At 31.2% G+C, this 288358-nt stretch overlaps 2 protein-coding genes across 2 annotated transcripts; both read right to left on the bottom strand.

Moving 5' to 3' along the window:
- Nucleotides 1-67661: 67661 nt before the first annotated feature.
- Nucleotides 67662-265196, bottom strand: LOC122499571 (muscarinic acetylcholine receptor gar-2). Its single transcript, XM_043608011.1, has 6 exons — nt 265169-265196; nt 264422-264576; nt 209027-209211; nt 100874-101082; nt 70887-71063; nt 67662-70811 (listed from the first exon to the last, which is right to left on the bottom strand). The coding sequence occupies exons 3-6, from the start codon at nt 209122-209124 to the stop codon at nt 68578-68580; spliced, it is 2718 nt and encodes a 905-aa protein (XP_043463946.1). The 5' UTR covers nt 209125-209211; nt 264422-264576; nt 265169-265196; the 3' UTR covers nt 67662-68577.
- LOC122499572 (ring-infected erythrocyte surface antigen-like) lies at nt 172990-193910 on the bottom strand. The gene is made up of 3 exons (XM_043608013.1): nt 192086-193910; nt 174000-174585; nt 172990-173601 (listed from the first exon to the last, which is right to left on the bottom strand). The coding sequence occupies exons 2-3, from the start codon at nt 174474-174476 to the stop codon at nt 173584-173586; spliced, it is 495 nt and encodes a 164-aa protein (XP_043463948.1). The 5' UTR covers nt 174477-174585; nt 192086-193910; the 3' UTR covers nt 172990-173583.
- Nucleotides 265197-288358: the final 23162 nt, after the last annotated feature.

The raw sequence follows: 288358 nt of genomic DNA, 5'->3' as shown, positions 1-288358 counted from the left end.
TTTTTAAATTCATTTTTAATATGTCACTTTTAAATTTTAACTTAGAATTTTTTTCATTCATAGTTTTCCTGCTGCAATATTTATTCCATAACTGTTTGCATTCTTTGCAATATTTTACTTGTGGGCCTGATGTTCGTTTTGCTTCAATCCTTACAAAACCAATGCACGTTTGAGTTCTACATAAATTAATCATGACTTGAGTAACGAAAAAATTATTTTATTTGCATATAAAAAAAATGTTTTACAAACCTTAATCAAGTGCATTTCATGCAAGGTTGCATCTGATAACTTGAAGATATATCCTCTATTAACAGGTCATTGTCATCAAAATGAACACGACAAACAAAAAATTTTTCTTTTAATGTTAGGGTAAAAGTGGATATTATCGCGGGTGTGGGTATTATCCCGGTATTTTGTATTTTAATGGATATTTCAAATAATATATAAAAAATTTTGACTCTAAAAAATCACTTCTTGAACCTGACAACTAAGACATTTAATATGCATCATATTTTTGATTATTTTCCTATTAATTAATTCATTAAAAGTGATTTAAAATTTGTTGTCTGAGAAACGTTCAAAATGGCTCACCTTGGTTTGAGATTCAACTCTGCAGTGGTGTCAAAACTTATTTTTTTATATTACATAAAACTCTAAGAGATGATTCTTTTTTTATATTTTGGTAAATATATTGTTGTTCTTCATAAGAAAAATTGTTTAGTTAAAAAAATTAATTATTATTAAATATTTACAGTCACGATAATGGAGACATCTTTTTTTAATATGTGGGTATTTTCGCGGCTCCTATCATAGCCCTTGAAAGTAAGGTTAGCAATATGTCTCTAAAGTTTAAAACGTTTAAATTACGCCGATAATATTTTTACTTGTTTTAATTTATATTTTATTAAAAATTACTTTGTTATGACATTTAGACAAAAATCCTCTTAATAAGTAATCAATTTTTATTACAGTACCGTCCGAAATTGTCAGTCCACCCATTTTCAAAGGAATGACAAAAATTTTTTAACATAAAATTCATAAAAAGTAAAATTTTTTTTGGTTTTTATTTTGAAAGACGATAAAATTTTAAAAAGAATAAGACCTTACAGAAGTCATTTGGCCAAAATTTGTAGAAGATATTCTTAAAAATCGTCATTTTCAATGTTTTACAAAAATTTGAATAACTTCTAAAATAATGAACGCTTTTTAATAATCTTAGGCTTATTTTAAAGACCATTTTCTACAGAATAAGAATTACTTATAGGCATTAACCTGTAATTTTTAACTTGGAGTAAGCATGACGTCAAAGTTGGACAAAAAAATTCAAAAAATTTGAAATAATATTATTAAAAGAAAAATAATTTTTGAAACTCAAACATATATTTTTATTAAATTTTCTTGAAAAATCTACACCATATCATGTTTTATATATGTTCTAGAATAGTTTTTAGTACAAAAAATTGATTTCAAATTTTTCCAATTTTTTTGTCTAATTTTGACGTCATGCTTATTCCAAGTTAAAAATGACAGGTTAATGCCTATAAGTAATTCTTATTCCGTAGAAAAAGACCTTTAAAATAAGCCTAAGATTATTAAAAAGCGTTCATTATTTTAGAAGTTATTTAAATTTTTGTAAAACATTGAAAATGACGATTTTTAGGAATATCTTCTACAAATTTTGGCCAAATGACTTCTGTAAGGTCTTATTCTTTTCAAAATATTATCGTCTTTCAAAATATAAACCAAAAAAAATTTTAGTTTTCATGAATTTTATGTTAAAAAATTTTTGTCATTCCTTTAAAAATGGGTGGACTGACAATTGCGGACGGTACTGTATATATATGTTGTGGACAAAGTCCGGAGTGCGGGCAGATCGCGGATTGACCGGTCATTTCGCAGTTTGCCCGAGCACTTTTGGGCAATGTCCGAAATACTGTTATTTTATCGAGCTTTGCCCAAGTCTTAGCGGTCAAACTGCGGAATGCCCAACCTGCTTTGGGCAAAGCCTTAAATTCTGTTTTTATATTATACTTTATCGAAGTGTTGGTGGGCAAACTGCGGAGTGCCCAAGTCGTTTTGGGCAATGTTGAAAGTCAGAAATTTAAAGGAAGTAATTAAACTATTTTATATGTATAAAAGAGTAAAATTTATTATTATTATAATTACTTTTCTATATTTAATATATTTGTTGGAAAAATCAGAATTTGTTATTTAATTTAAACATTAATATTAATGAAAAACAATTAATTACAACTAAATAGAATTAAATAAAAGTTGATTACTTATTATTGTTAAGAGGATTTTTGTCTAAATGTCATAACATTTAGAGTTACAGATCACATTGTTTTTTTAAACTTACAAGTCATATTTAAACATTTTTTTGTGCAGTTACATTTCACAAATCATTGAAGCCTAAACAGAGACATCAAAAAAATAAATATAAAAATTAATTAATTATTTCTTTTTATAATACTATACTTATAATTATTTGAAAATGACATTTTCATTTTTATATGAATGTGTAGAGTTTACTAGTGTGCAGTTTACGGTGAGTTTTTTAGTTTTCAGTTTACTGTGTAGAGTTTTAGGATGTAGTATTTATTTGTGTAGAAATTTTTTTTTAATTCTATGAAGAATTTTCTCGTGTAGAATTTTCTGGTGTAGAGTTTATTTGTGTAGGATTAATTCAGCCCCTAAAATAATTTAATTACTACCTTTAAATTTCTGACTTTCAACATTGCCCAAAACGACTTGGGCACTCCGCAGTTTGCCCACCAACACTTCGACAAAGTATAATATAAAAACAGAATTTAAGGCTTTGCCCAAAGCAGCTTGGGCATTCCGCAGTTTGACAGCTAAGACTTGGGCAAAGCTCAATAAAATAACAGTATTTCGGACATTTCCCAAAAGTGCTCGGGAAAACTGCGAAATGACCGGTCAATCCGCGATCTGACCGCACTCCGGACTTTGTCCACAACATACACTACCGTCCAAAAGTATCAGGACGATTACATTCGACTCTATGAAAAAACATGCCATTACTTTTTCAATCATATTTCGGAAATAAAAGGAGGTACAAAAAAACTTAAATATGGTTAGAAAGCTGATTAAATTCTGCGTAAAATAAGCCGTCTTTGAAGTCATTTCGTTAATTATTTTTTGAGTTGTAGAGTGAGAAAGAAATAAAAAAAATTATCAAATTTTCTCATTTTTGTCTCTTGACTTCAACTTTTTCAAAAATCTAGAAAAATTTAGATAAAATTTTTTTTAAAACACAGAAATCTTCGTTAGAATTTCAGCTTAAAAATAAGCATTCAAAAATTAAAAAAGGTTCATCCGTCTTCGATATATCATTAAAAATGTGAAGCAGTGTTTCGACCGATTGCTGCATGGAAATTCAACTATGACGACTCGATTCTGGCTTCGCGCGGCAGCGAAAGAGAGAAAACAGGGACGAATTTTTGCTGGAGAATAATAAATAATGATGTTTCACGAGTGATATAAAGAAACTCAAAAGTTCATCGTTCAACCGCATGAATTCATTCCTGTTTTCTCTCTCATTCGCTGCCGCGCGAAGCCACAATCGCGTCGTCACAGTTGAATTTCAATGCACCAATCGGTTGAAACACGGCTTCACATTTTTAATGATATATCAAAGACGGATTAACCATTTTTAATTTTCGAAGACTTACTTTAAAGCTGAAATTCTAACAAAGATTTCTGTGTTTTTAAAAAAATTGTATCTAAATTTTTCTAGCTTTTTGAAAAAGTTGAAGTCAAGAGACAAAAATGAGAAAATTTGATAATTCTTTTATTTCTTTCTCACTCTACAACTCAAAAAATAGTTAACGAAATGACTTCAAAAATAGCTTATTTTACGAAGAATTTAATCAGCTTTCTAACCGTATTTAAGTTTTTTTGTACCTCCTTTTATTTCCGAGATGTGATTGAAAAAGTGATGGCATGTTTTTTTATAGAGTCAAATGTAATCGTCCTCATACTTTTGGACGGTAGTGTATATATAAAAAAAATTAATTTTTAACTAAATAAATGTTGAATTAACATTGTTTTTTCATTTTGCACAGTAACTGTTAAACACGTTTAGACACAAAAAAAATTTTGTTTATTTGAACGTTTAGAATTTTAGTAAATCTTATAACAGTTACAAAATACAAGCAAGTATATTACACTGGTTTACAGTGAAATTGTCAATCGAACAAAACAATTTTTTTTCGAATAGTAGGTGTTTTTTGAGTAAGAAAATCATAGTTTTAATTTTTTTCCCTCGTGCAGTTTTTCTGTAGCTTCAAATTTTGTATTTTCGAGGTGCGACGCCACTTAAACTTACCTGTAGGAAAATAAGCTTGTCAAAATATAATAAATGAGGTATCACTGGAAAGGTTATTAAATTACCTTTCGATCCATAGGTCACAGAATAAAATTCAACAAAAATTAAGAGAGTTACAGTCGATTAAAGATGAAATTTCATGACAATTTTGATGATTTTTAGACCTTTGAGTAACTTCTACTATTTTTTTCTACATCAAACAGGAAAGAATGTTCAGGTTTAAATTTTTTTATTGATAGACTATATCATTACACAAATTTTGAGCCCTTGTGGACCTCGATTGGATTAAAAATGACAATTCTACACTAAATTTAGTGAACAAAGCTACATTCTTCATTTTTAGTATCCCTTAAACATTTGCAGCAAAAATTGAAGTAATAAAATTTAGTTAAGCTCTAAAATTACTGAAATCACTAATCAAGGATTTTTGAAATCGTAGATTTCGGATCCAATGTTAGCTTTCTAAATTTCAAAATGGCGGATCCAATATGGCAGACAAGTTTTTAAAAATCGATTAAATTCGTCTTAAATTCGTTACTCGGGGGTTTTCGGGGTCGCTGATTACGAATCTGATGTCAGATTTTAAAAATTAAAAATGGCGGATCCAATAGGTGCGAATTCGATGGATTTTAAAAAACTCGTTCACCATTATGAATCCATCGATGTTTAAAAACTTGTCCGCCATATTAGATCCGCCATTTTGAAATTTAGAAAACTAACATTGGATTCGAAATCTACGATTTCAGAAATCCTTGATTAGTGATTTTAGTAATTTTCGAGCTTAACTAAATTTTATTACTTCAATTTTTGCTGCAAATGTTTAAGGGATACTAAAAATGAAGAATGTAGCTTTGTTCACTAAATTTAGTGTAGAATTGTCATTTTTAATCCAATCGAGGTCCACAAGGGCTCAAAATTTGTGTAATGATATAGTCTATCAATAAAAAAATTTAAACCTGAACATTCTTTCCTGTTTGATGTAGAAAAAAATAGTAGAAGTTACTCAAATGTCTAAAAATCATCAAAATTGTCATGAAATTTCATCTTTAATCGACTTTAACTCTCTCAATTTTTGTTGAATTTTATTCTGTGACCTATGGATCGAAAGGTAATTTAATAACCTTTCTAATGATACCTCATTTATTATATTTTGACAAGCTAATTTTCCTACAGGTAAGTTTAAGTGGCAACGCACCTCGAAAATGCAAAATTTGAAGCTACATAAAAACTGCACGAGGAAAAAAAATTTTTTTTTACTCAAAAAACACCTACTATTCGAAAAAAAATGTTTTGTTCGATTGGCAAAAAAAAGTTTTTAATTTGTAAACCTGTGTTATAAAGAGTAATGGGAGGGATAAAAAAATTAAAATTAAAGTAAGTGAGATCTGTATATTTAAGGAAAAATTTTTTAATAGCTGTAAAAAAGGAGAAAAAGTGTCAAAAAAGACTTGACTATACGTTAGAAATGTTTGATAATACAAACATTGCCTTAAAATATTTCATCAGAGTATTATTTTATATTATGAGACTTATTAAATTATTATAATATAGCCAAGTATCTATCTTTTAGTGATACTAGTTTACTATTGAATTCGTTCATTTATTGTAATGCATAAAATTTTTTAATTTAAATTCTTGCGATATTTCTATTATTATTTTTAAAAACTATTATTATTTCTTTTAATTTTTTACAGTTACGATATTTTAATTAAGTAACTATTACAAAAATCCAAAAAGCAATAAATAAATTATCCGCGATATTTATCGTGCAATAATTATAAATGGTAAAATTTGACAGATTTCTTAAATATATATCTTTTACAAACTTACGATAAAAAACAGTTTAGAGAATTTCCATCACCTTTCCATGTGAAAGAACAGATTAATTCGTCTGTCATAATTTGTTTCAAACCAGAAGCCAAAAAGTATCAAATATTGAGAATACAAATTTTAACTAAATGATCATTTTGCAACAAATTAAGAGGATATATATCACACACTTTCACTATTAAGGTAGTTCTCCGGCTGCTGCTTTTGAACAAATTGATTTTCGATAGATTTTCTTTAAATTTTCAAAAATGTTTCTTCAGGTGCTCTTTAAATGTGGTAAAAATTTCAAACCCCTTTGCGATGCTAAATTTTAAGTTATTTAAGTTCAAACTTTAACTTTTACATGTGATTATGTTAATAATAAAAAATTTCAACTACAATATCGAAAATCAATTTTTTCAAGAGTAGCAGCCAGAGAAGTACCTCAATGTCGACAAATAAAATTATGACAGGAGTAAAATTTTCTATGCATCTATAACCGGTAAATATAATTGAATTCAAGAAGACTAGAGACAGGAGGAGTAAGTTCGCTTTATTCCTACAGAGAATGATGATGCAAAATATGAGGGCAATGCAGATGTCGTACTTGACTAGTAGATGGTGCAATTGACCATCTAACGTTACAGATTTGTAATGTAAAGTTTTCTTCTATGAAAGAATTTGAAAATTGCAGCAACATGCAAAGACAAATAAATATAAAGAAAATTTATTCAACCTTAATAAAAATCAGCTAGCCTTTGTTAATTCTAAATCGACAGAATCGACATCAACGTTGCCAAATGAGGCATTATTTCCCAAACGTCCCAGCTCAAATTTGAAAGTCTTGGGATTGGCTTGGTATTTTGGGAAATTGTTGTCCTATATTAAAGTAATAAATTTGTAAAATATTATCTCTTTAAAAAAAAATTGTAGAAAATAGTGGGGGTTAAACTTTTGACATTTTAAGTAACACTGCCATTTTCAAAACCATATAACTTTTATAAAACTTTATGGATTTTAATGTGTCAGTAATGAATTTAAAGCAATTTTCGTCTACTTTCTAAAAATTTTACAAAAAGATTTTTAAAAAAAATTTTAACCCCATTTTTTAAAAAAATAAAGTTTATTTTTTGATTTTGACCCTAATGGGTATTATTAAAATTTCTTTTTAAAGGGCTTAGGGGGTTAAGTGTGCAAAAACTGCCCCCGCATCTATTTTTCTCAAATTTGGCCCATATATTACTATCCATATGACTATAACTATCTGCAATTTTGAACTCAAAATTCGCTTTTTTGGGGGAGTTATGGAGGGGAGAAAATCGAAAAACGTATTTTTCTCAAAAACTACTGTATGCATTTTAATCAGCTTTGGATATGTTAAAAAGATAATTAAAGAGATTCCAAAAAAAATTTCAAATTTTTTTTTCAAAAAATTCTAAAAATCTTTTTTTTTAAATTAAAAAACCTGTCAAATATTTTTGCAACCTATTTATAGTGGGTTATTGAGGTTGCTAAATACAAATCTGAAGTTGATATAAAAAAATATTTTTAGACAAACAAAAAAATTTGGAAAATTTTAAAATCAAAGTCTAGGATTTTTTGAGTTTTTTTACCGTGTTGCACTCTAAAATCATCTAGGCCATTATTTTTTAAAAAGTAAGACTGTTGAAAAAGTTAAATAAAAAAAGTGTGATGTACCGCTTCAACGATCCAAAAAGAAAAAAATTTTAAATGCCAAAATAATATAATATAATAATATAAATCCTCTTGGAAAAACGAATCACAAATCAAATGATCTACGTCTTGTTTCGAAGATAATTCGAGAACAATTTCCGAATATACCAGAATGTTCCAAAATTTGTTCACTTTGTAGAAAAGAGCTATCTAAATTAAAAAATTTCCATTCTTCTCAAGGTGAATTAAACGCGTCTTTGCCTAAAATTGATTCTTTTGATCCTGTTTCTTCGGATGAAACTATTTCTCCTAATATCGATTCTTCTGATACTGAAACTGAAAAATGTGATAATGATGATGAGGATAAGGATACTAATTTTGTTCAAAGTATGTTCCCTTCAAAAACAAAATGTGATGACTCGAATCATAAGGCTGGTGTTGATGTTTTAGAAAAAATTATTGCAAAATTCAAATTGACATCTAATAAAGCCGAAAAAATTCAGCTTCTTACACTTGCACCAAGTTGCTGGGGCAGAGAGAAAATTATGTCAATGTTTGGTGCATCTGAACGCAGCGTCAGAGTGGCAAAAAAGCTAGTTTCTGAACAGGGGATTTTAGCACTTCCCACCCCAAAGAAAGGAAGACCGTTAAGTCTTACCATCGAAAATCTGGTAAAAGAATTTTATAATCAAGATGATAATAGTCATATTTTACCAGGGATGAAAGATTTTGTATCTGTTCGAAAAAGTGATGGGAGTCGGGAGCATGTGCAAAAAGACTAATCTTATGTAACCTGAAAGAATTGTACTCTCTTTTTAAATTAGAAAATGAAGAAACTGAAATAAGCTTTTCGAAATTTGCCCAATTGAGACCAGCACATTGAGTTTTAGCAGGAAGCAGCGGAACTCATACAGTATGTGTCTGCGTATATCACGAAAATATGCGATTAATGATAAATAGCATCGATCTCAAAAATTTAGGAAACAGATCAGAAATTACTTTGGAAAACTACTATGATTGTATCAAACTTGTGATTTGTCCCAATCCAATAAGTGACACTTATCTAGGAAGTTGCAAAGTCTGTCCTGGTGATGTTAATGTTAAAAATAATTTAATTAAATATTTTGAAGAAAATGAAATCGAGGAGATGAAATTTGAATCTTGGACCCAAACAGATAGATGTTGTTTAAACACCATCGTAATGAGTACAGACGATTTTATTGCTCAATTTTGTCAGAAACTAATTAAATTGAAATCACATCATTTTATAGCTAAGGGGCAATCATCATTTTTGAAAGATCTGAAAAGTTCTCTTCAAAATGATGAATTTATAATTTCATGTGATTGCGCTGAAAATTATGCGTTTGTCCTACAAAATTCTGCTCAGTCCTTCCATTGGAATAACGACCAAGCCACTATATTTACAGTGGTTGTTTATTATAAACAATGTGAAGAACTGAAGCATAAAAGTATAGCAATAATATCTGATAATCTCAATCATGATTCTGTTGCCGTTTACCAATATCAAAAAATTATAATAGACTATTTGAAAAACAATTTTAAGCCTAAGAAGTTGTACTATAGTACAGACGGTGCTGGTCAACATTTTAAAAATAAAAAAAATTTCGAGAATCTTTTAAATCACCAGGCAGATTTTGGAATATTAGCTGAATGGCATTTCCATGCTACGGCTCATGGGAAGGGAGCCTGTAATGGAATTGGGGCAAACATAAAAAGAAATGCTGCACGTTATAGTCTCCAATGCTCTGTAGAAAATAGAATTTTAACAGCAAAAGCTCTCTTTGATTGGACTCAAAATTATTGTAAAGAAACACTAACTTTCTACAGTAGCAAAGACGATTATATTCAGACAGCTCAAACATTAAAGAAAAGATTTGATGATGCCCAAACCGTACCTGGTACACTGCAATACCACGCGTTCATACCCAGAGATGCCATTAGGCGGAGGAATATTCGTCCTCTACTAAATGTGACTATTTCACTAAGAAAACTAAAAAAAGTACTCCAAAAGTACCACAACAAAAACAATCCAACAAAAAATGCAACAAGAAATCTAAAAAATAATCAAGTTGTTCGCAAATTAGATTTCGTAACAAATTCTATAAATCAATAAAAAATAAATAATTGAATCGTACGACTATTTAACATTAAATTAAAAAAAATTTTCGTTTAAAAATATTCTATTTCTATTTAACTTAAATCTCAAATTTTTTTCAAAATTAATTATTTTAATTGATAATTATTGTTGTTTATAAAATTTCAATCATTCTTTTTCAAAATTACTCAATTTTTAATTTATAATAATAATTGTAACTTATAAAAGTTTAAACATTCTTCTTCAAAATTATATATTTCAATGTTTTTCGGTAAAAGTAATGCAGGCATTATTTTAATGGCAGTCTCAACCCTGTTTAAATGCAGAGAGCTATTATTGAAAAAAATGAAGATAAAACAGTGATATTTATGTCACTTAACGACGCAGCGCCGGCGTAACGTACAGAACCCGGGCACACCGCTTACTTTGTTTTCAATTTTCTTCTAAAGTTCTGGTCATCCCACTATGAAACTTATATGATTTTTTCTGGAAAAATGTCAGCTTTCCAATAAAAATTTAAAAAAAAATTTTAAAAATACCCATTAGGGTCAAAATTAAAAAATAAACTTTATTTTTTAAAAAAATGGGGTTAAAATTTTTTTTAAAAATTTTTTTGTAAAATTTTTAGAAAGTAGACGAAAAATGCTTTAAATTAATTACTGACACATTAAAATCCATAAAGTTTTATAAAAGTTATATGGTTTTGAAAATGGCAGTGTTACTTAAAATGTCAAAAGTTTAACCCCCACTATTTTCTACAATTTTTTTTTAAAGAGCTAATATTTTACAAATTTATTACTTTAATATAGGACAAAAATTTCCCAAAATACCAAGCCAATCTGCAGACTTTCAAATTTGGGCTGGGACGTTTGGGAAATAATGCCTCAAATTCGGAATTATCAGAATCTATATCATTAAAATTTTTATCAGTGACAGTGAAATCAGCAGTCAATTTAACAATCAAAGTCTTAGATATTAGACTCCAAACCGTCAATATCTTGTCAGAGTGGAGATGTTTATTTATCTTCAACTGTTTTGACAATAGTTGTAATGGAAACAAGAACTTTTTCAAGCAATGTTTCCTGGATGTGTGTCAGAATCGTTTTCTTAACGGCTAGCAAGGCTCGTTATTTAATTAAAGAAGCACTTGGTCCTTATTTCCAAAATTTGATGTTGGAAGAACTTTAGTGATCGCAAGTCTTATTTACTTTACAATATAACAAAACAAGTACACGGAAAGAAAAAGTCCGTCAACCATTAATGGATTAGTATATTACTTTGAGACGGGACACTTTTTCCGTTGATGGTTACTTAACTTTACTTAACGATTGAAAACGAGTCATGGATTGATTAGAATGCCAGTATGTGACCAATTGTTTTAGATTTAATGCTGAATTGTTATCAATGGCTGTTTGAATGTTTACGAATCATTAGTGAAAGTTTGTGAAACGTTAGTTGACTCGTATTCTAAATCGGCGCTCTTCACTAGCGCATTGTTGCGCAGTGTACCGATGCGCATTTCTTCCGGTTTCTCTATAGTCCATGTGTTTTTGCTGTCTGCTATACATATCCCTATATACTATTATGTGTAATGTGAATATTTAACTTAACTAACAATTTGCAGTTGAATTGCGTCTAGAAATTGACCTCGATGAAAATATATTTTCTTTTATATTTCTCGCTAATTAAAAAGTAGTTATTAGTGCAAAATCATTTCTCACAAGTTGTGAAAAATTTTGTTATTTGGTATATAAGAACAGTTTGCTTCTAAACTTAAAGTGTTATAAGTGTGCGTTTCTACGTGTAGTTATTATAAGTGCGAAAATGTGTTGGTCTAAAGCGTCTAAGAGTGTAAATAAAATATCGGAACTGTGCAACGAAAAAAATGTGTTCATTCTGAACCAAATAGTGTCTAAAATTAGGGATAATTCTGAAAGAAGTTGAATTTTTTGAATGCTTTTGATAGTCATAGAAAATTTAATAGACAGTTTTCTAAATTTTAGTGAACGAGTTTTATATATTGATGACAGTTTTCTAAATTTTAGCAAGCAACTCGTCACTGATTGTGACTCAAAGTATGTTATCCATTGAATGATTTTGTGTCCCGTCTCAAAGTAATATACTAGTCTATTAATGATTGACGGACTTTTTCTTTCCGTGTAATATCAAGAGCAAAAAAGAAGTACAAATAATCATAAGGTTTTGGTCGGAAACTGAAAATCTAATTATCAGTCGACATCTAGTCACTTATTTTATAGGTAATGCAACCGCTAAGATATTATTTAAATATTTAAAAAAAGCTTTAGACCGAATGTTAACGTAGCTGTTTTGCGATTATTTCAAGAAGAGTGGAAGAAACTGAAGTACAAAGATCTCATCGATATAGGCTTTTGTTTGATCCACGTTGCGCAAAACGGATTTTTGAGATGCTTGGACTGCTTGTTTTTAGACATTTATGAATTTGTAAGTAATTTATCAAGCACGTTAATACAAGGTGGCGTTTAAAAAATGAAAATATATTGTATTGTTTGAAATTCGTGGTGTATATTTCGAAAATTTTTACAACTGAATTCACCTTAATTATGCAAAGAGAAGAGCCTCTTATCCACAGCTTAAAAAACTAATTCTAATTCAGTGTTTGGAAGTAACGCGTTGTTTTTAACGTTGTTACCGTTTTCGCTCGTATTGCGACCGATCAGTGCATTGAAATTCAACTGTGACGACTCGATTCTGGCTTCGCGCGGCTGCGAATGGGAGTGAAAGCAGAGTTGGATTTATGCTAGGGAATAATAAATAATAACGTTTCACAAAGAATATAAAGAAACTCAAAAGTTTATCGTTCCCCTGCATGAATCCGTCCCTGCTGTCTCTTCCATTAGCAGCCGCGCGAAGTCAGTATCGAGTCATCACAGTTGAATTTCAATGCACCGATCGGTCGCAATACGGCTTCACATTTTTAATGATAAATTGATGACGAATTAACATTTTTTAGTTTTCGAAGATATCTATTGCTGACTTATTTTCATCGAAAACTCGCATGAAGATTTACATTTGACCATTTTGTTTTTAAGAAATTCTATACCTCTTTTACAATCTCTTATGGTTACTGATGCTTTAGAATGAATCTTTTTATTTCTACTGCACTGAAAACGCGTTGATAGAACAATTGCGCTATTGACTGTCGTGCAGAGCTACGAGACGTTTAAACTTACAGCGTTATCAAAAAAGGAGAGCTGCTTTCTTAAACTTGACTACCAATGGCTGTGAGTTAGCGGCTGCTTGACAGATAGTTCGACAACTTGATCAAAAAGGAGAGTTAATCTCTTAAAACGCGTTTCTTTTTAACGCAGAACATCATCGCATTAGGCGAATAGTTCTACCAACAGTTTTTCAGTTTGTGTTTCCCAATAAATAGAGTGTCCTGACTACCTACCTTTTGATTAGACATTTGCTCACCGTATGTCGAGATTTCTCAAGTTGATCTTGAACACAAATTCCTCAGCGTCAATGATGGAAGAATGGGGTTAGCAATCATGAAATTAACAACAGTACGTCTTATTTGAAGAACAACATATATTTTATCTGTCTTTATTAGTCTTTTCTCTCTTTTTAGGGTTCCGTACACGGTAGGAACCCTATTAAAACGGTTACGGAAAATGTCCATGTACCCCCCCCCTAGCGCTCACAGTCTTTCATCTAGAGAGCTAAAAATTGGTACAAGTATGTATTTTCACGCGTAGATTACACGAAAAATATAGCGAACGTGATTGGAGTTAATCTTCATAGAGTTTTCCGCGAAAAACATCAAATTTTGGCCGTTTTTCGCAAATAAATGCATGTACCCCCCCTAGCGCTTACAGTTTTTTACCTAGAAAGATGAAAATTGATATGCATATGTATTTGTAAAAATGGATTACAGGAAAAATATAGAGTAAGTGAATAGAATTATTGATCTTCATGGTGTTTTCATCGAAAAACTAAAATCTCTCTGGTTCTCATAATTCTTAACTTAGTGAACTGGCGTTATACATTTTGATTTCTTTTTTCGTGCAGATTTCAACAAACATACAGAAAAAATTATTGTAGTTCATCTTCATATTTTTTTTGCGAAAAACTAAAATTTTTTTTCGTTTTAGAAAAAAAAGTGTGTACCCCCCTTGATTTTCACAATTCTTGGCCTATTGGACTGCAGTTTTGCTTATTTTATGTATTTTCGTGTGTAGATTTTAGGAAAAATTATTGGAGTTCATCTTCATATTTTTTTTTTTTGAAAAACTAAAAATGTTTTTGATTTAGAAAAAAAAGTGTGTACCCCCCTTGGTTTTCACAATTCTTGGCCTATTGGACTATAGTTTTGCTTATTTTATGTATTTTCGTGTGTAGATTTCAGGAAAAATACACCGAATATGATTGGATTTTATCTTTATATTTTTTTCAGCGAAAAACTTAAAGTTTTTAAAAATTTCGTCAAAAAAGCGTGTATTTTACCCTAGCGCCTACAGTTTTTTATCTGAAGAAATGAAAATTGGTTATTTGTTTATTTTCACCTGTAGATTACAGAAAAAATACAGCGAAAAAAATTGGAGTTGATCTTTATATTTTCTTCAGCAAAAAAGTAGAAGTTTTAAACGAGGGTACGGAACCCTCAGTTTTAGTACGAGTTCTACTCGCACTTGTCCGGTTTTTTCTTCTATGTCTATGTCTATGTCTATGTCATGACGATATTTCGTTATATCTATTTTCAGTTAACTTAACGATATATGCAAATAGTTAACAAAAATACAAAACAAAACCAGTTATAAATAAAGAGCGCCATATTCATTTCCTGCTGTTTATAACCTATAAATGCGTATTGCGCAAATGGATACATGTGGATGCTATCGCTTGGATACACGTGGTGGATATGTCGGATAATATTGTTACTAAGAGTACTAATATTAATAATAATAATAGTTCTCAAATTCTAATTGAAAATATTATTGATAATGTTCCTTTTGGCACATCAAGAATAAAATTACACGTACTGCAAGTGATCAATTATTACATGCATTGCAATCTGCCGGTTGACTATAAGAACTTTAATTTGAACACCTCGATGTCATAAAAATATAATGGATATGGGAACTGGAAAATTTGTCTACTGTAGTCTCAAACAAGCAATAATTGATTAATTATCACATATCAATTTATCCTTACTTAAAAATGTCTAAAGTCTTTATATAAATGTTGACGGTTTACCTATTTCAAAAAGCTTAAAAAGCCAATTTTGACCTATTTTAGGACGAATAAGTAATATCACGTATCTCGGGGTATTCATTATTGATATTTATCACAGAACAGGAAAACCACCAATATCTGATTTCTTTCTTAACTTAATTGATGAATACGCTTCTTTAAAAGCTGAAGGATTAATTAACAGTCATTGTCTTTTTTAGACAATAATTCAGAAGCTCGAACTGATAATACTTTTCGAAATAATTTATAATGATGACTCCAGAAACAATATTGAAAAGTCGCAGATATAATTCCACGAATGTATGAATAATGTGGAACCAAACAATTCGCGTTGTAATGGACATTTTCATTCTAAACAATTACATTCTCGTGTTTTTGAAGAGAACAACGCAGAAAATAGTATTCGGGAAACAAATATTACTGACACCCTTATCAGTGGAAAAAAATTAAGAACCATATTATATAGTAAATCATGTTAGAAATACCGAGATAAAACGTCGACAAACTGAGCCAAAAATCTTTAGGAATCGTCAATACGATTATTACGTCTCTGGCGAAAATAATAATTAATAGAGGCTGCAAGACTTTGTCATCTTCAAAAAAGCAAAATTGATGAAGTGAATACCCACACAGCACCGAAGATTTTATGAAACTAGACAGGACCTCGTTCAGCAAAAAATGCTAAAGGTTGACGTTATTCCGAATATTGGATTATTGAATGTTCAATATTCCATACAAAGTCACTAGTAGCTTCCAATCTTTCAAAGGATAATAATATTTTGGCCATACTTGCGACAAGTACTATTCGAAGCAGGTAATATGAAGTTAAATTAATGTTTTGTTGGACAATAAATTAAATTTTAATGTAAGACGACCTTAAAATTATTTTTTCTAAGCGATACGTTAATAATTAAAATTTTGTTTCAAAATAGGTACTGAACTTTTATCTCACTTGCCCGACGTATTTAAACATGGAGTTTCACTAATTAAAGAAATAGGTACACGAAAAAACTTGCGATTAGATACCAAAGAAACGAAAATTTTAGGCTTGACTGATTTTGTTGATGAAGAACTAAACAAGTCTATAAAAATGACGGATAAAGCTGATCACATTCTTGTAATTATGTTCCATTCACTATTGGAATCTTTTCGCCACTGATTGCAGTATTTGTTTCAAAGGGTTGATATTTAAATTAAAGGCCAGATACAGTTGTATCTGTCACTACTTTAGACAAATTAATAATCCTAGCTATATGATTATTGGAGAAGGCAGGTGCTAAAGTTCATGGAGTGGCAACTGATTCAGCTTCTAATCAATTTTTGGCGTAAGTCGAGCTGGTTTTTTCATCCAACAATTGACGGACGTCGAATTTATGTTTTTGTCGTTTTCATTGCCCTTGTCGTTAAAAGTATGCGTAACCGATTACATAACAAAGGAATTTTGTAGGTATAGACATTATTAATATCTACATTTACATTAAACTTTAATTATTATTATTATTAACTATTAACTATAATAATTAATCGTCGTATTCTGTCCAGTCTGTCCACACTTGAAGTTAGACTATTCTGCATGCTTTTGTTTTTTTGATATATTCTGATAGATAATATTATACTCTATTATTTTTTCACTAATTTTTTAATTTAATAATAATTATCATTTTTATTTCTCAAATAATTCAAAAATGTTTTTATTAATCTAAAAAACTATGAATGTTATTATATTATTCATTATTTCTTTTGTTTCTAAAAAATTAGCATTTTGTAACAAACATTTTAGATAATTAACAAATGTAAAACCTGCAAAATATTTTCTTTTTTTTAATATAATCAAACAAAATTTTGACTTCTTCCCTGACCCTAAAAAATATTCTGAAACACTCTAAAAATGATTAGACACTACAATCAATGTTCTATTACATTTATTTACGAATTTTTTTAATTCTAAAATTATTTCAAAACATCAATAACTTCTTTTCTAAATAAATTTTAATCATTATTATTTTCCCACAGAAATAAATTATTTTTAATAATTTTGGGAAAAAGTTCTTTGAGAATTTTAAAATCCATTTGTTTACAAATTAATTTTACGACATTTAAATTATTCAGAAATTCTTTAATTAAATATGAATTAAAAAATAAACACTTCAAATAATTTCAGAAAAAAATTCAATTAAACTTTTTAAAAATAATTAATTCTACAGAATTGTTAGTTATAAGTATGAAAAATACACATTTTTAAAGAATTTGATTTAAAACTATTTTAAAATTTAATTATTTCTTAAAATTCATGCTATAATGCTTTTAATATTCAATTATTATGTAAAACTTTAACTGAAATTCATTTTTAAAAAATTTTTATTAGATAATTCAATAATTTAAATGCAAAAATAAATAATTTATTGAATATTTAAAATTTCTTAAAATTGAAGTCTCATAAAGAATTTTATCAAAAATTTTTAAATAATTGATTTCATTTAACGATTTTTCATAAAATTTTTAAGAACAATTACATTTTTCGATGAATTCGACTAAAATTGTATTAAAAATAATTAAAACTCTGTGATGAGTTTTATTTATGAAAATAATTGAATTCCTTAAAAATATTTTATTATTTATGAAAATAATTAAATTATTGCGAAGAGATTTATAAAAATTTTGTAAATAATAGATTTTATATTATGAAATTAAGGAAATTTTTTGAAAATAATTGACATTTTGACGAGAATATTAAAAAAATCTTTAAAATAATTAAATTTCTGCAAAAAATTTTATTACTTTTGAAAATAATTGAATTTATGCAATCAGTTATAGTTTTTCCAAAATTCAATTTATTAATTAATAAATTGAATTTATTAATTAATAAATATTTTATTTATTTAATTTATTATTAAGAATTTTCATAAATTCTACCAGAAAGTTGTCAAAAACTTTATTGAAGGAACACAAATTTCTATATGTTTTGACAGCCCGCATAAACCAACATCCTTTAAAGGAGGAGTAGGTAAAATAAATATAGCTTTAGAGAATGTCGAGATCTTGACAATAGACAAAGTTATTTTTGCAGAAAGGTAAGAATTCCTAAAGTGGCAACGGATTTTCTAAGGTTTGCAATTTCTATAATAAACTTTATAAAAATAAAGTACTAATAGAGGGACAAGTAGTCACCAAGTTTGATTTAAGGTACTACTACACTTTAGAAGGCTCTTAAAAGACCAAATTAAAAATTTTTTTTCTTAGGTCTTTTATTATATAAATATTAAAAAAACTTTTTTGCCTATATTAGTACATATTTGGAGAATAAAAATAATGGTTTGTTTTTAATTTGTATTTAATATCATAATCTGCAGACAGCATCCAGATCGAAACTCTAAAAAGTTAATTGTCCAATTGCGGACAGTTTATCTCAAGATTGACAAATCGGAAACAATAAATCCAAACTGCTTTTTAAAAAAGAAGGTGTCTTGCATAGAAATCCACCACCAGTAATGAAAAATCGACTAAAATAAAAAAACAGCAGATGTTTCAATAATTTGTTTAAAAATGCACTATGTTTTTCAGTATTTTTCTAGTCTGCAAAAATGTTTTAAAAATTTTTTTTAACTATTTTATGGTGAATTCACACACAGGATATGCTAACAAACAAAACGACTTATTATTTATTAAAATCGGTTCAGTAGATTCAGAGATAAAGTGTCCGCAATTTAAAAAAAACGTTATTTTGAGAAAAACGTGTTAAAACCTTATATGTATCGTTAGAGGCCATCCATAAATTACATAAAATTCTTTTGCAAATTTAAACCCCTCCACTCTTTTGTCAGACACTGTTACATACATTAGCACTAAAGTTTCTACTGGTCGTAACAAAAAGCTGGACCTCACCATCCCCTTAAAGACTTACTTAATTTGTAAATGGCTCTTTATATTTATTGAATAATTTTTGAAGAATTTATTTTTATTTTTTACAATTGGTTATGAATACTTTAGGAGGTGTTTTCTGAAGTCATAAGAAGTTAAAAAATACAATTAAAAAAATAAAATTTTTAAAAATGCTAAAGTGTAGTCGTACCTTAAAAATATTCCTTTGTTTATTTTTTATAAACAATTTAATTTTAATGTAACATTTTCTTTAAACATTTATATCTCAGAACTGGATTATCGGATTTTGATGAAAATTTTTTGACACAATTAATGAAAATTTAAGCTTTTTAAGAAAAATTATTTCAATCTTAAAAAAAATTATTTATTGTAAAAAATAATTGTTAATAATAAACAAATGAATAATTAATTGTGTTCTGGATCTTTTTCGTAAAATTTTTTTTCAGAACCTTAAACTATATAAATCAAGGATTATAATCCTTATAATATAATAAGATATAACTGAAAGAAAAAGTTGGTAGATCGAAATAGTTTAATAACTGAATTTTTTTGTGAGCTCGGCCGCGTTGTTCCGTGCGTCGCGGCTTGATGTGGAGCTCTATAAATTCATTGCACACTCACCACTAACACCGAGTATTCTTAAAAACCGAAATACAGAATAAGTATTCAAAATTTAAGATTATTATTAGAATTATTTTACCACATTACTGTTTATATTAGTGACAATAATATGTAAAAATAATTTTTTTATTCAGGTATTTTTAAGAAATGTAATTTATTTTCAATTAAATAAATTTCACTTTGTTGGTGTTTAACTAGTATTTTTGTTTTAATTTTCGACTAAATTTGTATGTAATAAAAAATGTTTGCGTTAAAAGTAAAAAGTACACAGTAAAAAATTTTTCGTTAGATTTAAATTTTTGTTATAGAATTTTATTGAAACTGGTAAAGTTTCGTCTAAAGCAGAGAATTCAAATTTCCTTGTGTTAGATTAATTAAACAAATTATACAATATTTCTTGAACAAAATGTTAAAATTGAAAATTGTCTTCTGAGTAATAAACAGTTTTTTTCTTCAAATCATCGTTGATGATATTAAAAGAATTAATTTAACATAAGCAAATTTGAAATCTTTGCTTTAAACGAAATTTCACCAGTTTCAATAAAATTCCATAACAAAAATTTAAATCTAAAGAAAATTTTTTTACTGTGTACTTTTTACTTTTAACGCAAACATTTTTTATTACATACAAATTTAGTCGAAAATTAAAACAAAAATACTAGTTAAACACCAACAAAGTGAAATTTATTTAATTGAAAATAAATTACATTTCTTAAAAATACCTGAATAAAAAAATTATTTTTACATATTATTGTCACTAATATAAACAGTAATGTGGTAAAATAATTCTAATAATAATCTTAAATTTTGAATACTTATTCTGTATTTCGGTTTTTAAGAATACTCGGTGTTAGTGGTGAGTGTGCAATGAATTTATAGAGCTCCACATCAAGCCGCGACGCACGGAACAACGCGGCCGAGCTCACAAAAAAATTTAGTTATTAAACTATTTCGATCTACCAACTTTTTCTTTCAGTTATATAATCCTTGATTTATATAGTTTAAGGTTCTGAAAAAAAATTTTACGAAAAAGGTCCAGAACACAATTAATTATTCATTTGTTTATTATTAACAATTATTTTTTACAATAAATAATTTTTTTTAAGATTGAAATAATTTTTCTTAAAAAGCTTAAATTTTCATTAATTGTGTCAAAAAATTTTCATCAAAATCCGATAATCCAGTTCTGAGATATAAATGTTTAAAGAAAATGTTACATTAAAATTAAATTGTTTATAAAAAATAAAGAAATGAATATTTTTAAATAAAACTTGGTGACTGTTTGTCCCTCTATTAGTAGTTTATTTTTATAAAGTTTATTATAGAAATTGGAAACCTTGGAAAATCCGTTGCCCACTTCAGGAATTCTTACCCTAAGGTAAGAAAAAAAAATTTCGAAAAATGACGTCATAACCGTCAAAATTGCCCAGAAATGGGTCCTAGATCAGGCCATTTTTGCAATGCACTAAACGTATACCCATCTTTAAATTGCTATAACTTTTTTCTAATTATCCGATTCGACTGAGCCTACATTTTTCTGACTCGTTAGGACTTTCTGAAAAAATCTCTTTTGGTGAAAATTCTGTAAATAAAGAAAACATATTTTTTTTTTGACTTTTTTTGTAAAACGTGACAAAAGTAGGCTGTGAAAAATTTGTGGTTTTTGAGGGGTTTTCGCCAACTTTAAAATGCTTTAACATTGTCCCTAATTATCCGTTTTGACTCAGACTTGGTTCGGCAGGCTCGTGAGGACTTTCTTCAATGAACCCTTTTTGTGCGAATTCTGTACAAATTTTTATTCCTTTTTTTGCAAAAATCCTTTTTAAAAATCAGTGTTTTTTGCAATAGTCAAAATTTAAATTGCTCTAACTTTCTTCCTAATTATCCAATTCTGACCATTTTTTAGATTTACAATCCAGAAGAGTATAAATTCTTATTTTTTTAATAATTAAATAGAGAATACTTTTAAGATTTTATTTGATCAATAAAAAAGTGTGATTCTCTATCACTTTAGAAAATATAATATTTTTAGTTACACATTTTTTTGAAACGTTAAAGAGATTTGAAGCGAAACTGTGGAGATATCAATAAGATTCATTCACATAATATGAGATTACTTGATCCTCCACTGATCAGAATTAATATACTTAATAAATAAATCACAATTTCGACTTTATATAAAATTAACTTTTATTCAATATGAAATAAGCTACCGGGACCCAAAAATAATATCTCTGTGTGACTCTCTGCACACGACTAGTTTTCTCTATTAATTTTTACCGCCAAGAGCTGTGGGTTAAAGCCCCATACATTTGTCTCCATTTACATAATACTTAAGGCTAGTTCCCACATATACTCCCTCCTTAGTGACAACGATGTAAATTTAAAATTAAAAAAAAAGAATAATAATGTAAAATATAAAAATGTTATGTATAAGAATTTATATACGTATATATATGTATACAGTAAGAAAAGCTATCCGTCAGTCATAGGAAAGTATGGGAATCGCATAAGTCTGTCTCACTCCCACTCATGGGATATGACTGACGTGCTAGGTTTTCGTACTGTATATGTCCGCGGTAGCGGTAGATCTTTTTTATGAAAATATAGATTAAATTACAATAATACTGTCGAAGGTACAAAAAATATTTTTGTATTAAAAAAAATTTTACAGATGATTCGTCGATAATTTAAATGTTAAAATGTACTTGTTTCTTTCTTAAAATATTAGGAATGAACCTTTTTGGTTTCTTAATGACTGGCATGTTAGAACAATAACTGTGATCAGTCGAGAAATCAGTCTTTTTTGAATTTACTTTATTTTCAGGACAGGCAATCACAGTCGGAGCACTGTCGTGAATTAGAATGTTTGACGAATTATTAAGTACACGATTCGACGAAGGTTGGTTGTTTTCAAAGTCCGAATTCACAAGAGTCGGCGATAGGCCACCGTGACTAGGAATATCACGAAAATTGGTTTTCGTTAATTTAGACGAATCTCTATCAGCTCCAATGCGAGACTGAATTGATATAGAGGACGGAATGTCCAAGTTACGCAACTCAGTCGGTTCGCAAACCATATAAGCGGGCTTGAGATTTTCGACAGAGACCTGTTTAGTAACACCATTTATATCTATTTTATATACGCGAGTCGATGTGCGATCGACGACTCTGTGTGGGCCAGAATAAGGAGGCTCGAGCGACCTTCTCGATCTACCAATACGCATAAAAACGTGAATTAGGAAGCGGACCCACAAGATCGATGTGCACGTGCTTGAATCTGGATTCAGGTAAAACGAAATTCGCCGGCTGGAAAATTGTGTGACGAGACACTTTTGACCTCTGACAATCGACGCAGGTCCTACAAAATGCGGATATGTCTCTGTGCATCGCCGGCCAAGCAAACCGCTTGCTTATCATGTGATTCATGACGCGAGCGCTTGGATGTGAAGGAAGATGGAAAAGCTTCATGATCTTCTCACGGAGCGTGGACGGAACAAAGGGACGCAAGTCGGTGCCAGAGACGTCACAATGAACGATGATGTTATCGGGACCCCAGGACAATTCCTTGATTCGAATCGACCAGTCGGCAGATTGCAATGCCTTCCGAAGATCATCATCATCAAATTGATCCGAAGAAAACTCATGCAAATCAATTTCCGAAGGTAAGATGACGGACTCGATGCGAGATAACGCGTCGGCAACAACGTTGTCGACACCGGCGAGATATTCAATGTTGGTCGAGAATTGAGAAACAAAGGAAAGCTGACGCTGCTGACGTGGAGATGCCTTTTCCGATCGCTGCTTAAATACGAAAATCAGCGGTTTATGATCGGTAACAATCTTAAAATCGCGAGCCTCGAGGAAATAACGAAAATGACGAACGGCCTCGAAAATCGCGGTTAATTCGCGATCGTATGTGCTGTAAGCACGCTGAGCAGGAGTAAGCTTTCGTGAAAAAAAGCTAAAGGTTTCCATATGTCGGCAGAAGATTTCTCATCAAAAACCTTTTGTTCCAGAGCAGCGCCGATACCAAAATCCGACGCGTCAGTCACGAGCCGAGTCTCGCCCTCCGAAGTGGGATGAATGAGCAAAGTAGCATTTGCGATGTTCTCTTTAATCCTCTCGAAAGCGGCAATGGCCTCATCAGTCCAATCGATTTCAGTCTTGTCGTTCTTCTTAGAATTTACAAGGTATTGGTTCAATGGTAAGAGTATCTGTGCGGCATGCTGGATGCAACGACGATGGAAGTTCACCAATCCGAGGAAACGACGCAGCTCCTGAACTGTCCTAGGACGAGGATACGAAACGATAGCCTCGACTCTCTCACGAGTAGGAAGAATACCCTCGAAATTAACGGTATGACCCAAGAACTCCAATTCACTCTGACCAAAACTACACTTGCTAACGTTGACACGGAGGCCAAACTCCTTCAACCTTTTAAGTACCATGTCGAGGTGCTGCTCGTGCTCTGCCACATTTGCAGAAGCGATAAGTAAATCATCAACGTAGGCAAAAACGAAATCCAGATCACCGAGTGCCCGGAAGATATAGCGCTGGAATGTCTGGCCTGCATTTCGCAGTCCAAACATCATGCGACAAAACTCAAAGAGGCCGAAAGGTGTAATGACGGCGGTCTTTGGAATATCCTCCAGAGCAACAGATGTAACGCTACACGAGGAAGAGCCATGGAACGACATGCTGGAATGCAAAGAGGTAAGCGAATCAATCAGACAACGTTGACTAAGATCGACGGTGAGTCCAAAATGTGCCAGCAGGTCAGCACCAATGATGGGAGCGGGAGCTGCAGCCACACAAAAATTCCAAGAAAATTCACGTCTAAGTCCAAGGTCAAGCGTCATTCGCCTCTCTCCGTAGGTACGTATTGCTATACGTGAGTCATTAGCAGCAAATAGAACGACGTCCGATGGTTTACGCTTAGCATTTGGAGAAGATGGAACGAGAGACACATCAGAACCCGTATCGATAAGAAACAGCAGACCAGATCGACGGTCGCGAATGTGGAGACGTCTAGAAAATGCGCCACTCCCGATTGTCTCCGAACGGTTGGACGCTATTAGTTTTTCGATTTAGAATTCGCATTATTATGTCCGCTAACGTATGAGCAGGGCTCGACGCACTTGCTGGCTTTCTCGCCGAATTTGTGATGGTACCAGCAATTAGGCCTTTGATTTCGAGAAGATGAGCGATTACGCGATGATTACTCCGGTTACGAGAATTTGAACGACCTCGAGAATTGTTATTAGAATGCTTGGACGATTTAAAAGAGAGTGCGTCAACTTTAGCAGCTAATGCGCTAATTTGAGATTCTAAGTTAGAAAAAGGACTAGTATTATTTGCGGCAATTGCTGAGCACGAATTTGCAAAATTAGTAGTCTCATAGACTTTATCAGCTAGGTCGGCTAACTTTTGCAAATCCGTAACGGCAGAGGCAGCCAAGATGGCACGCGTTGATTGAGGAAGTTGATCGAGAAAAACCGATTTCAAAATGTCTTCACTACATTTGTCATTACCTAAGCCGCGTAGTCAGGTTAACACTAAAGATGGTTTGCTATCAGTTGGAATGTCTCCCTTTAAAAGCTGGCGTAATTTAGACTCGGAAGAAACGGAATAAGAAAATATTATTCTCGTCTTTAATTTAGTAAAAATATCAGCTGGAACAGGTCGAAGCGAAATAATGTCGCGCGCACATATCAGGATCTCAGGATCAAGGTCGGCTGTAACGTAGTCGGCCATTGTTTTCTCGGCAACAATACGGCAATTACTAAAAACCGATTCGACCTGGATGAACCAGAATGAAGGATCACTCGATATAAAACGCGGAATATTAGTTTGACGGTAAGCTTCAACGCGCTGCTGACCCTGCATGTTCAACATCTCATCGCTAAATCTATCGAGTTGCATTTGCAAACGCGAAATCTGTTCCTCGGGGGACATAATCTCGTCATCAGTAGGCATGGTAAAATAAAACAAACACACGAAAATGTTAAAGGTAAAAATAAAAAAAAATGTGTGACAAGGTGTCAGCTACTCAACAAAACAGGCGCAAACTCCAAAAAGAAACGAAACAATTCGCGAGGTTCTCGAGAAGGTCACTGAGCGATCCGGTTTATAAATCTATAGTTCACGTTTACGGATACGTTAAAATAAAAGAAATGTATAAAAATATACACGAAACTAAAAACACACAAAATTGTCGAAAAGATAAAAATGCTTTTCATTTCAACTAACTTTAGATACCGCATAAATTATAAAGAAAAAAATAATATAGGGGAGAGTCTCCAGTTGTGAGACGGGTTTCATTTTTGACCCGTAAATTGTAAACGGGTAAACGAAATTGTTAATAAAATACGCCGTTCGAAAGGTAACAGAAATACGCAACTTTTATTAAAAGAAAGTGTAGTGTTTCGATGAACTCAAAAAATTTTACGATACATTTTCCGAGCACATCGCTTTTTTCAAAAAAAAAAAATGTCTCCAGTTGTGAGACACTCATTAAAAATTGCTAAAATTTAATAAGTTTAAAATGAAATGTTATGTTTAGTAGAAATAATTAAATATATTAATAATATATATTATTATATACTAAATAATAATATTAATTCGCCAAAATGTGACTATCAAATAAACACAATTTAATAGCTTGAACAAGAGCATTAAAATTTATTTCTTCTGAATCAATTGACTTTTTTCCACTTGACATGCCCAAAAATACTAGAAAAAAATCAAAACAACATTTAAATAGTATGCCTGCAAAGTCGTATTTTTGATGCTGCCCAGATGGGTGTTGACACCGTCTCACAACTGGTGATATGCTGTGTCTCACACCCAGAAATTGGCGCTATTTTGAAAAAGGAAAATTAAATTATTTTCAACCGTAGATTGGAACAATGCAATATTGCATCACAAAATATAAGGAAAACACTAAAAGAAAATGCATTACATTTACCTTTTCCAATTAATTAACTTGGAAAAAAAGTACTTTGCATTTATTGAAAAAACGCTTTTTAGTCGATTATCACACACAGTGTTGGTATTTAACAAAAACAGTCTATATATCCGCTTCGGCGTACACGAAAAAGTTGGCTCATATAAAAAGAAATGTTTTTATATAAACCAATCGGCTTTTTAATATTGCATGTTAAAAAAATTGACTGTCTCACAACTGGAGACTCTCCCCTATATAAATCAAAAGAGAAAAAAAAATAATTATTATTATTTAACTTATTGACGATAATGTGATTGAGCGTTTAAATACGCTAAAAAAAATTAATCTCACGACTGATAACAGTAGGATTTAATGATATTTCTTTGAATTAATATGTACGTTGAATTTATATTTAAAATTCTTAAAAAGAAAGAAACAAATTTCCTTGACTCGAAAATATAAATAAAATAATAAATCGTTGAAAACGACTATTTTATGTCAAAATCGTCAAATAATTTAAAAAAAAAAATTTAAGTAGTTTTTAAAAAAGGATAAAAAAAACCAGAAATAGAAATTCGATGTGGAGTCTCGTGTTGACTTTGGTAGCGATTAGACGTGTTTATGGTTCTCTCCCGTAAATTTGTGACAGACCACACGTTTTAAACCATTATAAATTGTACTTTCAGTTAAAAAGCAAGTTTATGTGACTGTTTTCTCTTCCCTTAAAGTGCAATTGTGTGATTGAGTAATTAAAGTGTTGTTTAAAAATAAAAAAAAACTGTGTTTTTATCATGGCAGAGGCGATACTCTTAGAAATTCGCAGTGACATTAAAGATGTGAAAAAAATAATGGCAAAATCCAACGTGATATCGAGAGTATAAACACTGTACTTCTCACACAAAACGAAAAAATTACTGCTATGGATAAGAAAATTATTGATCTGGATAATAAGCAGAAAATAATAGATAAATCAGCGAGAGCATGTAATTTAATTTTATTTAAAGTTCGAGATACTGAAGAACGCGAGAAAGACACACTGTCTATTGTCCTAGAAATCGTCAACAAGGTCGGGATCACAATGCCCGATGTTTGTTTTGGTTCATGCTTTAGAATTGGCAAATTTGATAAGAAGATAAAAAGGCCTATTCTTATCAAGCTTATCGCACCCAGATGGAAAAAACCTTTTTTTGAAAAAATAGGTGAATTTAAAAATCTTGGTCTTTCAATCGCCAACGATATTCCGAAAGAGGAGAGGGACGCAATTAAGCCTTTGCTTAAAGTGAAACACATTCTCAAGAACCAGGGAGATGAGGTTTACATCAAGGGTTTAAACCTCTATGTAAACAACAAATTATTTTCTGAAGAGGAGATAGCGAATATCCTAGACACGGATTCCTTTTTTAGTCAGGGTGTGGAGAACTTTATAAGTGCTCCAAATACAGTCAAGGAAAAGAGAGGACCGGGTCGGCCGACGGGGTCAACTTCACGTTCCTCATCAGTTAGCTCCATGAGCACCATTGACACATTCGTCACAACAACTCCTAAATCTTTAAAATCAAAATCAAAACAACGAGAATGACTCATCGAAAGCAGTGTAATCTCTCCTGCGATAAAGGCTGGCAACTTCTGTTCACCGACAGCTGGGATTAAAAAAAAGAAACTCGTCGACTTCAAACTCCAACGACCGGGACTCTTCTATCCGACTCATTTATTGGAATTGCTTCGGGATAAAAAATATTATCGACGTTGCTCAGCATGTAAGAAAATTCGACATTCTATGTTTGACAGAGACATGGTTAATTTCAAATAACGTAAGTGCCTCATGGTTATCTGATTATAATTTTGTTTTTTCACACGCAGTTAAAGAGAAATCTAAGGGACGCGCGAAAGGTGGTTTATTGATTGCATATAGCAAAAAATATTACAATCACAAATTGATCGAGTGCAACAAAGAATCCTTAACGATACAAATTTTTGCTAGAGGTTTTAATTTTATTGTCATGGTCATTTACATAAATCCATTAATAGATACGGACATTGTCCTTGAAAAATTGACTGACACGTTAGAATATGTTAGTGAAGCATTTCCGAATGTGCCAATTATTATAGGCGGCGATTTCAACGCGCAAACCGGAGAGTTAGACTTCAATAGCAAAGTCGTGTTTAGCGATAATTATTTTCAGTCAAGGTCGTCTCTGGATAAAAATGTTAACTCGAGAGGTCGTAAACTCATTAACGTTATGAACGATAACAACATGGCAATCCTGAATGGTTAATTCGCAAGTGATAGACCTGGTCAATTTACTTACCACGGTGTGTTCAGATCAAGCGTTATTGATTTAGTTTTTTGTGATTTTTCCCATATTGATGCTATTAAAAATTTTGAAATATTAAATATCGCGACACGATCAGACCACTTACCGCTGTGTGTGGGTCTCAATTTTGCACCTGTTACAAATTGTAAAAGCCTTGAAAACGAATTTAGTCATTTTAGTTCATTAAAGTGGAATGGAAATTTTTTAGACAATTATGTTCAGTTTATGGTACATAACCAAAGTGCAGAAATATCGGAGAAATCAGTCGACGAAGCTAATTCAATTATTGTTAACACAATAAAAAGAGCTGGGCAAGACGCCGGTATGTTATGTAAGATTAATTCACCTTCGAACACAATAGCGAAATATTGCGTCAAACCTTGGTACGATTCGTCATGTAGAGAGGCTAAGCGAGAGGTTGAGGTATGTCTGAGACGTTGCAAATCATCTCATTTTGAGAGTACTGATGTTTTGGAATATAATAAAAATAAATCTAAATTTAAAAAACTTTTGGAAGAAAAAGAAAAACAATTTTTCAAAACCTTATTTGATTCAATCGATAATTGTAGAGATTCTCGTGTTTTTTGGCAACTAATTAAAACCTACAGACCTAAAATTAGCTCATTAAATAAAATAAGTCTTACTCAATGGCACGCTTACTTCAGCCTCCTTTTTCCTCCACGCACTGCATTTTCTATTTTAGGGTGCAATGAAGTTTACAGCCCTCTAAGTCACCAGGACCAGATGGCATAAATTATGAATTTTATAAAACTTTACCTTTGAATTGGATTTACTATCTGGAAAATTTGTTTAACAAGATTTTGATTGCTGAGGAGGTCCCCCTTGCGTGGTCGGAAATGCACGCTTGCATGCTGCACAAAAAGGGAGACACTAATGTTCCCGCAAATTATCGCTGTATATCACTAACAAACTGCCTTACGAAAATATTTACACAGATACTAAACAATAGGCTGACCAAGTGGACAAATGAAACTAAGTTACTACCTGAATTTCAATCCGGGTTTCGGAGAGGAAGGGGATGCATTGACAATATCCAGGGCGAAACATTGAGTCCCTTATTTTTCTCACTATTTTTGAGTGATTTTGAAGTATTTTTTAGAGCTTGTGGCCTGGAGGACGTCTCAGTGAATCATCAGCAAGATATTTTATGTACAGCATACGCTGACGACTTGGCAATCTTCGCAACTAACCCTTGTGATTTAAAGAAAAAAATAAAAAGATTAGAAAAGTATTGTAGTATCAATGGTCTCGCAGTGAACAAACAAAAAACCAAAATATTAGTGTTTCACAAAGGAAAATTGAAAAAGAATTATAATACTTTTTATTGCGAAAAAACACAAATAGAAATTGTTAAAACATTTTGCTACCTGGGGGTGCACTTCTCAAGTTCGGGCCTATTCCGTGATCAGTTTGAAAATGCAAAAAACTCGTCAAAAATCGCATTAAATTCTCTAATGGGGTTATTTCATAAAACGCAAATTAACAATTGGGAAGTCAAAGATAAATTGTTAAACTCGCTGGTAACCAGTGCTTTGTTTTATGGCATAGAGGTATGGGGGATCAGATATCTATCGGAAATTGATTCTATCCAGACATCTTTTTATAAAAGGTTCCTCACGCTCCCCGCGTTTTGTCCAAATTACGCTGTGAGACTTGAGGTAGGTGCATCCCCTCTAGCTAGTGTTGTAATTAATAGAATGCCCAGTTGGGCTGAGAAACTGGAGAACATGGAGAGTAATAGACTCCCCAAGATATGCTATAATAGTTTAATTTTGTTAAAAACCCGTGGCACCTCCATCGATAAATATAATTGGTTTTCTCAGCTGCTGAAGACTGTTGAATTAATAAATGTAGACTTTAATCTCGACCCTAATAACATTAATAGCATTGTTAACAGAAAATCGGATATAATTAAGAAATACGTAGAAAATCAGAGAACAAACGACAGGAGAAGGGTCACAGAATCGCACAGTCTCAATGTATATCCTTATTTGGATTTAGAAACCGGCCGGCAACCCTATCTAAAGTTCCAAATGCAAAGTCATAAAATTAAAGTTTTAGCACAATGTAGGATGGAGAGTAGTTTCATTTGTAAATATACAACTGGCAACAAGCGTTTCGAATTTAATCCTAAAGAATACTGCAATTTGTGTTTTACTAATTTACCAAGTTTGTATCATTTTCTCGTAGAATGCCCAGCGTGTGTATCACTTAGGACTAAAGTCTTTAATGTAAAAGAGAATGAGGGAATAAGTGTAAATAGTGTGCTGGAGATTCTGAATGCCAAAAACAAGAAGAACGTTAACAAGCTGTATTTCTTTATTTTGGGACTTATGGAACTATCTGAATTGTAAAATTGTAAAATCTATATTTGTTAACACGCAACTCATTTGTAGAGCTTTACCGCTCAAAGCAAATAAATATATAGAAATTCGATGCGACGAGTAGTCCCACGATGAGTTGATGATAGCTTCTGATGCGAACAGGTGAGCATCCAAGAAGAACATTGAGTCGAGTGGTCCAATAAACAGGAACAAGTTCGGGGTGAAATACTCGATGGCCAGAAAGTAAAATCCTTTTAGACAACGAAAGTCTAGTATTTGGCTGGTGGTATTTCACTCAGGTAAGTGTTGAAGGTCAGGAGTCGTACACTCTCAGGAACATCAGTCGTAGAAAAAAGAAAAGACGGAAAAAGGACAATTTAAAAAAATCTCTTTGAACGTCATAAAAATTTTGACTGAAAATAAAATAAGGTTTTTTTGTACTGACCTGGTGTGGGTGAACAATGTTTACCCACATGTACAAAAACAGCGCACAAAATGAAACGTTGACTGCGTAACGGTGACGATGTGTAACGTCGCCGAAAGAGATCCTCCAAATTGGAAAATTTTCCTTGATATGGTTTTCGGAATTTAGCAGTCTTCAAATGTACTTCATGTCACAGAGAATTGAGAAATAACAGCTGGATATTGATGCTGATAAGTTGGTCGCCGGTGCAAAAGAAAAAACGTGGGGGAAAAAAAATTTTATTTTCCCATAAATTTTTGCACGAAAAATTTCGATGCACTTTTGTGAGCGATTTTAAAAAAATCGAAAATTATCCATTGAAGCAGGATTGCCTGGATATATACGGATATAGTGTGCTTAATATGTCGGTCACATGTTTGATTTTGAGGTTAAAAATCCTCGAGAGTTGCTCCGATTTTGGAAAAAGTTACTCCAAAAAAATTAAAATGACTCGCAACTTGAGTTTAAATGGTTCAGGAGAAAAAGAAAATTTTTTTCCTGATATGTTGAAAACAGTTCAGAAGATTTTTATTTAGAAAATTATTTTCCGTAAGGGAAAAAATGATTTCTAACCCTTTTGTCGGGGTCACCAAATGTGGAGATATCAATAAGATTCATTCACATAATATGAGATTACTTGATCCTCCACTGATCAGAATTAATATACTCAATAAAATAAATCACAATTTCAACTTTATATAAAATTAACTTTTATTCAATATGAAATAAGCTACCGGGACTCAACAATAATATCTCTGTGTGACTCTCTGCACACGACTAGTTTTCTCTATCCTTTTTACCGCCAAGAGCTGTGGGTTAAAGCCCCATACATTTGTCTCCATTTACATAATACTTAAGGCTAGTTCCCACAAAACAAATGAATAAACTAAACTCGACAACTCGCTTGCTGGGTGTAAAATCATGATACCTAGGATTTGCGTTGAAAAACATGATACCTCGGTTTTCATTTGAAAAACATGACATATCGTCGTTTGGTTTGAAGAACATGACACGTCGAAAACAAAAATTTGTTATCCAAATTTTGGTTGGTACCACTGACCGCTAAATTAAAAATGTGTCCCAAACATTTGAAACTTATATGAAACAAATGATTTCGCTTCATAATATGTCAGGTCGAAGGAGAATTAGGTTAAATAATTTTTTATACCAACAGTAACAATTCATAAATATATATCAATTCGAAAAATGCAAATTTGCGAAACAACAATTAGCAAAAATAACAATTCGCATCAAAACTATTTTGCAAAAAGTAACAATTAGCAAAAGCATCTATCAATTCGTTAAACTTTTAATGCGAAGAAAGCAAGTTTGCAAAAATAACAGTTAACAAAAATAAATATTTTGTAAAAATGGAAATTTGCAAAAATGACAATTTACAAAATAACAGTTGTCGAAAATAACAATTCTGTGACATGATTATAAAAAAATTTTAACTTTTTCTTTTTTCCCAATTGCCAACCGTGCTCTCGCATCCCGACTCGTTTCATCATCAAGAAATAATCATTTAAACAATTATAATAAATAATTATTTTAGTGAAACGGGCCCTGAAGAATCGTGTCTTTTTCGGATTATGTTTTCGTGTCTCGTGTCTTTCATGCAATTCTATTATTCCATACATTGACTGTCTCATGCCATTCACCTTTTGCATCGTGGTTTTGAATAGTAATGCCAATCGATCCTAAATTTGAGAAACGCGTACTGAGAAGCAACGCAAATAATAATGACAAATAAATTTAGTATTTTTTCTTTTTTTTCTTATTACACTAGAACCTCCAACGATTGCAGCGTGACCTTCTTGTGTGCAATAGATGGAGGTTTTCATCTTGGCGCCATCTTTCCATAAAAGTGTCAACACTCAGGGCCGTACACTCTCACATATTTTGTATTGGCGTAAAATGTCATTTTTATCCTCGCCATTTTTTATTTTTTTAAAAATATTATGTTTAGTTTCAATGTCTAAGTGCGTTCTTTTACGTTTTTGACCTTTTTCAGTCTCATGTTGAAATATAAAAATACAACTTTAAAAAACGGGGCGCAAAAGAACACTAAACTTAGTACAATACTGCCTTCGCATTAATATGGCGGTGTCCTCCCCTCTCACCCCCCTAGCGGATGACCACCAAACTTTCGTAAACAACTGCAATAGATAGAGATGCAATCGTTGGAGGTTCTAGTGTATGTCAAATACTATGAAAAAAGAAACTCTCATTCGAGATAACAAGGGAATCGACATTGCTGATTAATACAAACAAATGTTTGCGGTAATAATTTTCAAAGGGAATTCAAAGCGAGGTTGGAACGTACATTAATGTAAACGAACTGCTTAATTTTAATATTTTATTTGCATCATTATGACATGTTTATAAAAAAATTTTAACTTTTTCTTTTTTCCCAATTGCCAACCGTGCTCTCGCATCCTGACTCGTTTCATCATCAAGAAATAATCATTTAAACAATTATAATAAATAATTATTTTAGTGAAACGGGCCCTGAAGAATCGTGTCTTTTTCGGATTATGTTTTCGTGTCTCTTGTTTTTCAAGCAATGCTATTATTTTCATACATTGACTGTCTCATGCTATTCACCTTTTGCATCGTGGTTTTGAATAGTAATGCCAATCGATCCTAAATTTGAGAAACGCGTACTGAGAAGCAACGCGGCAGCTTTCGAGCAACCGGCTGGCACTCCGACACCACAACCGAGTACAAGCAAAAGAGGAACTCAAAAAGCGAACGAGTTAAAGCAGCTAGAGAACCAAGCGACAGTAGTTCAAAAAGAAAAAAAAATTTAACCGAAACAGTTAGCGAATTACCGGAAACCGAAAGAGTAATTGAGCCGGAAGTGACGATTTTGCATCGGCCGGCAATCTTACCGAATTGCACAACAGTCCACCATATACTTACCAAGGGTCCTCTAATAGCCAATTCTCATGCGCACAAAAAAAGATGGAACGTGGCGAATCTGCGGGGACTATCAACGCGTGAACTCCATAACCGAACCCGACAGGTACCCCGTCCCTAACTTGCGCGATTTCGCAGCGAACCTAAACGGTAAAAAAATTTTCTCAATAATAGATTTGCACGTCGCGTATAATCAAATACCCGTGGCCCCCAAGGACGTTCCTAAAACAGCGGTAATTACCCCTTTCGGACTGAACGAATTTACTTCGATGCCGTTTGGGCTTAGAAACGCGGGACAGACGTTCCAAAGATACATTTACAGCGCATTAGGTAAATTAGACTTCGCGTTTGTATACATAGACGACATATTGATAGCGTCGAAAGATCAAAATGAACATGAAGCACACTTAAAAACCGTATTAGAACAATTAACGAAATTCGGATTGCGCATCAATGTGGCTAAGTGCTTGTTCGGACAAAAACAAGTAGAATTTTTAGAATATTTAATTGATAGTCAGGGCTGTAGTCCCACCAAGGAAAAAGTGAGGTCGATTACTGAATGGCCAAGACCCGAAACTCGCGACGAGTTGCGCCGATGGCTCGGCATGGTAAATTTTTACCGCCACAGCCTGCCGCATGCCGCACACATGCAAGCTCCATTACACGAGCATTTACGGGACGCCAGAACAAAAGATGAAAGAAAAGTAGATTGGAACCTCGAATCGGCAGAAGCATTTAACAAAATAAAGACCGATTTCGCGGAGGTCGATAGAATCGCCCACCCGTGCGACGATGCAGAAACGCGATTAATAACGGACGCGTCGGACACGGGAATTGGGGCGGCACTCGAACAAAAAATCGACGACGTCGGGAAACCACACGGATTATTTTCTCAAAAATTAACACCCGCCCAAACCCGTTATAGCACATACGACCGGGAATTGACCGCTATAGTCGAAGCTATCAAACACTTTAAAGATTTTTTGAGATCGTGCGCATTAATGCCATTACTCTGCCGACCGAATTCACGATAGAAGAATTGGCCCAAGCGCAAGCCGCGGATACGGAAATTGAAAAAATAAAAAAGTCAGGTAAATTTTCCCTCAAATTACAAGAAATGCCGTGGGGTAACGGAAACGTGATAATTACGTGCGATACCTCCGAGGAGGTTATACGACCTTTTATACCTAAATCGTTGAGAACGCGTGTATTTCAAATCTTTTACCAACCCACACATTCAAGTGCCAAAAAAACAAGTGCTTCAATTAGGAAAAGGTACGTGTGGCCCTTCATGAATTGCGACATTAAAGCATGGGCAAGAGCTTGCGTACACTTAAATCCAACGATGCCTTCTCTCCGGGAAGGCATTAATTTGACGAAGTTTGCCTACCTTCTATATTGTCTAAAAAATCAGCCAATAGAAAAGCACAATTCCGTTGAAATTATGGACATGAACTATAAAGAATATAGAAAGTGGTCAAAACTCGTCAAGTTAGTGCCTTCCCGAAGAGAAGGCATCGTTGGATTCAAGTGTACTCTGCCAACGCGCCAAGGTCGGAAGGCACGTACACCTCGAACCAGCACAGTTTACGGCACCCGCAGAGCGATTCAGACACGTGCACATGGACCTCATAGGTCCGTTGCCGGTGAAAGATGGGTTCCGGTACTGCCTTACCATGATAGACCGCTTTTCGCGGTGGCCAGAGGCGGTACCGTTGCGAGACATAACAGCGCAGACTGTATGTCGTGCATTTATGGACGGGTGGGCCACTCGCTTCGGATGCCTTGAAACACTGACCACCGACCAAGGTGCACAATTTGAATCCAGAGTATTCACGGAACTGCGACGAATATTGGGTTGCAACCGTGGGCGTACGGCAAGTTATCATCCCGCGTCAAATGGGATGGTCGATCGATCGCATAGAACTCTAAAGGCCGCAATTATGTGCCACGCAGATGAGGACTGGCCGTATAGTCTCTCAACCGTATTGTTAGGTCTTAGAGTCAATGTAATGGATAACGGAGCATGTCCGGCTGATTACGTATTCGGTACGACACTCCGCGTTCCGGGCGACCCAGTGGTTCCCGAGAGTGAGCCGGTTGACCATAAGCAATTTTTATCGGAATTTCGCCGCTATATGCAAGGGGTGAGGGCTGCGCCAGTTAAACATAACACTAGTGGAAAAATGTTCTTACATAAAGAATTGTCGAACTGCACTCATGTGTTCTTACGCGCACCACCTAATAAAAAATCTCTTAAGTGCCCGTTTTCTGGACCTCATTGGTATTAAATCGCATATTAGATAGAATATTCCAAATTAGTGTAAACGGAAAACCGAAAAACGTATCAATCGAGAACATTAAACCTGCACATTTTGTGCCTTATGAAGAAATAACAAATAGTGCGAGCCGGGGCGAGAGTTCGGGTGGCAATGAAAATAACACAAAAGTACCTGTAAACGCCGAAAAAACTCGTAGGACAACCGGTCTATAATATAAAATGTAACCAGTCTCGCGACGACATAGACCTAATTCCTGCAGACATTCCAAGTAAGGAAAATGTAAATACCGGAGATAATTTGAAATATATTTCGAATAAAGTCATTGCGGCCTAATTTTTAAAAAAATTGATACTTTTAGAAAAGAATCTGTATGATCTCTGAAGAACGAAATGAACAGAATTATATTAAAATATTTATTATATTAATTAATTAATTTAATTAATTTAATTATTAATTATTAATTTAATTTTTAATTAATTTATTATATTTATTATATTAATTATATTAAAATATTTTTATACTTTTCTTAAAATATGAGTGTAAAGTGGAGAAGGTGCGAAAAAATGGCACTTTTTTAGCAATTAGAAAATATTTAAAAAAGTATTGAAAAATTCTTAAAAGTGCAAAAAGATTAATTGATCCATGTTTAAAATTAGTTGATTAATTATTCTTTAATAAAAATAATAGATAAAATATGTTTGTAAAGTCGATCCGTCAAATAACCTGATTTTGACGTTTTTATCAATTAATTACGAGAAGGTGGAACTATTGAATTAAATGAAAACTCACCGAATATAGAGTATTTTTGATGAACTTTCAGGATTTCTTATCACTTTTTTAATTTTTCTTTTAAATATACAAGAAATATTGAGTTGAAAGTACGCGATTTCTGAATTGTTGCGTACTTTACAACTTAATAACTCCGTTAAAGAAAAATAAAAAAATTTGGCACTTTCACAACTTCGAAATCACAACGAAATCTATACACTCAAAAATTTTCTTTTTGGTCCCGGTTCTACTTTAATAAATATAAAGGTTTAAAAATTGCACACTTTTTCAGGTTAAAACTATTTATTTTCTTAAAATTGAAGTTGGTTTTTTATTGTAAATCACGTTCCGATCATAGTGTTTAAATTAAAAGCCAACTTCAATTTTAAGAAAATAAATAGTTTTAACCTGAAAAAGTGTGCAATTTTTAAAGCTTTATATTTATTAAATTAGACCCGGGAACAAAAAGAAAATTTTTGAATGTATAGATTTCGTTGTGATTTAGAAGTTGTAAAAGTGACAAATTTTTTTATTTTTCTTTAACGGAGTTATTAAGTTGTAAATGTTACATCCCGAGCGGAAAGCGAGGTTATTTTGAATTTTAATTATTATTTCTTTTATTTCGGAGGAATAGTAGGCTGATTAAGTCAAGTTGGTAAAGCTTGACCATTTATTTTTATGTGAGTACGTTGTTTTCTATCGATCCTACGGGGGTCGTCTTATAATTATTTCAAATTTAATTGTTAGATAATTACCTTTTCTTTAGAACTTTAGGATATTTAATAAATTTAACTCAAAATTTATATGATTTTATATTTTAATGAAATATTTATTATCTTTGATTACAAGAAATGAGGTGTATAAATGTTATTGTGTTGAATGTTAATACAAATTGTTTAAAATTTAAAAGGTACTTACAATTACCTCTGTTCAGAGGGCAGATACAAGGATGAATTTTTTGATCAGGAATATAATTCCTAAAATCGTTGACACTGTGAGGTTTTGCAACTCTTAAAAAAGAACGGTTGGGACTCTGTCACAGTTTTCTAGTTCTTATTTTCCAAAAGGCACACACGTCACGTTTGCAATTTGTATATTTTGAAAATAGACTAAATACGACGGACAATTTAATTTTGAGAATACCGACTCACAAGTCTGGCGATAATGAATACTTGCTCAATATTTTAGAGCACGAGTAAACTTTATACTGTTTGAAAGTGTAAGATTTACGGCCAAAATGATGAATTCCGAAGGGTCAAGCTTAAAGATGAAGTTGTCACGACGCGAACGTAACGATGACTTTGTATCGAAATAAACTGACGGATGACAATGGATTTGCATGGGGTTTTATAGTAGCAAATCTTCCCTAGTGGGAGACAAAAGATCAAAGATCACCCCCATCTCTAAGCTTGATTTCTAGATCATCCCAAGAATTGAGTCACTTCTTGGAGCTTTGTGACCACCTGCATCACATATAGTATATCGCGAGTATCACTATTCCATGGGATAGTAAACATTCCCAGGAAGAAAACTAATGTAATGCATAGAGAACAGAAAAATACATTTATTTGTGATATTGAAATCATATTTGAATTTTGGGATCATAATATTAATTTTGAAACAAGAATATTGCGTGAGAAGTAATCAGCCAGTTAAATAATATTTCTTATTTAATTGTTGCTGTTCTGTATCAAAATATTGTAATTATATTTATTTAAAGGTTAATTTAATGTTTGTGAATTTGATAAAAGTAATAGTATTATTTCTCTAATATGTTTCTTATTAATTTTATATCTATTGTCTTTCTATTATTTTTATTTCAAACGCAATATCTATTTTCTTAACACTTTTCATATGCGATCATCAACAATGATTTATCGCTAATGTCTTTAGTTTCTAAGAGAGAATTTTGTTACTGGGATGTAACATAAAGTACGCAACAATTCAGAAATCGCGTACTTTTAACTCAATATTCCTTGTATATTTAAAGGAAAAATTAAAAAAGTGATAAGAAATCCTGAAAGTTCATCAAAAATACTCTATATTCGGTGAGTTTTCATTTAATTCAATAGTTCCACCTTCTCGTAATTAATTGATAAAAACGTCAAAATTAGGTTATTTGACTGATCGACTTTAAAAACATATTTTATCTATTATTTTTATATTTTTACTAGTTTTTTTATTAAAGAATAATTAATTGCCATTTTTTCGCACCTTCTCCACTTTAAACTTATATTTTAAGAAAAGTAATAAATATTTTAATATAATTCTTTTCATTTCGTTCTTCAAAAATCATACAGATTCATTTCTAAAAGTATCAATTGTTTTTAAAAATTAGGCCGCAATGACTTTATTTGAAATATAATGGTCTGACCCCAGTAAGGAAATTTTCGGTCAGCAATAAATCAAATGTAAATAAACGAGTAACTTTTGCACCGTTGACGAAACGAGATTTAGACAATAAAGCAAATGAAAGTGTAATATTAATGAGCAGAATACCAACGATCTCCAATACACAAGATAAACGACAAAAGCATGTACCTGCGATTTTGCGACGAACACCAAAATAAACACATCGACTAAAACGCGAAGAAACGTTCCTTCCGCAGGATTGATATATTCTCATATATTGTTTTAATAAGAAAAAGAAATGATGAAATTAATGGTATAACAGTAAATAATTTTTAATTTTTTTTCTCTCTTTTTACTCTTTTTCCCTTCGTCGAAACTTGGGGGGGAGTATCTGAGGAGATCAACCCTCACACCCGCGGTTTTAGGTTTATTAAATAAATATATTAAATGTTTTAATTAAAAGTGGAGTGTCTTCCTTAAATAAGTTTTCCCATCATTCCTGAGTATTGAGAAAAGTTCAGCCGTACCTAAAAACGTCTACACTACGCCCCCCAGAGGGGAGAGCGGGGTAAAGCTAAAGGCAGGCACACATTCACTCCTAAAACCGCGGGTGTGAGGGTTGATCCCCACAGCGTCGCGTAAGCGACATAATGGGACCTTCACCACTCGAAATTCGAAGCCAATAGGTAGTTCCGTGGGTTGAAGAATAGTTCAGATTAAGACGGGAGTGGTTTTTAGTGGGTCGACCAACACAATAGCGGTCATCCCAACATAACCAAGGATTCTTTACCTAGGTATCTGAATTAACAGATTTTCCACTTCCGACTAAAAAAAAATCATAAACTCCGCATAATGATTCCAATAACAAGCGTTGCTATGACAACAATTACCATAGCAACTGTAAGCATAGCAACAATTATCATAGCAACGATTGTTATGTCAACAATTAACATAGCAACGGTTGTTATGGCAACCAGTACCATGACAACCGTTGCTATGGCAACATTTGTTATGGCAACCATCACTATATCTACGGTTTCCATGACAATGGTTGTCGCCATGGCAACGGTTGCTATGGTAATGGTTGTCATAACAACCGTTGTGATGGAAACCGTTGCTAGGAAAAACTAGGGACGGACACTGGAGTCTCGCTTTAAAGGTTTCGGCCCTTGGCCACGAAACCCTAAAAACGATAAGATAGTCGATCGCTTCGAGTCAGGATTAAGTCACTCGGAGTGATCGACTATCTCAGCGGTGGCCAACGTAGGGGAAAAGAGCATATGGAAGCATGGCGAGTCCTCCCACCACTATCCCTTCTCTTAGATTTCAATTTTTTTACTCCTTCGAATATCATTGAAAAAATAGTCTGAAGTTGTGCAAACAATTGAGGATTGACAGGTTATTTTTATGTTTCTTCTGTTTACATTTCAAGGCAGGTTAAGAACTAACCAAAATGTTTGACTGTGCTATTTTAATTTGTTTATATTTGAAAATGTCTATAAAATTGAAAGCTTGCATACTATCTCTTCAATTTTAATGAGATGTAGAAATTTTAATTTCTCCAACACTTGCTCTGAAAAGAGTACTTTTCTTAGTAGAAAAGTGTGGCGAAAGTAGATCTTTTCTCAACTGCTCTAAAGAGCGTGGCGAAAGTAAAATTTGGCGTGGCGAAAGTAAATTCAGCGTGGCGAAAGTAATTTTTAGCGTGGCGAAAGTAAATTTGGCGTGGCAAAAGTAAATCATGAATTTTTTCTTTTTTCTTGTTCTTTGACCGTTTATTTTGTATCTAACTTCTTCCCCACTCAAAACATTCGTCTTTTATTATATTAAACATAAGCACACGTTAAATTAAAATTATACGAAACTCACGAAGAAACCTTTCCTCGCAAGGCGTTGGAGAAAACGTAGTGCACAACTCTTGGTGAAAGAATGATTTTTCTCGAGTGATTGCTGCTCTCGCTACGCTCGAGCCGCAAACTTCACTCTCGAAAAATCACACTTTCGCCACTAGTTGTACAATGTACTATTGTTTTATTAAAAATAAATTGCTTAATATATATTTACAAATAAAAATGCAGGTTATTATTCATATAATATTTAATTTAAATCTTTATTAAGTATATTTTTATAAGAATAAATAAAAAAATAAATAATAAAAGGGTGTCAATTGTACTGAATACAAAAAAGTAAAAGTATGTTAAAAAATTGCAATAAATGTCTTTGAAATTAAGAAATAAATTTCAAATTTTCTTTTGGCTTAAATTACAAAATCTGTGTTCACAATATGGCATCAATTGATTCTGACCATTTCTTATATTGCATATAGTTTATAAAACACAGCTATTACACAAATGCATATATTTGTTTCGTTATCAATACGAAAAGTCCGTATTGTCAAAGAACACGACTTGCAACACTTAGATCAGTAAAGTCTGCTTGCCGTCGAAGTTTACGTAGGGGTTCCCACAACCGGCGCACTTCCCCCATATATATATATATTATATATATATATTATAACAGTGTTATATATATAGTATATTGTGCCATTACACAATTTAGGAGGACTAATATTCCTCAGAAGCATTATTGGTGCTCCGATTTTAATATTTAATTCGTGAGCCGGCAGCCTAGGAGCAGTTATCGATTCTAAAAATTCTACTGGATAATAAATGAAGTTTTCTTCATTCATGGGCGTGTTTATTGAAAGATATTTTCTTTCTACCGCTTCAAAGGAAGATATTATTTTGTTGTTAATTATTGCTACTTGTTCTATAGTAGGTGTAAGTATAGCCCTATCACAAAACCAAAAATTTTGAATATTTAGCAGATAATCTACCTCAAGAAATGCGCTTTCAATCAATTCCTCTTGAGATGTGACAATGGTACAAAGAGATGATGGTATATTGATAACTCTATCATTTTTCTCTACATTACCTCACAGTGGGCCAGAATCGATAAAAAGTGGCCAAAAGTCAATAAGGCTGTAGAAGTTAAAAATTTTTTTTTTAAATCTTGATACTTCAAAGTATTTACATAAGAAATATGAAGAGCATTATGATTCTTAAACACAAATTATAACTTTCGAAACTTAAAAATTAAGAGCATTTTTGCAGAAACTGAACTATATAGAAGTGCATGCTATAGATTCTAATTCTTGAAAGTTGGTCTTAATGTTTTTTATTTGACTTAAGGGGATCCCACATACCGACAATGCAGATCAAAAATGGTTAAAAATCTGCAACGACCGTTTCTTGAAAAATATAAGGAATTATGACCTATAAATTTGTGAAAGTCATTTTTTATTATAAATACATAGGATGAGTATTTTATTTGTTGTAATTATTAAAAAATATATATTGTTAGAAAATTAAATATGGTCAGTTTCCAAGAGCCCAAACTGCAACGACCTTTTCTTGAAAACAACAAAACAAAATAATTTTTCCATTTAGCAAACTTAATTTTAATAAAAAATACACATAATAAGATTCATTACATATGAAAACAACAATAAAAAACTTTAATTTATGTAAACTGTTTTGTATAGCAATTTACAACAAGAAGAACACATGTGATAGCTTTTATTAGTAGTTCATAGAACCAAGAGATGGCGCCAAAGGTTCCAAAACTGACAAATTTTGATTATTTTTAGCTTTAAATTAACAACAATAAAATATAATGTTTTCTTTTTGAGTAAAAATTCATTAGTGATGAAAGACACACAATGAGAGAGATTTATTTTGTTCAAATTGTTAAAGAAAAGTTAATGCTAGTAAATTAAATATCAAGTGCCATCGAACAGCTGTCACATATACACTTTACAAAAAATAAAGTTTTTATTTATTCCTGAATGGCAAATGAGTCTCATCCTCCGTATTTTCCTACCAAATTAAATTTCCCAAATGGAAAAATTATTTTGTTTCGTTGTTTTCGAGAAATGGTCGTTGCAGTTTGAGCTAGTAGTCAAAGATGTGTTACAGGGAAACTGCCCATATTTAACTTTCTAACAATAATTTTTTTCAAATAATTACAACAAATAAAATACTCATCCTGTGTATTCATGATAAAAAATGAGTTTTCCAAATTTATAGGTAATAATATCTTATATTTTCCAAGAAACGGTCGTTGCAGATTTTTAATCATTTTAGATCTGCAATGTCGATAAGTGGGATTCCCTTAAGTACGTATTAAACTTCAAAAAAAAATTGAAAGCCAAATTTTATTCAGGTATAATTTTTATTTTATATATTGAAGTTAAAAAAATGGTATTTCTCAGGAATCTGTTTACTTCCGTTCAATGTCTCTCCGTGTCTCCACTCGTTAACAACAAAAATAATATACCGTATGTTAGCTTGAGATGTCTACTTTATTATAACTTGCGCACTTTTGCGCATATTCATATTTCAGTGTTAAAAACAGCAATACATTATTACATAGAATATCGTCACGTAACATTACGTGATGATCTAATCTGACAGTGTCGAATTTACAAACTGTTCTTGAAGGAGGTATTGCATGAGAGAGAAAGAGACGTCAATATAGTGTTATCTCTTTCTCTCTCAACTAAACATAAGGCTTTTGGGGAGGGGGTTAAGCATACGTGACTCCCCTCAGGATCCACCAATAGCATCTGACTTTTATAGCGGTTGCATCACTGTGTAATAAAAGAATATATTATAAGTATCAAGAGTAACACTTGAACAACTAAAGTAAGGATATAATTAAAATAAAGAATTGTTAAAAATTGTAGAAAGTTTAAAAATTTCTGAAAATTATTGAAATATATATTTCAATATTCTGTTAACCACATACAAGATACTCTATTATGAGCGTTTTGTCAATACAAATTGTTACACTATATTTATCATAACTATCCGAAAGTACTAAAGTGTTATGTAGGTAAATAGGATTTTACTTTTAATATTGTTGCACATAGTTTAACCCCTTAGCTGTCAACGGTATTTCCACTGTTTGGGCCAAAAGTGTGTTAAAAAAATTTTTAATGGCTTTTTATGAAACTTAGTATTCTAAGGTTTCTGGGGTCGCTGATTTGTTTGAAACTGGTTAATCTGACATCAATATGATAAATGTTGGTAAAATCAAATTTCGTTAAATACCCTGACATTAGGTTGTGAATTTAATTTTTATGGTTTATTAAATTTTTTAAATTTACGACCCCAGAATGTACCACGAGGAGGCTGCTATAGGATTTTACATTCCTTTTTTTTATTTTTTAAAAATTTGTAAATATTTTTTTAATTTTACTTTTTTATATACTAGATTATATACTACACGCGTCTTTGCTTGCAGCTTCGTAATACTGAAACCTTCAAGTAACTTTCAAGCCAATCTAATTGATTTTTTATTTTGTCGTCCACTATATTGTATCCGCCATTTTGAATTTTCAAAATCTGATACCAAATTCGTAATTAGCAACCTCAAAAACCCTCTCGTGACAAAATTAAACTCAATCTGTTAAGATTTTAAAAAATCGATCCGCCATTTTGAATTTTTGAAATGTGACTCTAAATTCGTAATCAGCGACCCCAAAAACAGTAAACTACGCAGTTTGGTTGCAATAAAAATTTGCATTATAATTTTGGCCACTTTTTGTGGATCCTGGCCCACTGTGCACCTTGTCCAATTTTCATTAGAAGATCAGAAAAATGTTCTGCTTCTTGCTCACCTCCAAGGCGCACTCTCATATTGATTGAAAGAGAAAGACGATTTATGTTAGGCCAAAGAAAAGATTTTTAAATCGAAGCATTGATTTCATCTGCTCTAGTTCCTCCACTGACTACGGGAAGAGTTTGACGAAAATCGCCTGAAAACATTATTATTGAACCTCCCATAGCAGAAGTGTTGCTCCGAATATCCTTAAGGTCAAGTTATTCAGTGGTCACGTGTTCCATATACTATACTACTGAATAACATGACCTTAAGAGTACGGTCTAATGCTTCAATGCTCTTTTTATGAACCATTGTGCATTCATCCCATACTATAAGAACACATTCTCTGAGTACTTCTGCCATAATAGAGTTTATAGATAAGGGGCATACCGGAGTTTCCATTTGTTCGATGTTGATTGGAATTTTGAACATGGAATGTGCAGTTCGTCCACCAGAAAGAAGTGTAGCTGCAATTCCTGAAGATGCTACAGCAATAGCAATTTTACCTTGACTTCGAATTTTATTGAGAATCAGTGTTATCAAGAAAGTTTTTCCTGTTGTACCAGGGGCATCAATGAAAAACATTTGATTTGATAAATTAGAGTAAATGCTGGAAAGTATACTCTCGTAAACAGAGGTTTGTTCATTTAAAAGGATAGGCTCATTTTCTCATACAAATGTCAATAACTCGTCTATATTAAACTCACCTCTCTAATAAAATCTACATTTCGTTGCTGATTGACTATTAAGGAAGGAGAAAGATAACATTCACTAAGAGTCTTATTGCCAATTCGTATTGCTGCCTCTTCTATACTTGCCAAGCACAAACCGTAAAGGGTAGGAGAATTCTTAAAAGAGGTATTTGCAATTAATCTTTGCGCATCTCTTAAGAAGTTTTCTTTCTGCGAATGAATCACGAAACTTGAGCCTTAAGTTTGTGAGATCACTCAAATCGCAGAAAACGACCATGATAGCGAATAATTCTCTTAGTTTTTAGGGTTCCGTACCCGGTAGGAACCCTATTGGAACGGTTACAAAAATGACCATGTACCCCCCCCCCCTAGAACTCACAGTTTTACACCTAGAGAGCTAGAAATTGGTACACGTATGTATTTTCACGCGTAGATTACAGGAAAAATATAGCGAACGTGATTGGGATTGATCTTCATAGAGTTTTCGTCGAAAAACATCAAATTTTGGCCATTTTTCGCAAAAAAAGGCATGTACCCCCCCCCCTAGCGCTCACAGTTTTTTACCTAGAAAGTTGAAAATTGGTATGCATATGTATTTTCAAAAATGGATTAAAGGAAAAATATAGCGAACACATTTAGTATTGATCTTCATTCTGTTTTTATCGAAAAAGTCAAAAATTTTGAAAATTTCGAAAAAAATGCATGTACCCCCCCCCCTGGCGCCCACAGTTTTTTACCTGAAGAGATGAAAATTGGTACACTTATGTATTTTTACGCGTAGATTACAGGAAAAATATAGCGGAAGTGTTTAGAATTGATATTCATGGTGTTTTCATCGAAAAACTGAAATCTCTTTTTGCAAGCTCGAAAATACTTTAACCCTTGCTGGTTCTCGCAATTCTTAATCTAGTGGATCGCCCTTATACATTTTTATTTATTTTTTCGTGTAGTTTTCAACCAACATACAGAAAAAATTATTGGAGTTCATCTTCATACTTTTTTTTTACGAAAAACTGAAAATTTTTTTTTGATTTATAAAAAAAGTGTGTACCCCCCTTGGTTTCACAAATTTTGATCTATTGGACTGCATTTTTTTTTATTTTATATATTTTCATTTGCATATTTTAGGAAAAATATAGCAAACATGATCGGATTTGATTTTCAAATTTTTTTTAGCGAAAAACTCAAATTTTTTAAAAAAAATTTCAAATAAGCGTGTATTTTACCCTAGCGCTCACCTTTTTTTACATAGAGAGATGAAAATTGGTACACTTATGTGTTTTCACATGTAGATTTTAGAAAAAATAAGAAATATTAGAATTAATCTTTATTGTGATTTTTGTGAAAACATATATTCTTTTTTTATAATTTGTTCCTAATAATTATACCTATGCTAATTCTCATAAATTTTTAATTGAGTGGATATTGGCATTGGGCATTTATATTTATTTTTACGTGTAAATTTCATAAAAAATATTGTTATGAAAAAATTGTATTTTCGAGATTTTAATTTTTTTACGCCAACTTCAAGTTAAACTAGAAAAATATTTGAAAAAGTGTCATATAACCATTGATTTCATATAATCAATAATTGATACATTCTTGATAATCAACAATCGCAAATTAATAAACATCTCTTCAAGAAAATAAAATAATATAGAATAAAACTATATTAAAAAAGTTTGTGATAAAACTTTGGAAAGAAGATACGCTTAATAGTATGTAATATTACATTTTAATCAATTGCTTGAAACATGTTTTACTAAATTATATTATTTTACTGTTGAAATGTATTAATGTTTTTTAAAACAATTTTTTATTAAAAATTATCTTTACTATAAACTTTTTATTATTATTTCTGGCAATATAAATTTTTTTTTATTAAAAATTATAAAAACATTTATGTAATCAAAATTTAACCAAAAATATTATTTTGTGTTGAAATTTATTGTTTCTTTAAAAAAAATTTTTATTCTGAATTATCTTTACATAAACTTTTAATTATTATTATTTCTGTCAATATAAATTTCTTTTTATTGAAAATTGAAAAAATATTTATTTAATTAAAATTTTTACAAAAAGTAATATTTTCTGTTGAAATCTATTAATGTTTTTTAAAATCAAATTTTCATTCAAAAATATCTTTACTATAAACTTTTTATTATTATTTCTGGCAATATAAATTTTTTTTTATTGAAAATTTAAAAAAAATTATTTAATCAAAATTTAACCAAAAATATTATTTTGTGTTGGAATTTATTGTTTCTTTAAAAAAAAATTTTATTCTAAATTATTATAAATTATCTTTACATAAACTTTTTATTATTATTTCTGTCAATACAAATTTCTTTTTATTGAAAATTAATAAAATATTTATTCAATTAAAATTTTTACAAAAAGTAATATTTCCTGTTGAAATTTATTTTTTTTTAAATTAAATTTTTATTAAAAAATATCATTAATAAAAAATTTTTATTATTATTTCTGTAAATATAAATTTTTTTTATTGAAAATAAAAAAAAACATTTATTTAAGGGGAGGTTCTCATTGCAAAGGCCAAAATAAACACAAACTTTGACAATTTTTTGCGAGGAGCGGCTATGACTTAGCGATGTAGTTCTTTTTTCTAAATAAAGATACATTCTTGAACTTTTAAAACATATATTTCATTTTAAAAAGAATGCAAAATGGCGGCCAATATGGCGCATCTGGAAAATAATGTTTTTTTAAACATGGAAAACGGTGGGCATTCTACACTGCGCAATTTTTAGTCTAAAACAAAAACTCAAAATTTTTTATAAAGATGACATCCTAAAGAATAGGTTATACCTATAAAATAGTTAAAAAGTTAACAAAATGACAAAATGGCGGACACATTTTTAAAAAAACTGCGTTTTTGCATTATTTTTCTATATTTGACCTCTTGTAAAAATCTCTATTGTTAACAATTTTACCATATTATAGGTATAACCCCAGTAGAATTTAGTTACCTTTAATTAGCCGCAAACCCGAAGTTGATTGATTAAATAGTTTAGACGCTACGATGCCCACCAGTTTGAAAAATCTTGTTTCGAGAAAAGCGTTTAAAAGCGTTTAAAGTTTGAGAAACATTTTTGTGCAATAATTAAATTCTTTCCAATTCTTTGTTCAATTTGCGTATATGATAAATATCTATAGGTATTTAGGGTCACTCTTTACGATTCTGAGGTCAGATTTGCAAAATTTTTAAAAATCGATTCGATTTGCCTGACATTTGTTATTCAGTGCTCGGGATGCCGGTGAGTTCAAGTCTCCATAAAAACGAAAATATTCTTCGGATCAAAAAATCGCTATACGCACATATTCTACATATATATAGCTTTCAAAAAATACAATAAAAAAGAAATAAATTTTTTTGATTCCCGCAATGGGAACCTCCCCTTAATCACAATTTAACCAAAAATATTATTTTGTGTTGGAATTTATTGTTTCTTTAAAATAAATCTTTATTCTAAATTATTCTAAATTATCTTTACATAAACTTTTTATTATTATTATTTCTGTCAATATGTACAAATTTCTTTTTATTGAAAATTAAATTAATATTTATTCAATTAAAATTTTCATAAAAAGTAATATTTCCTGTTGAAATGTATTAATGCTTTTTAAAATCAAATTTATAAAATTAAATTATAATTTATTTTATTATTTATATTATATTTATTTATATTATTTATTTATTTAATTTCAATAACAGAAAATTTATTTGATTTAGTTTTCATTTAGATTTCAAGCTAATCTAATCAGTTTTTCAAAATTTGTCGGCCATGATAGATCCTCCATTTAAAATTTTCTAAATTGGATATTAGATTCATAATCAGCGACCCCAAAGACCCCCGAATAACAAGTTTCAAGCAAATTTAATGAGTTTTTAAAAAAATTGTCTGCCATATTGGATCCACCATTTTGAATTTTTAAAATTGGACTTCAGATTCGTGATCAGCGACCCCAAAACCCCCCGAGTAACAAGTTTTAAGCAAATTTAATAAGTTTTTAAAAAAATTGTCTGCCATATTGGATCCGCTATTTTGAATTTTTAAAATTAGACTTCAGATTCGTGATCAGCGACCCCTAAAACCTCCGAGTAACAAATTTCAAGCTGATCTAAACACTTTTAATAATTTCGTACTTTCGAATGAAATTTTGAAAAAAAATTTAAGCTTCAAACTCCATTTTTGAGACGCCATTTTAATTTTTAATTTTCTCTATTGTCCTATTTTCTAGGTTATATATCTATGTCACGTTATTTGTAACATTTGGAATTATTTTTCCGCTATTTCATAGTAGAAAAAATTGAAAATTAAACAAAAATTGGAAAAAAATCGGACTTTTTTTATAAAAAACATTAATAACTTTTTTGTTTATAAATTTTTGACTTTCTTAACGCCATTCGATAGAGCGCATACGAAAACATAAGAAATGATGATTCGTGAATTTTTCTATTGATTTTTAAGTACCGAAATATGTCCTCAAACTTCATGCCAAAATTTTGTCCATTTGGGCGTTAAAGGGTTAAAGCTTGACAATGATGTCAAACTTTGTTCATTCCACCAATAGTGGCAGCCTTAGAATAATTAATATCTGGACTATAAGAAAAACCGCTATTTGCCTTATTTTTTCATTGAATACGAGTTCTTCTTCGATGCCTCATTGCATCATCTGCAAGTCTATTTTGTCTCTCCAAATTTGACTCTAGTTCTCTAATACTCTGTTGTCTCTCCCTGTCACGTTCACGTCTGTCTAAAATCTGGTCTTCAGTTTCATTGTCTCTTCTTTCCTGCATTCTTATCGCCTCATTCCTTCTTCTTAAATCATTCTCTTGTATAGCAATCAAATAATTATTTCGATTACTTGACAATCTTTCTTCCCTTTCTTCCACACTTTTATTTTCCCTCACAAAAGCATTACGTTCTCTATTACTTATCAACCTTCTTTCTCTCTCTAACTCACTTTTATTTTCTCTCAAAACAGCAATATGCTCTCTATTACACTTGTAACGATGAGTTCATTACTTTAAACTTTTCCCATTTCGTTATTTTGTCAGCGTGAGATATTCGTCATTCGGTAGTCGTGGAATTATGAAGAGCGCATGATTAGTTACGAATGGTGTCGAATGTCAGCGAGAGTGTCTGAATATTCCCCTATAGGTGGTTCCGGCCCAAAGAAGCGAGAGAGGACGACGATGGACAATTTGCTTGGATTGAAGAGAGACGGAGTTGTAACGAAGCCGGCCGGCGTCTTTTCCTAATTTTGCGAGAGCAGTTCCGCCTAGCGAATCGTGTAATCGAGTTGTGGTGTAATAGAGGCGTGAGTGAGATTGATTCGAGTGAAAAGGGGTTATTTTTGTGTTAATAAATTTATTAAATCGAATCTCAGTTATTAAATATATCTTTTAAATTAGTTATGTGGTGTTTTTATTGACTATCTGAATTCCTTGGATTACAGGAGATTTCCAGTTGGTAAATTATATTTTGTATTTGCTTCCGGCCGTCTTGTCTCAACGTCGTTGCGTGCGTCGTAGTCTCAGCAGTTCCTCCTGATGAGATTTTGGTGAATTTAGTTGAAAGAGTATTGAACTGATAGATGCAATTATTAACTTAATAAATATCGCTTTACAAATTGGCGCCCAACGTGGGGCAAGCGTTGAGACTTTGAGACAAGGACTAATGGAAATTTACATTAATAATGCCAGCGTGAGGAGAAAATATCTCTTTAAATTTTTGTGAATTCCGGGAATGATTATCAGCGTTATTAGAAGGAGATTAACCTTAAAGGAGTTGATAATTATTTTTCTATTAATAGTGGGTATTATTATTGTGATAGTATTGGGGAAATTGTGTATAATTTAAAATAAAATTAATTTTTGTTCAACACGTGCTTGGAAGCAATTCTCTTAGCAATTGGCGAGCAGATGGTTTCGTTTGTGCAAAGTAGAGATTAAATCGTGGAGGAAATTCAAAAAAGTGTTTTTGAGAGAATTTGAGGGAACCATCGATGAAGAAGATATTTGGGACGAACAAGCGGCTCGAACTCAAGCAAAAGGCGAGAAGATTTCTAACTATTTAATGAATCTTCGGTTAATAACAGAACATTTTAAGAGACCTGTTTCAGCGGATAAAATGTTAAGAATTGTGTTCTAACACCGGAGTATCGACGTTATGCATCAGGATTCGAGATCAACTCTTTAGCTGAATTGGAGGTAGCACTCAGGAGATACGAAAAGATCAAAAATATCGACAGAAGGTATAATCCACCTCCGACCAAAGATAGAATAAGAATTCCAGCAGCAGCACCAAGACATATTATAAAATTGAGTAAAGTGGATGCATTGTTGGAAAGCTCACTATCAGAAGCTGAGGAGGAAACACAAAGTAAAAAGCCCAGGAAAAAGTCTGGTAAGAAGAAAAAGGAGATGAAGAAGGGGGAAAATAATGAGCGTAAGAGTAAAATGAGTGATAGGAAAGAAGTGAGGGAGATAGCAGGGGAAAGTGCGATTTCTGCGTTTGAAAGCAGATGGCAACAACAAAAGTTAGGGCAACCAGTAACATATACTCAGTCAATGTCAGGGAATGCACCAGCTCAGTACTTAGCGACACAGCCGGTGGCCCAGGCACCAACATTATTTGGACCAACCGGGGCCGCGACTGGGCCAAGCTTGGCGGAGCAAAGGCCATTCTTTGGTGCGTGCAAAATTTGTCAAGTGGTTGGACATCGTGCAACGGAGTGCCCACAACGCATTTGTTTTACATGCATGCAACAGGGACACTTTTCAGCGCAATGCCCAAACAAACAACGGAGGCAGTTTGTGTCAACGTGCCAAGTATGTGGTACGAAAGGTGCAGTTTTCTTTCAATGCTCAAATTGTGTCAGGATTAGAGAGATGTTGGGAAACTTGGCAGAGGGGGACAGACAAACCCTCCCCCCCCAAACACAGAACACAGAGAAGCCCTAATAATCGAGGACAATAAAGGGAAAAAAACGTTAAAACTCAAGCATATAAAATATTCAGAAGAGACACAGAATAAAGGGGAATTAATAGTGAATGATGCTAAAAAAGTGATTAACGACGTCAGGGTGCAGAATACCAGTGATCATAATGTTGTTTATGAACCAACATGTATGAGCCAAGGAGAGGGGAAAACTGCAACGAGTGCAGTAGAGCCTACTTCGGATTCTGAGTTGATCGACGGTTCTATCACTGAAAATCGTTATTACTTGAAATTATTTATTGGCGAGAAACCGTATTTTGCGCTATTCGACCCGGGGGCAACGATTTTAGTAGTTGGTCCTAAATTAGCAGAGAAATTTAAGGAAAGATTGATGTCAGCGGATACCGAGATACAAAGTGCCATAGGGGGAACAACGAAAATGTTAGGTAAACTGAGACTATGGCTTACTGTCGATGGGATTTCACAATCGTTTGAGTTGAGAGCCATCGATTCTTTAACGCAGGACATCATCTTAGGTGTAGATTTCTGCAAAGAGATGGATATGGACGTGCAACTGGCGAAGGGTTTGTGGAGAATTAAGGGTGAAGAATGGCACGAATTTGCTAATCGTCAATGTCAGCGTCAGAATGGGGAAATATTTGCGGAGTGTGCAGGAATATGCGAGTTAAGTCAAGAACAGCGTCAAACAGTGCAGAAGTTGGTAGATAAATTAGTGATTCCACAAGGGGAAGAACATGGAGTAACAATTTTGACTGAACATAGTATTAGCGTGACTGATCCAACACCGATTAAACACCGGCCTAGAAGGATGTCACCCATGATGCTACACTGGCTAATCAATGAAGTCAAGAAACTGTTGCAACAGGGGATAATTGAGAGAGCTTTCAGCAAGTGGAGTACAGCACCAGTGGTGGTAAAGAAGAGTGATGGAAGTTGGCGACTGTGTTTTGATTTTCGTCACGTTAATAAGATAACAATCAGAGATGTATACCCGATACCAAGTATTGATTTTATTCTGGACAAATTACGGAAGGCACGGTATATTTCAAAGATCGACTTGAAAGCGGCTTATCATCAAATTCCGATGGCAGCAACAAGCAAGAAATATACGGCATTCTCTGTTCCTGGTCTGGGATTGTTTTAATTTAAACGGATGCCGTTTGGATTGATGAATGCACCTACCACGTTTCAGCGTTTTATCGACTCGTTATTCGTTCCAGAATTCGACCCTGTGGTCTTTGGATATTTAGACGATATTATTATCGTTACCGAAAGTTACGAGGAGCATATTAAATGGCTGGAAATAGTATTAATAAAATTGGCATCTGCTGGCTTGGTTGTGAACCCGGAAAAATGTGAGTTTGGCTGTTCGAGGGTAACGTATTTGGGATATGTGTTGGACAGTCAAGGATTGCGCCCGGACTCTGAAAGAATAGAACCGGTGCTTAATTATCCACCACCGTTTGTTGCACAAGGGTCGTGCTTGGGAGTGGGGGGAAAAACAGAAAGAAGCGTTTTCAATTTTGAAAGCTAAATTAGTGTCAGCGCCTGTTTTAGCCTGTTTGAAAAGGAATTGATATGGGCTTTGATATGGGCAATTAAAAAATTCTGACCGTACCTTGAAGGGTATCGTTTTACGGTGATCACTGATCATAGTGCTCTGCGTTGGTTGCGTAATTTGAAGGATCTTTCAGGTAGATTGGCGAGATGGGCCCTGCAATTGCAACAATGGGACTTTGAAATAATACATCGCCGAGGAATCCATCACCATGTTCCAGACGCACTGTCCAGGATGTTTGAGGAAAGCGAGGAAATTTCAGCGTTTGAATCAACTACTGATTCATGGTACTTAACCCATTAAGTCCCATGAAGAAACCAGCCATTTTGTATTAAAAAACTAACAATTGGATTCATAGGCAAATGGAAAAAAAACAAATACCTCTTTTTTTGTTTTTAATTTTCAATTGTTTAACAACAATTGTTTAAACAAATTAATAAATATTTACAATTTTTTGAAAACTGTTAACACCAATCGATTCTATGTGAAAACATAAGAATGTTTTGTGATGGTATATTTTTATCTCAAAGTCGTATTTTGTTTACAAAATTGTTATAAACAAATTAAGCTAGGTAATGGGTGTTTTATCCCAAGCATTAGCAAATGGATTTTAAGTAAAACTAACAATTGGATTCATAAGAAAATGGAGAAAAAAGATATACCTGTTTTTTTGCTTTTAATTTCTAATTGTTTAACAACAATTGTTTAAACAAATTAATAAAAATTTAAAATTTTTGAAAACTGTTAACGCCAATCGATTCTACTTTGAAAAATAAGAATGTTTTGTGATAATTATATTATTTCTTCCATTTGCCTATGAATCCAATTGTTACTTTTACTTAAAATCTATTTGTCTATGCTTGGGATGAAACACCCATTACCGAGCTTAATTTGTTTATAACAATTTTATAAACAAAATACGACTTAGAGCAAAAAATGACCCATACAAAACATTCTTATTTTTTCACGTATAATCGATTAGCGTTAACAGTTTTCAAAATTTTTTAAATTTTCATTAATTTGTTTAAACAATTGTTGTTAAACAATTAGAAATTTAAAACAAAAAAACAGGTATATCTTTTTTCTCCATTTGCCTATGAATCCAATTGTTAGTTTTTTAATACAATGGCTGGTTTCTTCATGGGATTTAATGGGTTAAGAAGAATCGAAGCAGTTGAGAAATTCCCATAGCGTTTTCCTGACTGGAAAATTGAAGAGAAGAGATTGTATCGACATAGAAATGATCCGTTATTGTCTCCCTTTATCGATCCGAGCGATAATTGGAAACTGGTAGTGCCGGAGGAGTTTCGAGAGAGAGTTTACAAAGATACACACGAAGAATTTTCAGCGGGACACATGAGCATTGACAAAACCTATCAGCGTGTGGCTCAGGAATATTACTGGCCAGGAATGTGGTTCGATATTCACAATCGAGTGAAAGAATGTCCACAATGTAAATGTTATAAAGTGTCCCACGAAGGTCCAACGGGGTTAATGGGACGCCGAATTGTTGAACAACCGTGAACTGTTGTTTCGGCGGATTGTATGGAATTTCCATCGAGTAAGAGTCAGAATAAACACCTGGTGGTTTTCCAGGACCTGTTTTCCAGATGGATTGAAGTGAAGCCCATTAGATCAGCTAATGGAAAATCCATTGCGAGAGCGTTTGAGGAACTAATATTGTTCCGGTGGAATACTCCAAGATTTCTGCTCACAGACAACGGCAAGGAGTTCGACAACAAAACACTTAAGACAACATTGGAAGAGTATGGGGTGCAGCATCTAACGACCCCACCATATCATCCGCAGGCAAATCCTGTAGAGCGTAGTAATTGAGTGCTAAAAACTATGATTGCTACGTTCGTGGGTGAAGATCATCGAGAATGGGACAAGCACGTTCATGAAGTTCATGAGTTCAGACATGCAGTTAATACTGCAGTGCAGGCTACCACTAAAATGTCGCCTGAATTTTTGAATTTTGGCCGGCAGCCTTGCCCGGTGAAGAGTTTGTGGAGGGAAGTTGAGAAGGGGGGGGGGAGTTCAGGTCTTGGATCCTGAAATTTGGGCAGGCAGAATGAAAAGACTCGATGCGTTACGCGATTAAGTTGCGAAATTCATTGATGAGGGAAGAGAGAAGCAGGTTAAACAGTATAATCGGAATAAAAGAGAAGCCAATTTCAGCGTGGGTGATTGCGGGCTCATGAGGAACGAAATAGGATCGTCAGGGAAAAGGCAAGAATCGTGACTCCTACGTTGGATACAATGCTTGAGGAGCGAAGTGTGCCCGAGGAGGTCCAAGTGATCCAGGCATTAGAGGAAGTGATTCCGGCCCCAGTGGAGCCCATTCCGTCCACCAGTAGAGGAGCAATTCCTAATATTCCTAAAGTTAAGAGTCAAGTGGTATCAGGAAAAGAAAAAAAAAGAAGATCAGAAAAAAAAGAAGAAGATCAGGGTGTTAAGAGTCGAAGCCAGGAGAAGCAATCTGGGCCTAGGCGACATAAGGGCGAGAGACGAGAGGAATTCTAAAGTCGTTGTGCAGTGCAGGAGCTGGAGGTGACCCTATCGGAGAAACCTGAAAGAAAAGTGGAGGAATTAAAAGGGAAATTAGCAGACGAGAAGCGACGTAGGACCTTGGAAACATTGTACTCGTGGGATTATGTGGGAGCTTGCGTGGAGAAAGAGGTGAGGAAGCCTTCGCCTAATTTACCGAGACACCCTCCTGCCTTGTCGAGGAGTGAAATCACCCAGAGAACTACAGTCGAGTTGCTTTTGGAAAGATGCGGAGCGTCAGATCATGATGGTCTTCAGCGAGCGGATGTTGCGGCGAGTGGACGAGAAGAGCCGAGGTTGGCAGTGATCAGAGGAGTCCGTATGTTTGGAGGTCTGGATCCGATACCAACGGACCCAGAGCTGGATTCACCATTTGGCGCCTGCCATAACTGTTGGAGAACGGGGCACATGGTCAACAGCTGTCCTCATCCGCGTACGTTGATGTGCAACAACTGTGGCCGACGGGGTGTTACCCTGTCTGATTTCCCGCGATGTGGGAGAGTGCACCGGCGAGACATCCAGAGGAAACATGGGCCTGGAGAATTCGATAGGTTCCAGAATCAACGAGCCAATTTTTATAATAATATTTTCGATCGGGAACCTAAAAAGGGTCCAGTGCCACATTCGTCAAGGGCTATGGATGTGAATACTTCCCATGATTTTCAGCGTGAGTCCCTGTCGCCTGTATCGCGTTTCCCACAATTGTTGGATGGTCTTGAACCGATCTCATCGGATGAAGCGTGTGAATTGCCAGTTCCTGAACATAATGTTCATAATATTCATGATTGGTGGCAGAGTGCGCCAGTAGATCAAGTTTTTCAGGTTTCTGTGGTGGAAGAAACAATGAATGTGACTGCTCCAGTAAGGCGAGGAATACTCGAGGAGTTAAAGGAACTCACTTTCATTTGGTCTCGAAACAGCAACACGCTTTCTATTACTCCCCAACCGTCTTTTTCTTCCTATCCCATTCTCACTTTGTCTTGAAACTCTATGTCTTTCTCGATCTCTTAAACGTCTAGTCTGGGTTTGTTCAATATTTTCATTCTGTCTTCGAATTTTCTGTCTAACCCTGTTTTTCACACGAACCTCATTATCACTTAAATCCGTCCCTTCCATATCCTCCAAACTTTCATCAATGTTTTCGTTCTTTGCTCTTAATAATTTCATTCTTTTTGCTCCTTTAGAATTTCTGCTGACAAAATTTTAGCGAATCTCAGAACCAAGAACCGGACAATACTTTTCCGAAGGTTTTTGACGTGCTGAATCCGAATCTGACCTGAGAATTGCCTCATCAAGTCAGGTTTTTGAGATATTCTAACCTAAAAGTGCCAAAAACACGATTTTTGAACTCCTGTACAATCAAGAGAAAATTTTTTTTCTAAATGTTATTTGCGGCATCTAAAAGTACTATTCTTCTCCTTTGAAAAGCCTTTTGAAACTTAAAAAAATCTTTTTTTCACTGAGATATCGTCATTTGAAGTTTTTGAATCTGGTCAGTATGGGAATATTAACAAATTGAAGTTGTTTGATTTAAACTAATCAAAATTGAAATGGAATTTACATTTTTAAAGGTTCTTAATACTAATTGTTTAAAATTATGAAAAAATGTAAAAATATTAAAAATGTTTTAATCAATTAATTAACATACCTGTTTGATAAAATAAAAATACGTTTTCTTTTATTTTTAATTCTTGCGCTTCTTCCTCAGTGATAATAATAATAATAATTGTAGTGTGCTTAATTCGTGTATTGTTTCCTTTATTTATTGCTTTGCTTTCAATAATTATTCAGTATTTAGTTTAGAACAATGTGTCACCTTTAGGTAGATTATTTATTTTCGTTCTGATTTGACACCAAAACAAACTCAGCTGTTTCTTAAACTGGTTACTATGGTAACATAAAAATGTTTTGTTTCTAATTTTTATTACGCATTTTTAAATAAATAGTGTATTTAATTGTTACAGGAATAATTAATTTTTAATTAAAATTTGAATAATAAATAAATGTTTTGTTTAGATGCAATTTACAAAAAAATATAAATATAATTTTTTTGTAAGTAACTATATTGCAAAATTGTGTTAAAGTATATCTTTGCATCTTTAAATATTAGGTTTGTTCTCGCTAGCTACACTTTCTACACTTTGTAAAAAAGTGTACACTACGGCGTTCTCGTTACCAGAAGTGACGCAATAGTGTACACCTAACTCCCTAGAAGCCGGTGCACTTTTCCCTATTTTATTACACCCGATTGCGAGCGAGTGTAATTGAGTGTTCTGATTAAAAATTCTAGTTTTATTCTCTGTAAACATTATAATGAGCAAATCGGTTGAAATTAAGAAATTAATTAAATTTTACAAAGATGTCAGAGTTTAAACTGTGTAAAAATTTGAAAAAATTAAATTCTGCTCAGTACATACATTTAACCTTCGAAATTCTTGTAAAATTTAATTAATATCTTAAATTTTCATGAATTGCCCATTATAAAGTTTACAGGGAATAATAGGAATAAATCCTATTATTTAAAAAAAAAATTTTAACATCATAAAACTGATAAATTTTTCTCTTAAAATCACTAATAGTAAATAAATTTTGGCTTTAGTAAATGTGAGAAATAATTATTTAAAAAATTGCTTCACAATGGCAATTGTTTATAAGGTGGTTTGTTTTAAATAAAATGACCCATATATTTATTTATAAAACCTAACTACATTACAGATTGTATGCAGTTTACAATTAAGATAGCGTTAATTTTTTTTTCATTTTTTCGTGCACTTTCTCTACACTCTTGCGTTCTCGCTAGATTTTGTACTTTGTTTAAGTGCGCATGCTCCGTTTTACACTCGAATGTAGCGATGTAGCTAGCGAGAACAAACCTATTAGGTTACAAAAATTGTATCAATAACACAGGTCAACAAAAAAAGACTTACTTTTTTATGAGAAAGCGGAATGGTTTCCTATGTATTTTTGGACGCTGAACACGATCCCGACTTCCAAAATTGCCCATCACGTCAGGATTTTAAGAAAAGTGGGGGTAAAAACCCCAAAAACGTTTTTTTGAGGATTTTCAAAAATTTTTCTCTTTATCCTGACGTGTTAAAGACTTCCACAAGGTCTTAAATTAAAGCTTGTAATGTAAACTACAAGACCCATATCCATAAAATAAAAAAAAATTTTAATTTTTTTCAAAAAATGGGGTTGAAGACACTAAAAATGTGTGCTTTTGGATTGCTTTAATAGACTTCTTGCAATTGCTTGGATTCGCTTGAAAATGGTTACTCCGGGGTTTTTGAGGTCGCTGATTACGAATCCGATATTAGTTTTCAAAAATTAAAAATGGCGGATTCGTAATCAGCGACCCCAAAAACCCCGGAGTAACAATTTTCAAGCGAATTCAAGCAATTATTAATTTTTACATCTGCCATTTTGGTTCCGCCATTTTAAATTTTTAAAACTAATATCGGATTCGCAATCAGCAACCCCAAAAACCCCGAGTAACCATTTTCAAGCGAATCCAAGCAATTGCAAGAAGTCTATTAAAGCAATCCAAAAACACACATTTTTGGTGTCTTCAACCCCATTTTTTGAAAAAAATTAAAATTTTTTTTTTATTTTATGGATATGGGTCTTGTAGTTCACATTACAAGCTTTAATTTAAGACCTTGTGGAAGTCTCTAACACGTCAGGATAAAGAGAATTTTTTTTTTGAAAATCCTCAAAAAAACGTTTTTGGGGTTTTTACCCCCACTTTTCTTAAAATCCTGACGTGATGGGCAATTTTGGAAGTCGGGATCGTGTTCAGCGTCCAAAAATACATAGGAAACCATTCCGCTTTCTCATAAAAAAAGTAAGTCTTGTTTTGTTGACCTGTGTAATCTAACAAAAATTTGAATTTTTTTGATTTTTTGAACATTTAGAAAAAATTTGATTTCTCCCGTTCTAATTAATATTTTTGAAATCTGTAAATTTATAAATGTTCCTTGGGTAAATACTTAACGCTCTGCAAAATATTTTTAAATCGGTACAGGCGTTTTTGTGTGATTGGCGCACAAAGCTTTTATGACAGACATACATACATGAAACTTTTTGTGGACTTCTTTCCATTTCCTGATGTTCAAAACAACTGTTTATATTAAAATTTTCAAGTTTTAAACAATGTACAGACAGAAGTGCGATTTTATTTATAAGGATTACATAAATATAAGAAGTAAATTATTGCCGTTGTACTGTGAAAAATAACAAGTTAATTATAAAAAAGTTAGATAAATATGTAAAGTAAATTAAGGAGTTTTAACGTGAAGAAAAATTTTACGTTAATAAATTACAGGATATAAATATTTAGGGTTTAAATTTGTTGAAACGATTTTAATAAGAAACAAGTCGCTAAAAATATAAACGCTTAAAGATAAAGAATTTCTCAGAAATTAAATCTCATTATTTATAAATAATATATAATATATGCATATACACTACCGGTCAAAATTGAGAGACCATCCATTTTCAGATGATTGAAAAACATTTTAAAACATAAAATGTATGGAAACTAAAATTTTTTTTTTTTATTTTTGAAAGATGATAAAATTTTGGAAAGAACAAGATCTTTTAGAAGTCATTTGGCCAATATTTTATTTAAATATTTTTAAAAATCGTCATTTTCAATGTATTACAAAAATTTGAATAACTTCTAAAATAATGAAAGCTTTTAATGATCTTCGGCTTATTTTAAAGGTTATTTGCTACACTATAAGAATTACTTATATAGACATTAACGTGTAATTTTTTTTGTAGAAAATGCAAGCCGTCAAACTTGGACCAAAAAAAATTCAAAGTTTGACGGCCTGCATTTTCTAAGAAAAAAATTAAAATAATACATTATTTTATTAATTTATTTGCAATACAAATATGATTTTAATATATAATGTGGACACATAAAATTTAGAACGAACTTCTCCTTTGATCGGAGAAATCGATCGGTTTAGCGAAATGTTTACTTTAATAAGACGAGCGAAGGTGACCAGTTCGGTTATCAAAACAAAAAGAAAATCGTTTTTTGGTTCATTTCTCGGATCGTATCGCTTAAATTAAATACTACTCGGGAGCTTGCTTATATATTCTTGTATCCCCGTCCGCCTGAGCTCTCCGAGTAGGCTTCAGTTGTGCGGGCTCGCGCCGTGTGTATAATAAACGAACTATATTGAACGCAGCGTCGGTAATTAGGGATTTCGGTTGACTCGTACCAGAAGTCGGTAATAAAAAGAGATAAAATTACTAAGTAATTTTAAGTTACTAAGTAATTTCTTTGGTTACTACTGGCAACAATTGTTTTCACTTTTCTAATTACTATTCACTTTATATTATTATTTGATTTATAAAGTTGTCTTTCTAATTAAAGTACATGTTATGTAATAAATGTAATTTCTATCTATAAGATGTTTTTTAAAGGACTATCTCTGATTAATGAAATTAATGTAAAATTTAAATAATTGATAAAGTAATTAAAATTTTAAATTAAAAATATGTCGCACCTTAATTTTTCAAGAAAAAAAGTTTAAAATAGAATTTTAAGATATTCTGAAGAAAATAATTAACGTACTTTTCTTTAGAAAGTTGTTGAAACAACACTTAAAAAGAATATCAGCTTTTGTGTCAGTTAAAAATTAAAATGCTTCAAATCTGGCAATAAAATTATGGCAATAGTCCATAAAAATCTATAAAAATAACTGCTCTTGGTCTATTGGCTACTATTGTTTATGATTTAAAAATTAACATTTTGTTCGCCATTTTGTTTCTTTGACAAATATAATATATATTTGACATATATATTTTGACATAAAGTCATTCACTTGTTCGACTTGTATGTAGATGGCATTCCTTTTCATATGGCCGAACAAATGAATGACTTTACTTCTTGACTTCAGCTATCTAAAAACGCCATTTTTGTGAATGTGGGATTTAACCAAATATTATAATTTAATTATATAATAATATATGTTTAGCAATACAATATATAAGAAATATAAGTCAGGTGGAATTGTCCTTTTATCGTTGTGTTTTTTTTTTGTTTTCGTTAATCAATCATTGAACATATATAATATAATTTTGGATCACAAAAAAAGTTTGCTGACATCTTTAATAAGTTCACATTGCTCAGATTTTGTCTTCGCTGTCTCACCATCGTTGTCCAGGTGGTTTTTCATTTATCCCGCAATTGTCCATGGATATTCATATTTGATTAAAGTGAGTTGAACAGAAGGTGCGTTTGTTAATAATTAACTAAAATTACAGTTATAACAATAACATAAGTATCAATACATTTGTTTTTGAAGATGAAGGTCTGAAATAAAGAGTTCATGGTGATCTGGACCTAATTTTATAATTTCTTTAACAAGTTGAGAAAATTGAAAGTAAATAAAAATGTTTTACAATCATTTAAAATTGTCGAAGTTTAATTTGAATCATATTAACGAAATTACTTTTAAATTAAATTATCTTTTATTAAAAAAATGATTAAAATCGATTACAAAATAAAAGTTTGGACTTTTATAACATAAAATTCTTATTGGGGACTGAGGAAAGTCTTCAAGTAATATCAAAACAAATAACTAAAACTTTTTTAACAAAATATCATTAGTTTGCAATTTATTTCTTATTCACTACATTCTTATTTATCGAAATAATACAACTACATTTTATTTAACATTTGATTCAAATGATTATTAGAGTTATTGTCAAATATTGAATGGTCGGTGGATACTATTTTGTGATGCTCTTTACAAATTTTATTCTTAAAATGTGTTAAAATTCATAGTATTAATTACAAATAAATTTTTATTTTCATCGATAAATTTAAAAAAACTAATTGTTGCTTCTACAAAAGTAGAAATAAATATAGATTTAATTTTATGTAAATATTTTTATTTATAGCACAGACGATACCACAAAAATCTGCGTTAAAGAATTTAAAGCCAAAAAATTAAAATACTTTTTTTATAAAACATTTTTTTATTCAACTCTACTAAGTTAGATAATACTAAAATGATGTTATTGCATATTGCTAAAAATATTAACAATTACTTTTAAACTTTTAGTGGGGACAGGGCAAGAAATTTCGTTTTTGGCCGTTCAAATTACTATTAAAGAAAAATTATAATATTAGAAACAAAATAAACTATTGGGTCTTGTTTTAAACCACACAAATTACTTTATTTCACGTTAGAATTGCAATAGAATGTAAACTATATTTAATTTTTTTCTCACATTTGTTTTCATATAAATAAAGAATAATAAAAGTGACTTTGAGAACCTTTGGTCGCTTCGGTGCTAGGGTGAGCATCTCGTAAACACCCTAACAATGCGCTACAGAAACTTTAAAAATGGCGTCAGAACTTGAATACACTTGTAAAAATGTTTGTAATTTTCATATAGATTAAGCACTGAAATTTAATGCTCATGTATACTAATTGGAAATACAATACAATGTGCGAATTAAATTTAATGTTATAAATAAATTTCTTAACAAACTTAGCAAACCGTCTTTTCGTTTAAACACCATTTTTGACGCTCCTGTCACTTCTCGCGAGACGCCAATTCTGCCGCCATTCCGCTCAAGTGGTTTAGTGCATTTTAAAATATTATTGTTAATGAAGCATAAACGTTTGTTATAAACATTCTCTCCTTTCATTTTTTTAGTAAGCTTTTTTAAAAAAAATTCTTTTCTCAAAAAATGTTCTTTTTATATGTATAAAATTTTTGCATATATAAAATTATTTTGAACCAATTTTATCATTGTGCTCTTGAATGAAATCAAATAGAAAAGTAATACAGACAGAATTTTCTACCAAATTCTTAAAATATATTACTTCTAAATCATATAATTCAAAATTTTAAAATCCTCTTTGCAAAGCTTTTTGAGAAAAGTGATATTCTAACTTATAGTATTTTTTGCTTCCTCTGTAGAATACGTAGATACGTATTCCACATTTATAGCATATTATATTATTTAATGTTCGTTCATAAATTCGTATTTAGATAAAATTATGGTTTATTCAAAATAAATTCATAATTATAGTTCTAAAATTAAAAATTTATTCCTCTCATAAAGCCCTACATACAGGTTTTTTATTTTGGATAATCTAGTTGTAATACATTTTTAAAATCTAGAAAAAAATTTCTGATGGTCGATCCTTTTACATATTTGATTTTGTTTATGAGCACTGTCTTATTTACAATACTTTGAAGTTTCAATTTCTACTTTATTCTTAATATATTTTGATTTATTTTTATAATTCGTATTTACTACTAACGCTAATTAAAAATTGTCTTTACATAATAACTTATTAAGGCTTATTATCAGGGAATTTATAACAATGAAAGAACTGACACAAATGAAATTCCAAATTATCAACTTTTTTAATGATATTTATGCAACTATCGTTGTTGGGTATGGTTTGATATTATTAAAAATTTATAAAAAATTGAAAATTTGATTTATTCTTAACAGTAATTGATCAATAAAATTTTTTTTAATTTTTTTATTTCATTTCGTCAAAGACGAAGATGTAAGCTTTAAAATGAGACATTTCGTAATGTCTTTAATTGTGATATAGTTGTCAAATTCAATTGAGCGACAATGTAATTTGGAATTTTTTATATCTACAGATAAATGTGACAATAAATAGAAATATTGTTTAGGCAGACATTCTGTTTGGCATATTTGTAAACAATACGGCCCTGAAAATTTAAATTTTGTTTTTGATAGAATATGCGATATAGTGCATCCGAGTGGATTTTTCGTGCTAAACGTGAAAAATGAGGTTATCCTTAAAGCTAATTAAATTTGAGAGGCCCTGACAGAGCGTTTTTTAAATTAATATAAATATTTTTTGTTAACGTTAAAGCGCAAATAAGTTTAAAAAATGAGCTTTTTTAAATACTCGCTATTTTGTTTTAAAATTGTTTATTTAAAAATCGAAAAACGTCAGGGTTCAACAAATATCATGTATTTTAAAAAAAATTTTGTTTTTGATTTCATTTCAAATGTAGAGGTTGTAGAAAAAATAAAAATATGAAGTGACCAACGTGGGTCTAAAATTTAGGTAATTTTTGGACCTTAGAACGGAAACCTCTCCTTCCTATTTTCACAGGACTGTTCGTTTACGAAAGAAGAACCTTCTATTAAATCAATTAAGCATTTCCTATGTATATGATTTTGACCCTAGATCAAATGTTCATCACGAATTATCCATTCGGAAAAACTATATCTTATTCGCAAGAGAATTAAAATTTGCAGAAATAATATTGAATAATTAAAGGAATTAAATTATTAAACCTTGTAAGATTTATCGCCCGGTTGCTGTAATGTTTAAGCGTTTCGCGCAATAATAAAGGTAAACTTAAATTTTTCACAACATAAACTTCACAAAAATTTTTGAGTAACTGTACTGATAATAAACCATAGACGCATAGATAGAACGTATTCATATGCACTTACACAATGGTATCTTTATTACGAAATAGACTTGGAAACGCTGCAAACTTTAGACATACATGCTACAATGTTTGAGATATAGATATCGTGTTAAACTTAAACGTGTGGAGACATAAACAAAAGTGAGAAATGGTGAAAATGACAAATTTTCGTTGTGCGAAAGGCATTTACAAAAAATTACTTAGGAATATAAGTATTTCACATGTTTATAATATTTTAAGTATTGTATAAAAATTAAATTTTCCCGCCTTGTCTGACATTTTTTCTTCTACAGCGTTGCCAAGTTTATTTTGCTGTCTTTATTAACAACCTTTGCGCATCGAGAAAATTATAAATATTATCTAATTTTCATTTGTCATACAAAAAAAATGATACGGTTAATCATCTTCATTTTTTTACTAGCAATTATTATAACATCTATGCAAAGCATATTAGTTTTTTTTGTAAACATTGATAAAATTTTTACAAATATTAAACAAAAGGTTTGATGCGCAAAGCTTCATCATATATTTTTATATCAAATTTCATAAGATGGATTATCAAACTTAAAATGTTTATAACTTTACTGTTAATAAATATAGAGTAGTGTAAAAAATTTACAATTAGATAAATTATATATATTTTCAACGTGTTTTAAAATTTTCAAAGCTGTTTTAATAAAATTGATTTCCAAGCGTAATTCCTTATAGTACTTTTTTAAAGTAATGGGAATTTTTATATTCTTGAATTTAGAAGATTTATGGTTCTTGATTACGAATTAGAAATCAGTTTTAAAAATCAAACATGCCTTATCCAATATTCAGTAATCCCAAAAATCTTTGTGTAACAAGTTTTAATAATTTATAGAAGTTAATCATTACTTAATTTTATCCGTTTGTAGTTTTGTTGCAACTACAAGCACAATCATGCTTTATATTCCAATGATATATATTTATCCATGAGTTATCAATTTATTACATAATTAATTCTTCTGCCAAAGTAAAATTAAATACAATATTTGACGTTTACAAATGAAAATTGTTTGAACTTTTGACAAATTTTTGAAGACAACAGTGATTTATATCGTAACCATTCGTTAATAAAGAGTTAAAATTAAAAAAATGATATTGGATGTAGTGGTTACGTTACGTTAAATTAATTACGTTACTTTACGAATAATTGATTTAAAATTTAAAGTAATATTTTGCATACGTAATTCATAATAAATTACAACTTATACTTCGATATAAGTAGTCTTCTTGTATTTCTTTTCTTTCAAAGAGACATTGTATTATATTAAAAATAATCAAATGAAATTAAAATATCTACAAACCTAGGACCCTCTTTAGAGTCAACGATAAGCATATCACATATTTTAATAGAAGTACAATACTTATCGTTGATTCATATTTTAAGATCAGGAACTTTAATATAAGTGGAAGATCACATTGATAGTGGAGTTTATGCCCGTAATTAAAAATATTATTATCGTTATAGCAACACTTTTCACCTATTGTTTTCTGCGTAATATTTCTGTATTTACACATCTTCAACTAGAAAAATTTTTTAAATTGATAATTTTAAGTCATATGCAAGTCTCCTCTTAAGATTCTCATAAAAGTTTTTTTGAACTGTTGATTTGCTAAAGCATAGCAAAAAGGATTTAATGGACTGTTTGCATAGCAGAGAAAGTATGCAAACATAAAGACGTGTTTGTTGGTGCATGGAGGCATAGAGCAGAAACCCTCAACCAAGGCTAATACGTGATAAGGTGTCCAACAAACGACAAATGCCCCAAGAATAAAAGATATGGTCCTAAAAGCTTTCCGTGCTCTATTTTCTGTTCTTGATTTTTGCCTCCCCATTGTAGGGTCCCTTTTCTGCGTTTTTGTTTTAATTCGTTTTCCTATACTTTTCACAAAATCCTTTTTGCTTCCTTCATCTTCGACGAATTCTTTTAACTTTTTTGATTGCTTTTTACCACCTGGTTCACTTGTAGTACCCGAAATAGTGGGTAGTATACTACTCGATGATGAATTTTGAAGATGTACATTTGGTTTAGTTAACTGATCTGAAAATCGTTCAGTTGTACTATTGGAGGATTCAACTGGCGTGGCACAAATAACTGTTGTAATTGGTTGCGGTTTTGTATCCTCAGCTTTTACAGTGACTTCTGTCTGAACTTTACTGACAATAGGTGATGTTTGTGAAGCAGCGTTTACCTGGGGAGTAACAAAAACTCGAGGAGGATGTGTTTGACAAGCAGCATTCGATGTCGCAATGCACTGGGACACTGAGTTTGACGGTTGTGCACAAACTGTTTGTTGAGCTGTGGCTCTGATCAATGCCGCCTGTAGTAGACTAGTATTTGCTACAGTCATTCCAGTTGCATTATTTAAAATGGGTGATGATGGAGCTGTAGAGAGAGGATTTGCAAGGCTGCATGAAAATGATGAAGGAGGGCTTTCGAATGAAGGACTCGGCACTATGACGGAACTCTCATCCATGTAACGCAAGTCTGCTCCATCTAGACCTGTTAAAATGTCATATGTAGCTTGACCGTGTATTGAGACTGTTAAAGACTTCTGCCTATCCGTTGAAGGAGAAGATGTTGATATACTTTCAGAAATGTTGGGACTTCCTCGGAACTGTGATGGAGGAGGAATAATATTAGTTTGAGACGATATTGTTTCGTGTTTTGTTTGGAAAGTGGGTGTATCATCTGCAGAATGAATCGCATCATTTGATCTTAATGATTGTTCTGGAGTTAGTGTTTGACTGCTAGATTTATCTGGTTCGATGGGATTATCAGTGTCCAAAAGACTCAGTTCTTGAATTTTTGGCAGTGTTTGGACTTTCTGCACAGCTTCGCGCATAGGACTAGTTGGTGAGAGCCTCTTCACTGGTACATTCATTTCTACTTTTACGGGAATTATTCCATTCATTCTACCATTGGGGGCAAATACTTGAAGAGCGCCCGATTGAGCTACTAAGCCAGCTAACGATGATCTTTTTCTAAAGCTAGGTTGCTGAGTAGGTCCTACCGTACTATCATCATCCGAATCGAAAGCAGGACTACTAGATCTTTCAGACTTTTCGGTTTCTGTAGGCAATGCTCCCGATTGTTTATAAGAAGATTCATCAGAAGCTATTTGTTTTTTCGATGATTTATTATCGTCGTCTCCTGTCATGTCATCGAATCCTAAAATTTGTGAATTAATGGCTCCTCCAGGAGTTGTTTGTGGCTTGTCTTGACTCAAAAGAGTGCTTTGGGTTTTGGATATACCGATACCCGCTGCTCGACCAGCCATTCCGGACATGGCTCCGGCACTAAGTGCTACCATAGATTGCATTTTTCTTTGCTTTGCCTCACTTTTTTTTTGCATATCATAAGCAGTTTTGTAAATACCACCGTAAAGAATAAAAAGAACTATTAAAGTAGTCCAATAATAACCAATAATCAGTGCTGTATTAAAAACAGGATCCTTTAAGAACTGGACGACACACTCGTTTGGTGCCAGATCTCTGTAGCCTATAAAGTGCTCCCACCCAAAAATACTAATAAAAAATAACAAGGCCGGTATAATCCATGTTATCGTCACCATCCAGATGACTCGATTTTTAGTTCGCCAACTCCTATACTGTGCAGCAATTTTTACTGAGCAGAATCGATCAATAGTTATCAGTAACACAGTGTATTGAGATACTAAACAGACGGTGTAATCTACAGATAGCCATAAATCACATAGCAAAGGACCCAAATCCCAAGATCCCATGAGAACATATACTGTGTAAAATGGCATAGACACGGTACCTGTAAAAAATTTAGAATTAAAGTACATTCAACATTTGTAAATCAATTTTTTCTTTAATAAGTTTAAAGTTTTACCAATAAGCATGTCGGTAGCAGCTAAAGATGCGATAAAGTAATTACTGGGCTGTCTGATAGTTCTATCCACAATGAAGGCTAATAGTACGAGAATATTGCCTCCTATGGTCAAAACAATACACATCGCTAGACAAATGGCAATGAGAATCGTTTGCCAGAGTTCAAAAGGTGGTAGAACTGTTTTAACAAAAAGAGTTTATTTATGTTTAATTGCATGTTATAAAACATTTTCTAAAAATTTATTATTTTTAAATACAGAGGGTAATTTTGAAAATAATGCATGACATTTTAAGAATAATAATAAATTTGAAAAGAAACTTTTTATTTTTATTGTCCAATGTAATAGCAACAAATAAGCACCTACAGAACGATTTTAAATTAGAAGTATTAGGTCTATAAGGGTTTCTTTCTTCACATTGGGTAGATGCACCGGTTTTGGCCAACCACACGCTTTTATTAATTTTATTAGTCTTCTGTTACCTTCACTGTATATTTTTTGATAAAACATCATTTCACAATTAGTGTTCTTGACAAATGCATTCAACTAGCAAAATTGACATTTTTATATATTTATTAATTTATTATATTATTAATATTTTTTAACCGTTAAAGACAAGAAATTCAGAAACTAAGAACAATAATTAATCTACTAACTGTCAGTCCCTCATTTTCTATAATTATCATAAGAAAAGATGCCCTGAAAATCAGGAATTTCTTTAAGTGGACAAAACTGGTGCATCTACCCTATAGACTTAGGCTCTGTTAAACAATTAGTTTCTTGCGCGTTTTAAAAACTTTACATTAATTAATACATAAACCACACTTTGGAAATAGTGTCGTGGCTGTAAATTTGTTTAAATTTGTTTAATATGGCCATACTAGTTATAATTTCTAGTTTTTATTTTTTTATTTAAAAAAATATAAATTGAATACAATTGGGGCCTAACTAGAGTCATTTTTGTGATTGTCTAAAAATATATTATGTATGAATGATATTATCCCTAGAAGGAGTACGTTAGTTTACTCACCCTCTAAGGAGTAACTGGGGTGTCCCGACACCCCACGCTTTAAACTTGTTTTATAAGGTTTATATTTGACGTAAAAAAAATTAATTATAATGAATTGATTGGTTTTTTAGTAGGAAATACAATAATATTATTCATATTTTGATAAATTAAAAAAATTTTGAAGAAAAACCATAAAAACCCAAAAAAACACCAAAAAATTGCAAAATTGACTTTTTTCACAAAAAACGTTGTAGTTTCTTAAAAATTTGACTAATTTTAAAACTATTTTAGGTTTTTAAAGTTAAATAGATACACTTTTAGGGGAAAAAATTAGTTTTTGTATTACTTCCAAAAAACATAATTATTTGAACATCTGAAGTGAAAGAAATTAAAGACAATTGACGAATAGTGAAAATCATAAAAATGAACTATAAAATGGACTTAAACAATTAATATTTACTAGAAATGGTGTTATAAATTTAAAATTTTACAAACTTAATATATCTGAATATATTAACATTAAAATTAATAACTTATGAAATGATTCTGTAAATTAATATTTAATCAAAGTTTTAATTAACAATTCTTAATAACTCTAATATATGTTAAAATATTATTAACAATATAGAATTTATAATTTAAATTTGACTGTCATATACTACATTTTTCTGTATTAGAATTTAATTTCTGACTGTAGAGAGAGCACAGAAATTTTTAATAAATCTTAACTCAAATATCATAAGTTGTTACAAATACAGAATGTCTATTTTTCATAAAAATAGAATTTTTGTATAAAAATGTTTCTTTTTTATAAAATACAACTTTTTCATGCATAACCTATCAATTTATACTTTATCAGATGATTTTAACTGATTAAAAACGATTTTTTAAAAAATTTGAATTTACTTATCTTGACAATTTTTCTAACGTTAGGGAGTAACTGGGGTGTCCAGACACCCCAGACGTATTTTAACAGGAGTTTGAGCTCTTCCTAGAGCAAAACTTTTGGCGGCACATACAGGTGTCAAAAGATAGAGGTTCAAACTAAATTATCAACAAGTTTTGAGCGTAAAAAAATTATTGGTTAAGCCATAGGAATACTTTAAATTTTGCTTGGGGTGTCCAGACACCCCAGTTACTCCTTCTAGGGTTATAAAAGGTAAATTACTGTGCAATATTTTAATGTTAAAATTTTATAATTATAAAATTTTTACATTTTAAATAATTCTCTTTGCCTGTTTTTGTATATGTAATATGGCTGCAAAAATGAATTTTAAAGTTGAACTTTAATAATAAAAATACAGAAACATAACGAACAGCAAGCGATAATCAACCAAATGGAGAGTGAGTTGGAGAGAGTCGGAGCAGAGAAAGATGCGAGTAGGAAGCAGAATAACTTGCTTTATATGTTTATATGTTATAAATATCGAACGACATGACGTGAGTGTACAGCATAGTTCGGTTACAGAGAAACCTCTTTCAAATATCTTCAAATAAAAAACCTCAGATTTGGTTTGGCTAAGATGTGGTTTGATACGGTACCGATTTTCTTTCTTAATTATGCATAAAAAATAAAGATTTTTCGAAAAATTGTTCCCATTACAATTTAGAATGAAATAAAAAATTAATGAGAAAGTCGAAGATTTAACAAAAGAGACAAGTTCTTGTAAATATATCACAATCAACAAATAAAATTACTAAAAAGTGCAGTACTGAGAATGGAACCTGCTAAGGTAAATTTCGGTATTGTAAATTAGTTTCCGCAACCCGTTAGAAATATATTAGCAACTACTGATTTTGGATATTGGGAAAAAAGAACAATAGTATTAGCGCGATTAGAGTTATAGAATACTGGAAAGCAGGACCGAAATTAGTATCAAAGAAATATATCGGAAAAAGATTAGGTACTTCGGAAATAGTGTAAGCGACTGAAAGATCGATCTTTGTTAACGTTAGCTAATGCTACTAACATTAGACTAACTTTAACTAACGTTATAATCTCACATTAGTGACCAAAAATGTCGTTAGATTAACGTTAGCCTAACGTTAGTAGCATTAGCTAACGTTTACTTTTCTACCTGGGATCTAAACAGTCGGATTTTGTAGAAACCCTTTGTTAAGATGATAAATCATCTGACTAAGAAGGTAAAAATCATATAATACGTGTCATGAGCCCAAAAACAGTAATTAGTATCCATGATAGGAAATACGAAATGATGATCGATTCTGGGAGGAAAATACCGTGTATTTTGGAAGATTTGTATAGCAAATTTAAAAGACTCTTTTTCATTCAGCAAAAATTGAGGAGACTGCTCGTGTTTGTGTTCTAGTGCAAGGTAAAGAAGGGTTATATTTTAATAAGCAATACGATGAATAACGAAGCAAAATTCAGCTTCTACTAATCTTTGTATCTTTTATAAAAGTTTGGTATCTGCGGTCGAGGGTGGTTATCAGGTTGACGTCGTCTACGCGGACTTTGCTAAGGCATTCGATAAAATTGATCACGAAATTCTTCTTAAAAAGTTAAAATTACTAGGCATAGGCCCTAACATTGTGTCGTGGTTTCGTAGTTACTTAATTGCCAATTGCCTATGTGTCCGTGTGGATGGTGTTTACTCTAAGATGTTTACGGCAACTTCTGGTGTCCCCCATGTATCTCACCTGGGTCCCTTATTATTTCTTTTATTCATTAATGACATAAATTCTGCATTTAAATTCTATTCTTTTTTACTTTTTGCAGATGACCTGAAATTATATATGACTATTGATTCTCATGTTGTTTTTATAAATTTTCAGTCTGACTTATATCGTCTACATCCATGGTGTATTAGTAATAAATTTCATTTTAATATTAATAAATGTTCTGTTATTTCTTTTTCTAGAAAAAAAGTTACTTTTAATCATGATTATAAGCTTGATAATTTCTCTTTAACTCGAGTGACCCAGGTGAGAGATCTGGGAGTTGTCTTAAGTGATGATTTAACCTTCTCTAACCATATTACTGTTGTTGTAAACAAGGCTGTTCGATCATTGGGTTTTATTATACGAAATGCATCAAATTTTAAAAGTTTAAATTTCCTTGAAGTTCTATATTATTCCTTTGTTTTATCAATCCTTGAATTTGCTTCTGTGATATGGTCTCCTTTTTACCTCATTCACATTGATAGACTTGAAAGAGTTCAAAATCGTTTTTTGCGTTTTGTTGCTAGGCAACTTGGTATTAGTTACGACTTTTTTACCATAACTGTGATGCTTTACGTTTACAACTAAAAATTCCTAAGATACACACTAGGTTTCGATATAATGACTGGCTTTTTTTGTTTAAAATTATAAACGGCCTCGTGTACTGTCCTAGAATTCTCTTTCAGGTTAATTTTTATACTCCAGTTAGAGTCTTAAGAGGCTATTATTTGTTTTATATTAAAAAAAACATAGAACTAATTATGGAAAGATAAAGATAATAAATAAAGATAATAGTAAATAATAATAATAAAGATAATAATAATAATAAATTTAATAATAATAAATAAATAAATCCTCTATTATACTAAGTTTAAGAACGACCGACCGACCGACCCTAGCCGTATATATATGTATATATCTTTTAAAAACAATATTGACACATGTATACATATTCATAAATCACGCATGCGCAGTAGTGTTGTGTCAATGTTACGCATGCGCAGTAGTGTTCTGTCAATGTTACGCATGCGCAGTAGTGTTCTGTCAATGTTACGCATGCGCAATAGTGTTCTATCAATGTCAGGCATGCGCAATAGTGTTCTATTAATTTCACGCATGCGCAATAGTGTTCTGTCAATGTAACGCATGCGCAGTAGTGTTCTGTCAATGTTAGGCATGCGCAATAGTATTCTATCAATGTTACACATGCGCAGTAGTGTTCTATCAATGTTACGCATGCACAATAGTGTTCTATCAAATAACGCATGCGCAGTAGTGTTCTGTCAATGTTACGCATGCGCAGTAATGTTCTATCAATGTCAGGCATGCGCAATAGTGTTCTAATAATGTCACGCATGCGCAGGTTCTGTCAATGTTACGCATGCGCAGTAGTGTTCTGTCAATATTATGCATGCGCAATAGTGTTCTATCAATGTTACACATGCGCAGTAGTGTTCTATCAATCCATTCTTCCACTCTACGATATTAAGTTAAAGAACGACTGACCGACATTACACAAAGTTATTTATTTTAAGTTCTAGTAAGGATAGAAAGTTAGTTAAGATCTTATTTCAAAGCTAATATTTTCTACTTTCATAATATCAAAATAATAAATTTAAAAAAACATATTCTTCATTATTGTTTAAATGCAATTACCAATAAACAATTTTTTTAAATGTATGATAATTTAAAAACATATTTTTCTCATGTTTGTACGTCATGTAAATCTCAGGGACCGATTCTAAAACGAAACTAAATTAAAAATTTACGTTTAATTTAGTTTCATGTCAACTAAAAATAAATTATAATTCTATTGAAGTCTCCTCATACTAATGTATATCTATTATTAAAGTTATAATTCTATTATTTCTTTAAATATTTTATTGTTAGCTGTGATTTTTTAATTAGAACTAGGTAATTGAGTTTCTCAGATATTTTTTTGATCTGTACTAAAATAAATTCAAGTGTTTAAAAATCTAATTTATTTTTTTTAGTTTAGTTTGCAGTCGACATGAAACTAAATCTAATTTGTTAATTTAGTTTCAGGTCGACACGAAACTAAACCAACAAACTGAATTTAGTTTCGATTCAACACGAAACTAAACTCAGTTTGTTAATTTAATAGTTTTGTGCCAACTCAGAAACTAATTAGGATAAAACACATTTATCCAGCATAATTTGTTAATAACAATTTTATAAACAAAATACGACCTGGAGAAGAAAATAACACATACAAAACTTTCTTAATTCTCTACACAGAATCGATTTACGTTAAGAATTTTGGATAATTTTTAAATTTTTATTAATTGGTTTAAACAATTATTGTTAAATAATTGTAAATTAACAAAAACAGGTACATTTTTTTCAATTTTTTACTCAAAATGCATTTGTTTATGCTTGGGATAAAACATCTTATACTCAGCATAATTTGTTTATTTTTAATTTGTTTAAACAATTGGAAATTAAAAACAAAAAACAAGTCTATCTTTTTTTCAATTTTCTTATAAATCCAATTGTTACTTTTTAAATAAAACGTCTGGTTTCTTCATGGGACTTAATGGATATTAAATTAAATTTAATATTTGTTACAATTCTATATTAAAACTTTAGTTCTAAATTTTACTTGGTAAACTTTTATTTCACTAATTGTTTGGACATTTGCAAAAACTTTTACTTGGCGGAACTTTTTACATCAAAGATGTTTTTATTGGGATCAAAATACTTTTTGCATCATTAATAAAATTTTAGGGTATTTATGAAACTGTTTAGTACTTCAGACTCTACGTTTGTCTAAATGTCAAAGAATCCAATTTTGTTTAGAAAAAATTCAAATATTTCAAAAAATACTTAATGTATTGGAATTTCCTGGAACATATATCGGGATTTTAACCCAATTTATTAAATTCTAGAGTATTCAACAGCATGTGATTGTTAGGCTCTCAATGGTAATTTTTCCAACCACTTTTCTCTTCAAATATTTATAAATTGAGCTGAAATTTTGTACAAAAGTCTAAAATACAATAAAGAAGGTCAGTGATGTGCAAAAGTATTACTATTTTTAAAATCAATTATTACAAATTACTTTAAAATTATCAGTTGTCACGGTCACTTCTAATCAATTTCTCGTCTTTACCGATTTCAAAGTGTTTTATTATAATTTATTTTTTAATTATTAAAACTTTTGCACATTACTGCCCTTCTTTATTATATTTTTGACTTTCTTACAAAATTTTCAGCTCAATTTATTAAATATTTAAAGAGAAATGTGGTCAAAAAAATTACCATTGAATGTCTATCAGTCACATGCTGTTAGCAAATCCGTTAAGGAGTTTAGTCTATACGTTTGTCTAACTGTCAAAAAATCCAATTATTTCAAAAAATATTTAATGTATTGAAATTTCCTAATATATATTATCGAGATTTTAAACCAATTAATAATATTCCAAAATATTTTGCAAATCCGTTTAGAAATTTAGTTTTCTTTGCTTTAATTCTATAAGATTTTAACCCAATTAATAATAATATTCCAGACTATTTTACATATCCGTTTAGAAGTTTACACCGAAAAAAAATATTCTTGTTTTGAGAGGACAATTCCTCTTCTAAAATCCTCTTACAATTTATTCTTGAATTAAGAATATTACTCTTCATTGGAGACTATTCCTCTATAAGAAAAATTACTCTTAAGTGGAGAATAATCCTCTTAAAATAAGAGGACGTTTTTGAGCCATATACAAGAGGAAAATATGAATTGAAATAAGAGAAATCTTCTTAAGACAGAAATATTTTTTTCAGTGTAGGCTCTACATTTGTCAAAATTTAAAAAAAAATCGAATTGTTTTCGAAAAAATCTAAATATTTCAAAAAATACGAAATGTTTTAAAATTGCCTGAAATATATATCGAGATTTTAAACCAATTAATAATATTCCAAAATATTTACAAATCCGTTTAGAAGTTTAGTTTTCTTTGCTTCAGTTCTATAAAAGTATCCAAAATATTGAATAACCTTATCATAATTCTGTCTTTTATCATTCTTTATCCAAGAAAAAAAATTGAGCAAAATCAGTGAAGATTTACTCAAGTTATTCGATTTTATCGATAAACAGTTGATATTTACAAAAATAAATTTCTAATTCGTTAAAAAAATTTACAAAAAAAGTAAGAATCCGACAGTAGTCGGCCACTTAAGGCAATGTTTTTAATTAACAATGTTTTAAAAGTGCCTTTTCATATTTTTTTCGAATTCTTTTATGTAATGTTGTTCCTTACGATCACACAAAACTATTAAAACAATCGTGTTTATAAAAAATAAATTTTTATTCGTTAACAAAATTAGTAAATAAACAAGTAAGAATCTGACAGTGATCGGCCACTTAAAAAAGCTTTCAAAAACCGTACAAATTTTTTTTTTCAATTACAAAAGCTTAGATTTGTTTATAATCACCTTAGAAATGATTATCAACTAACAAAATATTTTTATCTCATACGGTTTTATAGCTATTCAAAATTGAAAAGTGGCCGACTACTGTCTGGTTTACCCTATACACGGTTTTTAATTTTTACTTTGCGGCAATTCTCTACCACGAATCTTGATATAATTTTCTAAATAGTTTTTTATTAGGGAAGAGTCTCCAGTTGTGAGACAGTCAATTTTCTTAACATGCAATATTAAAAAGCCGATTGGTTTATATAAAAACATTTCTTTTTATATGTGCCAACTTTTTCGTGTACGCCGAAGCGGATATATAAACTGTTTTTGTTAAATACCAACACTGTGTGTGATAATCGACTAAAAAGCGTTTTTTAAATAAATGCAAAGTACTTTTTTTCCAAGTTAATTAATTAGAAAAGGTAAATGTAATGCATTTTCTTTTAGTGTTTTCCTTATATTTTGTGATGCAATATTGCATTGTTCCAATCTACGGTTGAAAATAATTTAATTTTCCTTTTTCAAAATATCGCCAATTTCTGGGTGTGAGACACAGCATATCACCAGCTGTGAGACGGTGTCAACACCCATCTGGGCAGCATAAAAAATACGACTTTGCAAGCATGTCAAGTGGAAGAAAGTCAATTGATTCAGAAGAAATCAATTTTAATGCTCTTGTTGAAGCTATTAAATTGTGTTTATTTGATAGTCATATTTTGGCGAATAAATATTATTATTTAGTATATAATAATATATATTATTAATATATTTAATTATTTCCACTAAACATAACGTTTTATGTCAAACTTATTAAATTTTAGCAATTTTTAATGAGACATTACTGGAGACATTTTTTTTTGACAAAAGCGATGTGCTCGGAAAATGTATCGTAACATTTTTTGAGTTCATCGAAACACTACACTTTCTTTTAATAAAAGTTGCGTATTTCTGTTACCTTTCGAACGGTGTATTTTATTTACAATTTCGTTTACCCGTTTACAATTTACGGGTCAAAAATAAAACCCGTCTCACAACTGGAGACTCTCCCCTATTTTTAAAATTCTTTTACGTATCGAAATGGAAATAAATTTATTTCTTTAACCCTTTAACGTCCAAATGTGCTGATTTTTAACTTCGGTTTCAAGCTTATAATATTAAAAGAAAAAAATTATTAAAAATTCTACAAGGACATGTCCATATGTTTTTGGGGTCGCTCTTTCGAATGGCATGGTCAAAATTTCCAAAAAGTGACGTTTAACCCTTATTATTTTCAAAAATACTCAAAAAATATAAAATTTTGGGAAGTATATTTTTTTAATCCAATTTTAGTTGTGATACCGATACAATTTTCCAAAGTTCTTGAAATCGCTTGAAATCTGTTACTTGAGGATTTTCGAGGTCGCTGATTACGAATCTGAAGTCAGATTTTAAAAATTCAAAATGGCGAATCCAATATGGCGGACAATAAAATTAAAAATGCATAGTATTCGCTTGAAATTTGATACTCGGGGGTTTTCGAGGTCGCTGATTACGAACCTGAAATTAGATTTAAAAAATTTAAAATGGCGGATCCAATATGGCGGACGAAAAAATTAAAAATGCATCGCCTTCGTTTAAAATTTGTAACTTGGGGGTTTTCGGGGTCGCTAATTACGAATCTGAAGACAGATTTAAAAAATTCAAAATGTCGGATCCAATATGGCGGACGACAATATTAAAACTTCATGTATTGGCTTCAAATTTGTTACTCGGAGGTTTTCGGAGTCGCTGATTACGAATTTGAAGTCAGATTTAAAAAATTCAAATTGGCGGATTCAATATGGCGGACCACAAAATTAAAAATGCATCGTATTAACTGCTTATGCCCTGTTAAATATTCAAACATACGATAACGTCTTTGTAGCCAATAGTATAAAGTTTTAATTTTATCATCCAGCTATATTGAATCCGTCATTTTGAATTTTTAAAATCTGATTTCAGATTCTTAATCAGCGACCCCGAAAACCCTCAAGTTACAAATTTGAAGCGAATACTATGCATTTTTAATTTTATTGTCCGTCATATTGTATATACCATTTTAAATTTTTTAAAACTGACTTCAGATTCGTAATCAGTCACTTTTTTTGACCATGCCATTCAAAAAAGCGACCCTAAAAACGTAGGGATATGTCCTTGTAGAATTTTAAATAATTTTGTTCTTTCAATATTATGAGCTTGAAACTGAAGTTAAAAATCAGCACATTTAGGCGTTAAAGGGTTAATACAAATTGAGATTTATTTGAATCTAAAACTGCTTTGTTTTGATGCAAATAAATTGAGTATTTGGACTATATTTAAAGCAATTAAAAGTATATTAGTCTCAATTAACATAATAAATTATGAAGAATAATTGCATATTTGATACAAATAAGTATTTAGTAATTTTAAAAACAATATTTTATTGATGCAAATAAATATTTATTTGAATTAAAAACCATGCATTATTGAATCAAGTAATTTTCCTATAACTGATTTAAAGTAATATTTATTAGATCCAATTATTTGACTCAAATAATTCGAATTTGCTACAAATAACTATATATATTTGATACTATAAATTAAAATATTTATATCCAGTAAATATTTACTTAGCACAAATAAATAAAAACAAAGAAATAAGTAAAAACAAATAAGTTTAATTACAACCGAACGAGCGTTAGCGAGTGAGGTATATGTAGCTAGTATTAATAATAACAAAGATAATTATGGAAATTATGGTAATTATCCAGATAAGCGGACTCCGCTTATCTCCGCTTATACCAGACTCAGTAGGGAAGCGAATTTTTGTCCTAGTAACCTTGATTTTTTTTATATAAAAATAGAGAGATTTGTCGCCGCATTACGAGCAATTGTTTTAAATGAAAATTTATAATTATAATTTTCTTTACTGGACTATCTTTAATTTATAGAATCTAAATATTACTCATATGTGTCATATGTATTATATTATGTAAAGGGTACTTTTCACCCGTTTATTTACCAAATAAATAAATAAAATTGAAACCAATGTATAGAGTGCCAGCCGTAATATTAGAAATATTATCATATCATTAACAATATCATTATTATAACAAGGTGTAAAAGTTATATTGGAAAATTCCGTGTTAATGATCTTGAACCTGCCCGTATAAATTTTCTATCGCGAAACATCTTAAGCAATTATCTAGATAAGCAGCTTTTTTTATTTTGCAAATTTCTTGTTAATTCTTTTTGGAAAAGCTTGCATTAAGCTAGAAAATGAAAAAAATCGTTGGAGGAGGATGTCAAAGTTCAAAATTACCCTTTTTTGTATGGGTGATTCTCCAATAAGTAGTAACTTTTAACTACGGTAATGATTATCTAAATATATTAACTTTTTTGAAAATTTTCTATGTAGATCTTTATAGGCTCAAAATTTCTGAAGCGTGCCACTAATTTTTCGATAGAAATATTTTTATATTTCATATCAATAATTTTATAGTATTTTCGTACCATAATATGACCCCAAAGTTGTTTTTGCAAAATTTTAATTTTTTTAAGAGTTATTGTTTAAACAATTTTTAAGCATTAAATTATTTAAACATTTTTTTCTAGCGTTCTATTTGATCGATTTTAATAAAATTTGAAATGAGTAATAAACAATAACCCTGCTTTCCAACAAAAAAAATTTGTTAAATTTTGTTCATAATTTGTTTAAAATAGCAACAATTGTTATAAACAAATAGAAATAAAATATACTTCTCCGCCTAATTTCGTATTTTTTCTTGTCAATTATGATACCCTGTTTTATCACGAGTATTTCCAAAAAAAAAAAAGTTAGTATATTGCATTAGGTCAAAAGTTATTAATATTTTAGTGGCCGCGCGCGCTGCGATATTGACGCGCCACACAGTGAGATTTTCTTACAATTTACTGTTCAAAAATTTCTACAGCTTACAATTTTTGAACGATTTGAGTGTTCTTGGATTTAAATTAAAGGGAATTAAATTCTTTAGACATCCCTCGAGTCCGATTTTTAAAATTTTAATTGTTTATAATTTTTTAGTTTAATCAAAGTTAACAAATTAATACAATTGTGTAAAAAAGGACGTTTATTTCTTATTCCGTTACTGAACATGATCCAAATCAGTTTAAGTTGATCCAATATGATCACTAGGCAATTAATAAAACATAAAATAATTTATTTTAATTGTTGTAAACAATATTAATTAACAAATAGATAACTTTAATTCTTATTCATTAAAAAAGGTTTTTTTTCGCGTGTAGATTTTTATTTAGGTTCATGTAAAAAATATATATCCTCCTTGTTTAAAAAATAACTTATTTAAATTGTTATAAACATTACTAATTAACAAATAGATAGCTTTGATTCCTCTCCATTAAAAAATGTCTTTTCACGTTTTTTTTTATTTATGTTTATTTAAAGAATAGTTCTCCTTGTTTAAGAAATAACTTATCAAGATTCGCGGTAGAGAATCGCCGCCAAGTAAAAAACAAAAACCGCGAATATATATTCTCGAAATATCGGCTATTTTTCGATAAAATTGAATAACTTGAGTAAATCTTAACCGATTTGCTTCATTCTTTTTTTGTTGGATAAAGAATCAAAAAAGAAAGAATTCTGTCAAGTTTATTTGAATATTTTTAATACTTTTATAGAATTTAAGCTAGGAAAACCGAAAAAATAGTGATTTTTTGAGATTTAGACAAACGTGGAGCGTAAACTCCTAAATGGATTTCTAAAATATTTTAGAATATTATTAATTAGGTTAAAATCTCGATATAAATTTCATGAAATTTTAATATACTTAGTATTTTTTGAAAAATTTGGATTTTTCTCAAAAAAATGGAATATTTTGACATTTAGACAAACGCAGAGAGCAAACTTCTAAACGGAAGTGCAAAATATTCTATAATATCATTGATTGGGGTAAAATCTCGATATATATTTCAGGAAATTTTAATACACTTCGTATTTTTTGAAAAATTTTGATTTTTCTAAAAAAAATAAAATTTTTTGATATTTAGACAAACGTAGAGACTAAACTTTTTAATGTATTCAAATTTCCTGCAATATATATCAAGATTATACTCCACTCAATAATATTCTAGAATATTTTACAAATCTGTTAAGTAATTTAATCTCTACGTTTGTCTAAATGTCGAAAAATTCAATTTTTTATAGAAAAATCAAAATATTTTAATAAATACGAAGTGTATTTAAATTTCTTGCGATATATATCGAAATTTTAACACAATTAACAATAATCTAGAATAATTTACATATCCGTTTAGAAGTTTAGTCTTTGCGTTTGTCTAAATATCAAAAAATTTTATTTTTTTAGAAAAATCCAAATATTGAAATATTTATATTTTTCTCTAAAAAATTGGATTTGACATCTAGATAAATGTAGACCCTGAACTACTAAACAGTTTTATAAAAGACCCTAGAATTTAATTATAATGCAAAAAGTATTTCAATCCCAACAAAAACATCTTTGATGCAAAAATTTCCGCCAAGTAAAAATTTTGGAAATGTCGAAATAATTAGTGAAATAAAAATTTACCAAGTAAAATTTGTAACGAATGTATTCAATTGTATTCAATTGTAACAAATGTAGAATTTAATTTAATTATTAACATAATCAGCTAATGAAATCCAATTGTTCGTCTTAATAAAAAATTTCTATTTGAAGCAATTTTAAGATCTTGGCGTCAATAATGTTTCTAACTTATAATTAATGAAAGCATTGACGCCAAGATCTGAAAATTGCTTCAAATAGAAATTTTTTATTAAGACGAACAATTGGATTTCATTAGCTGATTATGTTAATAATTAAATTAAATTCTACATTTGTTACAATTGAATACAATTGAATACATTCGTTACAAATTTTACTTGGTAAATTTTTATTTCACTAATTATTTCGACATTTCCAAAATTTTTACTTGGCGGAAATTTTTGCATCAAAGATGTTTTTGTTGGGATTTAAATTGTTATAAACAATATTAATCAACAAATAGATTACTTTGATTTCTCTTCATAAAAAAATTTTTTTTCACGTATAGTTTTTTATTAAGGTTCATTTAAAGAAAATTAAAATGTAGGTATAAAAACTTATTATAAGTTTACAGACTATTTAAAATAAGTACTTATACTTACCTTCTAACATTTTCTAAATGAAGCTATATAAAAAACCACACATGAAAAAAAAATTTTTTTGGTGAAGAGGAACAAAAGTTAACTATTTGTTAATTAGTAATGTTTATAACAATTTAAATAAGTTATTTTTTAAACAAGAAGGATATATATTCTTTACATGAACCTTAATAAAAAACTACACGCAAAAAAAAACCTTTTTTAATGAATAAGAATTAAAGTTATCTATTTGTTAATTAATATTGTTTACAACAATTAAAATAAATTATTTTATGTTTTATTAATTGCCTAGTGATCATATTGGATCAACTTAAACTGATTTGGATCATGTTCAGTAACGGAATAAGAAATAAACGTCCTTTTTTACAAAATTGTATTAATTTGTTAACTTTGATTAAACTAAAAAATTATAAATAATTAAAATTTTAAAAATCGGACTCGAGGGATGTCTAAAGAATTTAATTCCCTTTAATTTAAATCCAAGAACACTCAAATCGTTCAAAAATTGTAAGCTGTAGAAATTTTTGAACAGTAAATTGTAAGAAAATCTCACTGTGTGGCGCGTCAATATCGCAGCGCGCGCGGCCACTAAAATATTAATAACTTTTGACCTAATGCAATATACTAACTTTTTTTTGGGAAATACTCGTGATAAAACAGGGTATCATAATTGACAAGAAAAAATACGAAATTAGGCGGAGAAGTATATTTTATTTCTATTTGTTTATAACAATTGTTGCTATTTTAAACAAATTATGAACAAAATTTAACAAATTTTTTTTGTTGGAAAGCAGGGTTATTGTATATTACTCATTTCAAATTTTATTAAAATCGATCAAATAGAACGCTAGAAAAAAATGTTTAAATAATTTAATGCTTAAAAATTGTTTAAACAATAACTCTTAAAAAAATTAAAATTTTGCAAAAACAACTTTGGGGTCATATTATGGTACGAAAATACTATAAAATTATTGATATGAAATATAAAAATATTTCTATCGAAAAATTAGTGGCACGCTTCAGAAATTTTGAGCCTATAATAAAGCTTTAAAATAATTATTTTGCACACATTTGAGCTCAAATTTATCTTTTAGTCTTATATAAACAATTTAAAAAAATTTCTTTTAGAAGTTAAATAGTAAGTTTAAAAATGTCATGTTTTGTCCATTAATAATATCAATAGTGTAAAAAACAAATAAATTATATTCTGAACAAGCTATTATTAAACGACAATTAGGTAATATTCCAAACATTTTAACACAAAACAATTTTTAACGATCTGTGGTAAAAATTTTTTTTTAAATAAACATAAACACTTACATTGAAAAGTAGCACATAATTTTCAAAACTTAAGCCTAAGTTCAAATACAATATTGTCTAATATTTGTTTTATTATTTTTAACTACTTTAATTAGTAATTAAAAACTTATTTTTACTCACACATGTTATTGATATGTTGGAGGTTAAAAACATTTTTTTATAAAAAAAAACATTTCTGTTACGTGAATCGAAATTAGGCACCGGAGTTTACAGGAACTGGAGTTTACAAATCAAAGAAAAAAATTCATTAAAGCCATAAAAATGAATGAAATCAAACAATATTTATAGAATATGAAAGAGATTTGCTTACTCTAAATTACTATTATTTTTTGTTATTGGTTAAGAATTCAGTGATTTTCGCGGAACTGGAGTTTACACATTGTAGCAATATGGATGTGTGAGTGCGTGTAAATGTAAGTGTAGGAATGTGAGTGAGTTGGATTAGAGAATAGGAAGGGATATAATTACGGGGGAAATGAAATTTGTAAATTGAGTAATAGCGCGACGATCAGTAATTAGAGAAATAATGACTGTGAACAAACGTATTATGAAATTCAAGTATAAGTAATACAACAGAATAAAGTTATTAAATCGAAAAAAAGCCACGAAAATAGGTGCGCAAAACTTTTATAGTGAAATATTAATTAAAAATTCTATATTGTTAACGTTGTAAATTAATTGCAGCGTGGCTTTTAATATATTTCGAAAAGAAGGGTTATAACATTGGGCGAAGACAATTTCTAATCCCCTCAATTGCTTCATCCGATGGTAATGGCCGTACAATTGGTGATAAAAATCTCGAAGTAAGCAGGTGAATAATCGACATTGGAATACAGGATCGATGAGCGATTTGCCAGTTATTGAAGGATTGATTGATTCACATTGCTTCATAGAGGATCACATTTGGACCATTTTCCTTGCATTAAAGTGAGCGAAACATTGTGAATGAGATCATTTATATATGAGTAAGGTATCATATTCGCATATATAGCAAGTGCACGCTGCAATACTATTATTTATAAATATATTCAATTAATACTTGATTTGATAATAATTGACGGACATTGTATATATTAGAGGAAAGATTATTTGTGTGTGTATGTGTAAATGTATTTTTTGTGAAATGAATGGTGTGAATGCATATAAAAAAGAGATGATTAAATTATTAAATTGAAAGATTTTAATTTGTAAAAGTTAATTTTGTAAAAACGGACGGATATTTGAAGTAATATAAATTACATACTTGCTAATTGAATTTTAATTATTTTTATTTGTGAATATCATTACAACATCATTAAAATACGCCCTAAAATACTAATAATTTTTATAGTTTTAAATCTAAAAATGCTATTTCTTTTTGCAAATTTAATATAAATACAACTTTTTAACTTAATAATATTAATTGGAATTAAAATCGAACAGAAAACACATGAAAATTTAAACTTCAGTTACAAATAAAAAATAGTGAGGAAAGTATTAAAAAAATATTTTTACACAAATTTTATTAATGAAAATTAAATAAAAAAAACAACACAAGAAAACTTACTATTTGAGATGAACTTTCAAATAGATAAAAGTAAGATTAAAAGAGACTTTGTGTAAAATAAACCATATTAAGCTTCATGATTTCTGTGTGTAGAATCGAGAAAAGTGCACTTTTTGGTAATTTCCAACTTTCGTTTAAAATAAAAAATTTTTTTGATTATAATAATAATAAAAAACATGCTGAATATTAATTGTGTAAAAGTTTAATGCAGATTAGAAAATAATTGTTAAAGTTATTAAATAGGGAACAGTGGGAAAGCAAAAGTGACCACTGAGTGAAGAATCACCCGTATATTACTTGGTCAAAACTAATAATATTTATGTATTTCACATATGAACGGTTTGCACCATTTCGTACAAAAGTACTAATATTACAAAAAAGTATAAATATAATAAAGAAACAAAATTTTTATAATAAGCGAAGTCAGTAACAAAACCAGAGAATTATTACCTATATATTAAATTGCATAACCTGGAATGATATTTATTGATATTAGCGATGGATGATAATCGTCAGTTTTCGTAAGGTAATTCACTAGCAGAATAACCAGAGACACGGTATCGCTGTTAGAAATAGAGGAAGATAGAATTATTGCGTCTATGTTAATTGTGTCACCGGATTGCTCTGCTATAATGTCCCCGCCTTTGATATGATGTGAGGCCCTCCGTTGCGATATTAGACGAAGGTATGTCTCTCTATTTCGCATACGTTCTTTTATCAGCTGCTTGGATTTTTTGTAGTATTGAATTTGCATGGATGTATTATCGTGAGACAGAGATAGAGCTCTTGGAACAAAGTCTGGGAGGACTGAGATCTTCCGTTTTAAGTCTCTGTATGCTAATATAACTTTTTTGACACTTTTGTCTCGTCTATGAAGGTTTCTCGTAATGGACGTGGTTGTGGAGATATGTGTTGAGATTTGCCGAGGCGAATTAGTAAAGAAATTTGCGGAATATTATGAAGCGATAAGATATTAAGAATTTTTTTAAAAAGTTGTCCAAACCAGATGAAAAGCATATATGTTATTGGATGTACTACCCTCTGGGCACGGAATCGTCTTTGTTCTAGAAACGTTCCTAAATTGTTTTTAGAACGTTTCGTGTTCGCTACATAACGGCTTAAGAGCGTTTAATGTTCTAAAAACGTTTTTAGAACATAAGACGTTCTTGAGACGTTATGTGGAGGACATGAAACGTTCTAAAACGTTTTAGGAACGTTTCTAGAACAAATACCATAAGTCAAAAATACAGCTTTTGTATCGCGATATGTTCGCTCAATGTGTTGAGTGTAGCACCAGTATTAGGGTCAACAAAATTGCAAGAATGGTTGACTCGTTCTGACATGCACGGGAACAATAAAAATGTCCCTTGTTTTGCGACAGAAACCTCCGAAAAGCCAATCACCATCAATTACTCGACCAAGGTGGTTCTTCTTCTAAATTTGGCTTCATCAATTTCTACTAATATTTTATTAATTTCTCTAATAAGGTTTGCCCAGTCTAAATAAGTAGTTTGGAAAATTTGTAGCTCATTAAAATGATTTGTCCCTATCCAAAAGTTTAAAAAACTTAAAGCATAAGAATACACAACCTTGACAATCTATGGTTGAAATCATAATTTAAGTAGGTTGGTATGTCTCTTTATTGAGTATGATGCGGCAAGGTAATTCCTTGATTTTCGAACATCTCAAATGCGACACTAAAGGTACGATTACATGGTTTTCATAGCATTTAAAATATGTAAACTCAGTACCTGAATTTTAAGTTTGCTGTCATATAAAAAGGTTTGCTATATGACAGCGAACTCACACAAATTTTTACTGATATTGGCTGTTTTCGGCACTCTCCCAAAGTTAACTCCGGGTTAATGGTGATTGGTTAAATCCAACAGAATGTTATTGATGATTGGATCCTTGTTAACTTTAGGTTAATACTGGGTGAGTGCTGAAAACAGCCGTTGGTTGGCAGAGCGAAGTAGTCCGCTGCCATTGCAAACTTTTTAGTTGTAATAGCTTATTATTTATTAGAGATTTGACATTAAACATCAGTTAAACTGTATACATAATTTTTTTAATGTTTTTTGTGCCTTGAAGTTTGTATATGATAATATTTTCTTTATGTCGTCGCGAAATAACGTCACGCAAATTACTACAATCGTTTATGTCGTAAATTACATGTCATATTTTTTCGTAAGGGTCCCTTTCTCCGTTAAAAGAGTAGAAGTGAAAAAGATGGGGTTTGCTTCGCCTGACTCCGTGGTGGTCTCTTCTCGAGGCAAATTAAAAAAGGATTTTTGTTGATACACCCTGATGATTTAATTATGTCCTTCCGGTTTTGACGGTGTTTTAAAAAGTCGTGACATATCTATCAAAATGTTGATAGTTAGTGACATATAAGGTCGTTTATACGTCATGAACTAACATTTTGATAGATAGACGGAGAGCCAGCGATACTTTTTGTTAAGGGTTTTTAATAAGACTCATAATTGGAGGACAGGTGCCTTCGTCACTCTTCTTTGCAGAAATGTAAGTCTGACAGAACTCATGCCCTGCATTTACACATATGAGATAGTTTAAAATGTATAGACGTAGACGTGCCAGATGACGTTGTTTATTAATAAATTATTATGGATTTTTAAGTATTTCTTTAAAGTCTGTCAATTTTTATAGGTAATATTAATAGATGCTACTATTTGCCGATATAGTCGAAATCTTCTTTCATAATTAAAAATTGATAAAGATTCGACTAGAGGCCGTACACGTAATAGGTCACGCGGCTAGGGGGAGGGAGGGGGTTTGAGAATTGTAACTAAGTGTGACATGAGAAAGAGGGGTTAACTCATGTGTTACGTCACAATCTTTTAAATTCAAAGATTATAAGAAATTATATGTGACAATGTCACTTTTTCTAAATAAAACAAGTTAAAAATGCTTTAAACTATTTAATATCTATTATGTACCTGTTTAACATCTATTGGTATATTATTTATAATATGATAAATAATATATTCTCTTAGTTTGAATCAGTTAAAAAATCATGGTTTCAACTGACAATCAGCAGTGACTGACTTTTTGCTTCTGAATCAGTTAAAAATAACTGAAAAATTATCCACAAAACATCGAAACTTTCTTAAATATGTATATTAAAGATTTGCTTGTGTAGCGGTCTCTACAATAGTTTTTATATAATTTTCAAATATTTTTAATGAAATTATGAAATAGGAATTTTCTATACTTTGTCTACTTTTTCGCAATTCGAGTTTAACGCTAAGGTATTGACTGGCCCTTTTCTTTGTGTCTAATGAGTTTTTAACGTCCTTGACTTGTCATGCTTTTAAGTCCGACTCTCTGTCTCCAACTTTACCTTTGAATTACGTGTTAGAATGAATCTTAACGTCATATTTGTCCACACATGGAAATGCATTTTTAATTACTTTTAATAGGTTTTTAATGTACTTTCCTGTATAAGAAGCATCGAACTTCTGTGTTCTGAGGCATCCGATGAGGCACATCCAGGACTTCTCACATGCTCTACGTGGTAAGACCATATTTTCCACAATAGATCTTGTTCGAGCCTTCAACCAGATCCTGGTCGCTAAGGAGGATATTCCAAAGATAGCCATTACCACACCTTTTGGACTCTTTAAGTTGAACTTCATGACCTTCGGTTTGCGGAATGCTGCGCAGACGTACCAACGCTTTATAGATGAAGTGCTCCAAGGTTTGGGCTTCTGCTACGTTTACATTGGCGACATCCTGATAGCATCTGCGACACCTGGAGATTATCTTCAAGAGACTCAAGAAGTACGGAGTGATTATCAACCCAGCCAAATGTGTATTTGGTCAATCTGAGGTCAAATTCCTTGGATACCTAGTTTCTGCTGCAGGAGCCAAGCCCCTGCCGGACAAAGTTGATGCCATCCGTGCCTAAACTTGCCCGAAAACAGTTAAGGAGCTTCGTAAGTTCCTTGGAATGCTTAATTTTTACAGACGATTCCTTCCGAATGCTACCAAGGTCTAAGCGCCACTCAACAACCTGCTTCAAGGAAACACTAAAGGAAAAGCTCCAGTTTCCTGGACTCCAGATTCCACCCAGGCGTTCGAAGCGAGCAAAGAGAGTCTCGCTGAGGCAACCTTGCTTGCTCATCCTGATGCTGACGCACTACTGGTCATCTTCTGCGACGCCTCCGAATTCGCTGTAGGAGCCTCCTTACAACAACTGGTCGATGGCAGCCCTTGAACTTCTTCTCTAAGAAGCTAAGTCCTGCTAAAACGAAGTATGGAGCCTATGACCGTGAGCTCCTTGTGATTTACTTGTCCATCAAGCAATTCCGGCAAATGGTCGAAGGACGATCATTCACCATCTACACTGATCACAAGCCCATCACCTATGCGTTGAAGAAGAAGAGTGATCAGTGTTCTTCACGTCAGTTATGACATCTCGAATTCATCAGCCAATTCTCAACCGACATCCGCCACGTCTCAAGAGAGGACAACGTTGTAGCAGATGCCCTGTCTCGCATCTCTACAATTGAAACCATCCTAGACTACGATGCCCTTGCAGCCACTCAGCGTGACGACATGGAGTTAAAGACAATCCTGGAAGATGCAGAATCTTCCCTCCAACTCAAGTTGATCAGGATCCCTGATGCAGATGTCTCGATTTTCTGTAACGTATGCACTAGGTCAGCACGACCTAACATCAGAGAAAAGTTCCAGAAGGCAGCCTTCAACAACATCGACAATCTCTCGCATCCTGGAGTTAAATCTACGGTCAAGCTCGTAATGCAGCGTTACGTATGGCCGTCGATAAAATCTTATTGCTGGAATTAGGCCCGCAGCTGTCTTAACTGCCAGAAGTCATACGTTTCACGCCATGTCCTATCTCCAATAGGCAACTTCTCACAACCGTCATCTCGATTCGAGCATGTCCACTTGGACATCGTGATTATGTTATCATCTGAGAGTAAACGTTACTGCATCACCATGGTTGAATTCACTAGGTGGCCTGAAGCAATACCGATGAAAAATCAGGAAGCTGAAACTGTTGCTCGAGCATTCTACAACACCTGAGTTGCTCGATTTGGAACTCCACTGAGGATCATAACCGATCAAGGTCGTCAATTCGAGTCGTATCTATTTTAACAACTTAATCTGCCAACTGTGCTGCTTGGGATTCGAGCAGCGTGGAAAGACGACATCGAAGCAACATGAGCTGACCTAGTGTATGGTCAGTCTCTAAGCCTTCCTGGTGAATTCCTGGGGGACAACAACAGCAGCAGCTTCGAAAACTCTCCCGTTCCAGCTGATTTTGTTGTAGGTCTTCTACAACAACTACGGAACATTAAGTCTACTGGAGGATCTCGCCATGGAGTTAGGAGGTCTTCAAGGACCTTGCGACAACTGAGCAAGTCCTAGTAAGACCGCCTGCAGGGTGGTTTTTCATAATCGTTAACAACTAGCAGGGGGGTCTGTAGCGGTCTCTACAATATTTTTTATATAATTTTCAAATATTTTTAATGAAATTATGAAATAGGAATTTTCTATACTTAGTCTACTTTTTCGCAATTAAAGTTTAACGCTTAGGTATTGTCTGGACCTTTTCTTTGTGTCTAATAGGTTTTAAAGGTTCTTGCCTTGTCATGCCTTTAAGTCCGACTCTCTGTCTCCAACTTTACCTTTGAATTACGTGTTAGAATGAATCCTAACAATCCCACACTTGCATACTTCGAAAAATTTACTTGCAAAGTTTAGTTAAAATTGTGTAAAGATTTAAATTTCTCTCTCCAATAAATATTTATCGTCAAATTTTCTTAAAAAGATAGCTTGAAACTTTCCTGAATATTTGAATTACATTTTCGACTATATTTTCGTGAAAATTTTCCTGAAAATTTAAGTTAAATTTTCAGGAAAGTTTCGCGCTAAACATTTATTGTAGTGGGATATTTAAATCTTTACACAATTTTCACTAAACTTTGCATTTAAATATTTCGAAGCTTGCGAGTAAATCTTTAATAAATTTTTAGGAAAGTTTCGGTGCTATATGTAGGTAGTTAAACGTGACTAATTGAATCAATCAAAAAAAAATTGTATTGAAACATCATGTATTTTTAACTAATTGTCAGAAAGAAAATATTACTATTTGAATTAGTGACTGACTTTTTGCTTCTAAATCAGTTATTTTTAACTGATTCAATAATTTAGAGTGTAGGATATAACATACAATGTCGAATGTATAAAATTCACAGTGAAATGTACGTGTGTGACCTAATTCCCAATACATTCCTTCCACGCGCCTTGATCTCAGAAGTATCGCTATGCCACGCCTATCCTCAAAGGTTCTCTTTCATTTTTCATGGAAATTGACATTTGTTTCTCTTGGCGAAATATATGTACTACTTTTATGTTGACATGGTGAGAATTCTTTCTGCGATCTCTTTACAAAGAGAAAATAATTATGTCTTGACAAACAAAATTCTTATGTTTTATTTTTTATATTTTCTTTTCTAATTTGTAAAAAACTTATAGGTCGATTTGATTTAAAATAACCTGAAGAGGTCTTTTATTGAAAGACGAAAGCTTGGAAGAAAAATTCTTTAAATAAAGACCAGCAAAAACAAACAGGAGTTGACTGGTCTCGCAGTTATATTTTTATGAAATTTAGGCCCAAATGCTTGACATGAAGTGAATCTGGACCTTAAAAATACTAAATAAATTTTCTACATGTTCCGAGGGGGAGAGGGTAAAAGTTTTGAACTTTTGCGTGACACTGCCTCATTCCCAGTGGGCACACTTGTTCAAAAGACATCCTAAAGATGTCTTTTTGCGGACGTCTTTTGGACTGGTACAAAAAGACGTCTTAAAGACGTCCTATACATGTTATATGTCTTGGACATTAGATGTCTAAAAGACGTCTTTTTCATTTAACATTTGAAAATAGAAAAATTTCCATAAATAGAAAATATTATTTTCTAAGTTCAACTTGGACTTAGAAATTCATGAATGTGAAATTCATTGGAATTTTTCTAAGTTAAATTCATTGACAAGTGAAATTGTTAACTTTGTAGAGGTTCATATCTGTCTTGAACGGCTGAGGTGCTTAAGGCGCAGTGCTTCAAGCCCAAGGTATCCGAGTTCGATCCCAGCTTCGTAGGAATTTTTTCATTATTTCTCCACATTTTAGAAAAAATAAAATCAAACTTAAAATAAATTTAATACAGTGTTACTGAGTTTCAACTTAGAAAATGTTAAAAAAGAAATGTTTATTTAAGATCTGAAGGAATGTAAAAAGAATGTCCAAAAGACGTCTTTTAGACTCTGATGACTCAGAGACATTACCATCATTGTCCCTGAATTGTCTGCGGACAAAAAGGAACGTCTTTAAGACGTCCCTGTGGCAACTGGGTTGCTTCTCGAATAATAAATGGAAGTCCGAAGCCAAAACTTCAAGGTAAAGAGTAAATAAATTATAATTACATTTTTTTACTTTGTATATAATTTTTTTGGTTTTGTATTTGTAAATCATTTCGTATCATTTAGTGTGGCGTTCTTTATTTAAATATATATGAGGACGATTGTCGCGGTGATTTCAGATCAATTAATTATTAAGAATCAGGAAGGTGATTTGCTGTTTAATAAATAAGGGTTGGAGAGAAGTCAATCTGCTCCATGATTAAAGCCATCTGTTAACATACAAGACCTCAAGTTCAGCTGTCGTAAAAAAGAGACCGCGACGTTCTCCGGATTCACACCACGACCAATGTTACATAACGACAAAAAAAGGAAATGAGTATTTTGGTTTAATTTATCTGTTATCATCTTTTAATTTTTCGTTTTATCGATGTATTTTATTTTGCTCTATTACACAGGCCTGCAAATTTTGGCTTAGTTCTGTCACAGAAAAAGTGGTAGGTGATTCTTATAGCTTTTTTGACGTATAATACGAATCCGAATCCGATTTCTAAACTGACCCATCACGTCAGGATTTCTTGTAATATTGCCTTAAATAGCCAAAAATGACTATTTCGGCCATTTTTCGGAACTTTTTTTTGGTAACAAAAATTTTTTTTCAATTTGCGAAATTGGACAAAATAGCCGTTTTTTGGCTATTTAAGGCAATTTTACAAGAAATCCTGACGTGATGGGCCATTTTGAAAATCGGATTCGTATTCTGCGTCAAAAAAGCTATAAGAATCACCTACCACTTTTTCTGTAACAGCACTAAGCCAAAATTTGCAGGCCTGTGTTATTTATTAACTCACGATTTAATTTTTTTCTTTTAATTTGTGATTTTTTTATTTATCATAATTTATTCATTTGAATTTTGATTAATTTTATATGCATGTAAGAAAATATAACATATGTATGTTCTAGGGATAACCATTGGCCCAGGGAAATTAAGACATTCCTAAGATGTCCCAGGGATGACCATGGATACATCTGTGATATCCTAACACAGCCCCACAAAAAAAGAAAAGTACCCTGCGCGAAAGTCCACAGTACCATACCCCTATGTATTTTGATGCGCTGAACACGAATCCAAAGTCAGATTTGCTCCATCACGTCAGGATTTTTTTCTAACCTCAAAAAACATGTCAGATAATAATTTTTTTTATTTTTATTTTTTATTTTTTTTTGCTGATTACGAATCTGCAGTCAGTTTTTAAAAATTCAAAATGGCGGATCCAATATGGCGGCCAAAATTTAAAAATTTGGTGGATTTTCATTTTACTTGATATATAGGGGTTTTCGGGGTCGCTGATTACAGATTTGCAGTCAGATTTTAAAAATTCAATATGGCGGATCCAATATGGCGGTCATTTTTTTGAAAATTGATTTATTTTGCTTTAAAATGGGTACTTAGTGGTTTTTCGGATCACTGATAACAAATCTTTAATTAGATTTTGAGAAATCAATATGTCCGTTTGAAAATAATGTAATTCTTATTTATGTCTGTTTATGGTAACGGACTCGTTTGGCTTCGAAAGACCTGTGCAGTAGTTTTCTTTTTAAGTTTACTTTTCCTGGAACAATATCCCTTTTTAGCATCCAACAATAGTCAGCCATCATATTTACGTCCCATCTGCCTTGATATCTGCTTTCCATTTCATTAATATCTTGATAAAATCGTTCTCCCTGTTCCTCGCTGTAGTCTCCTAAATTTTTTGGAAAGTAACTCAGATGTGAATGTAGGAAATAGAGCTTCAAACTCATCAAGCATCCCAATTTTTGAAAGTTTTTGATTATAACATTCACTATTAGTTCCCAATTCTCGCTCTTATGGTTGCCAAAAAAGTTTTCAATAACTCCCTTAAAACTAAGCCAAATGCAGCTTTCTCTTTTTTACTCATTACTGTGATAAATTTTTCATCTTTTACTAGTTTGCGAATTCGAGGCCCAACAAAAATTCCTTCCTTTAATTTAGAATCAGATATCTCTGGAAATTTTTGTTTCAGGTACTTGAAACATTTCCCTTTTTTATCTAAAGACTTTACAAACTGTTTCATTACCCCTAGTTTAATATGTAAAGGTGGTGGAATTACCTTTGTAAGATCAACTAGAGGTTTTTTTTATAATATTTTTGGAACCTGGTGTAAAGGATGTTCTTTTGGTCCATTCTTTTTGTACGTAATGTTTTTTTTTATCTCTACTGTCCACAAACATAAAAAGCAAGGTGTTTTCGTAAAACCTGCTTGTTGGCCCAACATGATACTTATAATTTTAAAATCTCCACAAATTTGCCAATTGTGTTCTTTATATTTAATTTTCTCCAAAACTAATTTGACAGTTTCATAATCTTCTTTAAGTTCAGTGGAATGGGCTACGGAAATTAAAGCAAAAACATTAGTGTTATGAATTAGCACTGCCTTTAGACTTCTTTTAGAAGAGTCAATGAATAACCTCTAGTCTTATGTTGATCTTCATATAGGTTTGGTTTCAATTCATTTATTAGTCCTTCAATGTCAGAACAATATACTAATGAAAGCTCATCGTCTTTTGTAAAATATTTCCGAAATTCCTTTTCTCTGTCACGATAAAAGTAAGCTGTGGTGTCTTTAGATAACAAATTTTTCTTTTTTAAAACTGAAGCTAGATATCTAGCTGCATATTCTATTTTTGCATTTTTCTATCTAGCTGATATTCTGCTCCATTTTTGGGTAATTTCAAATCTCTGATGAGGTTGCTAAGCTCTTCTTGCGTAAAGTCTTCTTAAACTTTTTCTTCCTGATAACCATCTGGAATATAAATATCATCATTGTCTTCTACAATATTACTAATCGCATCACTTATATCGGAAAGTACATACTCTAATGGTGAACTGTCGATTTCCATATTTGCAGAAGAAAGAGTTAAATGACTTAAAATTTCGGGTTTTTTCACAGATACTACACATGCGTAAATTATATTATTTTATTTATTTTTTATTTTTTTTAGGCTTTTACATTGGTCATGCAAAAGTAGCAATCTTCTCGATTCAATGGTTTTTTCCACAATGTTGGTTTTTTAAACTTCAGGTGTTTATCCTCTTTCGTATCATTCCAACGAGTTAACATTGTGTAGCAGGATCAGCAGATTGTATTTGGAACCCATTTTTTATTCTGATTGACTATCTCAAAATCAAAACAATCTTTGTAAATTTGTTTAATGTTTTCATTAATTAATTTGCGATTTTTCGGGATATAAAATTGTCCGCATACGTAACAAAATACATCTGCATTGCTGTCACATGGATGTTGTGAGGTTGAAACTCCAAAAAGAACTTTTGAAGCGTTTGAAGTTTTTTTATTGTTTTGATTTTTGAAAGCCATGATATTTAGGAAAATGCCCGCACGCTAGGGATCCTGATCCGATCGCAGGCGAGTCCACCGTCCTAGGGGTGATAACCCTCATACCTCCCTAGGCCTAAGTATGAGAGCTTTCCGACTTTGACGAGGACATTATCAACTCGTCGTCGGACACACTACGGTATCATCCTCACACCCTAACGTCCCCCTGCAAGGCAGCGCGCCTTCGCTGGCTTCGTTACTTCGATAGACAGAAAGCAAATCATTCTACACATCCCATTTCGGGGCAGTTGTCATCGCCTACTACATCTATCGAAGCAGCAGGATTAATAGACCTTTTCATTTAAGGAATCTGTACTGCGCAAGCGCGGAGTATATATATAACTTCCGACAAAGTTTCGAGCACTTTTTGTACAAAATGCACAGTGCTAATAGTGAAAAGTAATTAAAAGTATTACTAATGAATGTAGAAAAAAAATTAGCGTGTATTAAAAATGAGCAGTATCCCTGAGAAAAATAATCCACAAAGGAAAAAAATTGATGCACAAAAAAATATTGTTTTGGGAATTGCAAAAGTGATGCTCGTTGCAAGTCTTATTTGACTGAAAATTATTACTTTATTTCTTTCCCAAAATCGTTTAACATTTAGAAAATAAAATATTAGGAATAAAAATATTCGAAGTAATTGCAAAACTTGTCAAGTATATCGAAAATGAGACCTTTGGGTAAGGTTATGTTCATAACATAACATAACCTTATTTACATGTAAACAATATAGACTTTTTTACCCTTTAAACACTGACTTCGGCTTTATAACCATATTTTTAATTGACAGCTACAGTATTTTTCTCTACCTGTTCATACATTAATTTTGCTTCTGGAATATCTTTTTCATCGAGTTTTTTATTTGAATTGTTATTAGCACAATAATTATACATTCTGACACAAAGTTGCTCGAAAATTTTGAAATCGCGCCGTCTGTCATGGCGTAGCTTCAACTTCCGGTCTTAAATGAAAAGGTTTATATTGTGCCAAAGCACAACGGAAATACAATACAGTATTATGTCCTAGCAGGCCTGCGTTCAAGAGAAAAGTATTCTGCAATTGTTGAATTGAACTTCATCCAGAAATTATGCCTAATTCTCTAGAAATGTTCCTAGATGTCGTCTCGATAAATACATTTTAATTTAGGCATTAAGGTTACCAAAAATCTGCATTTCCTGCTGCATAAATGTTTACCAACAAACTGTTCGAAACTTTTAAATTCACCGACTCCCAAAATGCTTGCATATCAAGTCATATTGGACCAGTTGTTAGAAATTTTTAAAGTCTGATTTGAAATTTGTGATCAGCGATCCGAAAAACCAGTGAGTACCCATTTTAAAGCAAAAAAAATCAATTTTCGAAAAAATGACCGCCATATTGAATTTTTAAAATCTGACTGCAAATTTGTAATCAGCGACCCCGAAAACCCCTATACATATACCAAGTAATGTGAAAATCCAACAAAAATTTTTATTTTGTCCGCCATATTGGATCCGTCATCTTGAATTTTTAAAAACTGACTGCAGATTCGTAATCAGCGATCTTAAAAACCCCCGAAAAACAAGTTTGAGAAAAATCTGATCAATTTTTAAAAAATTTTGTATTTTACATAAATTACATAAAATCTGACATGTTTTTTGAGGTTAGAAAAAAATCCTGACGTGATGGAGCAAATCTGACTTTGGATTCGTGTTCAGCGCATCAAAATACATAGGGGTATGGTACTGTGGACTTTCGCGCAGGGTACTTTTCTTTTTTTGTGGGGCTGTGATAATTTATCCTAATAATATCAATTATTATCCTCAATATATTCATAGGGTATCTTGAATATCTGTATGCTATTAAGGAGAAATCAGGAAGTTAATGACAATGTCAATATCGAATCAAAGGCAAGTTAAATAACAAAATTGCACCTTAAAATAATCAATATAATTTTCCGCTATAGATAAAAATAATAAAAAAATGTTGTTAATAGAGTATTGAAAAACATAATTAACCTTCGTCAGCGAGTGTTGTGGAATTTTCGTAAAGCGTAAAGTTAGTTCCATTTGTCAAATACCAATCCTGAAATAGATCTGGATATTCTGCACTATTCCAAGAAGGGTTACCAAATCCACTCCAACTTCCATTCAATTGTGTACATTCTGCCGTCAAGACTTGGTTGTAAACATATCGGCAAAACCTCTCTCGCTGCTTTTTTAATTTCCTGAAAACAATAATAAGTTATTTTTATTAATAAATAATAAGTTAATAATTTTTTTGTTGGAAAAATCAAATGCGGTTATTTTATTAAAAACCGAAGTTTAAGGATTATTGACCCTATTTTCAAAATGAGCAGAATTGGTTCATATTCTGAGAATTAAAAGATAATATTTGTAGAAATATTACTGTAAAATTTGATTAACTTTCAGAACCTGGTTTAAAAGTTACAAACATTAATATTAACATAGCTTTTAATGGTAATCGAAAATAATTACACGTCTTCTTAAACACTTTTATCAATTTTGACGAAAAAAATTAGCAGATTTTTACATAATTTTAGTATGTTATTCTTTGATTCTTAAAGTTTAATTATGATGAATTTGAATGTAATTCAGAATCTAGTTTTTGAGAAAAAAGTCACGAAAGTTTGAAAATAATTATTAATTAGGAAAATATGTACTTCCAAATGTATAGATTTGGCAACATCGCTGTATAAATATACACAAAGTTTGCATGTGTGAGAATATGAAAGGGGCGAAAAAACGCTAAAGAGAAAAGGCGGGAAAATATGTTTCGTGTTTTTCTCTTATGAAATTACTTACTTTAACGAAAAGATATACAATAAAATAATTACTTATAATTATAAACACTGAACCTCAACATTTGTAGGAGGCTTGCTGTCAGCCAGCGAAAGCTCAAAAACATTTTTATAAAGAATATAAATCCATTTTAAACAGAATTACATCTAAACTAAAATTTAACCTAAACATCAAAATATGTTTGTCTAGTTTATCATGCTTTTTCTAAAATATAACCTACAAATGAATGAGCATTCAAGATATTAGAAAAGTCAGATTTAATTAAATAAAATTTTTCATTAATGATGTTTCGCTTTTTAAAAATGTCTGCTCAGATGTATAATTGATTTGAAAATGATTTTTCTCCCAATTCAGACAGTTATTAGAAAATCGGAAAAAATACCAGTTATCCTGAATATTTTATCTTTCATTTGCGCACAAAAAGTAAAATATTTATTTACATTTACAATGTCAGGAAGTTAAATAGAAAAAAGTTAAACAAATGTGCGGTACATAAAATTACCGCCAGGGGGCAGCACCTAATGGGCACATCAAATTTTCACAGTTTACTTCCTTTAGGTCAGACGTTACCAGAACTAGACGCCATTATTTGTTTTTAACTATATGTATATATAGTGAATTTGTAGTCAGGTTTGCCACCCTTGACATACAAAAAGAAGGAAATGCTGTGTTGTCACGTCTTACTTTGACTTTTTCAATATCCAAAAATAATGTTTAAAAATAATTTAACTCTATTTTTTTTGCATGTAACAATATTTTTTATGATTTCACATACACTGTTCATAAAAGAATGCTTTCTAAAGCTAATAATCCTGTTTGTAAAATATTATTATTTTTTTTTGTTAAGTTGTTGTACACTCCCTGACAAAAGTTAATTTCTTAAAATAAATATTATAAGTCTAAATATATACATTTTACAATTATAAATTCTTCTAAAAACTATTAAAAATGTTATATCTTTAAAGAAATTAATTGTTTGACATATTAAAATGACTCCGTATTAGTGTTATTTTATACTCCTATGTCACTAACTTTTGATTTTGTGTACCTGGGTCAATAATCCTTAACTTGCACCCTAAAACTTAAGTATAATAATCGCAAAATTTTTTTATTCTGTCGGAATGTGTTTTTGGTGAATTAGACAAATTAATATTGGAATGAAACGCTTCGTCTTTTAGTTAACCAAAGACCGATCTTTTTATACTCTTTCCGTGTTGTATTAATATCTCTCTATATTTAATATATGCATTTTAATTTTTTGAAGTCAAATTATTTGTTACTTGATTATTTATAAACCGGATCATATGTGGATGATTATGAAGGAACACACATAAGAACTCACAAGGGATCTTATATGTGATGTGAAAAAATTGTTAACAGCGTCGTATAATATAATAAATAGCTCCCTATAAAATGTCCAAAATATGCAATTTGGGCGTAAGTTGACGTTACACCTTTCTCAATATTGTTTTCAAACGGATTTTATACTGGATAGAAAAATTACAGAGTACGGATGAAAGCCAAAAAACTCAATTTAAACAAAACGACAATATTAAAGTCTTGGAATCTCGCAGCCTCTAGATTTACCCAAATTATTTTCAGAATTGGGAAGACAATCTTACCACTATACTATATTATGGTGCTGCCCTCTACAACTTTTCGCCATTTCCAAGGTAACAGCTTAGAAACGTAAAAATTTCAATTTTATGTTTCAGCGAATTTTGTCAAGCACCGTTGCTAACCTTCGCGATTATTTGTCAATCTGACAGTTTTTCTTCATTTCGATCCTAAAAATGCTTTGGCGATAAGAGCTAACTCTGGAGATTTTTATTTTTTGTTTGCAATTATTTGGCGATTTATTAATTTCATCTTTTTTTGTAAAGATTTTAATTTTTTTTTATTTTTGGACGGTTAGCAAAATCTGATACACACAGCTTCAATGAAGCGTTTTGCAAAGTGTGAAAAACAACCTTACGTGCCCATGCAAAGGAAGATTTTTTTTTATTTTGTACGGCAGAAGTAGTTTATGACATTGGTGAAGGCAGCAGTTTAGAAAATTTCTAGTTGCATCGCACTAGATGTGGAAATGTTATTAAAAATGTAATAGCGCCTCATATGCTAAATGAAATCATAAATGACATTGGAGAATCAAAATTTTCACTAATTATTGTTGAATCACAGGACATTCCATCTTTGAAGTATCTATGTTTATGCATAAAATATTTTTTGCTCTTTAGAGTGCTACAGCAAAAGTTTAATATGATTCAGTTATTCAGTTTCTAAGTGATCTTGGTCTTTCAAAATTCTTTGAACAATTGTGCGTTAACTGCATCTGAAGAATTTCCTGGATCAGTAGATTTCATACTTCATGAAATTCATGAAATTAGTTCCATTTGTCTGCAAATTGTCGATTAGAGTATTAAAGGTTATGGGATACATTGAATGCCTTTGATTAAAGTTAACCTGAATTTTATTTCTACCGCGCTTCGACAAAGTTTCGTTCAACACATAACAATAAGCCTGATGATCACCTCCGTCATAAACAGGTGAATTATAAACTACTCATTTTCGTTTATAATAAGCAATGTCGCTGTTACAATTATAAGTATTTAATACTTTTTGATTAAAGTTAACCTATTGAAGAAGAAAACAAACGTAATTTTCGTCAATTCATTCAACCTTCTAACACCAAATTGTTAGCAAGATTTAATTGCGTTTCGTTATTCTAGATAACTGGATTAAATTAAAAACTTACTTTTCAGTCGTAGTTAATAATGAAAAATGCTATTTTGCTCCGTTAATATATGTAATGTTGCAAGATAATTCAAACTATTTACTATAATTAAAACTAGTCAACTACTTGGATCGAAAGAGATAAAATTCTCAAAGACAGTTAAGCTGGCTTTAGGAAATGTTAAGGGTCAAAAGATCACATTTTTATACTTAACATGATTATAAGTGGAAGATTGAAAAGAAAAAGAGGTAAACTTTATGTTGCTTTTGTTGACTTTCCAAAAGCCTTCGACACTGAAAAACAGGAATATTATGTTTCGAAAGATGTGGGAACTAGGAATCAGAAGGGATAAAGTTTTTCTTGCACATTGATTGAAGATCATTTAATTTAGCTTCTGTTAAAAATAATTGAGATGCATAAACTGCTTTAAACTCAAAACTGTCATCCTTTTTTGATCGCCCAATTCGTCGAGTTTTTTGAGGTATTACAGTTTGTATTGTAATGGGCTTCATGTTGAAATTATATCTTAAAAGAAATATTATCACTTAAAGCAGTTTTATCACAATTTTCATTTTTTAGAAATTCGTTGAAATCCAATATTTGTTCCTTTTTCATTTTTATGACTTGATATTTTATTTTATTTAAAAGGCAGCAAGCAATTTTATTTCTACCGCGCTTCGACAAAGTTTCGTTCAACACATAACAATAAGCCTGATGATCACCTCCGTCATAAACAGGTGAATTATAAACTACTCATTTTCGTTTATAATAAGCAATGTCGCTGTTACAATTATAAGTATTTAATACTTTTTGAAGATCAAAACAAGTAGTAGTAAGATTTTCTAAATCATCTTTCTTATCTTCAGTTTTCAGAATCCGTGCAGTTGTCTTTTGACTTTGGTGGTAATTAAATTTATGTTGCATTTTGATCTTTTGAATCTAGTCGCCCGAATAGACATTTACCCGAATCCTTTTGCCTGAATCCAATTACCCAAAAACTATTGTTCCCGATAAATTGTATATATTAAAAACACGTTATTTTAAACAAAATTTTTTTAAGTTATAAATAAGGTAAATCAAATAACAAGAAATTCAAAACAGTTCCAAACATGATTATAATTGAAGGTTATAGGATAAATTTTCTAGAAATTTAATTATATGTTTTTTTCTATAAAGTCTTTATATTGTTTAATTGTTGTCCTTAAAAGCTGCAGTAATTCTATCCACTTTCTGCGTGGTGCTGATTTTACTGCACGCCCAAGATTGAGCTCCACTAGACAAACTCGCTGCTCTTTTTTGATTTGGTCTAAGAATGAATACAGGTCTGGATGAGGGTGCGATCCCTTGTGAGGAGAATACGTCGACCGAAAGCAGAAAATCATGAGAGTGAAAAGAACAACAATATTTACCTATCTCTTTTGCACTCATGATTTTCTGCTTTCGGTCGACGTATTTTGCTTACATGGGATCGAACCCTGACTCTTTCCTCTGGGAACGGAAACATCTTTGCTCTAGAAACGTTCCTAAAACGTTTTTAAAACGTTTTATGTCCGCTACATAACGGCTTATGAACGTCCAATGTTTTAAAAACGTTTTTAAGACGTTATGTGAAGGACATGAAACGTTCTAAAAACATTTTTAGAAAGTTTTTAGAACAAAGACGTTTCCGTGTCCAGAGGGTTGTTGACTAGAATCCTAAACCGATTGTGTCAGCCTTCGCTAACATTGTTAGTTCTATGAAGACCTTGCAAAGTTGATTAATGTTGATTCCACAATTTAACAGGGTATCGAGGTGGCACAGCGCGACGTCGACCACGTCCTGCTCTTCCGCGAATATACGTGTTGTCAAAATAATCAATTGTATCCAGTAAGTCCTCAGAAACCAGATCCGAAAGTTCATTGAAGAGTCAATGACATCACATACAGGAACAAATGCTAGGGTTAGAATTATATGTGTGATAGCACGCGCTCTACACTCTCTTCGTCGGACGTATTAGCAACTTCAATATTAAGTTTTGTTTTTACCTGATTTTGATTTAATATAAATATAACCATCTTACAATAATGTTCTTCCTACAATTCAAAGCTGTGACATTTAAATCCATTTTCAATGAAACTGCTCTTAATAAAAACTGGGAATTTAGGATTAAAATTACTGCGTGATTCTTCTTCTTCTTCTTAAATAACTTTAGGCTTTTTTAACTGTCAGAACAAACACTTAGAAGAATAAGAGTTAAGAATTAAAAGTTTCCATGAAATTGCTTAATGTCATTTGACATCAATTTCATTTGGCATAAGTGTAATTTAACGTAATTCTCATTTGAAATAAATAGCATTTAACATAATTATTATTTAACGTAAAATTAAATTTATATAAATTTCATTTAGCATAAATTCTATTTAACATAATTCTCATTTGACATAAAATATACCTGACATAAATTTCATTTGGTATAAATCCCATTTAACATAATTTTCATTTGACATAAAGTTCACTTGATATCAATTTCGTTTGACGCATAAGTCATTACACATAATTCTCATTTGACATAAAATTCAGATGTCATAGATTTCATTTTACATAAAGATCATTTGACATAGAAATATAGGCGCGAATTTCAAAATTAGCGAATCACAATGTTGTTAATAATATCTAATTGGTTACTTTTAAAATTGGCGCCGATATTTTTATGTAAAATGGAATTTGTGTAAAATGATTTTTATGTCAAACGAAAATTTTGTTGAATGACTTTTATGACAAATGAGAATTGTGTTAAATGTCTTTTATGTCAAATGAACTTTATGGCAAATGAAAATTATGTTAAATAGGATTTATACCAAATGAAATTTATGTCAAGGAAATTTTATGTCAAATGAGAATGATGTTAAATGGCATTTATGCTAAATGAAATTTATATAAATTTAATTTTACGTTAAATAATAATTATGTTAAATGATATTCACGTCAAATGAAATTTATGTCAAGCTAATTTTATGTCTAATGATATTTATGTCAAATGAGAATTACGTTAAATGACATTTATGCCAAATGAATTTTATAACAAATAAAATTTGCGTTAAATGAGTTTTATGTCAAAAGAAATTTATGTTAAATGATTTTTATGTCAATAGAAATTTATGTTACATATCTTTTGTGTTAAATGGGAATTAAGTTATCTGAGTTTTATGTAACATAATATTTCTGTTTAATGAATTCTATGACAATAGTAGATTGTGCAACGAGTGGAGAACAAGGGCGATTTCTCGCGAGCTCGAAGTTTGCTGCGCAAGCGTAGCGCGCGCAGCAATCGAGCGAGCGAAAATCGCTGTTCTCCACAAGTTACACATACTATTTTGTCCAACAACTGCAAACAATTTTTTTTATAAATAATAAATTTAAACTATTAATTTTTCAAAATTTGAAGTTGAATTTACTCTTTATTTATCGAAATAAAAATATTACAATGATGTTATAGCAATAACTGAGAGTAAAACAAAATCTAATTTTGAAAAAAAATTTTCAAAAAATCTAAAAATTTGAAAAAATATTTTGGAAAAAAATTTTTCAAAAATGAATGTTTTGAAAGTGTCCCCAAAGATCCCCAGAGTGTCCTCAAAATTCTGTTTCTAAAATGTTCTAATTCTAATATAAAATAAAAAATCGATTAATCAATTTTTCATTCCACCACCAGTGGGGAAATGACTTCATTCCTCCACTGGCCAAACCACCAGTGGGGAAATGACTTCATTTCTCCACTGGCCAACCCACCAGTGGAGAAATGTACTACTTTCCTCCATTGGTGCCTAGCGTACAATAGTTCTATTTCCACGAAGGCGTTGGACAAATTATATTTATATTAAATGGTTTTTGTGTGCAATGAAATTTATGTCGAATAATGTGCATATTATGTGAATTTTAAGTTAAGTAGTTTTATATCAAATAACTATTTGGTCAAAAAAGATTTCGGGAATAAGCATGCGTCTCTTGTGAGGTAAATCCGCACTTAAATTAATGCTTGAGAACTGTACTTGGGAACGGTCAAAACCGAACTCGGCTAAGCTGGTGAATTGAGGTAGTTTTGATTTTTAACTAATATCACCAATTCTGCGTTGCTATTTTTCCACATGACGTTGACCAGAAAGTCATAAGTTATTAAAAAGTTTATTCAAAGTCTGGAAAAAGAAGAGCAAAATGGGAAAGAAACTAATTTTATTTGACTGATACAATATGAATTATTATACTTTTGGAAAATTCAACGGATTTTCTTGAAATTCATTATTCGGGGATTTTTGGATAATGAGGTAATGAATTTCATGCTGATCCATTGGATTTTTTAAAAAATATTTCCGCCATATTAAATCTGCTATTTTGACTTTTATAAATCTGTTATCGGATTCGCAATCAAGTCCAAATTGATGATCGAGTTTAACCAATTATCTATGAAAGCAAAAACAGTATATGTGTACATAGTAACACATCGATCGTGTGGCTTAGTATGTACACCTTTCACATTCATGAATAGATGAATTTATTAAAAATTAATGACAAAATTTCATTCTGGTTAGAATTAACTGTTCTCTCTGACAACAACTCAGTTTCAATAATATTAAAAAACATAAGATTACGTTTTCTTTCAGCAAGATCATCCAGTTAGATCGGGTAAATTATTTACTTTACTTTTAAAAATTCGCCCGCCATATTGGATCCGTCATGTATAATTTTTAAAATCTGACCTAAGATTCGTAATCAGCGGATTCAAAAACCCTTAGATACTAGTTCAAGTTGATCTTTTGGTGCAGAATTGGTAAAAAACAAACTTTTTAAAATTCTTATTGTAATTATAATATAGTTATTGCAAAAGTTTTGTGTGGATATTGTTACAAATTAAAAGAAGATAATTAAAAAAATGTATCTTTTTGAATCCCCTTAAAGATAGTTAAAATTTATATTTTTATAATTCTTGTTCCGACGATACCATTATATGTGACGAAGATATGGTAAAAACTTTTTAAGAATCGGACCAGCATTTTCCGAGAAAAAAAACATCCTGAAAAAAATGGTTTCGAAGAAAACGCGTTTAATGTTTTTGTTGTACAATTGTAGTGCCCATGTACTCGCTGTAATAATATCGAAGAAAAAATATTTAGAGTGATTGATTTTTCTAAAATTTTTACACAACATATTTGAAATAGTACCTATAAAGTTGTAAATTCGATCAACAGGAAGGTAAAGCATAATTAACATTTAGGATAAACTAGACAGTAGTCGGACACCTCTAAATTTTGAATAACTACAAATTATATGAGAGAAAAAATTTGTTTTTTATTAAACGTTTGTAGTATTATTGTTAATAACCCTATACATTTGCAATCGAAATAAAAATTATTTTGAAAGGTTTTTGAGCCAATGGATGATTACTGACATTTTTTTCAGTTCAATTTTTTGAGTTTCGACAGTTGGGTTCGCTGTTTTCATCAGGCTAGTTTATTTAATAATAAAATAAGTTAATAATATTTTACAACGAAAGACTATAATAAAACACATACATGTATAAATTATTAATACCCAATTTTACAATTGATTTAAGATTTTTATTAACAATTGCGGAATAGATTGGATGTTTTAATGTTTTTAGAATGTTTGATATCTTAATAAAATTATTGAATGGTAGAAAAATTTTCATAATTTGTTTGTATAAAAAAGCATGGGTCTTTTTTGATTTTGGATCTTTAGTATCGAATTTAATTTTATTTAAGCGAATTTTTATGTATTTATTAAAAAATGAAAAAGGATAATCATTGTAAGAAAAAAGAAAAAGAAAAAAAAGAATAAGAATTTGTTTTAATTTCATTAAGTTATCTTAATGAAAAAGGTAGTGAGAAGAAAGAATTGCTCTGTCTATAAGATTGTACACAATTTTGATTTTTTGCTGAATGTTTTACTTTCGAAATCCTCCAAGAAAATAAAATCGATTTTCTGAAATTGACAAAGTAGTATGAACCCTTAAAGTCTTCTATTAATAGACCTGAAGCTTGTAAATTTTGATGAGACTTATTCAACGCTCTCAAATAATTCTCCTTACATACATGATAAAAGAATATATAAATTAATTATTCTTTAATTTAACATAAATTTATTAATTTCTGATTATTTAAGAATTTTTTTAAAAAAGTTTATCATATTGTATATGATAGATTATTTAATTTATAAAATATTATATTAGAATAATGATTTAATATTAAATTTTTTAAGTTATTTTTTAATATGTGGTATATTGAACGAAATTCTGCACTAGATGAAAGTATGACCATTTTTATGCAGTAGTGTCAATGTTAGATGCAAGGCAAAAGCTGAATACACTGAAGATACAATGAGCTTGAAGCAAGCATGAATGGAACCGCAACCCTCTCGAGTCTCAGCCCCCATCATAGTCAGACTAGAATAGTGAAAAGCCCAAGCTTTAAAGAGGGAGAGTTACTTTTTGAATAATTTAGTTTGTCAATCATGAATACTTATACTGCCACATTTCACTCTGCAATATTTCAAAAATATTGCAATTATAAGAATTTTAATTTAACGAAACACTTAATAAATTATTAGGTAGTTTTGTTTGTTAATTAATAATTAAAGCACAGAAATTACTTAAGTGCAATAAAGGGTAACGCGACATTTACATAACATAGCGCGAATTTCCTTATATTATTGTATGTAAACTCTTAATTTATCAGTTGAAATAATATTTATAGACAATTTTCTATTTTGTCAATTTAAATATTTCGTTTCAATTTACGTTATTGCTTGTCGTTTAAAAATAAATTTTCAATACTTTTTATAAAATTGTTATTTAATCTTACGTGCAAAGATTTTTATGGTTATTATTTATAATTTTTTTTATAGTTATTTGAGGAATTTATGTACCTAGTAAAAATATCGATTTTTATTAGTTGCAAAATAAATTAGATTTTCTATTTCCATATAGTAAAAACTGCTGGAAGTTGTTATTTTTATGATTTATTTAGTTGAAAGAACCATTTATAAATAATTGCAGAAAAATAGATTCACTATTTTCATATAGTAAAATCAATTGTTTAAAATTGTAATTTTTAAGATTTATGCAGTTGAAAGAACTAGGTTTCCTACAAATTTTTGATCATTTATTTCTCTGGTGGTGAGAAACAGTTATTTTAACATAAATCATAAAAATAACAACTTCCAGCAGTAGTCTTTACTATATGGAAACAGTAAGTCTAATTTTTTGGAACTAATAGTAGGAAGTTGATAATATTTACTACAGAAAATCCGAAAATAACTATTTTCAACAGTAGTTTTCACTACTACAGTATTGTCGAGTCATTTAAAGTCATATACTGGTTATAATTTAAATGCGTCCTTAAGATGGAAAAATATGTTACCGCAACTAAATACAGTAGTTAATATGACAGAATATAACAAGAATGTCCTCAGGTACATTGCAAGTCAAGCGTTATCTGTTTATGAATGTTATGGTTATGGTAATAAACTATTCTAAAGAAAAAAATGGGCTCGTATCCCACCATGCTACCGTTTTTCTGAGTTCTTTGATAATTTTGAAATTATTAATTAATTTCGAAAATATTTTTTTAAATTAAGCAGGTTTCTGTATTAGGGCAGCTGTGCTGTCGATACATTGAAGCCCATGAGCTTAGCAAGATTTATTTAAGATATTTAATTTATTTGTGTAGATTGATTCGGGAAAATTGTTAACTTCTTTCAAATTTAATATTTAATCACCGAATGATAAATTCACTTCCTTCAATTATTCTAAAGAAAGTATGTAAGAACTTAACGCTTTTTCACAACTATTTTTTGTTCTTATAAGATTTCACATCCAATATCGTAAATACCATTGAATCGAATGTTTTTATTGCAACAAGATGTGTACAAACCAGATTCTATGAAGAAATCTAAATTTCGTTAAAAAATGTTTGCAATAACCACTCAAAATTGTTAAGTGATCGACTACTGTCTGGTTTACTCTATATTGAAACATATACACGTTTGTTCTATTACCCACACAAGATGAATCTTTAGTCAAAAGTCAATTATAAACTTTGTCATGACAAAATTCATAGGCGACTGAACTAGTTTTATTTCTACACTTATTTATGTCTGCTTGTCAATTTTCGTTGTAATATTCGATTCGATCGATTATCTTATTGCACTTCTACCTGTTGCTTTAGTAGCATGTATTATTGATGTAGCATTTATTTATTTCTTCTGTAGTGTAGTGTCTAGTCCATTTTATGGTAATATTTTATACTAACTCTACTGGCAATTGATACCCAGGAATTTTGACTATATGACTGTGCTATGTTGAGCACTTATTGACGTCATTTTGAATTTTTTTTTAAATTAAGTAAGATGTTTATTTGTTTTTTAATTTTTAGTGCACATTTATTTTAAGGGGGATCCCTCATGAGAAGTGTGGAAAATATATCAAAATTCAACATTTTTTTTCTCGCTTATTTGATTATAAAATTTAAAAAGCCTTTTAGGTATACCCACTAAAGAACATATTTTTTAACAATATGCAAAAAGAATCAGACAGAACCATTTATCCGTTCACTCAGAATCCCTGCAACTGATTTAAAAAACAGCTTTTTGAGAAAAACGCAGTTAAAGTTTAAGTATGATTTTTTCAGATTTATTGTTAAATGTTTTTTATAAGAGCTTACCAAATTTTAATCTGCTGTCCTAGGTCAATAAAGTAAGTTATAAACTTCCTCATAAGCCTCTTCATGTTAGTAGCGAGCCTTTATACTGACAGATTGGCTTGGTCGGATAAATGCCTGGCTCGGTGGGCGGACCAAGGGTACTTGGTTCGCGCCCATTAGCCTGGGATTTTTCCGGCACGTGAGATAATCTGAGCGGGAGGTTTGACGTCGAAGTATAATGATGTGCACCGTCGATTATTGTCCGGTACACACCATTAGAATTCGACTGTCGATAAACAGGTTGTACTCTCCGGTTGTACTCGGAGAGGTTTTCTACAGTTTCCCTCTCCACTGGCGAGAAAACCCATTAGACGGGTGGCCCAGGCGAATGCGAGTACTCCTAATTTTCAAGTCGCTCTGTAGGCGCAAAAATTTAGTATTAAGAAATGTTTGTAAGGAATGTTCTACGGTTGTAAAAACACTTGTATAGCCAAGATTGTAGGCTTAAGACGGGTGTATAAACAAATAAATAGTAGCGAGCCTTTTTATTGTCAATAACTATGCAAAATTGACTAATTCAATGCATTTGTCCAAAAACATGCACTAACATTTATAATGATATCTCGCGCACCGAACAAGATTTTTTAACGTTTTTGGTCTTAAATTAAAGATGAGACTTCAAGTGTGACACCTATGTAAGTTTTAAATTGTATATCATTTAACATAGAATATTATAAGCTTTCAAACGGTAGATTTGTTAAGTTCCTGACAATACTTTTTACAGGAATATCGTGATTTAAAGATTGGTATGTTTTTGGGCCATGCGCGTGGAGCCATACCGGTGGTAGTGTGATCTATTATAATTTTTGATAGGAGTTAAAATGCGTCATTAAATTAATATTTGTTGAAAATTCTAAAAATCCATGCATTTCGTAAAGTCTTAAGTTGAATGGAATTTCCGTGTCCCATAACACGATTTTTTCAGTGCTCAAGTCCCTTGCGCAGCTGTTATCTGGCTCCAGTAGGTGACTTTACATAGGGCGCAAACAAGTTATAGTACAAGCATGTTCAACTATTTCTGTTTTTAATTAATAATCTGAAAAAATTTTTTGAAGGGTTATCAGTCATACTAAGTAGATAAAAGTTTTCTTAATATCAATTGATTTGTAGAGAGCCCAAAAGACAACCTTATTGACACTTGTGTTTTGTCTCAATGAATGTTAATTAACTTATTGTTTAAATTAAATTTTCTTTCGTCGTTGATTTGATATACCTTCAATTAAATTAGTTGGGAATAGAAGAATCGACTTTAATTTCCTAAGTCTTGAAAATCGATTGAAATCATTCCGACGTTATCACAATTGAATAAGATACGTTTACATGTGAGGAAGAGATACGAATAAAGAATAGTGAAATGAAGTCTATTGTTTCATCGTTCTCGAGGATAAATACAACTCTGTGATCCACCTTGTCGCGTAATGCAAGACACATTTTCAATGAAAACTTGGTGTCTAGCTTTGCAGAATAGTTCACGTATACTATACGCTATTCGTCAAAGACTGAATATTTCTCAGTTGGAATATTGAGGTTCGAAAAAAAGACTAACAAATCGATATGTATGCATCTCATTCATGTAAACTGGGTCAAACATCAACGCAAATAAACCTACTACAGGGAAAATGGAAAATATCATTTTATACTCATGCATTGACGTTACATTATTTTTTAATCAACTCGAGTTGATCCACTGCAGCATCTATTTTAAGTGTTTTGTTTTCAATCAAGAAAGAATATCAAAAAGTGATGTGCAAAGAAAGGCCTAGTTTCTTAGTAGAAAACACATAAGGTTACTATCTATTTGGTACAAATATGTAATTGTTACATATTTGTTATATAACAGTATGTAATATGGTCTGTCACAAGCTTGTATCATGTTACAAATAAAATCATATGATATTAGAAATGTCGGCGTTGAACTCTGTAACAAATATATAACATGTTATATTTATTATATATGTTATAAATTTGCATAACAATGCATTGTTGTTGTTTTAACCGAAAACTGTAGTGGTTTCTTAGTAAACACAAATAACATGCGCATAACAATTATGGAACGATTCTATGCAAATGTCAGCTTACGGGTGTAACCTGTTGCTGGTACATAACCATTATGCACCAGTAACAGGTTACACCTATAAGCTGACATTTGCATAGAATTGTTCCATAATTCATATGCTATTTATGTTTACTGGGTTGGCACCTGAAACTTGCAACATTTGTGAAAGGTTTCCATTTTTCTGAAAAAGAGGTTTAGCCTAGTGAGTTTTCTTTTTCTGAAAGAAAGACGATAGTATTATTCGTTTTTTAACAAAGTAAAAAGAAATTTTAAAAAAAGTTGTAAAAACGAAATGGGAGTGTTCATAAAGGATGTCACGTTTTTGGGAGGAGGGGGGGTCTCTACTAAACGTGACACAATGTATTTTTACATGCAAAATTGCATGAAATTGTGTGACAGGGAGAGGGGGGTCTAAAATCCCGAAAAATTGTGTGACATCATTTATGAACGCTCACAAAATAAACCAAAAATTTCTCAAAATTGACATTCTTTATTATAACAAAATTGTAGTTTTTCCAAAAATTGACAAATGACGCAGGGGGAAATAACAAAAACCATTTTGAAAATAGATTTACTAAGGTAATCTTTATTAACAATTTATTTATACAATTGTCATAAAAATATTGAACAATTTAAAGAATATAATTAAATTTTTCTTAATCTTCTGAACTCTTTTTCTGAAATCTCATCATCTGAAGCTTCACCTTCGACAGTACTTTTTTTATTCTTTTTATTTAACGATGTTAAATATATAAATAAATTTATAGTTTATTTACTTATATGTACAATATTTCTAACGTTTAATGTTGTAATTAGTTTCTAAAATGTGTTATTAAATTTTTATTTAATTTTATGATATTTAAATTTACTCGGTTTAATTTTATAAAAATACAAAATAAAATTATATAACCCTTTAAGAAACTCAACAATCATATTTTTTAATTTTCAAATTTTGAGTTTGTGGAGAAACTGGAGAGGAGACTGTTCAATTGTCCTTCTTAAAGAGAATATTGAATCTTCCTAGGAGTAACCCTTCGAGGGCTTTAAGGTATGAAACGAATGTTCTCCCGTTATCATACACCCGGATGCTTCCGGTTTGGACGGCGTTCTAAAAAGTCGTGACATATCTATCAAAATGTTGTTAGTTCGTGACGTATAAGTTCGTTCATATGTCATGAACTAACAACATTTTTATAGATGTGTCACGATTTTTTAAAACGCCATCAAAACCGGAAGGAAGGCATTAAAGCATCAGGGTGTACAGAATATTAAAACTCACCCTTTCTTGGTTTAAAAAGTTGTACGGCATAGACCAATCAAGGTATTCAAGAATTTATGCCGAAGAATTGATGAGACAAGCACAGCTGAACCAGGAAAATAAAAGAAATTGGTATAACTAAATTAAGCAGTCATTTGATTTTGCTGTTTTTTAGGAGATAAGTGGCTCTTATTCTATTAAATAAACAGCAAACAATTCAGATTTTATTCTTGTTTTATATGGCAAAGACTTGCGAAAGCATAATGAGGGTTATATCTCGGTGTATTAAAGTTTATTATTCTGGCCTCACCTTACTTTTGGACTTCCAAAAGATTCATATATTTATTAAAGATTATCAATTTTTATTAAAAGTATATACGCTCTAATTCGGCTATTAAAAAGTTTTAATCCTCGAATTAGAGCAAAACAAAAACGGTCATTCGATTAGATTAGAATAGTTTTACATTTACTATTTTTTCAATTTCTTGTTTTTATTCATTTTTGAAAACCAATTAGTCCTTACAATGACTATGTATCATTTCTTATTTTATAGTTTTATTTATATTCTAAAAATTTCCTCCAAAACGCTTTTACAAGTTTGGTAATTAATTTCAGTTTTGCTGAATGACAACTTCAGCAAATTGCAATCTGTCACTATTTTAAATTTTATCCCTTGGAGATAAACGTATAACCTTCTTAATGCATAAATAATTAAAATCATTTCCAACTCAAAGCAGTGATAATTGCTCTCCACGGGACTTGTTCTTTTCGAGAAGAAGAATATCAGGTGGAATTCACCACCTTCTTTTTTCATGAGGACCGCTGCGAACCCCACATTGCTTGCATCACAATGCAACTCAGTTTAATGAAAAGACTTTAAATTCCTTATAGGGGCTGCTCTATAATTTTTTTATATAATTCTTAAAAGCAAAAAATTACCTTTCCTGGAACTTAAATTTTGCATCAGTCTTCAGAAGGTCGTAATACCGTTTTAAATTTAATAAGTCCCTATGTACGAAGTAGTGTGTTTTGTTACAGGAAATGGTAAGATTTAAATAAATTGAAGAAATGATAATTAGCCTTAAACAATATATATATTTATATTACTTCAAAATACAATACAATAAAGTATAATCTTTTCACAATTTTGCTTTACCCCTCACAAATTGTATAATTGTGAATTCCTCTCGTTTAACATTTAGATTGTGTTTTAAGTATTCTAGATGTATAAAACGTAATGTGAGATGTGTTTTGTGTATCATCATAAAACCAATTTAACTTACATTGGTTGATTCTTTCGCTTGCTGGGTGTAAAATCATGATACCTCGGATTAGCGTTAAAAACATGCTACTACGGTTTTAATTTGAAAAACATGACATATCGTCGTTTGGTTTGAAGAACATGACACGTCGAAAATAAAAAATTTTTATTTAAATTTTGGTTGGTACCACTGACCGCGAAATTTAAAATGTGTCAAATATTTAAAACTTATATGAAACAAATAATTTCGCTTCATAATAAGTCAGGTCAAAGGAGAATTAGGTTAAATAATTTTTTATAACAACAGTAACAATTCATAAAAATATCAATTCGAGAAATGCAAATTTGCGAAACAACAATTAGCAAAAATAACAATTCATAACAAAACAATTTCGCAAAAATTAACAATAAGCAGAAGCATCTATCAATTCTTTAAACTGTCAATGCGAAAAAAGCAAGTTTGCAAAAAGAACAATTTGTAAAACAACAGTTAACAAAAATAAATATTTTGTAAAAATGGAAATTTGCAAAAATGACAATTTACAAAATAACAGTTGTTGAAAATAACAATTCTGTGACTTCCAATTCGCTATAAATCAAACTTTTTAAATTTAAACTTGAAATTCTAAATAGAATTCATGCCCGATTGACATTAAACTTAGCTTGATGATTTTTAATTTGACATGCCAAGTAGAAGGTAGTATTCGAGAATCCAAATTTAACCAAGTAGATACTTAAACTTAATTTTTGCATTTGGAATTGCAAGCTGATACTTGTAGTATGTGCGAACTTGGAAATGCAAGTAGAAATTATAAGATTAGAAATCCATGTTAAAACAAGTCGAAACAAAAATTAAAGAGGACAATCCAGAATAAATCCATTTCAATTTTATATTGGATATTCGTTTCAGTTACATAAATAGGATTTTGAATTCCATTCGTCACATAAACTTTTTTGAACATTTAAATTAAATTTTCGCCTAAATTTATTTAGACGAAAATGTGATTTAAATGTACAGAAAAGTTTCACGATTTTTCGCCTGTAATAGATTATGTGAAAATGTAATTTAAATGTTCAGGATAGTTTCAGGATAAACATTTATTGAAATAGAACATTTAAATCTTCACACAATTGTCACTAAACTCCCCAAGTAAATACTTCAAAGTTTGGAAGTAAATCTTTAATAAATGTTTAGAGAAGTTTCGGTGCTGTCTGGGTTATAAGGAACAATTATAAGATATTTAGTTCATATATACATTGTAAAAAGCTAACATTTTAAAACTAAATACAATTTATACTGACCAAAATAGATTTAAATTTAAACTTTAACAAAATGATAAAAACATGTATCAAATGAAACTACAAATGAACGAAAAATAATAATAATAATTAAAAAAGAAATTTTTTTATTCATATATGGCAAATAAAAACGTTCTTGAGTTCTATTTTTACTTTTAATAAAATCATTATAAGGGTAATAAATTTTAGATTTAAGATTTCCTTTCTTAAATTTGAAAGCATTACTAATAAATTACACTTTACTATATTTAATTCATCTGTAAAAAAATACGATGTAATTTTTCAGGAACCTTTGATTCATTCGATGGCTAATCATTTCTTATGTATTTTAATAACATTTTGTTAAATCCATATAGTCTTTGTTTTAGTAGATAACTTTTTAAATCAGTTTCTCTTAATTAACTTATTATATGTTTATTTGAAAATTTACTTTTTCTACATAAAAATAAAATTTTTCGATTTTAATAGCACGGAAAGAGTAAAATATAATTTCGCAGTAAGTATTGATGCAAAAAAGAGAAAAAAAGAGAAGAGGAAAGAGCTACTTAAAAAGGAACGTAAAAATCCTGAACAAAATTCAATAATGTAAGCTATAGAATGGGAAAGATGGAAGAAAAGAAGAGAGCAACGGAAAGTACAATTAATTAATGATTAATCGAAAAATGAAAAGAAGTTTCAAAAAGCTGTACGAACATATTATGATGGAGAAAAGCTTTTTAATAGAAAAGAATATTTCTCAGAATGTAAGTAATTTAAAATGTTTATAATTATCAAAATATTTTAAACAGTAATGTAAGATATCAAAATAATAATAGAAGACAACAAAGAATAGAGAGAAAAGAAGTATTGCAATTAAGAAGTAAGATTGCGAGATTTAAAAAATATTGATAGAAAAATTAGCGATTTAAATGAGGTAGTTAAGCATTATAAGCAAAACGTTGTAACGTCAAATAAAAGATAGCGCTAGTGTTGCATATCGATCCAAAAAATTTAAGGTATCGTTCGATTTTCATCGAAAAATAACAACATTCTTTTAGTAGTGATAAATAACTTTCTATTGTTTTTATCGTCTCGTTCCGATCGAACTAATTTAACTGACTGGTCATTTGAATGTTAGAAAACGAAACGAAATTGATTAAATAATAAAAATGTCCGAATCATTACAGCCCAGGTAAAATTTTTAATACAATTTTTTAAAACTTTTACTTTACTTAAAAAATAAATCAAATCCTTGTAATTTAAAAAATTGTTTAAAATCTAGTTTAGAAGTTAATAAATCTTTAAGACTAATTTAATTATGGGAAGTTTAAAAAATATGGGCTGATCTCTGGAACTTTTAACCTTTATGTCCCTCACATTATTTTCACTTAAAGAGCCTGAATATAAAAACTAATGATTTTTAAGGAGGAATGGTATACCTAATCGGGCCAAAAGTTTGTGACATTTAGGGGAATTTGTAATTTTTTTATTTAAGCTACATATAGCAGTTTTTCTTATTGAAATCATAAAAGTAGACATCAATGAATATTAAAAAGTATATATTAAATAAGGAAAATATAATAAATTTATTTAATTACATTTTTTTATAAAAGCAGAAAATAATTTTTGTTACTGTCTGTACGAATTTAAAACCTAAGAAAATAAAAGTTACTGAAATTCTCTAAAAATTATTTTCGGATTTGTCGAGTATTCCATTGCAAACTTAGAAAAATTCTATTATTACGTATATATGTGTCTTATTATGCTGTAATATTAATGTTATTAATTATAAACATTGTCAAATAACAATTTGTAATGAGCGTTTAATCGTGACAACCTCGCAATGCAAGTAGTTTGTTTTTTGATCGTTGGTAACAGTGTCAAGTGATGTGGTTTGTTATGATTTGCATTTGTGTGGTTAAAAATAATGAAAATTTGTCATTTTCGGTACTCTTGGCGCCATCTCTTGGTTCTATGTACCACTAAATAGCTGTCACATGTGAGTTTTTATATGCAGTGTTGCCACGTTTTCTCTGTTTGTCTGTCATAAAATTAGTTTTCTTCCAGAAACTAATTAATTACTTTTAAACTACTTAGTGAATAAAAAAGAACCTTCGTGATTAATAAAGCTTAAATCTTGACCTTCAAGATACAATTTTTACAAAAAATTCTGAATGTTTTGAGTATTAAATTTTTAATGATAAACATGCAAATTCGTGCTTTCTTTATAAGAGGTAATGTTAAATTAAATAATTTTTAACTTGGAAACTATTTAGTGAAAAATTCTGAAATTTGGTGGGTAATATTATTATATAAAAGCAAATCATTTCCCAAAATATCAAAAGATTCTGAATGTTTTGAATTTCTATACCATTCCTCCTTAAATATTTACATGTTTTTAAGGAAGAAACCTCTCTGCATTGTGAGTCAATGCAATTACCATTTAAGTTTTCGATTTACTCACGTAGTACTAATGCAACGCTTGGCAACATTGTAATGCTTCCTTCGGTCTCATTTCGCGTCGTCTATCATTGTTATTAACCATGTTAGATAATATTTCAGAAAATTCTGAGTCTTTAAAAAAATACTTTTGGAATTTTAATTCAAATATTATTCTGAGCGTTCGATGGTCTCTGTAATCTGTAGGTTATGTGCGACTTACAGTTATCGCCCAAGAGAAACGGCATTGCATCATTTAAATGACGTGAAATTAGTAAACAATTGCTTTCGAACGAGTTTTTTTTCTGCACACAGGCACTTTTTACAAAATCTGACAACATACAATTGACACAAATGTTTTTAATTGTCTGAATTCAAAAGATTTTGTCAATCCATGCAGAAACGCGGTTGCAGGATTGGAAATTCAAAAGTAATGTAATGACAGGCGGCAAGAAGTGTGTTACAGCCATTTTGCCAGTGGAGGGCACAGTGGCGGATCCAGGGGGGTCATGACACCCCCTGGGGCGAAAAATTTACATAAAAAAAAGGTCAGCTAATTATGGTCGTTGCTCGCCGAATCTATAAATGACCCCCCTGGAGTAAATTCTGGATCCGCCACTGGGAGGGCAGAAGCATGCAGGGAGCGAAAAGGCTCAGCAGTCAAAATGATTCGCATTACATTGCTACGGTAATTCCAATGCTGCAACCGTGTTTCTGCATGGATTAACAAAATCTTTTGAATTCAGATAATTAAAAACATTTGTGACAAATGAACGTTGTCATATTTTATAAAAAGTGCCTGTGAACAGAGGGAAATTTGTTAGAAAATGAATATTTACCAATTTCACGTCATTTAAACCGGTCAGTGCCGTATTTGTTGGGTGATGACTGTTAGTCGCACTTTATCGAGAAATCTTGATTTGAAAATTGAAAATGATTTTTCTTCCAATGCAGACAGTTTTTGCAAAATCGGAAAAATACTAGATATCCTGAATATTTTATGTTTCATTTGCGCACAAAAAGTAAAAGATTTATTTCCATTTACAACGACAGAAAGTAAAATAGAAAAAAGTTAAACAAATGTGCGGTACATAAAATTACCGCCAGAAGGCAGCACCTGATGGGCACATCAAATTTTCTCATTTTACTTCCTGACGTCGTGTATTATTTTGGATTTTCAATTTCTTGTGCATAAAATGACAGAACAAAAATTCATTTAATACCTGGTATTTTTTCTCATTTTTCAATAACTGTCCAAATAGGGAGAAAAATCCTTTTAAATTACGTTTCGCGTTCAAGCAGATAGTTTTAAAAGTCGACCACTGTAGGAAATTGCGCAACATCATTAAATTGAATTCTTAAAAAAAATTTCATTAACAAATTTATTATTCAAATAGTATATAATAATTCAAATGAAATTTTTTTAAAACTATTTGTAATTTTTAAAATATATTTCTTTTTATTTAGATTAAATTATTAATTCGGTGTTACTTTTAATTTTTCTAAACTTTATATAATCAAAAAATTAAATTAATATTAATAATATTCAATAATAATATTGTTAATATTGTAAAAAATCTATCTATTTTAAATTTTAAATGTTTCTCCTCTCCCGCTTTTTTCACCATAACCTATAAGCGTGCCTCTAAGAAGCAACGTTGGCAAGTGTCAAGCTTAGTAACTTCTGATTGATAAAAAAAGGTGTTTTTTATACAAAATAATTAATTTTGAGTCTCACAGGTTGTGACTGATCATTTTTTTGGACAATATTTAAACATCAGTTTTTTAGCTTTAATTGTAAAAAGTTACATCAATATTTCGCTGTCATTTTTCTTACAATTGAATTTTAAAGATCATGAAAGTGCATTTTCACATAAGACACAATGTAAAATGTGAAAACATAAAATTGTTTATAACTTTTCTTATACATTGTGCAGACCTATAAAAAAACTACATATTTTTTAAACCAACATCTATCATTATTACAAGTTTCATCAAAAACTCGCTGTTAATTCTATTTCCGAGGGTACTTCCTTAAAAAGAAAATAAGGATTAAGATTTAACCATTGATATAAATTATTTTGTTTATTTTTTCTATGTTTTTCTTTATTAAAGTTCACAATACCATGATTTTGCAAGTGTCACTTTTACTTTTTCTAAAAGTATTTTAACTTTTTAAATAAGATTTTTTTTGAAAACACGTTTTTTACTGTTATAAACTATTTAAAAATATCTTAAGAATTCCATAAACAAATAAAAAGTAAAAATCATTAATTTCTCCAAAGTTTCTTATTTAATTTGCTCCAAAATTGGGGCACATATTACTTTAGATGTATTTAAAACTGTGCATATGTTTTTATTTATTCTAATTCTTATTTAATTATTTTTTTACGTGGATATTCAAATTGTCGCTTGTCAAATATGTCGCTTGGTCAAATCAATCGTTTTCCAATCAATCTGAAGTTTCGCATTTATTTGTTCTATGTTATTTATCAGGAAGTAACCAAAAATGTAATAAAAAGTGACAAAATGAAAGAAAATCAAAGAAAAGAAAATAAAAATCGAGAAAAAGGAAACGCGGAATGTAAAATTTATCAACGGAAGGCACTTAAGTAATATTTATTTATTTTTTAATAAACGTTCATGAAACTGTTAGTGTTTTTTAAGGTTATATTAAGATCCTTGATATTTCTTCAAAACAATTCAGCCAATCTAATAATTAGAAAATTTCATGTTACTAATTCAAATAATTATACGTAAAAAATTTTCTTAAATTTTTTTTATTGGAATTTTGTCCTTATTAGTTGTATTAGACGTTTATTATATTTATTTTCATGTTTAATTATATTTTTGTGATACTGAGAAATAACTTACTTAACCCATTAACGCCCAAATAACCAAAATTTTTACTTGGACTTCAATACACGATTTGAAGTATTTGTATAGACAATAAATTTTAGCAGCAATGAGATGTAGGAGGTTTTGGGGGTCGCTCTTTCAGATTCTGGGATCAAAATAGCGATTTGGTCAACACAAAATCCAATATGGCGGGTATTTAAAAAAAAACACAAAAAAATAAGTACATTTTTTTTGAAATAATTTTTTTTAGAACTAAAAAATTTTTTTAAACCTTTCTTAAGTTTGCCACTGGTAGGCAAAATACTTGTACTTTCAAAATATAAAATAGACAAATTCTGATTTTAAGATGTCGGATTCAAAATTTTGAAAAAGTAAATGCATTATGGTAAAAAAAATTTTTGGATTCGCTTGAAACTTGTCACTCAGGGGTTTTAGGGGTCACTGGTAACGAATCCGACGTCAGTTTTTAAAAATTCAAAATGGCGGATCCAATATGCCGGACATTTCTTTTTTTAAATTTTTGGATTCGCTTGAAACTTGTCACTCGGGGGTTTTAGGGGTCGCTGATGACAAATCCGATGTCAATTTTTAAAAATTCAAAATGGCAAATCCAATATGGCAGACATTTAAAAAAAAAAATTTGAATTCGCTTGAAACTTGTTACTTGGGGTTTTAGGGGTCGCTGATGCGAATCCGATGTCAATTTTGAAAAATTCAAAATAGCGGATGCAATATAGCGGACATTTTAAAAAAAAAATTTTGGATTTGCTTGAAACTTGTCCTTCGGGGGTTTCAGGGGTCGCTGATAACAAATCCAATGTCAGTTTTTCAAAATTCAAAATGGCGTATCTAATATGGCATATTGTGAAGATCCACTTTACCCATGAACTTATTGGAAAGGTGAAATGCGTTAGGAAATTTCAATGGAATTTAAAGTTTTGCTCTCTCCATAGCTGTTCTATGAAACCGGCATTTGTCAAATTTGTTCTACTTTTATGATAAAAACATCACGTGGTGAGAGTTGGAAATGCTAATAACATAGCGGTTAAGAGACGAAATAAAATTGTTCTAACTAAAATGTTTCAAATGAATACAAAAATTTAAAAAAATGTCCACCATATTCAATTTACTATTTTCAATTTTAAAAAACTGACAGCGAATGTCTCATTAGCGACCCCAAAAACCCCCGAGAGACATGTTTTAAGCGAATCAAAAAAATTTTTTTTTAATGTCTGCCATATTGGATCCGCTATTTTGAATTTTTAAAAATTGACATCGGATTCATCATCAGCGACCACTAAAACCCCCGAGTGACAAGTTTCAAGCGAATCCAAAAATTTTAAAAAATTAAAAAACTGACAGCGAATGCTTCTTTAGCGACCCAAAAAACCCCCGAGGGACATGTTTTAAGCGAATCCAAAAATATTTTTTTAAAATGTCTGCCATATTGAATCCGCTATTTTAAAGTTTTGAAAATCGACATCGGATTTTTTTTAGTTCTGAAAAAAAATATTTTTAAAAAAATGTACTTATTTTTTTGTGTTTTTTTCAAAATAGCCGCCATATTGGATTTTGTGTTGATCAAATCGCTATTTTGATCCCAGAATCTGAAAGAGCGACCCCCAAAACCCCCTACATCTCATTGCTGCTAAAGTTTATTGTCTATAAATACTTCAAATCGTGTATTGAAGGCTAAGTAAAAATTTTGGTCATTTGGGCGTTAATGGGTTAAGTGTAGGAGATAAAATGTTTATGTATATCTTGTTACAGATTTAGATAACCTAACATTATTTTCTTTCCAAAAATTTATAATTTAAAATAGAAGGCAACCAAATAATGGTTGTACAGTAATAAAAATGAAATTTATTTTGGTCCAAAATGTCACAGGTCTCCTCAGAGGTGGGCAGGTTATTCTAAAATGTAACGCTACAAACTTTGTGTGGAGTTGTTTTAAATGACTTCCAGATTCCAAATTTTTAAACCGATAAATCATACCTGATCCTCTTTTTAGATTATCTCTTTTACAGATAGTCGGAAACTTGAAAAATGTATTATCTTAATGTGGAAGCTTTGATTCAGAAGACTGCTGATTTTTCGTTATTAAAAATTTTTTAGACATAGATTTTATAGATAATTATGTTCATGATTTTGAGAAAAGTGTGGGTAGGGGAGAGTGGGGCTAGACGGGGTACTTAAGGTTTAAAGCGCAAAAAACAAAAATTATCGAATATATATTTTATTATTTTATTTAATAACCATCTTTGGGAATGAGTCTTTAGTAATAAAAGCGTACAAAGGCCATATGTTTCTTAAAAAATCATAAAATTAATAATATGGAAAAAATTGAAAATCTCCCCATCTTGGCCCACCGTCGCGGTACTAAAAAAGCAACCTATTTCTGTCGACAAATTTTACAAGTAAAGGTTGCATCTTTATCTTCGTCATCAACACCAGCACCACTGCACAAAGCCCATTGGCCGCAGACAGAACAAGCAGCCCAGCCTTTATTTGAGTCTAAATAATAACCATTACAATAGAGACAAGGTGTATTTTCCACTCTACCATCGCTAATTAATGATTTAACCTGACAAGCTTTTTTGTTTTTGGTCACTCTTATTTTATTCAGTCTTGATTTAAGTAGTTTTCTTAACTGTATTCTTAACTTTACTATATTCTTAACTGTCTTCTTTTCTGTACTGTATTCTTAACTTCCCTTATTTCTCTTTTCTTTTGCTTCATTTGTGTACCCCGCCTTGCCCCACTCTCCCTTACCCCATCTTGCCCGCACCTAAGAAATTAAATAAAACTATTAATTACTACAATTTACGATTTAACAAAGAAAAAAACATTTGCTTCCCTTCTTCTGTAACCCTTGCCAGTTAGAAAAAAATGTATACACTTCATTAACTGTTATTATTAAATAATAAACACCTCCTAAAAAAAGTGAAAAAATGACAAGAAAATCGTCGAAAACAGTTTTTTTAGTAAATCAGATAAAAGATTTGTTCTCATGGCTTTTAGGTTTTGTAAACAAGAAACTATCGTCTCGGTGCAGTATTATGTAAAATATAATCGCGATTGGTTAATTCATTTGTTAAATAGGGCCGGTACCCCGTCTTGCCCCACTCTCCCCTATAAGTCTCAATAATCACTTTTTAGCGGTTTTTGAAAATTTCTATCGGGTAAATCCGACGTGCTACAGACTTGATATAGCAGGAGTCAAATTGAAGCTTGAACCCTCTACTTTACTAAGATATTGCGATATTGACAACGAAATAAATTAGCTATTAAAAGTGATTTTTTAACAGTTGGCAAGCATAAAAATAGACTCACACTTTCCGTAAATACAACTGCTTTAAAAAATGATTGGATTGGATTAGAATTTGTTACTCAGGGGTTTCGGGGTCGCTGATTACGAATATGATGTCAAAATAAAAAAATCTGTGGACAGATTCCTAATCAGCGACCCCGAATCCCCTCGAGTAACGAGTTTCAGACAAATTGAATCGATTTTTAAAAGTCGATCGCCATATTGGATCTACCATTTTGAGTTTTGAAAATCTGACGTCATATTCGTAATCAGCGATCCCAAAAACCCCCGAGTAACAAATTCTTAGCGAATCCAATCATTTTTTAAAATAGTTGTATTTGGGTCAATTTGTATGCAGGACAACTGTTGAAAAATCAATTTTGACAGTTAATTTAATTTGTAGTTGGCAATATCGCTATATTTTTGGGTATTTTACTCCCAATTTTCTCAAAATCCTGACGTGATGGGAGGTTTTTGCGAGGTTTTTGTTAAATGTTAATTTGAATTTAGCGCACCAAAAGCTACGGTAAATGACTTCTCGATCTCAGACAACAGAAATTTTTATTTTTTTCCAGGCTTCTGAAATTATATATATATTCATATATATAGCATTTTAACATGTGATAGACGTGTACAAATTCAAAAAATCAAAAAGTTTCTTGAAGAAGAGACAATTCGGAACCATAATTATCTATAAAATCTTTGTCTGAAAAATTTTTAGTAACGAAAAATCAGCAGTCTTCTGAATCAAAGCTTCCACATTAAGATAATAAATTTTTCAAGTTTCTGACTATCTATATAAGAGATAATTCGAAAAGAGGATCAGGTACGATTTATCGGTTTGAAAATTTGGAATCTGGAAGTCATTTGGAACAACTCCCTACAAAGTTTGTTGCGTTACATTTTAGAATAACCTGCCCACCTCTGAGGAGACATCTAATACCAAAAATATCAAAATTGTGCACACAACAAATTGAAAAAAAAAATTAAAATGTTAAAGTTTCCAGAGATTCACCCATATACGTACTATTAAAATTTAATATTGTCTAATGTTCAATAAAAAATTATTTTTTTTGTAGTTTCTATATAGTAACCTGAGTACTGAAGACGGAATATTATTTTTAAATAGAAGCAGTAGTAACTGCCCATTTTTTAGACGTTTCATGAAAAATACAATCGTTAACACTTTGTATGATTCCATTTGATGGCAAGCATATGGAAAAGAAATCGATGAAATTTTTTACAAGGCGACACCTATAATTTGAATGAGGAAATTTTATAAATTACATTAGACAATGCAGTTGCTAATACCTAATGTATGAATGAATTATTCCGACTACTATTAATTTTTGATGTGGAAGATCAGCATTGTAAATTTTATGCACATATATTGATATTAGGGGTTTAAAATTTGCTCAGCAAACTAAAAATTGACAAATTTAATTTTGGAAAAAATAAATATGTAATGTAATTTTATTTTAAAAAAATTTGAATAAATCAAAATACGTTATTAAGATTCTTTTGTTAAAAGGGACGATCCAAACGATATTTAATTAACAAAAAGACGATCGTTATTTACTCGTTTTATATAATTTTTCGATTGTTTTATTAGACATGCAACACTAGATAGCGCAAATAATGTTTATTCAAAACAAGTATGTAATCCCCGCTTTCTCGGCGCGTTTTTGAGACGCAAAGTATGCCTTTACTTCAAGCATCAGTTTTACGGTCCTAGGACGAGAAGCGGACGGTAAAGACTACTTTCTCGTCCTAGGACCGTAAGACTTGAAGCAAAGCCATGCTTTCCCTCTCAAAACGCACCGAGTAACCGCGGATTACATTCTCGTTTTGTATAAAATGTCGTGTGTACCTCGGACGCACGCATTTCTCGTCCTCGCTTGTTTACAGTACTCGGCTTCGCCTCGTACTGCAAAATCAAGCTCGGACGAGAAACTTGCGCTTTGCGTCCTCGTTGCACAATGTACTATTGTAAGGAAAAGAAAGAAGCATTTTATAAAGGCTTTGCTGGATATTTTTTGAAAAATATAGAGTGCTAACAAAATTAAAATCATCGTTACGTTTAAAAAAAATTAATAAGTAAGTGTCCAAATGAAAAAACATTAAGTCTAACTTAAGATCATTTCACAAGGCTGTGACGAACTGTCATGAAAGTTGCTGCAACTTTTTTTATTTTGCATATTTCTTCAAAATTGTTTTGTGACAGTAGTTTTATAATACTAAGGAACATTTAAAAGAATAAAAAGAATCCCTTTCACACCTAGGCAAAACTAGTAGGTTAAAAAACATAAGTGGAACGTTTATCATAGTTTTTGGGGTCGCTGTTTACAATGTGGATTCATATTAAAACAAGTATATAATAATAATTTGATTGTCATCGATAAAAAACAAATCTAACTTCAAAAATTTTTTTAAATAATTAAAAACAGAGAATTACGTAAGTTCAAAAATACTAATTTACCAACACCAAAAACTCCTATTAATGAAACATATTCCAGTTTACTAATTTTGAAATTAGCGACCACAAGAACATCCAAGTAACAAGTTTTGGACCAATCCAATAAATTTTTACATTTCTCGTCTGCCATATTGGATCTTCCATTTCGAATTTTTTAAAAACTCTCGCTATAGCCTGGTGTTTTTCTTACTACATTCGTAATTTATCAAGCTAGAGGTTAGACGTCGAGGTATAATGATGTGCATTGTCGATTATTGTCCGCTACACACCATTAGAACTCGGCTGGCGATAAACCGGTTGTACTCGGAGAGGTTTTCTACAGTTTCCCTCTCCACTGGTGAGAAACCCCATTAGACGGGTGGTCCAGGCAGATGAGAGTGCTCCTAATTTTCAAGTCGTTCTGTAGGCGCAAAATTTAGTATAAGTTATAGTACGTAAGAAAATTTCTACAGGGACACTTGTAACGCTAATTTGTAATCAGCGACCCTAAAAACCCCGAGTATCAAGTTTCAGGTAAAACTAAACAATTTTTAAAAAAATCGTCCGCAATATTGGATCCACCATTTTGATTTTTTAGAAACTGATATAATATTCGTAATTAGCTACCCTAAAAACTAGAGATGCATTTGCGAGATTCTTGTCCGTCAAAATGGATCCGACATTTTTAATTTTTAAAAATAGATGACATATTCGTAATCAGCGACTCTAAGAACCTCCGAGTAACAAGTTTCATGCCAATCCCATTAATTTTTACATTTGTCGTCAGCCATGTTAGATCCGCTATTTTGAATTTAAAAAAATATCACCGGATTTATAATCAGCGACCCCGAAAACCCCTAAGTTTGTGATTTTTAATGATAATTTATGTATTTTTTAAACAATAAAAATTTTTTAACACGATTTTGGTTATATAATTTTAAAAGCCCTATTCATTTTAAAGAGAACGCACTAAATTTGACTTAAAATCTTTGACCAGAAAGTCCCGTTAATCTTTTAGAAATATGCAAAATTTTCTTAAATAGTTTAAACAAAAATTGTTTAATTTCCGAAAAGTGTTGCGTATTAGCCCTTAAAACGATTGATTGCTAGTTTATCAGCCCTAAAAAGGCTGATTAAATTCCAATTCTTATTAGCCCGATGGGAAGTGTGTTATCCCTAAAAAGAGTCGATTGGAAGTATATTAACTTTAAAAAAATCTGATTGAAAATGTATTAGCCCATCAAAGGTCTGATTAAAGGTATTAGCACTGAAAAAGGCTGATTGAAAGTGTGTTAGCCCTGAGAATGGCTGATTCAAAGAAATTTAGCATATTCAGCCCTTTGTAGGACATAAAATAAAAAATTGTTTTCATTTTCAAAATGCTTATTGATGAGATCATCAATGCCAATGTCCATATCAGTGATTGCAACTCTTAATAATAAAGTTAGATTATCATCTTTTAAGGATGATCTATGTTGTTTTTAATCAGCTTCATTATTGAAAAACTGCTTTCACGTAGGTGGGATGTTCCTAACATTTATGACATTTGCAAACAAAAATTGCAAAGATTTGGATATAAATTAACTGAAAGCTGTTTATAAAATTCTGCACCAAGTTATTTTTTTAACGAAAGGTAAGGGTTTGATCGCAAATCACACAATTTCAGACGATAATTGATGTTCTCATTTTAATTGCTACATTTAAAGGATTATTGAACAATATAACGTCGGCTCGTAGTTGAAGAACATCCTGAAAACGCAAATTAAATTCCAACTGAATTTTATTTACAGAACCCTCGAATTCGGTGAAATCAATGTTTAAGTACTCTGTTTCGTTTTCTTTACAAGGAAAGTTATAAAGCTTTCCTCTTGACACTTCTATTTTGAATAAATTCAATTGCTCTTGAAAAACAGTAACAAAATGAAACAAGTAGTTTATGGTTTTGTCTTTTTCTTTAAGACGCAAATTTAAATAATTTAAATGTTTGGTTAAATCTGTTTGAAAAGCCATTTCAGCTATGATATTTTCATCACTTTATTACTTTTCATATTTTGCTGTATACTTTTCTAATTATTTTTCAAAGAATGTCAGTATTTCTTTACGCAGTGAGAAAAATTGTTCCAAACATTTGTCTGAACTCAACAAACGCGATTCACAATGGAATGATAATTCTTTGTAATTTGCTTCAACCTCTTCTATGACATTTTTAGATTGGCAATGTATTAATGCCTTTTTTCATATCTTAGGAAATTCGTTATCGAAGTAACTAACTTCATTGCATGTGTTAATCTAAAACTAATGCCACATAAGGCTTCTTGATGAACCAAACAATGAATGGTTGTACAATTAATTCCATTTTTTATAATTGACCATAAAAACCAATGTATGATCCTGTCATAGCTGGAGTTCTATCTGTCACAATTACTGAACATTTTGTAAAGTCAACATTAAGTTTTGTTGTGGCCGCGTGAAAACATTTGAAAATATCAATGCCTTTTATAGTGTTATGCATAGCTACTAGATCAATAATTTCTTTATTAACAGCAAAATCAAAATTCTTCGCTACTGCATTTTCATTCAATAAATTTGCTATTAAAATAGCACCTTTTTAAATTAATGCACCATCTGAAAAACTACGCTTATTTTTTGCGATTTTAATCAGAGAAACCTTGAGTTGACGGTGGAATCATTCTACCATTCCATTGCCTTCAGGATGATAGGCAATAGTTTGGTAGTGGGAAGTCCCTATTAATTGGTTTAGCCCATGGAACAGGTAAGACTCAAATTGTCGTTCTTGATCAGATGTGATCTTTAGTGGTATTTCAAATCTTGAAACCTTATTCGTGTATAAAGCTCGAGCCTCAGTTTCACCTTTTTGGTCTTCCATTGGAATAGCCTCAGGCCAACGGGAAAATCAGTCGACACACGTTAAACAGTACTTGCAACTTGAACATTTAAAATTTTTAAAAACTGATATCGGATTCGTAATCAGCGACCCCAAAAACCCCGAGTAACCATTTTCAAGCGAATCCAAGCAATCTCTAATACGTCAGGTTAAAAAGAAAAAAAAATGTTAAAAACCCTAAAAAAGCCTTTCTGGGATCTTTATCCCCACTTTTCTCACAATCCTGACGTTATGGGCAATTTTGGAAGTCGGGATCGTGTTCAGCGTCCAAAAATACATCGGAAACCAGTCGGATATCTCATAAAAATAAGTAAGTCTTTTTTTGTTGACCTGTGTAATTGGAGGAGCTCGTGTCTGGATATCTTTTAGTGCCAACTAAAAAGTTAATTTGATAAACTATTTTTATGTCTTTAAGCAGTTCAGCAAATGGAGCTGCACCTAATATCTCAATTGTGCGTCGCCACAAGAATTAACATAAATGCTTGTCAAGCTTGTATTTTTGAATTCCACTTCGAGATAGAATACATCGTATTGAACGCCATGATGACTATATATTTTGGGTATGTGAAACAGTTTTACTATTTACAGTTTACAGATGTTTATGAATTAATTGTAGTAAGGTATCTTTATTCCGTTCGTTTTTGGGACAAATCTCCAACTGATAGTTTTCAGGACTATCTCGCTCTATGAAAATCAATATCCAGGATCTTTTAAAAACCCTTCCACGTTGATACATTTGCCTACCGATTTTACATTCGTCGATTCCCACAACTCTTCCTTGACAGATTGAAAATCAGTCGGCGATAGTTTCAATGGTAACTGTTTGATCATCGACAACACTACTTTCCCGAATGGTCTGTTCAAAATTGTCGCCAACAGTGGAGCAGTATGTTATAAAAACGCATGTGGTTACAAGGATATAAAAATACTCGTACCAAGTATTCTCTGCCACAGTTTTAGAATAAACATTTGTTTCTTTTTTTGAACGACATATAAATACCCCACAGACTTATCTATTTTCATATAAAGTAATTGCTTTTTTATGTTTAGCGCAGTATTTTTCTCTGGGTATTAATACAACAGTACGAACCTATTCTAAAGTTGACTCCCAAATTAACTGCTCCTTTGTCGACCTGAAAAGAAGAATATATATTTCAGTTCAATAATAGATTACAGTTCATACCTACCTCAGTGGTGTTTGCTTCTCCTACATCATTTTTCCAATATATGTGACTGTTCACGAGAAAACGCGTCTTAGCTCCCAAACGTGAATTTCTCAGGGCAAGCGATTAAAGTAAAAGCAGAAAGAAGGAATGCATAGAAGAAAACGTCTTTAAAACGTTATATTTTCGAAAGTAATTGACATTTTTAACTTTTGATTTTTGCATTTTAAAAAGCAATATAAAATTTATCGATTAGTATAAAAAACTAAAAATTGATTTTTTGGAACTAAGCCGTGCTTTGTCATGCACTGTCACATATGTGTAACTTTTCGGCTCTTCATTAAATAAATTATCAATAAATCCTTTTTACTTTGTACATCTAAAATAAAATTGATTATTCTTTTCATTAAACCAAGAAGAAATTTACCTAGCTTTGCCACAGGTTTATCCATGGTCCATCCGTGAAAACTATTAATGACCCAACTGAGTTTTGTAAACTTGCCCCAAATATTTTCCGGACGATTGGAAGTGTAAGATTCTGTTACTCTATTAAAACTTTCTCAAAGACGGCGTTGCTTTCTAACCTAAGGCACAAAACAGAATTGTTTTAAAAATTGTTTTGAATCGTCGTCAGAATAACGACAATTGTCTATTTGAATTTAAAAGAGTAAAATTCTCTTAATTTTTGACAATTTCCTCAAACATGACGTTGTTTTCTTACCTGAAGCTCAAAATGGAAAGGTTTATTGACCACTTGTGCGGCATGGCGTCAGAATTGTCGTTGCGCGTGGAAGTAACAGAAGCGTCAAAAATAGCGTCGAAACTTGAATGCGATTTGCCAAGTCTGTAATGAGATTTATAATATCAAAATATAGTCTGCACAAGAAAGAAGACGAATAACTTTAATAAAGGATGGCTTAACTGCTTCCGACTTTACTGAGAAAACATCTGCCAATTTTATATTCAGCTTTACGAGAATTTCAGAAAAACAGGCTTAAATAGAATGCACGATAGTCCAATTTACTTTTACAAGTAATTTTATAAAGAGCACATATAAAAATAATTAAATATTAATACTTCGTTAGTTATAAAAGTACTTAATTTTTAGTAATTTATTAGTTTGAAAAATAATTAATTCTGAATAACTAAATGATTTATAGTTAATTAACTATTATATATTGATTAAATTCAAATTAACCATAATGAATTTAATTGTAATAGTTCCGACAGTTAGTCGACCAAGTGTCGACGTGAAAATTGGCATTGGAAAATCGCCTTTAGCAACTCCCAAGAAGATATATGTTAAAGTCCAAAGTAGCCTTTGGGCAATTGTGCTGCATTACAAAGATTATAAATCTTCTGGAACAGTCTACAAATATTTACAATTACTGGCTCACAACATTACTTTGTAACTGATTCCTTTTTAAAATTGTTAGTATTTTTAGTTATTAATATTTTGATATTACATTTTACATTTATTAATTGAAAACATTTTACTTTTTTATTTTCATATATTTTTTGACATTCGGGAAAATGGTTTACAAATATTTACAATTACTGGCTCACAACATTACTTTGTAACTGATTCTTTTTTAAAAATTTTAGTATTTTTAGTTATTAATATTTTGATATTACATTTTACATTTATTAATTGAAAACATTTTACTTTTTTATTTTCATATATTTTTTGACATTCGGGAAAATGGTTTACATGAATAATTTGTCTTAAGTTTAAAGTAAGAAGTTGTCGTAAGCTTGTACAAATAGTTTCTCATTAGAGGAAGATTACACGGAAATAAAAGGAAGGGTATACTTTGTTATTAATTTTTATACTCATATTTAGTATGAAAATTTAGTCCAAATGGTATATTTTTCTGTACGAAATAGAGAAAATATGTACCTTAGGTAATGTAACTCTTTTTAGGGGATTTAAAAAAATTATATTTTAGAGCAATTCCATTATAAGTGATCATGAAAATTTCGTTCTAGCATAGGATTTTGATGAAACTCCTTTACAACTACATTTTCAGAGGCTAAGTAGGGTTTAAATTTCGACTCAGGACAGCATTGTACATTTTTATTTATTTCTCTGAAAAATATGCAAATCCCATTTTCAAACTTACAGAGCACTTAGAGGTAAGTATATACTATTACCACAAAAAAACTTGATTCTTTTAAAAGGATTGAGTGTAAGTCAAGATGATTTATCGAATCTCACCGCGAAAAAATACTGCAACAATCATTGTCACATTCCAAACACAGCTCAAAAATCTGATCTTGATACACCTAATCAAAAACATTTACCAACTCCCAAATTTAAAAAAGACTCAGACAAATCAAACAAAAAGAACACTAACTAATCTGTCACTCAGCTATGAGAATTTAATGAAAAGCAACTGCGCAATCTTTATCCAACGAGATCTCAAATCGGTTGATATTAAATAGGACCTCGGTCCTATGTCCCTCAATTGTCATCTTACAGTCTGATAGGCATTATCCCTAAAAGTTTTGTTTCTTGCCAGGGAATTATGACCGATGTCGACCCGGATATTACAGTTGAGAACATTATTGAGCCAGTTGACTTTTCAGGATACGGTCCTCCCTCAGAGAGTAGCAGTTTACAAAGTGTGAAGCCCAATTTGTCCTTGCTTCTCCTAACGCTTCAAACATACCTAAAAGTGTAAATTATTCTGGTTCTAATCTAGCTACATTCAAAGATTCTCTGGAATTTACTTTTAAAAAAGAAATCCGTACTTGCGCCACAATACAAAAACTTTCTTTTATTGAAGCTAAAGCTATCCATCGTCCCAAGAACACAGTTACAACCTTAAATTCTTGCAATTTCTCGAATTTCCCACAGCTTGGAGAAACTCCAGCTCCTTCTTCGACAAATCAAAACTCTACTCATTGACTTTTTTCAGACATTACAAAAATCTCTTCTCAAAAACAAAAAAGTTCTGTGATTAAACCTGTCAAATAACAAATAAACACATCACATTTACGCAAAGAACGAACTCTTTTTACGCCACACAATGGAACAATCGTGGAGTCAATAGCGATCTTCCTAATGGATTTGCCTTATCTGCTTTTTAATCCATGTCTAATCCTTCAACGTCTAACACAACTAATCAAACTTCCAACCCTGAATACTATCCTCCAATCCTAATCTTCATGATTAATGATCGAGTCACAAAACTCTCATCCATTTCTTCTCCGAAAAAAATTAAACACCCAAAGTCTACTTCATATTATTACAGAAAACATTGTTAAACCACGATAAAAACGATAACTTAAAAATTAAAAACAATAATTAATATTGTTAGAAACGATAGAATAGAAAATAAGGATCGTGGTCATCGTCATTCAGAAAAATGTAATATTTATTTATAGAGTCCATGGTGAACAAACCCCCAATAATTACACTGGCACACAAAAAAAACTTGACGCTCTGAGCTTTAGGTCAGACAGTGACTACATTATGTTTTTGGGGTTGATGAAACAGGATCTGAAGTCCATTTAACCCTATCATGTCAGGGTTTTGAGATAATTTCAAAAAACTCAAAATTTTACCCCAAAACTTTTGAATCAAGAAAATATTTTTATTTTTAAGTCTCAGTATCACTGCTTTATGTTTTTGGGGTTTCTGAACCTGAATCTGAAGTCTACTTAACCCCATCACGCCAGGGTTTTAAGATAATCTCAAAACAAATCCAAAAATTTGACCCAAAAATTTGTAAATCAAGAAAAATTCTTATTTTCAAGTCTTACTATCACTACCTTATGTTTTTGGGGTGTCTGAAGCTGAATCTAAAGTTTATTTAACCCCATCACGACAGGCCTTTGAAATAATCTCAAAGAATCCAAAAAAAATTGATCCCAAAATTTTTAAATAAAAAAAATTTATTTTAGCGTCTCAGTATCACCACCTTATGTTTTTGGGGTTTCTAAACATGACTCTTAAGTATATTGGGGTTGAATAAACTTCATTTTTAGCTTCAGCGACCTCAAAAACATAAGGCAGTGATACAAAGACTAAATAATAAAAATTTTTCTTGATTTTAAAATTTTTGGGTCAATTTTTTGGATTTTTGTTGTTGTTTATTTCAAAACCCTGGCGTGATGGGGTTAAGAAGACTTCAGATTTAGGTTCAGCGACCTAAAAAACATAAGGCAGTGATACTAAGACTTAAAAATAAGAATTTTTCTCAATTTACAAATTTTGAGTTCAAATTTTTTGATTTTTTTAAGATTATCTTGAAACCCTGACGTGATAGGGTTAAATGGACTTCAGATCTTGTTTCAGCGACCCCAAATACATAAAGTAGTCACTGTCTGACCTAAGGCTCAGTACATCAAGTTTTTCTTGTGTGCCAGTGTTATTGGAAACGTTTCTTTAATTCAATAAAAAATTCTGGTTTCAACTCCGTTTTCATCTCGTTTATGATCATTGATCCTATTTTTAAAATAATTAACAGTTTGTTGAATATTTACTTTGTAACATTCACAAAGAATATTAAAAACAACTTGATTTATACGCTTAGCTGGTGTGATGTCCTTGTTTTTTGAGAAGCATCCAAACGGATCCTTATTATAATAAAAAACTAATTTAATATTCAAATTTTTGAACAATTTGAAAAAGAAAACATAAAGTTCATTGATGTACGTCAAGGAAATAACTTGATTAAAAACGACGTTTCGAAAATCGTTGACACCGTTTGAAAAAGAGATCGGTGGTTTTAGAAAATGCTTCTGCAAAGCATTGAATTTACAATGTAAAACAAAAAAATCAATTTGCTTTTAATCCCGTGTATCATGTAATTCTCGATGTCATCAGAGTCTGTCTTGCTGCAATAAATGAATTTTGTTAAAATGAATTATATTACACTAAATAAAATATGTAAGAACATGAATTATTTTTTCATCTACTTGAATAAGTTAAGGGGGTAAGGTTTGTAACGTTGATTTTAGATAATCACGTTATAAAAACCGAATTGAGTTTTCGCCGAAACTTATTCAGTTAATTCTTGATTAATTATTATAAATTAAATGCGGTAGCCAGAATCGAACTCAACATTTTACTTTATTATTATCTTGTTGAATTGTATAGAATCAATATAATACAAAAATGTTGAGTTGTATAAAAATCATATTGTTTATCTCAAGAGAATTCCACACGTTTTGGTTGATTAGAAAACACAATGTTATTTATTGTTATTTAATTATCAACCGACCGAAAATGTGTCAACAATTAATATTAATCGGCACAAATCTACTGTCAACTGGCAACCACCTGTCATAGATGTTGGGCCTGTTATCATGCTGCTGGGGCGAACCCAAGGTGCGCATGACATATATACGGGACCGAAGCAGGATGTCAATTAACCTAATTTCGACAGTTCGTGCCTGGCTGCCGAGTAATTATACGGTCTCACCGCGGTTGACCATTTTCATTGTCCGAATATTAAAAAGATGGATTTCCGTGCTCGTCTGGACCGGATCAAAGGTTAGTGTCCAGTGCACATCTTCCTCGTTATCTTGGGAATATCACCGGTGTACGGTGTGACCGAGAAATAGTATCGAGAAGGAAGACCTCATGGCAAGCCGATAGGACGCCGCCATTTTCGGTCGACCGTCGCAATCACCGGCGTGTGGAAGTTCTCAGTTCTCTTCACAAAGTTCAAAGTTAAAATAAAAAGAAGAGTGATTTAAAAGAAAATAATATGCTTGTGTGTTCTTATAATTTTCTTTATTCATTTGTTTTATTTGTGTGTTAAATTCAACTTGTCTCTCTCCTCTGTGTGCGGTACTCGCGCCCTATTATTTCAATATAAAACGTAACTTCGTAAATAAAATATTGAGCTCGGTAAGAGCTAGTCCGGGAAAGTTCTTTATTTTGTTACAGCATCGTGATCCGGGTAGTTTACCTACCTGGCGCCGGGGAAGTTCCCTAAAACGGGTCATCGATGGTGTATTATAAGTTCGAAGTGTGGAATTTATAATTCGGCAATTTGGAATCCGTAAATTGCCATTTTTGTAACGATTCGCGGGTAAGATCCGCAAGTAAACGTAAGGATCGTTACAACAGTGGCACCCAACTTAAGGGCCGTGACAGACGAGAGAGATTATATAAGGATTTTCAGTGTGTTAGTGAAGTGAGAGAACGAAATGAGAACCTTCACTGCTGGTGAGTAATTGAATTTTCTTTTCTTTTCAAATTTATTTTTCTTTTTCGATCTGACAGGTACTATTTATTTTTTCTTCTGGGGAAAAATTTGAAAATTTATTTTTATAATAATTTTGTAGAAAAATGATGCTTTGAAAATTGTTTTTGTTGTATATTTTTTTCAGCATGAAAGAAGATTTTTTTTGTACCTGCAGTGTCCCCTACCACCTTCGAGAAAAGTAGAAAAAGTTTCTTTTTAGAAAAAAAATTTTGGTAAATAGTAAATAGAAAAATTACCAAAAATATTTTTTTTTGAATTTAATTAAGAAGTTTATTGAATTTCTCGAAGACCGAGGTGAAGGAATAAATTTTGAAAATAGAATAATTGTGTAGAAAAGAATTTTCTCGGTTGTTTATTTGGAGAAATAAACAGTCACGAACTCAAGTAAAAGTCCCTTTATTTTCATTTCAAATATATAATTTGTAGTAGGCTGAAATATTATATTATTTGATTAGAAAATTTATTGAAATAAAAATTAATGGTAATTTACCTAACCAGGTAAATAATAATTTTTAAAATAATTTTCCCTTTTTCGACATTGGATATAAAAGAGAAAATTACCAGACATTTTGGAAATTTAAGTAAACGTAATCAAATTTCCAAAATAGTTAGAAAAAATTAAAATTAAGCAATTACAGGTAATTTCGATCTCCGATAAAATTTTTTAAGTAAATAGAGAATTTATTTTATTCGGAAAAATTACCCCGTAATATTGGGAATTTATGAAATTTTGGAAATATTCCCAATTAAGCTAAAAATTTAGTGAATTGAAAGAGAAAATATTTCTCAACCGACAGTAGCTAAATTTAGAGTTAGGAAAGTTACTCCAAGAAGGAAGAAATTTACTGGTAACTTATGAAATTTTGCAATATTTCGTGTAAAAGTTGAAAAATTAATTTATTGATAGAGGAAATATTTCTCGACGGACCCTAATTAAATTTTTCAAGTAGGTAATTTACCGGAAACTTTGGGAAATTTATCGGTAATTTAGGAAATTTAGGAAATTAACCGATAATTAATTCCCAAAAATAGCAAAATTTACAGTATAACAGAAAACAATCGGAAACTAAACAGTAAATAGCAGTAGTTTCCGAGAATTTTAGGAAGTTTATCGGTAATTTGGGAAATTTAGGAAATTAACCGATAAATTATTCCTAAAAGAGAAAATTTTTCAGAAATAGTGTAAAATAATCGGAAACCGAATAGCGAATAGCGGTAATTTCCAGAATTTTTTTGGAAACTTATCGGTAATTTATGAAATTTAAGAAATTAACAGATAATTAATTCCTAAAAAGAATTTTTTTTTTAAAAAAAAATAATAGAAAATAATCGGAAACCGAATAGTGAATAGCGGTAATTTTCAGAAATTTTAGGAAATTTATCGGTAATTTATGAAATTTATTAAATAAACCGATAATTAACTCTGAAAAATAGTGAAATTTGTAGTAAAGTTGGAAATCAATCGGAAACAGAATAGGGAAAAGCGGTAATTTCCGGAAATTTTGTGAAATTTTCGGAAATATTGGAAATTTTTGAAATTTTTTTTGCGGAAGCAGAGAGAAATTTTTGATTTTCTTGCTAGCGAAAATATTTGAAAGAAAAATTGAATTTTGATAATTTTCAATAAATTTAAATATTTATTCTATTAATTTTAGGAAAATTTTGAAAGGTTTTGGAAATTTTCGAATTTTTTACGAATTCTAAGAGAGAATAATAAAAAGAGAAATTAAATTTTGATAATTTTCAATAAATTTAAGTAATTTTTTTTCTCTCCTTTTGTGAAAATTTTTTTTCTTTTCTCTTTTTTTCGTGAAATAACAGTTGACTTTGAAAATTTTTCAATAAAGATTGAAATTCAATTTATTTTGATTACCAGTCTTTCTTTTGTATAAGTAAAAATTAATTTTCGAAAAATGTCAGACAAACAGAAAGACCCTAATGACAGTACGAGTAGGGAATCTGACGAAATAATAACTGCTGAACAGACAGACAGTTTTGAAACGATAGTACAGGTACATCAGTCCGAAAACCATGAGTCCAATGAAACTAGGGACCAATCGAATCAAGGCTCAAGTCTCGCAGAACAGCTAGGAGGGGGCGTACGCGCTTTTGAAGAAATGAAACGCCAATTAGAATTAAACGGTTGTAGTAGTTCCGGTAGTTTTGCGACAGTTCAATCGAGAATAGAAAGACTAATTGCAAGAATGCAAGGCAACACAGCAGTACCGTGGTACGACACCGACGAGGCGCTTCCGAAATTCGGTAACGAAGTACAAACGTCCACCCCCAACACACCAGGCTCGGCCAGAAATTTTGACTTACCCGAAAGTCCGGTTATTAACCCAGGAGAAACGAATTTCTTAAATAAAAATCCTAATGACATTAATAGAATCTACAGACCAGAAAATTTTCAAACCAGCTTTCCCCCACCCAACCCAGCGTACATACACGTCAACACAAATCCGAGAAACAAGGTGACAATAGATCCCCGATTTGAATTTTCCGACAGATCTGAAACTCAAGAATTGCGTGAGTCAATTTTGCTTATGCAAAAACAAATTGAAGCACTGACGACACTGGTACAGAAACAGACAGAGAAACCAACGACAGTGACAAGTACATGTCCAACATGTCATACGACAACAACTGTCACAGGACAATCTGTGACGGGGTACCAATCGTCAACCAACAGACCAACTGACACGTACGGTATACCGAACCCGAATACTGGAAACTTTTATTCCAATATTCATACAAACGTATCAGTTCCACACACAGTTCAGACAACAATCCCATACAATAGAGACTTTCAATTTCAGGGATTAAGTTGGAGTAAAAATGAGGGACGAGGTAACCCTCTAAATCCAGTAGACAATAGTTTCAGATACGCGCGTGGACAATCAGATTTCAGGCATCAACAAGGAGCTTGGGGTTACCAACCGACTGTAGACCGGTATCCCCAGGAACCGTTTGGACACCCGACAGTTGAGTCCAATCAGTTATTTCCTCAAAGTCATAATTACCCCGTAAATAGTATGTTTCCACACGCGAATCCAACAGTACCTACTGTGTCAAGACCGACGACAAGTACGTACGATTATAATAGACAGTCGACACAATACGGAGAAAGAAACGACACAGAATACCGTAACGCGTTTCAAGATCCATATTTCGAGAACAGACAAACGGGATTTATCCCAAACCCAACTCGACAATGGGAACCAGCCCCTAGATTTTCCCAAATGTCGAGCACTCAATTCAGACCACCGAGAGATGTCGCGAGAATCGTTCGGAGTTGGAACATTAGTTTCGACGGACAGAAAAACGCTAGTGTAGACAATTTCTTATGGCGAGTTGAGGAAGGTAGGGCCGCGTCTTTTCTATCAGACGAAGAACTACTTGTAGCTATACCATTTCTTTTGACAGACATAGCAGCCCACTGGTATCGTCAAAACCGACCATTTTTATTTTCCTGGGAAAATTGTAAAAGCCAGTTTAGAAACCGCTTCGGTGACGCTAGGTTCCAAGATAGGCTCGAAGAACAGATTATTTCGCGAAGACAAGGTCCTGGTGAACCAGCGATCGATTTTCTGACCTGCATGTATGGTTTATACCAACTATCTACGCGACCAATAGACATGACAGCTCAAATGGATCGGGTTTACACAAATTTAAGAGCAGATTACACTGGGTTACAAAAAAATGGTCATGTCGTGTTTATTTAAAATTTACTGTGTTTATTGAAAGTTTAGGTGTCACTGAATAAGAATATATCAGAGAAACTTTTTTTCATTCGGTCATTCCCTTAAAAAACGAGTTTAAAGTGTAAAAAACCGTATTTTTAGCACTTTTTGAGGCAGCGTAACAAGAAAACGCAACATGATAAAAATCTCTACAAAATCTTAAATAAAAGCTTAAACCTTCAACTTTAAGGCTCAGAACTGAAAAGTACTTAAATAAGCACTGAAAACCTGCAGTCGCTATCTGAAATTATCAAAAAAGCTGGGTTAGGTAGCACTTGGTAAAAATCGATTTCCCCAACCGGATTCGGTTGCATATTGTTACTTGAGGTTTTTTGAGGTTTCTAATGACGAATTGAAACTTAGATTTAAAAATTTTAAAATGGCGGACTCAATTTTTTAAAATTATCAACGCAAATTTTGAAAAATTGAGTGAATTCATTATTTTTAGTCCGCCATTTTAAAATTTTTAAATCTAAGTTCCAATTCGTCATTAGAAACCTTAAAAAACCTCAAGTAACAAGTTGCAACCGAATCCGGTTAGGGAAATCGATTTTTACCAATTGCTTCCTGTTCTAGCTTTTTTTGACAATTTCAGGTAGCGACTGCTTGATTAAGGAGGTTTTCAATGATTATTTAAGTACTTTTCAGTTGTGAGCCTTAAAGTTGAAGGTTTAGTCTTTTATTTAAGATTTTGTAGAGATTTTTATCATGTTGCGTTTTCTTGTTACGCTGCCTCAAAAAGTGCTAAAAATACGGCTTTTGAGACTTTAAACTCGTTTTTTAAGGGAATGACCGAATGAAAAAATGTTTTTCTGGTATATTCTTATTCAGTGACACCTAAACTTTCAATAAACACAGGAAACTTTGAATAAACACGATATGACCATTTTTTTGTAACCCAGTGTTATCGGAGAGCAATAAGACGACACGAATTTTTCGATTATAACGGTTTAACCGAGTTATCAAAAGAATACGAGAGAGCAATAATGACGAATCCCGACGACGTACTCCCACCCGCACCGGAAAAATCGCTAATTCCGGAATACGCGTTTAAAGGAGCGGAGAAAAGTACTATCGACTCGAACAAAGTTGCGGCTATCGATTCAAAACCGGATCAAATCGGAAAATCGTGCGGAACGGACGAACCGAAAACAGTCGGTGAAAATACGAGCGAAGTTTGGTCAAAGACAATGGACGCGTTAGTAGCAGCGTTGGTAGGTAGTAAAATGCAATCCCTATCGAACAATCAGAATAACGCGAATAAACAAAATGGCGGAGGTTCTAAGTGGAACAAGAAAAAGAACTATTCGCCACCGAAAAACCCGGATAATAAAAATGACACAGCCCCACCTGCGTCGAGCTCACAAACCGATACGAAAAACAGTACTAAACCGAGTGAAATAGTTTGCTGGAATTGTAAGAAAACGGGACATTTTCAAACCGGTTGCGCCGAACAAAAACGAAAGGACTATTGTAGGCGTTGTAGTAAAGAGGGAGTAACGACACAAACATGCGAAGGTTGTCCGGGAAACTTGAAGAAGGAGGAGAAGTAAAGGTCAACTCCCCCTCCTTAGAAAAAGAACAGACCTCAACAACAGTAATAGAAAAAACCGCGGAACAATCCGAACCCGTACTCATAGAAAACCGGAAATCCATGGAGACCGTTAACAAGAAGTCGAAAAACCGGAAGGCCACCAGTAAATTCGAGGCCAACCAAACTGTCTTGCTAAACGATCGCGTTGAGGGAATAAATGGTGCATGTCCTTGGGAGAAAAACCAGGCGATTATGTCACTTTTGAAATCGGACATCGAACCGAAGTTAGTACCAGAACAAAAACCGCTGCGATTAGAAATTAGGGAACCGCCAGCGGAAGACAAAGGTTTTAGTTTAAGGGTATTCACGAATATACGGATAGGTAATACCCATAACGTACAAGCCTTGATAGATAATGGTGCATCGCGCACAGTATTGGGAGATATCGGTTTAGCAATTGCCGACAAGTACAAAGCGGAATTGCAACCGGCAACCGAAAAAGCAGTCGTGACAGCCGACGGTACGGTTCGTCCAGTAAAAGCAGTCTGCTATCTCCCAATAGAGGTCGATCGGGTATCTCGCATGATGAAGGTGCTGATCGTCCCAGGAATGGGTGAACAGGTATTCCTGGGAGTGGACTTTATTCACACCTTTGGCGTGGTACTCGATGGTAGTCAAAGAAAATGGTACATGGCCGACTACCCAGACACGGTACACCATTATACAGAAGAGGGTATAGAAGCAATTAAAGTCACAGAAGAAAACACCCCACCAGAAGTAGATCAAGTAAGCGGGTTAAAAGTAATCTCTGCCGAAGAGAGAAACGACTTAGAACAATTTATTTCTTCTATACTTAGATTAGTACCAGATAACTTACCTGCGACAGACCGCGCAGAACACGTAATTGACGTACAGAATCACCCAGCTATCAAACAACGGTATTATAGGGTATCGCCGAAAGTACTGAAAGCGATGCACGACGACGCGTTAAGAATGTTAGCTGAAGGAATAATAGAACCGTCAAAAAGTGGTTGGTCGAGTCCGGTAGTTATGGTCCGAAAAGCGAACGGAACTTACCGATTATGTATAGATTTCCGGAAGCTTAATAAAATAGCCAAAACCGACGCGTATCCGTTACCGAAAATGGACATGATACTGGAAAAGCTCAGAAAAGCAAAGTATATTACGACCTTAGATTTGAAATGGGGTTATCATCAGATCCCCCTTTCGGAAAAAAGTAAAGAATATACTGCTTTTACAGTTCCAGGTCTTGGACTTTTTCAGTTCACTCGTATGCCATTTGGGTTGTCAGGTGCCCCAGCGACATTTCAGAGAATGATCGATTCTCTGATCGGACCAGAAATGGAACCATACGTATACGCGTATCTAGATGACATAGTAATAGTGACAGAGACTCTAGAAGAACATAAAGAATGGCTCAAACTAGTAATAGATCGTTTACAAGCGGCAGGTCTTACAATTAATCCTGAGAAAAGTAAGTTTGGAGTAACATCCACAAGGTATTTAGGATTCATTGTAAACCACGAGGGTTTACAAGTAGACCCAGAAAAAGTAGAACCCATCCGCACGTATCCCGAGCCAAAAACGGTTAAACAACTAAGACGATTTTTAGGAATGGCGTCATGGTATAGACATTTCATTCCCCAATTAGCCACCTTAGCAGAGCCCTTAAACAAATTGTTGAGGACAAATGTTCCCTGGGAATGGGATGAGAGCCAACAAATCGCGTTCGACAGTATTAAGGAACAACTCGTGACAGCTCCAACTCTGACATACCCCGACTTTACGTTACCGTTTGAACTACACACCGACGCGAGCGATTTCGGTATTGGTGTAGTTCTTACCCAAGTACAAGAAGGGCAAAATCGAGCAATAGCTTACGCGAGCAGAACGTTAACAGCAGCCGAACGAAAATACTCGGTCACCGAAAAAGAATGCCTCGCGGTAATTTGGGCGGTAAAGAAGTTCCGCCATTACCTCGAAGGGTTTCATTTCACGGTCATTACCGATCACAGTTCACTACGCTGGCTCCACAACTTGCATAATCCGACTGGACGGTTGGCCCGGTGGGCGTTAGATCTCCTAGAATACGATTTCGACGTAGTGTATCGCAAAGGTTCAGAACACTTGGTTCCTGATGCACTATCAAGAATGTATGAAGAGGAGATGGCGCTACCGATAGCCGCTATGGAACCGGTGGAAGATGCATGGTATTGCCAACGTGTGAAGGAAGTAAATGAAACTCCGAGAAAATTCCACGGATGGAAGGTAACCGACGGTAAACTTTATCGTTATCGCCCAAACCCGTTAATTGATTCGGTAATCGACGACCTCGACGCGTGGAAATTAGTAATTCCTAAAGAACAAAGAAAAGAAGTATTTAACGAAACTCATTGCGAACCCCAAGCAGGTCACCTTGGGATAGAAAAAACGTACAGACGAGTATCTGTACAGTATTACTGGCCAGGTATGTATCGCGATATCAAAGAATGGGTAGGAACATGCGACACTTGTCAGAAGATCAAACCCGATCAAAGACCCGCGGCAGGACTCATGGGAAAAAGGGTAATACAAACACCATGGTCAGTAGTTGCAACAGATGTTATGGGCCCATGGCCAAAAAGTTCGCTAGGATTCCAATATTTAGTAATTTTCGAAGACTTATACACTCGTTGGATAGAGTTAGCCCCGATGCGCAAAGCAAACGCGGAAACAATAATTAAAGCTTTCGAGGACTTAATTCTCAACCGATGGGGAGCCCCCCAAGTATTAGTTTCGGATAACGGTACAGAATATGTAAATCAAGCGTTCGAAGGATTAACCGAAGCGTACGGAATCAAACACGCGTTTACTCCAGTATACCACCCGCAATCCGATCCGGTAGAACGGGTAAACCGAGTAATTAAAACAATGATTTCAGCGTACGTTTCCAAAAATCACACCAAATGGGACGTATACCTAAAAGACCTTAGATTTGCGTACAATACAGCAGTGCACGGTAGTACTGGTGTAAGCCCGGCATTTCTAAATACGGGAAGGGAACCTAGGCCGTACAATAATTTACGGTACAGAACGGAAGAACCGACAGAATTCGAAGCGACAAACGGAGACGAATGGTTAGAGCGAATAGAGAAACTAAAAGAGTTACAAGACCTCGTCTCGCTACAAATGGACAGCGCTTTTGACAGACAGAAAATTCACTATGACAAAAGACGTCGAAACATAGTATTCCAAATAGGAGACAAAGTCATGTGCAAGAAACTAGTAACTTCATCCGCTAGCAAGAAAATCACACGAGCGTTCGGTGGTAAAAATCAGGGACCGTTTACAGTAATACGAATTTTAGGACCTTCCGTATACGAAATCGCGACAAATGAAGGTAGATCACTAGGTAGGTTCCCCATAAAACTCTTGGTCCCCTACAGAGAACCTAGGGATGGGGGAGAAAGAGATAGTCCATAAAAGGAATCTCTTGTAAATAGAACATGTAAATAAGTAACGTAGAATAGGCATGTTAGTTAAGATTTTGATAATTATTATAAGAAAAAGAGCAACAACGTCAACCTTCTCGAGAGAGATACCAATCTTTTGGTTTGTTGTTGTTTATATTTCAAATAATTACGTTTAGTATTTTTTTCTCTTCTTAAAAGTTTTCAATTGAATAATTAAAAATTGGAATTTTGTTGTTGTGGACCATTCTTGACCTATCGACTCACCTTTGTCATCGAGAAACACACTAAATATTTGTTAAAAAGAAAGAATCCGAGGACAACGGCACCTAACGGTTCAAATTAAAAACAAAAGGAAGGTAGAAAGGACATTGTACGTAATAAGGTAATAAATTTGGTAAAATATAGATTTCCAAAGCATCACGTACCATGTCAGATCGATAAAGGTTTAAGGGTTGTTAAGGGTTTAATAATCAAAGATAAAAAAAAATATGGATAACGAGTGATATGTATTCTGGTCATAAACCCGAGGTTCAGGGATATGTTTCGGCTAGGCCAAGGGGAGTTGTAACGTTGATTTTAGATAATCACGTTATAAAAACCGAATTGAGTTTTCGCCGAAACTTATTCAGTTAATTCTTGATTAATTATTATAAATTAAATGCGGTAGCCAGAATCGAACTCAACATTTTACTTTATTATTATCTTGTTGAATTGTATAGAATCAATATAATACAAAAATGTTGAGTTGTATAAAAATCATATTGTTTATCTCAAGAGAATTCCACACGTTTTGGTTGATTAGAAAACACAATGTTATTTATTGTTATTTAATTATCAACCGACCGAAAATGTGTCAACAATTAATATTAATCGGCACAAATCTACTGTCAACTGGCAACCACCTGTCATAGATGTTGGGCCTGTTATCATGCTGCTGGGGCGAACCCAAGGTGCGCATGACATATATACGGGACCGAAGCAGGATGTCAATTAACCTAATTTCGACAGTTCGTGCCTGGCTGCCGAGTAATTATACGGTCTCACCGCGGTTGACCATTTTCATTGTCCGAATATTAAAAAGATGGATTTCCGTGCTCGTCTGGACCGGATCAAAGGTTAGTGTCCAGTGCACATCTTCCTCGTTATCTTGGGAATATCACCGGTGTACGGTGTGACCGAGAAATAGTATCGAGAAGGAAGACCTCATGGCAAGCCGATAGGACGCCGCCATTTTCGGTCGACCGTCGCAATCACCGGCGTGTGGAAGTTCTCAGTTCTCTTCACAAAGTTCAAAGTTAAAATAAAAAGAAGAGTGATTTAAAAGAAAATAATATGCTTGTGTGTTCTTATAATTTTCTTTATTCATTTGTTTTATTTGTGTGTTAAATTCAACTTGTCTCTCTCCTCTGTGTGCGGTACTCGCGCCCTATTATTTCAATATAAAACGTAACTTCGTAAATAAAATATTGAGCTCGGTAAGAGCTAGTCCGGGAAAGTTCTTTATTTTGTTACAGCATCGTGATCCGGGTAGTTTACCTACCTGGCGCCGGGGAAGTTCCCTAAAACGGGTCATCGATGGTGTATTATAAGTTCGAAGTGTGGAATTTATAATTCGGCAATTTGGAATCCGTAAATTGCCATTTTTGTAACGATTCGCGGGTAAGATCCGCAAGTAAACGTAAGGATCGTTACAGGTTTTAACGGTGAAAAAAGAGCATGTTTTTAAAAATTTTTTTTGCGATACGCAGAAAGTTAATTTATTTTATCGCTTTGCATATAATATTGCAACATTTGAAAACTATTTCTCTAAATTTTAATTTAAAAATATTAAGAATTAAGCGAGATAATGAGATTTTCCTCAGGCTAGGCGCCTCCAAAAATATTGATTTGCTGAACTGAACGATTTCAGTTAGCCAATAAAATTCACTCAGGACAGTAGAGAATATAAGCAATCATTAAGTTCATTTGTCTATTGTAAAGAAAAACTATTCGGAAGAAGTTAGTTAATTAACTAATCCGAAAGAATCATTCTACATAAAGTCTAATGAATATTCTATGGAATTTTAAAAGAACGATTCTATAGAAGTTCTATGTAAATTCTACTAAATTTTAGTGATTTTTAATTAGAAAGAAATCAACCGACAGATTAGCTCAGCCGGATAGATGCCTCGCTTGGCGGTCGTTTAAGGACCAAGGGTTCGCGCCCACTTGGCTTGGTATTTTTTCGGCACGTGAGACAATCTGAGCGGAAGGTTTGACGTCGAGGTATAATGATGTGCACCGTCGATTATTGTCCGGTACACACCATTAGAACTCGACTGTCGATAAACCGGTAGTACTCAGGAGAGGTTTTCTACAGTTTCCCTCTCCACTGGCGAGAAAACCCATTAGACGGGTGGTCCAGGCAAATGCGAGTACTCCTAATTTTCAAGTCGCTCTGTAGGCGCAAAATTTAGTATTAAGTTTGTCAGGGAAAAAATTTGTAAAGAGAAATTTACGAAAAATGTAAAAACACTTGTATAGCCAAGTATGTAAGGCTGAAAACAGGTGTACAAACCAATAAATAAATTTTAGTAGAATTCATGTAAAAATTCTATATAACCATTCTAGTGAAATTCTATAGAATATTTACTAGAATTCATATAGAATAATTCTATAGAATGATTCGTGTGAAATTCTATAGAACTTTTTCAGCTGGGTTTAAAGTCGTTAATTTAAGTTTAAATTAAATAACCAAGATAGACTTTCCATTTTTTGCTTTAAATGTAAATAGAAAAAATTTATTTAAGTTATGCGCTGTCAAACTTTTAATATTTTCTTAAAAATTTTCATGTATGGAATCACACACGGATTCGTTTTATATGTATGGAGATTTCCATACCTTCCACACTGCTTGCGTTGGCCCTGATTAAAAATCATTAATACACAAAACAAGATTTTTCTAAAAATAAGACGCAAATATTACATTGATTCTTAAATTTTAATTTATCAATACTAAAAGATTTTTTTCACTTAATTTAGGTAATTTACTAAGGTATGTGTACTGAAATAACAATGAATATTAGAAGTTTTAATGTTACTAAATTTTGGGAAAAAATTTTTAAATTGATTTTTAAATTTTCTTTAATTTCTTTTTATCTATGTAATAAAAAAGTTTTCTTTTCCTTTTTACCAATTGTGATAAAGTGTACCTTTTAGTTTTTCATATATTCTAGAGCTGTAGAATTCTTTGAATTGCAGTTTTATTTGCTTTAATGAATGCAAGAAATACTGAAAACTTGTATCTCTGTAGATCTATAGAGTTGAATAAACATCAGTAAGAAAAATTCAAATGGCTACATAGAAAGTGCTTCTTGTGCCAATTTTACTTCCAATTTGTTTTATAGAATATAAGAAAATATTGATTCGGAATAAATCAAACAATTCAATTTATAAATATAATTATATTATAATATATTGTATATCATTTTTAATTGTTTAATGTTTTAACATATTTTACACAAAATTCCATTATTGTATAATATTCTTATAATAAGAAATCGAATAAAACAATTTTAATACCTAAAAATCTTTTATTTAAATAAGTAAATTAACATAAAACATAAATAAATTATTTAGTATGTGGGTATTATTAATTTCTACTATATTGTAATATTATTCATAAAATACATTTTTAAGAAAGATACTCTCCATTTCTCTATTTTGGATGGATTCGTTTCGACTCATTCCATTAACATCAATTCTGTATACCTGAAACTCCCTTGGCCGTAAGGACACATCTCTAAAATAAACGAAAATTATTTTCTATTTCCACTTCACTTCTACCGACTTTAATTTAACTGAATGTTTATTTTTATTAACTCATTATTTGTTTTAGGTGTAGATTGTACTAGTACATATTTTATGAAAATTTAAAAAAAATTTACTTTAATAAAAAAATAAATTAAAACTTAAACATTAATTTACCTTTATTTACAATTCCTCTCTTGAATTATTTAAGGGGAAACTTTTTTGATTATTATCACCAAAATTATTTTCTTCATTATCATCAGCATTACTGTCATCATTACTGTCATTAATCAATAATAATAGATTTTTCTTTTTCCGCTTCTGCATGTGTAACACATTAAAACTTTTTTACATTTAGAATTTTGTTAAATTTATTATGATTTACATGTTTTTTTGCAAATTCCCATACAAGTTCAATTGCGATGAATTCACATTGAGCAACAGGCAACCATAATAATTTAATTTCACTGTCACTAATTTTTACTGTTATTTTTTCAAGTAAATATTGTTTTAACGGTAACTTCGAGCTAATTTTAACAAAGATTAAATTAATTTAATTTAACAAAGATTGTTTTCTCAAATTATTAAAATCTTCTGAAAATTCAGGTAATAGTACCTACTTTACGTTTCAGTAACCATTCGATGATTCTGGTTTTTAACTATTCATCTGTAGGAATCTCGGTAGGAATTCGAAATTCTAGATCAAGCATTGTATTATGTTGTGTCACAACAAATTAATTTAAATTTAAAATTATATCTTAGTTTACTCTGCAACTGAATTTAATTAAATTTTTTCTTTTTATAATTTTATTAATTTAATTTATATTACCTTTACAAAAATAACAAACTCGAAATTCCAAAGAACAATAAGAACTCAAAATTTACAACACTCCAATAAATTCTCAGATTATACTTTGTATTTAATATCATACATTTTTCCAAATTAAGAAAAAATTATTTTAAAACTTATATTTTTTTAAAAACCGTAATTTCGCGTCGTCGAGTGGTAATTTAGAAAAAAGCTGTCATAAAAATGTTTATAAGGCTCACTGTATGTACATGACATTGACAACAAAAATTGTTTATAATAAATTTATGTAAGGCTTAAAATTTTTTATCACATCGAAATATTTAAATTGACACCGGAGAGAAATTAATCACAAGTTTTCTAATTTTTAAAAGTTCCTATTTTAAAATAAAAATACCAAATTTTTTCTTTTGTGCGTGAAAAACATTTTTTTAGTTTTTCTTTGTATATAGTTTATCTACGTGACGGAAACTTGTGGGCATAGTCTGTTTGCGTAAAACTAACCTATACTTTGACACTTTAAACGAACTAAGTTTATGTATTAATAGATTATGATCTACTGAAGGGAAAGCTGTTGAAAAGTAGAAAAATATGACAATTAATTAACAGTAATAAATTTATTATCCATAGCAATTTTAATATCAGATGTAAATTTTAATAATGCAATATTAGTGCAAATGTCCAAGAATTCGTTCCGGGGTGAATATCTTTGGCAGGGGAAAGGCTGGCAGGTTGACCCACCTAAGCTTTTTTGCTCATATCTCATTAAAAAAAATTAATTTATATCAACATACATTTGTATGCAATTGCAAGTAAAATCTTCCATAATTATCAGATTATTAAAATATTAAATAAATGAGAAGATTGATTTTCTAGAACACTACCAAATGAGGCATTTGGTGGCTTATACACAACTCCTACTTGCGTATTATCATTTTGTGGTTGTATTTTTATTAAAGAAATTCTGTTGCTGTATATGAACCTTTACAACTTATACACGCCATGTAACATTTTAGAGTCTTCTGAATATATTCACACACCTGAAAGTTTCAAATTGCGACAAAGACCCGACTTACATTAGGCATATCTTCTTGTATTATCTTTAATTTTAGAATTTAAACTTGAAATTAAACTACACAATTCTATGTTAAATTTCTCTTGTTTGGCTTCATAAACAGTTTTGCTATTTTAGTATAGTGTTCTTAAAGTATTTTTTTGCCCCTGTTCAATGGCAACCCTAACAGCAATAATGAGACCACTAGAAGCGGTACAAGCTGGTGTTGATAACAAAGAGACCAGATCACTGGTAGAAGGTACTGTCTTGTTCCCAGAGATGTCACTGTTTCTACATTTAACGCAAACAAAATGAGAAATACCTGTTTAAAGCCTTTCGAACCCTTTTTTGTAATATTCGATTAATTTTTATTTTGTCGTTCGCCATATTGGATCAGTTATTTTGAATTTTTAAAAACTGACTACATATTCGTAATCAGCAACCCCAAAAACCTCTCAGTAAAAATATTCAAAAAGAAAAAACATTTTTTAGCTTTTACATAAGTGTAAAAGACAACAACGGTATGTCGTCGATTTAACTTTTTACTTTCGATAAAAAATGAATCTTGACCGCCATACGTTTTCTTTTCAAAATATTATCTTATTAAATAAGAGTCCCTCATCTATTGTTATAGTTTCAACTTAGAGTTCCTATATAAGCCCCTAGAAATTAGAACCTTTATATTTAAATCGTCTAGTATCTTTACACGGAGAAAAATTTATAATAGTAGGTAACATAATGTTGGTTAGGGTGATCATCTTTAATGCTACAAATACAGACAGCTATCCAGATAGTCCATCAAGATTGTGCGGAGTAACATCTTGATAGAACGGGCTATCATAACTATATTTTTGTAACATCTGTGATGGTAGCCAGTAGCATAATGATAGTATCGTGTAACATCATCTTTTTAATATCAGAATCTTACTATCCATTTCTCTCATTGTCAGTGTATTGGCAAAGTTGACCCTCTCTTTTGACTTGTAAACATATTAACACAATAGTTACTAGTTTAAAACCAAAGCTTGATATTTTTTTCATCTAAAAACATCTTTATCTCAATACTCCAAGCATAAATTAACAGCTTAACTTAAACGTCACACAGTCTCACAGCTTTATTCAAATTACTGATAACTATTCAAAAATAATGTTTAAAATGTACCTTAATTATAATTTTAATTTATGTATATTTCTTATAGTTTTCTTCCTTTCTTATATCTACTTCAGATTTAGCAATACTAAAATTGCTTAACGAAAATCAAACATTTAAATACCAAAAATAAAAATAAAATACAAAGAATTATTTAGAAAATTCCGTACTCTACTTGTATATAAAACATTCGAAACTAGTGCATCAAAATAATGTAAGCGCCCCTTTAGGAAGCAATAAGATTTTTAAATTTAATTGGGGTCCATACTTGAAATCACATGAGACGTTAAATAATGTCTTTTAATTTAGATTCATAAGTAAATTTTTAAGCAAATCAATTAATCTTTATTTACTCAATAGAAAGTGGTAGTAAATTCTATAAAATATTGGAATAATGTCGAGATAGATATTTGTTACCTCTTTGTGTTCCGTATGAACCTGAACGTAGTTGTTGCAATTTTTCTCTTCTTTTCAGGCTGCTCTCGCATGCACTCTACCTTTGTCTTTCATCATTCTCTTTCTCTCAGTTGCTCTACGTGTCTCACATTTCTTCTCTTACCCTCTTTTTCCGTTCGTATGGTCGTGCCATTCCACCACGATGATCCTTTGCTTATTGAGGCTTGGAGATTCTATGTATATACAGACAATATATACATGTAAATATACCACCCATACAAACAAGAAACTTCTTTTTTGCACGTACGCAAAGATTTTATTGACATGTGCGTTTAAAAATAAATATCAAAACCAAGGACTATTATCATAAACAGTCACATTATTTTTCTATTTAAAAATTTGTAAACAATTCAGTTGAAACAAGTAAATTTTAACACTTTACACAGAAAAAAAAGTTTTCATCAATACAAACACCAATATAGATAATTCTGAATTAGGTCTAGAACAAGTTTTAATATATTATTATCGTAAGAAAATTAATATCAATTCTGTAAGAATATGAATTGTTAAAAATAATAATTATAAAAGTTTAACATTGCTTTGTTAATTACATATTATTATTTCTTTTTATAATGACTATAAATATTTCATAAATTAAACGTTTTAGAGAAACTCCTAAAAAATATACAGACGGGAATTAAATATGGAGAAGAATATTCATTTTAAAGTCAAAATCATTCTGTGTAAATGAAGCGATCCATTTCATGATAAATTATTTATTAAATGGGTAAAACTTTTAAGAGTCGCTTATACACCTCCCACAAGTAAAAAAAATGTCTTTTATTCTTCTACATAAATGATAAAAAAGATATATACAATTTTTACAAGAGACCTTCACGACAATACAAATTTCTTAACTTCTACTGAAATTCCAGTATAATCTAACTACGATGATGAAATTCAAATCGCTACCAGTTTTTCAATTTAGTTAATTTAGAATATACTACATTTAGATATAAGAGCCTTTGTGTCAAAAGAATGTTCTCTTCAATGTTTCAATGAGAAAAATATTTTGTCTTTGACGTGTAATGTTAAAATTGCACCTTCAATTGCTGAATACTTTACAAACAATAGCATGTATCAAAAATCCCGTAGCGTTTTAACGGATTGTATACAAAGTTTATCTCTAAGCTGATGTTTTTTCTGTAGACGATGTTGTCCAAAACTAGATATTATATACAGAAACCATCAGCCACGAACTTCAGTCAAGTATTGAAGAACACGTTTTTGCTCTTTTTCATCCAGCATCATTGACAGCTAATTTTTACATCCTGTATATTGTGGATGAAAATTTGTCTAGAAATCGAATTTCTAATGTAAATGGATTTTTTTTGGAAAACTTAGAAAACTATGGCCTTGAAGAATACACTATGTATTTATAAAGAAGGAAAGGGCCTTTTCTTGTAAAAAAAAGAAAGAAAGCTTTTAAAGAAAAATATTTAATCGCCGTTGATATTGTGGAGGATCGCAGATGAAGAATATTCTAATACTTAATCTTTCAATACTTTCAACAAAATTATTCAAAGTACCAGCATTTATTTTAGACATGAAAAGATATTTTTAAGGATGAACAAATTTATCAAGAAAAATGTTAGACATGCTTAGAAGCAGTTTAAAAAAGTCTGTGTACCAGACGATGCACTAAGGTCAGTTTCTAATAATTTGTGAAACATTCTTATAGCATTTTCATATGTCTCTTTGTGTGTTTAATAGCAACTTAAATATCTTTCTCGAAATTGATGTGTAATCGTTATCACTCTTACTTTAGTTCACTTGTTGACGTATTGACTCTCTTCTTCAAACAAAATATACAATTTCACGTACGTAAGAAATATATGACTGTATATAATAAAATAATAAAAGACATTTTGATTAACATAAAACATAGATTATATAATACATTGAAAGACAACATGCGTTAATTAATTAGTTAACTACACACGTTAATATTATGAGAAATTTATTGTTTAAGTATATTAATAAAAAGTTACGCATGTAACATCAATATTGTTTTTAATACTATATGATTGTTTACAAATCTTTTTGTAGTTTAATTATTAAATTAATTCAGTTACCACAACTGAATCTAAAAACCAATTATCTTTAGGAACTTAATTACAAGAATAGCAATTAAGGCGAGTCAAGAGAAGAAGAAACGTCAAGCAGTAGAGAAGGTGTCAAGTGGCCAGGCGCAAGAAATAACAGTAGAATAGTCTGTAAGAATAAAAAACAGTTTCTCATTTTGATAAATTTAACAAAGTAACTCATTTCGAATTTTCATTTAACTTTTTTAATTTCTTAATAAATATTTTCAAACGCATTACACTGAACAATTTCGCAGTTGATTTTATGGATTGTTATTCTTTATGTCTTGTACAGTTAAGTTCAGTAGAGTTGATTAATAAATCTTTATAAATATATATCTTTATAAAAGGTTTTTTGCTCTTTGGAATGGTTCAGAAGTTTGTTTCAATTCAGAATTAATTCCTTTTTTAAAAATATAAAAATTGTTTGACTGAAGTTAAATGAAATATTAGTCCATTTTATACTAAAATATAGGGAAGAGTGGGGAGTTGTACAAGGGGTTTTATTTACTGGTCAAAAATACTATAAATTTTTTTTTACGTATTCTATCGTATAAACTTTTAGTAGGTGCATATACTAACATATCTTTTGGTATGATTAATTCATTAAAATTCAAAACGGGCTCAAAAATTTGCTTGTTTTTTGACTTTTTAGGAAAAAGAGGGGAGTTGTGCATTACCGATAAAAAAGTTAAAAAAATTCCGTCATATTGGATCAGCCATTTTAAATTTTTTAAATCTGATATCGAATTCGAAATCAGCTACCTCAATAACCTTAGAATTTATTTATTATTATATTTTCGTGGTGGCACAAAATTAACTTCTTATTATTTTTGTATACTAACCTTTTTGATTACCTTCTAAAACTTTGTGTAAATGTACAAAACGCAAAGTGTCAAAAAATCTTCTTAAATCTTTTTTTTCAATCTTTTTATCTTTTTAACTCACTATCTGGAAAAGCACTATAAATACTTGATGGGTTGACAAGTACAAGTACAAAAGTTAGATTTTAACGAAAAAGGAAGTTAACAATAATTTAAACTTATTACAATAATTACCTTTTGACAAATATTAAGGTTTTGCACAACTTCACACTCTCCCCTACGTTTTAATTTTTTTCCATTTTCGACAATTTTAGGAGATGACAATACAAGTGAAAATAAAATTTTCACAAGTACAGCTACAACTTGCAACAAGTTTTACCCTATGCCTGCGGGTAGAACTTTACTTTAAACTTCAAATATTGTTCGATTTTATCAGAAACTATAGAATGGGAAGGAGTTTAACATTTAGGCCGTGTATGAGCAGTGAATCTTTTGAGAAGCTGTAACCTGTGAACTAGATTTTTAAAAATTTTAACCAATATCTTTATAAAAGGTTTTTTTCTCTTTAGAATGGTTCAGAATTTTTTTTTAATTTAAAATTTACTGTTTTCCTTAAAACTTGATAAATCCTTTTTTAATATTTTAAGAAATTGAAACAAATTATTTTTCTTACATGGTGAATAATAAGTTAAATTTAAAATAAAAAATGTGTAATAACTTATTTCTATAACAATGATTTTATATTTATGGATTTCTGTTTTTAGTTAAACTCATTGCTTATTCTTATTATTAATTTATTTTTAAATGAAGCATCCCTCATAAAAATAAACAATGTAAAGCAATATATTAATAATAATTATTTTTCGTACTTAATAAAACCTAATTTTATTTTCTATTAGAAGTTTTAAAAAAAAAGTTTCTCAACTTTACAATAGTAAACATAATTTCTAAGATATTTTAAGTTTGACAGATAACATTTTGAATATCTTAAAACATATTATCTTTAATTTTTTAAAACAATTTATGTCAAAGTAAAGCTTTAATATTCTAGTTTTATTGACTGTCGACGGATGTCGTATAGTTTTCTAACTTTATCAAAATAGGAAGGGCCACTTTAAGAATTTTTACTCAGTAGGCAAAGACATAAGCGTGATACAAGTACGTTCTGCTATTCATCATTGCATATTTTGGATCATAGTGGTTAGTTGAAAAGATATAAAGTATTACAAAAAGCTTTATAAGTACTAACACTTATAATTGTAGGTACTGAGATTTAATATAATCTTTGTGTAGAAATTAAGAATAAGTCAATCATTCCTTCTTTACAAATACCAAAACTTATTACAAATAGTATTTCGTTAGCTTCGATAGACGATGAAAAAATTAATAATGACGGTAAAAAATGCCAATGTGCGCGGGGCCAGTTTAACGTCATGTAAAGCTCTACACAGCTGCAGTTTTTAAATAATAACTTTTTTTCTAATTGAGGCTCATTTTTTTCGAAACGGTTTTACACTCGGAGACATTTAAGGATTTTAGTTTTAGGTGATCCGTTTGAGAAATTCTGACCCAAAGGTTTTAGATAATAAAGAGTCATTGCTGAAATTCTTGGAAGCTCACAATATTAATGAATAAAGGTGTGATTTGTTCGACGTGTTAAAATCCTGTAACTTTTAATCAATTTGATTTATTTTGGAGATTCAAAAAATCAAATAAACAACAAAGAAGGGGAAAAACATTTGTGGTAAAATGTAATTTTAAATTGGCATTAAAAACTGACACATGGTTTGAAGAGTGTGCTCTCACTCTTGATGAAGCGTGTAAATTCTTCGCTTGACACGTGTTTTTACCACCACCACACGTGAGATTATTTTAATGAAAGATCTTATTGTAAATAATTACACAGATAAATTAGGTGGCCCTGATTAAATCGTTGAAATCGATAAGGCAAAATTTGGTAAGAAGAAATATTATCGATTTCGATTCATTGAAGCTGTCTGGTTGTTGGGTTTGTAATTAATGAAAAATTTGCTTCAGGGACAATAAGAATGTCAGATTGTGCATTTAACAGTAAACCACACTTACAACTTTGTAGAACCAGACTCAGGCATGTTCATGCCTGTGATATGCCCTTCTGTCGCGCCATGTCGTTCCGGACATGACGGGACACAAGGGCAGCGATTTTTACCTATGGCAGGGCCGAAGAAAAGACTATATGGACGGCTATATAGACGAATATATTTTCAAACGAAAATTCAATGATTTTACTCAGCACTTTTACAAGTTCTTTGAAGTTATACAATTTTAGAAACATTGTACTGAAAGTTATTGAACAGTAAAAAATGGTAATTATTTTTAAGGGTTAAAAGTCACGCTATTTTTATAAACATCCTTTTTAAAGGCCTAAAAATCACGAAGTCTTATCAATCAGCCTTTATAAAGATGAAAAAATCACAAATCTTTATCAAACAGCCACTTTATAGGCTTTTGCATAACGCTTTTAAGGTTATAATCAATTTTTTTCATTTTTCTATCATAATAATCAATTTAAGAAAAAAAATATAAAATGTGTAGATAACTTTTCCATCCTCCCCCACCGAATTTTTCATTTCTTAGGTAACTGAAAGCCTTTCCAAAAAGAATAAACAAAAAATTTTCAAAATTATGAAAAGCCGCATAAGTAAACAATTATTTATCAATAATTTTTATTCTTGAAAAAATTTCTATAAAAAGATTCATAAGGAAACACAGTGCTAAAATTTCAAAGGTAAGGATGACTACGTAACATTTCTGCGTACCATGACAAGTATACTCGTCCAAACTAAGTTGTTACCAAATGCGCGAGGACAAGTATACTCGTTCAAATATTTTTCCTCATAACTTAAACAAATTAACTAAATATTTATTATATTGTAAAAAGTACAAGAATGATCACAAACTTTTCGAAGTTACTGATTACACATCTAAGGTCAGATTTAAAAATTTCAAAATGGCGGATCCAATATAGCAGACATATTATAAAAAAATTCTTTAATTTTAATTTTGTTTGAAAATAACAGATAATGAATAATTACTAATAATTAAAATTAAATATAATTAATAAAAATAAATAAATATAACTTAAAATAATATTTTATACTTAAAAATTAATTACTATTTTATCAACCTTTGCTATATAGAAAATTTTTAGGTAAAAATACTTGTTGTTATTTAGTAACTTTTCAGAAAAGTATCTAGGAGCATATAGTATTTTCTGATTTTGCAATTAACTAAGCTCAGTAATATAACATGAAGATATTTTAAAAATTTAACAATTGCTTAATTGTTTATACAATTATTTGTTGCTATTTACTAATTCCTTACAAAAACCATCTAGGAACATATAGTTTTTTACTATTTTTGCAATTAACGAAGCTTAGTAGTTAACATGATGATATTTTATAAATTTAACAATTCTTTAATTGTTTAATCCAATAATTGTTATTAATTAACTTCATACAAATAGCATCTATTATATCAACAAACTGTGATAATTATTTTAAATACTGTTCAATTACTAATTAATATATATGGTTTTTTTAAATAATAAAAATTATTTATTAATAAATAAGAGTAAAGTGGAATATTAACAATATTAACATTATAATGCTGCTAAAAGTTTTGTTCGTATTTGTAAAGTATTAATGAAAATTTCCAAATATAATTGCTTAACAAATTTGACGATGACGAAGATAAAACTATACATATCGTAATTTGGCAACTGTTTTTCTTTCGTAATTTTTTTTGCTTAAATATTCTTTATAAAGTATTTGAGTTTATTTAAACACAATCTCACTTGTATTTTATGTAGTTACATGTTGATGGTCGTCAATATTGTCACACATCATGCTTACAGTCTCTTCAAACACACATGCTTTCTCTGTTCGCTTTTACTTGCAGATCAAAACCACGAAACATCAATAACGTTCTGGTAAGCGAGATGTTATCCTATGAAACAGAATTTAATCAATGTGAGGGTCTTATATCTCTGTCCCTAAAACAAAACGCTAAATAACGTGAATTCTTTAACCCTTCAATTTTTTTTTCATTTTTTGATATTTATAAAGAAGGAAAAAGAAATAGCCACAAAAAGTATGTTTTCGGTAGAGTTTGAATAATATTTTTTAATTAATTCAATACTTATGCTATTTTTTTATTTAATATAACAAAAATAAAAAGAAATTATATCAGACGATTAAATTAACATTAAAACATTTTAATGATATATAATTTTTCATTAATTATTCAAATAATCTTTGTATTAATCCTTTTAGTTTATATATGTGTAATTTTCCACATCAAGAATTACACAATAATTTTGTTAAATATTTCAATTTAAGTTATATTAATAATATTTAAATCTGAAAAGAATAATAATAATTTTATATTAATAGGTATAAATTTATGTAATAATTTGTGAATTTAACATCTATAAGAAATACATGTCAATATGTTCATATCATATATGTTTTATATAAATATAAATAATTTACATAGGGATTGAATATTATTTAAATAATACATTTGCGAAAAAGATTAAATATATAAATTTTATTAAGTAACTATTCAGCTTTATAAAACTATTTCTCCATGAGAATGTCAAGTAAAAATCTTCAACAAATTTTTAAAGGAAAATAATTGGATTGAATTTTCTTCTGTATAATGAAATAAAAGCAATAAAAACTCTTTCTAACAATCATCTAAAAACGAAGTGATTCTTGATTATTATTCCAATCAACACGACTCTCGATATGAAACTAATATAATTATTTTTGTATTGTGTTGTGTGCCTGTTCGGAGTAGAAGTAAAGTGAAATTTAATTTTGATCTAATTGCTTTGTCGATCTTTTTCGGTACAGTTTTTTTCAATTATTCCATTTTTTAAAAATTCGTTCCCAATTTACTAACACTTTAAAATTTATGATTAATTTAACAATTTTTATAAATTTCGCTATCCATTTTTATTAAATAAACACATCATTTTTATTCGAAAACGTAAACTATACTACAGGTTTTAAGAAATTTAAACTTAAAAATAAAAAAATTTCAATAATTAGTTTCACGGAAATTATGCTTTTGTTGAAGAAAACAGAACTTTGTTATTTATTAATTTTTTTCGAAAAAGCTTTCACTTGGTTAAAAATGAAAAATCTGGTCAATGCAAATTAAAAAAAGTCTTCTGAGAAATCCAGAGATAAAAACAATAACAAAATCATGGGTTTATGACGTACAACTCAATGAATATTAAAAACAGCTGTCAAGATATATTCTTAACTGTTTTATCTTTGCTACCATTTCATTAACAATGTGCGTGCTCACAAAGAATAAAGTTTTTTTTAATGTTATAACATGCATAACCATAAATTATTAACTAAAACAATAAATTAAGGATAAAGGAAATCGAAGAGAAAAATATGATCGAGAACCACATTCTATTCTCGCCTCGACTCTTGCTGGTTTCGTTGTCCTCCGAACTGAAATTAAATAATACATTATTAAATTGTTCCCTAGTATATTCTATCTAATTTTCGAACTACAGGTTTTGTATTCTCGCGGGACAGTTTCTAGAATAAGCCCCTAAGCTATGCTATCGAACGAGACTATATTTGTGCACGCGAGGGGATTATTGCTAATAATCAGAGAGAACAGGGTATCACTACTGCTGCCTGATTTTCCTTCCCGACAAAGAAATATCAATTAACCAAGCTTCAACTTTCACAGAAAAATAGCTCCAAAAAACGAATTAACCTGGGTGGGAATTTCTTGTAGCAAAATTTCCTGGATATCAATCATTAGCATTATTTAACAAATCACAGTTAGTAACTTTTTAAAATTTGTACAAAATTATGTTAATATGGAACTGGAACTGATGTCATAGATCGTGGGTTCTTTTCCTACCATGCCTCATTTTTTATGTACTCTTTGATAATTTAGAAATTATTAATTAATTTCTAAAATATTTTTTAAAAAAGCAAGTTTTTGTTGAAGAACAGTTGTACTGTCGATACCTATGTCATGATTGTGAAAATACATAATTATATCTTTTACTGAATTAAAATACATGAGCATGACCTGAGTCATCTGCCTAGCACGATGCTGGAGACCAGCAGGTCTCCTTTTTCAGAAACTCCTCCCAAGTATTAAATAATTTTAATTTCGTCTTCATGAATTTTCGTTTCATTGTTTGCCTGCAATAAGTTATTTATAACAATTTCATTATCTAACATGATTTGAATTCTTTTATCATTACTATAAAATCTAAGACATTCTTAAAAAATCTTCAGAATCACATTCCTGACATATTTGTAAATCTTTATGATCTCACTGATTTCCCTCGAATCAAAATCGTCTGTTGATAATAGCATATACTTTTTGTAATCCAGTATAAAACATACGATTTTACAGGCTATTTACTATTTCTACTTATTTCTGTGTCATTAAACTGTGAAATTTTTACTTTTTATGAGACATCCCGAAAATAATATTATTTAAACGTGAAAGGGAGGACACAATTTTGTAAAAATTCTATTGTATGTAAAATTTTTAATTATATTCTTAAGCTCAAAATTATATTTGGGAATATTTTGGGGAAAATATGTTTTTATTAGAAGTTTGGAGCTTTGTACACGAAGTTGTAAAAGTGTTTAGTAATAAATCATTTCAAGTCTTTCTCCTTCAAGTTAATACGCTTAAGGGTATTTGAACTAATATGACGTCAAAGTTTTACGACACAAATTTTACCCATATCTGGTTAATAGAGTTTTTAACCCTTTTTTATGAAAATTGTTGAAAAAAGTTAATAAGAATTTAGTTTACATCTGTTATGTACAAGTTGATTAAAATTTTAGGTTTACAAAAATTTTGGAACAAATTTTAACCTCTGAGTGACAAGTTTTTTAATGTTTACACAAAACTAAACATCTGTTTAAAAAAGCATTTTTCACGTAAAATTTCATTCAATTTGCACATAAAAGGTACGGGAAAGATTATTGTGTTGTAAAACTGACGTCATATTGGTTCAAATTCCCTTAACACAATTGTCGACGTTGTTGTCCTCAACGTCAAATACCGATAATTGCTGCACCATTTATTCTTTTTTCTCGTAGGAAACGTAATCATCGATCAATTCCCGTGCGAAATTTTCATCGGACAAATAACATAAATGATTATAAGCTTTTGTTAGGACTGCAATTGAAATTTTTTCAGTCAGTGCGTCGTAATGGCAGATTATCACTTATAAATTGTAAATCTCGATTTGGAACATCTAAAGCAACAGTAATCCAAAGTACATAAAATAGTACTATAAACACAGATACATCAGGCAAATAGGTTTCTTCTCTACTAAATAATTTAAATTTTTCTCAAAATAAATGGATTTTTAATGTTTATATTGTAAGCTCGTAAGTAATCATATATATTTATTTAGATTTTAGAAGAGAGATGAAGTGCTTTTTCGTAGAGATGAACAGTACTTCAATAATTGCATCAAATGTAATTAAAAAGGTTGTGTTAAAGCTGAAGAATGATCAGTTCACGTATTTTCGAGAAATTTTTCTAGTTTCATTTTCTAGTTCATACATTAAAGAAATAATTGATTTTCGTGGTCCACTTTTTACTCAAGAACACTCTTGTCTCAAAGGTTATTTCTCGTCGAAGCTTGTCAACATCAATGCATTTTGACAATGTAAATAATTTTTTTTGTACTGATAAAGTGTTTAAGAAATTATTAAAAAATATTTGCTCTATTAGGCAAAGTGATACATGTTAAAAAAATTAGACAATAAAATTTATCAGGATACAGGAAATAGGTTTTAGTCAGTACATAAATAAACGCACTTAATTTTTTTTACAAACGTATAATTTGCACAAAACACAATTTATAGTCCTTCAGCTATGTACCATAGTTATAAATTTAAACTTGTTAGTATAATTACAATTTTGTGTGTGTATCGTTGCAATTTCAAAATATCGAACACCCTTTCTTAACTATAATCACTTTAATTTTTACAATCAATTAATTTAGGGGAAGTGCGCCGGTTGTGGGCACCCCTACGTAAACTTCGACGGCAAGCAGACTTTACTGAACTAAGTATTGCAAGTCGTGTTCGTTGACAATACGGACTTTTCGTATTGATAACGACACAAATATATGCATTTGTGTAATAGCAACATATGGGTGTAGATTCGTTCAGAAAAAAAGGGTTTAATTTTTTTTTGCAGTGTTGTCATTATATTTTGTGATTTACCTTCGTGTTTAACCAAAATCCTGCATCACAAAATGTGTTGGTCTTTTTAAAAAATGACTTTCATTCCCGGTTGTGGGCACCTTTATGTTAAGGAAGCTCTACCATCTGACAATGATGAGGACTACTGTCTCATCTATCTAAACTTTCTGCCAAGGAAAGTGACAGCCGCAAACTCCATTAAATGCGATGAATATAGTCGTTCAGTGCATTCGAAGTGCGTTATGTTATGCGTACTAGCTACTTCACATGCAAGCATTATGCTTTTGTTAGCGATGAGCATAGTGTGAAAACGTGTCATCATTTTTGTTCTTTATCCCGGCAAATTCTCTTAAAATAAAGAAACTTTCATTTCTTCTTTATTTGTGTTGGTTTCCTTTGATATTTTTTAATTTTTAGCGGATTTTTCAAGGGTGCCCACAACCGGGTACAAAATTTTTTTTGTCAAAAAATTCCCATTTCACTGAATTTCTAATAAAACTTTTTTATTTAAAGGAATCAATTTAATTCCTTCACTGACAGTCACCTTAGACCTCTAGCTTTAAATTCGTACACATATATTTGTATAATATGCACATGGAAAAATGTTGTAAGGCAAAAACAAAAAGGTGCCCACAACCGGAACACTTCCCTTACACATTTCGGAAAGATATTTTAAACTTTCACCTACCTGATGCTTTTGTTAACATATCTGCTTTGTTGTTTGTGCAAAACAAATTCAGATCTGCTTTATTGTTCCGTTAAATAATATTAAAAATGTAAAATATTTTTATCTTTTAAATCCTTAAAAAAATGAAATTTAGTAGCAATATTTTTTGTTCTATTGATGAATTTTCTATTTTAAATGAGACAACTTTGATTATCTTCATGGATGACAGCCTTTTCTTGGGTTACATTGAAAAAATTTTCCAGTAGATTTTTAACGATATTATTTCTTGAGATGCTTCTGCTAGGGCGATATATTCCGCTTCCATTGATAAAAGAGAAACGCATGATTATTTACAACACCAATTTATTGAAAATCCATTGCATTTGAATAAATAGTCTATTTGATTATCTATCAGTTTTGTCTTCAGCCCAATTTGCATCGGCTATGCCAATAAGTCTAGTTATATTGTCATTATCACCTATCTTATGTTTGTAGTCTTTTGTGCCCTTCAGGTGGCGAAACATTCTTTTTACCTCCGTTCAGTCTGCAGTTAAAGGGTGCTTGTTGCAGTCCTTAAGATGGTTACACTTGCTGCTAAATTACACTCCTGGTTAAAAATTCAGCTACTTGGTTAATTTTATTTATATCACTGGATGCATTAAAAAAATCATCGACATAAATAACAACATGAATTTTGTTTTCATTGTTATCGTTTGAATATTTAAACAAAAATAAAACTTACTTTGCACAAATCCATTATCTATTAACAATTTGTGCAACTTATCATGCCACACTTTAGCTGCTTGCTTCAATCCATAAATTCATTTCTATAGTTTTCAGACAATATCTTCTTTACCTGGAATGGCATAACCTTCAGGCTGCTGCATAAAGATGTTTCTTGTAATGCGCATAGCTATATCTCCCTATATTGTCATCTGCATTTCTTGTTATTTTAAAAATCCATTTGCACGGTACGATGTTTTCTTTCCTAGTTTAGATATGATGTCCCAGGTATCGTTCTTCTTTTGTTTATTATTTTAAATTTAAAATTGATAAATTACACTTGTGAAAAAACGGCAATCAACTACACTCGACTGCAGTTAATTTTGAACTAAACCTTTTTAGTCCTTCAGGTATGTACCGTTTTTATAAACTTAAACTTGTCAGTATAAGTACAATTTTGTATGAGTATATGTGTATGTGTTTGTGGGAGTTTATCCCATTTCTACAATTTCGAAATATTCAACAATACAGTTTAGAGATATGTTTACGAAGAGAGAATTGGCAGCTCTATGATGAGCTTACCTCTAGAAGATTTTCCTAACATTCCTTCTAATCGCCTCAATATCTGTGAATTATTTAAGCAGATGATCAAAGCAATATTGTTCTAGGTACATTAGTAGTACTCAAGGAAGATAATTCGCCACCTATGAAATGGCGACTTGCACGTATAATCAAATTACATATATACAAGATTGTATAGTGCAATATGTATTAGAGACATTCTCTGAAAAAAAACCACTTAAAAAAATGCTGAGTTTTTTTCGGCAAAAATATGTCTTTTAGTACATCCAAAGACTAAGAGAAAAAACATGATTTTAGGTCCGTGCAATGCGGGGTTGCCATACTGTCAAGGGTTAAACTTTTTACTAAAATAATTTTCGAACCGCTATAACTTTAAAACAAATGAATGGATTTTAAAACGCCCAGAGAGTTTTTTCTGCAGAATTACCTAAACTTTAAAACTATGTATCACAAAAATTTTTTAAATTTATATTTCATAGAAAAAATTTAAAAAAAAATTTTTTTTCAATTTTTAACCCTTTATGCCCCCTTCAATTCTTTTCAAAATTGCCTCAAAATATTTTTTTTTATTACCTTTTTATCCCACCAAAAGAAATTTTTGGACAGCAATATTTGTATGAGTTACAAATTAAAAACTAGCTCAGCGCACGCTCTCAGTTCGAGAAAATGCTCTCGCGTATAGAATTCGAGTACCCAAAAATGCCGCTAGGTGGCATTGATAAATGCTTTCTTACAACCGAGTTTATTTACGCATATTATACATATCGCGACATTTTGTACCTATAACATTTTCTACTATTAATGAATGGTAACTTTTTTCAGAGTAAGTACATTTATAATTTTATTTTTTCTTTATTATTCATTGTCAAAGTTTTCTGAAAAATGACTTTTGTTAAATGTTTTATTCCATTTTAATTTAAGGACCATAAAAATAAAAATGTACGAAAAATCAATAACGGCAAAATTATTGGAGTACCTCAAAATTTGTATTTGTGCGACAAATGTCGCAAACAGGTTTCGACAGAAGGTTGACCTGAGATTTTTACTGTTGTACCTGAACAATCTACTTCTTCAGGAAATTTGAGTGAATTTCAAGTCGAAAACGAATTTAAGGATAATAATAAATTTGACTCTGAAAACGATTCTGATTCAGATTACATGTATGATACGTACAATAAGTCTACTAATGAAAGTAATACTTCTGCTGATTTTTTTTCAAATTTCCTGAAGAAATAGAAGGTTCAGGTACAACAGTAAAAATCTCAGGCCAACCTTCTGTCGAAACCTGTTTGCGTCATTTGTCGCACAAATACAAATTTTGAGGTACTCCAATAATTTTGCAGTTATTGATTTTTCGTACATTTTTTATGGTCTTTAAATTAAAATTAGACAATTAATGATAAAGAAAAAATAAATTTATAAATGTACTTACTGTGAAAAAAGTTACCATTTATTAATAGTAGAAAATATTATAGGTACAAAAAGTCGCGATACTTATAATATTCGTAAATAAACTCAGTTGTAAGAAAGCATTTATCAGTGCCACCTAGTGGCATTTTTGGGTACTCGAATTTTATACGCGAGAGCATTTTCTCGAATTGAGAGCGTGCGCTAAGCTAGTTTTTAATTTGTAACTCATACAAATATTGCTGTCCCAAAATTTATTTTGGTGGGATAAAAAGGTAATAAAAAAGAAATATTTTGAGGTAATTTTGAAAAAAATCGAAGGGGGCATAAAAAGTTAAAAATTGAAATTTTTTTTTTATTTTCTTTATGAAATACAAATTAAAAAATTTTTTGTAATATATAGTTTTAAAGGTTAGGTAATTCTGCAAAAAAAACTCTCTAAGCGTTTTAAAATCTATTCATTTGTTTCAAAGTTGTAGCGGTTTGAAAATTATTTTGGTAAAAAGTTTGACCCCTGACAGTGTGGCAACCCCGCATTGCACGGACCTTAAATCATGTTTTTTCTCTTAGTTTTTAGATGTACTAAAAGACATATTATTGCTGAAAATAACTGAGCACTTTTTTTAAGTGGCTTTTTTTCAGAGAATGTCTCATTAACCAATTCGTATGACGAACTTTTCATCTGCTTCGATCTATTGAATATCCTTATATTATATTAATTAACAACGTTAATTTAATCTTAACCCTTTCGCAGTCAAGACCAAAATCTCATAAGTGGGCTCAAAATGTCGACAACTTTTTAGAAAACTAAATTTGAGCAAACGAGCATACTATTGTAATTGAAGTCGCTGATTACGAAATTACGAATCCGATATCAGATTTTAAAAATTCAAAATGGCGGATCCAATATGGCGGACATGAAAAATAGAAATCGACTGAATTCACTTGAAACTTGTTACTCAGGGGTTTTCGGGGTCGCTGATTACGAATCCGATTTTGAAAATTCAAAATGGCGGATCCAATATGTCGGACAACATTTTCTAAAACTCATCGGATTCGCTTGAATCTTTTTACTCCGGGGTTTTCAGGGTCGCTGATTACGAACTTGATTTCAGATTTTGAAAATTCAAAATAGCGGATCCAATATGGTGAATGAAATTTTCTAAAATTCATCGGATTCATTTGAAACTCCTTACTAGAGGGTTTTCGCTGATTTCGAAAAACTTTTAAAACGATAGTAAATACAAAATTCTTCCCCGCAGTCAGCTGTTGAGTATACTACGTTAGCTATGACCCCAGAGTTTACATCATGGAGGTATGCGGTCGGATTTTACACTTCTTTATTTATTTTGTTTTTTATATTTTTTTGTTTGTTCTTATATTGCATCCACCATTTTCAAAACTGATATTACATTTTTAATCTACGACATCAATAAATCCAAAGTAACAACTTTTAATTAAATCTGATAAATTTTTTAAAATGGCGCCAGCCATATTCGAACCGCCACATTGTATTTTAAAAATCTGATGCTAGATTCGTAATCAGCGACCCCGAAAACCGCCGAGTAAGGAGTTTTAAATAAATCGGACGAGTTTTTGAAAATGTCGTCCACTATATTGGATCCGCCATTTTGAATTTTTTAAATCTGAAATCGGATTCGTAATCAGCGTCGCTGAAAACCCCCGAATAAGAAGTTTCAAGTGAATCCGATGAATTTTAGAAAATGTCGTCCGCCATATTGGATCCGCCATTTTGAATTTTCAAAATCTGATATCAGCTTTGTAATCAGCGACCCCGAAAAGCCTTGAGTAACAAGTTTCAAGTGAATCCGATGAATTTTTGAAAATATCGTCCGCCATATTGGATTCGCAATTTTGAATTTTTAAAATCTGAAAACGGATTCGTAATCAGCGACTTTGAAAACCCCCGAGTATCAATTTGTGGACAAATCTGTGTGTTTTTGTAGCCAAAAATCTGCTTGCGTCTATACACTATAATTGGTTGCCCGGTTTTCCAATTAAAAGGTGGGAAAGGGAAGGAAAAGAGAAACAAAGAAATACTATAAAATGATATTTATCTGACTTACTTCGATGTTCGTAGAGTTTAATCACAATTCACCACTAGACCGACAATCAAGGCGAGTAGAAGGGAAACGACACAGCTGTCAAGAAACGAGTCTCAGTAACAAGTGTCGCGTCTGTCCGCGAATCTGGCGATTGACACCCTCGAGGCCCTTCGGCCGTTTCCGGGTTCAATCGCCCGATTCGCAGCAGGCGCGCGAGAATTTGTAACGCCACGTTACACCCCCCTTCCCCTAAACAGGACGAAGTGTAACCCCTTACAACAAGCGAACTAAAATTTTATTTGATTTTCTGACAATTCGTCGTAGTTGGTATCGAGACTATAAATTCTATGTTTTTTTAGTAATTTTCGCTATTTTTTTTGAATTTTCTACTAGACTATTCTCCAAAAATTCCTGAAGTTCCTCTCGTCGTTTGTCCCAATTGGCTCGTACGTATTTTCTCTCGTTCGCTGATGGTTCACAATAACCTGCTCTCGCCTTAAGGTTTATTTTCTCGCAGAATTCGTCGTGTAGAATGTAGTGGGATTTCCATACTTTTCTCCTACAAAATCTTCATAGCCAAATTTCCTTATTTTCCATTGTTCTTCTGTAACATTTAAAAAAAAGAAATTTCGTTTTTCTTAATTTTGGGGAAAAAAAGGAAAAATAATAGTTTATTTTAAACTTGTTTGTTTGTCTTGTTGCTTATTATGAATAAAGAAAAAGGTTATTTGTTTTTATTTGTGTTATATTTATTTTTTCTTCGTATAGACTTGAATTCTTTTTTATTTATTTTTTGTTTATTATTAGGAGAAAAAAATGATGTGAAATTAATATTTTCTTGTTTGTATGTAATTTTAAAAGAAAGTAATTTTTAAGTTTTTAAGCAGAATGAATGTGAAGTAATTGTTAGTTTTAATATATAAGAAAATGATTGACTTAGTAGTGTCATATTTTATTATGTTGAATTGTTGTGATTTTGCAATTATTATTTTCGATGTATACCTCGAAATTTTCTTCGACAATTTCGTTTATATTTTCCTCCACATTTTCTTCTATGTTGTTCTCGATGTTTTCCTCGAAATTTTCTTCGACTATTTCGTCTATATTTTCCTTCACATTTTCTTCTATGCTGTTCTCGATGTTTTCCTCGAAGTTTTCTTCGACCATTTCGTTTACATTTTCCTCCACATTTTCTTCTATGTTGTTCTCGATGGTTTCCTCGAAATTTTCTTCGACCATTTCGTCTACATTTTCCTCTACATCTTCGTTGATGTTTTCTTTTATATTTTTCTCGACCTTTTTTTCGATCATTTGTTCAAGGATTGTGGCTTGGCTTAAATTTTCCGAGTCGTTTGATGAGTCTTCTGAGGAATCGTCTGAGGAATTTTCTTCGTCTATTATTTCATAGTTTATTGCTGTTAATGAGGTTCGTAATTCTTCAAGTGTCAGTTTTTTGACACTTAGTAATTTTTCTTCCATATTATTTCTCTTTCTAATTTTTCTCTAATTCATGTTTTCGTTGCCAATTTGTAAGCCGGATTTCCTCCCTGGCGTACTCTTCCCACGTTTTGACGTATGCTGCCATTTTCTGTAAAAGTAAATTTTCATTTTAGTTCACATTCGTTAATGTAAAAAAAAATTAAAAATAATTGCTTGTTTTGTCTTATTTTCTTACAATTTTCAGTCAATTTTCGTGCAATTTTCTTATAATTTTAATATAATTTTCCTATATTTCTTTTAATTTTCCTGAAATTTTCGTATTATTTTCGACCAATTTTCTATTATTTTTGTCTGATTCTACTTAATTTTTCCGAAGATTTTTTCTAATTTTCATTTTCCACGAATTTTTGCAAATGATTTATATTCCACGATCCTATCGATTTTCCTCGAATTTTCCCTAATTCGTACATTGTTGGGAAATTTTTCGAATTATTTTATATGGGCCTTCGAAATCTTTTTTCAATTTACGCGCGATTCCTAAATCTTTGTTAAAAAGAGACTTGTCTTTTTTCCATACAAGATCTCCTACTTCGAATTTTATTTTCCGCCTACGTAGATTGTAATATTTTGCTTGATTTTCATTCGCTTTGTCCAAATTTCGTTGAACTTCGTCTTTAATAATTTGTAAATGTCTTAGTCTTTCTGTCCATTTGTCAACCTCCTGAAATTCGATTTCGTCCGGGTTTTCAAAATCTTTTTTCAGTGTTTGAAAGGGTTGAAGCTCACGACCTAAATTGAGGAAAGCTGGTGAAAATTTTGTCGACGAATATTTTGCTGTATTTAGGGCAAATTGCAAGTCTTCGATATCTTTATCCCAAAGATTTTGCTCTTTGTCTAAATAAGCTTTTATTGCCGTTTTGATAGATCTGTTCGTTCTTTCAGTGGGATTCGCTTGTGGGTAGTATTTCGGTGTAAACGAATGCCTGATACCAAATTTTTCCGACATTTCCCTAAATATTTTATTCGTGTTTTCAGTACCGTTGTCTGAAATTAGAATTCTGGGGGTTCCCCATCGCGAAATAATTTTCTTGTGAAATTCGGGTAAAGGGTAAAGGGCCTATAATGTCTGAGGCAACCATCGTCCATGGCTCCTCTATTATTCGTTTTCCCATTGGTCCTATTTTCGGTTTGCTGTTTGCTTTCGTCTGTTGGCAAACTTTACATTTTCTAATATATTTCACGATATCTGTATACATTCCTGGCCAGAAAAAATTTTCGAAAATTCGATGGAAAGTTTTTTCTACACCTAAGTGTCCTGCCTGTATATTATCGTGATTTTCGGTTAAGACTTGTTTTCGCAAATTTTCTGGAATTACTAATTTCCATGGATTTTCATCTTTAAGGAGGGGAGATTTTAACGGATCGGGTCTATGAAAATATAATTGTTTGTCTCGAATTTGCCAATTTTAGTGTTCGTGAGGTTTTGATCCTACTAATCTCATTTTCGTTTTATACCAATTATTTTCTGTTTGATTTTCGCAACTTTCGATTTTTATTTCCTCAAAAATTTCTTGTTTTTCTTCGAAAACTCTCGACAACGCATCTGGAACTACGTTCGCTGAACCTTTTCGATATATTATTTCGAAATCATGTTCCGACAGTTCCAACGCCCATCTCGCCAAGCGTCCTGTAGGATTTTTCAAATTGTCTAGCCATTTTAAAGCAATGTGATCAGTTTATTACTTTAAAATGACTACCTTCTAAATATTGTCGAAATTTTCCTATGAACGTTTTTACCGCGAGACACTCCTTTTCTGTTGTCGAATATTTTCTTTCTGTTTCACTTAAATTTTTACTACCATAAGCAACTACTACGTTTTTACCGTCAATGTCTTGTGTTAAAACTGCGCCTAGACCTGTGTCACTTGCGTCAGTTTCTAGTATGAAAGTGTGTTGAAAATCAGGGGGGTTTAAGATCGGAGCTGTCGTCAACAACTCGATCAGTTTTAATTTTGCTATTTCCTGATTTTCGTTCCAAGGCCATTTTACATTTTTACGTAGTAATTTTTGCAAAGGTTTGATTATTTCAGCGAAATGTGGAATAAATCGTCGGTACCAGCTAACCATTCCTATAAAACGTTGTAACTGTTTAATAGTTTTAGGGGTCGGAAATTCTCGAATAGGTTTGACTTTGTCGTCATCGATTTGCAGTCCTCTTTCGTTAACTACGAAACCTAGGTATTTTACCTCCGCACAACCGAATTCACTTTTTTCGAAAAAAAAAATTCTTTCAATTTTCCTAATACTATTTCCAGGTGCTTCATGTGTTCGTCGAAAGTCTGAGAAACTATAATTATGTCGTCAAGATAACAGAAAACTTTCGGTTTAAGGTCAGGCGTAATAATTTTGTCCATTAACCGCTGGAACGTTGCGGGAGCATTGCAAAGTCCAAACGGCATTCGCTTGTATTGGAACATTCCAAAACCAGGAACTACGAAAGACGTTTTTTCCTTGGACTTTTCACTCAACGGGATTTGATTATACGCCCACTTTAAATCGACTTTAGAAATGTATTTCGCGGCTCTGAGCATATCTAAAATTTCGGCCATTAACGAAACCGGATACAGATCTTTTTTCGTGACTGCGTTGACTTTCCGAAAGTCTAGGCAGAATCTGTATGTTCCGTTCGCTTTCTTGATCATAACAATTGGACTCGACCAATTGCTATTACTTGGCTCGATAATACCTTCGCGTATCATTCTCTTAATTTCCTTTAATTATTTCCTCCTTAATTTTCGGCGATACATAATAATATCTCTGTTTTATCGGAGCTGTACCCTGCGTGTCAATAACGTGTTCTGTCAAATAAGTAGCTTTCAAAATTTCCTCGGGGGTGGTAATTTAATTTTTAAAAATTCTTGTTCTTCCTCGGACAATGTCCGAGGTTCTTGTTCTTCTTCGGATTTTTTCAGGACTAGTTAGTCCTGAAAAAAATTCGGTTTCATCTAAATAACTCGATTCTCGCAATATTTTTTCCTGAATATTGTTGTTCATTATCGCGTTGTTTTTGAAATTAATCCATTTCGTATTTAACGGTATACGAAATTTATTTCTAATCGCCATAGAATTTTTCCGATTTTTATTTTCCGATTTTTGCGAATTTTTTCGTTTTCGCCCAATTTACGAAATTATTTCGCGTTCTCTAATTTTCTTGTTTAATTCCGCTTTTTTCTACCAATTTTTCTTACGGGGATTGTCGATTGGGAACAAAAATTGTTTGTCAGTCTCGTCAAGACCTGAGTCCATTTCTAAATTATCAAATCTGTTTGATAATGGGATATCCATTAATTTTGGAGGAATTTTTCGGGGTTTTGGTATTGGGATTTATGTAGGTGTTTTCGACTGTTGTAAGGATTGTCTTGGTATAATTTTTGGAATTTTCCTTTCATTTCTCGGGTCGACCCTTGGAAAATTTTTCGTAATTTTCCTACAATTTTCCGTATCGATACTTTTCGATTTTCCTAATTCGAATTTTTTCTCGATTTTTCCTGAATTCTCTATTTTATTTTCGAGTTTTAATTTAAAATTTTTTCCTGATTTTGACCTATTTTCCTGGGATTTTTGCGCGAAATTTTTACGATTTTCTTGTTGTGAACTGGACCATCCTGTTTGTGATCCCACTTCTCGTTTTGTCAAAACAGCTTTGACTATTTTATCGACTATTTTATTTTCCCTATCTCCGATTTTATATCGTACGTTAGGCAAGTCTTTTATTGACCACGTGTCAGATTCAAAATCTAATTACATTGCAAATTCGAGTATCATATCTATTCCTAAAATTGCATATTGTCTTAAACCTGGGACAATTCTGAAAGTCAAATTTTTCGTTATGTTACCTATTTCTACTGGTATTGTAACTTTTCCTGTAATTTGTAAACTTTCACCGTTGGCTGCTGTCACGAGTTTATTTTTCACTGGTTCTAATTTTACACCGTATAATTGCAAATATACCCAATTTTTGCGACCAAAAAATGAACTCGTAGCGCCTGTGTCGATTAACGTTTCGAAAATTGTATCCTGGTATTTAATGTTAGTGAAAAATCGTAAATCTTTCACTAACGTTTCGCAACTTTCTGGTAATTCAATATTTTTTGGGGATACTGGATTTTTCAGTACCCCCTCTACTCGTTTCCCTGATTTTCTGACCTACAATCTCTACGAATGTGACCTACTTTTCCGCAACAGTAGCATTTTTTAGGATGACTTTTCTCGTTTTGGATCGTTTTGGAAGTATAACCGTTCCCTGCAGAAGAACGGTTTGGTACTGCCACTTGAAGACTATTATTTGGATTATTATTGTCACCGGAAGGACCTTCTAACATTTTCTGATTATTACTACCGTTTGTAGTTGCGTCAGGTGGAAAAGTGATTTTTGGCTGATTTTTTTGCGGATAATTTCCAGAATGATTTGATTGAAATCGCGAGTTTCCACCAAACTTTCTGGAATTTCCGTTATTTCGCTGATTCGTAGTTTGTTTCGATTTATCATTAGACGAGTTTTTATCTGTTGTGATTTTTAAATATTGTCCGCGAATTTTAGACTTATTTATTTCAATCTCGAATTCTTTACCTAAACTTACTAATTCTTCAAACGTTTTAAAATCGTTTCATTGTATATACATTTTATATTCTATCCTCATGTTTTCGTAAGCGCGACGTAACTCCCAATGTAAGCCTTTTTTCGGGTATAATTTTCCGAATAATTGTCTTATTCCAATGAGAAAAGTTTGAATTTCTTCTCCCTCTTTTTGATTGCAATATTTTATTTTCGTGTTAATTTCCTCATAGAACTTTTCGTCTAAAAATGTTCTTTCAAATTCTTCACGAAAATCTTGTAGAGAAAACCAATTTCTTCTAACCGTCCTACACCATTCAAGGGCTTCGTCCGCTAATACTGCGTCAATATTTTCTAATACACGATTTTCTGGGATTTCGTAACCTCACATAAATCTGAACAATTCTTCTAAAAATTGTACTGGGTTGTCCGTTTTGTTATTACGAAATTTAACTGGCCAATTTGACATGATTTGAAAAGGTGTTTGTAACATGCCAAAAGGAAAATGGTTATTGAAATTTCCAAAATGTCGATTGTTGTCGACTTGGGCATTTGGATTTTCCATTTCCGTGCTTTCCGTGAAATTTTCTTCGAAATTTGGATTTTTATTTTTCGTTAAATTTTCCATCGCCCTTTTCATTCGGTCTAATTCTACTCTAAGTTGATCTAATTCCTTATCGCGTATCGATATTTCATTTTTGAACTGATCTGACTCGGTTGATTTTTCTTTTATTTTCCGATGAAAATTAATATTTTTTCCTTTCGGAACAGTTCCTAACTTTTTGGGTTCGTACTCGATTTCTATTTCACTATCGTTCGGCCATTCATAGTTAATTTCCTGATTTTTGCTTTTGAATTGGACATTTTGTCTTTTTTCCCTAATTTCGCGTTTATCTGAGTCGAAATATTGATCTATTTTTGTTCGAAAACTATCTTCCGAATCGCTGTTATTTTGATTATTTTTATTTACCGAACTATGTGCTGAGGGTTTGTATTATTCTTGCACAATTCTTCGATGTTCGCGTTCTAATTGTTTTTCTCTTTCGCGCAATTTTTCCCTTTCGTTTCTCAGCATTTCATCGTATGCTGTTAATTCGTTCCTACTTTTAATTATTTGATTATTTGTCCCTAAAAACGAATTAATATCAAAAGATCCGTCTTTTGATTTCACCGTAAAATTTTCCGTGACATTTTCCGGTATTTTTCCTATATTTCCAACAGTTTTCATTATCCCGTCAAAGTACTGTTGTAATATACCGCGGTTCGTTGGTACAGCTGTTGGGCCTGCATTTGGTAACCCTTGGTTACTGTTCTCCAAATGCATCAACTGCACACTCGCGTCCTTCGCATCTCTTGCCCTTAATCCTGGCAAGGATACGTTCCTTGTTGCTGCTCGTTCTCTTGTTCCGCTTTGGAGGGGCATAGATTGGTTGAAATTAAAGAATTTCAATTTTTCGGGGGCACGAGTTCAACGAGAGCACGAATCATTGTTTCGTGTCTCTCTATCGTGGCTTCTAAATCGTTTGATTTCGCATTGTCTTGCGGGGGGGGGGTTTGTTTGTGAGTGGGAGGGGCAGTCCTGCTCGCTGTGTTTGGTTCCTTAAAATCTGTTTCGCTCGCCGTTTCCGTTTCGCTTCCCGACATATTTTCTGTTTCTTTGTTTTCCCGAATTTTTCTTGTATCCGATCGTAAAACACTTCTCGAATGCATTTGTGACTTAATTTAAAAAAATTAGAATCAAATTTAAATCGTTATTTAATCTATTCTACAAATTTCAACTTACGCAAAAAGAAAAAAATTTCCGTTAATTATTGTTCAACGTCATGAACGTCTATGTGAGAAAAAGTTTCTATTGCTTAATCACAAATGTTCGAACTAATTTTCCTTAATTTTCTCAAAATTTAGCGTATTTGTTTATTTTGTGCTTAAAAAAATTAATTACATGTTCTTTTTCCGAAAAGTACTAAAAAGTTTAAATTGATATTTTTGACACACCCGGTATACGTTGCAAAAAGTTTTATTTTCTTCCTAACTGTTTAATATAGAAAAACAAAAAAGAATTTTCACTTATTATCAACAATTAATTTCAATTTGTTATTTAGAATTAAATTTGTTTATTAATTGTTATAATTTTAGCGATATTTGTGGGGCTCAAAGAAAAAGTGGTATAAAATAACAGTGCGAGCAAAAGTGAGTAAACTTTTCTGACGGGTAAGAATGGGCCAGATGAATGCTGCGAGGAAAAACAGAATTTCTTTCGAGCGCGAGCAAAAGCGGGCTAAATGGCTATCCCATTTTTGCTCTTAGTCAAAAGTTGATCCGCTTTTGCTCGCACCGTGAAGTCTATAGTAATGTCGAGATACGAACCGTCGCTACATTTTGACAATTTGACGTTTTATTCTTTTTCGTTTAATTTACTTATATTTAATTGTTTTAATGCGTGAATAATAGGTAATAATAATTATAAATTATTATTTTATTTTTTTATTATATATTAATTATATATTATATTATTATTATATTATATATTAATAATATATATTATATTTTTATTATATTATTTTTATTTAATAATTATAAATTATTATTTTGTTAATATTACGTTTGATTCTATTTCGTTTATTTTACTTTTATTTAATAGTTTCAATGTATGAATAATAAAATAAGAATAAATAATAAAAATAATAATAATAATGTGTGAATATTGATGGAATATTCCTTTAAAGTGAACAGAATATTTCTTTCAAAACTTATTTTTAATATTTTGTTGTTGTTGAAAAATTTTTTAGTTAGATTAAAAATATGATCATGTTATTTATTTATTTATATGTAGGTAAATAATTTCCTAATATTTTTCAAGTTTTCAACATGCTAATTTTTACTGGAAAACTCTTTCATTTTTCTCGAACCTTTCCTTCTCTGGCTGTCGTAAGACCCCTTACCTGCATAGTTGCCGGCCAAGGTTCATAAAAAATCGGTCAAGAGCGGGTACATAGGTACTATTTTTTACATCTTGCACCTGTATCCAACTTTATGATTTTTTGCCTACTTTTCAGATAAGTCTTTTGCCAAACTTGAAAGGAATTTTTGGAAAGGCCATTTTAGAAATCAGTCGGTTTCCCGCTCTGAACCTGAGCACAACTGCATTCTGCAATTCCAAATTCAATTTGAAATATTTGTAAAAATTGTGTTTATAAATTAATGTTTTAAAGTTTGTACATTTTTTACAGTGTCTGTAACTTGTGTGAAATTTTATTTTAACTTTAAAATGAATTCAAATACAAAAGGTACGTTAAATAATATGTTATCTAAACAATAAATTTCATAAAACTGTCTTTAATTGCTAGCAAATTATAAAATTTTAATTTGGTTTTGTAGAATCAAATGAATACACTTATAACTACTCGACTGATGGTGATACGAGTGATGCAAGCGACGAAACACCAGAGATAGAAAACGAAGGTATGTTTAAAATTAAATTGTAGTGTAAATCAAGATTATTAATATTTTTCTTATTTTATATTTCTTTAATTGAGCGTCTGGATCGAATAATCCGCTCTCCGCTCGACTGTATGCTTACAAGCCAGTCAAACATACCAAAATGGTCTAAAAATTGAAATTCAAAATTTTAATTTTTTAAACATATATTCTTGTAGGAAATTGAATGACGCATCTTTTTTTCCTTTGAAATTTTTTTGTAGAACAAATATTTTTGAAGATAATGACCAAAAACTGAAAATTTTAAACTTATGAAATTAATTAAATTTTAAAACATAAATCATCATATCTTTGGTAATTATTATTGGATTTAAATGAAATTTGGCATGCACCTTCTTTTGAGTTAAGAGAAGGCAACGACAAAATCAAAAATAAAAAAATCATCAATTGTTTAACAATTTTGCTTTGTTAATTAAGAGAGGTTAGAAATTCTACTTTCTTAACTTTGCTGATAAAAAGTCTGCGAGGAATTTTAAAATTCAGAAAACTTCCAGTGAGACATTTGTTTATTAGCATTCAAGGAAGTTTTTTGCAAAATTTTAAAAAGATTTCTAAAAACTAACAAAAATATGAGTAAATTAAAAAAATGCGCTCGGCGTTAAACATAGCCACGTCAACCCTGTATACACAGAAATGTATACAGATTCTGTTTTTTCTTCATAAATACAAAATTTCAATGAAAATAATAACAATTGAACTATTTATTAATTTAACAATTATTTAAAAATTAAATTATATTTGTTTTTACATTAATAATTAATAATTTAATGAGTTTTATTATTGTAATATTTAATAAATAAAAAAATTAATGTAAAAACAAATATAATATAATTATTAAATATTGTTAAATTAATAAATGGTTCAATTGCTATTGTTTTCATTGAAATTTTGTATTTATGAAGAAAAAACAGAAGCTGTATACATTTCTGTGTATACAGGGTTGACGTGGCTATGTTTAACGCCGAGCGCATTTTTTTAATTTATTCATATTTTTGTTAGTTTTTAACAAATCTTTTTAAAATAAAAAAAAGACTAATAAACAAATGTCTCACTGGAAGTTTTCTGAATTTTAAAATTCCTCGCAGACTTTTTATCAGCAAAGTTAAGAAAGTAGAATTTCTAACCTCTCTTAATTAACAAAGCAAAATTGTTAAACAATTGATGATTTTTTTATTTTTGATTTTGTCGTTGCTTTCTCTTAACTCAAAAGAAGGTGCATGCCAAATTTCATTTAAATCCAATAATAATTACCAAAGATATGATGATTTATGTTTTAAAATTTAATTAATTTCATAAGTTTAAAATTTTCAGTTTTTGGTCATTATCTTCAAAAATATTTGTTCTACAAAAAAACTTCAAAGGAAAAAAAAATGCGTCATTCAATTTCCTACAAGAATGTATGTTTCAAAAATTAAAATTTTGAATTTCAATCTTTAGACCATTTTGGTATGTTTGACTGGCTTGTAAGCATACAGTCGAGCGGAGAGCGGATTACACAATATTTTTCCAAAAAAACGGACAAAAGTTTTGAAAATGACTATTTTTTCAACTTTCAACACAAAAAATCTATTAAAGTTTCATATTTTATTTTGAAAAAATGTGCAGATAAATGGTTTGTTTATTCATGTTGAATTCTACATAGAGTAACAAAGAATTTTTGTGTACATTTTTTTAAAATAAAATATGAAACTTTAATAGATTTTTTGAGTTGAAAGTTGAAAAAATAGTCATTTTTATAACTTTTGTCCGTTTTTTGGAAAAATATTATGTTTTTTGGCTTCCGCGAACGGTTTCACAATTTTTTTTGTATTCTGCACAAAATAACAAACAATTTTTGTGTACATTTTTTCATAATAAAATATGAAACTTTAATAGATTTTTTGATTTATTTTTTTTTGGCTGGCTGCACGGAGAGAAAAATCTAGCTTTAATAGTATGACACTACCTGTAGCAATTTCGCATGGACTATAGTCACGCTTTAAATGCATGAATTCATAACCAAAAACCATGAGTCCACGCTTTTTCGGTATGTTTTTATGCCTTTGAAGCGTGACTATAGTCCATGCGAAATTGCTACAGGAAGTGTCATACTATCAAAGCTAGATTTTTCTCTCCGTTTGGCACAGAGACGCAGTGAGTGAGTAAGGGGAAAAGCAGTACCAACTCCCACCATGAAACCATCTAGGCTTGTGCGGAAGGTCGAGGGACAAAGAGAAAGGAGAAAAGCCCGTATAGTAATGTCCCCACTCCTTTCCCCTTACTCATAACTGCTCGCGTGAACTTACTACAAAAACTATCTACCTTCAACTCAAAAATCTATTAAAGTTTCATATTTTATTTTGAAAAAATGTACTTGTTTGTTTATTCATGTTGAATTTAAAAAAAAAAGTCAGACCGTTCGCGAAAGCCAAAAAACATAATATTGTTCCAAAAAACGGACAAAAGTTGTGAAAATGACTAATTTTTCAACTTTCAACTAAAAAAATCTATCAAAGTTTCATATTTTATTTTGAAAAAATGTACACAAAAATTCTTTGTTACTTCGTGTAGAATACAAAAAAAAATTGTGAGACCGTTCGCGAAAGCCAAACAACATAATATTTTTCCAAAAAAACGGACAAAAGTTGTGAAAATGACTAATTTTTCAACTTTCAACTAAAAAAATCTATTAAAGTTTCATATTTTATTTTGAAAAAATGTGCACAAAAATTCTTTGTTACTTTGTGCAGAATACAAACAAATTTGTAAGACCGTTCGCGAAAGCCAAAAAACATAATATTTTACCAAAAAACGGGCAAAAGTTGTGAAAATGACTATTTTTTCAACTTTCAACTCAAAAAATCTATTAAAGTTTCATATTTTATTTTGAAAAAATGTGCAGATAAATGATTTGTTTATTCATGTTGAATTCTACATTGAGTAACAAAGAATTTTTGTGTACATTTTTTCAAAATAAAATATGAAACTTTAATAGATTTTTTGAGTTGAAAGTTGAAAAAATAGTCATTTTCACAACTTTCGCCCGTTTTTTGGAAAAATATTATGTTTTTTGGCTTTCGCGAACGGTCTTACAATTTTTTTTGTATTTTGCATAAAATAACAAACAAATTTTGTGTACATTTTTTCAAAATAAAATATGAAACTTTAATAGATTTTTTTAGTTGAAAGTTGAAAAAATAGTCCTCTTCACAACTTTTGCTCGTTTTTTGGAAAAATATTGTTTTTGCTTCCTCATGAGGAAGCTTTGCTGCCGTGTTTTGGAAAAACACAGTAACTGCAAAAAAATCGAAAAATGAGTTTTTTATATCGTTGGAATCGTAGAAAAAAGATACACCTGTTCATGCAAAGCATTTTTTAAAATTAACTATACAAACAGTGCTAAGTAAACATGTAATTACACTGGAAAAAAATTATTTGATTCAAATAACCGATTAATTGACTAATTATTAATTAAATATTTACTTGAAACAAATAATATTTATTGCAGGCAATTCAATAGTATTTAAACCAATAATTGCAGTATTTGAAGTAATTAACATTTAATTGACTCAAATAAATATTATTTGATTCAATTAAATATTTAATTTATAATAGTCAATTAATCGGTTATTTGATTGAATCAAATTAATTTTTTTTTCAATGTATTTAAACTAATTCTTCGTATTCACTTTACTACCCAAAGTAGTTGGATTTAAAAAAAATTATTTTCTGTGTATTTTAATTTTAAATTAGAAATGAATAATAATTAATAGTTTTTGATTATTAATTAATAATTAATATGTTATAACAAAATTTAATATAAGGAAGTTGGATATTTATGTAAATAATTATTAAAATACGGCGTCAAGAAATATTAACATTTTTATATTATATTGCGCAGGGTTTTCTCTTGTTATTTTATTAATTTTTTAATTTTATTATTATAATTTTATAATATTATATTATTCATTTTTTCTAAAATTATTACATTAAAAAAACCTTTTTTTAGAACTCCCCATTATATTCTCTTGCAGTTACCTAAGTTCTCTGCGCGACGAAGGGTCTTATACGAGCGCTCATCGCACGAAAGACCAAGTAACTTCATCTAGAATATAATATGTATATTGAATTCTGAGCAAATGTCCAGATGTCTGTGTGTGTGTATGTCACAAAAAATTATGTACAAATTATCTCGGACAAATTTTAATGGATTCTCCTGAAATTTTGCAGGCTTACTGCAATCATTAATACCTAAAATCTGACACAAGGATTTTCAAAAATATCTACAAAATTTTTTTTTATACAACTTTTTCAAAATTCTGAAAAAATTTTTTTTTTGTATTTTTGGAAATAACTTCTTTATTTATTAATATTTTCATTAATTATTGTCAAAATTACATTCCTGACAAAAAACGAATCGATTGATGTATACAAAGTCTACATTTTATCAAAATTTATCAAATTAATCGATATTTTTCTTTTTCTCAAAAAAAAAAAAAAATTATTATTATTATTATTATTATTATTATTTTTTTTTTTTTTTCAAATTTTGTATTTTTTGAATTTTTATCTTAGCACATTAAAATAATTATTCTATAATAGAAAATTAAGCAACTGGTATTTATTATATTGAGGAAGCGTAATAATCATAAAATGAACTACTTGTTTGGCTTTCGCGAACAGTCTAACAATTTTTTTTGTATTCTGCACAAAGTAACAAACAAATTTTGTGTTCATTTTTTCAAAATAAAATATGAAACTTTAATAGACTTTTTGGATTGAAAGTTGAAAAAATAGTTATTTTCACAGCTTTTGTCTTAAGTAATGTCTTAGTAATGTCTTAAGTAATGTCTTAGTAATTGAAAATACAATTAATTTGAGTTTCTAAAATTAATTCAGTAAAATAAGTAATAATTGAATTTTTAGTTGGATATTAATAGATTACAATTTTAGATAATTAAGGTTTTCATTGATTAAAAATTAAAATAAAGAAAATTCTAATTATTTCTAAATTTAAAAAATTTGAATTTTTAAATTTCTTTCATGTTTCTTTGTAGATCCTTTGTCAACTGAGACAAGAAGAATTTCACGAAAAAGAATAAGGCATCCACATTTACACAAAAAAAACATATTAAAAGAAAACGTAGAAAGAGGACGAGAGCGAATTACTGCGTCAGGAAGAAGAATCAGAGAAATAAAATTCATCAGCCAGACTCAATGCCTTTGCAATTTCGATTGCGCGACAAAAATCGATCCTATTCGTCAAGAAGAAATATTCAACTGTTATTATCAACATTCAAATAGGACTCAAAAAATTATGCTAATTCGTTCGTTTGTCGAAAAAGTGCCAGTAAAATCAAGAAATTTTATCAATAGACCGCTTATACCACTAAGGAAACGTGATTTTAGTTTTGATTATCACTTTATTGACAGTTCAGGTGTTAGAATTAAAGTATGTAATTCTTTTTTTTTCAAATGTATTCAAATTTCAAAATCTTCATTAAATAGAGCAGTAAATTCAGCTACATTAAACCCAAATGGAAGTGAACGGCGTGGAAAAGCTTCTTCTGTGAATAAAACCAGTAATACTGCAATAAATACTGTAAGATCATTCATTAACCGATTTCCAGCTTACGAGTCACATTACGGTCGTTCGTCTTCACAGAAAAAGTATTTAAGCCCGAGTCTGAACCAAGCTAAAATGTATAAAATGTACCAACAGCAATGTGACGAACAATTTATTAAGCCTGTGTCTGAGAACATATTCCGAAAGATTTTTAATGAAGATTTTAATTTAAGTTTTAAAAAACCACATTCTGACACTTGTAAGACCTGCGACGCATACAAGGCTCAATTACTCCAAGAAAATTTGTCTGATGAAGAAAAACAGGAAATCGAAAATTCGAAGGAACACCATATGTCCTTGATACAGAAAATCACAGATGAATTTAAGAGTGATGTGACGAATGCTTTAGAAGACACTGTCGTTTTGACATTTGACCTCCAGAAAGTTCTGCCAACTCCTTCTCTCACAACTGGAATCGCATTTTATAAACGGCAATTGTCTACGTACAATCTGTGTATCTATGATGAAATTCAACGACAAGGTAATTTAATTCAGTACATAAGTGCTTTAAGAAAAAAAAAATTATTAGTAAATAATAATTCTTCTGAATAATGCAATTCAAAAAATTAAAAATTCAATACTTTGCAAATATTTATTCATTTTTTGGTAAGAGAAAACCAAAACCATATTTTTGCTAAAACCAGACATTTGTATTTAATTTAATTTTAATATTAAATAATTAAAAAATTTCTAAGCCAATATTTTTTATAATTATAATTAAAAAATAAGTGTATGCTTAATTAAATTTTCCAAAAAATCTTTATATTGTTTCAGCATATATGTACGTGTGGTCCGAAAACGTAGCATCCAGAGGTGGACAGGAAGTAGGATCCTGCTTGCTTCAACACTTCAAAAACCACATCCCAGACACGAAAAAACATTTAATATTGTATTCAGATTCCTGCGGCGGTCAGAATAGAAATATTAAAGTTTCGTTGATGTTGAAGCATTTCCTTGCTTCCAGTAATATCGATTTTATCGAACAGAAATTTTTTATGTCCGGGCACAGCTACAACGCTTGTGACCGAAATTTTGGTTACATAGAAAAAGAAAAAAAACTATTCGAAACAGTTTATGACCCCGATCACTGGATTGATATAATCAAAAATGCAAAAAAGCGTGATAAAAAATTCATTGTCACAAAAATGAAAACAAGTGATTTTTTTTCTTCACAAGAGTTACAAGAGCACATTATGAATAGAAAAAAAGACATTAACAAAGACAACATTAATTGGTTAAAGACAAGATCGATACAACATGACAAAGAACAGCTTTTTTCTTTATTTTTAAAATACGATGACGGAATTGTACACACTGTTAATATTAAAAGAAAGCATGTTACCGAAGAGGATTTCAGGGATATTGAGTTGTCTCTGCTATACCCAACTGGTGTGACAATTACTAAACAAAAACACACTGATCTAATGACATTGATGGAGTATATTCCTCCCAGTCACCGACAATTCTACCAACAGTTAAGAACAAATGACTCCTGCAAAGATTATGATTTTATCAGTGATGACAGCGGAGAAGAATTTTAAAGAAAATCACTTGTTTACCATTTTTAGACAAGGAAAATATTTTTAACCGTTCTTTTTTGGATTCTTGATTATATCACTGAAATTTTGTTCCTCTCGCAATTTTCTCGAACGTTAAAAAGTAAAAAAATCCCGGAATTGATTTTAAAACTAATTTGTTTTAAGTGCTGCATCATAATTTTATGATACTATGTATTACTTTTTTTATAAACAAAAATGTGCAATAAATATTATTGAAATAAGTAGTAACATTTTAATATTTTCAAAAAAATGCGTAACTTATGTATTTCTTCTTTGAGTGCTTGCCTTCATTTTTCAAAATAAATGAGAAGTAATTTTTTTAAGTGTCAAACATTCATAATGATTCATAAATTTAAGATTTTGTAAATAATTTTGAAAAATTAAAACTTGATTCAGTTGAATTTCAGTTTGATTAAAAATAATATAAAACAAAAATTGCACAATTAAAAATATTATTGACATAAATTTAGATGATAGATTATATTTTAATCTTAAAAAATTATTTTCAAAAGGTTGTTAAATAACAAATTTTAATAATTGAAATTAACAAAAAATTTCAAGTCAAAATTCCTAAACATTATAACTCTATTTCTTCCAAAGTTCAATTATTAAAATTTTTTTAATAAAAGTTTAGTTTTATAAGTCAATTTCAATTATTGTAATAAAATTTTTTAGAAATTCAATTACGTTTAAAAAATCGCATTAAAAATTCCTTAAAATGTAATTACTGACCTAAATTTGTAAAAAAAAGTAAGTATTTCAAATATACAAAAATTTGTATTTCAAATTTCCTACATTTCTATTATTTACAAACTTTTTAACAAAAATTATATTTCAAATTAATTATTTTCAAAAAATTATAGTATGAAATTTAAGGCAAATTTTTAGCAATTAAAATTTACAAATATTCGTAGTTTAATTTTTCTAATATTCAATTTTTATTAAATATACATTAGAATTTAGATTGAAATTTTAAATAATTAAATTTTAGACTTATTAAAATTTGAAAGAATTGAATTTTTTTATTTAATATACAATATATTTATTTAAAAAAAATTAATTTTAATTTGTTTAAAATTTTAAGTAATTGAATCTTCTTGTCTGATTGTAAAGTTATTGAATCTAAATTTAAATACCTAAAACTTGAAATAATTATATTATTCTTGAATTAAAATTTTAAAAAATTGAATTTGTTAATTAATTTTGAAATAATATCATTATAAGTATTAAAGTGGTAATAATATAAAATATATGGGAAGAGTGAAACGGGCAAAAATGAATCTTAAAATGAGTGCGGGCAAAAACGGAATATATCTGTATCCATTTCTTGCGCGCAGTGAAATCTTATCCCGCTTTTGCTCGCAGCCAAAAGTAATTCGTTTTTCCTCGTAGCGTAACATTTGTTTCATTCTTCCGCGCTTACGAAAACTTGACTCACTTTTGCTTGCACTGTTATTTTATACCACTTTTACTTTGAGCCCCTCATTTCACAGTTGAATTTATTCTTTATCGCACTACGTTTGGAATGTAACACCCGGTATAAGTCAGTTACCGTGTCAAAATTTCCTAAGTTTTTATTCTAAGTTTAAACTTTAGAGACACCCGGTATATTAATCTTATTTTCTAACTTGACAAAATTGTTTTCGAATTAATCGCGAAATTTTTCGTGTTTACTATTTTTTTTTAGTTACACACGACCTTGATCACGAAAACAAAACAAACCGGCGTCTTACAAAGACAAAATTTTCTCTTCAAAATAATCGATAAATTCACTTTTTCTTTTTTAATTCTCGACTTTATTTTCCGTTTTTTCAATAATTTTCACTAATTTTTACGAATTTAGTCCCGATTTCAAAGAATTTTTCACGATTAATTTTTACCGGTCTTTACGCGCACTTTTTCACAGAAATTTTGTCTTGTCTGCGTCCGTCACAAAGAAAATTTGTCACATTTGTCAGAAAAATACAATACAAGAATGTTTACAATAATGTCAAGATTAATAATATTCATGCACAAAATAAAGATACACAATTAAATATGGGAAACAGGAAAAAGAAAAGATTTGATTTCGAGGTTAGGCGACCATGAGGTGACAGGTGGAATTTTCAACAATTAAAAAATGATGAAAAAAAATAAATGAATTTTCTATGGATTTTCAACAAACGAAGATGATGAAAAAATTATTTTGGGAATTTCAACAAACGAAGATGTTGAAAAAAAATTATTTCTTTACAGAAGGGAAATGGGAAAGGTGGATTTTTACGTTGGGCGCCAATTTATAATTGGTTGCCCGGTTTTCCAATTAAAAGGTGAGAAAGTGAAGGAAAAGAGAAACAAAGAAATACTATAAAATGATATTTATTTGACTTACTTCGATGTTCGTAGAGTTTAATCACAATTCACCACTAGACCGACAATCAAGGCGAGTAGAAGGGAAACGACACAGCTGTCAAGAAACGAGTCTCAGTAACAAGTGTCGCGTCTGTCCGCGAATCTGGCGATTGACACCCTCGAGGCCCTTCGGCCGTTTCCAGGTTCAATCGCCCGATTCGCAGCAGATGCGGGAGAATTTGTAACGCCACGTTACAACACGTCATCGACAGTTTGAGCCCACCTGCACCATGACGTGTATACATGTCATCGACTGCCAAGGGGTTAATAGTGCAGTCAAATTTTATGTATTAACATTATATGTTTATTATAATAAAAATTTATTTGTCAAATTCATTATATTGTCCTTTTTAATTTTTGCGAATCAAGCGGCAAAAATTTTTTTACCATTTTGCACAATAACCTGACAAAATTTGAGAGAACAGTACACCATTTGAAAAAAGCCATTTTTTATAGAAAAAATCTTAATGCTAGTTTGAATCTAATTTAAAAAAAATAAATCGGTGAGCGAAATTAACCGCAAATTGTCTCTTCTCCTGTGTCGCAGATGAGCAAGGTGATTGTGTAAGAAAGAAGTCTATAAAGCTTTATACATTTCGTAATCTTTACATTTTAGAGAGGTTTCCAAGTTGGTGTAACATACACAGACATTACTTAACACAATAAACATTTAACCTTACTTAAAAACATTATCAATCAATTATTTATTGGAGAGAAAACATCGTATCGCAACTAGTAATATCGAATCCAAACCCATTACTTCAACTAGCGGCGTTACACAGGGCTCTACATTTGGTTCATCACTATATCAATTTACATTAAAAATATCGGAAATTAGAGGTCGTCCATATATTACGTCAGACTTCAAGGGGGTAGGGGAGTTAAACAATTTGTGACAACCTGCAAAAAATGTCGCTAATGTATGTAACAGAGTGTTATCTTTCATTCTAATTTCTAATCTTTGATGATGATGATGTAAAAATCTTTCAAATAATTAATTCTTAAGAGTTTCCGGTATTGTTTGAATACACTATAAACAATATTACACTACAAGAAGTATTTTCTACTTGCGACTTAGGTGTTACTTTTGACATAAATTTTAACCTTTATGAACACTATAGCAAAATAATTGCCGGTGCATCGAAGTCTTTAGGTTTTTAATACTTAACATCAAATATTTCAATCATCTTAGTATTATCCTTACTTGGTTGAACTCACTTCTTTGCTTCAAAGTTGAATACTCCGATAAAATCTAGAATCCATACTTTGTCAAATACTCTGACGAAATTGAACACGTTCAAAAACGCTTTTTAAAGTTTCTATTACATAAGATCGACTGTATTTATCCCGCTCACGGCTCTGTACTTATCTCTGCATCAACGTTTTAAATTTTACACTTTATAAGTAAGATGAATTTTGTCAGGACTAATTTTTTTATTTGACTTATTGAGATCACAGATTATGTGTCTATATATTATACGTAAAATAAATTTCATGGACCCTATTTACTTTTCGAGTTACTATTGTAATTAAAAGTTTAGTAAATTACGTTCAGATTTAGAGATATTTGTGTCAAAGCGTTCAACCACCATGTCGAAAAGATATATTATAAGCCTCCGCTAAACTTTATTTACAACAACAGTAATCTTAAACGATGTAATTTCTCTTTCTCGTACTATTTTCTTATGTTTTCATTCTTTTTTTATTTATTAAATATAAATGATGGAGAATAAATAAAAACATTCGGACAATTAATATTTTATAATTTTTATATTTTTCATATTGTAAATTTTTATATTTTGTTACTTATAATAATTGACACACGTTAAACTTTTTCCTATATTATTTACATTAAGTATATTTTTATAGACTCCCTGAAGAAGAAAACATTGAGATTTCGAAACTTATTTTCTGATTATTCCTCTTCTTCTAGGGACGATAGTTCGCATTCAATTTCACTTAAAAATACAGATTCCTAATTGCCCTCTTCAGCACAAAAGGTTTCATACAAAAATTTTCTACAGTCTATTTATTTATTTATTTAAGAAAAAATAAGTTCCTAGGGCTAATGAGCCCTTCAAGGAACAAAATACATAAATCAATACAGCGCAATGAGTATATAGGTAATTCCACGCAAGATTTACCTATGACCTTGAGAATTCGGTTAAACATATTTTTTTCTCAATCTATATGGAAAAAAAAGAAATATGTGTTTTTTTATTTTTGTTTAATCGCCCAAATTTTCGAGTTATGAATTTTCGAAATTTTGGATTTGTAACTGTAGACATATTTTCAGTAGCTTATAAGTCTGAAAATATTGAGTTTAGAAAAAACTTGTCAAGGAATGAAAGTTTTAGTTTTCTTTCAACTTTTAAGAAACTCCTCACAATGGAATTTTTTTACAATTTACTTCTCAAAAAATGTCTACAGACTAAAATTTTTAATCGATTCGAGTGTTTTTTGTTTTAAATAAAAGGAGAACAATTTCTGAAGATATCTCTCCATGCAAACCTCAAAATCTTCAATTGTTTATAATTTTTTTTAAAAACAAAAAGTTAACAAATTAATTGTGTAGTTTCCTTTAAAAATGAAATATTATTTTCTTATTTTGCTACTACACATGTCCTAAATCAGATTCAATTAATATAACATACAGCCACCAAATAAATAGTAAAACATAAAATAATTTATCTAAACTGTTATAAACAATATAAGTTAACAAATAGTTAACTTTGGTTCCTCTCCATAAAAAAACTTTGTTCTTTCATATTCATATTGTACTTTAGGTTCATTTAATGAATACATCTCCCTTTCGTTAAAAAACAATTTTTAATTGTTATAAACAATAATAGTTAACAAATAATGAACTTTGGTTTCTCTGCACCAAAAAGAATTTTTTTCATAGTTTTCATTGAAGTTTATTGCAAAGAATGTTTGTGTCAAAATAAAACAATAAACATTTTAATGTAAAATATATATTAATTGCATTTATTTTATTTTAATTAATTTTTTTATTTTAATTTTCAAAAACACAAGGAAAGAAAAAAAACATTTAATACAAATTTATATAAATTAAATTGTTTATAGTTATTGAACAAACTATTTCATACGTTCACTTTTTTTTAACATATATTCTTTGTAATAAACTTCAATGAAAACTATGAAAAAAATTCTTTTTGGTGCAGAGGAACAAAAGTTCATTATTTGTTAACTATTATTGTTTATAACAATTAAAAATTGTTTTTTAACGAAAGAAAAAAAAATTTTTTTTAATAAAAAATTTAAAAATAAATTTTTTTTTACATTTCTTAAAAGTTGAAAGAAAACTAAAACTTTCATTCCTTGACAAGTTTTTTCTAAACTCAATATTTTCAGACTTATAAGCTACTGAAAATATGTCTACAGTTACAAATCCAAAATTTCGAAAATTCATAACTCGAAAATTTGGGCGATTAAACAAAAATAAAAAAACACGTATTTCTTTTTTTTCCATATAGATTGAGAAAAAAATATGTTTAACCGAATTCTCAAGGTCATAGGTAAATCTTGCGTGGAATTGCCCATATGCATTAACTTAAGTTGAACATTATTTCATGATATTTTAAATGTGGTGCGTTTTAAAAAATTTTATTTTTAATAAAACAATTCAAATGTTTATAAGCATTGACTGTCAAAATGTTTACAGATTTAATGAACATAAATTGTACTCATACTGAAAAAGATTACCAAATGGTTATATCGAATCATCCATTACTTTTCTTAAACAAAAATTCGAAATACAAGTTTTTAAATATAAATTAAGATGGTGCATTCCTTATCACGTCTGGTAATTTGTTCCATATTCTAGCACCTCTAATTATAAACGATCTTTGCATTTTACATGTTCGATGCCTAGGTATATTTATAATAATTTTCCTATCTCGAATTCCGCCATACAACGACTGGTCTAGATCCCTGAATTAAAAAAATTCAAATACATATTTGGGAGTCTAAGTGTTGAAAATATAATAGGTTTCCTATAAAAAGCTGCCTTCTAGCTGCAATAGTCGGCAACCCAGATTTAACTGTATATTGAGTAATATGCTCGTACTTTGGCACATCATAAATTAAACGAATGCACGCATTCAGGGACCTTTCTAACTTATAGTTCAACTCATCAGTAATGTCATCATAAACAAAACAACAGTAATCATATGGGAAGAACAAGAGATTTCACTAGTAATATACGGGTCTGAGTTGGAAGAGAATTTTTATTTTTGTTTAATTGTTGTAAAACTAGGTATATAAATTTCTCGCGTAATTCCAAAAACATGCTCCCTCCAAGACAAAGTTCTATACAAAGTCAAGCCCAGGGCCTTCAATTTTTCCTTATATTCAATAGGAGTGCCATTGACTAGTAAGGGTGGGAAAGTTAACAGTAAATTCGAGGAAGGATGACTATTTGCAGAAATTACCATAGCCTGAGTCTTATCCAAGTTTAGAGTAAGGAGATTATTGTTCGACCATTCATCCACGTAGTCAATATCAGCTTTAATTTGTTGAAGTAAATCAGAAAAACAAGCTAATGAACCAGATAAATATAACACCGGCACAAAAAAAATTGGATTGCCAGGACTGCTATGTGGTAGGTTTTCTTCCTTAAGGTGTATCTAAAGACAAAAACATTGTCCGACCTAAAAGTAAGTTCGTGTTTTCTTTTTACAGGCTTGGTGGGGGGTAAAGTTTGAGAAACTGATTTTTATGGGAATTTACTTAATTTCTATAAATAAAGCTGAATTTTTGCTTCTTCTGAATGTTTTTTTGAATTCAGTGTCTTTAATAACATAAGAATTGAATATATAAAAAAATTAAAATGGCGGATTCAAAATGGCGGATCTAAAATGGTGGATTTAAAAAAAATTGTTCAGATTTCCTTGAAACTTGTTACTCGGGGGTTTTTGGGGTCGCTGATTACGAATCTGACATCAGATTTTCAAAATTCAAAATGGCGGATCCAGTATGGCGGACAAAATTTTTAAAAATTCCTCGCATTTACTTGAAACTCGTTTTTGGGGGTTTTCGGAGTCGCTGATTACGAATATGATGTTAGTTTATAAAAATTCAATATGGCGGATCCAATATGGCGGACAAAGTATATTTAAATGAATATAATCGATTGAAACTTGCTACTCCGTAGGGATTTTCGAGGTCGCCGAATACGAATCTGATGCTGGATTTTAAAAATTCAAAATGGTGTTTCCTCTAGTCGCTAATTTTAAATCTGAATTTTTCATAATCCAGAAATGGTTTACTGTAAATCTTTTACTAAAATTTAATCGCATTTCTGTGATACTACAATCTCAAAAAGTTTTTGACCTATGTAAAATTAGTTTTCGTGTTTATTTATTTTCTTTTTTTCTATTTTTGCCACTAGGACACATCCCGGTGTTGAAGGCGGGAAACGAATTCTCGGCTAAGTTTCTAGGTTAAAATTATGCCTTCATGGCAAAAGTAGGAAAGAAGTTTACGATGCAAAGGAGGGATACCTCAGTATCGGCGGTTGGTCAGGTTTGAGAAAGCCTTGGACAAAAATGATAAATGTTTTGAGTATTTGGCGAAGAAGTTTCCGAAACTGTCTGACGCTAAAATCAAAGAAGGCGTGTTCGATGGGCCTCAGATACGTAAGTTGTTATATAATGAAAAATTTGTACAAACGATGAAGCTTAAAGAAAAAGCAGCCTGGACAAATTTTAAAAAAGTTTTCTTGGAATTTCAAGGAAATAAAGAAAGCCACAGATACAGAGAAATTGTAGGAAGAATAGTAGAGAATTTTAAAAAGCTGGGATGTTTGATAAGTTATAAAATTCACTTTTTAGATTCACATTTAGATGACACACTGTGCCTGAACCAAAAAAAAGTTTGACAAAAATGGATCCACAATCTGGTTGTCGGGAATGTTTCTGCATCATACCAAATGTAAAAATCCGTTGAGATCAAAATCCTAGCTGATCCTTTTTTCGAGTTATCAATATATTTACATGCAAATTTTTGCAAAACGTTCAAATTAAAACTTTGTAACATCATGTAGGCAATTCAATCACGCAAAAGGTATCTTAAATATTTTTATATGTAAATATATGTCATTACATTTAAAATAAGACCTAAATAAAGAAAATTGATTAATATTTATCAAAATTTCGGGGTTTTTTAACATAAAGTTTAGTTAAAAGTTGGTTTTGAACTTTTTTGATATTTCAGGTAATATTTCTGTAACCTTAATATTTCTTTTAAGTGTATCAATTATATTTTAATAATATTTGCACAAAATTTTACTTATTTGATTGAAAAAATACAAACAATAAGACATTTTATGAAGACAAACTAGTCAATTCGAAAATCAGCGTTTCGAATTTCGAATTGCTCAAACTCGACTCGGTCTACTTTCGATTCGAATCGGCCAATTTGAAGTTTCGACTTTCGAATTGCTCGACTCGACTCGATTTTCGAATAAATCGGCCAATTCGAAAATCGAAGTTAGACTTTCGAATTTCTATGTAATGTGCTATAATGTGCTGCAGTATGTTGTGTTTCGAATTGGCCGAATTTATTTGAAAATCGAATCGAGTCGAGCAATTCGAAAGTCGAAACTTCAAATTGGCCGATTCGAATCGAAAGTAGACCGAGCCGAGTTGAGCAATTCGAAATTCGAAACGCCGATTTTCGAATTGACTAGTTTGTCTTCATAATATATCTTATTGTTTGTATTTTTTCAATCAAATAAGTAAAATCTTGTGCAAATATTATTAAAATATAATCAATACACTTAAAAAAATATAAAGGTTACGGAAATATTACCTGAAATATCAAAAAAGATCAAAACCAACTTTTAACTAAACTTTATGTTGAGAAACCCCGAAATTTTGAAAAATATTAATCAATTTTCTTTATTTAGGTCTTATTTTAAATGTAATGATATATATTTACATATAAAAATATTTAAGATACCTTTTGCGTGATTGAACTGCCTACATGAAGTTACAAAGTTTTAATTTGAACGTTTTGCAAAAATTTGCATGTAAATATATTGATAACTCGAAAAAAGGATCAGCTTGGATTTTGATCTCAACGGATTTTTACATTTGGTATGATGCAGAAACATTCCCGACAACCAGATTGTGGATCCATTTTTGTCAAACTTTTTTTTGGTTCAGGCACAGTGTGATGAATTTCCTGAAAATCTTGGTGATTTTAGCGTGGAACAAGGCGAGAGATTTCACCAAGATTTAAAGGATATGGAGAAACGCTAACAAGGAAAATGGAGTAAGAATACGTTGTCGAACTATTGTTGGACGCTAAAAAGAGATAAACCAAAGACTAAAACTTCAAAGAAGAGAAAAAGAAAAAATCTGTTCTTTTTTGTCCGCCATATTGGAACCGCCATATTGAATTTTTATAAACTGACATCATATTCGTAATCAGCGACCATGAAAACCCCCGAGTAACGAGTTTTAAGTAAATACAAGGAATTTTTGAAAATTTCGCCCGCCATATAGGATCCGTCATTTTGAATTTAAAAAATCTGATGGCAGATTCGTAATCTGCGACCCCAAAAACCCGGTCCGCATATTTATGAAATTTACAATATTTCAGGTTTGATCTAAGATCTGTAAGGAATAAATTAAAAAGTAATGAGGAAAGCGAAGCTTCCTGTGGTACACCATATCCCACTCTGTCCCATTCCGAATAATCGGCATTTCCATCTATCATTCTCTGTGCTCTGAAACTGAAATAAGACCCAAACCAATCGCATACAGATCTAGACAACTCAAAATTATGATATTTACGTATTAATTGTTCATGGTTAACAGAAGGAAATGCTTTCGAGAAGTCAAAAAACACAGCAATAGTTACATATTTCTTATCCATAGCTAGTTTAATATCAGATGTAAACTTTAATTCTGCTGTACAAGTACTATGTTTATGTCGAAAACCTGATTGCAAGGGTTCTAACAGTCCATTGTCGAGTAAGAAAGAGGTCATCTGGTTGCACTTGCAATTCCTTCCAAAGGTTTAGACAATGCACAAACAATAGAAATAGGTCTAAAGTCCGTAGGAGGTTTTGGATTACTATTTTTTGGAACAGGACGAACATTACTCATTTTCCATATTTTAGGAAATGTTGATGTTTGTAATGAGTATAGTTGTATATATGCAATAAGATAGGAAATGTAACAGGATTCGTGTGCCTGAAAGTTATTAACATTTGCTCTTTTCTTATCAGATATAAGATTAAGTCATTTTAATATACGCTAAATGTCCTCTGACTTACTCTTATTTTTAATGACATTAAAATTATATGTATTGTGTGCATCTCTGATCCTTGTCTTGACCAAGTTCCGAACCCCCTTGAAATCAGCATGATCAGTAACATTTCTTGTTCTTTTACATATTCTACGATATTTATTTCTTTCTTTAATCAGTTGACGTATCTCATCTGACATCCAGGGCGAGAATCTCCTTTTTACGCTTGACATATGAGAGGGTGCAAAAACATCAAAAGCAGAAGTTAAATAAGTTGTTAATTCATGAGAGTTAAATTCATTTTCAGGAATACTATGTAAATTACGTATTAAATTAGATTGACAGTGAGACAGGGATTGATTTTTATCAAACTCGTATTTAATATTAATTAAGTCGTGACTGGAAAGTAAGGGTATTGAATGTTGTCCACAAGAGACTACTTTATCTAAATCATTGCCGAAAATTGCATCAATTCTAGTACTAGAATTAATTAAATGGTGAGTTGAGTTATGAGCTGTACTAAATACATGCCCGATGAATATGTCATATATTTAAGATAATTTGTAAGTGGAGAAGTGGTATTTAGATCACAATTAAAATCACCCATAATTACAATACTATTAAAATATTGAATAAGTGCAAAAATTTCATTTTCTAATTCATTACCAAATGATGCATTGGGTGGTTTATAAACAACTCCAATTAGGGCATTATCATTCTGCGACTGAATTTCTATAAATAAAAACTCAGCTGTTGGATGTGTTCCCTCAGAACTCATATTTACAAATAAACATTTAAGTCTCTTATGTACATACAAACAAACCCCTCCGCCCCTACGTTTTTCTCTATTTCTACGAAATAAGGTATAACCATTAAGTTCCACAAAATTAGACATTACATTAGAAGACAGCCATGTCTCAGAGACGGCATGAATGAATGAGACAAATGTTTAATTAATCCATTGTAAATAAAAAGCAATAAAATATTGACACAATTGAGGGCTTGGATCGAAGAACCGACGCTTGTAAACGCACAGAACATTGCGAAGCGTCGGTTCTTCGATCCGAGCCCTCAATTGTACCAGAAATACTAGATGGCAGAATAATCTTAATTTCTTCAGACAAAGAGCAACAATTTTACGACATAAGCTTCCGGTTTGTGTATGCTCTTCGAGCAATTGGAAAGTACCAAACAGGAGGATCAATTCTTTGTAAAATTATGAATATGCTTTCTGGTCAAACTACGTGGGCATTATACAAGAAAGTTTTAGAATCTAAGGCTAATATAATTTGTAACAAATCAGTGCAACAGGCCGTTAAAGAGGTAGTTATTAAAAATGATGGCGAGAGGGACATAGATAAAGCTTCGGATGTAACATATAAAAAAGAGGATATTCATCGCTCAATGGAGTTGTCACAGCTACAAGTGCAGATATCGAAAAAGTGGTAGATGTTAGTGTTCAGTCCAAGTTTTGCAGATGCCCTAAAAAGGATAAAAGTGAGCATCTTGAAGATTGTATTGCCACTTTCCATGGAGCAAGTGGAGGAATAAAAGTCAAGGGTGCGAGAGAAATTTTTAATAGATCCCAGAGATTGTAAGACTTACAATAGCATACCGTTTGAATGTACTTATGAAAACAATTGTCATATTACGAAATTAGAATACGTTGGTCACGTTCAAAAAAGAATGTTAAAACGACTAAGACGATTAAAACCGGATACAAGAAAAAAAGCTAAATGATGGGGAATCACTCGGTGGTTAAGAGAGAATGTTGAACTTTTTCTATGTTGCCTTGTAAATTAAAAAACCAATGAACGACTTATGTAAGTGTTGTACAACAAAAAAATAGCATCATTCAATTCAAAACATTCTATCAGTGGTGGAGGGCCTCACCAACGAAAGGTACGTGTTACGTGCCGCAGCAGCACACTTCTGCTGAATGTATTACACTCGAAAATTTGGTCGAGAATGCATCCGAAGTTGGATGCCATGAGGATAAGGAGGAGCAACAGCAGCAGGAGTTACAGCGTATGGAGGGTTCTTCCCTATTTTCAGCAGAAACCGAATTATGTTTTATTGACGCAGGATTTATGCAGAATAGAATTCATTCTGGTCTCCATGTCCCGAACAATTCAAATTTTGATACTGCCTTAATTCACTCTGCTGCGACGGAAGTTTTTCAACCTGAAAAATCGAAAAAGAATGCTGAAGAAGCATTGCACCATCCAAATAAGAAAAAAATTAATTCTACCTCCAGTGTTCTTAAAATCCGAAGACATTGACGAAGAGACGGTGCCAGAGTTTCACAGTCAGCCTGCAAAAGTTTCTAAATTTCAGAAACTCAAACCTGGGAGCTTTGTTTGGTGCCAATATGGTTCGGCAATAGGCAAAGTACCAGTTCTGCTACAAAATAAACCCTCCAATGTACACTATAAATTTGAAGTTATATTCTTCCATAAGCTAACCGAGAGTATAGAAGATAACAAGTTCAAAGTTTTGTATAAACAACTGTTCCTTTTGGAAGATTTTTCCCTAAAGAACATTCTAAGATTGTCGAAAAAGAAATCCTCAAAGTCACTTTCCACAACAATTCAAAATGTTCAGTGTGCTTACATAAAAGATAACGATAAATATAAAGACATATTTAATAATTTAAATATCATAAATACGATAAATTGGCCAAAATGGAGATTCCAAAGACATCTTCAAATGGAAATTATCACGAAGAAGTCGAAGATCGTGGATCGAAATTTGGGGAAAGGACGGAAAAATCATTTGGTTTGTGAAAGAATCTTTCCTTTGGTTTAGTTCTCCCAATTCACGTCTGTTTTCTAGAGTCCACACTCCAAATCTTGCTTGTAGTACATTGAATTCTGTTTCTCTTGGAGGATAAGTTGAATCTTCTTTATACGCTAAAAATTTCAAAAACTGAAAACTGAAATGCGGAGACCAAACCACAGACGCATACATCAATTTAGAGACGATATATGATTGAAATAAAACATTCAGGGTCGACCTGTTGATAAATTCCCTGCATGATTTCTTCAAGAACCCGAGTGTCCTACTAGCACTGTTAACGAAATCCGAAATATGATCCTTGAATGACAAGTTAGGCAAAAACGTAACACCAAGATCTTTAATTTTATATACTCTTTCAAGTTTAACACCATCAACGGAGTACTCATAGTTAATAAAAGACGTCCCCCTCACAAATGTCATTATGTTACATTTTCTAATATTCAATAAAAATTTATTATCTTTACACCAATTATTAAATATTTTTAAATTCTCCTGCAAAACCTAACATGAATCTAAATTAGAGTTTGGAAGATATAGCTTGATATCATCAGCATAAAGAAGATGGTGACAAATTAAAGAAAGAGAGACGTCATTCATATAGATGGAAAATAGTAGTGGTCCCAAATTTGAACCCTGAGGTACTCCAGATGAAGGTGTAAAAGGTACGGAAGTAAAACCACTATACTGAACCGTATTAGGTCGATTTGATAAATAAGAAGCAATTAATTGAATAAGTTTGTGTGGTAAGTCAAGGGATAATAATTTTTGTAATAATATTTCATGATCAACTTTATCAAATGCTTTTGATAGGTCAGTATAGATAACATCAATTTAAGAATTATCATTCAAAAGATCATAAATATGTTGTGTGAAAGATAACAGATTTGTAATAGTGGATCTCTTAGAGACAAAACGATGCTGATAAATGAATATATCACTTGCAACCCTGCTGTAAAGAATCTCGCAAATACATATTTCAAATATTTTCGAAAAGTTATTAATAATGGAAATTGGGCGATAATTTTCCACCTTATCCTTATCGCCTTTCTTATAGACAGGAAAAATTTTGGTAGTTTTCCATACTTCTGGGAAAATACCACTAGATAAGGTCTGATTAAAAATAATTAATAACGGTTCAATTAAAACTTGCGAGAGCTTCTTCACAGCAAATGCTGGAATAAGGTCAAACGTGAACAAAATAAGAACAAACGCAGGACGGAACGGCGTCGGAAAGCCTACGAAGAACAATTGCGTAACCCTGATATCTAAGTTCCATTACCAGTGGCAAGTTGTTCATTACCGTCAACAATAAAGCAAGCATCCGAGATTCGTCTCACCAGCGGCCAGATTCCCCGTACGCCCTCTCTCGAAACAACGTCAGTGGCCACGAGAATAAAGAACAAACCAACAAAAATTCCCGTATACTTGACTCTTGGAAATGAGATTTCGGCTTTAGTTCCTGAATCCGAAAAACTTCCAGTTTCGAACGATGAAACGAGGTCTCAACTGCCGGTATCCGTCAGTGAATTTCCCATGCCAATAGCCCTCGACATCCCGTGTGACGAAAATACAGTCTCAAAAACATTAGTTTTTACAAGTGCCCCCGACAGCCCGAGTGTCGTGAATATCGTCTCAGAAGCTTCGTTTTCAACGAGTGCTCTTATCAATCCCAGTGTCGCGAACATCGACTCAGAAACTCTGCCTTCTGCAGCGATTATTCACGAGAAATCAAGTGCTCAGTCCATTGTTCTGACAATATTAAATCCCATGTACGGTGTTCCAATTTCGACAGTGATTAATCTCGAAAAACTTCATACCCTGGTTAAAGTTATGAACTCATTCCCCATTCTCAATCCGATCGACGATACGGAAAAATTAGTCTACACAATTGAAGAGGCAATTCGCCTTTTGTCCTCGCATCGCTCGGAAACAGCGACGAAGGAGTCGACTATGGAGGAGGAGGACATGGATATCCTCGAACTTCACACTTCGCCGGTAAAAATCTCCCTGCCTAAACTCGTTTTCTTCCAATCAGGAGATCCGAGTCACCCCCAGACCAAAAAACTACCACAGTCTCAACGTTCCTCCCACTCACAAAACGACTCGACATGAAAAATCAGGACGGAAAAGGGCAGTTTGCGCTTGACCCTAGCTCGATGCAGTCCGGAAGAAAAAACATTTTCTGCTAAGCAGGAGGTTCTAAGAGTATGGAAGAAGGCCCAGATAAAAGAAGCCCACGGAGATCCTGAAAACTTGGAAAGGCCAAAGCCCCCACGAAGAAGGTCACCAGAAAAACATCTGACTAGGAAATCTTTTTCTCCACGTCAATCACCAAAGGAAAAGAAAAAAAGATCAAAACATCCAAGGAGAAAGTCGCGGATCCTGAGAAAAAGAAAAAAGAGAAAAAATCGAAGCAGAAATCCTTAAGTTCCGAAAAGAAGAAGAGTTATTGGTCGAGCCCGACAAAACCAGGAGCGCGACCAAGCACCTACAAAACTCCCAAAAGGTATCGACCTTCGCTAGAATAAGCTTTAGCACCCGCGACAACTGCGCGCAGCGTTTTATTTTAAGTATCTCATTTATTTCCCGTTTAATTATTACATTTTTTATTTTTTCATAATTTTGTAAAAAAATTAGTTTGTTTTCATTACATAGGAAGAATTTTTTTTTGCACCTAAATATTTGGGTTGTTAAACCAAAGACACATGTGAGGAGTGACATTTATAATGCTTGTGAGATTCTTTAGATTTTATTTAAAGATAGACCCCCAGGATTTGTTGTACAACAAAAAAATAACATCATTTAATTCAAAACATTCTATAAGTGGTCGAGGGCCTCACCAACGAAAGGTACGTGTATGCCGAAGTGTGCTCGCGCGTGTATCCATCCGCTAGCCAATCATAGCGCTCCGCCCTACTCATACGACCGACCGAGCTCGAGACGGATGAAAGATGACTATTCACGGAGCTGCCGACCGGCAAACATCTCTCTGACTCGCGCCTCGTTCTCCCCCATTTTTATAAAACAAAATTTCTTAATGTGTTCTCAATAAAAGTAAGAATTGAAAGGTTTCTTTTGTTCAGTTCTTTTTGTTGGTTTTTACCGCCTTTTCAAAATAGTTTCTAAATCGTTTGATCCGCGCAATTTGGACTCATCGAGGAATCTAGGCTTCATCTTGGGGGACTCGTCAAGACCGAATTGTTCATCGAATCACTTCAAGATACCTCCCAAGGATCTAACAAAGACCGTCTCCCTTCTTTCCTTCGCTCGATATTTCCAAGTTACCTCCGACGGGAATCAGGAAGATTGAGTCCTTTCGTTTACCTTAAATCTAAGGTCCCACTGTCAGGGCCCAGAAAAACGTTTATTACAACAACTTTTCGGTCTAATTAAGATACCTGGCTCGGGATCTGAAGGGAATTAGTTTTCTTCTTTTCTTTACTCAATTTTTTTTCAAGGTACCTTCTCGGGACCACAGAAAAAAGTAAAAAGAATCTTCTCCTTGGCTCACCACTCCTCCATGATACCACCTACTGGGATCAGGGACACACTTAATCGCATCTTTAACACCTATATTTTCCTCTTTACTTATCCCTAATTTTTTTTCCAAGATACCTTCACGGGATCTGGGCAAACTTTCCAAGTCCAATTCTTCCCTATTTCGACAAATCAAACTCTTCAAGATCCCTCCTCGGGATCCGAAGAATTTTATCAACGAGTTCCTGTACGGGTTGACAGGAGTTGTGAATTGCTTCATACTAGTCTCTTTGGTCATGTCTTATGGGGCATTCATGCTCTTTTACATTATTTGTCATTTGGAAAATCGCTGCACGGTATTTAAAGATGTTTCCAAGTTTTCCATGTGAGAGAGTCCGTACCTATTTTTTATTTATCCGCGAATATTAATAAATTGACCCAAAATTTTTCATTAAGGCAGTAGTGTCCTTTAGAAGGCAAAAAAATGCGTTTCGTCAGGAATTTTTTTTAAAGGGAAGGAAATGATTGCGGTAAACGAAATTTTTGGGTGATATTCTACTATATTTGAGCTTCCAAAACCAACTTTTATTTTAAAATAATATTTAAATTCTTCTTATTAACAACGATTTTTGTGGAGCGCTGCAGTCTGTATTTTTAAAACGGTGCCGGTGATAGAGGTCGCACGATGCATCTGAAACAGTCAAACCAAATTTTTTTTACTTTTTATAAGTGTCTTTTCTATTTGAACTAAAAAAAAACCAAAGAAATTAAAAAATTCCAAATTTTTTCGAAGTTTGAAAAAAAGTTAACTTTTTTTTAAAAAAATCCACTTTAAGGTGCAAAAAAAATAGTTTTAATAATACTTTTGTCCAACTATTTTAATTCAAATAGAAGATAATTTAATACTGAAGCGAGAACACTTTGGTTTTTTTCAATCGGACAAAAATTTTTTTTGCTATCACCGGCACCGTTTTCTATGACGTGTGAAAATGAAAATTCGAGAAAAAGCGATTTAAAGTTTTAGGTCTAAAAAATACAATTTTTAGGATACTTACACTAATTAAATTTTAATCAGCTATTCCTGGCCCATATAGTAGTCCTTTCTCTTCTTCGAAGAACTCATTTTGTCGAAGATTTTCTTCTCGTCGAGCTGTCCGAGCTTCCTTGCTCCAAAATGACGAGCGCCGGTTTTCCCTCGTTATGCGCTCCGCATCGATATTATCGGCAAAATTTTTGCATTGCTGCCCGATAACAATATCGAGCAGCTGCATAGTGGTCAGCACAGAATGCATAGGCCTTGTTAAAAATGCCTGCAGCCAAATTTGCCGCTATTTCGACGATTTTAGAGCCGGACTTGACGTGTTTTGGGTTTAGGCGCCACATAAGCGAATTGAACGATTCGTTAGAATTTTGAGTGTGTGTATACACCTTTTCAGGTGTATACAAGGTGATACAAGGTTAGGTAAACAATATAACGCATGTAGGGGCGGTGCGCGCGCGTTGGGATCTGCCCGAGCATTCACACGTGCTCGACGATTGGTCACAAAATCTGATCTATCTTCGAGAATATGTCAAATTGGCCTCTAAAATTTTAAAGACATATTCTTGGAAAGTTTTGGAATAGATTTAAGACAAAATAAAAAAGTCGATTTTTTAAGCTTATAAAGGAGACTACTGCCTTAACATAATGATTCGTGGTGCTTGTACAAACAAGCAAAGAGCAATAGAGAAGTATATAACAGTGGCAATGACCATTTTCATTTAGGAAAAGCCACAATGGATACAATAGAACCGACATAATAATATTATATTATAAACTATAATCATATTATGTTGATCTCGTGGATCCTAATTTACTTTCGAAATGTTTACACGAAAATACGCAAAATGTTAATGAGCGTTATAAAATAGTGATGAGAATATTTATCGCTGCAGAACTCTAGAAGAACTTTAAATCACACCTGGTGTAAAAAGAGAAATTTTTTTTATAAAGATTAGACAGGACAGATTTTTGTAAGGCACTTCTAATATTCAGAAAAGGTTGTATAGTCTTATTTTATTCGCATTTGAGTCTACTTTTAAAAATAATATAAATTTTTTTTTAATTTTTCGACTTAGGGATCTCCTCAACCTGAGAAGTATTAACTTTTTAAAGTTTTACATTCCTCAGGGTAAGTTTAATTATCCTTTTTTCTCCGCGTGCAATCTTTCTTTTTGAGTTTATACTGTAGTGTAACGTAATTTTCTTAACTACAACTCTTTATACATTGTGTAATGTGTTTACACATTTCATAAGTATCACTGATCTATTGATTATTTTAGTGCCTATAAAAAATCAAGAATATTAAGTGTATTAAAAACTCACCATTGTTTGATGTATGCTTTGTCAACAGTAAATATTGGTACAGATGTTCTATTGGTATCTGTACCGTTGAGGTTGCTTTCAGTGTCATTCATCTCCATTCACACTTTTCAGTATCACAAACGATGGAAACAATTTTCGAACTTATTCCACCATCCAGTTTAGTATGCAGTTGTCTCTGCTTTTTTCTGAAACAATCATTATTTCAGGTTTTACTAAAAGTTAGTAAAATATACGGAAACTAGAAAAAATTATTTTCATTATTCAAAAATGAAATATTACAAGTATATCAAACTACAAACTCGGTAATAAGTTTGTAAAAATAACAGAGGCCTTATATATCGTTCTGCTATACGGAAACACAATTTCTAGAGTCTAATTACAAGACTTCTATCTTTCTAGCTCTTTGGGACATCGTATTATAAATATTCGTATTCAACGCTAATTAACCATATTATAAGTCATTTTATTTGTTTTGTTTATATAAGGAAGAAGATAGCTGGCGTGAAAACCGAACACGAAAACTGTTTCTTATTTTCACAGCACTGCAAGCGAGAAAGTCGGAAACACTCTATATTAAATTTCGTACAATTTGAATTCCTCAATTCTACGTTCCAAACTCTGGAATTTAGATCGCTGTATATGACAAAATAATTTGATTGTCCAGGTTTAGAAACGTCTAAAATAGAAACAATCAAAAGTGCGCTATACTCATATTATCCAAACTTTTAAAATGTGATTGAATGTGATAGTAGGGGAGTGTGTCTAGTTGTGAGACGGGTTTTATTTTGGACCAATAAATAGTAAACGGGTAAATGAAAATGTAGATAAAATACTGTTCAAAAATATTGCTTGTTAAAAAATCGACTGTCTCACAACTGGAGCCGTCTTACAACTAGATAATTTTCGTTGTATTCCTAACAGCAACAGACATTCAAGGATATCCTACGTACGTCCTAGTCATGCCTAGAAATTTAAATATCCCTAAGATGTCTTGAAGATATCTCAGGACATCCCTGGAACATCCGTAGCTTGTGCATTACACCCTAATGCTTTAATGCCTTCTTTCCGGTTTTGACGGCTTTTTAAAAAGTCATGACACATCTATAAAAATGTTGTTAGTTCGCGACGTATAAGTTCGTTCATACGTCACAAAGTAACTAAATTTTGATAGATATGTCACGACTTTTTAAAACAGCGTCAAAACCGGAAGTAAGGCATTAAAGCATCAGGGTGTACAAAAATTGAAGGAAATAGACAGGATGTCTCCTGAGTCAATGAATCGTAACATAAACACCAAACCATTGTCGGCAAAATTACTTGTTCTCCTATTTCCCCATTCTTCAAATCCAACCACTTTAACAGATGTTGCATTATAATGCAATCCTAATTCTAAAAGCAACTTGTCCCACATAATAGCAACAGCCTTTCCTTTTTCATATCGAAGTTTACTAGCAGCAAATTTTAACCTTTTTCTAACTTTGTCCGTGACTCCACAATCCATATTTATATTGCGCATTAATTTCTTTAATTCAATGAGGTCCAAAAAACCTCATTTTTCGACTCGTAAACTGTGGTTCGTTTTCACTAAGCGGGCGGGGGTAATCGAATCGTTGGAAAACCTCTATTTACAGAATTTTCACTAGCCGAGTAGTGGTTGAACTTCCTATAGCAAACGCCTCGACCCATAGAGAACATAAATCTGTCACAATCATCATATAATTCTTGGTTGTCTGGGACTTTAAGATGAAATTTGGGAGGTCCAAAACTGTTTACAAGAGTTGCATAATTGACAGGCGCGCACATAATCCTTAACCTGCTCGCTCATTTCCACACAAGGGAATGGTTATTTGACAGAGCACAGCACTCATCCCTAGTTTACTGGGCGTCGTCTGAAGTTGAAGCGTAAACTTGGGATCGGGCCGAGCTAATTGTAAGTCGGTACTAAAGATGTTTTTTACATGTTAGAAAGCAACGTCAGCCTCCTTTGTCCAAATACATCTCTTATTTTTTAGCAAGTCATTAGCTGCGACGTTACTTCAGAGAAAGATGGGATGAATTGACGGACCCAGTTATTCCAGAAATGGCGAATGACCTAAATAACAAACTTCTTTCTGCCCTAAGGAACATTTGCTCGGCGAGCAGTACAGGAGCGGGAATCGGAGTCAGCGCCATGAAAACTGCTACTACTAAACACTACTTAACTACTATCAGAAAGTAGTTTTAGTATAGGCTAGAAATAGAATTTAACATTTAGCCCCATCCGTTTAACATTTACCCCCAACATGGGGCTAAATGTAAAAAACATAATTTTCAAAAAAGGACAAAACATATATTTTATGTGAAAATATAAGAAACTTTTTTATTGAAAGTTGTTGAGGGCAAGTTGCCCTACAATATTGATCTGTACATATTTGCATCTAAGCGGATTTATTGTTTAAAAAATAATTTATGCAAAATTTAACATTTAGCCCTAGTCTCCCCTATATTTATTATAATAAAAATCGCATATGGTATTTAAAATTGAAGAAAAAAGAATAACTCAGAAAAATCTTTACACGATAAATATAATATGAACAAGTACAAGAGAAAAAATATAATTAAAATTGTATAGAAACAGAAGTAAGAAATGTCAGAGAATTTGACCGGAAAATGGTCAACGAAAGCGCTAGTAAACATCAAGAGAGTTTTAAAAATAATTTTTAAAAAAATTCTGTTACCAATCTTGATTTTTTAACTTCTTTCTCTACTCTCGAAAAGTAGAATTTACGGACTTTCATATAAAATTACTGACTTTTACGGAAAATACTAACTTGCTTCGCGCCCTGAACATACTATTTTCTCTACGAAATTTTTTTTTATGTACATATTAGAGTGTCTTCTAACCGAATATGATGTCAATAAATTATTCAACATATAATTAAAACAAAATATCGTCGGTTGGGTGCAGAAAGGTGCCAATTCAGACTAGTCGTGAAAAACGTGCCGTTTCAAAAAACACGTGAGAAACCTGCCACGTCAGCTGCGATTTGGAAAACATGCCAACTCAGAATAAACGTTCATTTTTTTTATTTTAGGTTGACATTTGGAAGTACAAAAAAATTTGAAGTAAAGATTATAAAGTTGTACAAAATTTTTTTTTTTTTTAGTTGCATTTTGCATAATTGTTATTTTTCTTTGAAAAAGGAATATTTTTACTAATTTATTGAATTAATTTGTTGATTATTTATTATTTGATGAACAACTTCTTTCTTGTACCTAAAATAATAAAAATGAACGTAAATTCTGAGTTGTCGTGTTTTCCAAATCGCAGCTGAAGTGGCAAGTTTTTCACGTGTTTTTTAAAACGGCACGTTTTTCACGACTAGTCTGAATTGGCACCTTTCTGCACCCAACCGACGATATATCGTTAAAATATATTAATTTTAAATATAAAGACGAATAAAGTGTCAAATGTTATTTTAAGGAGGTAAAACAAAGAGTTACAATAAAAGTTGTTTGAAATTTTCCTATACATGCTCCAAAACGTCGTTACTTTGTTTTTTTGGCTGGACAGTTGATGGAATTTTAAAATTTAGTTTTATTCCTGGTTTATTCGAGAATAATTTACTACTGATATTGAATGTTTGTTTATTTACAGCTGGTATAACCCAGTGGGCACAGGGATTCCTTCAAATCTTAAATAGATATTTCTTTCATAACTATTTCTAAGTTGAAACACAGTAATATTATATTAAATTTATTTTAAGTTTAATTTTATTTTTTTTAAATGTGCAGAAATAATGAAAAAATTCCTTCAAAGCTGGGATCGAACTCGGATACCTTGGGCTTAAAGCACTGCGCCTTAAGCACCTCATTCGTTCAAGACAGATATGAACTTCTACAATGTTTACGATCTCACTTGTCAATGAAATGAATTTAACTTAGAAAGATTTCAATGACTTTTACATTCAAGAGTTTCTAAGTTCAAGTTGAACTTAGAAAATTTTTTTTTTCTATTAATTTATAAAAACTGTTCTATTTTGAAAAGTTGAATAAGAAAGGCGTCTTTTAGACATCTTAAAGACATCTAATGGCCAATACATAAACCATTTATAGGGCGACTTTAAGACGTCTTAAATACGTCTTTTGTACAAGTCCAAAAGACGTCCGCAAAAAGACATTCTTAGGACGCGATACTTAAATATCGCTTTTTTGTTTGCTGTAGTAAATCCACTGTTTACAACTCTATCTGTAAAAAGTTTGTTAAAAATGAAAAGTGGCATATAATTATATTTTCTTCATAAAATTTGACATTTTTTAGTTTACTTGTAGCCGGATTAACGACACTGGGGTTTAAGTCGTCTGGAAAATCTGACCACTTCAAATGGAAAAAAAGGATACAGTTGTTTTTGGGTAGAGGACACTCTAATCCTTAAAAAAAATTCCGAAGAAAAACAGTATGTTTAACAAAACCTTTATTAAAACCTTTTTTCTTACATAAAATAAACTCATTTTCCTTTAGATAAGAAATTCTGAATATTTCAGACTGTAATTTTATATATAAAATACATGTAATTTTTTCTGTAAATCACTCAAAATTAATTCTTAAGCTTATACAAATTTATTTAAAATTCTCAAACTTTGGGTTCTTCTAGTACATGATAAGAGGTACAAATTAAAATTTTTTCGAAAGTATTTTCTTCATTTACAAGCTTGATGAATATGTTGTAAATTACCTGTATTAAGTATTTTACGTTTAGATGCTTTAAGAACGCTCTAAACAACCCTGTTTTCGATACTTTCGATAAATATAGATTTTGTTTATGTTTATCTCTACCTACCCAGCCCTAATGTTCACAACTGTTTGCTATTTACAGCAAAGTGTCAAAAATGGCAAACGACAATTTGTTTCTCCGCTTTAACAATTTTCTAGTTAGGGATGTTGATTCTTAAATTGTTAAAAATAAACTACCAAGTAAGAAAACAAGTTTTGAAAGTACTGTTCTTTAATATGCGTCATTTAAAGTGAAATTTACAAGAAAGTCTATCTTTAGTGGCAAAAAAAGTTGAAAAACTATATTATGATTGTCGATCAATACAAAAAAATGCTGGAATAAAGAAAAATGAAGAAAATAAATTTTTTAAAAAAAGAATCGACTTTTAAAATTGATATTAATTTGTTGTTTGACATTGTTCCGTCTCAAACACTTTTAAAAGAAATTGATAGAGCAAAGTTAACTTTTTTAAGATAACAAACATTTTTTGAGTTAATAGACAAAGTTATTCAGAAAGAATTGGTTTCATTGGCGATGTTCAAACAAAGTATGACGAATATGTAACTGATGATGAATGACAATTAATTATTGGTCTACGTAAAGAAGGAAAATGTAAAAGAAAACAAAGCACGATAGGCACAGTTACATTTTTCAAAAGTAAGAAAAGACAGTCTTCTTTATTCACTGCCGTCCACGAGTATCAGGACGATTTCACGCGACTCCATGAAAAACATGCCATCACTTTTTCAATCATATCTCGTAAATAAAAGGACATACAAAAAAACTTGAATACGGCTGATTAAATTTTTCGTAAAATAAGCCGCCTTTGAAGTCATTTCGTTAACTATTTTTTGAGTTGTAGAGTAAGAAAGAAATAAAAAAATTACCAAATTTTCTCATTTTTTGATCTTGACTTCAACTTTTTCAAAAACTTAGAAAAATTTAGATAAAATTTTTCTAAAAACACAGAAATTTTCGTTAGAATTTTAGCAGTAAAATAAGCTTTTGAAAATTAATAAAGATTAATCCGTCTTCGATATATGATTGAAAATGTGAAGCCATGTTTTGACCAATTATTGCATTGAAATTCAACCCATTAAGGACCAGACGGACAGAAAATTTCAATTGACATTGAGGACCTCGTTTTTTATTAAAATCTATATACAAAAATTGGCACATACCATTTTACTCCTCTTTCAGATTCTGATGTTAAAATTTGTTTATACCAAATTGTTAAAAAGTTATAAACAATTTTTTCCAAAAAAAACACGATTTTCGAGAAAAAAATTTTATTTTAGACTTATTTTATTTATTTATTTAAAAAATATACAGGCAATGCCCTTTTGTACAAAGTACTAGATATAAGAGATAGTATACAAAAATAAACGGCTGCATTATTGTTATAATATCAAGAATTCCACGTATTGTTAGACATTTTTCAATTATATGACAGGCAGCGGTATAAATGCCTAAGGTAGAATTAGCGTAAATGTAAAAAGTTTCTACAATATATATATATATATATATAAGTAAGTCTTTCAAAAATAAATGTTCAACTAATTGTTCATTCGGTCCCAATAATATGTCAAGTTGAGTCTCCAATGTGAGAGAAGGTGCGCACCGATGTTCATAGCTATAGATATACCACATCATACTTTAGTATACCTATAGCTATGAACATCGATGCGCACCTTGTCTTATTGGAGACTCAACTTCACTAAGCAAGGAATCACAAAATAATTGAATTCACACTGGGTAAAATGAAAACTTTCAATTTGACAGATGGCAAGAATCATAAACGAAAAACAGAAGTTTGCTTCTCAATCCTCTCTCATTCTGACAGTAAATTGAAAACAGTTGTGAGTCAGCTATCGAAGTACCTTATGCAGAATGAGAGAGGATAACACCCGATAGACTGTCTGAACCATGTGATTATGTCCACACCAACATTGCCATCAACTACTTTTTTCACCTGAAAAAAGTAGGTAGATACTCTCAAAAGCTCAAAATATCGCGTCCAAGGACCCTCAGCTACAAAACGCTGAAACGACCAATTTTTTTTTCAAAATCGCGGACGCTAATATGGCGGCTAAAACTAAAAAAATGACTCACATATGAAACATAGTGCTCCAACTTTTTCAAGTCACTGAAATCGCCTGAAACTCGTTACTCGGGGGTTCTTGGGGTCGCTGATTACGTATATGATGTCAGTTTTCAAAAATTCAAAATGACGGATCCAATATGGCGGATCAGTTTTGTAAAAATTAATTGAATTCACCTCAAACTCTCTACTCGGGGGTTTTTTGAGGCCGCTGATTACGAATATGATGTCAGTTTTTGAAAATATAAAATGGCGGACTTAATATGGCGGGCGCAAATTTAAAAACTCTTCGAATTTGATCAAAACTCGTCACTCGGTGGGTTTTCGGTGTTCCAATTGTTCCAATTGTTCCAGTTAAAAAAATTGTCTAACATCTCCTTCATATAAAATAAGACATAAATTATTTTATATAATACAGGCGTACACAATTATTACTTACAGGATAAATTTTAATTATCTTTTTACTTTTCATGACTTTTTACTTTAATGTAGTCTATTCCACTTGAAACTCGTCACTCCAAAAACCTCCAAGTAAGAAATTTCAGGGTAATAGGATTATTTATAAAAGTCATCTGCGATATTGGATCCGCCATCTTGAATTTAAAAAAACTGACATAAGATTTGTAATTAGTGATCTTTAAGACCCAGAAATAAACAGTTTCAGGTCAATCGGGATAATTTTTAAAAAATTCTGCCATATTGAAACTTTCATTTTAAATTTTGAGAAACTAACACCGAATTTGTAATCAGTGACTCCAAAAACCCCCGAGTGACGAGGTTTGATCAAATTCAACATTTTAACACTTAAAGCACACACATACACGGAGAGAAAAAACAAGGCTTTTCCCTATGAAAAAATATGCATTTAACGCGTGAAAATTATCACAGTACAAATGCAGGACGCTCACAGTTTTCCCCGGTGAGATTCTTGCAACGAACTTAGGCCAATAAGGGCTAAGGCGTGGCCTAACCGCTAAACGCAAGAAATTCATCGGGAAATCGGGTGCAACTGCTACCTGAAAAAGGCATGAATTGAAGTCACAGGGAAAAGCCTTGTTTTTCTCTCTGTGTACGAATCCATCCTTAAACTGCACGCTAGGTGTGCGACACCCGGGGACTTTACTGTGTGTTCTCCAAGCTGGAATGGGATATTATCTTTTTTAAAATTATACGAATCCATCCTTAAACCGCACACTAGGTGTGCGACACCCGGGGACTTTACTGTGTGTTCTCCAAGCTGGAATGGGATATTATCTTTTTTAAAATTATACGAATCCATCCTTAAACCGCACACTAGGTGTGCGACACCCGGGGACTTTACTGTGTGTTCTCCAAGCTGCAATAGGATATTATCTTTTTTAAAATTATCTTATGTAGCTCAATATATCTATTTTGAAGAAAAATAGGTTTCATAATGATTTATATAATCTTAATAACTACAAAAATAAATTTCTTAAACTACTGAAATTACCTTAAACAGATAACTGGGCATCAGCCACATAGAAATTTTTCGCCGTCAACTTCATAAAGTTATCAAATACACAAAAAGACTTGTGAGAAAAATGTCACTCACGGAACATAACGTTAAGTACAAAATGTACAATCCAATAGCGATACATGTTCAATTTTTACGAATTTAAAGGAGATATTAGAGTGAAAAGCTAGAATATGAGTGTCGCACACCTAGGGCGCGCTTTAAGGGTTAAATTTTTAAGAACTGACATCATATTCGTAATCAGAACCTCTAAAAAAAACCCGAGTAGAGAGTTTCAGGTAAATCCAAATTTCTTTTACAAAACTGATAAGCCATATTGGATCCGTTATTTTGAATTTTTGAAAACTAACATCATATTCGTATTCAGCGACCCCAGGAACCCCCGAGTAGAGAGTTTCAGGTAAATCCAATTAATTTTTACAAAACTCGTCCGCCATATTGGATCCGCCATTTTGAATTTTTGAAAACTGACATCATATTCGTAATCAGCAACCCCAAGAATCCCCGAGTAACGAGTTTCAGGCGATTTCAGAGACTTGAAAAAGTTGGAGCACTATGTTTCATATGTGACTCATTTTTTTTAGTTTTAGCCGCTATATTAGCGTCCGACATTTTGAAAAAAAAAATTGGTCGTTTCAGCGTTTTGTTTATAACTTTTTAACAATTTGGTATAAACAAATTTTAACAGCAGAATCTGAAGGAGGAGTAAATTTTACATTAAAAATGGTATGTGCCAAACGAGGTCCTTGAAGTCAATTGCAATTTTTCGTCCGTCTGGTCCTTAATGGGTTCACTGTGACGAATTGATTCTGACTTCGCGCGGCAGCGAATGAGAGAGAAAGCAGGGACGAATTCATGCGGGAGAAAAAAATAGTTAACGAAACGACTAACAATCAAAGAATGGTGTTGCAGAAATTTTTGAATAGAAACTGCAACGGGAATTATATCTATCTTGTAGACATATTATTACACGGAAAAAATTCTTTGTTTGTGGTATCCATAAATATAGTTGCTACAACCACAATAAATAGTAAAATACGGGACAACTATATTTGTGTTTGTCCCAACAACATTGAATGTTGTGCACCAATGTAGTTGTCGGAATCTACTTGTGTGGTTGGGACAACCACACTGGTTTGTTGCCAGAATCAATGCGTGTGGTTGAGACAACTACAAAATGTTTTTGTCAGAATCTGTCTGTATGGTTGAGGCTACTACAGAATGTTGTTGGCAGAATCAATTGATATTTTTGAAGCAACTACAGAATGCTGTTGTCAGAATTTTTCTTTGCTGTTAGAGCAACTACATAGTGTTGTTATTAGAATTAGTTTTTATGTTTAAGATAGCTATACAATATTGCTGTGATAGCAAGTAGAAGTAATTGAGACAACTAGTTAAAAAAGTTGGGGTTTAATATATAATAATAAACGTTGTTAAATTAATTATTTTTCATAATAATTTATTTAATAGTATTAAATTAAATACAATACAATTAATGTAATAAAATATAATATACAATATAATTATTAATTAATTCAGTTATAATTACGTATATATACGGTATAAATTATTTAAATTTTGTGCTTAACAATTGCATATAAACAACCATCACCAATTTGATGAAGGATAACAGGAAATGGAGTAACTAAATCTTTTAAAAGAATACATTCAAATTTGGAAGTCCATGCTAGTTCATAAGCGTGGTATAAATTGTTAAAGCCATATGTTATACAACGTTTATAAACTAAACAAATATCTCCATGTTCATTCTGAAGAACATTTTCAATGAAACCAAATTGTGAGAGAAGCTCGTCTTCTCACAGTAAAATTTGGTTATAACATTCTTCAACTCCACTGTCATCGCAAGACACAAGTCCTTTTTTTTATCAAACGATAACACATGCTTAATTGTTCTTTAATGCACAGAGTGTGAGTTATGTTGGTCCTACTGCTTGTCGCATTTGCTTCAGTTTTCTTCTCTTTATGCCTTGCTTCAAATCTACTTGAAGAAAGTTTTATAATTGGTCCAGATTGTTCAATAACTGTAGGATAATGAATAAAATTATGGCTTTTTGGTCTAATATTCAGCAAAGGAAATGCTTCCTTGAATATTGTAAGATGTTCGGAAATAAGAATTTTTAAAAGAGTTATGTCATCCCTATGCACTGAATAACACATAATTATATCAATTATTTTTCTCAAACTAATATACAGTGTCCAAACTTTATCTTCCAGTGAGATTAGGTCATAAACTAAAAGAGAAAAAATCATAACAAAATTCATCATTTCACTACCTGACATTTTCAAATTTTTTTGATTTAATTCTTCATCTGAAATTAATGGGATTTTATTTGAAATGCCATTATTGTAATAATCAATGAAAGAAATTCTAGAATTAAGAATTTTTAACTTTGAACCTGACTTGTCTAACATTTTAAAGAAGTAATAAACAACATTCTCCATTACATATGCAAAATGACCTTCTGGACCATCATGTAGAATATCGACAGTATAATTTTCTTCCGTTTTAAAATGAATAACATCGTTCCAAATAGATTGTTCTTTTATACCAGTAAGAGTACAATTATTTAGCAAAACATCATTCATATAATTTTGAGAACGCAATTTTGTTTCAGTAAACATAAATTGAGTCTCTTCTTTGCTCATTTTGCAGAGTCGACAAAAATATTTAGAATTAAAACATTCGACAAAACCAAGAATAGAATTTAGACCAAGATAATCTCCCAATACCAATCCCACAGAAAAATAAAGTTTCTTAGTACCATATTCTGTTTCAATTAAAATACCTTCAGTTTCTAGAAAATTAAGCTCATCAATAATTCTTTGAAAAACTCTACGATTTGTAAAATCAACTCGATCAGAAGAGTGAAAAGAGCGCAAAGAAAAATGTTTTCTAATAGTGAACTTACTTCCGGAGGTAACCATGGGACACTAAAGTACACACCTCCAATTTTATGTACTCCGGCATGAGTTCCTAATGGATTACAAACTTCAAAATCGTCAAAATATATAAAATCGAAAAAAAAAGTTTTATCTTTAAAATTTTGAAGCTTTTTTTTCCACAATAAACCTTGTACAAAATTTTGAATATAATCATTTTCCCTTTCTAGTTCAAACATATAATTTTTTACTTTCATGTAAACGCCTGGCAAAGAAAACACTTTTTGCAGAACGTCTCTCATAGGTATGAAATTGGAGTGAACTGCAATCTTCTTTTTTACAATTACATCATTTTTAAAAACGTCATCAACCCTATCACCAATCACACAACTCTCAACAGGAATCAAGTAGCCAGTTTCCCTTAAAACTTTAAAACGAAGGTATTTAGTTGAAAATGAAGAATATGCATTATAAAAAGTGTTTAGAATTGAATCAATTTTTTAAAATTTCTCTTCTTGATCGGTTTTTTCTATACAATCTTTTAATTCATCTCGAATACTTTGTCTCATTGATGAGCTTAATTTATTAACAAGATCCTTTGTATCCTCCAATATTTCTTGAACATGACTGCGCGGCAATTTCTTATTAGCATACAATTTAACAAAAAATTCAATACATAATTGTTGAATTTGTGTGTTTAACTTAGTAAAAAAATTATCCACCTCCATTGATGCTACAAATTCTTTAGTAATATTTGATGAAGATGCAACACTTTCATTTGTAGCATCAACAACAGTGGTATCGATTTATCGAATCTGATTTTGTAACAGTGATTTATTGAAATGGAATTTTAAGTTATGCTTTTTGAATGTTGACCAATTGGAAAACAATTTAAAACATTTCTTTTCTTTGCATCTAAATGATGACGATTTTTCGGCATTATGTATAAGCGACAGATGAATCCACATAGCTGCCATAGAAGCAAATGCAGCTTCACACTCTGGACAAAGAGGCATTTCTCACTACTATTTTTAATATTTTTATACCTTTAATACATTTATTAATCGTAGAATCTCTGAATTATTTAATGCGTCGGTTATCCAATCTTCTTCTATTTGAAATAAAGTTTTTTCTAAAACTACCCACAAACGTTCACTTTGGACTGGATAATTGCAATATAATGCGTGATAAGTTTTAAATGTAATTTCCAAAGCCCGCAAAGGTGATTCAACAAGGATTGGTGTACCGTCGATTACTAAATAGCTGGAATTAATTTTACTTAAAGTTGGTCCAACAACTAGTGGAAATGGCTAAAGCGTTGTTCCTCGTTGTAGTGCAGTGTTTCTCATTCCTTGAATCACCTTTTCAAAGTCATCAATCACCTACAACATATGACAGTGAGAAACATAAAATATTTTGCAAATGATTAATTTTAAAAGTAGATTAGAAAACTTTACCTTTATATGAACAAAGAATCCTTCCTGTATTTCAGCTCGAGAAGCTCGCCATGGTTTTTGATTCTTCACTCTGACAGAAATGATTAGGAATAATTTCGTAAATGCGGCGAGCAGTTCAATGTCCGATGCTAAAAATATTTAAAATTATTAAATATGTGTTTTAATAATTTAATTGCTTCATTTCATAAATAGAAATCTTAAAATTAAAATTGTTTTAGTTTACCTCCAAATTTGACTTTTTGTTTGGATAATTCGCTTTTTAACTTTTTTGAAAAGTCTGGCCATCTTTCAAGAACTCTGTTGGAGGCATTTTTATACAAAGCATCGAAATCACTCTCCAACTAAAAAGTATATAAGTAAAAATCAAACATAACAATTTTCCAAATTCATGTAATTCTAACAAATTTAATTATAAATAAATATTTCCATACCAACAAGTGACCGTGGACTTGACTTATTGCAGGATATAAAGACAAATATTCAGAGCACTTTTTGTGTAGATCCTCATTAGAACAATTGCGCAAGTCATTCATGCGGTACGCACATGTATTTGACCATTTTTCTTTGACAATTCCCCAAGGCTGCGTATAAGTCTTTAAGAATAGCAAATCTTTTTGAATTTCAGTTTCACTTATTGTGTCCTCAGGAATAATGGGATAATCTCCTTGGGCGTTAGAAAGCTCGAACACTGTGTCTCGTTTTCCTGGTCGAATTTCTCTTAAATTAACTTTACGTAAAATTCTGTTGAAATTCGCATATTGATCATATAGTTCTCCCGATGCAGATTTTTCTTTGCCTCTGCTACTAGAGCTAATATAATACGTTTGCTGCAAAATATTGAAACATATAAATATTTAATTTCTTTATAGTGTTTATACATTTTTATGTTAATAATACAAAATTAATACATACAGAAATTTCACCAGGAAAAGCATCTCCAATAAGCTTAGCAAGCTCTGAAAATCGGACGCATGAAATTCTAAAAAACAAAAAAGTTACAAAAGTTAATATGATTTAAAGTACTTAGTTAGAGTATTATATAAATACGATAATTACACTGTATTTGTGTTCGATTTATATTCATCCTCAACAATGACTTCAGCTAAAAGAATTCTAATTGGATTATCGAAATCATACAGTTTATAGTATTCTATAACTGCACGTCCTTTAATGCTTTTTTCCAAAGTCTCAGTAATCTCCTGCAAAGTAAAAGAGTTAATAATTAATTATTGTTATTATCATTATTAATAATATAAATTATAATATAAATTAAATTATTAATAATCAATAATTTTTAATCCTAAATTAACCAAGAGTGTACAAACATTTTTACGATAGACTCTAGTATCATCTGCAATAATCTCAGCAGATTCTTCAGTCTCTTGAGAAGAAATTCGTTTTCTATTGGGGTTAGGTTCAAAAGAAAGATCTTCGACTGATGAATTTGGTAAAGGAAGAACAGGATCTACTATGTTCTTAAATTCTAAATTGTGCGATATATTCTCTTTCTCAGATTGTGGAAGTGTATTTGACATGTAAAGAGAAGAATGAGCTCTCTTTCTACTTATATTTTTGGGAAGAACTTCTAAATTATCAGAGACCATCGATTGCAAAAATCCATTTTCATCTGTAAATTCTATAAGAGATTGAGATCCACTATTTTTCAGATTTAAAGCAGAAAGAAACTCTTCACGTTTCTCTTGTTCTTTTTTATAATATTCAGCAAAAAAATTCGTCATAGCCTTTTTTATTTTCCCATCTGTCGAAATTAATTCTTCCAAATTATCTTTAATCAAAAAAAAGAAAAATATTAATATTTTATAAGCATTCATATTAAGTAACATTTGAAATCTTCAAATTTTATTACTAATAATATAATTTTCTGAAACCACAAGTATTAATTTTCAAGAGAAAATACTTAATACCTTCAAAAAATTTGTTTATACAATTTGCGCATGTGATTCAAATTTTTATCACATCGATTCCATAGAGTTGTTTTTTAAAAGATTCGATTTTAATGTAATAAGGTTTATTTTCTTCAGAAAATGTTTTTAAAAATATTTTATTACTTGTTTTAAAAATGTCAAAATTGAAAAAAGGGCAAAAGGGGACCAATTGTGATGCCTGATGCAAATAGTAAAACAAATATTTTTTACCACCCTAAACAGTTTTTAAAAAAAATTTTAAATAAATTATTTATATACCATTTCTATATATTGCTAAATGTTAAATGCAATTTTATACATTCCAAATAAACATTTTGAATATAAGATGGCAATATCAGGGCTTGAACCAGTGAAAGTATTTAAAAATACGGACTTTACGGGCCAAAAATGAAAAATTACGGACCATTTACGGACCAATTACTGACAAAAATATACCTAGTCCGAGTCAAATAAGAGAACATTTTCAAGAATTTTTAACTAAAATTCTTCTTAAAATCGATTATTTTTAATAATTTTCGAAAAAGTTCTTTGACGATTTTCAAATTCATTTCTTTACAATATTCAATTTCACGAAATTTCAATTATTCGTAAATTCTTCAATTAAATATAAATATTGGAAAATATAATATAATATATATTATATTCTTTATATTAATTATTATATTAATATATAATATAATATTTATATAATATATATAAATATAAAGAATTATATCAACAAATTTTTTAATAATTGAATTCTGTTGATGAATGTTAATAAAATTTTTATGAATAAAATTATATTAAAAAAAAAAATTCTGCCATAAATTTTATTATTTATGAAATAATTGAATTATGGCTAAGAAATTTATATAAAATTTGTAAATAATTGAATTTCTGTGAAATTTTTATTATTTTCTGAAAATAATTAAAGGTTTGTGTAGAATTTTATTAAATTTTTTTTTAAGAATTGAATTCTTTTGAAAAATTTTATTAGAATAGTAGATACCTATTAAAAATCATTGAATTGAGGAAAATTTTTGAAAATAATTGAATTTCTACAATCATTTATAATTTCTCTAAAATTATCCAAATTATATCGTACAATTTACGGACTTTACGGGCATTTTTCAATCAAATTACGGACTTTACGGACTTTTTTTCCAAAAAACAGACTTTTACGGACTTCAAGCAAAGTTACGGACTTTTACGGGATTTACGGACCTAGTTCGAGCCCTGCAATATAGATTAAAAAATAATTTTTTTATGCTTGTGCTTCGAACCAGAAGTATATAGTAACTTTAAAAAAGTTTAGTTTCAAAAACTTCGTTATTCATATTTTTTAATTAAAATTCAACTTTTCTACAACTTCAATTTGAAACTTTTTGAAAATTAATCTATGTTAATAATATTAATATAACATTTATAAAATTATTTATAAATTATGGTATAATAACGAATTGAGCGTCTGCATCGAATAATCCGCTCGACTGTATGCTTACAAGACAGTCAAACATAACAAAATGGTCTAAAAATTGAAATTCAAAATTTTAATTTTTGAATCATACATTCCTTCAGGAAATTGTATGGCGCATCTTTTTTTCTTTAAAATCTTTTTGTATAACAAATATTTTTGAAGATAATGACCAAAAACTGAAAATTTTGAACTTATTGAATTAATTAAATTTTAAAACATAAATCATCATATCTTTGGTAATTATTATCATCAATTGTTTAACAATTTTGCTTTTTTAATTAAGAGAGTTTAGAAATTCTACTTTCTCAACTTTACTGATAAAAAGTCTGCGGGGAATTTTATAATTCAGAAAACTTTTAGTGAGGCATTTGTTTATTAGCATTCAAGGAAGTTTTTTGCAAAATTTCAAAAAGATTAGTTAAAAACTAACGAAAACATGAATGAATTAAAAAAATGTGCTCGGCGTTAAACATAGCCACGTCAACCCTATATATTCTCAGATGTATACAGCTTCTCTTTTTTCTTCATGAATTCAAAGTTTTAATGAAAACAATAACAACTGAACCATTTATTAATTTAACAATTATTTAATAATTAAATTATATTTGTTTTTACATTAATCTGATTATTTTTTAAATAGGGGAGAGTCTCCAGTTGTGAGACAGGTTTCATTTTTGACCCGTAAATTGTAAACGGGTAAACGAAATTGTAAATAAAATACACCGTTCGAAAGGTAACAGAAATACGCAACTTTTATTAAAAGAAAGTATAGTGGTTCGATGAACTCAAAAAATTTTACGATACATTTTCCGAGCACATCGCTTTTTTAAAAAAAAAAATGTCTCCAGTTGTGAGACACTCATTAAAAATTGCTAAAATTTAATAAGTTTGACATAAAACGTTATGTTTAGTAGAAATAATTGAATATATTAATAATATATATTTTTATATACTAAATAATAATATTTATTCGGCAAAATATGACTATCAAATAAACACAATTTAATAGCTTCAACAAGAGCATTAAAATTGATTTCTTCTGAATCAATTGACTTTTTTCCACTTGACATGCCCAAAAATACTAGAAAAAAAAATCAAAACAACATTTAAATAGTATGCCTGCAAAGCCGTATTTTTTATGCTGCCCAGATGGGTTTTGACACCGTCTCACAACTGGTGATATGCTGTGTCTCACACCCAGAAATTGGCGCTATTTTGAAAAAGGAAAATTAAATTATTTTCAACCGTAGATTGGAACAATGCAATATTGCATCACAAAATATAAGGAAAACACTAAAAGAAAATGCATTACATTTACCTTTTCCAATTAATTAACTTGGAAAAAAGTACTTTGCATTTATTGAAAAAACGCTTTTTAGTCGATTATCACACACAGTGTCGGTATTTAACAAAAACAGTTTATATATCCGCTTCGGCGTACACGAAAAAGTTGGCTCATATAAAAAGAAATGTTTTTATATAAACCAATCGGCTTTTTAATATTGCATGTTAAAAAAAATTGACTGTCTCACAACTGGAGACTCTCCCCTATTACAATAATAAAACTCATTAAATTATTAATTATTAATGTAAAAACAAATATAATTTAATTATTAAATAATTGTTAAATTAATAAATGGTTCAATTGTTATTGTTTTTATTGAAACTTTGAATTTATGAAGAAAAAACAGAAGCTGTATACATCTGTGAGTATATAGGGTTGACGTGGCTATGTTTAACGCCGAGCACATTTTTTTAATTCATTCATGTTTTCGTTAGTTTTTAACTAATCTTTTTGAAATTTTGCAAAAAACTTCCTTGAATGCTAATAAACAAATGCTTTACTGAAAGTTTTCTGAATTATAAAATTCCCCGCACACTTTTTATCAGCAAAGTTAAGAAAGTAGAATTTCTAACCTCTCTTAATTAACAAATCAAAATTGTTAAACAATTGATGATTCTTTGATTTTGTCGTTGCCTTTTTTTAACCAAAAGAAGGTGTATGTCAAATTTGATTTAAATCCAATAATAATTACCAAAGATATGATGATTTATGTTTTAAAATTTAATTAATTTAATAGGTTTAAAATTTTCAGTTTTTGGTCATTATCTTCAAAAATATTTGTTATACAAAAAGATTTTAAAGGAAAAAAAGATGCGCCATTCAATTTCCTGCAGAAATGTATGATTCAAAAATTAAAATTTTGATTTTCAATTTTTAGACTATTTTGTTGTTTGACTGTCTTGTAAGCATACAGTCGAGCGGAGAGCGGATTATTCGGTCCAGACGCTTAAAGTTTAAAGTGGTATGAACCCTTGAAGTTGAATTTTTATTCAAATTTTATATAAAAAATTATCGAAAAGTTGAAGATAATTGAACCGCCACATACAATAACTGTCAGTATGCGCGGTCAAACTAGATAATACCAGTCAGGTAGCAGTGAAAAGTCCGGAAGCGCTCACTGCTACCTGACTGGTGTTAGCCCTTTCGACCACGCGCATTTGCAGTTACTGTACGCGACAGTACAATTTTTAAAAATAAAAATTGTTGTAATTTACATAATTGTAATAAAATAAATTGAAAGCGTAACTTTTATAAAATTGAAGTATTTTTTTAATCAATTTCAAATTTATAAAGTTCTATTATTGTTAGAAATAGAAAGAACTTAAAATAGGATACTCAAAACCATGAAAAACACAGATGCCAATTTTTTTAGAAAGCGTCACTAGTTAAACAGAAACTTAAACTTATACGAAGAAAAACGAACATTTGGGTCTAAATGTGTGAAAACATATTTTAAAAAAAATTTGTCAACTTGAAATATCTTTAACTCATCAAATATCTAAGTGCAACATTTTAAAACGTGTGCCCATTCAGTTAGGTAATGTTAAGAAAAGAATTAAGATATTTAACAAGGACAAGCTGTTGTTACGACCTGGTACCTAAAGCCCTTATGAATTTTGGGGGCAGGGTGATCAGGTATTGAGAAACAATAATGACCGCATGATGAGTAAGTTTACATACAGTACAGTAGGCGAATAGCTTTTGGTTATAATGTTAGAATAGAGTTGCGTCACTTTGAATTAAAAATTTTCAGCTAATAATCTGTTCTACAAAATCATATTAACAATAACATAAATATTAACATAATATTAACACAATAACACAATATTAACATATTTTCAAAGAAATTATATGTTAAATTATCATAATTTTAATAAAAAAATAAAAATTTATGTATAAATAATAAACTAATAAAAATATTTAATAATTTTATAATTAACAAGTAATAGGTACAATTATTAATGAAAATAAAATATAAACAAATTTTTGTTTCCTTGTAAGTTTGTCTATATTATTGACAAAAAAAAATATTTATTAATATATAATTTACAGTAGGAAAAATGTCATGTCAGTCATACTTTATGAGTTCGAGTGAGACAGACTTATGCGATTAACACACTTTACTATAACTGACATGAAGCTTTTGTTACTGCACATATTTTATTTTTATTGTTTTTATATTTTAATGTTTAACAAATAAATTATATTTTTATGAAAAATTTAAATTAATCAAATTACAGATATTAAATTTTTTTAATATTAAATAAATTTAGGTAAAAATTATATGTTATATTTATTTATACATATTTTATATATATCTATATAGTTTTTAATATAGTTTTTCACTTACCAATATTAAATGAAGTCATTGCTGTATATTGTTTTTTGATGTGCACTTTTCACTTAAAACAGAATTACTAATTTTAAACAGAACTTCATTTACTTTCTAAACACTTTGACGCCTTAAACAGGACTAATTCGCCATTTCAAGGATTACATGGGTTGGAAGCGTCTGATGCTATTTTGGGGAAAACCCAGTAGGGCTGTAGGAAAAATTTTTGGTACCAGTATTGAAATAAAAATTCTTCTTTTCAATAATATATATATAAGATAGGGCCCAGTACTACAACCCCAGGTATTTTTAAGTTCGGGTATGAAACTCTTCCTAAAAATTCTTGAGTAACCATAACTGTGGTTGAGGTACACAAGTTTTAGTTATAGCAACAACATCATTTCAACTAAAAAGCATGTTGTTGCTACAACAACATCATTTTCTTGAGGAAACAAAAAAAAATCTAGGGCAACAACACTTGTGGTCAATGCAACACTTTTCTTTGCAACATTGTTTTTTTAGTTGCCACAAACATAGCAGTTTTTTCCATGTAGGAGGAGAGGATAAAGATCGCGCTCATGCATAGAACCAAGAAGAGTGCCAGACGGAAATTGAAAAATATAGTTTGAAGAGAAGAGCTGAACAGCCCCTTGCACAGATTTTGAAGTATTATTTACTTACGTTTAATGACATTTTACTTACATGTTGGCTCAGGCATACGTGCCTTCTGTGGACGTACAGGCTTCTTTTCAAGAATTGTAACGATGTAAAATTTATTAACGAATCTCTTCCAGTTTCCCACTTGGTTGACCAAATGTGAAGCCAAACTTTTTAAATATTTTTTTTATAATATTATCACTTGCGACTGATGTCGAAAGATAAGCCTAATCGTATTTCATTACATACTATAACTTTACTCAATATTTTGCTGCTTGTTCATTTTTCAAAATTCAAAACAATTTTTCAAAATTTGTCGGCTATGTAGTAGATTTTTTTAAATTCGACCGCCATTTTGAATTTTGAAAAACTAACCTTGGATTCGTAAAAAAAATCCAATAGCTTCAAATTATAAAAAATGTTATAAAATTGCGGTTAAAAAATTACGGCTTTAGACTTTTTTGAACATTAAAATCCACTTTGGTCCTATTGTGGGGCGTTGAAAATGCATTCAGTTGCTCTGTAAATATTTGAATAATTCTAAAAGTAAACATTTTGTGTTTTTTAATTTTAATTTGTGAATGTGAAATAGATAGGAAAAGTAGACGCGAAAGTAAATTGCACGGAAATAGACCCTATCGCAAAAAATTCAAAGGGAATCATATTACCAGTGATCACAAAACTAGTTTTAGTATTGCATGTGCAGCAAAACTGAAAAAATCAGGAGATCAAGAAGTTATTGTTAAAAATAATTTAATTTATTGCATTCTGGAAATTTTGTATGTTTTTACATAACTCTCATAATTAATTTTATGTTCTACATGCAAAAAAGAACCTTCTACGCTTTTCTTGACAGCTTACATTCGGCTGCATGTAAAATTAACGATCAACTAATATCAAGAGCTGAAAAAGAAGAACAAGAATTATTATCAGAATTTGGGCCTAACTCAATTCAAACAAACTTAACTGTTTCCGGAGATGGTACGTGGAACAGATCTGGTAGACACGATATCTCAAAATCTACTCAACCGATTTACTTAAAATTTGGTATAAATGTTCTTTGTGCAACACCTGTAAGGAAAGTAATACTTTGCATGTCTGTAAAGTATGTAGGCGCAAAACAGTACTTTGCTGCACTAGTGCGGCAAAGTTCTTAAACTTTTGGGTTTTTTTTTGTGATATATAGGTATTTGTTTTCTATTTATAGAATACCTGTTTTTTACAGTAATATACGCGTAGAAAACCACGTATATTACGTGCGGTAACATACGTTCCAAACCCTGCTAAACAGTACGTATGTTGGCGTCAACTAGCGTTTCCAAACAGCTTTTTTTATCAAAACCAAAAGGTGTTGCACAAAGTACTGTGTGCAACACGTACGAAAGAAGATTTTCCGACTTCGTGCAAATTTTGCACTCGTCGGAAAACAGCTTCTTTCTGTACTTGTTGCACAATATACTATTATATATATCTTTATAGTCGGAACCTTAGATTTAAAAAAATATTTTTTTACTATTTTTAAAAAATTCAAAAATGTCAAAAAGAGTGTAAAAACCCCGTTTTTTAAAAATCATCGCCATTTTGCAAAAAAAAAATTTCTAAAGTACCGATCATAGCTAATTGTAAGCCTTTAATAATAAAGAATTTCTTTGGCTTTTTTTGTTTCAGAGCACTACAAAATTCTTCACACTGTCAACCAGTTCACAATTTCTTTTTTTCAGACCCCACTTCTCCAGTTTATAACTTTTTAAATTTTTATTTTTTTCCCTTAATTTTTACTGTATTCTTTAAACATTAAACAACTTGCAAACATAATAAATTCTAAAGATGTTAAACTTTTTTTTATTCTACTCGGAAAAACGCCTAAAATTGAGGCTTCTAGACCAGTATATCCCCTTGATCAATAGGGAAATTAGACATTCAGGATATCGTGCACTTAGTTTATAGATGGCGCTCATGTCAGCTTAACACTGCAGGAAACAAAACCACTTGTACAGACATCAAAGAATAAGATATCATGGGTAAATTCATTCAATTCTCAATTTATTTCTCCGCATCAGATTGTCCAGTTTCCTCACAGCTGCTAGCTCCTGTATTCTTTGAGTTTTTCGAAGTACAAATCTCTAGAGATAAAGTCACCGTTCTGCAAACTAGCTCCAGTCGTAACAAGCGTAAAATAAATAATTAATCTAATTAAAAATCTCGTGTAGGTTTTTAAAAGATACAAAGAGAAAGGGAAATATATGGAACGACAACTTTAAACCAGAAAATTAAAAAAGATTATATTATAGATAATCTGCGATCTGCGATGAAAAAAAGAAAAGGAAATTAAAAAAATATATAAACCAGATATTAATTGCTCTCAAGTTGTCAGTCTTTCAATCGTTTTTTAAAAAAATGTTTTCAGTTTATTATTTTTTCTAATGTTTTGTAGTTTCTTGCTTTTTATTTTTTCTCTCATGTTTTTAATTTTCAAATCGTTTTTTAAAATGTTTTTTTAGTTTGAAACAAATATACATTAAATTACTTATAAAAAGAAAGTTTACATCCAAATAAATACCTCTTTGTGAAATGGGAACCCTATGAATCAGTAATTTTACGAATACCGAAAATTACAAAAAAGAATGTTTATTATTATCAAAATATTATATAATACCTAGTTAATCGAAAAATAATTTCAAAAATTTTTTAAATGAAAAATTATTGTTTGCTTATAAATTAGGATTTATTACTTATTTTAAAAATTTTATTGTGAAAATAGTTTGCATTTATCTTAAAATGTTCACCGAAAAAAATCTCGATGGTATTATTAACTATGACTCTATAGCGTTCCGGTACAAAAGGTCCAAACTAAAAGATCCAAACCAAAAGATCCAAAAAATTAAAAATCCAAAAGGACAAAAAGTCCAAACAAAAAAAAAAATATTTTTTATTGACATATCTTTATGTTATTTGACCTCAGGAGTTCAAAAATGATATTTTTAAAAAATGTCATTCCGAATGTGTGTGTGTGTGTAAACATCACATTTTTATAAATATCTCGAAAAATCATGAATAGCTTTTGGGTTGAATTTTTTTAAAATTGTAGATCTCACCTGCGGACATGAAATGAGAGTACTTTTAAACAGAATAATAAAGTCTAACTAAATTTTTTTTGGATTTTTAATTTTTCAAAAAAACGTTTTTTGCCCATAACTTTAAAAAAATGTTAGGACACCTATAAATGTTTTTTCATAATTTTGTAGAGTTTTTTTAGACGCATCTTTTGAGCCCGAATTGAACATTTTTCGTCCATATTAACCGGAGGTGTTAAACTTTTAAAAATCTAAAACTTTGGAAACACCATTTACATTTTTAAAGAATTATACATATTTTGGACAATTTGCAATTTTTGACTTTTTGTACTCTTGGATTTTTTGTACTTTGGATAAATAAATTTTTGGACCTTATGGATTGGATTTTTCGTCTTGGACCTTTTGGATTGGATCTTTTGTACCCCAATCCTCTATAGTTAATCTTAATCTAGTAAAAGTAATAAGGATTCCTAATCATTATGGTTAGGATCGCTAGGTTGATTCAACAAATTCAAGCCTGGCAAAAACAACCCTGCAAATCCCAGTCAAATTGACTAGGATTTTAGTAATTTTGCCTATTTCCATAATGCGCACGCGTCTGCTTCTGTTTTGACAGTGTTTACCTCTATATCTTTCGCGTCATTTATCGTAATTTCGTAAAACGATTTTTTATCATTACTCGCGTCTATTTTTTGTACATAAAATGGAGTTCTTACATACATCAAAATTGCTGGTTTCTCGGAACCTCTGGAAATATAGATAGTCCATGTTTTAGAAAGTAAACTATTTAATTATATTAGTCAATTCTTTCAGACTTTTTTGGTTAGGTTTCAATATAAATCGTCAAAATTTTTACGCACATGGTGACAACATTTTTACTATTTTAATCGCGCAGTGTGTTTGAAAATTTACCTTTGCAATAATTTGTGTATTTAAATTTATTTTCATTTGAATGTCATAAATAATTAAAAATAAATAGTTTTTGACAAGTGTATAAAATTGTGTACTCGAAATGTATAAAACATCATCTGATTAAGTATTGCATTTTGACTCGAAAATCTAGTGTCTATTAAAAAATTAAAATACCAAGTCGTGTTTAGTGTAGTGGTTATAGTTCCGGGTTTCAAAGTGCGTATTCGTCAGGTTCAGGTGTTCGCGTCCCCCCTGCGTCAAATATTTATTTCATAAGTTTAAATTAATTCTAAGGTATATAATTACAAAGTCAAATATAAATATGTTCAAATACGATAATTAATTTTTTTCTTTTAATTAGTTTTTCTCTTTTATTTGATAATAAGAATTTGATTAGCAATTTCAAATAATTATGATACACAGTGTAAATCTAATATTATTCTTCTAGTCAATTTGACTATTTTTTCCTGATTACATCGACTAATTTTCCTGGTCACTTTAACTATGCTTGAATCTTATTACTTTGACCAGGATTCTATAGTTGGCTCCTCTCGTAACTAAGAAACCTAGTCAATTCCTGGTATACGGGTCCTAGGCATTTTTTTCGGTGTTGAAGTCCCATCAATCGGTCAAAAAATGGCATTAATTTTTAAGTAATATCAGTAAAAAATATTGACGATAGAAAGACAAAAATTTTATTACGTCATAGATTAACTCTGGGGAGAAAGAGTCATAAGGGAATGATGGTCAATTTGAATATGTTACAGAATAATACATAATACATAATTTATTATGGGTTATTCTTGTTCAATTTGTTATTAGAATTGTAAAAGAACACTCCGTTAAAGAATATTAAACGTAAATCTTACTAAATAAAACAATTTCATAGGGTAATTGTTCCAGTCATTGGCACTACGACCCAGTTGTTCACACTCTTCTAATCACGGTGGTCTTCAATTACTTTTGGGTTTACCTAAAATGAGTCAAAATTGTGCTAACGCAGTTTTATCTGGAATCGTCCCAAGATTTCAAATTTTGATTTCCGAAAATCGTAGCTGATTCTTTTTTCGAAAAAAACATATATATAATTCGACGTGATATTTTAGTCGACTCTTAAAATCAGTCAAAAATAGTTTTTTCTATTCTGCATAAAAAAAAATAGATACGTCATTTTTTATTTTTGTTTAACTGTCAAAAGCGTAGATCTTTTAATTTAAAACAAAGAAAACTCAAATAGATTAAAAATTATACGCTTTTGACAGTTTTAAAAAGTTAATTATTGTAAAAAAATCCCATTGTGATGCTTGCAAGTGATTTTTGAAAATGTTTTAAAACTCATTTAACACATCAGGCCCATTTCAGGACTTTTTGGAAAATCTCCTCTATATTATAAGGTATAAATAAATTTAAAAAAATCCGGCCCAAAGTTAAAAAAAATTAATTTGTTTACATTTTTTAAAAGTTAAAAATAAACTAAAACTTTCATTCTTTGACAACTTTTTCCTAAACTCAATATTTTCAGACTTATAAGCTACTGAATATAGGTCTACAATTACAAGTCCAAAATTTCGAAAATTCATAACTCGAAAATTTTGACAATTAAACAAAAATAAAAATATACGTACCTATTTTTTTCGATGCAGAATAGAAAAAAATTATTTTTGGCCAATTTTAAGAGGTCGACTAAAATCTCACGTGGAATAGGGTGTTGTGGGGTGTGTGCAACGTTTTTTTTGGTTGGACGAAAAACATGTCAAATATTAAAATTTTTAAATATTTCAAAATTGAATGACTTAGAGGCATTATAATAGAATATTTCTACATTATTAGATTTTCAGAATTTAAAATTTTTCCTACATATTTTTCGCTTTTTCAAAAACGTCTGTTTTTACATTTTCCAAAAAAGTTGGGGTGATGAGCAACACCAGTAAAATTCAGGTATGTAATGTATAAATATCGATAAAAATCTTTTTAATTATTAATTTTAGGCTTTTTCAATGTAAACTGATTGAAATCTGCAAAAAAAAAAATTTACTAAGTTAACCTTTAAAGTGCTATGCCGGTCTGACAGACCTCTATTAAAATTTTCTTTGCTTGAAACTTTTTTTCAAAGTATAATAAGAACTTGAACTTTTTAGTAGCTTCATATTTTATGAAAATCTGTTAGGAGACAACTTTTTCAAAAATTTGTATTCGTTAAATTTTGTAATATAAATAAATATTTGAAGTATAGCGGTCTGTGAGACCGGGGTTAGCTTTAAGTGAAAGTATATTCCAGTATATTCCCATGAGTGACGTCTGCGCAAACTTGACGCGCAGCTAGTTCTACTGACAAAAAGTCTGACAGACCGGCGTTAGCACTGAGCTTGATTTTTCAACACTTAGCACTTTAAAGGGTATAGTTGACCTCTAAAAAGTGGAGATTTCACCAAAGAAAAAAAATTTTTTTTTGTTTAATTTTTTATTTATTCATAACTGAATAAGGAATATAATTAAAGGAAAATAACTAATCATTTTTTATTCATCATGTGAATCGCAGTTATGGCACGTAAAAAGTAGTTACGTCCACCCCAAAAAAAGTGTTGCACATCACCCCAAATATGATATTTTGCGAAAAATGATTTTTACGCAATACAATGCAATGGAAACACAAAATATAAAAAGATATTTAAAAACACTTAAAAAAGCAACAATAAGCACATTCTTATCTATAAAATAAATTAAAACCCTTCATGAAACGACTAGAAATGTAAAACGCGAAAAATATTTCCTTCTCGAGAAATTTAAGTCAACTTACGTACACAAACCTAGCTGCGAGCTGTCTCGTGAGTTTTATATCAGAAACAAGCTACTGAGGATACAAACAAGTGGCAATACTTGGCTCTGTTCAATATCAAACTATAGATCAGAAATCGGCGGTGTTGCACATCCCCCCATGTTTTACATCACCCCACATCACCCTATATGGGGCATTCCAGGCCAAATCGGAAATTATTTTGCTTTTGCATCTCAAATTTTAAACATTTTTTTTTCTTTTAGTACTCTTTGAAATGAGCTACCTTGATTTTTTTCAAATTTTTTCATAAAGCGGTTCAGGAGATACAGATTTTTGAAAAATGACGTTTTTTAAGGAATTTTTTTTTAAATGATTATAATTCGGTCAAAAATTGATCAAATTGGACGTTTTTATAATGAAAAGTTTTGTTTTCACGCGTAGTTTTTAATAAAAATATTTTTAAATAAATTACGATAAGGGGCCGTACACATAATACGTCACGCGTTAGCACAATTTTGACTCATTTTAGGTAAACCTAAAAGTGCTTGAAGACCACCATGTAATAACAAGAAATACCAAAAAACTAACCCCTAACAGCATCCGGATATTCTAGGGATATCCATGGACCATGGACACGCTTGGGATATCTTAAGAATATCTTGATGCTGGCAGGGGCATGTTTTGCTTATCATAATTAAACTTTGCAACATTTACTATAAAAATAGAGTATTTAAAGAAGTATTTCTTGTTATTTAAAGAAAAACAAGAAGGTTGTTAACCACTGGAACAGAGACAACGAATGTTAAACATAATTTTAAAAATGTAAAATGTTCATAAACTGTTACATTCACTTTAAGTGAATTTATTATTTCTTTCAACTAAAGAGTAATTTTGGAGAAAAGGGAAATTTTCTTATTGAGATCTTCAAATTGTTAAGCTATTATAAAATATTGCTATATTTACTCGGCTCACAAAAATATTTAATAAAATTATGATTCGCTCTTTGTACCACTTACAATCTTAGGTTAAGAGCAGAAAAATAATTTTTAGTGAGCCTCTCAACACATCAGCAATGGCTGAATAATTATTACCAACTTAACCTTCTTGGTGGACTTCGAAACAAAAGAGCGATGCTCACAATTTCCCCGTTTATATAGGCGAGAGCTACGTTAGGTTGTGTGGGTGAGATTATTCCCGTTGATTGACTGAAACTCGTCGATGTCTCTACCCTTTGAGAATGTTTACTTTTCCCGTGTATTCCTTACCGCTAAATCACCCCTACTTTTCAATTCCGGAAGGCGTCTAAGTTTCAAATTAATATTATAGGAGATGATAGACGATTATATAATAAAAATATTATTGTTGACTTCTCTTAAGAGATATAAAATAAAAATATTAATCAATTTAAAATTAGTTTTAAATTCTTTTTTACAGAAAGCTACATTAACTTTTTTTTTGATAAGAAAAAATTCCCGAGGAAGTCAGTAACAAATATTTCCCAAAAAATTTAAGTCGAGATGTGACAATGAAATTCATCACATTATTTAACCCTTTGTGGCATACATTTTTCTAGTCAATGAATTTTTGGGTCGCTGATGACAAATTTGAAGTTAGATTTTCAAAATTCAAAATTGCGGCTCCAATATGGCGGACGAATTTTTTAAAAGTTAATGGATTTACTTCAAACTTGGAAACTAGGGGTTTTTTGGGTCACTGATTACGAATTTGAAGTTAGATTTTCAAAATTCAAAATGGCGGATCCAATATGGTGGACGAATTTTTTAAAAGTTAATGGAATTACTTCAAACTTGGTAACTAGGGGTTTTTTGGGTCACTGATTACGAATTTGAAGTTAGATTTTCAAAATTTAAAATGTTGACTCCAATATAGGGGAAGAATTTTTTAACTATCGATGGATTTACTTTGAAGTTAGTATCTAGGGGTTTTTTGGGTCACTGATTACGAATCTATAGTCAGACTTTCACATTTTGAACCCCCTGCACGGAAAAAATGTCCTTGCACCGCTTGTCTCACTTCCAGTGCAGTTGATGCAGAGGTTGTCCGATGGAAGTGCGTTTGCTGTCTCTAAAAAGGGCCGTATATGATCCCTTTTCAAAGTGTAAGATTTGTACTGTAATTAAGGACCATTGGTGCACATATAGAGATAAACAGTGCACAGAAATTTTTTCCGTGTGGCTGCTCCGAAAGATTTTTTGGTAGAGTGTTGTGTAGCGGGAACTTTAATTTTTTGTTTTGTAATGAACTACTCTCAAGAACTGACAGTTGGGTCTCATTGCATCATAGAGATCAATTCGGCAAATGCACAAAACTTTTTTCATTGAGGTAATAATGTGACAATAAGATGTAAAAGTTAAATAATAAATTTTTAAGCAACGAGATAAAAAGGAACTTTAATATCCTCTATCCTTCACTATCTTATTCCTTAAAAATACATTGTTTACCTTGTACGCTTTGCACTTTTATTGTGTTTCAGCACAATACTAATCCTGCTGCTTCGATAAATGTAGTAGGCGATGACAACTGCCCCGAAAGGGGATGTGTAGAATGATTCGCTTCCTGTTTATCGAAGTGACGAAGCCAGCGTAGGCGCGCTGCCCTGCAGGGGGACGTTAGGGTGTGAGGATGATGCCGTAGTGTGTCCGACGACGAGTTGACTTTGTCCTCGTCAAAGTCGGAAAGCTCTCATACTTAGGCCTGGGGAGGTATGAGGGTTATCACCCCTAGGACGGCGGACTCACCTGCGATCGGGCCAGGATCCCTAACAGGTTTTCACATAAATCATGGCTTCTCAAAATCAAAACAATAATAAAACTCCAAAGGCTTCAAAACTTAATTTTGCAGTAACAACGTCGGAACACTTATGCGACAGCAATGCAGATGCATTTTGTTACATATGTGGACAATTCAATGTCCCCAAAAATCGTAAATCAATAAATGAAAATATCAAACAGATCTACAAAGATTATTTTGATCTTGAGATAACCAATCAGGATAAAAATTTTGTTCCACACAAAATTTGCAGTTCCTGTTACACAATGTTAACTCGTTGGAATAATAAAAAAGAGGATAAACTAAAGTTTATAAAGCCAACTTTGTGGGAAAAACCATTAAATCAAAAAGATTGTTATTTTTGCAACACCAATGTGCAAGGATATAATAACAAGAATAAAAAGAACATATTGTATGCTAATGTCCCCACTGTAAAAAACCAGAAATTTCATGCAATCCACCTTCTTCTCCCAAACCTTGGAAATTGACAGTTCAACTGAAGATGTTCTAGATTTTGAAAATAAAGACATGAGAACCGATGATGAGGACGACTATTACCTTCCGCATGATGAACAGGAGATAAAGATTCGACAAACGTTTAACCAAGAAGAACTTAGCAATCTCATTAGAGATTTAAAATTGCCGAAGGATTGTGCAGAACACCTAGCATCAGTGTTGAAGAAGAAAAACTTGTTATCAAAAGGCACAACAGATAAATCTTTTATCTTTTATCTTTTTTTTTTTTTTTTATCTTTTTATCTTTTATCGAGACAGAGAAAAAGAATTCCGACAATATTTTACAAAAGATGAAAATCCGTCGTTGGTATATTGCTCAGATGTTGTCGGACTCATGAATAAATTAAAAACAAATATATACAAAGATGAAAATTGGAGACTATTTATTGACTCTTCGAAAAGAAGTTTAAAAGTAGTACTACTACATAATACTAATATTTATGCTCCAATTCCAATAGCGCATTCAACGGAAATGAAAGAAAACTATGAATATATGAAACTAGTTTTGGATAAAATTAGATACCCAGAACACAACTGGCAAATTTGTGAAGATTTTAAGATTTTAAGCATACTACTTGGACAACAATCAGGTTTTACAAAAACACCATGTTTCCTGTGTTTGTGGGACAGTAGAGATCGAGCAAATCACTACATTAAAAAACAATGGCCAAAAAGAAATTCTTTCAAACCAGGTTCAAAAAATATAATAGAAAATCCTCTAATCGACCCTTCAAACGTGATAATTCCATTCTTACACACGAAACTAGGAGGAATGAAACAATTTGTCATAGCCTTAGATAAAGAAGGAAACTGTTTTAAATACCTGGAACAAAAGTTTCCAGAAAAATCTGATGCGAAACTAAAAGAAGGGGTTTTTGACGGACCACAAATTCGCAAATTGTTAAAAGATGAGCAATTTATCACCAAGATGAATAAAAAGGAGAAAGCCGCATGGCTTAGTTTCAAAGCAGTTGTCGAAAATTTTCTGGGTAATCACAAGACTGAAAATTGGGAGCAAATAGTTAGTGATATGATTAAAAATTTTGGTAAGTTAGGATGCTTAATGAGCATAAAGATGCATTACTTAGACTCGCATCGGGATCGATTCCCTGAAAATTTGGGAGATTACAGTGAAGAATAAGGAGAACGATTCCATCAAGATCTTAAAGAATTTGAGCGTCGTTATCAAGGAATATGGGATGTAAATATGATGTCCGACTACTGTTGGATGCTGAAAAGGGATATTGTACCTGGATGCACCAATTTGAAACGAAAACCATTACACAGATCCTTTGAGGACAAAAGAGTGCGCTACCATAAAAGGACGTGAATACCTTACTTATGTATATAAGAATTTCCATTTCGAGTTTTAAAAATCTAACTTCAGATTCGTAATCAGCGACCCAAAAAACCCCTAGTTACCAAGTTTGAAGTAAATCCATTAATTTAAGAAAAAATAGCCTACCTCTCAAAATCCGACAGATTTTTTGAGGTTAGAAAAAAATCCTGACGCGATGGAGCAAAACGGACTTCGGATTCGTGTTCAGCGCGTCGAATTACATAGGAAATGACCAGTCTGGTCTGCCGCGCACGACACTTTTTTTTTGTGGGGCTGTGTAATCAGCGCCCGCAAAAACCCTTGAGTAACAAGTTTCAAGTAAACTTGAGCAATTTTAAAAAATAAGTCCGCCATATTGGATCCGACATTTTGAATTTTTTAAAATTGACCCCAGATTCGTAATCAGCGACCCCAAAAACTGTCTAGATATGATCCTCAAAGTATTTCATATTGTTGGTTAGACATAATTACATTTATTGTAAAAAAAACTGCATTTTTAAGTTTATTTATATATCCTAACAATTATTTTATCAACAAAAAATTTTTTTCTCCAACACTTGCTCTGAAAGGAGTACTTTTCTTGGTAGAAAAGTGTGGCGAAAGTAGAACTTTTCTCAACTGCTCTGAAGAGCGTGGCGAAAGTAAAATTTGGCGTGGCGAAAGTAAATTCAGCGTGGCGAAAGTAATTTTTAGCGTGGCGAAAGTAAATTTGGCGTGGCGAAAGTAAATCATGAATTTATTCTTTTTTCTTCTTCTTTGACCGAGATTTATTTTGTATCTAACTTCTTCCCCACTCAAAACATTCGTCTTTTATTATATTAAACATAAGAACATTTTAAATTAAAATTATACGAAACTCACGAAGAAACCTTTCCTCGCAAGGCGTTGGAGAAAACGTAGTGCACAACTCGTGGTGAAAGAATGATTTTTCGAGAGTGATTGCTGCTCTCGCTACGCTCGAGCCGCAAACTTCACTCTCGAAAAATCACACTTTCGCCACTAGTTGTACAATGTACTATTTTTCTTCGTTGTCATAGTAAGGAATATTCCCTGAAACATACTAGTATGCTTTTTGCCATTGAAACAAATGAAATAGTGGAGAAAAAAAGGTGACACTCAGGAGTGTCACTATGCTGCAAAGGATTAAGTTACAAATGAAAAATTCATGTCCTAAATTTTAATATTTATTAGCTGTATTAATGGATGGATCCAAATTGAATGAGGAAAGTGCGCTCTCGATCATCGGTTCTATTTGCAAGAATGCTAAAGATTGTCAAAGATGACGAAAATGCCGAACAAATATCTGAAAAGTTATTGTGTTTCGTTGTAATTTGTCAACATTTGAGTTCTTTTAAAAATAATATTCTTGCCTTTTACATTTAAAAAAATGAATAAATTATTATATTAATTTTATTACGTTGTAAATGAAAAAGATCTACATTTATTTATTTATTTAACAAGTTTACGTGACAAGCCTTTTTGTACACAGTAAGGGAAGATAAGGCAAGAATAGTTAGGTAAGACCTTTTCGGATTGTTCGATAAAAGGTCTCCATAAACAGTTTATAATTTCTAGTTGCCCTTATAGGGATATACATATTAAATAATGATAGTAAATTTGGACAATTATTTATATCATTTATAATCTTATATGAAAAAGTCAAATCAATAAATAGAAATCTGGATGCAATTAGTGGAGTGTTAATTGATAATCTTAATGTAGAGGAGAACGGGGCGAGGCAGCCAAGACGGCACATTTTGGTTTGCGAGGCACTTATTTAAATAGGTTTTTTCAATTTTAATATCGCGTTAGAAACCTTGTCTTTTTGGCTAAAAAAATCGCCATAGAACATTTTGACGTAGGTTGCACTTAAAAATTTCTACAACCCTTTTCCCAAAGGACCACATTTTGGCATATTTGCAAAAACGTGGGGTGAGGCGGCCAACTATTTTAATAGTTAAAAAATCATAACTTAAAGTGAAAATTCCATGTTAGGTTTAAAATGTATTGGAGTAGGAAAAAAAGAGAAAACATTTAGAAGAACCAATAAAATCAACACAAAAAGACGAAAAATTTAGCGTTTGCTGCCTAACCCGACGAGTACTTTTTTTAGAAAACATTCACAAAAACCGTAATATTAAAAATATCACAACTCCATTAACACCATCATCTTCAGCACTAAATTCTGCATTGAAAATCACTTTACAAGAATTTCATTCACTCTATTTAACGAAAATCACCAAAATAATTCTTAGAAAAGTTACATCCAGAAAGTCTGTTTTCATAAATGATACTGTAATTGCTAAACTGCTGCAGCAATAATGCCCATCTGTTAGCAACTACAGTAAACTACCATAAGCAGTCTACATTCTCAATAGCGCACGATTTGATAAAATTATGCAGAAATAAGAAGCAATTGGCTGCCTCACTCCGTTCTCCTCTACTATAGTCATGGGCGTATCTATCAAATTGTATATTAAATTGTCTCTCTACACGGAAAAAATTTGGGGACATCAGATGCGCCAAGGACAGTGTCAACAGCAGAACATTTCATTTTGCACGTCTGAGGTGCCTTTTTGAGACATCAGGCGTACATTTTGTACGTCTGATGTCTCAAAAAGGCATCTCAGACGTGCAAAATGAATGTACAAGAAAATTTTTCACAACGTGTACATCTCGCTTGCTGGGTGTAAAATCATGATACCTAGGACCCAGTGTGCAAAGTTACAGAATAATTCTATAACTATTCCAGAACAAAAAGAACAAGTTCTATAACTAGTGAGGAACAGGCAGGTCAAAATGTCGTCCCCCTGGAGGCACAAAATAGGAACCAAAGTCTGTAACAATTCTAGAACAAAACTAGAACATTGTTTTAGAACAAACATATAACAACTTCCTTTTGAATTGTGGGACCGTTATGTGCAGTGCTAAAATTATAAATTGAAATGTAACATACTTAATAAAAAAATAACTATATATGGGGCATTCCAGGCCAAGTCGGAAATTATTTTGCTTTTGCATCTCAAATTTTTTTTAAACATTTTTTTCTTTTAGTACTCTTTGAAATGAGCTACCTTGAATTTTTTCAAATTTTTTCATAAAGCGGTTCAGGAGATACAGATTTATGAAAAATGACGTTTTTTACGTAAATTTTTTTTAAATGCTTATAACTCGGTCAAAAATTGATCAAATTGGACGTTTTTATAATGAGAAGTTTTGTTTTCACACGTAGTTTTTAATATACATTATTTTTGAGATGCAAAAGCAAAATAATTTCCGATTTGGCCTGGAATGACCCATATATATATATATATATATATATATATATATATATATATATATATATATATATATACATATATGGGACATTCCACGTCAACACGGACAGAGCTCTAAACAAAAATTGCTTTGATGGATTTAAACGTTTTAGGGCTTAAAAGATTTCTACGTTCATGTACTTTAAGATGCCGATGGGCGTTTTTTGCAAAATTCCATTTCCGATGCCAATAGAACTGTCAAAAGGTCCAAAAATCTCAAAATACTTTTATGAATTAAAAGCAAAAAACGAGGTAAATTATTCTGTAGCTCATTCTTTATCAGTTTTTAGGGTTCCCGAATATAAATCTAAAGTTTTTTTTAAAAATCCAAAATGGCGAATTCAATATGGCGGACAAAATTCAAATTTGATCAGATTCGATTAAAACTTGTTACTCGGGGGTTTTTAGGGTCGCTGATTACGAATCTGAAGTCACTTTTTAAAAATTCAAAATGGCGGATCCAATATGGCGGAAAAAATTTTCAAATTTGATCCGATTCCCTTAAAACGTGTTACTCGGGGGCTTTTGGGGTCGCAGATTATGAATATGAAGTTACTTTGTGTTTGAGACTTCAAATTCATAATCAGATACGCTAAAAACCACCGAGTAACACTTTTTAATTAAATCTGATCAAATTAAAAAATTTGATCCGACATTTTTTGAATTTCTACAAAGTAACTTCATATTCATAATCTGCGACCCCAAAAGCCCCCGAGTAACACGTTTTAAGGGAATCGGATCAAATTTAAAAATTTTCTCCGCCATATTGGATCCGCCATTTTGAATTTTTAAAAAGTGACTTCAGATTCGTAATCAGCGACCCTAAAAACCCCCAAGTAACAAGTTTTAATCGAATCTGATCAATTTTGAATTTTTTCCGCCATATTGAATTCGCCATTTTGGATTTTTAAAAAAAAACTTTAGATTTATATTCGGGAACCCTAAAAACTGATAAAGAATAAGTTACAGAATAATTTACCTCGTTTTTTGCTTTTAATTCATAAAAGTATTTTGAGATTTTTGGACCTTTTAACTTTTGACAGTTCTATTGGCATCGGAAATGGAATTTTGCAAAAAACGCCCATCGGCATCTTAAAGTACATAAACGTAGAAATCTTTTAAGCCCTAGAACGTTTAAATCCATCAAAGCAATTTTTGTTTAGAGCTCTGTCCGTGCTAATTATGCTACAAATAATAACAAATTTTAATTAATTAGTTAATAATAATAATGTATTATTGTATTTTTATGATATACCTATTAATTAATAATTGATAATAAATTAATTAAATATTTGATGTTATTGTTGGTGAATAATGTCTTTAAAAATCTTGAAAATTTATGCAAGCTGACAGTGAAAAATTATTTAATTTTTCACGAATCATCGATACGAGTCTTTCCAAGTATCTAAATTCAAAAGATTTTTTGTAATTCATGCAAAAACGCGGCTGCACTCTACACGGAAAGAAAGTTATTATATTAGTTATTATATTAGAAGTATTAAACTTTAATAAAAATTATACTATATTTAGTAAAGTTATATCAAATATCGAAAACTTTTAACAAATTTTAATATAACTTTACTAAATTTTATATAGGTACGTTTTGTTAAAGTTTCACAGTAAAAAGAAAGTCTTATTTTAAAGCAGGAAAGCAGCCTTAAATTAAGATACAACATTTTTGTATCCTTTAACATTATAGCAGACAGTGCTGAATTTAAGACCGATCTTAAATTAAGATTTACTGTGTTAGTTTTGTTGATAGCAAAATTTTTCTTTGTCGCATTTTGTCTTACACTTGTAAAATACTTTTATAAAATTTAATAATAACATCTTTCCGTGTAGTGAAAATAAACACAAGTTTATAGTGAAAGAACAGTTATATTAAATTTTTGTATCAGTGTTCTAGAACACTGTAGGAACAATGTTACTTCAAAATTCTATAACTAATTTAGAACAAATGTTACATGTCTGTTATAGAACAGATACAGAACAACTGTTCCAGAACAAATTTAAAACAAAGCTCTAGAACTGTTCTATAATAAAATTGTAACACTTATTCTAGAACACTGTTCTTTTTTTGGTCTAGAACAGTTATAGTACGTGCACACTGGGGATTTGCGTTGAAAAACATGATACCTCGATTTTGATTTGAAAAACATGACATATCGTCGTTTGGTTTGAAGAACATGACACATCGAAAACAAAAATTTTTTATCCAAATTTTGGTTGGTACCACTGACCGCTAAATTAAAAATGTGTCCCAAACATTTGAAACTTATATGAAACAAATGATTTCGCTTCATAATATGTCAGGTCGAAGGAGAATTAGGTTAAATAATTTTTTATACCAACAGTAACAATTCATAAATATATATCAATTCGAGAAATGCAAATTTGCGAAACAACAATTAGCAAAAATAACAATTCGCATCAAAACTATTTTGCAAAAAGTAACAATTAGCAGAAGCATCTATCAATTCGTTAAACTTTTAATGCGAAGAAAGCAAGTTTGCAAAAATAACAGTTAACAAAAATAAATATTTTGTAAAAATGGAAATTTGCAAAAATGACAATTTACAAAATAACAGTTGTCGAAAATAACAATTCTGTGACTTCCAATTCGCTATAAATCAAACTCTTTAAATTTAAACTTGAAATTCCAAATAGAATTCATGCCCGATTAAAATTAAACTTAGCTTGAAGATTTTTAATTTGACATGACAAGTAGAAGGTAGTATTCGAGAATCCAAATTTAACCAAGTAGATACTTAAACTTAATTTTTGCATTTGGAATTGCAAGCTGATACTTGTAGTATGTGCGAACTTGGAAATGCAAGTAGAAATTATAAGATTAGAAATCCATGTTAAAACAAGTCGAAACAAAAATTGAAGAATACAATCCAGAATAAATCCATTTTTATTTTATATTGCATATTCGTTTCAGTTACATAAATAGGATTTCGAAGTTAAAACCAGTAGACACCAGTAGATCCATGTTCAATTTCTACTAGTATCAACTGGTTCTTTAATATAGCGATTTAAAACAAATTTCATGTCGTGAAATATTTAAAATTATTTGAGTAAAGTGCAAGATTTTACTTTTATTATTTTAATCTCTTATCATATATCTTTTAAAAATGTAATATAACAAATCATTTTAAATTTCGCGGTCAGTGGTACCAACCAAAATTTCAACAAAAAATTTTTGTTTCCGACGTGTCATGTTCCCAGGTGCGAATTTAGGTTGTTCGCCAGAGTTTGAAGGTTGGCCCAAGGTTGGCCTAACTTTGGCAAGCAAAGTTTTGGTTGCCAGAGTTTGCCCAACTTTGGCAAGTACTTGTGCCCACAGTTGGCCCGACTTTGCAAGCCAACCATTAAATGCAGAGTTTAACCAACCGTCGGGCCAACTTTGGCGACAAAGGTTGGCACAACTTATCCAAACGTAGTTTAAAAGACTTTCAGTTTCGGTTGGCCGAACTCTGGGCCACGGTTGGCCCAACGGTTGGCAAAACTATGTGAAACACAGTTTAATTGACTTACATTATTTTGGTTGGCCGAACTCTGGGCCACGGTTGGCCCGACTGTTGGCAAAACTATGTGAAACGCAGTTTAATTGACTTAAACTTTCTTGGTTGGCCGAACTCTGGGCCACGGTTGGCCCAACGGTTGGCAAAACTATGTGAAACACAGTTTAATTGACTTACATTATTTTGGTTGGCCGAACTCTGGGCCACGGTTGGCCCGACGGTTGGCAAAACTATGTGAAACGCAGTTTAATTGACTTAAACTTTCTTGGTTGGCCGAACTTTGGGCCACGGTTGGCCCGACGGTGGGCAAAACTTTGTAAAACACAGTTTAATTGACTTAAACTTTCTTGGTTGTCCGAACTCTGGGCCACGGTTGGCCCAACGGTTGGCAAAACTCTAGAAACGCAGTTTCATTGACTTAAACTTTCTTGGTCTGCCGAACTCTGGGCCACGGTTGGCCCAACGGTTGGCAAAACTTTGTCAAATGCGGTTTAAATGACTTAAACTTTCTTGGTTGGCCGAACTCTGGGCCACGGTTGGCCCGACTGTTGCAGCTTAAATATACATTTTGCGTTATGCACTCCCATGTGAGCGTAGCGTAGTGGTCAGTGTATAAGTCTTCGGTGCGTTAGGTTAGGGGTTCGATCCCAGCGAGCGATAGATATTTTCGAAAATGTATGTATGAGATTGTGTTTAATAATAATAGGTGTAAAGGTTATATCTAATGTTCCCGCTAATAATAACGTGTTAATTGTTTAAATAATGTAGTTTTTTAATAATTTTTTACCTTTGGCTGTTGAAGTTGGCCCATCTATGGGCCAACCAAAAAATCGCACCTGGGTTCTTCGAACCTAAGACGATATGTCATGTTTTTCAAAATAAATCCGAGGTATCATGTTTTTCAACGCTAATCCGAGATATCATGATTTTACACCCAGCAAGCGATCTGATGTGCTGCAATTTTTTCCGAGTACAAAACGAAGAAATCTGTTTTGAATTCTTTCAATTCTAATCATATTAAAATCATAAAACGGTACCCATATTACAAAGGCATACTCCAGCAGCGATCTCACCAAGGAGAAGTAAATAATGCTTAGTATATTAATATTACGAAACATTGATGCATTTCTAATTATGAAACCAAGGACTCTTAAGGCTTTTGAAATTACTTCAGATATGTATGTCTATTAAACTAGCGATTTCCCAAAAGTAATATCCTTCTAATTAGAAAATCAAATTACATTTTTCTTTTATATTGAAAAAGTTAATAATTATAAATAATTTCAATACACTTTAAACAAATTTTTTTTCATATTTGATAAATGAATCAAAGCAAATAATTTAAATACTTACTTCCTTAGTTTATTATTGTACCTATATTGAAATTAACCTTCAATTTTCATATCATAACATAAATGATAGAAATAAATTATTACTCTTCATTAACAAAATTTAATTTGAATGTAAAAAACTAGTAATATTAAAACACTGAATTAAACGTAAATCTTTTAGAATATTTTAAGTCCATTTTACTTGATGAATATCTGAAAATTATTATTTAATCGATCATGTCACGTATTGGCGTGGTTTGTCGATTTCCTTGATAATAATGTTCTAGATGGGTTAAATGCGGTTCCAACCTAGGTGTTAATTATTAAACCTCCGCTGAGTAAACTCAAAGCGGTAACTGAATTCGCGCATCTGCGGGAAAATCTTGTTGACTTCCATCTTCTTTTTATTGCTACTTTTTCTCGCCAATGGAAAAAAAACTATGAGTTACTAGTAAAGTTATATTTTTCCGACATACTTTCGATTATCCTAATTAAAAATAATTTAATGTTTAATGTTGCAGAAATTTCTTATTTATCTTTCATTTCTGTTTTTTATACTGTTAACTATTTGCTCTCATTAAAAGCTTGTTTTATAATAAGTATTAAACCGATAATATTTATTTTGGTACACTCGAATCTCAATATAAGGAGTATCGTGCGCAACTCAAAATGAAAATAGAAAAACAGATATAGTTTTCAAATGAAATTCTTTATATTTCATCTTGAAATTTTTATTGTTGTGGTAGAATAAAAAATTGAAAAGTAAATATTTTACTGATTAATATAAACATGGAGGTTTTATTAAGTTATGTGCTTTACTACCTCAAAAAGAATTTTATCCTGTTCTACTTGTAAGAGTTCATTCAAACCTCATGTTCCCATTGTGTAGGCATTTTGTAAAGCGAAGAACAACAGACAGAATTTGAATAGGAGTATGAATTGTGAGAAACTAAAGGCACATAAGAATTAGAATAATTAAAAAAACAACTGAAGAAGGACATAAATTCATTTTTTAATAAGGTGACACAATGACTCATATGTAATACCCAGACTCTTACTTAAAAGATATTAAATTTTAAAATTATCACTATGGCGTATTGGCACTTTGAGTAGCTGGAATATTGTGTACACGGAAAGAAAAAGTCCGTCAATCATTAATAGACTAGTATATTACTTTGAGACGGGACACAAAATCATTGAATGCATAACATACTTTGAGTCACAATCAGTGACGAGTTGCTTGCTAAAATTTAGAAAACTGTCATCAATATATAAAACTCGTTCACTAAAATTTAGAAAACTGTCTATTAAATTTTCTATGACTATCAAAAGCATTCAAAAAATTCAACTTCTTTCAGAATTATCCCTAATTTTAGACACTATTTGGTACAGAATGAACACATTTTTTTCGTTGCACAGTTCCGATATTTTATTTACACTCTTAGACGCTTTAGACCAACACATTTTCGCACTTATAATAACTACACGTAGAAACGCACACTTATAACACTTTAAGTTTAGAAGCGAACTGTTCTTATATACCAAATAACAGAATTTTTCACAACTTGTGAGAAATGATTTTGCACTAATAACTACTTTTTAATTAGCGAGAAATATAAAAGAAAATATATTTTCATCGAGGTCAATTTCTAGACGCAATTCAACTGCAAATTATTAGTTAAGTTAAATATTCACATTACACATAATAGTATATAGGGATATGTATAGCAGACAGCAAAAACACATGGACTATAGAGAAACCGGAAGAAATGCGCATCGGTACACTGCGCAACAATGCGCTAGTGAAGAGCGCCGATTTAGAATACGAGTCAACTAACGTTTCACAAACTTTCACTAATGATTCGTAAACATTCAAACAGCCATTGATAACAATTCAGCATTAACCACTTGAGCGGCAGTGCGTCAGAATTGGCGTCAGCGTGCAAGTGACAGAAGCGGCAAAAATGCGTAAAAGGCGTCAAAATTTGACTACTATTTTCTCATTCTGTAAGGAGATTTATAATATCACAACAAAGTATTTTTCTTTTTTAAAGTAAATGAGCAGATCTTTAAACAAAAAAATGCTTTTTTAAATATTTCGATTTCGTGAAGAAAAATTGGACTTTTTGTGGTAGAAATTGAAACGCCACTAATATCAAACTATTAAATATTGTTAGCTTTGATCCTTGAAAACTTATTTAAATATTTTAAAAAACATTTTTTTTGCTTACAGGTCTGTTCTTTCACTTTAAGAAAGAAAAATACTTTGTTGTGATATTATAAATCTCCTTACAGAATGAGAAAATAGTAGTCAAATTTTGACGCCTTTTTCGCATTTTTGCCGCTTCTGTCACTTGCACGCTGACGCCAATTCTGACGCCCTGCCGCTCAAGTGGTTAAATCTAAAAAAATTGGTCACATACTGGCCTTCTAATCAATCCATGACTCGTGTTCAATCGTTAAGTAAAGTTAAGTAACCATCAACGGAAAAAGAGTCCCGTCTCAAAGTAATATACTAATCCATTAATGGTTGACGGACTTTTTCTTTCCGTGTATGTAAAGGAGGACGGAATTTTGGTGAAAATGTTTCTCAAATTGTTTTTTAAGATACACGAATAAACATCGCCACATAACCAATGCTTTTAGTTTATAACGCATAATTTTATAAAAGTAAAAATTTTCTATTATAAAAAATTGTAATATTTAATTATTTTATGTAATCATATTACAAATCTTATCATATTACATTTATTGTGTTTAAGAAAACTATTATTGATTGTATCTTCCTAAATAAAAAAATAAATAATAAATAAAATAATAAAAATAAATCATAACAAATCCGGGAAAGAAAAGTAATATTTTGAATAGTGTAAAAAGAACAACAATGAATCATCAATTCGACGACCTTCTATAAACTAGGCCGCACGAAGGAAAGGAAGAGCAGCAAGCGCGCGTCGAGAGATCTACCAAAATCCCAATGGGAAATGCCAGTGTAGTGCCGATGTTCACCACTGGCTTAGTACTCAGACGATTGTTCGGCGTAGTCTAGCCGAGCCTCGACAATTAGTGCTGGCGCAGCACAGAATTTTTGTTTCGCCAAAGCTTGGACAAGGCACGGCGGCAAGTGCTGGCTGAGTATAGAAAAATTGTTCACAACGCTCTTTGACAACATTGCTTTTTTGACATAAACTTGAAAAAAATTATAAAAAAAGTTTATGAATGTTTATAAATATAAATTTATTGAAAAAAATTAATATTTTACTTTTCAGTTGTTCATTTTTTATTCTTATTAAATTTAGTAATAACAATTTAACACAATTGTCTAATTTTGTAAATAATAAATTATTTAAACAAATTAAAATTATAAACAAAATTTAAACTTTAATCTTAATAATAATTTGGTTCCTATTAAAATACTATTATACTTCTTACTATGAATAAAAAATTATTAAAAAATTACCACGTAATTTAAGAATTACGTAAAATGTTAAATGCAATAAGTAAAGTAATTTAATTTAATTTTTAAAAATTTAGTTTAATTTATTTTATTTCAATTTATTACTTCTAACGTATCCCTATTTTTTTCTCATCTTTGACTCAATAATTGTATGTCTGAATGATACTGAGATATTAATAATTTACTGTACACATGTGTCGTTAGCATAGTGGTTAGAGCGTTAGTCTGTTAGTCCGTAGGTCGTAGGTTCGATTCCCCTCGTCAGCAATTTTGTTTATTTTCATAGGTTTGCGATATTTCTAGATTCCAATCGTTAGGTACTAAAATATGAAAATCTAATGCACACTTACTGTAATTGTTTATTATTTAATTTTTAAATGTTATAAACAATTTTGTTCTACTTCATTTACTATATTCATTGTTAGTCTCCATCTTTAATACAATTTCTTTAAGAAGAGAAATATTTTATGAATAATAACTATTTATTAATATCATTTAACATTTAACAATACGGCATTTATTGCGGCAATATTCTCAGCCAGCACTGGTCCAGTGCTGCGCCAGCGCTGTCTGGCAGCACTGGCAGGCAGTACTTCGCCAGCGTTAGACAGCGTTATCATCCCAGAGTTATGCCAGTGCTGTCTGTCAGCGTAGCTGCCAGTACTGCCAGTGCTGGCGCAGTACTCCGACAGTTGTAAATTTCCCATTGGGAGGTGTCTATTTTTGTTTAACAAAATTCCTGGCTTTGTCAAAATTTTTCTCGGTTTATCTTTTCTCATCAAATTGAAATTTACTTGACTTTAACCATAAATAAATCTACAGATGGCTACAAAAATTGACTTATTTTATGAAAATACTCTTTTTTAAGTTACTAGCTGTCGTACCAGTTTTCGACGGGTTCTAGTTTCTACTAATACATTTAACAGAGTGTCTACCAACCGCGCGAGAAATCGAGAAATAGCCGAGAACCTACGAAATAAATATAATCTAACGCACGCGAGACTTGAACCTATACGACCTACGAACTACGGACTACGAAACTAACGCCCTAACCACTATGCTACGGAACCTAACTGAACACAGACGCTTTATTTTCAGTGACTTGTTGAGTTATTGATTTTGGTGATTCAATAAAGCATTTATTGACATTAATACACTACATCAAATAAATAAATTGTTAAATAATAATATTAACAATATTAATAATATAATAATAACCCATTATTCATAAATTAATATTTTTATAATTAAAAAAAAATGTCAAAACATTTAAGTTAAAAATAATATTTATAAATAAATAATAAAAATGATAGTTGTTGTTTGCTTTTTTGTTTCTAAACTTTTTTATAATTATTCTTTTCAAATAATTTTAATTTTAAATTTAATGTGTATTGACAATCTTCGAATAGTTGCAAAGAATTTTATCAAAAAGTTTGATAATAATAGAATTCCTTCAAAGAATTCCTTTATTTAAAAAGAAAACTAAATTCTCGCAAAGAATTTCATTAATATTTTTAAAATCCTAATTAAATTCTTTTGAAGAATTTCTTTTAATTTTTTTTAAATTAATTGAGTTTCTTTAATAATTTTAATTGAAAATTTCGAAAGCAATTGAATTTTATGAAGAAGAATTTTATTAAAATTGTATTGAAAATAATTGACCATATGCGATGAATTTTACTATTTATAAAAATAATTAAAATGTTTCAAAGAATTTATTAAAATTTTAAGAAATAATTAAATTGTTATGAAGAATTTTATAGAAATATTTAAAAATCATGACATTTTTTCGTGAAATTCAATTAAAGTTATTTCGAAAATAATTGAATTTCTTAAAAGAATTTTATTATTCTTGTTGAAATTGAATTTTTCGGAAATTTTTGAAAATAATTAAATTCTTTTGTTTAATTTTATTTAAATTGGATTAAAAATTATTTAATTTCTACAAAGAATTTTATTATTTATCAAAATAGTTGAATTATTTCGAAGATTTTATTAAAGTTTTAGGAAATAATTGAGGGGCTGGATGCTATAATGTGTTACGCGCCATTCACTTAACATGGCGCGTAACACATTATAGCATCCAGCCCCTCAATTGCAATTTATGAAAATATTTAAAAATATTTGAATTCATTCAAGGAATTCAATTAAAATAATTGAATTCCTGCAAAGAATTTTACTATTTATAAAATGAATTGAAATTTTCAAAATAAAAAATTTTGTAATTTGCATAACAATAATAAGTTGAATATCTTGTTCCGCGCGTAACATTTGCTATTGTAAGAATGTAATTGAATCAATACAGGGATTAAGGTTCAATTAGGACTTAAAAAGGAGTTGTCAGAGTTAAATAGAACTTACGCAGGAGGAAAAGAACACCAAGGGTTTCTTAGGTGCAGGTTAGGGTTAAATTATACTTACAAGGAGGTAAGCAGGTCTAAAAGTTCGACTCGGGACTTATAAACTAACCTTGTATGACAACATTGCAGCAATGTTGCGTAATTTCTGGTATGTTTTTTGACAAATCGAAATTATGCAGATTTTTTACTTCTAAATAAAATTAGAGAATTGTAAAACAACTATAATTAAAAAATAAAAAGTAATATAAAAGTTTTAAAGAACACTGAGTAACTTTTATTTCTTTTATTTCCATTAAGGCCATTTGAACCATTATGATGTCACAGTCTGTACAAAGCATGTGTTTTAAAACTGACGTCATAAATGGTTCAAATGCCCTTAAGAATGTTTTTTTTAATTTAATTTTTGTTTCATTTTTAAAGAAAATTAGGAATGTTAATAGAATATAGTTACTGTTAAATATCTACTGACACCAAAAGAAAAAACTACATTCCCGTTATTTTAAATATTTTCAAATATAGTATACACTACACCGAATTACATAATTAAGTAATATTATGTTATGCGTTATTGATAATATTTTAATATTAATATTATGTTATGTAATATTTTTATACCTTTGTAACAATAAGTTACAATACCCTATTTTGACATGCTAGATGTTTTTTAAATGTCAGACATATTATATCCTCTATTTTAAAATTATAAACTTTTTTACTGTTTCGTGAATAAGATTAATCGGAAATCGATAGTTAGTTCACTTTTTACAGTTTACTAGGCCTGGCTTGCGTGATGCCGTGTGGTTTTAGATCCAATAGCAAGTTGCACAACAATCAAAGTTTAATTGTTTTTAAACAAATAACGCTTAAAGAAATTTTATTATTTATTATAAATCTTAGTTTTGGTACATTTATTACATTAAAAAATTTAAACAACAGATTAATAATTTATTAAAACAATTTTGAGATCTGGCGAGGGTCAAATGTTTAAGGTTGCGTTTTCCATGGCATTCCAAGCAATACGTAAAATTATCTTAATATCACTGTAATGCTACATTGGACTTTTGTAATGTTACCTTTAATATTATAGTGGTCTTACTTTGATATAAAAATCTCCGCTGAAAAGTAATATTACACTTTAATATTGAAGTATTATTGCATGATAATATTGAGTCAATACTGCACTGTAAAACAACACTTTATGTGTTTAGACTATTTTTTGTTGCATATATATCTAATTTACGTATAGCTTTTCGGTAACATGATTTTTGTTATTGTATTACTGTATTTCATAGAAAAAACACATGGTCTGTCAAGTGGGTTGCATAGAATAAAAGGAAAAATGAATTTAAAGAAATCTTTTACTTTAAGAGAAAAGATATGGATATTCTCTTTTATGGGTATTTTATTTAGTGATGCATTCGAAAGAGAATTCGCCGGGAAAGGATCGAAAAATACCAGCATCTTGTAAAAACTATAAATGGAAAACAAATGAGTACGAAATTTCTTTTTTTTCTCTTTTATGAATAAAGAGATTCTGAAATGAAACACTAATTTTATTTATGTTAGGAAAAAATTCATCTTAAGGGCCATTTCCAAAATTTCCAAAAAAAAATTTTTTTGTAAATTTTAACCCTTCTCATAAGAAATGTTACATACATTAACGCCATTTTTGCTGTTGATTGCAAGAAATAGCTAGACCATCCTCCTCCCTTATAGGCTTTTGCAGTTTATCAATGGCCCCTTACTTCTATCTACTCGTCTCGTGTTTAATCCCCTATTTATTTAATCTGAAACGACGACGTCAATATTATCACATTAATATCATCATAATCGATCACTTTTCTTGTCTAGGGTACGATAATAATTGACAAAAGTTAAACATGGTAAAAATTATAGTTCAGCAGGAACGATAAGTATAGTTCTATGTTCTCGACATACAATCTAGATTTATGCGATTAAATAAGAAAAACACCCTTATACTCTCTCTTAAGACTTATATAACCAAAAAATATTTTGTTAATTAAACATTGACAGATTTTTACTTAGTATAAACAATATACCGGTGATTAAAATTAAAATCTCCTTTTCATGTCCTGTCCGAAAGTCTGGTATTATATATGCTATATAGCACTGGTTTACAGTGAAATTGTCAATCGAACAAAACAATTTTTTTTCGAATAGTAGGTGTTTTTTGAGTAAGAAAATCATAGTTTAAATTTTTTTCCCTCGTGCAGTTTTTCTGTAGCTTCAAATTTCATTTTTAGTATCCCTTAAACATTTGCAGCAAAAATTGAAGTAATAAAATTTAGTTAAGCTCTAAAGTTACTAAAATCACTAATAAAGGATTTCTGAAATCGTAGATTTCGAATCCAATGTTAGTTTTCTAAATTTCAGAATTGCGGATCCAATATGGCGGACAAGTTTTTAAAAATCGATTAAATTCGTCTTAAATTCGTTACTCGGGGGTTTTCGGGGTCGCTGATTACGAATCTGATGTCGGATTTCAAAAATTAAAAATGGCGAATCCAATAGGTGCGAATTCGATGGATTTTAAAAAACTCGTTCACCATTATGAATCCATCCTTTTCAATTTTCGAAATCCGACATCAGATTCGTAATCAGCGACCCCGAAAACCCCCGAGTAACGAATTTAAGACGAATTTAATCGATTTTTAAAAACTTGTCCGCCATATTGGATCCGCCATTTTGAAATTTAGAAAACTAACATTGGATTCGAAATCTACGATTTCAGAAATCCTTTATTAGTGATTTTAGTAACTTTAGAGCTTAACTAAATTTTATTACTTCAATTTTTGCTGCAAATGTTTAAGGGATACTAAAAATGAAGAATGTAGTTTCGTTCACTAAATTTAGTGTAGAATTGTCATTTTTAATCCAATCGAGGTCCACAAGGGCTCAAAATTTGTGTAATGATATAGTCTATCAATAAAAAAATTAAAACCTAAACATTCTTTCCTGTTTGATGTAGAAAAAAATAGTAGAAGTTACTCAAATGTCTAAAAATCATCAAAATTGTCATGAAATTTCATCTTTAATCGACTGTAACTCTCTCAATTTTTGTTGAATTTTATTCTGTGACCTATGGATCGAAAGGTAATTTAATAACCTTTCCAATGATACCTCATTTATTATATTTTGACAAGCTAATTTTCCTACAGGTAAGTTTAAGTGGCGTCGCACCTCGAAAATGCAAAATTTGAAGCTACAGAAAAACTGCACGAGGGAAAAAAATTTAAACTATGATTTTCTTACTCAAAAAACACCTACTATTCGAAAAAAGATTGTTTTGTTCGATTGGCAAAAAAAAGTTTTTAATTTGTAAACCTGTGTATATAAATGTTCTTTAAGTCAATTAATTTTCTAAATCACTCATTCTACTTAAATTACCTAATATTTTTTGTCACTAGAAATTCTCTGAAGAAATTTTACAGAAAAATTAGGGGCAAAATGAGAGTTGTGTCCCTTGTCCGCACTTTAGAAATCAGAGCTTTATCTATCAATAAAAATTGTTATTCCTTACAATTTAATTATCAAAAAAAAATTATGTTCTATATCTGAGAGTCTATGTTTTTATAATGATCGTGTTAACAGAATAATTTTGATCCAGTGCTTGAAAAAACTCAAAATGCTAAAATCGTTTGTCCTTAACCCACATCGAAAAATTCCATAAAAGTACCCCCTGAAAATTCCATGGAAATTCTGGAAGTTTTTTATTTTAATAATATTTTAACATTTCTATTATGATTAGAGTCTAATAATAAGCCGAAACATGAAGATATTCAGAACTTTTTTAGAATTTATTTCCGATTCAGAAAACATTCATATTTAGAAAAACAACGCTGGTCTTCTACATTTATTTCTACAATTATTTTTGGAGTTGAATATCAAATTTGTGCTTATTTCATTAAATTGGAGCTTTTTATATTAAAGAATAGCTTTTCCGAATCACGGAGGGGCTCAAAACTATTTTAGAAATTATTTCGATTCAGAAAAAATTTGTATCTTGAAAAACGACACTAGTCTTGACTATTTTTTAAACAATTTTTGGAGTCGAATCTAAAAAAAATTTAGTCTTTTTTTCATTAATTTGGAGCTTCTTTTATTAAAAGAGAGCTTTTTTAGAAACACAGAGGTACTTAGAACTTTTATAGAATTTATTTCCGACTCATAACAATTGTATCTGTCAAAAAGACGCTGGTCTTTTTGACCAGCTTTTTATCAACAAATTTAATCTTTCTTTATAAAAGAAGAACTTGTTCCGAAACACTGAGGTATTCTGAACTTTTATAGAATTTATTTCCGATAACAAAAATGGTGACTTGAAAATTAGTCTTGACGATTTTTTTAAACAATTTATGGCGTCGAATATCAAATTTGGGCTTTTTATAAAGTTGGTGCATTTTTTATTAAAGAAAAGCTTTTCGGAAACACGAAAATACTCAGGACTTTATTAGAATTTATTTTCGATTTAGAAAAAATTTGTTTCTTGAAAAACAACGCTAGCCTTGTAAATTTATTTTTGCAATTTTTGTAGTCGAATATCAAATTTGAACTTTCTTTCATCAAATCGGAGCTTTTTTAATTAAATACAAGGTTTTTGAGCTTTTTTAAAATTAAATTTGTGCTTTTTTATTAAAGTACAACTTATTCTGAAATACAGAGGTACTCAGAACTTTTATAGCCGATTCAAAAAAAAAAATTGTGACTTAAAAACCGACGCTGGTCTTGTAAATTAATTTTCCCAATTTTTAAGTTTAACATCAAATTGGAGCTTTTTTATTAAAAAAGAGCTTTTTCCGAAACATCTAGATAATCAAATATTTTTTAGAATTTATTTCCAAGTCAGAAAACATTTGTATCTTGAAAAACGACGCTAGTCTTATAAATTTATTTTCACAATTTTTGGAGTCGAATATCAAATTTGGGTTTCACTTTATCAAATTGGTGCTTTTTTATTAAAGAAAAGCTTTTCCGAAACACTCAGAACTTTTTTAGAATTTATTTTCGATACAGAAAAAATTTGTTTCTTGTAAAACAATACTAGTCTTGTAAATTAATTTCCACAATTTTTGGAGTCGAATATCAAATTTGAGCTTTCCATCATCAAATTTGAGCTTTTTTATTAAAAAAGAGCTTTTTTCGAAACACCTAGATAATCAGATATTTCCTAAAATTTATTTTCGAGTCAGAAAAAATGTGTGTCTTGAAAAACGACGCTGGTCTTGACAATTTTTCAAAACCATTTTTGTAGTCGAATTCCATGGAATCTCTACAGAAATTCTAAGGAGGAATATGGAATTTTTCAATTAAATAATAATTAGTGTAAAATAATTGTGCCATTTCCTTACAAATTACTGACACATTTGCAAAACTCTGGCTTTTAAAATGATGTATATATTCACAATTATAACTAACAATAAATATAGTGGCAAGTATATTCTTTAATTTATTGTGAATGTGCTGATACTAATTAATAAAATTTAAACTAATTAAAAACTGTTTCTATTTAATTTTTTTAATTTGTTATTTTAATAGTGTCTATAATGTTTTTTCTTTGTAAAATTAAAAAAAAAATTGAATCGTCAAGGCAAGCATGCAGAAATTTTGTGGGACTCATGGTTGAAAGAAAAACAAATCATATATTTCTATTATTTTTATCTCTATGAGGAAGCAAAGTGTTCATTAAATGAGCACCAAAATTATTTAAAAAATATACAACTTGGCAGCGGTTTTTTTTATATTTTTAGAGTGACATAGAAAAGGAACCTCGGAAATATTATGCAAAAGATGATGAACCGTCATTGGTGACATTGGAGGACTAATGAATGAATTGAAATTAAATGTATGTATCTGAAGATCAAAATAGGAGATTATTCATTGATCCTTCTAAAAGAAGTCTAGAGGGAGTACAACTTCATGACACTAATGTTTTTGTTTTAATTCCCATAGCCCATTCAACAGAACTAACAAAAATTAGTTTTGGGCAAAATTAAATATAAAGAACACAATTGTCAAATTTGTGAAGACTTTACGATTATAAGTATTATGCTAGGACAACAAGCAGGTTTTACAAAAAGACCCTGTTTTTATTTTGTGTTACAGTAGAGATCAAAAAAATCATTACGTACAAAAAAATGCCCCAAAAGAACATCTTTTACACCAGGTTCAAAAATATCTTCAAAAACCTCCAGTTCAACCCTCAAAGGTAATTCCTCTACTTTTATATATAAAACTAGGGTTGAATTTGATAAACTAGTTTCTATGTCCTTAGAAAAAAGAAGCGATATTTTTCGAGTACCTTAGAACAAAAATTTTCAGAGATCTCTGATGCGAAACTAAAAGAAGGAATTTTTGATAGGCCACAAATTTGCAAAATGTTAAAAGATGAGAAATTTATCACTGTAATGAGTAAAAATGAAAAAATGCATAGCTTAATTTTAAGTTATTAGAAAATTTCTTGATAATCATAAGAGCGAGAATTGGGAGCTAATATTAAATTATATGATTTCAAACTTTCAAAAATTACTGTGCTTGATGAGTTTGAAGATGGATTTTCTATATTCACATCTAAGATACTTTCTTAATAATTTAGAAGAATGTAGCGAGGAACAAGGAAAACGGTTTCATCAAGATATTAAAAAAATGGAGCGCCGCTATCAAGGCAAATGGGACGTAAATATGATGGCTGACTACTGTTGGGTGCTAAAAAGGGGTATTGTACCAGGAGGAGTGAACTTAAAAAGAAAACCACAGCTCAGGTCTCTTGAGAACAAACGAGTGTTTGTCACAAAAAGACAAAATTATAATATTTCCAAACGTATAGTCGTGGTACCTGGGTATGAACACAATGGTTAATAAAATTTTGATGCTTGATTTAATTCAATACATTTTCTATGATCTTTATTTCAATTTGGGCAGAAACCACACAAGTTCAAACGTTTATTTATTTTTTATTATATTAAATTTTTTTATACCTTATATTCATTGAGAAATAAATTAATCATATAGAATTTTTAAACTTATAGGTTCTTAGAATATAATGCGAAAAATAGAATTTTTTCTCGTGTTAGTTGGTATATTGTATGCTTTATATACATTAATTGATTTGTTTTCATGCTTGATAAAAATGAACTAAATGTGAGGCGAAATCGATCGATTTTTAAAAAATCCTTCCGCCATAATGGATCCGCCATTTTGAAATTTTAAAAACTGACTTGAATTTAAAGTTTTGTAATAAAATAGACTATCAATATAAAATTTAAAACCTAAACAATTTGATGTGAAAGATATTAACATAAGTTACTTAAGTGTTTCAAAATCATCAAAGTTTTCATGAAATTTGATCTTCAATCGACTATAATCTCGAAAATGCAAAACTGTACGAGGGGAAAAAATTGAGACTATGGTTTTTTTACTCAAAAAATCTCTACTAATAAAAAAAAAATCTTTTTTTCGATTGTCAGTTTCACTGTAAACCAGTGTTATATATGTCGTAGGCAACTAGAAGAATCCGGCATTAAGCTTAATTCCTAGGCAATAAGCTTACTGCCGGCAATTAGACGAATACACGACAAAATCGTTCAGATTTGTCTATTTGCCTAGGCAGTAAGCTTAATGCCCGATGAAGATTCGGCAATTAGACGAATCACATTAGAATCCATTTGCAGTGCACAAACGTCCTATAAAAAATTAATTAAAAACAATAATAATGATAATAATATTCCTTGACTCATATAAATAATTCTCGACTAAAATAAATATTGCTTGAGTCAAATAAACATTTCTTAACTGAAATAAATCATTCTGGACAGAATTAAATATTTCTTGGGTAAAAAAAATATTTCTTGAGTCTAATAAACATTTCTTGGATCAATTAAATAATTCTGGACAGAATTAAATATTTTTTGAGTAAAAAAAATATTTCCTGAGTCAAATAAATAATTTATATTTTCCTAAGAAATATTTTTTTTCATCCAAGAATTATTTCTTTTTGAGTCAAAAAATATTTATTAGACTCAAGAAATATTTCTCAATGATAACAAATATTTATAAGAGTCAAGAAGCATTTATTTGAGTCAAGAAATATTTATTTAAATCAAACAATCTCTATTTGACTCAATAAATATTTATTTCACTAAAGGAATATTTTAGTCAAAAATTGTTTGATAGACTTGAACAAAATTTATTTTAGTCGAGAAATATTTTTCTTTATGCAAAAGTAAAAAAATTATTTATTTGACTCAGGAGATATTTTTTTTACTCAAGAAATATTTAATTCTGTCCAGAATTATTTAATTGATCCAAGAAATGTTTATTAGACTCAAGAAATATTTTTTTACCCAAGAAATATTTAATTCTGTCCAGAATGATTTATTATTATTATTATTATTGTTTTTAATTAATTTTTTATAGGACGTTTGTGCACTGCAAATGGATTCTAATGTGATTCGTCTAATTGCCGAATCTACATCGGGCAATAAGCTTACTGCCTAGGCAAATAGACAAATCTGAACGATTTCGTCGTGTATTCGTCTAATTGCCGGCAGTAAGCTTATTGCCTAGGAATTAAGCTTAATGCCGGATTCTTCTAGTTGCCTACGACATATACATTGTTTGTCAAAACATAAATTTTTCAAATTTTGAAAAAATGTAAAATAACAAAGTGGATATATTCGAGAATTGTTGTGTCAGATTTGAGGTATCAATGACTGCAATAGGCCTACAAAATTTAAGGACAATTTGTCGTCAAAGCGTTCAAGTTTTATAATTTTACACTTAAAAATGACAATTCGTAAGTCTTCTGGTATCAGTGAGTATACATGGCAATGGCGCGATTTTTGAATGTGCCGTTCAGGTAATAGAGTCACTGACTCTTCTGCCAGAATAATTATACTAAAGGTATTTTATTTAATTTAAATAATTTGAAATTGTAAAAAATGTAAATTTCCATGTAATTTCTTTCTGATAGAAGAAATTGGATAACATAGAATTGAACTTAATAGTGATAGGGAGATGTAAAGTTAAATCCTTAAAGTAATATCGGCTCTTATAAATAGCATTATAAGTATGAAAGTACATTCACGTACCTGTTACAAAGTTCAGATTATAGACCAATTTCTATTTAAGTATAAAATTGGAAATTTGTCAGTAAATTTTAAGAGTAAAATTGATTACGTTAAATAAAAATTTACCAGTATTTTTTAACCAGTAATTTCTAGTCGTCTCACAATGTTGCCTTAAAAAAATATTTTTTTAATGTAGTATAAAGTTCTTCAATATCTCTTTTACTATATGCAGAGTAATATTAATTTTTAAGATTCTAAAATAAAATGAATCTGAATAATTTATATTATCGTCTATTTTAGTGTTTTAAATAAATATATGTTGTTAATAGTGGATTAATATTAAAATCTGAGTAGACACATTAAGAGCAATGGAGATCAAAATTAATCGTAATTTTTGTTTAAATTAAATTGAAATTTAATTTTTTTATTAACGTGATGCAGTCTTTTAATTAAAAATAGTATTTACCTTCTATGTGAAGTGTAGCTTTCGAACTTGATGAAGTAGGCCAGTTGAACTACAAACTGTATAGCTCCAATATTTTTTGCAGGCGAATTAGCACTTATTTTCGTTATTCTCACGAATTCAAACATCAACTTGAAAGTTTGTCACTTTTTTGATAACTAAAAACGTTATAAGAAGGAAAACTTGATAATTTCAAAAGTTATAAAATTTGAAACTCTTTTGAATTAACTATTAAGGAAAAAAAATTCCAAAATTCAAAATACAGAATAAATTTTAAATATTAAGGATTTTGTTACAAAATTTTATAAGATTAACCGAAATACTTCACTTATACTAAATTTTAATATTTTTATTTAAAACTAAAAAAGCATTCACAACATTTTTAAGGTTGGTATAAAAATGAGAAATTGAATTATAAGGGACATCACATTTTGCATTAGAGACGTTAAATAAAAATTGTTAAATTAAACGAAGAAATAAGTTTGAGAGACTTTTAAAATCGATAAGAAGAATCTCTTGAGCTTCTGATTAGGATTAACGTAACAAATTATATGGTACTTCGACCGATTCTTTTGCATCTTATTACTTGTAAGAAAGGGTAGGTTAATTTAAACAAATACAGAAAAAGAACGACACTCATAAATCAATGATGGAGTAATAGAAAATAATATACGACTTAACTGACGAATTGTTTAAAAAAGTTTTAGCAGCTATGTGTTTCCGACATGCTTGCCTTTATTTTGTACTCACTTTCGGTCTGAATCCATCGACGGACACGCGGCGAAGATTGAAGTGAGCGCCGTCAACGTCGCGCTGCCGTGATGGTTGTTCCTCTTACAGGTGACGCAAGCGCAAAATGTTTATTGGCTTTATGAAACTTTCGTATTATAATTTATAGAATTTCTATTGACTTTAAATATTAGGCTTATTAACCTATTAACATAAATTACTAACAAGATTGATGTAAAAAAATTGCACCAAATTGATGTGTGCTTTATTGTTGCGAATCTCCAGATATGTGTAGGTACATGTATAGTTGCGGCGATAAACGTCAAACCACCTGTTCTTCAGAGGCAGAATAGCAATACATATAATCCAATAATTTTCAAAGTTACGTTATTCTACTACTCTTGTATAATAGAAAATGAAATATTTCGAATAAACAGAATCAACAATATTTGCTAGCAATATTTTTTAAAACAATTACTTAGTTTATTTATAAGAGCAACATTGTTCAAAATGTTTCTTTTAAACTTCGTTAAAAACATTTTTAAGATATTAAAAGACCCAGTAACGACCGCCAGGACGGAAAATTTACCTAGACTATTGTTTTATATTTATATAGCTATTGTTTTATATAAACAAATTTTTTTAATAAAACTGCACATTTCTGACTTTAAATTTTACGCTCTTTTCGATTCTGGAGTTCAAGTTTGTTTATAAAAAAATCCTTAAAATTTATACCAATTTTATTGCAAAATAATGATTTTTCGCAAAAAAATGATAGCGTCGCTCTCTCAATTTTGTAGCAGCTCCAAAAGGTAATAACACTTATAATGTCGAAGGGATATCGAGAAATCTTTGTTCCTCCTCAAAATCTGGATCCTTAAGTGGTATCAAAAGCAAACCGTAAGTTTATCTAATATCCTTATAAGCCATGTTCATATAGTAATAAACTATATCGATGAGACAGTTTATAGATAGTAGTTAATTTACGGACTTCACCTTGTTAGTATATGTAAAATTTGTTAATTTTAAAAATTAAAACTTTATTCAATTTTGCTCATAGAATCGAAGTAAATTAAAATTCTAAATAAATCAACTATTTCAAGTGTGAAAAAGGGATATAACCCAAGGTGAATGACAATTATTATTTATTTTATTTGTATTGAGTCGGTTCATATAGCAAGTGAATCCACTATTTTCTCCATTATCCACTATTTTTTTCACAATTAAATTTATTTAAAAGAGTGTATATTCACTAACTACCAAAAAAATACCCATTAGTTTCTAGCAAAACAGTTTTGAGTTATTAATTTTTTTCTCAAATGATGCAAAAATTTGTTATTATAAAAAAGGTATAAAAATTTAAAATTTCGAAAAACGGTTAAAAGTGTTTTTTTGGATCGTTGTGAACTACTGACTTTCATAAATGTTTTTACTTTTCCAAAAATCTAAAAAAAATTTAATCACGGTTGACGCGTTTTGACTCAATAACATTAATTGGAATAACTGGGAATAATTCATAAAAATATGAATTAAAATAATTGTTTATAATAAATAAAAACGTTGCACTTGTCAAAACGTTAATACTTGGAGTCGATTTATTGCATTTATGAGAAATGAAAAACAAATTTTTAGGTTAGACACTTGTGAATTGATTGACAAAGATGGTAACCATATAATACGGAATATGCGAAACACAAAAAAAATAATGGCGCAATGCAACAGACATTTTCTACAGTTGTTGTCAACATACAAAAAAATAGAACCTGACATTTTTTCATTTTGAGTCACTTGAAGTTACGATTACTCATTTCGAGACCGATTTCCAAATGAGTTGTAACAAAAGTCAGTCTGATTTTTTCTGTGTAAATTATAATACAACCAAAAGGAATAACACCTATTTAAATTATTATCGAAATAGACAAATTTAAATTGTAAAATAAATTTTAAAAATTAAAATAAATAAAATATTAAAGTAATTGACAAACAAATAGAATTTTAAGTTTAAAATTACTAATCTTGAATGAGAATTCCACTGGTAATTGTATTTTAATATTTATTAAGTAAATAATAAACGTCTTTTTTGTTTTACTGGCACAATTCTTAGGACTACCTTTTAAATCATGTGTTTGTGGCTTGCTCAAGGCTACACTTTTCATCATTTTTAAGTCTTTCAAAGAATTACTTAGAGGGTGGGTAAGCGACGCATTTCTTTGGTCAATAAGACTTCTAAGATGACCACCCGTGCTATAGAGAAAAATCTCCAGCAAGGGTGCAACGACCTTATTTAACGATCCGCATATTTAGTCATGCAGGGACATCTGAAATCACTCTTCTTACCCCTAAAGTATGTTACTCTGTAACGATAAAAAATTGTGTGATATACAACAAAAATTCTACAAGGAAGAAAAGAATCTTTAACATATTGCATAACAATGAATTAAAATTTGTTGCAGTTTTTTTTAATTATTAGAACAAATCAATGCCCACTATAGGCGCCCTTATTTTTAACTGTTCAGAAGGCTCTAAGATATTTTTTTGACATTAAGAGCATTTTTTGACGAAAAACTTTTATAACGGATATAATCAACTCTATCAAAATGGTAATTTAGTAACTGTTTCCATAGCAACTGGAGATGTGACAAATATCATGTGTGTGTTATGACCGCACTTAGTTTTTTATGTGAATACAAAAGTGATCGGACACTTCTGTTTTTTACTATTGCATAAATTAATTTTTTAACACGTTGAAGATAACACAAAAGTATTTTTAAACATTTTTAAATGTACCACAAATCGAAGTAAATTAATCGAAATGATAAGTTTAATGCGTATTTACAAAGTAAATATATAATATTTTGTGATCCAATACTAAGTATATTGAAACAATGTTCACAAGCAAACTTTTTTTATCACGTTTTAAAATAATGATTGTATTGATTTATTGTAAATAAGTTTATTTTGTCAATAGTAAATTTTTGATAGATTTTAATTCAAGTTTGTTTAATATTTGAAAGTGTTGAGCCCATTGGAAATGAAAACGAGTCAATTTTCACTTTAGATGAACTACGTTTATTTTAACTCAATTTTTACTAGAATATATATTCACTTTAACAAAAAATTTATTATAATAATTAACAAAGAAGGTTTAGTTTATCAAGGTAAATTGATTAACAACTTAATAACGGATTTTATAATTTTCAACTCCAGCACATGTTCTCTCAAGGCAGTAAGCGGAAATCTGAATCATCTTTATTTTTGTCATTGCGCAGGTCCTTAATTTTAAAAGGAAACACGATAAAAGTGTGTACTTGCGGTAATCTTAATTCAGGAGTTAATAGAATTATTTCCTTTTTAATATAGATTTTTCATAAAAATAAAAAATAAATGAAATTCTAAACATTCTGCCCGGGTGCGTTTGTGTCAAAAGAAAACGCAGTAACAGTCGTAGACAAACTTATTTGAAAAAACTCGATCGTTGATATGAAATATTTTCTTATTTAGTTTTCGTTATTAGTCTCACGAATTGGGAGGACAGCAAGTTTAGAAAAAGATCGCTTCAAGGTAGCGGTGTTTGTTTTAATGGTAGCAACTCTCGCAAGGCCATCTGCTCCTGGATGTAGTTGTTGAATCTTAGCGAGAACCCATTTTGTGGGGGGAAGGTTGTCCACTTTGAGTAGTACAACATCACCAACCTTTACTGCATTAGTCTCTAACAACCATTTGGAACGCTGTTGGAGATGGTGTAGGTACTCGTGAGACCACCGATTCCAAAAGTCGTCCCTCATCTTTGTAATCAGTGTCCATCGATTAGTAGGATTTTCATTGAATAAGGGAGGTTCAGGAACGGCAACAAGCGGTCCACCAGTTAGGATGGCAGAGAGGGAGGTTGCATCTGAGGAATTTGGATAAAGAGGTCTGGAATTCTGGCATGCCTCTATTTGACATAACACTGTAGTTTGTTTTTCATAAGTCATGCGTGTCTCTCCAACAACTCAAATCCCACCGAAGTGAGGTGAGTGAGCAGGGATGAAAGTCCAGGTGGTTCCTTCATTTGCAAGCAGTTCAGCAAACGGGATGAACGTCTTAGAAGCCCCAATGAAAAGTTGTCGTAATTCTCTGGCCGCACCAACAAAATTTCTAGCGTTGTCACTGAATATCTTGCTACATTGACCTCGACGAGACGTGAATTGCTTGAAGGCTGCGAGAAATCCACTCGTTTCATAGTTGGAAACTAGTTCCAAGTGTATTGCTTGTAACGTTGATTTTTAAATAATCACGTTATAAAGACCAAATTAAGTTTTCGCCGAAACTTATTCAATTAATTTATAATTTATTATTATTACAAATTAAATGCGGTAGCCAGAATCGAACTCAACATTTTACTTTACTATTATCTTTGAATTGTATAGAATCAAAATAATACAGAAATGTTGAGTTGTACAAAAATTATATTATTTATCGCAAGAAAATTCCACACGTTATGGTTGATTATAAAACATCAATCTATTTATTGTTATTTAATTATCAACCGACCGAAAATGTGTCAACAATTTATAACAATCGGCACAAATCTACTGTCAACCGGCAATCACCTGTCAAAGACGTTGGGACTGTTGTCATGCTGCAGAGGCGAACCCATAATGCGCATGACCTATATACGGGACCGAAGCAGGAAGCCAAGTAACCTAATTTCGACAGTTCGTGCCTGGCTGCCAATTGATAAATACGGTTTCACCGCGGTTGACCATTTCCATTATCAAAATAATAAAAAATGGATTATCGTACATTCCTGGAGCGAGCAAAAGGTTAGTGTCCATCTTCCTCGTTATCTTAGGAATATCACCGGTGTACGGTGTGACCGAGAAATAGTATCGAGAAGGAAGACCTCATGGCAAGCCGATAGGACGCCGCCATTTTCGGTCGACCGTTGCAATCACCGGCGTGTGGAAGTTCTCAATTCTCTTCACAAAGTTCAAAGTTTAAAATAAAAAGAAGAGTGATTTAAAAGAAAATAATATGCTTCTGTGTTCTTATAATTTTCTTTATTCATTTGTTTTATTTGTGTGTTAAATTCATCTTGTCTCTCTCCTCTGTGTGCGGTATTCACGCCCTATTATTTCAATATAAAACGTAACTTCGTGTAAATAAAATATTGAGCTCTGTAAGAGCTAGTCCGGGAAAGTTCTTTGTTTTGTTACAGCATCGTGACCCGGGTAGTTCACCTACCTGGCGCCGGGGAAGTTCCCTAAAACGGGTCATCGATGGTGTATTATAAGTTCGAAGTGTGGAATTTATAATTCGGTAACCGGAAAACCAATAGTTACCATTTTTGTGTCGATTGGCGGGTAAGATCCGCAAGTAAAAGCAAAGATCGTTACATATTCTAGAACAAAGACATACAAATAAACATATATACTTTTGTTGATCGAATACCTCTTACCTTTGAAGGTATGATATTAAATGGTTCAGCATAATCCAATCCAGTAAAGGTGAAGGGTTTTGAGATGGTAATCCGTTCAGCTGGTAGTTGTCCCATAAGCTAAGTTTCAAAATTTGCTCGAAAACGAAAATATTTAACGCAGCTTCGAATGATTTTATTTATCAAGGATTTAGAGCTGATTATCCAAAAAATTTTGAGTACCCTACTTATGGTAAGTTGCTGACTTCCATGAAGAGTATCATGATGAGCTTTTGTAACGATCAATTCGGACAATTTGTTATTTTTTGGTAATATAACTGGGTGAGTTTCATCATACGAGAGCAAGGAACTTTGAAGTCGCCCTACTCTGAGGATATCATCATCCATAAAGGGGGCCAGCTTGATCAGAGGATTGTTTGGAGGTAGAGGTTTTTTGTTTTTCAACAACTCAATTGTTTCAGAAAAGTGATCGTTTTGTACGAATTTCAACTAGATTAACTGACTTCGCCTTAACTCGTCAGCAGTCAAATAGGGTTCAATTTCGAAGTTTCGTTCTCGAAGAGCTTTGATAAAACGAAGACAGTAGGCTGTTACTCTTATTAATTGTGTAAATGAAGAGACATAAGAGAGGAGTTCTGGAATCTCTTGATTCAATGTAACGTTGATTTGAATTTCGTTGACCTTTTCAAGATGTTTTGATCGCGATTCTAAATCAATGATAGGGTTAGGGATTTAAGTGGAAACTGGACAGTTTTCGGGTGATTTTAGTAACCAAAGAGGACCATGCCACCACAAGGTAGAATTAAAAAGCTCGTCGACGGTAAATCCTTTGGTAGCACAATCCGCAGGATTGTCCTTGGAAGGAACATGTCTCCATAGAATTTCTTTCGCCAAAGAGTGAATTTCACTAAATCTGTTAGCTACAAATGGCTTCCACCTCGAGGGATGACCTTGAAGCTATGATAATACAATTTGAGAATCAGACCAGTAATAAGTAGGGTTAGAGAATTTTAACCTTTCAGTGACTACTGCTGTTAATTTCGCAAGAAGTGTCGCGCCACATAGCTCTAATTTCGGAAGAGATATGGCCTTGACAGGTGCTAGTTTGGTTTTGGCAATGATTAGATTCGAATGTGAACCATTTACAGGTGATCGATGGACAATATAAAGAGCTGCTAAGTAGGCTTTTTCAGAGGCATCTGAGAAGCAGTTCCCAAGTTGAATTATTGTTTTCAGTTTAAATCCAGCTGGGTATTTTTACAAGGTTTAATTGTTGCAACTGTTGTTGAAATTCGGTCCATTCAGATGAAAGATTTATTGGCAGTAGCTCATCCCAATCTAAGCTGGCTAACCAACAATTTTGCAGCAGTAATTTTGATTTTAGAATAAATGGAGCTAACTAGTCGAGCGGATCAATTAGCTTGTCAATCTCAGAAGCAACTGTTCTTTTAGTTGGTTGAGAGGGAGCAGTGGAAGACACCTTATAGTGAAACTCGTCAGTTGCGGGATTCCAATGTAGGCCTAAAGTGGAAACTGATGTTTTAAGATTGAAACATTTGTCTTTGCTTTCACTGTCAGTGGGATCATCAGGGACTAATTCGTCAACATTAGCAGCCTATTTACTGAGAGAAATACCTCCCGAAGCCAAAATAGAAATTAACTCATCTCGGACTTGGGTTGCTTGTTCCAATGAATCTCCGCTAGCAAAAGTATCATCAACATATGTATTGTTGATCAATACTTCTGCACCTAGTGGAAAGTTCTCCCTTTCGTCTAAAGCTAACTGTTTTAGGACTCTAATCGCCAAAAAAGGGTCGGGCTTGGTCCCATAAGTTACAGTGGTTAAACAATAGTCCACTAGAGGTTGATTCGGGTCAGGTCTCTAAACAATTCGTTACAAATTACAGTCTGGGAATTCGATTCTAATCTGTCGGAACATTTTTACAATATCGCATGTAAATACGTATTTCCAAAAACCCCACCGGGTAATAATTAACCAAATACCGGCTTGCAATTTCTGCCCAGGGTGAAAAACGTCATTTAAGGATAATTCTAATAAGGTAAAAAATGAGCCGTTAAAGACAACTCTAATTTTTAAAGAAGGAACGTTGGCTTTCGTTATTACGTGATGCGGAATGTCATTAAAGAATAGGGCTTTAGAATCGTTTTCATTAACAGGTCTCATGTGTGTTTCTTTAATGTATTGACGCATGAAATCATTTATTTAACGAATCTTTTTTTTCCACTTGTAGTGTGGAACAATATTGTGAGTCAGAAGATTGAGAGATAGATCGACCAAAGACAATCCAACCAAAAGCTGTTAGAATGCCGGTAGGGCTACTAATTGTAGTAGTTAGAATCGGCAAGATCTAAATCAGCAAGATGTGATCAGTTGTTATGCTCGGGTCTTCTTTTTGGTAAAAGTTGAATGAGTGATTTTAAGACTAGAGCATTGATTGGCAGCTGGAAATCAGGATCTTTCGGTGAATTCAGCAAAAGATTAATTTGAAGTAAGAGTAATTTGAATTACCCAATGGGGAGTTGCCAATACCCTTCAGAGAGACGTCACATTTCTGCTTACGTAATTTAAGAAATTGAACGACTTGTTCAGTTACGAGTCATAGTGGGTCTCAATTCACTTCAACCCAAAAGTGCTTGCACATCTCGGTTTTTTTATATTGTTTCTGGGATGCCTCCTGATGATTTTAAGGCAAAAATGAAAAAAATCGGTTGGGCCCTTTTTGAAAAAACTAATTTTTTGATTTTTTTAAAGAGGTTAATCAACATATTTTAAGAAAAATACATTTAAATAGAAGGTATATCGATTTGAGCAATTAGAAATGACATAACAAAGAAGGCCCTAGGTGCTGAATATCTTGCGGTAACTTTATCACATCTAAATTCACGAAATTTCGTGAAAAATCGGCACAAAATTTAGTTTTTTGAAGATTTTAGTTTTTGCAAAATAAATAGTTTTTTGTTCATCTGAGGCAAATATGTTATCAGAGATCAATTACAGCAGACTTAATTTCGAGTAAATATGTCATAGGGTCTGCTTTCTATCTTCAATAGAATTAAAATTATGATATTTTAAAAATTACTCTTTTTTATAAACTTTTATTAAAATTCACTTTTTTTAAATTTCTCGTTTCTGGAGGTTAAAAAAAGTTTTATAATAGGAGAAAGGCTGAAATTGTCTTTATTAAAAGTTATGTTTTGTTTTTTGTGTATAAAATTAAGGGTTAAAATTTCATTATTCTGTCAGAGGAGTATAAAAATGTCGAAAAATCATGCAAAAGCGCATGACGAGAATCGTTTTCAAATATGCTTATTGTGTTTTGGAAAGACGAAAATAATGGTAAAAATTCCAAGCAAAGTAAAAGATTATATTAAAAAATTTGTTGAATATGATGCCGATGATGCTAAATTTCCTGCTGTTCTGTGTTCTGGTTGCAAAAGAGATTTTTATCGAATTTTGAAAGATGATACAGGAAACGTTATCAAACTACCAGATTTTTCTGATCTTGAGCCTAAAAGGATGAAACGATCGAGTAGTTGTACTGTTTGTAACTGTGTTGGGACACCTCGCGAAGAGCTGTAACGTTAAGCCGAAGTGCCTTACATGCTTGGACCTTAGAAAGCCAGAAACAAATCATGAGTCCGAAAGAGAGCCTGCCCGGTTTACTGGGAAGAACTGCAAAAGATTAAAAGGGCAAATCCTTAAAATTTTTGCAGGTCAACCTGCATACAAGTAAGGATGCACAGTTGCTCCTAATGCAAACGGCAAGGGAAAATGAGGTCGATATCCTGTTCTGCAGTGAGCAGTATCAAGGAAGCGACCTCGCCCCTTGGTATCAGGATAAGGCGAAGAGAGCCGCCATAAAGCTGTGCAACCCGGAATTGCAGGTTGACAAGTTTCTGGAGACGAGCACTGGGTTCGTGTGGATAGAGGTAGCTAATATACGTATGTATAGCTGCTACTTCTCACCCAACGACCCACTGACAAATTTCGAAGCCAATATCGAAGACCTAGAAGCGAGCCTCACAGAATCCAGGCTGGATGTCATCATCACTGGCGATTTTAACGCAAAGTCGCCAGAGTGGGGTGAGACGAGACTCGACAAGAGAGGAATTCGTATTGGAGAAATGATCTCCAGAAACGACTTATTAGCTGTGAACCGAGGCAATACATGGACTTTTAGACGAGGTGCGATCGGATCAATTATAGATCTAACGATCGCATCGTCTAAACTATTTAGCCGCATAAGCGACTGGCGGGTCTCAGAGGAATATACCGCAAGTGACCACCAGTACATTGAGTTCTCAGTCTCGATGGGAGACACACGAGGAGAAAAAAGACAGGATGTTCCTAGTCGCAAAACCTCTTCGTGGAATATGAAGAGACTCGACAAGGAAAAGTTCGGCCGGTCCCTAAGAGAAGCCCTTTTGATTGAGGACTTGGGCCGGGTGAAGAGTCCGAGCAGTCTGGATGGGAAGGTGCGAGCGGTGAGAAACATGATAGTCACCGCTTGCAATGCGTCAATGCCACGCAAAGGCGCCATTCCCGTAAGAAAATCCTTGCACTGGTGGTCAGAGGAGCTAGCCTCCTTGAGGAAGGAATGCCTCAAAGCAAGAAGGACATATACCCGATCTAAGGGAGATCCCTTGCTGAAAGAGGCTTTTAAGGAGGCGAAAAAGAACCTCAAGAAAGAGATCCGCAAGTCGCGACGCCGTAGCTGGAAGGACCTAATCGAGGAAGTCGATAAGGACCCATGGGGTCTGGCTTTTAAAATCGTTACTAAGAAATTAGCGACGAGGCAAAAGACCCCCGGCCTGGACAATCCCGATTAGGTCAGAAAGATAATAAATTCTTTGTTTCCTCCTGCGGAACCATACCTTAGAAGGGACTGGAGTTTTTGCAAAGTCGAAGAGGAAGAACTCTTCACACTTAGTGAACTGCAAAAAGCAGGCAAAAGATTGAAAACAGGCAAGGCGCCTGGAATCGATGGGATAAGTAACGAGATCCTAAAGTTGGTAATCGACACTTCACCCCAGATTCTGCTTCGATGCTTCAATCTTTGCCTTGAGAGAGGAGAGTTCTTCCGCGACTGGAAGCGACAGAGGTTAGTCCTCCTAAGGAAAGGTGAAAAACCTCTAGATAAGGTTTCATCGTACAGGCCTATATGCCTGTTGGATACGATGGGTAAACTTCTAGAGGATATGGTTCTGCAGAGAATGCAAAGCCACTTGACCGGAGAGAATAGTCTATCCGATCACCAATTTGGTTTCCGTAAAGGTAAGTCCACAGTTGATGCCATCCAGGCAGTTGTGGACATAGCCAAAGCAGGAAAAAACAAGTTGGGACCTGGAAAAAAGAAGAGCTTCTGCGCGTTGGTAGCAATTGACATACGCAACGCGTTTAATTCCGCAAGATGGAAAGATCTCATCGAGTCGATGAAAAAGAAAAACATGCCGCCCTACTTGTTGCGGATAATGGATAATTATCTTAGCGACAGGTGGGTTATATATGAGGGAGACACCTGCACTCTCAGGGAAGAGATGCAGCGTGGGGCTCCTCAAGGCTCGAGGGTGGGTCCATTTGTATGGAATGTATCTTATGATGATTTTCTGCGAATGGATCTGCCCGAAGGTGCGGTGATCATCGGCTTTGCGGACGACGCGTTGTTCGTGTGCACTGCCGAAAGTGAGGAGGCTCTTGGGACATTGGTGAACGAATGTCTGCGACTTGCAAAAAGCTGGCTGGATACCAGAGGTCTTGAAATGGCCCTGGAAAAGACCGAGGCACTGCTAGTCACAGACAGACGTGGTTATAAGCTTCCACGAATCGTGATAGACGGATTCGAGGTCAAGTGGAGTCAACAAATTAAATATCTTGGTGTGGAGTTGGATGGAAGGTTAAACTTCCACCACCACATGGCTACGGCGTCAAATAAGGCGATCGAGTGTGCGGCTAATCTTTCACGGCTAATGCCAAATGTTGGCGGACCCCGTGAACAAAAACGGAGACTGGTGGCGAGTGTCGCCCACGCTAAAATGCTCTATGCAGCACCAGCGTGGGTCCCATCCCTAAGGAGTAAAAGATGTGTAACCATCTGTGAAAAGGTACTGTCTGCGCAGAGATCGATAACAACGCGTATCATCTCTGCATATAAGACGGTATCTACGAGTGCTGTGCAGGTCCTTGCAAGTGTCCCGCCAGCAGATCTTTTGGCGAGGGAAAGGGAAGAAATGTTTCTCTGTTCTAAAGAAAGCAGTTCCTTAGATGAGGAAATAAGACCAAGCAAGGGCCTGATCCGCAAAGAAGCGAGGCACAGGCTCATAGAAAGATGTCAGGAAAGATGGGATGGTGAGGAAAAAGGTCGATGGACTTATCGCCTTATCCCGGCACTCGACACCTGGATAAATAGGAAACACGGTCAGGTTTCCTATTACTTGACTCAGGCGTTCACAGGTCACGGGTGTTTTAACTCGTACCTGTGTCGCTTTAAATTACGCGAGAACGAGGTGTGTGCATATTGCCAGTTCCCTGAGGACAACGCGGAGCACACCCTCTTCTCATGCAAGAGATGGGACTTGGAGAGGCGGGCCATGTTCGAAGGTGTAAACAGTCAAGTTACACCGGAGAACATGGTATCGCTGATGACCCAGTCAGAAGAGAATTGGCGGCAAGTCAAGAACTTCATAATCTCGGTTATGTCGAGGAAGGATCTCGACGGTCGACAAAAAGCGTAATTTAAACAGCTTTTAATTCGTTTGATTGTTTTTATTAATTTATTTTGTGAATTCTTTGTCCTTATACATTTTTTAAAATTTGTTTTATGTTTGTATTTGTCTTTATACAGTCTTATGTTTTCAATATTATACGCGTTTTTTTTCTTTTTTTTATATATCCGTTTATAATTTTATCTTCTGACTTTTTACACTTAATTACACATTTGTTATTTTTAATTATTGTTGTGCTGTTAATTCCGCTTTATAGTGAAATAGTTTTAAATTTTTAACTATTAACGCAGGATAACCGCAGAGAAAAGCAGAAAGTCGCATTAGCGACAGAGTTGGAGCGCCACCCTCGAAGGCTAAAGTCTTACGACAGTTCCGAGGGAGGGTAAAGGGCTCCAGAAGAAGGGTTACGGGTTTTAGTGGGTCGGGCTGGTAGTAGGTCGCCAGTGTATTAAATTTAATTTTTTATAGATTTATTTTTCTTTTTTTTAAATTCCCTTTTTTATTTATTTTACCAACCCCACATAACCTTGGAGTGCGGAATCCAAGGTATCTGTAGGCAGATTTCCCAGAGGTCCCTAAGCAAAAAAAAAAAAAAAAAAGGATGGACTCAGAAGCTTAACATCGCTCATGAAGGACGTAAAGGAGAAGCACGCAGCAGCTGCGAAAAAGGACGAGAGTTTCTACCAGGGTTTGACCTGGTCTGAAGAAGCTAGACAAGATCGCAGAGCTAGAAGAGATCGTTGTAACGCAATCGTGTTGAGAAACGTCGTCTTAGATGCTCAGAAGCGGAAGAGAAGTGATCCTGAGCCTGCGAAGGATCCAAAAAGGAAAAAGAAGGAGAAACCAAAAAAGACTGGAGGCAAGGGGAACAAAACGGTTCCAAAGCCAGACCAGGTCAAGAAGGGAAGAGCCACAGTGATCGTTAAAGTGGCCGAAGGAAAAACTTTCGCTGAAGTGCTGGCGAAGGTTCGAAGGGAGGCTGACCTGGAGGCCAGCTAGACAAGGGTTGTGGGAGCTTTACCCACTAAAAAGGGAGACCTTCTCATTAAAATTGGAGGGTCTTCAAACAAGAAGCTGTTCACCGAGGAGGTGACAAAGGTAATCGGCGATTTGGGTAAGGTGCAGATTGAGGTCCGGCAAACTACGTTGGAAATCCGCGATATGGACGCCCTTACTGAAAAGGAAGACGTCTTGAATGCCCTGGAGCAAATCTCTACGGTGCCAGCAGGGAGCAGAAGGGTGGCGGTCCTTGGCCCAAACAAGCGAGGAGTAAAGCTCGCTGTCGTTGTCACCAGCCAAGAGGATGCAGATAAGCTGGAGAAAATAGGACACATTAAAATTGGGTTCGTGTCCTGCCAGGTCAGAAGAAGAACTACGGTCACAAGGTGCCATAGGTGCCTTGACTATGGCCATATAGGCAGAGATTGCCAAGCAGTAGATAGGTCGGCTGCGTGCTTCAAGTGCGGAGAAGCTGGCCATTAGGCAGCAGATTGTAAGAAGAGCCCATGCTGCTTCTTATGCAAGGCGAAGTTCGGCGAGGAGGAGAGTATCCAACATGTCGCCGGATCAGGAGGATGCAAGGTCTTCAGAACTGCCCTAGAGGAAGCCAAGAAGACTTTGTCAAGAACAAGAAGGAAATAAGGCCAGAACAAGAGCGGCACGGAAGAGTCGCATCAGCGACTAAACGGGACCATCCATCTACGAAGTTTGAAGCCAATAGGTAGTTCCGTAGGTGAATAATAGGTCTAATATTATTGGGTTTTTAACATGGTATGGTCGATGTGAGTCCTTGATGTCTAAAATCAGAAGGCAATCGACAGAGTCCTGTATGATTCAATTTGTAACAAATTGTTTCTCTATAAAAGATTTTAATGTCTTCATAAGCTTTCCAATTGAATTTATTCGGTTGTAAAGTTTATGTTAACTACCCAGCAAAAAGTTAAAAAATAATAATAATAATAATAATAATAATAATAATAATAAAATATTGTTTTAATTTACATTTCCTTTTTCATGAATTTAACTGTTATACTCCGAGACGTTCTAATCTTTAGAACTTTTTTGCTTCCTCATGAGGAAGCTTTGTGATCGTTAAAATTTTCAATTTCCTAAAAATATGTTTTTCGACTCATTTTCATTTAAAAAGCGAATTTTCTTATTTTTATGCGAATGTCCAGATTATGTATGTGTGTGTGTATGTATCCATTTTTGTTGCCAAAATATCTCAGGAACGTTTTAACCGATTTCAATAAAATTTTGTAGACATATTAAGCTTATAAATTTCTAAATTAGGACACAGGGATTTTTGAAAATACCCAATCGAATTTTTTCACCTTTGTTCACTTAAAAATATCGTTTTTCGACCAAAATTTTTTTGGTGTTGGAAATGCAAACTAACAAATACAAAAATCATATTACTTGTCTCCAAACAAATCGATTGATCTATATAAAGTATATAATTTTCCAAAAATATGTATAATAAATCATGATTTTGCAAATTTTTTTACATTTAAAATTCTTCTTTCTATAACTTCTTAAATTTTAATTTTATAAGCACAGTTCTTTTGGAAAAAATATTCTATATTGAAAAGGGAATCAATTGATTTATATGAAGTATATATTTTCCAGGAAATTAATAGAATTAACTGCTATTCTTTTTTAAATTGAAATTTTCTAATTTTTTATTTTTCAAATATATTCCTTCCTCTATGAGGAAGCAATAGTTTCACCTAATTTGTATGAGGTATTTCCTATTCGTCCATTACCTATCCTACACTTCCTTTTTGAGATAAAAGGGTGAAGACGCCTGTTATTGAAAACCGTTGTAGCTATTGTTTTTCGTTGATTGCTCGAGGACTGTCGCATAAATGCAATTTGACCACTCGTTTGGAAAATTTAACTAAGTGTATTGAAGATTCTGGATCAAAGGTTGAAGAACAAGTAGCGTCGTCACTGTTAAAAAGAAAATTGTTTAGAGAAGGTGGAGAGACTGAGAAACTTACATTAATTCAACCTAAAGGTGGTCAGACACTTCATATAACTGTTGGCAAAAATGCAAATGAAAATTCCTTGAAACATGCACTTTTTTCTGCTGAAGATTTTTTAAAAATCCAAACTAGGTTTCACTTAAGCCAGAACGAAGTAATTGGAATCGCTGAGGCTATTCGCGTGGCTGCAAAAGATAAGAAAATTGTTGAGCCATATTTAAAGAAGAAATTATCGAACAAAAGTCATGTCGTTGATCAATATTTTGGATTTAAAACATTTGATATGTGTAAAGTTAAGTCTAGTGTTGTTTCCGAAGAAGTACAAACTGTAGCTTACTGTACTGATTTAGAGGGCTTGATTGAATGTGTTAAAGAACAGCGCCAGTTATCGGAATATCACTTAAAGTTTGGAATTGATGGAGGGGGAGGGTTTTTGAAAGTGTGTCTAACCATCCAATCTACAACAAAAACGAGCGAATTGGATGGACATCGTCAAAACTATGATCAAGGAATTTCCGCTAAACGTTTTAAAGATTCTGGCGTCAATAAGTTGCTTATACTCGCATTAGCACCGTATGTTCAGGAAAATTACGAAAATGTATTGCAGCTGTGGTCGATAATAAAAATTAATAACTTTCAGGGAACAATAGCAACAGATCTAAAACTCGCAAACATCATGGTAGGAATAATGTCCCACAGCAGCGCATATCCATGTACGTGGTGTTATGCGAAGAAAGAAAAACTCAATGAACGTGGTCTTTACAGAACTTTGAGCAACACCATGGAAAATTATTTATCTTGGTACGACGCAGGGTCTTTGAAGCAAAAGGCCAAAAATTATTACAATTGTATCCATCCTCCTCTTTTTAATTCCTGTGAAGACAAAACCTTTTTTCAGATTCTTCCACCACCTGAACTACATTTGATGTTAGGTGTTGTTAATAAATTATTTACTCATTTGTTAGTTGAATTTGAAGATGAAGCGACTAAATGGGCAGAGTCATGCCACGTTCAACGGCAAATAACAAATGGCAGTCCCGGATTTAACGGAAATGCGTGCAAGAAACTACTGGACAAAGTAGAGTTATTACGTGCGAGCAATCAATTAGGGTGCTTAAAATACGTAAGAGCTTACGAAGACTTCAGAGCTGTTGTAAACGCATGTTTCGGTTCCAATCTTGATCCTCATTTTGAAAAAAAATCGAGAATTTCAAAAAAAGTTATTTAGATTTAGGTATTTCTATAACACCTAAAGTGCACGCAGTTTTCTACCACGTATTTGATTTTTGCGAAGAAATGGGATCAGGTCTAGGATTTTTTAGTGAGCAGGCGATGGAGTCTGTTCATTCAGATTTTCAAACAACCTGGACAAAATATAAGGTTGCTAACAATCATCCAGAATATGCAAACAGATTGCATCGCGCCTTATGTGAATACAATAGTCTTCACTCATTTTAAAAGTAATAATTGTTTCATTATGTTCAATAAAATGTTTTTGTTCTGAGGAAATTTAATTGTACTTTTATTTCTTTCAGTTACATAATAAAATAAAAAAATTAGGATATTTTTAAAATTAATACTCTCCAGAAACGAGAAAATTAAAAAAAGTGAATTTTAATAAAAGCTTATAAAAAAGAGTAATTTTTAAAATATCATAACTTTGATTCTATTGAAGATAGAAAGCTGACCCTATGACAGATTTACTCGAAATTAAGTCTGCTATAATTGATCTCTGATAACATTTTTGCCTCAGATTAACAAAAAACTATTTATTTTGCAAAAACTAAAATAAAATTTTTTTTTAAAGGAATTTTCTGTTAAAATCTGATTTTAAAAGGTCATATATCCGACAATTTTGAAGATACAGTACTTTTTTTCATTTTCTTGCAAATTTTATAAGCTTTAATTTCTCTATAGACATTTAAGACCTGATATGCACGAGAAAAGAGTAATCTTCAAAAAACTAAATTTTGTGCCGATTTTTCACGAAATTTTGTGAATTTAGATGTGATAAAGTTACCGCAAGATATTCAGCACCTAGGGCCTTCTTTGTTATGTCATTTTTAATTGCTCAAATCGATATACCTTCTATTTAAAAGTATTTTTCTTAAAATATGTTGATTAACCTCTTTAAAAAATCAAAAAATTAGTTTTTTCAAAAAGGGCCCAACTGATTTTTTTCATTTTTTCCTTAAAATCATCAGGAGGCACCCCAGAAACAATATAAAAAAACCGAGATGTGCAAGCACTTTTGGGTTGAAGTGAATTGAGACCCACTGTGGAGTGTTCGTTCAGAACCAGAATCAAGAAAGGCTTTTACAACGATTGATTTATCCTTGAGCGATGTCAGTTTAATATAAGCAGTTGCGAAGATACCCCTTGACTGACTATCGATTGGGTAAGAAAGATGGTTAGAAAGGTAAGATGCGTTACAAACTGGTTGTTCTGAAGAATGTTAAGAAGATGGTTTTGAAGTTTCAGATTTTGTGTCCTCCTTTCATCATGAAGAAAGGTATAATGTTTATCAGAGCACACAAAACATTTCTCGATTGATGAACAGTCATCAATTTTATGGTTACCTCGCAGACAGTTGTGACAAAGTCCTAAGCGTTGGACCTGTTCACAGCGTTGAGCAACCTTTAGTTTTTTTAATTGAGGGCAGTTGGATAAAAAGTGAGAGGCCTGACAAAGAGGGCAAGAGTTTGATTTAGGTTTTGATTCAGTCTGTGAGTGACCGATTGAAATTTGTGATTTCTTGGTTTTTGAATTAGAAGAGTTGCCTTGAGATTTAGAATTTGCGGTATTTTGAGTCTTAAGAGGGTTCTTAGTTGGGTAAAAGGCTTCGAAGGCTCGGAAAGTGTTTTCGAGAAAGGAAGAAAGGTCATCATACATTGAAAACTCATCAGAGACCTTGAGAGAAGATTCCTATTCTTCTCTGGTAACTGGGTCTAATTTTTTGCGAGGATATGTACAAACTAGTCGTCCCAGAGGTCAACTGGTCGGTTCATATTTGAGAAAGCTCGAATAGACTCATTGGTTGTGTCTAACAGACTTAAGATTTCATCAACAGACCTTTTAGACGCTGACGGGCAAGAGATTAGTTTGCGCATATGTGCTGATACTACCTATAAGAGATAATTTTAGATAATAAAGTTTCTGAACGTCAGAGAGTAGGAATTTGTCTACCATGGCTGTGAACAAGTCTCGAAATGTTTCCCACTCTAGTTGATTACCAGAGAATTTAGGCAGGGATAATGCAGGTAAATGTTTAAAATTAGTTTCATTAACAGTTTTACCTTGAGTAAGAGCTTTTTCTGATGTTGATGTCTTAGGTGTGGTGAACTTGGTGATTTCACGGTTGATGAAAGCTTTAGTTACTATATACTCGTCCTCAACAACATCAAATTAAGATTTTGTGAAGTGTCGCTTGACAAAGCCTACCAAAGTCCTCGATGTCGTGGAACATATGGCAAATTATTGCAGGACCAGGAGGAAATTCTGGCTCGAGTAACCTGTTGATCTGGTGGATCACTTTATCGCCGTTGTTGTCATCGTCGTAGTTCACTATTTTCAAAACCGCGTATATCTTGTCCGCCATTTTGTTGCGACTTTACTCGTCCAAGTTTGAATCGTTAAAGGCCAACGCAGAATACAATCTTTAACCGGAACCGCAATCGTAAGCGTAACCGTAAGAATAAGTTAAAGAAGGATAGGTATATTGTTTATCGTTCTCTAACTCATTCTTACGCTTACGGTTACGATTGCGGTTTCGGTTAAAGATTCTATTCTGCGTAGGCCTTAATGAGTGAGGTGGTATGGTCCAGCGTAGAGGCGGTCCTCCAGGGACGGACATCGACAGCTGATTCAGAGGTAGGTAGGTGCGTTTTTCCAGTGGCGTCGTTTCCGGATTCGTCGTACGGTTTCACATCTTTTACGTGTACGCGGCATATATTTCCTTTTTCGTCGGATAGTTCTAACACGGTTTTACTTAAAATTTTTGTAATGACGTATTTTTCGGAAAAATGTTGTGCGAGTTTAGCAGAAAAGTTCTGTTATCACTACTTTTTCTCCTGTCTCGGGCAACCAATCGCGTCTCTCTTTATTGTAATTACAGAGATTCCTGGTTCAAATATGCGGGCGTGAATTTCGTAGACTCGTGTTTAGCCGTATTAACCGCGAATTGTAACTCTAGAAGTAGGTTATCCTAGCTTCTCTGGTTATTCCCAACGTATTACGCGATCATTGTTTTAATCGTCTTGTTTGTTCTTTCTACTGGGTTACATTGAAGAAAGTACGGTGGAGTTCGTTGGTGTGTAATTCCGTAACTCTCTGTGAGGATTTTAAATTTTTTTGCCGTGATTTGCGTACCATTATCTGTGATTACTGTACTTGGGGTTCCGTGTCGAAATAATATTCGTTCCTTAAAAGCGCGTACGATTGGTAACGTTTTTGTCTTGGATACAATAAAAATTCGTTTAAATGAAAATTAAAGCAAATAAAAACTCGTATCCGTTTTGAAGGATATGATTTGATAGAATGTTAAGAAAATCAACATGAAAGAATAGTATAAAAATGTTGAGTGAATGGGTTTTGATTTATACTTTATAAAATTTTTTTGATAGGATTGCATAAGAATTTTGAAACGATAGGATTTGATAAAATATTAATAAACTCAATATCATATAAAAGTATAAGAATTTCGAGTGGATAGCATTTGATTGACATTCTTTACAAATTTTTTGATAGGAATGAAAAATGCTTTTTGAAGGATAGAATTTGATAGAATATTAATCAAACCAATACTATAGAAAAGTACACGGAAAAGTTTTCGGGCGAGCTGCTCTCTCCGCGCATAGGGATGCTTTGCCAATTTAGAGAAGGCTTCAAGTCTTGTATTTAGATGAGCTGCTTTCTCTGTTGGGTGAGTTGCTCGCCCAGTACACGTTGAGTTGCGCACCAACCCACTGATATTGCAGGGCTCTGTTTAAGCGGTAAGGGAGCTCGACCACGTGCAGCTGATTCACGGTTATATCTTTTTGATTTGTTTCAACGAATGTTGATTGTCTCGTGTTATAGTGTTTATTATATATATAATGGAATATAATGGAAAGTTTTTTAAAGAAATATAATTATGAAGATCTTCTTCAGTTATTCATTGGTAAGTAATTCATCAAATAATAATAGAAATTTTAAATATCGATCAAGAGTATGCCTTACAAGGTTAGAAGAGTGGTGTATAGTTTTCATTTTTTTGGTTTGTTTTTTCATTTTGTTTGTGTTTGATAATCATATTATGAAAATATATGTTTTTAGTTTTTCATCTGTATTTACTGTACTAATTTTCTTAATTTCATGTTTGTGCAAAAACTTGTAAAGTTGCTTATAATTTCTAACTTCAAATTCGAAAACAATTATTTTTCTTTTGTCATGTAATTGAATACGAAAGCTGTTTTATAATATATATTATATTTAAATAATTTCACTATTTCATATAGGCTGCTTTTCTTGTAACATTCTTTTATTTCATTTTCTGTTGTTTATCGAATTTGTCTTGTTTTTGTCATTGCATGATACAATTTTGTGTTTATTGTTTTTATTTAGCAAGCGGTGTGAAAGACAATGAATTTTATTTGCAAAGCAATTCAAATATTGTAAATATATTAAAAACTCAGGAAGAATTATCGCTAATCGACTTCGTGTCAAATTTTAATTTCGAGAAGGGTCTTTCTATAAGTAACTTTAAAAAAGCAGAAAATGTAGAAATATCAGAAGTCGAAAATTTCGATTCAACAACGCCTGTTTCACCTTCGAAAAAGCTTAAACTTGATTATGACTTGCAAAATAATGTTTCATTGGAAGAAGATTTTACATCTTCTGATATAAATGAGCCTCCAAAAAAGGATATGGGAAATAATTTTACTTAAAAAAAATGATCTATATTACTTTCTAAATTCAAGTTTAGATGGGAAGATTATTTTAGGAGTCTATAAAGCAAAGAAAATATTAAATTATTGTAAACTAAAAGATTTAATTGTTATGGAGGCCATTAAGGCAGACCCTTTATATTACAAGTAAGTAATTCGCTAAGTCCTTTATACAGGAACACAATAAGAACCGAAAGGAAATATCAAGTAGAAAAAGTGTGAAATAATTGTTGATAACATTTGTATTTTTAAAACATTTTATATAAAATATTTTTTTTTTGGTATTTTCACGGTGTTTAAGGTTTTGGTTTTCATTTGTATCTTTATATGGGTTTCTTCTTTTTTTATTTCTTTCTTAATTTTGCAACAAATTAAAAAGTTTATTTTAATTTTTAAATAATGTTTGCAGAATAAGTAGAAACGTTTTTTCTAAAGTAAGCGCAGAAATCAGGGGACTATTTCCCTCCGAAGATTCGGAAGTCTTTTACACGCCGTATTATAAGACAACTGACGGAAAAGAAGTTAGTGCGAGAGGCTCATTGTACAACCATTATAAATTTATTCGACAGAAACTGCGGACAGCTGGATTTTTAGAAAATAAAAATGATGATGAAGATATAGAAAGTTTGGGTATGCATGACTTTCTTAGTATATGAAAAAATTATCTCTTGTAATCATATTGAAATTGTATTAAACATTTTTTTTATAGTGGACGAAAACTTTGCACATTGTGTGGAGGATATTAATAGTCAATCGACATCGACAGAAACAATAAAGGAATGGAAAAAAAGCTACGAACAACGATTAGAAATTATTGTACGTAAAGAAGGAAGAAAGAAGATTTTTTCAATTGATCAATATTTCAAAAGTTTTTCATGCTTATCGGCTCCACTTGGAATACCACTGGTAAACTTGTGATTCATAAAAAATATATAAAAATTTATAATTTATTTTACAAAATATCATACTATTTTTTTCTATTACAGCTTGAGCAAGATTTCGACATATACGTTTCAAACCTTTCCAGTAAAGATTTAACGAACAATACTGCTCGTGAATTCCGTTCTCTATTTTCTTGCAATTGGCCTAGTGCAGCTAAAAAAGTAATTGAAATTTGCAAAAAATCGAAGATTGCTGATGTCAGATATTTTTTACAAAATAACAAGGAGTTATTTATTGGAGGTAAATAATAATTAAAAGCTTTTGGAAGTTTTTAATCGTTTTTTCCTAAATTAAATCACTATACTTAACAATCTTCTTACCTTTTTCTCATTTGTATTAACAATCTGAATATTTTGTTCAAATGTTTAAACATTTAAACTTAACTTAATCTATTATATTTTAGGAACTTGCAACAATTTATTGGAATTACTTTTATTACCATTATGCTTGACAGTCACAAGAAGCATTAAAAAAAATCAAACAGAATCTGTGTTAATAACTAAAAAGGATGTATCAAAGTCTTTCATTTTACATGTTGAGGTAAATATACTTTTGTTAATATATATATATATATATATATATATATATATATATATATATATATATATATAAGTAGAGACTCCATTATCTGGACCCCTATTATCCGGATATTCGATTATCCGGACAAATTTAAAATTAAAAATTTTTTTTAATATAAAGTTTATAAGGTCTCAAGCCGTTAATTAACTTCTGTTTTAAATTTCTTTACACGAAATTAATTTTGATTACAATTTTAATTCTTCTCTTATAGAAATGTTATCAAGTCCTATACATTCTAATCAATTTTTTAAGCAGGGTTGTTTCTAATATGAAAATAAACAATTATTTCTGTTCAATTCTGTTTCTGTTTTTTCAAATAAAATCGCAAAAATAACTATCAAATTCCAATTGAATTATTATATTATAAAGTAGTGTAAATTATTTAGTTTTAAAATGCACTGTAGTGGTTAAGTGAAAAAAGTTATTTGTTTTACTTTTTCAAAAAAGAAAATATGGATTTATCAATTTTTTGAAAATTGGCTCCTCATTTAATAAATTTTTTAGATTAGTAACTATTTTTTAAATTAATTAAAAAATAAAAATTGATATCCTAATCCTTATCCTCCTAAATAGAAAAACAACAATCTTTTTGACTAGATTTTGCAAGATGATGGTC

The sequence above is a fragment of the Leptopilina heterotoma genome, unplaced genomic scaffold (assembly GCF_015476425.1).
Source record: "Leptopilina heterotoma isolate Lh14 unplaced genomic scaffold, ASM1547642v1 Lhet_17, whole genome shotgun sequence".
Classification (NCBI taxonomy): Eukaryota; Metazoa; Arthropoda; class Insecta; order Hymenoptera; family Figitidae; genus Leptopilina; species Leptopilina heterotoma.
This window is presented reverse-complemented; position numbering and strand designations above follow the sequence as displayed.

Coding starts and splice junctions, on each gene's coding strand:
- LOC122499572 (XM_043608013.1), bottom strand. CDS start 174,476: ATGGAAGAAAAATTACTAAGTGTCAAAAAACTGACACTTGAAGAATTA.
- LOC122499571 (XM_043608011.1), bottom strand. CDS start 209,124: ATGGAGATGAATGACACTGAAAGCAACCTCAACGGTACAGATACCAAT. Junction 101,083..209,026: donor AAAGCATACATCAAACAATG/GTGAGTTTTTAA, acceptor TATTGTTTTCAG/GAAATTAAAAAAGCAGCGAG. Junction 71,064..100,873: donor CACAACACTCGCTGACGAAG/GTTAATTATGTT, acceptor TTGTTAAAACAG/TTCTACCACCTTTTGAACTC.